The 286,419-nt window shown below is 40.1% G+C and overlaps 13 protein-coding genes across 25 annotated transcripts; 10 read left to right on the forward strand and 3 right to left on the reverse strand.

Annotated features, from left to right (window-relative positions):
* Positions 1 to 12,999: 12,999 nt before the first annotated feature.
* On the reverse strand, positions 13,000 to 44,727 carry LOC102234227 (kinesin-like protein KIF21A). 4 transcript variants are annotated; one of them, XR_002754263.1, is made up of 38 exons: positions 44,339 to 44,727; positions 32,518 to 32,740; positions 30,860 to 31,042; positions 30,326 to 30,475; positions 29,046 to 29,180; positions 28,780 to 28,944; positions 28,498 to 28,613; positions 28,223 to 28,418; positions 27,952 to 28,141; positions 27,734 to 27,797; positions 26,652 to 26,855; positions 26,428 to 26,475; positions 25,895 to 25,955; positions 25,046 to 25,157; positions 24,783 to 24,971; positions 24,492 to 24,691; positions 23,669 to 23,776; positions 23,511 to 23,579; positions 23,273 to 23,418; positions 23,060 to 23,204; positions 22,012 to 22,206; positions 21,799 to 21,900; positions 20,551 to 20,716; positions 20,267 to 20,287; positions 19,338 to 19,401; positions 18,403 to 18,457; positions 18,086 to 18,300; positions 17,746 to 17,919; positions 17,287 to 17,319; positions 16,606 to 16,742; positions 16,446 to 16,530; positions 16,263 to 16,352; positions 16,017 to 16,175; positions 15,776 to 15,893; positions 15,017 to 15,187; positions 14,740 to 14,936; positions 14,463 to 14,649; positions 13,000 to 14,178 (listed from the first exon to the last, which is right to left on the reverse strand). XR_002754263.1 is itself a non-coding variant. In XM_014474746.2 (37 exons), the coding sequence occupies exons 1-37, from the start codon at positions 44,380 to 44,382 to the stop codon at positions 14,592 to 14,594; spliced, it is 4,788 nt and encodes a 1,595-aa protein (XP_014330232.1). In that variant the 5' UTR covers positions 44,383 to 44,727; the 3' UTR covers positions 13,000 to 14,591. The 4 variants fall into 4 exon arrangements, 3 of the variants coding, with proteins under 3 accessions (XP_014330232.1, XP_023205915.1, XP_023205913.1); XM_014474746.2 differs by having other exon boundaries at positions 13,000 to 14,649; XM_023350147.1 differs by lacking the exon at positions 26,428 to 26,475 and having other exon boundaries at positions 13,000 to 14,649; positions 44,339 to 44,726.
* A 2,310-nt stretch (positions 44,728 to 47,037) lies between these two features.
* Positions 47,038 to 64,331, reverse strand: LOC102234479 (ATP-binding cassette sub-family D member 2-like). Of its 2 annotated transcripts, XR_002754259.1 has the most exons (13): positions 64,320 to 64,331; positions 63,056 to 63,115; positions 60,865 to 61,976; positions 60,111 to 60,291; positions 59,888 to 60,009; positions 55,197 to 55,359; positions 54,301 to 54,395; positions 53,171 to 53,316; positions 51,622 to 51,767; positions 51,104 to 51,188; positions 50,712 to 50,837; positions 49,416 to 49,680; positions 47,038 to 47,822 (listed from the first exon to the last, which is right to left on the reverse strand). XR_002754259.1 is itself a non-coding variant. In XM_023350104.1 (12 exons), exons 2-12 carry the CDS (start codon positions 63,063 to 63,065, stop codon positions 49,476 to 49,478), a joined length of 2,391 nt encoding a protein of 796 aa, XP_023205872.1. In that variant the 5' UTR covers positions 63,066 to 63,115; positions 64,320 to 64,331; the 3' UTR covers positions 47,038 to 49,475. The 2 variants fall into 2 exon arrangements, 1 of the variants encoding a protein (XP_023205872.1); XM_023350104.1 differs by having other exon boundaries at positions 47,038 to 49,680.
* On the forward strand, positions 61,970 to 70,583 carry c17h12orf40 (chromosome 17 C12orf40 homolog). Of its 2 annotated transcripts, none has more exons than XM_023350106.1 (15): positions 61,970 to 62,822; positions 62,986 to 63,136; positions 63,561 to 63,690; positions 63,764 to 63,815; positions 63,913 to 64,006; positions 64,118 to 64,230; positions 64,360 to 64,487; positions 64,584 to 64,750; positions 64,825 to 64,897; positions 64,973 to 65,006; positions 65,217 to 65,244; positions 65,358 to 65,452; positions 66,528 to 67,152; positions 67,729 to 67,923; positions 70,497 to 70,583. In XM_023350106.1, exons 1-14 carry the CDS (start codon positions 62,796 to 62,798, stop codon positions 67,893 to 67,895), a joined length of 1,884 nt encoding a protein of 627 aa, XP_023205874.1. In that variant the 5' UTR covers positions 61,970 to 62,795; the 3' UTR covers positions 67,896 to 67,923; positions 70,497 to 70,583. The 2 variants fall into 2 exon arrangements, with proteins under 2 accessions (XP_023205874.1, XP_023205875.1); XM_023350107.1 differs by having other exon boundaries at positions 64,118 to 64,227.
* slc2a13 (solute carrier family 2 member 13) lies at positions 68,026 to 138,250 on the reverse strand. The gene is made up of 10 exons (XM_023350105.1): positions 136,282 to 138,250; positions 124,600 to 124,759; positions 122,541 to 122,749; positions 96,992 to 97,100; positions 80,625 to 80,788; positions 80,436 to 80,556; positions 74,413 to 74,538; positions 74,164 to 74,282; positions 72,281 to 72,433; positions 68,026 to 71,159 (listed from the first exon to the last, which is right to left on the reverse strand). Exons 1-10 carry the CDS (start codon positions 136,871 to 136,873, stop codon positions 70,933 to 70,935), a joined length of 1,980 nt encoding a protein of 659 aa, XP_023205873.1. The 5' UTR covers positions 136,874 to 138,250; the 3' UTR covers positions 68,026 to 70,932.
* On the forward strand, positions 112,847 to 141,585 carry LOC111611831 (integumentary mucin B.1-like). Of its 3 annotated transcripts, none has more exons than XR_002754261.1 (5): positions 112,847 to 112,946; positions 140,111 to 140,148; positions 140,235 to 140,342; positions 140,861 to 140,900; positions 140,983 to 141,585. XR_002754261.1 is itself a non-coding variant. In XM_023350108.1 (5 exons), the coding sequence occupies exons 2-5, from the start codon at positions 123,707 to 123,709 to the stop codon at positions 140,948 to 140,950; spliced, it is 243 nt and encodes an 80-aa protein (XP_023205876.1). In that variant the 5' UTR covers positions 118,158 to 118,355; positions 123,568 to 123,706; the 3' UTR covers positions 140,951 to 141,585. The 3 variants fall into 3 exon arrangements, 1 of the variants encoding a protein (XP_023205876.1); XM_023350108.1 differs by lacking the exon at positions 112,847 to 112,946 and adding exons at positions 118,158 to 118,355; positions 123,568 to 123,713 and having other exon boundaries at positions 140,861 to 141,585; XR_002754260.1 differs by lacking the exon at positions 112,847 to 112,946 and adding an exon at positions 118,162 to 118,355.
* A 2,601-nt stretch (positions 141,586 to 144,186) lies between these two features.
* On the forward strand, positions 144,187 to 153,081 carry LOC102217599 (solute carrier organic anion transporter family member 1C1-like). Its single transcript, XM_014469569.2, has 15 exons — positions 144,187 to 144,588; positions 144,927 to 145,041; positions 146,567 to 146,708; positions 146,795 to 146,927; positions 147,840 to 147,964; positions 148,061 to 148,207; positions 148,910 to 149,008; positions 149,858 to 150,121; positions 150,241 to 150,405; positions 150,742 to 150,937; positions 151,020 to 151,185; positions 152,099 to 152,283; positions 152,496 to 152,560; positions 152,651 to 152,768; positions 152,850 to 153,081. Exons 2-15 carry the CDS (start codon positions 144,991 to 144,993, stop codon positions 153,061 to 153,063), a joined length of 2,070 nt encoding a protein of 689 aa, XP_014325055.1. The 5' UTR covers positions 144,187 to 144,588; positions 144,927 to 144,990; the 3' UTR covers positions 153,064 to 153,081.
* Positions 153,082 to 155,256: 2,175 nt separating this feature from the next.
* On the forward strand, positions 155,257 to 163,805 carry LOC102217345 (solute carrier organic anion transporter family member 1C1-like). Its single transcript, XM_014469571.2, has 15 exons — positions 155,257 to 155,448; positions 155,784 to 155,893; positions 157,066 to 157,207; positions 157,294 to 157,426; positions 158,041 to 158,165; positions 158,263 to 158,409; positions 158,666 to 158,764; positions 159,143 to 159,406; positions 159,480 to 159,644; positions 159,935 to 160,130; positions 160,232 to 160,397; positions 160,563 to 160,747; positions 161,176 to 161,240; positions 161,312 to 161,429; positions 161,530 to 163,805. The coding sequence occupies exons 2-15, from the start codon at positions 155,843 to 155,845 to the stop codon at positions 161,741 to 161,743; spliced, it is 2,070 nt and encodes a 689-aa protein (XP_014325057.2). The 5' UTR covers positions 155,257 to 155,448; positions 155,784 to 155,842; the 3' UTR covers positions 161,744 to 163,805.
* A 1,760-nt stretch (positions 163,806 to 165,565) lies between these two features.
* On the forward strand, positions 165,566 to 180,929 carry LOC102226908 (solute carrier organic anion transporter family member 1C1-like). 5 transcript variants are annotated; one of them, XM_023350363.1, is made up of 19 exons: positions 165,566 to 166,480; positions 166,671 to 166,764; positions 167,475 to 167,609; positions 169,329 to 169,470; positions 169,580 to 169,712; positions 169,826 to 169,953; positions 170,702 to 170,848; positions 170,924 to 171,022; positions 171,874 to 172,107; positions 172,194 to 172,358; positions 173,830 to 174,025; positions 174,126 to 174,291; positions 174,410 to 174,594; positions 175,449 to 175,513; positions 175,586 to 175,703; positions 175,800 to 178,819; positions 179,428 to 179,531; positions 179,850 to 180,328; positions 180,412 to 180,929. In XM_023350363.1, the coding sequence occupies exons 3-16, from the start codon at positions 167,511 to 167,513 to the stop codon at positions 176,053 to 176,055; spliced, it is 2,133 nt and encodes a 710-aa protein (XP_023206131.1). In that variant the 5' UTR covers positions 165,566 to 166,480; positions 166,671 to 166,764; positions 167,475 to 167,510; the 3' UTR covers positions 176,056 to 178,819; positions 179,428 to 179,531; positions 179,850 to 180,328; positions 180,412 to 180,929. The 5 variants fall into 5 exon arrangements, with proteins under 5 accessions (XP_023206131.1, XP_023206132.1, XP_023206128.1 ...); XM_023350364.1 differs by having other exon boundaries at positions 175,800 to 176,143; XM_023350360.1 differs by having other exon boundaries at positions 175,800 to 179,531.
* Positions 180,930 to 184,384: 3,455 nt separating this feature from the next.
* On the forward strand, positions 184,385 to 187,093 carry LOC102221021. Its single transcript, XM_023350365.1, has 4 exons — positions 184,385 to 184,524; positions 185,108 to 185,211; positions 186,322 to 186,471; positions 186,556 to 187,093. The coding sequence occupies exons 2-4, from the start codon at positions 185,132 to 185,134 to the stop codon at positions 186,716 to 186,718; spliced, it is 393 nt and encodes a 130-aa protein (XP_023206133.1). The 5' UTR covers positions 184,385 to 184,524; positions 185,108 to 185,131; the 3' UTR covers positions 186,719 to 187,093.
* Positions 187,094 to 192,397: 5,304 nt separating this feature from the next.
* Positions 192,398 to 195,103, forward strand: LOC111611844. The gene is made up of 4 exons (XM_023350429.1): positions 192,398 to 192,538; positions 193,122 to 193,225; positions 194,336 to 194,485; positions 194,570 to 195,103. The coding sequence occupies exons 2-4, from the start codon at positions 193,146 to 193,148 to the stop codon at positions 194,730 to 194,732; spliced, it is 393 nt and encodes a 130-aa protein (XP_023206197.1). The 5' UTR covers positions 192,398 to 192,538; positions 193,122 to 193,145; the 3' UTR covers positions 194,733 to 195,103.
* A 30,532-nt stretch (positions 195,104 to 225,635) lies between these two features.
* On the forward strand, positions 225,636 to 227,506 carry iapp (islet amyloid polypeptide). Its single transcript, XM_014469568.2, has 4 exons — positions 225,636 to 225,697; positions 226,388 to 226,491; positions 226,842 to 226,988; positions 227,084 to 227,506. Exons 2-4 carry the CDS (start codon positions 226,412 to 226,414, stop codon positions 227,256 to 227,258), a joined length of 402 nt encoding a protein of 133 aa, XP_014325054.1. The 5' UTR covers positions 225,636 to 225,697; positions 226,388 to 226,411; the 3' UTR covers positions 227,259 to 227,506.
* Positions 227,507 to 231,172: 3,666 nt separating this feature from the next.
* pyroxd1 (pyridine nucleotide-disulphide oxidoreductase domain 1) lies at positions 231,173 to 238,030 on the forward strand. 2 transcript variants are annotated; one of them, XM_014469580.2, is made up of 13 exons: positions 231,173 to 231,475; positions 232,254 to 232,334; positions 232,434 to 232,553; positions 232,705 to 232,833; positions 233,573 to 233,646; positions 233,750 to 233,946; positions 234,545 to 234,642; positions 234,737 to 234,839; positions 234,946 to 235,061; positions 235,810 to 235,932; positions 236,048 to 236,185; positions 236,299 to 236,388; positions 237,371 to 238,030. In XM_014469580.2, the coding sequence occupies exons 1-13, from the start codon at positions 231,398 to 231,400 to the stop codon at positions 237,527 to 237,529; spliced, it is 1,506 nt and encodes a 501-aa protein (XP_014325066.1). In that variant the 5' UTR covers positions 231,173 to 231,397; the 3' UTR covers positions 237,530 to 238,030. The 2 variants fall into 2 exon arrangements, with proteins under 2 accessions (XP_014325066.1, XP_023206424.1); XM_023350656.1 differs by having other exon boundaries at positions 234,949 to 235,061.
* Positions 238,031 to 241,247: 3,217 nt separating this feature from the next.
* Positions 241,248 to 254,531, forward strand: etnk1 (ethanolamine kinase 1). Its single transcript, XM_005801179.2, has 8 exons — positions 241,248 to 241,556; positions 244,011 to 244,270; positions 245,223 to 245,354; positions 245,800 to 245,942; positions 251,307 to 251,390; positions 251,495 to 251,655; positions 252,320 to 252,393; positions 252,582 to 254,531. The coding sequence occupies exons 1-8, from the start codon at positions 241,410 to 241,412 to the stop codon at positions 252,652 to 252,654; spliced, it is 1,074 nt and encodes a 357-aa protein (XP_005801236.1). The 5' UTR covers positions 241,248 to 241,409; the 3' UTR covers positions 252,655 to 254,531.
* Positions 254,532 to 286,419: the final 31,888 nt, after the last annotated feature.

A 286,419-nucleotide genomic window follows, 5' to 3' on the forward strand; every position in this document is an offset into this window, starting at 1 on the left:
CAACCGTTGCCTCCACCTTCATCCTGGCGCCGTCACACTCGGCTACAAACCACTTCATTGCAAGCTGAAGGTCACGGCCAGAAAGATATCAACAACGCAATGTTACGACCTCAAGGTTGCCAAACCAGAGCGACCTTTCCCCAAACATAACTTGAGATTCACCAAAAGAAGGCGTGGAAGTCCTTAGGAATTCCATCCTGCGCTATAAATAAACTTGACTTTTTGTAGAAGCAGGTCTTTCTATGGGGCGTACAAGGACCGGATTGTCCTTAAAAACACTGAGGGACACAATCAAACAGCCCCTCTAGAGCCATAAAGCACATTTGAACTGGCTAACCAAACTCACATCATCTCAAGAATCCTGCATCATTGAACATCTGGTCCACTATTCTAGCATGAAAGCAAAACCGCTCCTCCTGGATCTGGGGTTGCATAACTGATTGGAGCATCTACTCCAACATGCTAGGTTGAGCTTTGGGAACACACTCTGCAATCCCTTTTCTTAAACAATAGGCCAGCCACTCCATCTGGCAGTCCCCAGATGTTATCGCTGCTAAAAATCAGGCCACAGCTTTTGGAAGCCATAGCCAGAATCGAGTGGCCAGACTGTCCTGATTCACCCTCAACAGTCATTAAAGTTTACCAGTTGACGGCTCTGCTTGTCATAAAATTGATTATTGACCTGGCCTAAGATTGAAATCTACCAAGTACATTTATGGCTCACCTGATGCTCAATCATAGTGTTCCCATTGGAAACTAATATGCACAGAAGTCCAATTTTGAAAAAATAAAACAAAAAACAAAATTGATCCAAAACACCAAAATGTGTTAGTTTTTTACCTCAGTTTACACCCAAGCACACGCATACAGTAAATAACATTTACTTAGTGAGAATTTCACTTGTGTTAAAAGTTATTTGATTGTACTCACCACTGTTTGTCTCCGAGTTCAAATACTCCACCAAGGACAGGTGGAGGAGTGGCCAAGCACTTCCTGTTTTTATGAGGGTCATGATGTCATCGATTTCATCACTGGGCACAACCAAATGGGGGTTTAATTTGTTTGTATGGGACTATTTGTTGTTGTTAAAGTAACTTTTTGAGCTACACTGAATGGAGTGCTGTATTTCAAGAACCATTTCTCAAGTGAGTTTGTAAACTAGATTAAGTCTGCAGTGTAAAGATGTTTCATTATTTGAGAAAAAATAAATTAGAAGAACTGAAAGCCTTGCATTGATTAGATCTTTGAATTAAAAACAGTTCTCTGTTTTTGTTTTTAATTAAATCAGGCAGTATTGTTTAGCCAAGCTTAATGGAATAAATCCTTAACCACTGCACATTTTTATTACAGGTGGTGCAGGCACAGGAAAAAATCATTTAATCAGGGCAATTGAATATGAATCAAAACATTTATTGTCGACTGTGCGTCGATAGTTGCTTATCAGAAGTGTTGTTTTTAGGTAAAGGAGCACATGTTGTGTAAAAATGTGATGGCTGATATCTGACATCCAGGAGATGAGTTATTGTCACTTCCTGTTTAGTAGTGAAAGATTAGCAAGAACTTCCTGTAGGGTTTGATAGACATGATGTGTTGTTATGAAGAGTTAGATGATCCCATTTGATCATACACACAGTGAAGAAGTAGGGATCAAACAATAATTTCAGTATTTTCTGAGAGACTTCATCATCATGTCATTTATGTCACTTATATATGAATCAAAGTGTAAAAGTAAGAAATCCAGCAGAAAAAACAGGTGACTTCCTGTTGGAAGTGGGTGGGGCAGAGGTTATGTCATCAGTTAACCATGTGAATGTGATGAGGGCGGGTCTATAATGAGACATACAAAGTCTGATGCAGCTCCGACTTTGTATGTGGAAGTTATTGCACCTTGATGTTTTATGGCAAATAGTCAGACTTTGACACTAAGCCACGTCCACATGAAAAATCCTGTGATAACTGTTTGACCTTCAGTGCCTCAAGGTTATGCTGAGTGATTCTGAAGTCCGTATCTCAAAAGCTGTAGGACGAGTTCGATCAGATGAGACGTCTATAAAAAAGAGGAAATGGCGGCTTTGATCCAAAATGACCGTCTTCCTGTTGAGTTTGGACCATGGCTCCAAGAGACGTTTTTGTAGGTCCTGACCAGATACACATGTGTACCAAGTTTCAAAAGTCTGGGTTGAATCATGGCTTGGAGCTGATGTTTTAAAAACTTCTAGGGGGCGCTGTAGATAAATTAGGCCACACCCACCAAGGATTCTTATGGATTCCTGTCTGGGGCTGGATAAGGATCCATCCCAGTAAGTTTGGTGCAGCTCGGTCGAAACATGTGAAATCTAGAGCCAAATATATGGCAATGGTGTTACAGGTCACTTCGCCACGCCGCCACGCCCACCTACTCCATCGAAACCAGTCAGGGTTGGAATACACAACCACTTATACCACAGCAGGTACGGAAAACCACAAACGCAAAAATTCTAATTTGTAGAAATCTACTGTTAATCTCTTCATGTTAAATAAAAAATATTACTTAATATTTAAGTATTTAGTCATTATTTCAGCTTGAGTCATTCAGAACTGCTCTGATCGTTTCCATAGCAACAATCAGAAGCAAGACCTTGCCCCAGAAGTCCAGTGAGCTCACTGATGAGGTCATAGATGACACCATGTACATCACAATAGATCAAAGAAGTTCTAAAGATTTAATGTGTTGCGCTCCAACATTGAGCCCAAACAGTTTTCAGAGACCAGAAGCCAACAACCAAGATGAAGATCTGCAATCGCCTTAGGGCTTTTAAGGAAAAACTGCGTTTCCACCCACAGGCGATTGTGGAGAGGGAGGACCCACTAAGCCCCATAAAGATGACGAAGAACATGAGACGCCTTGAACGAGACTTCAGACCTGTGGCACACTTTTTTAACAACCTGTCTGCTTTGTCCAGCTGGCGCTCTGTGTACATGACAGCCTGTTTTTTCTGTCTGTACATGTGCACAGTGTGGTTTAGCTGGACATTTTCCTCCATCGTGCTCCTCGTGATTCTCCAACTTTCGATAAATTATTTAATTTCCAAAGGCTGGAGGATCATGAGGAGCATCATACCCGACATGTGTGAGCCAGGGGAACATCTGAAAGGCAACCCAGGTTTCTTACAGATGGTCCACTTGGCTTTCGATTCTGCTCACAAAACCCAGGAGCTTTTTGGAAACATGGCCGACACGCTTGAGAAGATCAAAAATCTGTGCATTTGGGTCCGGCCAGAGCCCACTGTAAAGATCTACGTGGGACTCTGGCTGGTTTTGATCTTCTCATGCGTGTTGCCATGCCAGCTGCTGGGTTTTATCCTAGGTGTTTCTGTAGGGATCAAGTTTTTCATCATTGACTTGATCTTTGAAAGGTTCCCGAAGCTGCGGCAGCGGTTTAACACCCCCTACGACTTCTGGGCTAGTTTACCCACCGACCTGCAGCTGAGGGAGCCCAGAAACACCTGGTGGAGCAGATGGATTGCCGCGGCAAGGGCCCGATGGAGCTCGGCCCGAAGGAGCATTTCAAATGCTCTTCTCGGTGCCAGAGAGAGGCGTTTTCTCCCTCAACGCTCTCGATTCATTGGGACCTTGCAAACGTGGCGATGTCGGCTAAGGAGAAGGTAGCGGACCAAAGTGTGTCCCAGGTCTGTCTGGACGAGGGCAGCAACTGGTTTTGGAAAGGCGTTTCAACTGCAAGGAAGAACCGGCGGATGTCTTTGGGAAAAGGTAAGAAATGAAGTCACACCTGACGTTACGGTTTCTCCAGCCCCTCCTCTTCAACATGATCAAGGATCTTTTGGAGAGGAGCTAAAAATAACAAATTCGGAAGATGAAAGAATCCCAGAACAAATCATCATTGACCATTTGAGGCTGGAGAAATCTGACTGGGACTGAACATTTAACCTGATGTGTTCAGTAAAATTAAATTATGGGATTGAAAGGTAAAAAGATTTGACAGGTTTCCTGTTTGCAGGTTTCTCTCCGGGTGCTCCGGCTTCCTGCCACAGTCTGAAATTAAGACTGTTTAGTTAATTGGCCTCTAAATTGTGCTTAGGTGTGATTTCCTTTCTTTTCTTTTCTTTGAATAAGACATTTGCCTGGGTCTGAATTCCTGCCTGGGTTCTTCTGTCTTTATGGGGTTTGCATTTTCCCCAAGTGCATTAGTGGGTTCTCTCCGGCTTCCTCCCAGAGTCCAAAAAAATGACTGTTGGTTTATTTGGCTTGTCTAGTTGACCTTTGCCCCATCTCTTCAAAAAGTAGTTTCCTGTTTGCAGGTTTCTCTCCGGGTACTCCGGCTTCCTGCCACAGTCTAAAATCACGACTTTAGTTAATTGGTCTCTATATTCTGCTAAGGTGTGATTAAAACATTTCTTTAATTTTCTAAAATGTGGATTGCCACAGCAAGATGGCTGCCCCTTGCTGTGGTAATCCATCTGCTCAGGAAGGTGTTTCTGGGCTCCCTAAGCTGCAGGTCGGTGGGTAAATTAGCCCAGAAGGTATAGGGGGTGTCAAACCGCTGCCGCAGCTTTGGGAACCCAGCCTTGGCTCTTCTGTCTTCATGGGGATTGAATGTTCTCCAAGTGGGGCCAAAACTATCCATCCATCCAGCAAGGGGACAACGTTGGTGGCGCAGGAGGCGAATCCCTGAAGGCTGGTCCGGCGGACAATGTCGGCGCAGGGGCCGGACCACCTGGAGGCGACGAGGGAGCTCTGGGACCACCTGGAGGTGACGAGGGAGCTCTGGGACCACCTGGAGGCGACGAGGGAGCTCTGGGACCACCTGGAGGCGACGAGGGAGCTCTGGGACCACCTGGAGGCGACGAGGGAGCCCTGGGACCACCTGGAGGCGTCGAGGGAGCCCTGGGACCACCTGGAGGCGACGAGGGAGCCCTGGGACCACCGGGAGGCGTCGAGGGAGCCCTGGGACCACCTGGAGTCGTCGAGGGAGCCCTGGGACCACCTGGAGGCGACGAGGGAGCCCTGGGACCACCTGGAGGCGACGAGGGAGCCCTGGGACCACCTGGAGGCGACGAGGGAGCCCTGGGACCACCTGGAGGCGACGGGGGAGCCCCGGGACCACCTGGAGGCGTCGAGGGAGCCCTGAGACCACCTGGAGTCGTCGAGGGAGCCCTGAGACCACTTGGAGGCGTCGAGGGAGCCCTGGGACCACCTGGAGGCGTCGAGGGAGCCCTGGGACCACCTGGAGTCGTCGAGGGAGAATCGGAGGGAGCACCAGGAGGCGGAAAATCGCAGGGCCTTCCATTGAGGAAGCTGAGCCTGGGGACTCTGTGTTGGGCTCTTCAATCTCTGGGGACGAGGTCGTGGCAGGGCCCCGGGGGTGGATGAGATTCGTCTGGAGTTCCTTAAGGCTCTGAATGTTGTAGGGTCGTGTTGGCTGACGCGACTCTGCAATATTGCATGGACATTGGGGGCAGGTCCCCTGGATTGGCAGATTGGGGTGGTGGTCCCCCTGTTCAAAAAGGGGGACCGGAGGGTGTGCTCCAATTACAGGAGTGTCACACTCTTAAACCTCTCTGGCAAGGTCTATTCAGGGGTCTTGGAGAGGAGGGTCCATCGGATAGTTGAACCTCGGATTCAGGAAGAGCAGTGTGGTTTTCGTCCTGGTCGTGCAACACTGGACCAGCCAAGGTGTTGAGGGGATCCTTTTTGGTGGCCTTAGGATCACGTCTCTGCTTTTTGTGGATGATGTGGTCCTGTTGGCTTCATCAGGCCGTGATCTGCAGCTCTCGCTGAAGCGGTTTGCAGCTGAGTGTGAAGCGGCTGGGATGACGATCAGTGCCTCCAAATCCGAGTCCATGGTCTTCAGCCAGAAAAGGGTAGAGTGCCTTCTCTGGGTCGGGGGTGGAGGGGTGGGAGTAGGAGGTGTCCTGCCCCAAGTGGAGGAGTTCAAGTATCTCGAGATCTTGTTCACGATTGAGGGAGAAGAAGGGAGCTGGAGATCGACAAGCGGATTGGCACAGCGTCTGCTGTCAAGCGGGCGCTGTACCGGTCTGTCGTGGTGAAGAGAGAGCTGAGCCAAAAAGCGAAGCTCTCGATTTACCGGTCGATCTACGTTCCCACCCTCATCTATGGTCATGAGCTTTGGGTCATGACCGATAGAACGAGATCACAGATACAAGCGGCCGAAATGGGTTTTCTCCGTAGGTTGTCTGGGCTCTCCCTTAGAGACAGGGTGAGAAGCTCAGTCATCCGGGAGGGAGTCAGAGTAGAGCCGCTGCTCCTTCACATCGAGAGGAGCCAGTTGAGGTGGCTCGGGCATCTGGTCAGGATGCCTCCTGGACGCCTCCCTGGTGAGGTGTTCCGGGCACGTTCCACCAGGAGGAGGCCCCGGGGAAGAACCAGGACACGCTGGAGGGACTATGTCTCTCGGCTGGCCTGGGAAAGCCTTGGGATTCCCCTGGAAGAACTGGAACAAGTGGCTGGGGAGAGGGAAGTCTGGTCCTCCCTTTTTAAGATCCTACCTCCAACCCAACCCAACCATGGGTGGGTGGGTGGATGGATGGATGGATGGATGGATGGATGGATGGATGGATGGATGGATGGATGGATGGATGGATGGATGGATGGAGTAAAAATATTGTAGCGATAGTAAAAATAGGTAGTAAATAAATAACAAAGATATTTATCATTTTTAATCTGTTCTTCAGGTTCAAAATGTTTTTTATCCGTTTATCTTCACAATTTCATGGAACTTCTGTAGAAATGTGATTATAAATGCTAACATTAGCATTAGCTGCTACATGTTTAGCATTGAGCCTATTTTAGGCTAGCATAGATTTCTGTCAGGCTAACTGCTATTAGCACAACTTGAACACACTGGTCTCTCCCAGCATCCAATCAGATCGTGGCGCCGCAGGCCCAGGTAGAGCAGCCTGCGCCCCTCCTCACTCCTCCTCTTCCTCACTCACACATTGATCAGATTTTCTCATTTAATCTGGTGATAAAATAATTTAAACCGGAAGAATCAAATTCACATTTTTTATCATTGATTATTATTAATCAATGATAATACTAGTAATATTATTATTATTACTAGTATTGTTTGTTTTGATCTGAGCTTTTCTCCACCAGGTGGCGTCAGAATAATTAATAATTTAGATTTTTTTTTGCATTTTTTTATCTGACATATTAATAAAAATCTGGATGTTTTCGGGTTTATTCCAGTCAGGTGATTTACCTGCTGGGTAAACAGAAACAAAATCCTGACCTGCCTGCTGGGACGAGTTTAATGTTCACTGCAGTCCAATCATGTTAGAATAAATGTTTTTATTAACCATAAATTTGTTGATTTCTTACTCAATTGATTGACTGATTGTAAATCAGGATTTTCTCTCTGACTGATGGATGTTTCAACATTTTGGTGTTTCAATGTTGGTGGTTCTGTTGCTCTGGGTCAGGGCCGTGCAGAGACCTATGGAGGGGCCGGGGCTCAAATTTAAAAAAGGGGCACATTGAACAAAAACTCCGTACAACAACACAGCAACAACCCATATTAATCAAGAATCTAATTGGTTCCTACTATATCATTGCCATCATGTGGGGAAATGCAAAGCTAATCTAGTCTATATTTTCCCCAACAGGTTTAAAGTTTCTGTTTCTGCTGCTGACAGTCCTGGAGATCTGAGCTGATCTGAGACTGTAGCTGTTAAACAGACCAGAGGAGAGAAGGTCAAAGGTTATGAAGCTATGAAATAAGAAACTTTGCTGCCATTTTACTAATTAAGTCCTAATAATATCTATTTAACCTCTAGAACAACCTGGCTGCAGACTGATTTATGGATCAAAAAGCTCAAAGGGGTTAACTCTATATAATAGTTTGATGTTAAACGTCTAGCTCTAGAATTATAAGACTGGGATATCAAGGCAAAGAAAACTCAATAGCTGCTGATAGGGGCCATTCAGGGGCCTCCAGACACTCAGGGGCCCCTAGAAATGGTTTAATTGTAACACAGACTGTAGATCTAAACCTGTAGCATAATTTATAGAGAATGACAATGTTATTACATTTTATTTAAAGATGCATGGTGTGTCAGGATGCAGTCTGCAGACACCGTTCAAAAATGGTCAGGTTTATGATTACCAAGTGCCAACATTTCTATCTACTAATGGAATCGACAGCCACTCTGCACATTGTTATTTACTTACCCCTCAGTGCGTGAACAAGGCAAAAACAAAAGACTTGAGACTCGACTTGGGCTCCTGGTCTAAGGCTGAGTTTTTGTCTTTTGTAATAAAGAGTGGAAGGAAGCTTGCAGTTGAGTACAAACTAAAGTTCCTGCGCATGTTTTACTGTGAAATGATGCACTCAGTTATTAGCCTGTGACATTGGTGGATAATGAGAGGTTAATGGCTCAAAACAATCGGATCGTGTCGCCTGCAGTTTTGTAGCTAGCTTAAAAACTAACAAAGGTCTAAACCCGTTTCAGTGCAATACGTCATGAAGAAGTGGAAAAACTGTAGACAGGGATAAGCAGAAAGAAATTCAACTTTAGCAGGTTTTAATTTCTTTGTATTATCTTTACTACAAAACAAAAATATTTATTGAAGTTTCTAATCAGATAAATGTTACACTATTTGTAAAGTATTGTAAAGCAACCTTTAGTATATTTTTGCATGCTGAAGTAAATTTTAAAAGATTTAAACATAGCTGTTTAATAGTCGTACTCCTGTTTATTTTTTATTTATTTTTTCTCGATTGCATTCTTTGGTTTGACCTATTTTCTGACGGTGCAAACACCTGATGAAGCTCGGGGCGTTTCACACCAGTGAGACTTTGGATAACGGGGGGCTTCAGCTGGAGTAAATTTGTAAAAAAAAAAAACAAAAAAAAAAACACAATTGTTTTTGCTTTCCTTCTAAACAAAATTATTGGAGAAAGCAAATCGGAATAGAACCGACCAGGACGAAACTCCAGAAACATTGTTGCCTGCATTGTTTTGGAGGCAGCAAAACATGGCAGGAGCCTTGATATGGATCTCCTAATGAACAAACTGAAATCTTTGAGTAGTTCATTCTGCTAAAAAAAAAAAAAACAAAACAAACAAAAATCCCTCAATTTGAGATTTAAAAAAACAAAAAACAACTCACATCTTTAGATTCCTCTACAGCTCACCCAGGCCTAATTGTTGCCTGGGTAGAGACGATGTAGCTGCACTCACTCGTTTACTCGGCTCAGCTGCAAAAACCCCTCTTGATTTAACAGGCACTGACACCTACATATTTATTACTGATGTGCAATTACACAAAGAGACCCACTGCAGACAGACAGTTCCATTCCTAGAGCGCCATCCTGTCAGCTGGAGCACAACGCTTGACCTGCTCACTGTCAGCCGTTTTTCTCTCTCTCAACATCATCTTCCCCCACCTGATCATCAGCATTCACATCCCACCTCTTTCTTCGTGCTCAAGTTTTTGAACGTAAAATTTTAAAGACTCTCGCGACGTTACCACGTTTCTTAACCACGTAAGCCCTAAAACAGTGGGGTTTTATTTCGCAGATTAATCGAAACAATGATGGGGTTTTTTTTTTACACCTTTATTGAGACATGCGAGTCAAACGTCTTCCAGTCGGTGTCTGATGAAAATGCTCTCCGCAGATGGTTTGAAATTCCCCGATTTTTCTTTTAATACCATAATAACTTAAAGTATTACAAAACAGAATGCTTTGTTTTTTTGGCAATATGGCTTTTGAGCCTGCCAATATCTGCATGCCCTATCTATTTCCCCCAAATATTGTCCTATTGGTATAAGACAATACCAGTAGCTCAGAGAACAGGAATGATTATGTAGAAAAGTGAAATCCTTCCCAACTCTCTATTTGGCTGAGTTAGCAGGGGATGCATATTTTGGCACAGCAAATTATGAGCTGCCGGTATTTGTCTTAAAAGTGTGGCGTGCATGTGTTTTTCATCCCAGAGTGAAAAATTCGGAGACTGACCTTTGTCTGCAATTGCTACAACTACTGTGATTGCAGCAAACTCACTTCTGCATCCTGTCGAAAAGCACCACCCCACGGCATGATGCTGCCACCACCACGCAATAGTGTGTTCAGGGCGACATGCAGTATTACTTTCACATCACAAGTAGCGTTTCGCCTGAAATTCGAAATGTACAATTTTGGTTACATGCGACGTATTAACTCCGATTTTTACACGAAATCCTTTTGAGGTTCATATCAAACTGTTGATAAATGAGAGAAAATGCAAGAAAAGAGGCGGCAGAAATAATTTAGCGAGGTTTTGTACCTCAACATCTCTAGCAATATCTTCAACGCACGAGTTGTACAAGACGAAGCCAAATCTCCTCCTCCGTCGTTACACACAGGGAAGAATCAATATTGATCGTATTCTATATAAATGCCTGCAGCGGTACAACTCCCGTTGTAAAGGCAGATTTAATGGTGAAACAAGAGCGTCTGGTTAGACCAATGGATCACCAATCAATGTGTCCACTGAGCATATTAGAGGGGGATATATTATCCAAAAGGACTGTACACTGCGCCACTATTAAACTGGAAAGGAAACTTCCAGCCCACGCAGGCTGTCTGAGAAGGAGTTATTGATTTCTTGGAAAAACTGATAATAAAGGTTATGTTCCAGCAATTAGGCCATTATTTAGTTCCTCCACATAGTAGGAAAAAAAGCTGCGAAGGCACAAAACCTGGTATTTTTCTAATAAAACTCTTTTAGATTTCTTTTTTTTCCCTTCTTCTTCTATTGTTAGCCAGAAGATAAAAGTAAACAAAGTGATTCACAACAGTTTTGACAAGAAAAGACCGGACAAAATGTACACCAGAACACTAAGTTTAATGAATGAGTTGAACTCAGAAAATTAATTATTGCAAAACATTAAAAAAAAGTACATTGTTTTTCCCCCCCCATTATTTTTTCTTTCTTTTTTTCTTTTTTAAACTTCTACGAGCATGATATAACTTTTTTCACAATATTCTAATTTTGTGAGACATCAAATTTTTGGTTTTCATTATCAGTGAGCCGTAATTGTAAAATTTACGAGAACTAATCTGTGTTCGATAAATTAAGAGTGTGAGTTTCAGTTTCCAAAATAAACCAAAATATCAAACTTTTTTCCACAGTATTCTAATTTCTTTGAGCTGTGCTTATATATATTACACATAAAGCAAAATCTACACAAAGGAGTCTTGATCACCTTCTGTGGGTCTCTAGTTGCTTGGCAACATCATGTTGGGGGTCCGTATGACTGTGTAGGTTTTATTCATGTAAGATCCACGTGCTGCTCCATAAAAACATGCGATTCTATCCTGGTTCATCTGATTACAGAATAGTGCAAAGGTTCCTTTGGGAAGTTTTAGCGACAAACTGACAGTGAAATTAGTTGTAAGGAAAACCAGTTTGAAACATTTGATTCAGCTCAACAATTGATTGTTGTGGTTGTTGCTTTAAAAGAAGCCCACAGTTGACTAAAAGCAATCCTGTTCAACTCCAGCTGCTGTGTTAAATCTCAGCAGCCAAACATGGCAGTGAGAGTGTGATGCTATGGGGATTATTATGCCGATTCAGAACCTGGAGAGATTTTAGGAACATAAATGGTTACACAGGATTTTTTTTTTTTGAAATTATTTTTAAGGCTTTTTATTTGTAAAAAAACAAAGCAGAAATTCGCAATATCCTTGAGTCCTTAATTGGGCAGTATAAAGTAAAAAATGTTAAGCTTCACATCATGTTATAAAGTTATTGCCTCATCAAAAACATGCCTTGAGTGTTGCCTTCATTATTCTTTGCACGTTGAAGAAATCGTTTAATCTCCCCGTGGCAACCATTCGGCTGTACAAAACGCCTGGGTGGACCTAGCCCCGCCTACGAAGGCACAGCTCCTCCTCACTACGTGGCTGGAAAACACATGATACTGCCCTTTTAGAGCTGCAATTAGTCACTTTTATGAACAATATAATTTTTTTATATACTTATTGAAATGATCACTATGTCGTCACAATATGAGAGAAATAATGTGTGAAAAAACCAACCAACCTCCTCTGCCTTCGCCATATGATCCTACCTGCAGAAATACACCACGCTCTATCTGAAATAACCAATCACAGCAAGGAGGAGGGGCTTAGAGCTGTCCTTCAAGCTCATGTGGGTGCTACTCAGTTTGCTAATGGTGGGGAAGTAACTTACCTTTACAGGAAAATTGGTTAGCAAAACAGCAATTCCTGTCACTGCTGTTCATGCTAGCTAGCACCCTAGCAGAGAGCAAGGAGGATGGCGTGTGATTGACAGCGCTCCTGTGTGAGTATCCATGCTATTTTAATTGAAATCCCACTTTTACTTAAGTCTTGAATGATAGACAAGCTGAGAACTCCAGCGGACTGCCTTTTTTTTTTATTATTGCACTGCCTCTAAAACAGAGCATCGATGTTCATTCAGTTTTATGAGCTGCTTGGTGATGTCGCACATCACGAACGCAAATCTGCTTCCAGTTCTGATGGCTTGAAAATCTCGCACCTTAAATATGAACCACTTAAATATCACGGCTGTTTTGATTTGTTATGCCCTGACAAAAGCAGGCGGCATTATTATTATTATTTTACCTGAAAGCACTTATTAGGAGTAATGCTGTAAAGCAGAACAGTCTGAGTAGCTCTGGGTCAATGCGATTCTTCCAAGCAGCTGAACATTAAATATTGATCCTTCCATCACTCATCACATTAGCTTTCGCCTTCAGGTGGAGTTTCTGACCCCTTTTGACCTGTCTCTGTTTTTTCCCCTCCCGTTGTAATATTTCTACTTCAGTTCTAACTTTAAGAGGAATTGAATAAACGCTCATTTTCCTTGTAAGTCTTACAAATTCAAGTATTTCTTTGTAGAAAGACAGTAAGTGAAGCGAAAGTCTGCCTTCTTCCTCAGTCTGTTATTAAAGGAACAACACTGCCACCGTGTGGTCATCTCACACACTGCTACACGGTTACAAAGCACCTTTTTTTTTTTTTATCACAATTTATTTACACACTGTATCTGATATGGCCATTACAGGAGAATCAGCGGACGAAACAACAAATATATTTACACAATAAGCTTAACTTTCAGCTCAACTTAGAAAATTAGAGGGAGTCTTCACATCTCGAGTTGCCTCATTGATTAGTTAGTATTTAAGTTCATCTAAAGCAAATTACTCAGTCATTGGTACAGAAAACCATGATCCTCAATAAAATCTGTGCCAGACAGCGCTGCCCCTAAAGAAGAGTGCAACGTTAGCGATGCATCAAATTTCGACGCTACGTTATTAAGAAATGTTTACTCGATCTTTTTCCAACGAAGGAAAGTCCTCAAAAATTCACATCACAAAAATAAATAAATCAACGTACAGTTCAGGATTTGTGACAGGCACTGAATAAACAACTGATCAAAGAGAAATCCATCCCATCGATTCTGTGCAAATCGTCGTCTATGACACGTAGGACGATATAGATTGGACAAATGTACAGTCACTAGTGATGCAGACATAATGGATAGTAATCTCGGATTTAAGGGGGAAAAAAATAAATAAATAGTGGCCTTTCAGAGATCTTCCAAACATCTGATTCCGTTTGCGGTAACTGATTTCGGTTTTTGAGCAGGTGGCATTTTCAGCCGACAAAAGCCAAACCGTACCATGAGGAAACGAGTTCAGACTTGCCTCAGATCACAAACGGCCTGTCATTGAAGTTCAGATGTTAAATAACGTGAAAGAACATGATTCCTAGTTGATAGATTTCTCAAGATTGAAAAAAAGACTCTGCAGCCTTAATGAGAACAACAAAGCCAAAGTTAACAAGTCAATATTGTTTGCAAAACTAATTCAAAAAGGTGTTAAAACTCTTAGGCTGTAAGGCTAATTACCATTTCAAATTAAGCTAATTATCCCAGAGGGACGCGCTTTAATTTGAGCCTTTCATGCTTTCCTGAAAGCCTGAACTGTAAATATGTCTTGAAGTAGTGCTATTCTTTCACCCTCCAATAAACAACAGAAAAGAAGAAAAAGAAATTGGAAAAACATGCATATTGATAGTCCTTAAAGCATGTTTTTGTTTTTTTTTGTTGAGATTTTCAGCGTTTAACTCCGGCGCATTTGGCAGTTACAGCTTCGTAGCAAATCTTCAGTAGTTTGGTCCTTTAACTGGGAACAAAAACATCACACACACACACACAAAATGACCTGTTCAGCATTGTCAGGAAGACATGTCACACATCATCAAGACAACACACAGAATGCGATCACAGCAAACCATTTCCTTAATGCAGCTTCTTTTCTCTCAGCAGCTTTAAAAAGACTCCCTGATCAACAAAACAAACCGTTTTGTGGCCACTGGAACTTTAGCATAGACTCCCAAGGCTTCCTTAAGTTCATGGTGAGTTGTTCTGACCTAAAATATTAGCTACCGTTTTCACCTACCAACTTACTTCATCTAAGTTGGTATTCCTGACACAGACCCCTGTGGGACACCAGCCATGGCTCAACACCTCAAACTCAAAGAATAAAGCTAATGTTGACAAGTAGACAGTCCAATGTATGTGGTAAGAGGCTGGGTGTCAGTGAATCCCATCCTCCACGGAGTTCTTTGCTTCCCAGATTTTCACGGTGCGGTCACTATAAACCAAAAACAAAATAAAATAGTAAAACAATAGGAAACGGTGAAAACACATAGCACTTGTATGAGGATTTGATCGAGTGATTTACTCTGAAGCTGTGAACAATTGGGTGCTGTTGGTTGCCAAGCCGTTGATGGGACTGTCGTGTCCCTGGACTTCACCGATAGGTGCCAGTGAGTCGGCGTGCCAAAGGCGAAGCAGCCCACCTCTGCACCCGCTGAGGAGCACCGGGGAGCCTGGTACGACGCCCAGAGCGCTAACCCAGTCTGTCTGGGCGCTGACCGACTGTTGGGTGACGACACAACCAGCTGTTAAACCCAGATTATATCGACTCCACGGATATCCAAACCGCGACATCGTCTCACCTGGACAAGCGATTTGCTGGCCATGTCCCACTTCTTTATGTAATAATCTCTGGCGCTGCTATATAAGGCGTCTCTGTGAACGGCCAGAGACTCCACGCCGTCCTGGTGGGCGGGGTCAAAAGTATAGCTGGAGCCGACGCTGCCCTGAGCACCTTCGGTCACCTCGAACATCTGGAAGAGCAGAGAGGCTTAGTGAAGACCGATCTGATAACGAGGGGTGTAACGGAGAGATTCAGAAAATGTGGGTGCACCCCCTGGAGGGGCACTCGGTACCATGATGCTGTGGTGTGAAAGGGAAAATGTTTTCCCTTTGAAAGTATTGTTTTTGTTTGTTTGTTTTTACATACAGTAAAGTTTGTTTGAGTCAAAAATAAATATAAGTTAACCAATTAATTTGTCTTACAAGCATGATATCTAGTTTTAATTATTAAGTTCTATGTACAAAATGGACTTCACGCTTCTTAAAAGATAAACTGTTTTCTCTCAAAAAACTAGATCTCTTTTTGACAAAATAAAAAAAAGGGTAGGGAATTCATTTTTCCTTTCTATTTTGCGTCACTTCAATAAAACTTGACCCGTATCTTCCCGAGGTTAGCACCAATGTTTTAAGAAAGTACTGGCTTTGTCAATCTTAGTCAGACTTTTGCTGTTTTTAGTTAGTCTCACTGGGAAGCAAGAAGCTTTAAACGTTAAAAAAAACAAACAACTAAAATGTAAATACAGGAGATATTCTACTCTAATATTAACAATAATAATTACTTTGATATGATGGTCTTTGGAGCCGGTGAGAACGACGTCCTGTCCATGGCCCAACTTTTCAACGCTTAGACACATAACGGGTCCCAAATGGCCCGTCAACTTTCCAGTAGACACAAACCTTATGAGAGCGCAGTTTAATTAGTGCTTTGAACAAACCTTTTGATGGCAACATAATGAATTTGAGCTGCTGCAAATAGTTTGCATGACTGAAACTCTTAAAGCGCGACGTTCGGCAGCGTACTTGCGAAGGTCCCACATGCGGACGGCGTTGCCAGCGGCAGCGTACAGGAACGAGCCAGAATTGTTGAGGGCGATCTGGTTTATCTGACTCTCTCCGGGTGGGATGGATAAACTCCTAGCAGACGAACACGTGTCCCCCGACCCCACCTGGCCTGATGATCTGATATTAAAAAAAAACACACAAAAAAAACGCCTCTAATAACTAGATCACTTATTATTTTTCTCTTGCATGAGCTTGTGAACTCACGTGAGCGTACGGATACACTTGGCGGAGTCTCGAATATCCCAGACCTTGATGTAAGCGGTGGAAACGGTGAAGACGAGACTGGAGGTGTACCTGTGATGAAAACAAATAATTATTCAGGAGAGAATGCAATTTTTCCAACGATTATCATCAAAATAGGTCATTTCTACACAAAAATCACAATACCTGACTGAGACGACGCTACTGGGGTGATCTGCGAGGGACATAATCTCCTGGCCCGTCACCAGGTTCCAGACCTTGCAAGTCCGATCTGAGACAAAGGTTGTCGTGCAATTTTAGGAGAAACACGTCGACTGACTCTGCTGTCGCGTTTTTCAGTCTTTACCTTTAGAGCCAGTAAAAAGTAGGTCATCCGTTGCGTCCACGCAGAGAACAGGCTTGGTGTGGCCTTCAGCTACGTGGATGCACTGAATCCTGGCGCCGCGGCTGTTCTTAGGAGCCACCACCGGATTGATCACACCTCTGAAGACAAGCAATGCAGAATAACGAAATACAGCCGTTTGTCATTTTGACTGACATTTTACTAACTAATTGCCTGAAGATGCCAAGCTATGCAGAGATAGTCATAAAGGTCCCTCTTTAATAATTAAATTAATACAACGTTTGTTTCTTTTGATTGGTTGTTCAGAAGTGAATATGGTTGAATTACATGTGTGGCTTCAGTGATCAGCTTTATTTAATCCTGCCAATTGATTACATTTTTTAAATAATCTTTTGTTGTTTAAAAAATATATATAATTCAGAGAAATATTCCCAGCCTATCTTCTCCTGACTTATTTGAAATTTTATTAGAAAATAACTAAAAATAAAATCTGATCAAATCAGCAACAAAAACAACTTTAGAACCAATTTTCTTTTATGCATTCTTTAATCGTGTGGCATCTATGACAAATATTGATGTAATTCTTTTGCTGTCACACTAAAGTCTTTACTTTCCACTTCATTGTAAACAAAAGGACCAAACAGAGAATCAAACATTTGATTAAAACCGTTTATAGTACATTACCTGTGTCCTTCAAATACAGGGGATTCATCCTGCCTGAGAAAACAGGACAATGTCAAATGTAGTTACATCATGGTTTAGCTAACCTAGCATTCTTGCAAGCTGTATTTTCTAGCTTAATAACATAAAAAGGAACAGAGCTGTAATGTGATGTAAAACATTTCCTATCATTTGTGTGTAAAGAAGGTTGTATTTTATATTATGTAAACGATTCTAACATTTAAAAGAATAATTGGAACTTAAAACTTTTGAGTGCTAGCATGCTAATTTACGCAAAAGCTTCGGTAGCTTCATATTCTACGTGTGTTCAATTAAACATAGATAAAATGTGAGCATCTTTTAGTACTGAAAATTGTTTGTATCTATATTGACAAGAAGCAGGCTGCATAAACGTGGAGCACGGCTAAAAAAAAACCAAACAAAAAAAAAACATTAGTTAGTTTGAGTAATATAGGTTTTTACATTGATTTGTATTCGCTGCCTTTAGTTTTAGTTTCCGTGGCGCCCACTGATGGTATCTGTGTGGGGGTTGCCATGGGAGACACGATGGGGCCCTTTTCTTGCACCTTCCTTCGGTTCAGAGGCGAACGCTCCAGCTGCCTCCTCTCCACCCCCGTAGGTGATCTAGATCCAGAACTAAAGACAAGACAGCTTGTCTAAGAGCGTAAAAAAACAACAACTTTTTGATGCTCTTATTTTCTTTTCCTAAACGTCCTGCGTTCCCAGACTCCGTACAAGGAACTCTCTCTGTTTCTCTTTGAGATTCCTGCCCTCCTCTGAAAAATGTTGCCTCTGAACTTACATGCCAGCTGGCCTGGCAGACAGCGCAGACGGAGAAACGGCTCGCTCGCGGTCCGGGGCATGACCAGCTGCCTGACCCCACATGTCCGCCGGCCCTTCCAGGCCCTCGGCGAGGGGCAGCAGAGGGGCCGGGAAGTCTCCGGTGGGGGACTCGCAGGACAAATCCCCACTGCTAGCATACAGCAGCTCCATCTGGGTGGTGGTCCGCCGTCGAGCCTGAGGAGCCAGGATGGGTTGAAATATAAATAATCCAATTCACCAAGAGCTGCTGGCCAATGCTGCGAAATGGCGGCTTTAAACACGTGCATGGTCGCCTACCTTGCTTCTCGGCTTTGATTCGCCACATAGCTTCATTAAATCTGATGACAGCGTGCTGAAACGTAAGACGTGGAGCAAGTTAGAGAAGTTGACATATAAAGAAATGATGCAAGGCAGTTTTTTTCCCCCCACTTTAATTCAGTATTAAAATCTAAAATTTAGGATTATATTGACTCAAATATTCCGGTTTTCACTTTTCCGTATCTTGCCAAACCTTTGCCGAACATTCAAATCCTGTTTCTTAAATAATAAAAAAAAAAGTGCAATTTTAAAACCTGAAGCTGCGTACATATTTTATTGGGATTTTATTTCACTGACCAACACAAAGTAGCCTGTTTACTGTAAACACTTAAGTACAAGATCCTATAAAAAACAGAAGTTCTGGACTTTTGTTCTGTAATTTTGATAACTTTGTGTTGAATTCCTTTCCAGATTTCCACAGACTTGTCATAGTAGTGCTTTGTGTCACACTTCAGGCCCAGCTTAAAAACCTGTGAATCAGTTAGATCTGAATTTAAAGTTGTCTAGAGACCAGACAGGTAGTGAAACGGCCTATTTGTGATTTTAATGTGCACTTATTGAGCCCAAAACCAAAATACACGAAAAAATCATAGCTGCTATGTGGCCAATCCAAGAAAAACACTGTCAACTGAACAGATGTCAAAGTGAAAACCGCTGTACTTTATTATGAATCAATGGACTTTTGTCATTTAGAAAATGGAAGACGGGTATAATCTGTTGTTTCAAACTGATTTTTTATACGACTTGTATCCGTTGAGTCTGATGTCAAGCTGCAAATTCATAAATGAAGAGGGAAAACAAAAAGGAAATGCAAGATGAAGTTTATAGAATAAAAAGAAGTACACAATTTTTAACTATTTTTAGGTATGTTTTTTTGCAAACCTCAGGGAGTTTGTTTTTTTTGTTTTATTTACCTGCCATCTGCAGCTGGACTTGGAGTGGACTCGTCGCTACTGCTGCAATCCCCGTTTTCTGCAGCTGGAGGCACAAAACACACACACACGTAAAGCATTAACGTGTGTGTGTGTTTTTATTTCATCCAAAGGCAACACCTATGTAAAAACACTGCAGCTCAACAGTGACGCCATCTTCAGCAGCTCGGGACAAAGTCACAAAGGTGAAAAGAGGTCATTGGGTGTAGGATGAAGGGAAAAAGCGTAAGTGACAAAATATTCAAACACAGAAAAGCAAAAAAAAACAACAACACACACACACAGTTGTGGACACAGGAAGTGCAGTCGGTTTAGATTTTTACTGCAGTTAAGTTTTAGTCCTGGGATGGGACTGGACCAGGAAGTGGCTGGCGAACCATGCACGTTACAGCGGAGTTACACGACGCGGGTTAGTCTAATACAGATGCACACTTCAAGATTTCTTCCAATTTTTCATCTATATACTGTAACGAAAAATAGGAAAAGGAAACTTTTAAATAAGTTCAGTATTGACTTAAACTTCGGTCAGAAATCACAGAAATAGAATGAAATATCTAAAGTTAAAGGATAATTTTTTAACTGTAGCGCTCCAGAGAGGTCCTTTTCAAATAAATGTAAACATTTTGTGACAAATGCGGCTTAAAAAATGTTTATATATATTAAAAAAATAAATAAATAGACGAAATGGAGAATTTTGTTCAAACTGAGTGAATATAGTCAAAATGCAGGTTTGATTTATGAAATATTGACTCAATTTATTCTTCTCCACTACAAGACAAGTTCATTACAAGGCTTCTTCCTTATTTTTACTCATTATTATTTTTTTGCTTTGATGGAAATCATGCAGTGTGCACGTTCAGCACCTCGCTCTCTCAAACACAGTCACATTTCTATTCGCATCTCTCACTCACCTGGCAGCAGGAACCCTAACTCTGAGATCACACCAACACAACAGAAAAAACAAAACAAAAACAAACAGAAATTAAATCGAATCTGAAGCGGACAAATCGGCTGCGCTTTAATTTGTACTCCTAATGTTTTATTTCATTTGTTTGTTTTTCTCTACTTTTTGAATTGGGAGCGTGCAAAGTAAAGCGCAGGCGCTCGGTTAAAATCAAAAGATGATTGTGGAGAGGCTGATTGTGCGTCAACGTGCTGCCGGGTCGGCGACTGGGCGCGCGCTGGCGTTTCCAACCTTGCAGGGCGCTGCCCAGCAGGGCGTCCAGCTCTGGGTTGATCTCAGCCTTCTCCTTCAGCATGTGGAAGAGCAGCTGGTTCTGGGTGGCGCTGTTGACCTCCGTCTGCTTCAGCCGCCCCTCCATCACCTTCAGCTGGGAATCCTTCTGAGCCGCCTGCAGGCCCTGAAAGAAAACCCCCCACATGACATAGAGAGCGTTTTTGAGCGTTTCTGGTTCCTGGAGCTGAGGCGTTCTCTCATCAGACCAATTCGATTTTTATCAAATCTAATCTGATGGACTTCATTCAAACAAATTGATCCAATTAGACTCGCTCGGCATTTTATCTAATCGGGAACCATGGCGACGAGGAAACAAAATCCAAACAGTGAATATTCTCAATAGAGGTCAGAATTAAATGAAAAACAGCAAATATAAAATTATATATACATATATATGAGGGCTCATATTGACGTGGCTGTCCTAGTTCAGGTTCTCTCTACCAGGGCCGGATTTATAAGGATGCAGGCCCCTGGGCTGGAATCTGTTTTGGTGCCCCATCCTTCCATTAATGTAAATTATAATACATTAATATGTCGTCCTATACATAAATTGATGAACTGTAAGTTTAATACGTCCCCTGAGCAGCAACTCCAGGTTGAGCCCTGAAAATAGTTACTATAACTTCAGAATTTTCAATTACGTGATCATGGCTTATAGTCTTAAAAGTCCCAACAAATTATTACAATTCATCTGATATGGTGCTATTTAATATAAAATATAATATATTATCCAAAAAATAATAAAAAATTGGGGCGCACCAAAAATTGCAGCCCTGGGCTGCCCCCAAGAGGTTAACCAGGGGGGCCATGGCCCCGGCGCTAAAAAATACTGGTAAATTCACACAAAGGCATACAGAGTCTTATTCAATCAAGAAATAAAACGTAAAACCCAATAAATAGATAATACACATGATCTCTTTTACTATTTATTTCTTTAACCTGTGACAACCCAGATTTTTTACTGGCACGGTCTGGCCACCACTACAGAAATTTTCTGGGGACGCCACTGGCTGTTTGGTAAATTGGAACAGGTCTGCCTCCATTCTCATGAGTATAGTAGGGAAATTTCCATTTTGAGCCAGTTTTCGTCCACACACAAAAAAAATATGGAAAGAATCCCTGCATCTATTGAATAATTCAGAAAGCTAGCCAAACTTTTTTTGACAGCCGGTGGAAACAAACAGTGACAGGAGGATAAGCAGGCACCTTGCTTATGGCCATGGACACAAAGTTGTCCAGAAGGAAGCGGGCTTCCGATAAGCTGCAGGAACTGATGACGGCGGTCACATCCACAGTGTCTCCTTCCTCCTGAAACCCGCAATAAAAACACATTCAAGAAGTGGCTTTGGTGGAAGCTCAACAATGGACCCTCAATATTCAACTGTTAAGCTAATAGTTTGCTAGCATAAGTCCCCTCACCTTGGCCTCCTCCATCTGCATGATGTTGGCCTGGCAGTCGGCGATGCTGTCGTTGATGTAGTCGATGTTGGCGGCCAGAGACTCCAGCTCCTCGTTCAGGGAAGCCAGGGAGCGGTCGGCGTCGGCGCCGTCCGCCGCCAGCTTCTCTCTCTTCCTGGACACACGCTCCCGCCGCCTGGTCAGCTCCTCTCGTTGCTGGAGAAGCAGTGAGAAGACAGGTTAAGACAACGCGCCCTGGGTTTTTATTTTATAATAAGTTATTGTGAAGTAGAAGGAAAACAGTGAATGCCTCTCAATATATATATACAAGTTTGAAAAGTGTGGGATGCTTTTTTCTTGCCCACTTTACTCTGACATCTAAGGAAGCTCTTTCCTGCCATTAAAGAAAAAAAAAAAAAGCCAAACAGGAAGTCATAATTTCAAGTTCAAAGTCATAGTTATAAGATTCAAAGTTATAACTTTGACTTTATAAGTCATTATTCAATCATAATTTCAACTTTCAGTTAATTCAGAGTCATAATTTTGACAGTTAAAATCATAATTATGAGATTCATTCAAAGTCGTAATATCAACTTTCATTTATAATTTTGACCTGTCATAACTTAATTTCAACTTTTAGTCACAATTATATGTCTGAATTTCAACTTTCAAAGCTATAATTTCTAGGTCATGGTTATGAGATTCAATGTCACAATTTTGACTTTCTAAGTCACAATTATATGAAAATGAAGCAAGATTCCTAAGAGAAACAGACTTTCTATGTCATAATTCTGACTTTTAAAAAATCATAATCTTTTATTCTCGTATTTTATGATTTCAAAACTCAAAATTAGGACTTTGTTGGGCTTTTATATTTTATTTTGTGGCAGAAATGGGCTTCCATAGATCTCCCTACATAAACCTAAACTGACTACATGCCACTTTGTTGGTGAGTAACATAGAATCCCAATGAAACACATAAACACAAGTTATTTTAACAAGTTCACTGTAATTTCATAGTCGTATTTCCCCTTCTTCTACTTCCTTGGACTCATTTCTCCACCGTTACCTTGAGAAGGCGGTTCATGTCCATCTCCATGTTGGAGATGGTCATCCTCTGCATGATGATGTCACTGACGCGTCTCTCCAGAGACTGCCATTTGGTCCTGGCCGTGCGGTTCAGGTGAACGCCTCCCCTCCGTACTGGGGAGCTCCTGAAAGAAGAGGCGACCAAGTCAGATCCCCTGAATTCTGATTGGTGGAGTGGCTCAGGTGGGCGCACCTCGCTCCGTTCAAAGGGCTCGCTCCGGACGTCTGCGGCCGTCCCGGTGTTACCCGGGGCGAGGCTTCCTGAGCGAACTCGGGCGAGCTCAGCTTCCTGTTCGCCTTCCCCGACACGGGCCTCACCTGTCGCCTCAGAGCCGTCACCTGCAAACAGGAAGGAGGGGGGGAAAAAAAGAGGAAATATTCAAACCTGGTCGTGTTTTTAAATTGGCTTTCTTAATGACGGCCTGGTTAACCTCTTCGTTCTTCCTGCGAAGGATGAGTTCCTGTTGTCGTTTCTGGGCCTCCAGCTGCCTCACTTGGAGCTGAAACAGGAGTTAAGTTTAGGTTTCGAATATTTTTATGATTTCCCATTAAACCAGTCTTCATTTCTGAGGGTTTCAGTGTTTCTTGCCTCCGCTCTGCGCTGGTCCTTCTTCAGAGAGGCGATCTCTCTGTTCCTCCGGCACTCTGCCGCTCTGCTCCTCTCCTGCTGCTCCTTCATCTGACGCATCAGCGACACCTGGTGGACAGATACGTCAGGACTAAATTCAAACAATTTTAAAAATGTAATTAGTTTGACAGAGTATGAGGGCCATACTAAGAAAAACAAATAAAATTATGAGAAGAAAGTCACAGTAATACAAGTCAAATATTACCAGAATAAAATTGCAATGATTCGAGAATAAAATCTTACGAGTATGAAGTCAAAATAATGCAAGAAAAACTTGTAGTATTAAGAGAGTAAAGTCATAATATCACAAGAATAAAGTCGCAAAAATTTGAGAATGAAGTCATGATATCAGGAAAATGAAGTCGAAATGAAAATGAAGTCAAAATAATATGAAAGTAAAGTTGTATTAACATTAGAATAAGGTCATGCTAGAATAAAGTTGAAACAATAAGAGGATAAAGTAATAATATGAGAATAGAGTAATAATAATATGAGAATAAAATCATAATATGACTATTCTTGTAATACTACCTCATTCTCATTTACATTTTTTTCATGTACGACTTTTCTTGAAATGTTATGACTTTATTCTCATATTATTGCAACTTCATTCTGGTAATATTGCCTTATTTTTGTAATATTATGACTTTGTTCTTGTATTATTTCGACTTTATTCTCATATGACCTCATTATCAAAACATGACTTCATTCTGGCAGTTTTATTTTCTCGTTTCCTTGACGTAAATTAAAAGGAAGGCAGAATGAAAAGCGGGAAGACCATTACTTTGGTCTTCTTCATCTCGGTCACGTCCTGCTGCAGCTTCTTCAGCTGCTTCTCGTACTGCGACTGGTTCTTCAGCAGGCGGGCGTGCTCCTTCTGGGCCGACTGCAGCTTCTGCAGCTCCTTGTTCATGCTGCTCAGCTTCCTCTCGTACTCCACCTTGATTTTTTTGGCCTTCTCCTCTGTGCCCGACTCCACCGAGCCTGAAAAGAGAAAAGCAGAAAGAAATAAGAAGCTAAAAAGAAATATTTTGGACCCAGTTTTCAGGACGTAAAGCTGCAGCCTCAGCGTTACCCATGTTGTGCAGGACTTTGTCCCGCTCCAGCTGCGTGTCTCGGATCTTGTTCTGCAGCATCGTCAGCTTCTGCTCGTACTGCTGCTTCAGGGTGTGGAGGCGCCGCTGGCTGTTCTCCAGCTCGTCGATCAGCTTCTGCTTGATGGCGATCTCGCACGTGATGTTGGCCAGGTCGGCCTGCACGTTCTCTGCGCGGAAAAACGCGGCCGTCGGAAAAAGTTCCATAACCGTCGCGCGGGAGTTTGTCGCTAAATGATCTCACCTTTCTCGTCCAGTTCCTCTGAGTCGGAGCCTTCGGACGTCTCCTCTCCTTCCATATCGAAGTCCTCCTCTTCTCCGTCTGCGTCTTCTCCGTCCTCGTGGCCGCTGGCCTCCTGCAAAATGGGGAAAAAAAACAAAATCGCTAACGCGCTAATACGCAACAAGTCAATTAAATCGCACAGTATATTGAAATGAAATCAATGATTTCCACTAGGACAACAATCATTAAAGAAGGCAGAAGTTTTAAAAGATGCTGCAAACATTTGACACCTTCTAGAAGTAGTTAGTTTGCACTTTTTATTTATTTACTTTTCTTGAAAAATCCAGAGTTTGGAGTCATTTTTGGTGGTACTCTTCCCTTTTACCTGTTTTCCCTGTCGTAGCAGAATGATTCATATTTCTTTACTCACAATTTGGTCTGCAGAGATTTCATAATTCATTTTAATTATTGCTGTTTTGGTTGTTTTATTTTTTTTTATATATATTAAAAAAAAATTTCCAGTCCCAGTGTTAAATGTTCTTTAGAAATTAATATTCTATTATTCTTATTATCAGTTGAAAACGGTCTCAAAATGACAACATTTTGGGATGAAAAAGGTATATTTGAATTGAATTTTTGATGCTTTTGCTTGTAGATGAACCTCCACTTCAAATTGGGTCGGTGGGAGAGTTCAATACTCGACCTCAGAGCGTGTGAAAAATGAATATGAAATGAAGAAATGAAGTGAAAAAGCCATCAAAATCTCACAACAATTTATTTAAAAACGCGCTTAGCAAATCCCGCAGTTCATCTCTCACAACAAGAAACAGAACATCTCAAAATAAGAGCTCCTATCTGAACTCCACTTACCCCCTCTGCCTCCTCGTTGCTTCTCTCCTGGTCGTTGTCGGGGAGCTCCTCCTTGACGACGCTGGAAAAAAAAAAGAAAAAAAAAAAAGTTCAAACCTCTTCATTCAGCAGCTACGGATAAACAGTTAGAGATTTTGTCAGATTAGGGAGGAAGAGGTGAGATCGGCGCTGGTGATTATGAAATGTGAATGCACCATGAATCACACCATGGCAGGCAGGAAATCAGGACCGACTGTTACTCATCCAGAACCAAAATGTAAATTAAGAGAAAGACTGGCACACTGCATGAGAATACTTTCTGGAATGATAGACTTAAATCCCAAATTTTAAGTTTAACAGAACATTTTTTAGAGTGCAGGAAAGAAAAAAAAACTTTTAGGAACTTCTTTTGGGAGCAAAAACCACCTGCGGGGACAGAAAAAGGTTCAGGGTTAGTCGATTGAAGGAGCTGTTAGAAGATTTGGGTCAATGATTAATTCAAAATGGCGTCCGTTAGTCTGGATGTTCCATCTTGCGAGCGATTCTGTGCAGACCTGTCAAGCTCAGCCTCGTGGTGCGGATTCTCCTCGTACCGCCTCAACCTTTAAAGAGAGCGTGGGGGTGAGAGGGGGGTTTACGTGGAGAAGACGGGAGCGAGAACAGGGGCAGTTCACAAGACAGCAGAGGGACAGAGAGAGTGAGACAGAGCAGCCCAACAGAAACGCAGCAGAAGACGGAGTCTCCGTCTCAAAACATTCTCAGAGAAACGGCGCCGCACCTTTTTTTCTTCTTCTTCTCCATCTTCTTGAGCTTCTCCAGGTTCTTCTTGGCCATCTCGATGACGTCGCTGGCCTCCTTCTCCGGGGCAATGAGGGCGGCGGGGAAGGAGGCGGGGCCGGCGTAGAGCGAGGAGCGGGCAGACGCCCGGGACAGGCTCTTCCTCAGGCCCTCGTTCACGGCCTCGCTCTCCAGAAGCTTCGCCCTGGGAGACGCGCAAAGTCGAGGTTTAGACGTTGTCTGAAAAATCGCGTTCTGTATGCTAGGGCTGAAGCGATTAATCGAATCAATTGCGATTAATTGATCATTGAAATAATTGTCAAATAATGTTTTTATCTATGGATTAACTGGAGTATACAAACTAAAGAAAAAAGCTGTTTGCTGAAAGAACAATACACTAAGTTGAAACAGTATAAAGAATATTTATATTTTACAATTAAGATGACAAAAAAATACTTTGTCTGTAATTATGTTCTACCCAGAACTCCTCAAGTAGCATGTTTTTTTCTGTAAATAAAATCTCCCTTTTTTTGCATCTTTTGTTATCCAGTTATTGATTAAAAAAAAAAAACATAAACAGATTAGTTGACCATTTTTTTAGCACCTTTGCTACAAACAATAAACAATTCAATCGAGGAATGTTTTTATTGCATTTTCAGTATTAAAACGTAATTTTTTCTTAAACTATAAAAGGAAATGAATTATTTGCATATTTTAATGTAATTCTAATATTGTGTGTGAAGTTATTTAATGAATAATGTGTAGAAGGTGCCAATATTAATTAGCTGATTTATTGTCTGAATAATCGGTTACTAAAATAATCATTACTTTCAGCCCTTCTTTATATACTTTAGACGTTGTCTGCATTGCCCTGCAGAAGTATCCACATTTTGTGACATTACATCCACAAACGTCAGTGAATTTTATTCGTTTTAGGGTTCACAACAAGCCCTGTTAGTTGCATCTCACGACTACGTACTGCCTTGTTTTTGTCTGACATATAAAATCTCAATGAAACACATTGAAACTTTTTATTTTAATGTGACAAAATGCTCTAAGCAAATGAATACTGTCAAAGCTTGCCTTAGTTCCTCGATTTCTTTGATGTAGTTCTGAATCATGTTCCCGATTTCTTCATTGCCCTCGCCTGTGAACAGAAAAAACACCGCTGAGTTTCCCTTTAAGGAAAACGTCCACAAAGATAAACGTGACCTTTCCAGAAACCTTCCTTCAACGGCATGACCGGCTAATATTTCACATCCAAAAGGTTCGTGGCATACAGCCTGAAACTACGAGCCCACCTGCTTTGGCCAACACCTGGCTGGCCTGGTCGCTGAGGATCTGTGTCAGCCGGGTCCTCTGGGCGTCGATGGTCTCCTGCATGGCCTTCACTCTCACTCTTAGGTTGTTGTTCTCCGTTTGCAACATGGAGTTCTCGTGGACCAGGTCGTTGATTCCCTCCATTCCGTCTTCACCCAGGACGCGTTTCCCCTGCGCAACATCGAGACGGATTGTCAGTCACGTCTTTAGCTCCTCCTGTATACCTGACCAATCCCGCTACCCCAGTCCTACCGTCTTGTACTCCATCAGTTCCATCTGCAGCCGGGCTATCTCTGTCCTCAGAGCGCTGATCTGCTGGCTGGCTCTGTCCTGGTTCACCATCACCTTGTTCTTGATGTTTCGCGCCCTGTTGGCGTATTTCAGCGTGTTCAAAGTCTCCATGAAGTCTCGGTCGGACGGGCTGATGCAGGCGATCATCACAGTTTGGCTGGAAAATTCGCAAAAAAAAAAGGAATGAATAAACATGTTTCCTGTAATGTCGTCCTGTAGTTATCGGACGCACAAACCTGTTGCCGCCCAGAGAGTCCTGTAAGAGCCGGGTGAGTTTGGAGTCTCGGTAAGGCACGTGGGTCGAACGTTTACTGCGGTCTCCCAAAGCGCTGATGACGTTTCCCAAGGCAAGCTGAGGTGAGTCAAGAATAAAAATTAAACAAAGTGTTTGCTCCTCTAACCACCAGGGGTCTCTGCCGCTCCACGGAAATATTCCCCAACTCTTTTGAAGACAGCTACCCAAAGGGATCTGCCACTGAAGTGTTTCCACATTGACAGATCAGGATCTGCCTCCTCACCAGTCCACAGTTGATGGAGATGCCCTCTTTCGCTCTGTCGCCCGTCGCTCCGGTTCTCTTCAGTCTCTCGGAACCGGCCAGGTCCACGAAGTGGAACTTGGCGGTCAGAGTCTCAAATTCGTCAATCTCGGAGTCGTTAGCCAGCCGGTTGTCAGTGACATTGTCCTGGATGAAAAGGAGCGACATGTGCGACACTCAAACATTATATCTCTCGGTTATGACCAGTAGGGACAGTTTTCAACTCTTTAACCTTGTGTGTTTCCTACATTGTTATCCGGAGAGCAGACTCGGACTTGGCAGAGGTGGATGGTGAAGATGGCATGGGAGCGCGAACTCTGGACGTTCATCTGGGTGCTGGCGGTGGTGCGAGACAGGGCGCCCAGCTTCAGACATTGCATCATCTGTTACAGGGCGAAGTGACAACAATGTGAGTGTTTGCACACTCTGAGTAAAGATTGGAATCACGCAGGAAAAACTAGGAGGGTGTCATCGGCGTATAATGAGATTTAAAAATTTACAAAACGTAAAATAAAATCTTTTGACAAGTTGAATGACTTATGTACCATCCATTCACAGCTGCTATTTGTTCTAGACAACATAAACAGATTTGAAAGATTTCTTTATTTCCCCCCATAACTCCTTCCACTTGCTTCGTAGGCAAACGTTACATTATTTTTAAGAGTTCTTATGTGCTTCAACAGGCCTACAGCAGCTGTTTGCTGCAATAAGGTTTGAGTAGTAAAACTTTTTGGAGCGCTTCACATAAGCTGTAAATAGTCCGAAATCACTAAGGTGAATAAAGAAAATACAGGAAGCTCCACACTTAGTGAACCTGACACAAGCCTTCAAACAAGATCTTCTTTCAGAACTCTAGCAGAATCTCACACTGAAACTTTGTAATGTATCTAAAAAAATCATATTAAGAAATTATTGGGTTTCTTGAAGAGAAGAACCAGTGCACTGCTATGGGGACTCTTGGCATTTCTACATTATAAAACCCTGTTTAAACAATAAGGCAGCACTAATTATTCTGCTGATACAGACAGATCTCTCACTATTTGTTTTGGGCCTCAGTGGCTTTATTTATTAGGGGCTTTCCCTCACATACAATACAATCTTAGTCTCACTTAAACAAAACACAATTCCAGGTTATATTTCTGGTAAAACTTAGCAAGCTTCTCATGTTTACATTCGTGATTCTCGTTGCCACGCCTTGCAATAACTGATTGTAGAAAGCCTGGTTGTCACTATGGTGACCTTAAAAAGCAACTCTTCACTCTTTATCTTTCTTATCACCCTGCTTGTTCTGCATGATGTGAAAATGCACATGGGTTTTTGTCTCTCTTTTCTCTCCTTTGCACTCGTTCTATATTAACTTTTAGGTAATTCATCTCTTTTTTTTTGCCCTTTAATTCTTAATTAGTCTTCCTGTTGATTTTCAAGGTTGTATCATAGAAAAAGAACATAAAGATTTAATGTAGATAGTCTATGTCAAAAATAAAATGAGCAGCAGATTTCTGGAGCGTTCTGGCTGCTTAAAGCCGACCTCAGCAGCCGAGGTCACGGTGCGGGTGGTGACCCCCACGGTGTAGATGCCCCCGTTGGCGTCCTCGTGGATTTTGATGTTGGATCTCTGCCTCCTGGCCTCCAGGTCTCGGGTCGTGTCGAACAAATCCAGCACCTCTTCGTTGTACAGCTAGAGTCCAGGAGGGAGAAAAAAAAAAAAAGAGGCAAAACACAAGAAAATGATTCGTCATCTTCTAACACTTTGCTGCTTCCTCGGCAGCTGTCAGCAGCCACTTGGTGTCAGTTAAAAATAAAGCCGGAGGTCGACCTCGGCGACAAACTAATGACAGTTTAATGACGCTGGGGGTCATCCGGGCGCTTTAACAACCCACGGCAGACCTTTGACCTCTGGCTGTCAGTGTGTTCTTTCAGCATCTGCTTAATTGAGCCAAAATGCTTCCAGCTCGGCGAGTTCAGAGCTCAGACCATGCCCCGAAAAATTGCTTTAATTTGCCAGCGCTCGAATGCGTCACTTTGAGTCCGCTTTGATCTACCTGGAAGAGAGTTGGCGTACCTCCAGGAACTGCGCGTTGATCTTGAACTCGGGGACGGGCCTGCCTTGCTCGGTGGCCGCCTGTCTGCGCTCCTCCATCCCCCTGAACAGGTGGTGGACGGCGCGCGGAATGATGCCCTGCTCGTCGTCTCCGATGTTAATGTCGAAGCCGGTTCCCATGGTGTACGTCTTACCTGAACCTGTCTGGGTACAGGAGGACAGAACTTTAATTTCACTTCTTTCGTAATGTCTGTTTTCTTTAATTTAGTCAAATTAAGTCAAAACTTCATCTTGTTGCTTCAGTTATTCAACCCTCCTTCACTCTTGGGGGTGGAAAGGAGAGAGGAAAGGGGTGAATGGAAAAACTGATGGATCGACTGATAAGGGAGACGAGGATTCGTGGTTACACTGAAACAGATCAAAAGTTGGAACCGTTGGACTGATAGACAAATGGGTTGTTGAAACAGATCAATCGGTGGATCAATGAATAGATTAAAGACAACAATGGAATGTTGGATTAGTGGATAAATCAATAGAAGTACTGATGGCTGGAGAGACGAATGTCATGAAGGACAGACAGATGAATCAATGTTTGGATGGAATGTTGTATTGGACAGACTCATCAACCAATAGTTCAAAGGACACAGCAGAATGTTTTCTTACTGAATGCTTGATCAATGGACAGACAGACTGATGGTTGGATAGACGGACGAGGGAATTAGTAGATAAATGGACGGAAAGATTTACAGATAGAGTAACAAATACGTTAATGGAGAGATGTGTATCTTTAATAAAAGAGCTTTTCTACATGGAAAACTGATGTTCATCTGTTTATTATAATAAACAATGGAGCAAAGAAGCAGGTCTTAAAATATAAACATTCTCCATGCCTCTGAAAATGAGAACTAGAATCAAATAAAATAAGAAAAATGTAGAAACGTAATTGATGGTTCATAAATTATTCTTTTTGCAATAGTCCTACAGCTCTGAGAAAGTATGCAGGCATAACTGGGCACAGTTTACAGGCAAGAAGGCAAAAAAAGGCACTCAACAGAAATTGTCCTGTTTACTCGGACAGCTTAAATTAAAGACAGATTTTCTTTTTTTTTAAAAACCACCGAAACTTCCTTCCTCTAGTGCTTCCATAGGGATTCATTCATTGACTGAAGGAAATACAGTAAACTATGAAAACTTGTGCCACTGCTGCAGCAGCGTCAGTAGCTGCAGACATGAGTTATTGATCCTCCTGGGAAATCCCAGAGCTGTCCACAGACAGGTTAGTGCAGCAAGCGTTCAATGTCTCCAGGATATGTTTTTACTTTGGAGCTTACTTCTGTTATCGAGTATGAGATAAGATTGTCCTCACTTTGCTTTGATTGAGTAATAGACTCCTTCCTCCATCTCTCCCTCTCAGCCTAATGCAAGTGAGCCAATTTGAAGCTGTGGTGTTCAGGGCAGGTTAAAACATGTCAAGCTGCTCCGGCTGAGGTGGTGAGGCATAAAATCAGCTTCATGCCCTGCACTGCCAAATATCTGTGGATTCTTGAAGTAGCTCCATTACCTTGAGCGATACAAACGTGAGAAATCCTCAAACGGTGATGCATGAGCGCGCGCGCCCTGCGTTATTTGCACTGAAACTCGCGCAGGCATGCCCGACCGAGAGATGTCAGCTGACCAACCTGTCCGTACGCAAAGATGGTGGCGTTGTAGCCCTCGAAGCAACCCTCGATGAGTTTCTCTGTGCAGTGGGTGTAGATGCTCCCCTGTTGCGTGTCCATGTCAAACACATGGTCAAAGGTGAAGGCTTTGTCCTTACCGAGGACCACTTGAGGTTCTCCGGGCATCACATACGTACAGATGTGGCAGCCCTCAATTTTCTCCTTAGCCAGCTGAGGACGGATCCTAGAAAGAAAAAAAGAGAGGAGAAGAGACATTTTAACCGTACAAGAAACCATAAAGAACTTAAAGCCATAAATAAAATACTACAAATTTCCTGAAAGCATGATTTATGTTAACTTTGAGCTAGCACTTCAAAATAAAGAAAAGTACTACAAACGACAATGTGGTGAACTATTTTTTTTTTCTGTGCCATCATTCCTGATCAAATGACTTGGAAATTGTAGTATTATTACATAAACATAATCTACCAGCTGCTCTGCTAAATCCTCCTGATTTATCCACACATTTAGCTTCAGTAGAAGGTCACTCCTAAGTTTGAACTCCCAAATAAAACAGAATACAATATAAGATCAGATTTTGTATGAATTCAGCCTGTTACTAACATGTTGGTAAAAGTTTAAAGTGTTAGCATGCTAACAATTTCAAGCCAGTGCATAACATTAGCTTTCTTTTAGCTACTTCATGAGATAAACCAAAAAAATGTTTGTCCCAATTACGAGACTAAAATAAAGCCCATTCAGGAGCCTATGAAATTTAAATTTAAAAACTAAATATCAAGAGTTTTGTATCTATCACTAGCTAGTGTCAAATAAAATGCGGCCAGGCATTTATTAAGTGTTAAAATAAAAACAAACTTCAATGTGTTAGCATGCTAACTATTATTACAAAACACAATGATAATGAGGTTTCTGCTTTTACAAAAAATTAGTGATAAACTGATTATATTTTGTGTCTTATAACTAGCTAGTGTAAAATAAAGCTCAGAAGTTTTATTTTATACTAGCTAGCATAAAAGTTTTGTTTGTTTCCTGTTAAATAAGATAAAAACAAAAACTTCAATCTGTTAGCAGGCTAACAATTAGCACAAAACACATTAATAATGAGGTTTCTAGCTTTTCAAAAAAATTTAGAGATAAACTGATAATATTTTTGTATTTATCACTAGCTATTATGAAAAATTACAGCCAGGCATCTATTTAGTAATAGGATTAAAAAACAAACTTCAATGTGTTAGCATGCTAACAATTTCCAGTTAGGAGTAAACACAACAAATGAAATTAATAATGAACCAAAGGAGCTAGAATAAATTAAAGTAACAGTGAATCATATATTTTTCTAAATTGCTAAAAAAAAAAAAAAGCAACATTTAATTAAGGACTTGTTTAAAAAACAAAAAAGAGAGTATAGAACACCACGACAGACTATTGTGGGAGTGATGACTAAAGTGTACCTATTTACAAGAGGGGAAGGCAGATGAGGGCAGCTACTGTGTAATGTGTATCTTTATACATGTGGAAAACCCTGCAGTGCCAGCATACTCCCATACACAGACCTCTCAGTGTTCAGTACTGAGGGAGTGAGCGAGAAGTGAGCTCTAAGCAAACAGTCCCGCCCTGGATTTCATTAAGAAATTGCTCCGTTTGCTTAAAAAACAAGCGTTCTTATTATATCATAGCTTGACCCAGTTTTTAAAACTAAACACATAGCTTGTCAGAAGAAAACACATTTAGATGTGTTCAGAGAATTAAAATTCAGAATAAAGTTTAATTTTTAAACAAAAACAAGTCTGAAACCCAATTCGGCTGTTGATATAATAGTAGAGAGCAAAATTTCCGGCTCTAAATCCTGTTTTTTTCTAGACTATATTGAACCCAAATAAATAAATAAATGGAAATAAACTCAAAACACAAGCAGACACCTGAGAACTTTAGTTAAATTACTGCTTTTGTGCCTTTCAGCTAGCAGACGTTAAAGCTATATATGAGATGGAAGAGAAAGAGAGGCCATTATGCATTGCTTTATACTCTATGTGCAGTACTTGTGTGTACTGTACACTTGTGTGTGTTTACATTAAAAAAAGACTGACATTCACCACACTATGAGTCTTTGGAAGTAATGAAAAGCATAAAAGTCTCTCCCTTTGTCCAAATGAGTGTGAGGGCGTGTGTGTGTGTTTCTGAAAAGGAGAATGGGAGCGTGAACACAAAAATGATCTACAGAGAGGTCACTGTGTGTATGCATGTGTGTGTTTGTGAGACTTCAGAGCATATCTCTTCAAAAAGAGCCTCCCAGGGATTACACAGCACTGACGACAACAGGAGAGGGGCCAATGACACCACTTTATATTTTTTAGTTAAAGTTCATATTTTGAGTTTTTTTGTTTTTGTTTTTAACAAATAAACAATATTTTGAGTTCAGGGTGTCCAGAGACTTTCAGCTTAGACAAATTAAGACATAGAAATAAACAAAAGAAGAGAGAAAACAATTCTGAATCCCTTTGCTGCCCTGGTTTTGATACCACCCTGAGTGGGGAGCCATAATAGTATAAACTTATCCAAAATCCACTTAATCTTCTCACAAAGTCTACATCTACATTTTTTTAAAGAAATCCACATGGATTTAAAAAAACAAAGGGTTCACAGTGTATTTAAATAAGCTCTCAATCCCAAAGTAAATTTGAAAATAGTTTTCACAATATCTCCATTTGAATAACTGCACAACTATATTTTACTTTAATTAGTAAAATAAATAAATAAATAAATAATCAGTTTAGCACTTTGCCACTCCCAAAGTGCAAACATTTTTGTGGTTTAACTGTGGTGGTCTCTGTAGAGGAAAAATGTTCAGTTGCTTTACCTCCAACACTTCAGATCACAGGCAAACGTGTTCAAAAGGGCTCATTAAGCCACATTGTCCCCAGTGAAATTGACTGTAGCATTACAGCCAGAGGGCTCAGGTGATCTGAGCAGGCGGTGATTTAGTTGAGTGATTTAAGGCATTACAGGGTTGAATGTACAATAATCCCCTTTTGGCCACCTTCCCAAAAACTCAACACAGGACTTTAATCCAGAATAATAACGGTGGTACTCATGGCTGCTGCTCTCAGTGACAGTAATAAATCAAAGAGTTATTGTTTTAGCCGAGTCTGCACTGAAACCATAGCAACACTTTTTTTTTTTACTTTCAGAATAAAGATATGTTTGCAGAAAGAAAAAGAGCGGCTACACAAAGGAAACCACAGGAACGAGGATCATTCTACCAGGAATACACGCCCGATCTGAGTGGTTGTTTTCATCACAACAAAGACAAAAACAAAAAGACACCCGACAACATCAAGAATCTCTGCGCGCCATCTAATAAAATGAGGCTAAATCGCAGGTGAACCTAGAGTGGAGGCGAGTACATGCAGCAGGAATGACTGGAAACAATCCAAATACGCCTGTCGCAATAAGAAAGAAGTCAATTGATCGCATGATACATTAAAACAGACTCAATCATTTCTATTGTTTATTTCTGTCTTTCTACCAAAGGCTGGGTGACAAAAGTCTTCAGTCTGGTGCTTTGGTCTCAACTAGCCCCTTTTTTTGAAGGTCAATTTTGATTCCAGAGTCGTTATAATTCATTCTATTTAGCTGTTTCTGTTGTTTTGTTAATTTATTTTGGATACTTAAAATGTCTTCCACATCCAGTGTTAAATGTTCATCAGAATTTAAAATTTTTTGATCTTTAAGAATGCGGCCTTGCATTATTATGGCACTGCCACTATATTACTTAAAATTGGTCTCAAAACAATATTATCGTCTATCGCAATAACCTCTGGGACAATTCATCGTCCAGCAAAACTTGTGACTGTGACAGGTCAGATCACAAAGTTGTGTCACATGCTTATTAGTCAGGCATGTGTATGTATGGGTTCTTTTGGGATTGGTTATGATTGTCAAAGTTTTGCGGAGGTCCATAAGAGGAGAAAATGTAAATGTTAAAAAGATATTTCATTATATGAGCCTGAGAGACGGTTGATGTGTAGATTATGTTGAAAGGGCGCTAGCCAAAAGAAATAATCATATTACTTGACCTCTACAAAACCCAATCCGCTCTGCTTCTGCTCCATTTTCCATACCCTTCGTCTTCTCTGCGTTTGTTTTGGAAAACAGCCGGTTCTAACTTGCGCAACTTCTTTCTCCTTTTCAGCACTCTAGTGGCAGTTTCTCTGTGGTAAAAGTTTTCAATATAAGCACAAAGTGACACCAACTTTTTATGGTCGATTTGGCTTTACATAAGAGCTCCAAATTTACAAAGCCCCTTTCAAGCTGTTTTAATAAGCTGTAAAATAAACAAGTTAATTCCAAATTATACCTGTGCATCAGTCAAGGCAGCTTTGACTGCACCTCATTTACACCACAGCTTGAGATAACAAGAAAATTACACAGCAGGAACATGAAAGAAAGGTGTGTACATAAATATACATAATATTCCGATTTAAGTTCGATTAAAGCGCACCAAACAGGGCTGGTGTGAATGCACCCTCAGAATTACCAAAAATGACTTCTACTTCTAAATGCACCTTTCTGTTAGCGATTTATTTTGTAACTTTCTTCAAATTCCTAAGTCAACATACAGTTGTTCAGTACTAGGGATAATTGTCACTTAAAGACTTGGAACAATCCTTTTGGGTGCATGTGTCTTTTTATTCTGTGTATGTAGATATCTGGTTTCAACTGTATGATATCATTATACGTCCTACATGATCAAACTTGGAAGCTTTAAGCTCATGAATCTATAAATCACTTAAGTCATTTGTTTGCTCCCTCTTGATAAGTACAGATTAGGGGAAAAATGGAAATCAGCCAACTGCCACCTGACCGCTGATGTCATCCATCTTGAATAACGCACCATCAGTTTGCTTGCTGACAGCAGTTTCTATTGACAACAATCCAAACCATCAATTCCCTAGACTTGCAGCCATTCCCCTTGGGATCGCCTATCACCAACGTTAACAAGAATGAGAACTTTGAGTCCTGATTCAGGGCCTCTGCGACCTAACCCTTAAGATTTTGTTTACGTTCCAGTTTGTGTCCAGCTGACGACACAGAAAGCCTGGCCAGAAATAGAAAGGTACATCTGAGCCCAAAAGGCAGCAGAAAACAAGACTGTTCCTTACAAGCTTACAAGCACATCATCACCTGACATCATCATAGCCCAATGTTTATAAGGCCATAAATCAGGCACAATTTGGCAAATAAATGTGTCCAAGTTCACAAACATGTTTGTAATACAACCCTATTATTGAGTAACTGGAGCTCTATCTCATTATATGTCAACTGCTCAATGTTGAACTCAGACTACAACATGTAGTCTAAGCAGTGTGGCATTTACCTAAATTGGGTTTGGCTCTTAGTTCAAGCAGAGAGCACAAACACTAGTGTTTTGTTCTAAACAACTAGGGAGCTGAAGACCTTCAGAAAGCATCTGATCAATATATAGGAATGGATATTAGTCTTTAAAGATGGACTGTAGTTTATGTACCACAGCGGCAGGTAGAGGGGTAAGAAAGCAAGGCTCATTTGGAGATGAAGACATCAAATCATCCTGTCAACGGCGATGTGAACAGTAAGGCAGTAAGGCTACATTTGCACTCCAGTACCTGAGAAACTAGACTCATTATTGGGAAAATTGGTCAAGAACAGAGCAGAGACCAATAAAACCCACCCATCGCTCATACCATAATAGCCGGAGATTGCCTGACGAATCTCTTAAGGGAAGCTCGCTTACGTAACAACCACATATAGGAAAAAGCATATGTGTCATTTAGCCAGCAGGCGCTCATGTATTTTTATTCTTATGGTTATGGACTAGGCTGGCTTGTGTAATGAATTTTTTTGTCTGATGGCTGCCTTGGAGGGAGAAGAAGGGAAACCAGAAAGACATAAATCCAGAGATGTTAAGTGCTGTAACCGACCACAATCCAGTGGGAGTGCATCTCAGTAACAGTCTCTATTGTCCTGCTGCTGGTCTTGACATCAAGGGCCAGTTCATTGGATCACTCAAGCTGAAACAAGTTCTTTACAGACGCGCTTTTCAGCTGGGTAGAGTAGGCTAGTATAGAAGCATCAGAATTATGGACAAGCAAATGAAATTAAACATAATTTAACATCTCGTCAACACTGTTTGGGAGTGTTTCACCGTCACTCAAGAAGACTATGAACTCCGGAGTTGATCTGGAAACGGCAGTCACAGAGGGAATCTGGGAATGACGCAAAATGGAGTGGAAAACCCGGGAAGAAAAAGAGGGAGATTTATTTCCGCTGAGGCCATCTTTTGGTTTCCTTTGGTGTGGTGACTGACCACTGTCCCTTCACTGAGCACACCAGCGACTTTGACAGGACCCATTCCGTTGTCAGAGCAGTGAGTGGTTCTTTGGTTAAAGGTCACCCAGCAGGAAGGAGAGAGAGGTGGAGGAGCAAGGATAGCGTGGTGGATGATCCCTGGATTGGCAGCGACAAAGGACGCATACATTGTTTGGCCTCCAGCACTCTTTGTAGCTTCATGGAAAACATTTCTCTCACAAGGGCAGCGTGACCTAATCATGACTCATGTGTGAGAAGAACTCAAATGCAGAAAATGCTTAGAAAGACAGAGATAACAGGATAGCTATAATATAGGAATGCAAGGCTCATTTAGAGATGAAGAAAGCAGTATTTAAAAAATGATGAATTTCTAAAGCCTACCACAAAGTCTTCTAATTATAAGTGGAATCCATAATAAATTAATCTTTGTTATCGAATGTCTCTGAGGGGGGAATATCACATGGCATCAGCTGGCAGCTGGCTTGCTGCTTGCTTTGCTTTTGTGTCTCAGTTCGCTTGACTTCCTTCATGAATATTTAGGATGGATTTTCCTGGACGAACAGCAGATTATGCACGTGTGCAAAGAACATACATGTGCACATGCGGCTGTTTTGCCAGAGCCAAGAGGTCTTTCTTCTTCATAAAAATGTCACGGTTGAAGACGGATTTCTTCCAGACGAGGAGTAAAAACAACCAAGTTCTGGCCAATGCTTTCCATTCGTTAAGCTCTACGTTCTTATTATTTGTGTGAATCTAGGGTATTTGTGTTGTACTTGATAAAGAGTGTATCAAAATATTCAAACTCTAGACTTGACAAGTGCACCTTCTTCATACCACAACTTTACCGATTGTGTCATATAAACAAACATTTGTTCCCCTCCTAGTTTAAAATCTCATCTTGAAAATATATATATATATATATTTTTTTTTTTGCTGGTTACAGACGTTTGCTTTGAACCTGTTATAGAAGTTGCTTTAAACCTAGCTGTTGTACAATGCTAACAGCAGCTAGCAGCTAACAACAGCTAGCACAAAAAATAGTCAAAGTATATTTGGTCAATTTGTTGCACTTTGCATGCTTGTCTCATTTACACATAATCCTGTCGACAAAATAAATAGGTCTATACTTTTTTTAAGAACTAGTTTTAAATTCAGAGCAAGTGGAAACATATTATTCTAATAAAATTCGTGTTTAGTGTTATCGTGATAAATTCTTAATAATAATGTTTGAACCCCTAAAAAAAGAACAGTTTAACGTCAATCTACTGTTGACTCCAGATATCAATTAACATCAATACATTTGACAATATGATAAAGTGCAATTATTGTGCCACTTAGAGATTACTTAAGGTTACTGATATAATCTACTTGATAACAGGTAAGTTTTGATTTCAAAAGCCTCATCTCGCCACTATCTGCCTCTTTTCAATATTTAATTAAATAAGAGAGGTGTGTCTAACAGTAAAACAAAAAATAGACACAAATACGTAAGTGGCAAAACACTTAAGGTTGCTAAGGGGGAGTTACTATCAGAGACAGTGAAGTAAGGTAGGTGTAACATAGCAACATAATTGTTCTCCGTCATCAAGGTAGGCAGAAGAAATGCTACAATTGAGATTCCCAATAGGATTTAAGCATTAATACTATTGTCAGGACACATGAGGAGGGCTCATTTTTCCACTAATAAATCAAAATTTGGGGCCTTCCCTTTGTGTACAATGTTGCCCTCTCCTTTTGTCCGTTATGACACCTGAAACAAACAAAAAAAAGGACGATAAAGCGATTCATCACCGTGGTCTTGGGATGGCGGATTACGGAACTTGTTAAAAGACGGCATTAGTCGTGCAAGTTGAGGCAGGAATACGCAAGCGGCCTGCTAGCTGAGCCCGACCGACTCCATATGGCAAAGAAGACCAGATTCACTAGCTACAAAGGTTTGGAATAATTAGAATGTGTCCATGACGATTAGCTGTGGTGAAAACACCGACGTGGAGGTGAGGTTCGGGGCTTACAGAGGAATGAGATGAGTGATTTATTAGGCGCTGAATGCAAATGACAACGTCGTCAATTTAAGGATGACATGTTCTATTCGAGGTCTTACAAATTTAAGAAACACACGTTACTGTATTTACTTTGATTTACACTTGTTTACTTTGTTATGGCACCAAATTGTGTCATAACAAAGCAGTGTTAAGCAGAAGAAACAACATAATAATAATCTAAATAACTATGAAAGCGCCATTCCAAAATGTATTAATGCATCTGCTGACAGATATTGCCAGTGTGTCTCAACAGTCTTAAACACAGATTATGGCTATACCTAACATCAACTCAGGTCAGTAGTAGCTATATGATGCTAAAGAGAGAATCCATTGAAAGTCCATACGAGTTTGTCCAGTGATGCACAATATATCAGCACCTACATTGGTATCGGCCGATATTAGTCATTTTTTATTGACCAAAAAAATAAAACTTGGCCAATATGAACAACCGATATTTATTTTTAACCGTTTCTGATTGTTTTTTTTTTTTAAAGGTGTCAAAACCGTGTTGAAATATACATAATATTGGTAAATATTGGCCATAACACAAATATAAATATCGGATATCGATATCGGCCCAAATTTTGGTATTGGTGCAGCCCTAGTTTTGTCTCATCATCTCCTCAGAAACCAATTTTAAAAAAATGTTTTAAGACATTTTAATCTCTTAACACAGGAAAGGTGTAGGCTGCACTGTGTCAAAATCAGATAAGTTCGTTTGAGGAGCAACATTTTAAAAAACATTTTAACACAATTTTTTATTAGGCCAATGTCAGAAACCCTCACCCCTAGCATATATGGGAAGTGATGTCATCATTGGGGGGCACATGCTTTGCTTGCACTATTTGAGTTGTGGGGAGTGATTGAACACACAAATTTGCCTTGGCCGATAATTTGATGTTTATGTAAAATATGAAAGTTAAATAAAAATAAATTCACATTTTGCCTCATCTTTTTTTGACTACATTAAAATGGGTTTCCATTTATTTCAATTAGGACTGCTGTCATTGTAATATCAGGTTCTGTAATATTACAACTGAGCTATAATATTCGGTGGAATAATATAGTTCTAATATACATTAATAATATATTAAACATCATACATTCACAATCTGTACATAAATCATTTATTAAGTGAGCTGAATGCCTACATCTGATAGTGCAGTGGTTCCCAGAGATTTTCTGGGCCCCCCTATAGATTACAATAAAATCCCCCCAAAAAAGAAAATAAAGATCAACTGGGCACACACAGATGATTGTGTGTGCATAAACCTATATACATATTTTGTTTTCAAACTCCACTGAAGTTTATTTCACACTTCAGGCTGCAACAAGACACACTACATACCATCTTTACAGTAAAACACGTTTGTGTAACTGTTTTTTTTTTCATTCCTCCATACAGCTTCCCACGCCCTGCCTAGGGGACGCGCCCCACACTTTGGGAACCACTGTGATTGTGGCTGAGATGCTAAAGCGTGGTGGGAATGGCATCATCTAATTTAGCTTTTAGAATTTCCTTATCTCAGTCTAAGTACTGTATGTCTTGTACTAATTAACAATATGAAGTATAGACTCTATAAACTTCGTATTGGTGTGAAGCTGCAAAACAGATGCAAACTTTAGCTTTTTTTTGTTAGCCTGTTGTGGTATTCTCACAGAGCTTACAAATCGTTCCTATCTTTTATCGTATCTATCATTTTTTATTTTTCTTTCGATTAATCAAAAATGTTGGATTAGTTTCTGCAGTCTAGTGTGTTATTATGAAGTTGCCGTGATCCATCTCCGTACCGTTATAGGGTTAGGTCAGGATACCATGAAGTGGATTACCTTATGTGTGTGTGTGTGTGTGTGTGTGTGTGTGTGTGTGTGTGTGTGTGTGTGTGTGTGTGTGTGTGTGTGTGTGTGTGTGTGTGTGTGTATGTGTGCATGCGAGTGTGTGTTTAGCTCAATGACAAAGCATTTTCAGACACTGCTGACCTCAGACAAGATCATACTGGCTTTGAGTCTTTAAATCGCCTTACAATTACTCACTGAGTCACTTTGCAACAAATGTCATTGCGATGAATTATATTTGTTTACATGAACTGATCAGAGGAGGCTAAACTTGAACAACAACAAAAAACCTGCTAGAGGCAACACACATAGCTGCAGCTACATATTCCTGTGTCAGAATGGTCTAGTTAAAGCTTATGAAATTGAGAGTCTGAGACGAGACTTCAACATTTGTGATGACAGATGATCTCCGTCCAGTGAGATTAAGATTCACACTTGAGAATTATGTGGTAGCTTTTGCTGAACTAAAACATGAATAAAAAACATTAAAGATTAAAATTCAAATGATGCAAATTACATAAACAAACATGTTCATCAGTCTATTTTGTGATGCTGCGAGAAGCTTGTTTGAGTACACAGTCACACAATAGCAAGAGTCACTGAAATAAGTTATTTTCACAAGGAAAATTGTCACAACCTTAAGCTAGTAAAAGGGTTCTTGCTTTTGAAGGTTGTCTTGCACTGATGAAATCAGGTTGCTTATTATGGATTATTTATTATCTAAGACGGAGAAAGAGAGAGAGAGAGAGGCCGGCTTGTAAACCGAGTTGGCTTAGCAAACATGGCTCTGGGTCAAAGTCTGAATGCAAAATAACGAAAAAAGGCAAGCGAAGCGGGGGACGAGAAACATGAGAGGGAGCAGCTTTTGTCCTCTCTCTTCCACTCAGATCACATGACGTTGCAGCTCGTCTTTTCCAATACAAACACACCCATGTTTGCAGACAAACTCGCATTCGGGGAGGTCATGTCATTTCTTTATGTTATTTTTTTTGTGTGTTATTTTTTATTTTTTTACAGATAAGCATAGGTAGGATTTAGTTGAGTCTGCTGTCAGTGACAAGCAAATAAGGGGCAAAGGTCAGATCAGGGGCCAGGGGGGGAAAGCGCACCGCCAGTAGATCAAAACATAACCACAAACACTGTAGGAATACACAATAGAAAAAAGCCTGGAAACAAAGAAACAGATCAAGTAGATCCGGGGACCACTGCTGAGTGCTCTGATCTATTTGAGGCGATCAAAAGCACTGGATGATCCTCCATCCTCATATTACAATCTAATCCGAGCACAAGAGACAACCTGCATGGGCCTAATCCCCCAGCACCTAAGATTTTCATTCATAAATCCACTCCACAGGCCAAAACTGAAAAGGAGTAGCTCCATATTAACATACACTAGGATCTTCGTAATGCAGATAAGCTATGATTTATGATGCTAACTGTAAAATAAAGCACTTTGAATTGAATACAAATGGATTTAGAAGTGTAAATCCAGGTTAGGGTGCAGTGTCCACATAGTGGGATGCTGAAGCAGGAATAGTGCAGGTGTGACAGATGAGCATCTCTCCAGAGGAGGGTCCTCTCCTCTGCCTCCTTACCTCAGGGCAACCCGCACCGAGCTCTCGTCCGCTCCGCTGCTCATGGCGTCACCGAAACAGTCCGCCTTAAAAATAGCTCGCTTTCCCTTTTCGTCCTTTCTTTATCCTCTTACACGACGGCCGAGCGTCCCCCTCCCCCTCCTCGCCTCCTTTCAGCGAAGCGCGTCGGTCTGCAGCCTCCACGGCGGCCGCTCTCATTCAACCTGCCATTGGGCTCATTTCTATGCAGCTCCGCAGCGAAGTGTCTGCTCGGAACACGAGGCGGCACCGGGCAGAAAGGGAGCCGGCGGTGGTCAGTCCTCCAGCGGCATCGTCTCTCTCTCTGCTCCAGCCGCGCGTGGTAAAGAGAGTGGAAGCGCGAGGAACCGCTTTGGCGTGTGATTGAAGGCTGATGACGTAACAAGGCTCCTCCTCCCGAGCTGTACCAACCCTGACAAAGCACAACAACACATAATAATAATAATAATAATAATAATAATAATAATAATAATAATAATAATAATAATAATAATAAACTACATCAACTACTACCTAATGGTTTGGGCCACACAAACAGCTAGTTAGCTTAGCTAGACCAATAAATTAAAACTATGGAGGACCTAAATTATCACAGTTTAATTTGTTTTGGGGGGGTTTTTTTGTTGTTTTTTTTACATTTTTGAATAAATAATTATAGCAGGGATATGTTAAATGAAATCTGGAAATAGTTTAAATAAATAATCATTTGAACGTCTCGGTGATTCATGACATGCATAATTTAATTTAGAAATAACTGAATTGAGCAGCAAATAAAATTGTTCTTTTACTGTGATTATCTCAGTTTCACGTAAGTGTTACTGACATGCCGAAGAGATCAACCAGTCAAATGTAGGCTCTATTGGGTGAACAGTCCAATAACTAAATACAAAAATATTTGCATATTATTTCAACATATAATCGGTTCAAGTGTGAATTATGAATTAGTTTTAGTTATTCATTTTTTAAATGATCAAAACCGTTAAATAAATACATACTATTTCATGTGGTTACAATTGTATTTACATTATGTTATTTTACCCCTTGTCTGTGTAAATGATACACTAAATATTAATAAAAACATTTATTGACTTTAACTGTTTAATAGAGCTTTTTCTTTTTTAAACTGATACAGAGTTATTTTATTTAATTTTGATACTTAAATAAGAGGGATGGAGTCATTAAAACCTGTTGTGGGACTATGCTGCCCTCTAGTGGTTGCGAACTAATACTGCGAGGATAAAACTGCGCCCATTTCGGTCAGCAGGTGGCTTGAGAGTATTAAGTCTTAGCGGCAGTGGCGCAAAAAGTGGGTATTCGACGCATAGGGGCGCTGCTCCAGAGGAGGCACCAAAACGGGGATTTTTTTTTTTTTTTTCTGTTTCGCATTTTCTGTATTTAGATTCAGATTTATTTGTATCCCAAATGGGCAATTGATGTTACAACAAGTACAAAAAACTAAAAGACAAATTGTCAAAGACTACAAAATAAAAAAAACAACAAAACATACCAAAAGGACATGAAATACAAATCAATACATAATGGATAGAGTACAGCGGTGCATTTCATTATTGACTGAGAGTTGCAACAAACACTAAACACCTACCTTATCAACAGCTGGTCGCACGAAATGATCAATAACAGAGGGACAGTACCTCCCCTCCCCAACATGTCGCTTGGGGACACGCCCTCTCGAGAACGCACTCAGGCGCATTTTTCTTCTCTTCTTTTAAATTTGAATCGTTGTATATAGTGCTCTTGACAACAGTGAGGCGGTAGGGAAAAAAAACTATCAGGGGTACAATAAAACAGAAAACGAAAGAGGAAGGAGGATAAAGATGTTGGAGGGTCGAAGAAAAGCTTTTCAAAATGTTTGAAAGACACTATATATATATCTATATGGGGCTGTGTGTGTGTTGGTTCTTTGTTGTTTTTGGGGTTTTTTTGTTGCAAATGACGCCACTTGGTAAATGATATGAAACTGGTAAAGGAAATGATAACTCTCCATGTAATTTCTCAATATTGAGAAATGACATTCAGAAACGTTTCTCAGTATCGTTTCTCTGGAGGTGTGGACTCTGTTGACGCTTTAAAAGTTACCCAGCGATCTACTTCTCTGAGGATACTGGCAGTTTGAGAATTTATTCAGTGAACAATTAAATCTTTTGGTATTCAATTCAGTTGAGTCGGGTCAAAAATACACAATGTTGTATAAACATTTAATCTCAGTATCTTGAAAAACTCAACGTGGATAAAAATTAGGAGGGCAAATAAATAGTTCATACCCGCGGCTTTTGCTGTATTTTCAATGTGCAGCAGCCATATTGAATTTGAAACTCTATGCTGATTTGGGATTTTTATTTTTTTTATTTTTTACTTGAACGTGGTCAACTTTGTATGGTGCGGAGCCGACTGGCGACATAGGGGAAAAACAACTAAATATCGAATGCTCACGACTTGTTATAATTTAGTCGCTCTCACAAAATATATAAGTCGTTCAGAGACATTAAATCGTGGGGCTCTGTAATTTTGAACCCACCAACAGAACAGCATTATCGCAATGTAGCACTGTCTACTTTTAGCCAGCAGAGGGCGGCAGAGCTAACAGTTTCAGAACATCTCGCTCGTTTTCTAACCGGAAATACGTTAAAGACTTACACAAAGAAGCCACCAACCGACAGCAGTTTAGTATCAAGCGTTAGGGTTTTAATTGAGGGAAAAAACTGGGGCAGAGAACCATCGTTACCTAAAACATGTAAAATATTATTTAAAACAAATCTGAACACAACCTAACAAATGGGCACAATCATATCAGGAAGAGGGCCCTCCATCATTTTCTATCCCGTCCTTTGAACGTGAAGATTCTTTCTCTTTTTCTCACTCAAAAACAAACTGCAACAACCAAGCACCGTTTAAAGCCGCGGAAAGCGTGCTCAAATGTTACTAGGCAGACTCTGTGTCATTCAGCGGCTTGTGTGTCCCCTTGTCGACAAAGTCTGGGCTGAAAGCAGAAAATCCAGTTCATTTACAAACAAATTTTTTTTTTAAAACACATCAATTTTACAAGGTGCTTCTTTCATACCAAATGAATTCTTTATCTCCATGCATTTCATAGCCATTATTCAAAAATACTAGTAGCTGTTTACATTTTCAGTAGCCATTTTTTTTTTTTTTTTTGCTCTTCATTAATATTTTTTTTTTTATTATTGTGAGGGGAAAAAAGCCCATCAGAAATCTGAGAAAACACCATCACCCAGCCGATCTAAAGCTTTCTTTAAAGTAGCGATTGAAGGTTTCGAGGTTGCTCCGTCCCGACACGTTACATGTTCAGTAGGAAACGTCGTCACGTTCCGGGTGAAATGCTTTGAGTCTTAAAAAGAGGCAGCACGTCCGTTTACATTCTGCCCACGATGGTGTTGATTGTCAGTTTTTATTCTCTGCCGCCATGGGCTCGGGCTGGTTGGAGATCCTGTAAAAAAACCTCACAGTGTCACTGCGGCGCTGTTTTCGCACAGAACTTACAAACGGTAGAACGTTTTAAAAAAAAGGAAACAAACAAAACAAACAAAAAAAGGACCGTGTTTATTTAAAACCAAAAAGCTGGCATCATTCCCACCGCTGTAAAAACTCTGCAATCAATTGACGATTTTTTTTTTTTTAAGATCTTTTTTTTTTTTTAGGCAGGCGAATGTCTGAAAAAGCGAGGCAGCAACAGGTGGGGGCGGGGCAATACTGTGTTGCTCAGCTGCGGTTTTGAAAACAATTGTATGATGAGTTTCATACAAATAAAGCAGTGGTTCTTTAAACGTTGTCATTACTTTAAACATCTACATAAAACAAGGTATTAACAGGTTGTGCTGAGGTAAAAAAAATTTTTTTAGGAACACTTGAATGTTTATATTCATAAGGCATAAGCTCCTGCTCTTGATTTGATTCATGCAGGACGTTAGCGAGCGTGTACACAGGTTTGAACCTGATTAGGCCAAAAAAAAAAAAAAAAAAAAAACCCTGAAGAGGAGGAAGTGGTTGAGTTTACGCCACAATTCGGTAGTTTCACAGTATCGCGACCTCCGATGCGATCAGAGTCGTCAAAACGAAACGACAGCGGAAAGGAAAAATCTAGAACGTCTAAACAATCCTCAAGTACAGCCTTTCCTCCGTGCACGCCGCAGGACGTGCCATCAACAGCTATCGGGAACAATAAAGTGCATTTAAAAACAAACAAAATAAAATGCACTATGTATAATTGAGAATTAGGTTCAACCCGCTAAACGTTCGGAAAAACTGGTTATTAACGGGAGAAGGGTACCGTCGCCGAAAGAACGCCATAGAATGTCCCGTAACAAACGGTCAGAGGAGACGCCATTTGAACTCGTGTTTTGCTTCCCTATACAAGGAAAAGTTGGGAAGGTTCGACTTGAGACCGGACTATAAGTGTAATCTAGAGGCAATCTCCCGTCTATATATCTCAGAGGACGTATGTGTTTCTGTCGACAGCAGAACCAAGGCTGCTGTCGTAGCCACCGGCTTGACCAGGAGCAAAACATTCGCGCGAGCTGAAGGACAACCGAGCATCTGCTCCCTTCGGCAGAAGCTTCGGGAGACGACGCGAAACGCCAGAAAACGGTTTGAGAAAAGGTATGAAAAATAGAAGCGGAACTCTCGTTACGGCGAAATATTTTGCTGAGCTGGAGGTTAAAAAAACACAACAGAATGACAGCCGTCTTTGTCGTCCCTTGCAACACTGCTTTCGGTAAAAAACAACAACCCACCAATAACAGATGCCTGTGTATCAGCATGAACAATTACAATAAGTAGAGGCGGCCCTCTAAATGTAAAGTGCTATTAGATCACGAACTGAACAATCATTTTAGTTAATCTGAGGGTCGTCGTTTCTGTCGCTTTTGCTTGTAACAACTGCTAAAACCCAACTTTTAAAAGTACCACTGAACATACAGTTGGTGTGTAGGAATAAAAGGGGGGGGGGTGGAGACAGCAGGGCTCAAGTCTTCAGAAGCTCCCATTTGGAGCAAAAAAAAGAAAATAAAAAAAAAAAGCTTACGGAAAGCTGCTAGATTTTGCTTTCCTTCGTCGCCTCCACCTCCACCTCCCGTCTTCGCTCTCACTCCTCGGCTGTTTTGAGGACGGAGTCGTCTCCCAGGATCTTGCAGAGCTCGTTGAGGCGGTTTTGCATCTCGGGGATGCCGGCGAGCTGGGCCTCCAGCCGCTGCTTCTCCTCGGTGAGGGAGAGGCGGGTCGCCGAGTCCAGCTCCTCGAAACGCCAGCCGCCCTCGCCGTCGAACTGCAGCAGGTGGGTGTGGTACTTCCTGAAATGGAGAGCGATGGATGGGGCTGAATTTGCTGTCGAACGAGCGTCCAGCACAAGCAGTTAGGGGAAAACTGAGAACTGGCCACTCACAATATGGCGGCTGCCAAATTGTGATTTTATTTAATGATCAAATTTAGCAATTAATCAAATTTTGGTTTTTGAAGATTTAATATTTGGACATACTGTTGTTTTTTTCTTCACCAATGTACTACTTGGGTTTCTATTTTGTTCCTATTTATTTGGATTTTGAATTCAGGTTAACTGTGCGAGGATTAATCAAATCTAATGATAAACTGTATCAATCGATTAATCAAATTTTGGGGTTTGGAGACTTGATACTTAGAAAACATGGATTTTGTTTTCTACCAACGCACTCCTTGGGCTTCCATAGTTCAGAGTGATAGCACACCCAAAGCCCACCATCTTGTTTCTATTTATATAGACAAAAATAAAGTTCTGGTAACAGCAGAATGAAGTTGTGTGACAAAAAAGTCACACACAAAAAAAAAAATTCTTAATATTACCAGAATAAAGCCATAATGTTGGGAGAATGATTTAAAAAAAAATAACAAATATGAATTATGCCAGCTTTTTTCTTATTAAAATGACTTTTCTCATCATTTTTAGATGTTCTCCTGGTAGAACTGCATATTTATTCTGCTATCACAACTAGGCCTGTCATGATAACAAATTTTACGGGATGATAAATCGCCCCAGCATGTGCTGCTATAAACGATAATATTGTTGTTTTGAGAGCGTTTTCAAGCAACATATCCATAATGGCATAATTTTGTAAAGAACACTTAACGCTGCACCTGGAAGATACTTTAAATACACAACAACCAAAAACGGCAAAGAAAAAGGAAATGAAAACCACTTGCAAAAAAACAAAAGCAAAAAAAAAACCACAAATAAAATGGATTATAGAGTCTTGGCAATTAAAAAATATTAATCGTCAGAATGGAAATTATTGAGCTCATTTTCATTTATCGTGCCATTAGATGATTTCCACAGAGCAACACGTCTCACCACAGGGACGGTCGGTGTGTGATGGAGAGCAGCGAGATGCCGGCGTCCTTGGCAGCCTGGAAAATCTTTCCCTCCACGTCGATGCTCACAGCGCTGGTGCACTCATCCAGCAGGGCGTATTTGGGCCTGGCGTGAACGTACACGGCGTGGAAATTACATCACTCATTCAAATCGGGTCTCTATTTCTGCTCAAAGTCATTCAAATGTCACCATTTGTGTCCTTTACATACGAACCACAGCATATGTAAAATCTGCCGTCGATGGGGGAAAATCACAGTGAAGGAATGACAATTTTCTCAGCTAAAGTTGTGCCAAAAACCTTCATTTAATTTCTTCTTTGATGACAAAGAGGCGGGTGAATTTAAATGTAAACTACGAGAAGTCAGTCTTACTTGTGGTAGAACATGCGAGCCATGCCCATCCTCTGCTTCTCGCCTCCAGACAGAACGTCCTTCCAGTCTAGCTCAGCATCCCAGCCTTAACAAAAGCACATAGCATTGACGGAGGATATTCTTTTCTCGAAGAATGCTCCATACGTAGCTGACTCCCCCCCTGCTCAAATTAAGTGCATAAACAAAATTAACAAAGAAAGTCGCACAAAAAAAAAAAATCTTCTAGAATATGTTCTCGCTCATTTTTCTGGCATTTAGCAAACAGAAATTATTTTTGGTAATTCTAACTAACCTAAAACAAGAAATGTTTTCGCTGGTTTAACTTCAGGCGAGGAGAAAATAAAAATTAATGTGCGTCACTTTCTATCTGGATTCGACTGCAACGAATGTTTTCCAAATTCAGGCTTTTGATCAAACGTCAGATTGCACTTTATTACAAAACTGTTCAGCTTGAACATCGAGCACTTTCAAGAACAGAAGTCGGACACTTTCCAAACCTTGAAAAGCCATTTTCTTACCTCCCTCTCTGGTGACGATGTGATTGAGGTTGACGATGTCCAAGATGGCCTCCAGGTCCTTGTCGGTCAGCCCTCTGGCAGCCATGTCCTCCACTGAGTCTGGGTAGATCACCTGGTCTCGCAGAGAGCCCATTGACATGTATGGCCTGGAGAAACGCGTACACTCGTTACACATGGGGAGTTTCTTAGTTACACCGACGACTCCAGTACAGCCTCATTGTAATAATAAGGGATAATGCGTATATACGTCACTTTGGCTGCTTTTATTCATTTGTACCCAGTGTAAGGATTTCTGTTGCGGCTACCAGGTGGTCTCTTGTAGCGACTATGAAATATTCACTGCTCTGCAGGAGGGAGTCGGTACCAGCGGTGGGTACGATTACACTGGCAGTTTCTTGCTGGTTCAAGTCGTTAATCACGCCGTTAATCACGTCGTTAAAGGACGACGAGCCTTTTCGTTTTTGTTGCGGCGTTACGATCAGGCACCTCTTAGTTCTATCTAGCTTAAAAACCAACGTAATCTGGAGTTGTCTAAACAACGTCATTCTTACGACGCAACAGTTTTAACGCATTTACACAAAATTTATAAACAATAAAAAATGAAGAAAATGATGTAAAAACTGTTTCATAAAGCAGATAACAGTTTCAAAACTATCCGTTAGACTAAAATTGGGCGATATCGCCAAAAAATATTTTTTTAAAAATCACAATATATATTTTTAAATGCCTCTAACAATATCACAGATAAAATTCCACATTTTCGGCTTTTAAAAAAATTTTTTTTATTGGATTTGGCCAAACAAATATGTAACTTCAAAGTAGAGTTTATTTATTTAACTTTCCTTACTAAACAGTCAACAGAATAAAAGTTATATTCATACATAAATATATGCAATATGTTTGGTGTGTCAAAGCAAATACAAAATTGATCAATATAAAGCTGATTTTGGTCAACCCAATAAATTTGCTACCAAGTGTAAATAAAAATACTTGCATAGAACAAACTGGCGTGGTTCAATGGAACTTTAGTTTTACAAGATGTTAATGTTTCTTTTTAAGAACTCAAATATTATGTGCAAAACTAAGAATCTTCTTTGAACAAAAAAGGAAATCTTCCTTTTAAAAAGGCTCAACGCCAAAATACATGTGACATTAAAAAAAACCCTACAAAAAGTAAAAGCTTGTGCTCACTTCCTAACAATCATGACCTTTGTTCATTTTCATTTCTTCCGTCTGTCCCAGAACTCTCCATTGAAGTAACTATTGTAATATTCATTTTTTCACCGGTGTGACAAAAATCCACCGGTATTACCCTGTTGCCGCTGTTATGCAACAAATTCACTTAAAAAAAAAAAAAATCTAAATATGCTTTCACACTCTTCCTACAAATCGCAGTGAGCATTTCACTCTCTCCAGAGCTCTGGTTTCCCTGCCGCCAACACACAGAGGTCCTGTTACAACGTGTTAGATTACTGGGAAAGTTGGGCAGTTCCAGGCTTAGAGCTCTGCCTCTGCGGTGGAACGCGGTGGTTATCGTTGGCGCGGTTACCTCTGGGGGATGTAGAACATGTGCTCGGGCGAAGGTTTGTGTAGGCGGCCGCCGTAGACGGGCCACAACCCGCTGAGGATCCTGAACAGAGAGCTTTTCCCGCATCCGTTTGGCCCCGTGATCAACAGGTGCATGCCCTCTTCCACCTAAAGGGAGGGGGGAGAGCGACAATTTATTCAACCGGCTGAAGTGCGGGGAGCCATCAGGATAATTACAGCCCATCATTAGAATACAAAGCCGAGTGGAGAGTTAGATGGCGTTATCCACCTACCGTTACCCTAAATGTCAGTGCAGCAGATACTCTAAAGACTTCTGTAAGCTACACTTAGAGGAAAGATGAAGGTGTAAGGTAAAAATTATGAAAGTGTTTGTTATCTTTTGGAAAGATTTTACGGCATAGTAACAAAATGAACGAGGTGAACTGCAACCGACGTCTTATGTTGCGTTAGGTCTTGCAACACTTGGGCGCAGCTGTTATCTACAATGTTCCTGAGCTAATTATCACACTCTGTACGCTCTGAGGGGCAAAATACAGAGGGGCAAAAAAAAAAAAAAAAAGTGTGCGATATTCTTGATAATTTTGGTCTGACTCAAACAAAAACAAGCAACACACGACCAAGGACACACACTGGACCTGATTGTCAGGAAGGGTGTGAATATTTCCAATGGTGTCGCCCCGTCTGATCATTTCGCTGTTATCTTTGAAAGTACTTTATCCATTAACTCGCTTAGCAAAACAGCTACTATGAAAAAAAAAAAAAGCTCTTTCACAGACAACACAGCGGAAACTTTCAATTACGCCTGGATTTACAGCTGTGCATTAGAAATACAGAAGACAAACGTTGCACACAGCTGATTTCAAATTGTAAAAAGCACAAATAACCACCATAAAATGAAGTCTGAAACCTTAAGGGATGATTTGTAATTGTAAGTATTTCGAAATATCTCACTACACAAGCCAGCATCCAGCGGGGAGCAACACGTCGACGCCCCAAAGCGTTGACTAATGAGGCCACAGGGAATTTCTAGGAAATACTAGTAAACACCTTACAGACCTCGGTCCTCCAGGAGCCGGTGTGTGGCTGTGGGATTCAAAAATAAGGAAAAAAAGAATGCGTCTACGTCTTTACCTTTAGATTCAGGCACGACACAACCACATCCCCGTTCGGCGTGATGATCGGGACGTTCTCGCACACGATGCCTCTGTCCACGTCAATCACTTCACCTGCGAAGCAAAACGATCAAGTTTAAAAAAACCGAATGACGTTTTACCTTCATGTCAAACCAAATCCGGAGATTTTAAAGCAGAAGTCCCAGCTCTGAGTTTTAAGGAAGCACTGATTTCTCTTTAACAAGCTGGAGAATAAAAAAGACAAAAGAATAGAGTGAAAACACATAACGTTGTTTGTTTTTTTTACTATTATTGTAAAATGTGTTTAGAATCCACGGACAGGCAGGAGTTGAAAGATCAATAGGATAAAGCATAGCAACATTGCTGCAAAATATTAATATTTGCCCAGTTTTTTTTATCAGACCGATACAATCTTAAAAATTGACTGATATTGTACAATACCGATGTTAGTACTGATATACTGTGCATTCCTAATTTACATTTTTTTTCTCTTGAGGCAATTCATTTATCTGATCTCTAATGTCATTTTGATACATATGAACTCAAAAAGGAAAGAAACATGGCATAAATATCAAATTTAAAAAACCTTCAAAACAACTTTAAGAGGTCTATTTTATGTTTGTAACCATTCCATCTTTTACTGTATTGCCACCATCTGACACTCAACTTTAATGCTTCTATTCAGTCTAGTTCAAATTGTTGATGTAGGACATTTGTGTCTACTTCTCTAGATCTGAAACGGGACTAGGATACAACGCAACACTGCAAAATCAATATTCGCGGTGGGTGTAGCTGTATTTTATCCTGACAGAGCCTCGCTTGCTCATAGAGTCATGTGACCCATTCAAAGTCCCCTCACGGGTGAAATTTGCACACGCAGCTGGACTTACCCACCTTTTATCTCCAGCGGCCCGTCTATGTGCATCTCGGGTTTGCTTTTCAGCGTCGTTCCTGTGGTGGCGGACAGAGAGGAGCGCTTGTAGATCCCCCTCTGGACGTCCTCAAACACTACAAACATGTTGTGGACCCTCGCCGTGTAACCTGCCAGCTCTGTGACCTGTGGCAACCAAAACACGGGGGGAGGATGGGAGGTGGGACAATGGTCATCGAGGAAGAAGTTAGAAAACAAGGTTGACACGAGCCGAGAGGGAAGCGGACAGTGTCATGGGGCACTATCTCTGCCAAGCAGTGTGTGTGTGTGTGTGCGTGTGTGTGTGTGTGCGTGTGTGTGTGTGTGTGTGTGACCAGTGGGTCTGAACTGGAGTAACCCCCAAGGGTGTTGGCAGACAGAAGATCTGCACAATCTAACTGCATTGTACAAGTATAGGCACAGAGTATGTAAGAAGTTGGAATTAGTAACCCATGATTTCCTGTTTACCTGAGGAATTATTATGATCAACTAAAGGGAACATTTGTCTTACACATTCTTCAAAATGAGATAAAACAAAGAAAATATGATGAAACTCTGGGAGATATATGTTGACTTTCATATAAGTAAGAACAACGGTGGGCAGCCTTCTGCTACTCTGGTAATAAAAGAGCTAATTTTCCATTTAGCGCTTTTGTTAACTTTTAAAATGTTTAGCCAACTTAGCTGTTCAGCATTCTTACTTCACATAAGTGAGAACAGCAGTGGGCAGACTTCTGCTAATCCGCTGATGCACTAATAAAAGAGCTAATTTTTCATTTAGCGCTTTTGCTAACTTTGAAAACGTTGGCAAAAGCAAAAAAGAATAGCTAAACTTAGCTGTTTAGCTATTCTTACTTCACATAAGGAAGAACAGCGGTGGGTAGACTTCTGCAAATCTGCTAAGGCTCTAGTAACAGAGCTAAATTTTCATTTAACGCTTATACTGTTTGCTAGCTGTACTGCTTAGCGCACTTATCTTCCCAAAATTCATATTTTCACACAAATTATAATGTGTTAACATAATTGGCTGTTTTGTAAGCTTTCAGTTGAATAACATTTGACGTCTGTGTTGAAGTTTTGGTTGTCAAATGTTAAGAATTATTCATGTAACTAGACGTTTATATTCATGCTCTTATTTTGAAGTGGGTGAAGACTGCTCATGCAGCAGTTTTGTTTCCTCTCCTCAAATTTTCTGTCTCCTTTTCCCCCCAGTAATTTTACTTCAAACAAGCAACATACAGGAATAAAAAATAAAATATTTAAGGGCATTATAGAACACGTATATTACAATGACAAAATCAAATAGGTGCTCGAGGGTTGCAGTCTTTCACATATTGAAATTCACGCCTTAGCATTAGCGTTCACTAAATAGCGTGTTGGTCACCAAGTGGTTATGATAAGTGCTTTAGGGTTTGCAAAAATAACTTTTTAGCTAGCCTTCCACTGAGTAAGAAACAAAAAAATACCTTCTCACCTAGACTTGGCCATATTTAAAGTCAGAACAATAATACAAAATTAAATCTAATTTCCAGATGCCTGAAATTGCCATATTGATCTTTTCAAATGGCTATATGTGATGAAAAGTACAAACTGCTGTTCTGTGTCCCTGGGATGAATATGGGCTGAAATGCTGGTCAGAGAAGAAGAGTCAATCACTCCAAATTCAAATTGTCATTGATGGCTGCTAGCAGGCAAATCGTACAGTTCAGAGTGAGAAAAAGGATCCAGATGTCTGTCCAGGCAACTGGAGGCTTTGCACCCCGCAGTAAGACAATACCGCCTGTTGACACAGCTTGACAATATTAAACATTGCAGAGAATTTCTAAGAATCCACAGACCCGACGTGGGACAGCCCAGATAAAATAACCTCGTGTTCTTTCACCCAGTCGCATCGCTCCGCTCAGCCGACCGGCTGCCGAAGTTCAAGAGCAAAAGAATGTACAGTTGACATTACCCTCAACGTGGAAATGTCATGTCAATATTAGGCTTTCGTCTATCTTACTGGATAACTCTATTTTCTTTTTAGAGAGAGAATACCGTTGGTTTTCTGTCACTTTTAGATAAACATCAAAATATCTGGAATTTTTACTTTTAAAATGTTCTTGAACTGAATCAAGCAGGTATTGAGGATTACATATCTCCCAGAAGGTGTATAAAAACTGAAATATATATATATTGCAAATCTGTGGTGTTGTATGCTAACTTGATCCACAATAATTACTGTTTAATTACAGAATATGTAGACAAGGAAGAATGTTTCCAAATTTCATATGAAGAAATTAAGACTGTTAAGAAATAGCCCATAGATGTAGCACTGAATCTGATAATCAAAAAGGAATGTTTGCCGAGAGAATAAACTAAATTAAAACTGCAGCTCATTAATAAATAATACGCATTAGTAGAACATTCCGAGAAATTCTTAAAAATTCCCTAAGCAAAACAAGGGAAATTTTGCAAAGAAAAAAAGTTCATAACTTCATGAAAAATTTCATGAAGCAAATGAACAAGTCCTATCAAAACTAAGGGTTAGCATGCTAACAGTTAGCATTAGCATATTTATTTTTGCCAAATTTCCAATACTCCTTAGGTTTCCTTAGGTTAATAATTTTTTTTTTACTTTTTATAGTTGAACACGTGTGACTGTAAGCAGTAACATTGATAAACAGAGGAAAGTTCTTCAAAATTAAGATAGAAATATTCACTTCTAGATGGCCGACTTTGTCGAGCTACAGCTGTATTTCCTTGCAGAACCAACAAAGGAAAACAAAACAAAACAGAACCTACTGTATATGTACATTAATGCGGAGAATCTCTCTTTATCAGAATTTAGCAGTAATGCTTTGAATAAAAATCCCGGAGTCTTGTTTTGCTCAATAACATTAAATCAAAAGAAATATATCCCTTTGCATTCTCGGAGAGAGTGCACTGAAGTAAATCCTGGCCGAAAAACAGAGCGAGAGGGAAAGTAAGAGGGCCGAAAGATCAACAGATGGTGGATTATTCACAGCAAGGCTAAGCCTTAAAGAAGGAGTTCTGAATACACGCGCACACACACAGTTCACGGCTGACCAGTGAGAATGCCTGTCATTTTGATGCTGGTTTCTTTAGTTCTCCATGCTGACAGACATGCAGCAGTGTAACACAGACAGATATAATCAAGCCTCTGAAGAGCGGAGAAAAAAGGGAACTTGAACGTGACGATATGCAGACTACCGTCCTGTCGGAGTAATTCATTCCCGTGACATTAGTTGCTGTTTCTGCAATGGATTTCTTTTTTATAGAAGAGGTAGAAAATAACAGCTGAAGCCATATTGTGCTTGATCTTTTGGGCCAGGATTTGATAAGGCTCAAGTGGAACTGTAGGAATCAAAATAAATAAAGAACGGCCTGGCCAGGCTAACAAAACTAAGCTAAAAGAACTGGAATACTTGGATTGTAATTTTCTGTGTAATTATGTAGGGGCTGCATCTTTTTTGCAAGGTGAATTATGATGGTTTTATTGCAATGTGGTGCTTTATAAATTAACTGGACGGATCTGAATGAGATAATACGGTATAGTGAACACATCTGGACCACAGCATGCAGGCGTTTGCTGCTCTGCATCTGTATTCCGATTCAAATTAAAGCTGATGTAACCTCCTTTAATCCCGAAAATCTTTTTTCTTTCTTTATTACTGTCCATAAAACAGCCATATTCGAGATGCTGTTTCCAAGCTTCTCACAGAACAGCTCTCCCCCACTCAGCTCCTTCAGACTAGCCAGCAGCAACTAGCAAACATCTGGTGGAGCTGCGAATCGGCTGAGCTCATTAAAGGAGCTCCTTCTCAGTGCAACGCTGGTAAAGGTGTTGTTAAAGGGTTAATAGAGGAGCCATGTTGTGATGACTTCCTGAAGGCCAAGTTTTAGAAAGAGCAGGAGTTTTTAAAGAGACAGAGACCCAATTTCAAGGTGTTAAACTACGATGCCAGTTTTTTTTTTTTTTTTTAAATCATATTTGATATGCCCTGGCACTTTTATAACAACTGAAGGTACCATAGTTACTTGATTGTGCTGTAAAATGGCACTTCATGCCTTAAAAATACATAATACTGCCCCTTTAAAACGCATATTGAGAAGATGAAATTTAAGACTTTTGCAGAAACTGTTTGCGTCATATACTTTACATTCTCCCAATTATTTTTTATCTGTTGGCGTTTTCTATTATTCATTTACCGGCACAATTTGTTTCATGATTTTTAACACTGATGTGTTATAGAAAGAGAACCGCTGTCTTGTTTCGCTATATGTTATTTATGACCCAATGAAATGCCGATGAACTGATTTACTTTTGTAAACACAGCTGTACTTATTTTAAGCCCGCGCTTTGCTGATCACTCTTAGTGGAGGATTGTGGCACGATGGGACGTATAAGAGAGGTGACACAGATAAGGAAGCTGAAAACATGCCACCAGCACTAGTTTCAATTCCTCCTCTTCACCACAGGAACAAGCTACTCATCCTCTTTGTGACATACGCATGCCGTCGTCAAAGCTGTGTAAATCTGCAGTGTGCACACTGATGCAAACACTTAGACGGCTGCACTTTTAGTTTTCTTTCTGGAGTCGTTGCGCTCCCGGTTTCTAACAACTAATATCGGCAGAATATCTTCTGATTCGCATCGTGTGATCGTCCAAACCTCTTTGTAGGAGGACATGATCCTCTCGATGGCGTCGGCTCCGGACGCCAGGAGGTTCCGGGCGGTGGTGAACGCCTCCGTCCTCTCGCTCACCATCATCTGCGCCTGTCCGTCTGCCGTTTCTGCGAGCGGACAAGAACGGGTCGGGGACGAGAGGAAGGCGGATGAGACGCAGGCTCGCACGCATTTGTTTGAGAGCGAACGAGGGCAACGCGATCCCCACCGTTGTCGGCGAAGCCCGTGGCCGTTATGATGGGCACGGCCACCATGACGAGGCCGGAGCCGCTCCACACGTACTTCATGAGGAACTGCTCGATCATGATGTACCAGAGGCGCTTGGACAGGATCAGGTTCATCTGGTCGGCCAGGGCCCGGTAGCACTTCTGCAGCTGACACATCTCCACCTGTAATAATAGAAAATGTTGATAAAAAAAAAATACACAGAAGTCGGTCACTAGAGATGCACCAATCTGATAATTGTATCTGTATTGGTCCCAATATTAAAAAATAATTCTAGATTAGATATTACATTGGCTGTTCTACTCCCGATTCCACTGGCTACACAAATTAAAGGTATATTGTTTTTACGTTTGACCAAGCTGTTGGGTTATTTAAGTGTGCAGAATTGTCAAATAGATTTGCAATTCAGTACATTTAAGTCTGTGTTCTAAAAAAATAAATAAAAGTTTTGAGTCAATTCAGCGCTATCTCTCTGTATCGAATCGGTATCGGCAATACTAAACCGTAAATATTGGTAGCAGAAGTAAAAAAGAAAAAATGCAGATCAGTGCATCCTCATGACAAAATGAGGAAAATTGACGACAAAATATAGAATTAGTTGCTTATTTAAATTGATTTTTTTTAAATGCATGCAAAAACTTGCTTTAGATAAAATACAGATGCACATCTACAGCCGAGAATAATCAGCTCAAGTATTTGCTTACATGTCAGCAAAAACTGAAAGCAGACCACTTTACCTTGTGTCCTCTGTAAAAAGCTATTTCCTCAGCGTTAGCAATAATCCTGGAGTGCACGTAGCGTAGGTAGCCCTTTCTGTGCGCCTCCTCTGCAACCAGCTTGCCAAACCTGGGGGAGCATGCACGCAGAACCTTGGCCGTGGCAAAGACCACCAGCCCGGCCAGCAGGGTCGGCCCGCTGGCGTTGGCGCCCCTCGCCCTGGCGGTCTGAATCAGCGTGTAGGAGGTCAGCATCACGTCCAGGATCGGCTTGGTTAGGTTGGAATACAGATGGGCCACCGACTGGGAGAACATCATCACGTCCTCGGTGAGCGACTGGTCCGGGTTGGCGAGCCTCCCGTCCATGTTGCTGACCCTATAGTAGGTCTGATCGGTGAAATAGGTCCGGTAAGCATGGTTGACCAGCCGGGTGCGGAAGGCCAGAGCCAGCTTGCACTCTAGGTACCGGATGGCGCTGTTGACGAACGTGGCCGGGATCGCGATGAGGAGCCATTTCATCAGCTGGATGATGAAGTGCCGGGGCTTTTTCTCCACGATCGTCTTGACTATCTTCCCGTCCAAGCTGGCCACGTAAATAGACAGAAATGTCCTGGATATCAGCGCCACCGAGTGCAAGCACAGCAAACCTAGCTCTCTGGAAACGAGCCTGGGGAAGAGGATTTTACCAAGTTCCAGGATCTGCTTGAAAAACTCCGCGTTGACTCCCGGGGATGCTTTCCTATCATCCACGACGTCTATCTGCACTTTCCCGGAACACGTCGAGCCGTTCTCCGCCTTTGACTCCCGGCGGTCGCGGTTCGGCTTTCTGCTCCCGCAGAGCTGCTTCCAGATGATGGGGTACAGCGTTTTAACACCGTAAGCTGCAGCCGCCAGCAACACGGCTCTCTTCGCCGCAGTCGTGCGGTCCCATTTCACTCTGGACGCCGCATCGAGGATGTTGGACATCTTTTCAAACGTTAGTCGCCTCTGCTGACCGTCCGTGCAACACCCATCCCCCGAAAACACCGAATCTCCGCACCGTCCGAGTAGCGGAAAAGGGGGGGACTTGTGATGGCCGAGAAGATGCGAGGACAGCCCGTAAGAAGCACCGTTACATTCTGCTGCGCTTTCACCTGCGACAAGAGGAACAATGTAGACTAAAAATCCACTTCCGGGTGGTGTTACCAAAATTGAGCTGAGTTTTAGCAACACCCAATGGACGTTTTAATTTGTGCAGCTAACTAATTTCCTGTAATAACTGCAGTGGTTCGTGATACCTTGATGACGTCGTTTGGAATAGCTTTTCTGATTGGTCGCGCCCCCTGTAGAAGACTTAAAGCGCTAATGTAATTGGTGGAGCTGCAGGCGGAAGTAAATGTACAGTTCTTGCTGCCTTTGGTGTTGAAAAATTAAATCCTTTTGTACCCGAGTTAAGACCAGAGATCAGAATGTGAAATAATATAACGTCTCAAGAAAATAATAAAATATATCAAGATTTACATACACATGCGTAACCTTAAATATTTTGTGTAAGTTTATTTTAATTTAATGTACTATATAGAAAAAATATCTACCATTTAAACCTAAATATTGGCTAAAGGTGCCAAAATGAATAAAATGTTAAAATATTAAGTCGTTATTTTTAACCAAAGGCGGTAGAAGAAGATTCCTGTGCAGCGCGTGCAATGCTGCCTCCGCTTTCTCAGATTTAGGTACCGTTAGCAAGCTTACTAGCAAAGAAAGTTTCCGTTTCAGATTAATACTGAATATTAATACTTAGTTATTATATTGAAAACTAGTTACTTACAACCAATAAACATGAATTGGGTTGGAGGCTCCAGGTAAGAGTCGAGAGAAGAAGAAAAAAAAATCCCCACGAGCTCCATAAGTAGAATAACGTTTAGCTAACGAAACAACGGTTGTTCTGCTAACATTTTAGGAACCGGTTAGTGATGAAGAACGATACAAAAAAGCAAAGGGTGAGTCTGCTACTTAAATTTTTATTTACTTTAAATTTAAATACTTTAAATACTAATTTAAATACTTATTTAAATTTCTATGGGTTTACGTAGTTGCGGCTAATCTCGACGAGCCCATGGCCCGTGTAAAGTTTTGTCGTCTTTTATTTTATTTTTGTCAAAGGAGTTTTTTGCAAAGAGAAAACTGCAGCAAAAACTTAAGACGCTGGGCGTGACTCCATCCGTCTCCTCACCTGGGGACATCTCCTCCGGGAGCACAGACCTTCTGACCTTGTTTGTTGTCAACCAGATAGCTTCCAAAAAAACAAATCAAGGTAAAGAGCCAGGTTATCACTCTCCAGTTATACTAAAAAATACAGTCAATGTTAAAAAAAAACAACAACATATTAAATATTCGGTTCTTTATCAAGAAATGCACGTATCTTGAATTATTTTTAAGATATACATGGAAAACAAAGTAATTTAATTGCAAAAGCAATTATATAATTGTTTTATTACTTAAATTATCAATAGAAATGTGCATTATAACTGAAGAAAAAGTTATGACACCCTACCCACTAGAAGCTAGTGTTTGGCTCCTTAGCTAAAACAACATCTGTCAAGTGAATTATGGGTCACTGTCGTTACAGGGCCCAGTATGCAAAAGGTCTAAAATTTTGTGCAACTGTATTTCTATATTCTTTAGAACTGGAACATTTTTTTTAATGAAGTAAATTTTCTTATTTTTCTTTTCTTAAGAACCTCCAAAAGTCGCAGTCTTTGGCAGATCTAAAGGATCCAAGCCTTGGAGAAACGAGCCCTTGGTTCTCCCAATGAGCCCGTGCTCTCCATCAAACCTCAGCCTTGCTGACAGCCCGGCTCAGTTCAGGTGAAATCCATAACAAATAGCTAAATACAGAACAAACCATTCTACTTATTGCATCTTTTTCAATGGGGTCTAGTGTTCAAGAAATCAGAAAACTAAAGAGTTCGCAGAGGATCACGTATGGACAGGTTAGTCATTCCTTTTTGTACATTTGATAAATTCTGCAATTTTGTTTCAGACAATCGTAAGTGATGAGACTCAATCAATTCACCTTCATTTTCTAAGTTATCACCAGTACCGGAGTCAGCGCTCTCGGACAACAGCGCATCTGACTACCTTCCACACACTTCTCCTTCCACATCGTTCTCTTCAGGCCGAGGTTTGACCAAATGAAACAGCCGTAAAATACGATTAAACAATATTCCCAGTGCATTTTCACACAAGAATGCACTTGCTCGGTGTAATAACTAATTAAGGCTGGTGCCTCCAGGATTATTCCCGCTGCAGACGAATGAGCAGAAACAAAGCCTGACTCGGTCGCAGCCTCTTCCCCGCTATTCTCCACCACTTTGGGACACATCAGCGCTGCAGCAAGCTGAGGCAGTTATGAATATTACACATATACACTTTTCTGTCTTATCAAGGAAACTGAAAATGATCATTTCAACAGGCTTTGTGATGTGTTGCATTACCGGTAACGCTTAGAAGAAGAAAAAACTTCCTTTATTTTAGTTTCAGCCTTTCTCCCAGCCCAGAGGTATGACCAATCCCATCTCCTGGTCTGTCAGAGCCAACCCACTCTCTTTCCAGCTGGAGACCCCCACGCCATCCCAGGTCCTATTTGGAAGTCCAAAACCAGAGTGAGGAAAGAAATGCAATTCAAAGATGTTCATTTTTGTTATGGGGTTATACTGTTTTCTTAACCCCTCCTCCCTGGACTTCATGTTTGATTACAGTAAAACCGAAGCAGGAGGTCATGGAGGACATTCCAGTCCCTTTTGTCTGGACCAACTGGAGACCAACCAGCCCACGCTGGACTTTCCAATAAGCCAATCAGAGCCTGTCCATCTGTTTGAAGAGAACGTCTTCACAATGTTTAATGATAATACGCATGGAACAGAAAGTGAATACTCTTAAAAACCTCAACATGAACATTGTAACTGCTTTCCTTTAATATTTTTTTATGTTTAATTTCAGGTGCACTCTTTGGGAATGGATGCTCCAAGGTATTTCTCAGAAAGGAATCGTCAGTGAGGCTTTCATCCCCTCAGTAAGTGTTAGTTCAAATGATAAAAACTCTGTTTTGGATCACTTTTTAATGTGTGATCTTCCTTTTTGATGACAGAACTGTACCCAGTCCTCAGGCTGTTGGAATGGAGGTAAGACCTTGAAGTTTAATCATTTGTCGCCACCTAGTGTTGGAATCTGTAGCTGCAATTCTATTGTGAAACGAACAGTAGATAAAACACCAAAAGTGATATTTTGATGCAGTTGAATGATATTTTCAAAAAACAATTCCTGTTATTTTGCTCAGATGGGAGCATATGCAAAGGTTACAGTATCAAATATTGTGTCTGTTTCTTTCTCAGCTTTCCAACGGCACTCACAGAAATTCCAGTAAGTTTGTTAAACGTCTCCAAGTAAGCAGCTCAGTCAGTGTGTGTATGCTGGGAAGTAGAACAAAAAAAAAGTCTCACTAAACTGAATAGCTGTCTGTTTAAAACCCACAGCATGTCTTGGAGAGAATGCTGGGCTTTTGAAAAGCTTTGAATATTTGCCAAGTTGCTCATGCAGAGCAGGTTACCTCAGTTCAGACTCCAATGATGTAAGTTCATTTGCATTTGTAAAACCTTGCTAGCTTCCTGAATTGCTATCAGTATAGATGCACGCCATTTGTTCCCAAAGCAACACATAAAATAAACCAAAATGTGCTTAAATTGAGTCAGGTAGGATGGGCAGGAAGACAGATGACCATTTATATATATGTATCCAAAGACATTAGGTTGGACTTAAATCTTTGTCATTATCTAGCTGTAGTTTTTTATAGTTTGTTTTCACTACTCAACTTAAAGCTACTACCAAATAAAACCCACTTTATAGTTTGCCACATTTTAAACACGACACCACAGTTGGTATTTGTATATATTTTAATAAGACCAAGTCCAGTTGATGAGACCTAAGATACCGGTAGATTACCTCTTTGAGGAAATAAAAGAAAAAAAATCATATAAAGTACTAGTTTTTGACTTGGCAATAACCAATTAAATTGTATTTCTTAAAGGAAAGGTTTGATCAACTAAATTTTTAAAAATTGCTTTAACCATTTCAGCTCTGACATGCCATATGTAACACACAAAAGTGCCATTGCAAAATTATTTTTGGGCAAGTGCTATTCAAATGACAGTAATGATGTGACTTAATCTCATGCCATGCTGTGCAGACACTGTCAGTACTGATGAAAATTCACTCCTTATTCAAAAATAAAGGTATCTGCACATCCTTAAACATTCTTAATTTCATGTATCTAAAATTAAGGCCTTAGAATGTATTACATTTATTTTACAAAAGTAAGTAGGTCTTAAATATGTTAATCGCAGATCTTAAATTTGGTCTTGGCAAGACTACTTAATCTTGGATAAGTGCAAATTTATCAGCAATTGGCTGGACAGATTTTGTACAGTATTGTGAAGAAATAGATCTTAAATTCTATTCATAAACAACTTAAAAGGGTATTAAAAAGTCTTAAATCTGAGTTGGTCAAACTTGTTTAAGGGACTCTAATGAACATCTGTCTTTTTAGTGAAAGAAAGGAAGAACAAAGTGATAGTTCAAGCTTTTATTTTGTAACGCATCGCAAACAGCCTTTCTGTTTGCGACTCTGACCTTTATTTTCTCTGTAGGATGAATCTTGCTGTGAGTCATGTGGCCATGAGTCTGTTTTTTATTTGGATGAAGCCTGCTCTGACAATCTGAAATCAGCCTCACAGAGAATTACTGTCCTTTCCCAACCGGGGCCTCTCACCCCGTTAACAAGATCCAATGTGAATGTTGGAACCAACCAGAACAAGATGCCAAATGAGGTCAGCACAGATAATAAAGCTTCTGGAAGCCAGCAGTCGAGGAGCTCCGTGACTCCGCCATCAACTCATAACTCCGAAGTGTGTAGATGTAAGAAAGCTGAGAGTCGAGACGCAGCGACTCAGACTGTGTGCTCAGGCACAGCTGGCACGTGTGATGTTTCGACTCAGTGCAGCTTCGACGCAAATGGCGAGACCAAAGCCAAAGGTTTGTGTCGACCAGCCGTTGATGCATCGGAACAGTTTCCACTGAATGAGAGGGAGACTGACATGGAGACACAGACACTCAGAGCACCATCAAAAGGCTCAGCGAGTAAAGAAGGAGTGACTCCTTGGAGCTGGAAGGGATTGAGGACGGGCTCAAGAGGCCGGATTTTCAACATTGTTCCTTCAGATAAAATCCTGCAGGGACCCATCAACCCCTTGCTTGGTGTTTGGAGGCCAAAAGGTATGACTTACAACAAGGGTGTCAAACTAATTTTCATTTTGGGCCACATCAAGACCATGAATGTCCTCAAAGGGCCGAAATCTATTGATAAGACCCTTTAACAAACGAGTATTTCTTAAAGTGAAACAATGTTGAACATCTTTCCACATTGATGTAATTTGGCTCTGTACAGACGAAAACTACTTTGGTTTGACTGATAAGATATTATTTCAGCACGACTGTTATTTGGCGTCCCTCTCGAGTCTAGAACAGCAATGTTCATCTTTTACAATCCAAAGAGCCGTTTTGGCTCTCAGACCAGCTAAATAAAACATATTTAGAGCCACAAATGATATATGACAGTTTGAAGAAAAAAACAAAAGACATTGTATAATTATAATTTTGGATAAATTGTTGCCGTTTGAGAAATGTGATACTATCCACTACGTTTGCTCACAACCATGTGCATCTCCTGGGGACTAAGCCCCCCTTTATCCTTTAAACCTAGTGACACCCCTGGTTTCAGCTGAGAATGTTTAATATGGAAGTTGTGCCAGTTAGCTATAAAATCACGCTTCTCTCGTGTTTCTCACACAGGAGAGGAAAATGGAGACGAGAGCGAGCAGAGAGGGCCAGACAGGGAGAACCTGGTGAAGGACGAGTCAGACGAAGGAAGAGAGGAGGTCAGGGGTCACACACTGTCGGAGGAGGTGGAGACGCTTCGAGAAATAGCCGACGTTTTGCTTCTGCTGAGGCAGAAGTAAACAAAGGATGGCGGACAGATAAGGAAAAGTAATATATTTATTATACTTCAGTGTTTGATGTTTTCTAGTGTTTAGTTAAAATAGTCTGTTGGTTATGTTGTTGTGTAATGAAACAAAAAGCCTTTAAGCATTACTTTAGACTCTTGAGTTTATTTCTTTCTTCATGTACATTAGATTTCATGTAGATATTCATCTTTATATAATATAAACTCTAGCAAAACATTTACATCTTGAACAATTGTCAAATATACTATACAGAGATATTTTTTTAACTTGTGTTTTAATTAAGATAGAAACATACAAGTAGTCCACATAAAATAAAAATAATAATAAAAAATGGAAACATTTTACCATAAGTACATGTCACATGGCCTGTCTGCCGCAGAGGGCCGATAACACAACTGGATGTGGGGAGCGAAACATCACAGAACCTTTGACGAGATGTACATCATATGAGAGGCACACGATCACTTTGAATATTGCGTCAACACGTCTTCCATAGTACAATATGTACAAAATTACTTTGCGTGGTTTTAAGACAGTTTCACCAAAGGAAAAATTAAAAGAATCGCATTTTCCTTACGTATGCAGTTGGATTATTTTGAAAACCGGGCGCAGGTTTGTTTTCGTCAGTGAGAAACACGCAGCACATTCCACAACGAATGAATCAGTAGTTCAGTATGTTCTTGGCCTGTTACTACAGCTCACACACACTCGACATAATCAGTGGCGATATTTTTAAAGAGCATACAAATATCTTTAAAGCTGACATTTACGTTAGCAATAATCAATGCCTTGGAAAAGTATTCATACCCTTTGATCTTTTTTTGCCTCATTTTCTCAGATTATAACAAACTCATATGTATTTTATTGGGGTATTAAGGAAGATTAATGCAAAGTAGTGCATAGTTGGGAAATAAATTAATGCAGGTATGACTTTTTAATAAAAAAAAACCCTAAAAACTTTGGTGTCCAAGATATTTGACCACATTTACTCTTATACCCCTAAATTAAATAATGTAGCCATGGACATTCATCAGTAAAGAAGCCAAGAGACCTAACGTAACTCTGGAGGAGCTGCAGAGGTAAACTACTCAGGCTGGGGAATCTAAAAGAAAGAATGAAGAAGGGAATAGGTAATCTTTGTGTCCTTCTTGCAAAATGCTGAAACGAACACTGATCCTATTAAACATCGTGGTGGCAGCATCATTCTGTTGCTTTCTCAAAGGAAAATAGATGGATGCCTATAGCTATGTACAGGGAAATACTGGGGGAAAAAAGTCTTCGGGGATACAAAAGTTCACTTTCAAAAATGAATAAAAACCTGGACATATAACCAGAGCTGCACTGAAATGTTTAGTAATGGCCTATTTAAAGTCCAGACCTAAGTTCAGGTTGGGAATAAATGCATATAAATACATAAAATCCCAATAAAAAACATGACAGAAACATATGGTTGTGATGTGAGAAAATGTGGAAGAGTTCAAAGGTCATGAGTGCTTGTGCAAGGCACTTTATAACCTTTCAGCAATAATTAGTCTGTGCAAGTTTTTTACAATAAAATGAGAGGTGGCACCTTTCTGCTCACATCAAACTCAGCATGGCGCATACTGTGAGGTTAAATGAGTCTAAACTGGCTGCAGGAAAGAGTATCTGGTTTTATACCGACAACTGAATGAATGTCCTTAAATCACATTTTTGGTCATACTTAGGCATTTGCAGATTTTTCCACATGAGGGCGCTACTCTCCTGCTTTGTAATATTGTTTTTTTCTCATAAATAGGTCAACAATGCCACTTGCTTTTATACAAGTCTCCCAGTTTTAGATGCATGCTGGTGTCGCTTTGATAATAAATGCAAAATGTATCTTAATAATCGATGTAGCTTGGGAGTTCATGGTTTATTTAAACTGAGATACATTTTTATGGATAAAGACATGAATTATCCTGGATCCATGTTTATTTGGGAGCTGTTGCAGCATATTTACTTTATTTACATGTTATTGTAACAGCTTCTTTCTTTTTTTACTTCAACGGTTTTTGCTACACAGGGACTTTGGTGAAGTCACGCAGCAACTACACATCGGTTGTTACAAAACATCGCTAAATTACATTAAAGCCAGACTGAAACCAAAGGCTCCTCTAGTTTGTACATAAGGCTATGAAGGAAGACAGAAAATACATTAGAACTTGAAGAAGCTATTTAGACATGCGGGAAATGCAACAAAAATGGGCATTAGGCACATTACACAGGCACTAATGAAAGTTTTACTTGACTCCTTCATCTGAATGTCATACATTTACAATGCGTCCAGGAAGCAGTTCCTCTGAGCAGCGGTTTATGAGGGGATTTATTGGCACATCTTCTGGCAGTAGGGCTAGACTCTTGGCATTGTGCTAAAAAGCTGCATTTTCTTATAGATGAGAAACTTAAAAACCTCAAATCAAAACGACTGTGAAAGCCACAGAATGAAAACTTCAGCATCAGAACGTATAATCTTTCCAGTGCTCCCAACTGGGGCTTTTGTTAGTCAAGCACTAACAGTACGAGTTTGCTCAGGTGTAACATTGTGCATGTTTGTTGATTGCTTTTCATGAGAAGGTCAAGACCATCCACAAACTTGGAGGATATGGGGGTGGGGGAATCTCATCTAGGGGAGCTAACATTACCACGCAACGCTACAAGCCGAAACACTAACCCGAAATGTATCTCAAACTGAAAGGCGTAACGGCACTACGGAGATACAACAAGTCACGACAACAGCTCTCAGGTCAGCTAAGGTGATGTGTATGCACAAACCTGGTATCCAAACGACACGTGTACCGCACCTCTTTTTTTTTTTTTCTTTTTTAAACAGGAACAAAGCTGTACCGGAATATTCTGCATTCGGTTTGTGGGGAAACAGTCTCGCTTCCTGATCAAGGTCTGTCTGGCTCCACGCATCACAAAATGAGTGTTAATGAATATTACAGACCAGATCGCTTCTGCGCGTTACGGAGATCGCCGAAAGACCCGGAGCGGGTTCAACGACACGCTCCTAGTCCACGTCTGACGCGTCGTTGTCCGACAGATGGTAATTGGAGCCTTTGACGCGGATGTACTCGACCTGCCGCCCCTCGTCTGAGTCAGAGGCGCCGCATGAGCAGAGCTGGTTTTCAAACAACGCCTCGATCTCCTCCAGGCGCCGCGCTTTGGTTTCTGGCAGGCAGCCATAGATGAAGAAGAAACCCAGCAGGGCCATGCTGGAGTACAGGAAAAAAGCTCCTGGGGTAAACAAAAAGCCGGTGGTAAGAAAGTCAACGCTTCAACATTTCTTCAAAGTGTTTGATCTATAAATGTACTTGTTCTCATTCACCATCTGGAAAACAGTCGTACATAGTCTGGATTTTAAGCATTTTCCAGTAGACTTTTTATGCATCTATTAATCTGGGACAAACCTCCAGAAAATTAAAAAACTGCAGAAACAACGCGTTCCTTTAAATCAAGGCTAAAACCCACCTGTTTAGAGTTGCCTTTGAATAATAATTGGAAAATCGATCAGTATATTTCATGTACACTGCTGGATGCTTCTGATGATGGCATTTGACAAATGTAATATGTAATAAAGACCAACATGGTGTAAAGCACTTTATCATTTGTGGTCATTTCTTTTGTGATCCTTTAAAAATAGCTAATTTTGTCATTTTTAATCTGAAAAAGTAGGAAATTCCAACATGGAAAGGATGTGTAGGAACCCTCGTAAAAGAATCACTAATTGTGACAGCAGATCCAAGAGGCATTTATTACAGGAAGTTAATCGCCTACACACTTCAACAGAAGATTCAAGCACAATCTGTTGAGAGAAAAAAAAGTTTTACCACGCTGAAATATTGCTGTCAGACTGCCAGCGAGGATATAATGTGAAGTAACAAGTTCCTGTCAGACTTTCATTACAGCAGGGTTAATATAACACAGAGAGCTACAAAACGCATCTGGTAATAGGTATTCATACATAAAATGCCAAAGGTTTAATGAGATATCCTAGCTGCTGTGATCTCCATTTCCTCCATGCAGATCGCCGTTTTTCTTACAGCTTTGGATAAATGTATGTTAAATACCACCTCTGGGTCAACGTCAAGCTTTTTTTGTTTTTCCACCTAGGCGAATGGGTTAACAACAGGTTAAATCGATCATTTGCCCAGGAAGTCTCAATCATCACCTTTGATTGATTGATTTTCTACCTTCATTAAAGGGCAGCCTCTTGTCTGTCTGAGGAGAAACAACAAACAACCTCGCAAGGTATCAATTCTTTCCTTTTAGAACGGTTTTGACTCAAGAGGTCTAGAAGATCTTGCTTTATGTGTTAAACTGGAAATGATGGACACCAACGACATAAAAATACTGACCATAGTAGGTGAGGTACTGAGCCAAATGGAGGAAGGTGAGAGACACCAAGATGTTGAAGGTCCAGTTGACTCCAGCAGCGCAGGCGTTCCCTGTGCTCCTTGCCCATAAGGGATAGATCTCTGAGTTAATGGTCCATGGCATTGGTCCCATACCTGGTAGAGAGAAATTAACCGTCGGCCTCATTAGGTGCGCTTAGTGTTATGGAGTCGGAACATTTTTTGAGGAAAGAGATTTCTAAATGAGCTGCTCTGATTTTTAAGTGATCTTGTTCGAAGACTACCTATCACAACTGGCAAGTTATTCACGCGAACATTCAACTTAAGTTTTCTACAGACCAACAAAATGCAACGGCAAACTTAATCTTTTGGATAATTTATCAAATGCTGCGATCAGGTTCTATGCAGATAATGGCGTATTGTTAATACACAGTAGTTTTTGTAGTGCTGTAATTTAAGTAGTTTTGAAGTTGATTTTGATTTCAGTTTAACAGCTTGATTTTACAGGGTATTTCTCCAGAGAGTAACCTTGATTCGAAAGCTGTTCATCTGCAGCAGGGACTGACTGAGTTTTCCAACGCTCAATGAACGCCTCGAACATGACCGACAGAACTGTCCTGTGGTCTGTGGGATAGTTTATCAAATGTTGTGTTCAATCTTCATGCAAAATGATCTTTTGTTCATCTCCATCAATAGTTGAAAACTTTGACTTTCCTCCAGTCTGCCTTTGATGTTGCTCAGTTCATGTGGGATGGAAACGCAGAGTTTGTAGCACAAAATTGTTGTTTAAAATAAACATAAAACCTGTTGAAGGGACTGAAATAAGTAAACGTGATGAAGCATGGTTTCTGCAACTTTTTGCTGCATTTTTGGATTATCGTGATCTACTCTTTAAGTAGGCTCGTTTTTACAGCTTTATGGATGTCTTTTTTGTTGCTCCTTTGTCACATTTGAATGTTTTTCGAATCAAACACATTTTTAATATCAAACAAATTAAACTGAGTAAATGCACAATACAGTTTTCAAATGAGAAAACTGGATTTGCCATCTTTTGACAATTATGTTTTGTAATGGCATTTTTCTAGCCTACTTCATGATGTCGGTCAGGTTCTATGTATGAGATTTTTTGATTGCACAGGTTGTACTTGAAAATTAAATTTGATTAAAATTAGTTGAATGGTCTAAGCCATTTAAGTGCGACAAGAAGGCAAAAGTAGAAGAACGCCGTAAATTAGTGAACTATTATTACTGTATGTACATTTCCTGATTTTCCAATTTGATGGGGGGTTTGTAGGTTGTTACCTTTGTGTTTATTTTATTTGTTGGAACTTTTAAGAATTTGTTTTTGGCCATATCTACCTTAAAAAGAATAGAGATTTTGATCTCACAGTTTTACGTTTTAAGAATGCATTTTAGTTTGATGCCTGTAAATTTAAACAGATGAAGAAATTGGGAAAAACAAAGATGGAAGCTGAAAAATATGAGTCTAACCTGATTTGTTTAGATGTATCATATAAAAACAGTTTGGCATCTCACTTACTCAAATGCAACACCAGTTCTAGACATATTTGGACCTAAAAGAAATGAAGAAGTACTTGTGTCTCTTTATCCTCTCTAACCTTACTGAACTGTTTTCCAATAGACTATTAACTGCTTTATAGTACAACACCAACTTTTGCATTTAAAGTACTACTTAATAGACTACAGGAAATTAATTCAGAGTGTAGAAATAACACCAAATAGTAAAAGTCCTTAGGTAAATTTCTTAATTTTTCAGATTTAAGATTTATACATGGACACATATAAAATGAAAAAACAGTGTATAATGGATTCTAGATGAATAATCTCCCTCAAATCTTTCTGAATAAACAGTTTCATCCTCTTACCTGGAGCAAAAGCAGCCAGGTAGAGCACCAGCCCCAACAAAACCAGCCAAGAAAATGAGGTGGGACAGTAGTTATAGGCCCAGTAGGTCTGATCTCTCATGAGAGTAGAGTTTGAACATCTGTAAGAGGGAGACACATTCCTTTTGGCTTCTGGTCAGCAGAATGTGGGATCTGGAGGGAATGCGTCTCGCCCTACGATCCGGTACGTCCCCGCGAGCGAGCCGGGACTCGCGCCTCGATTTCACTCACCTGCCCCACGCCGCTCGCTCGGTGGTGGCCTTATTGACCGGTACGCAGGAGGAGGCCAGGAGAGCCGAGCCGTTCTCTCGGTAACAGAAGCCACAGTGAGGGTCCAGCATGCACGGCTCGCACATTCTGCACACCAGACAGGAAACGCACACATAAGTAAAGTGATGCACCGAAGCAGGGAATGGTGCCCTGGACAAGCCCCTCCTCCTGTCGCACTCCAACCAATTAAAATGCAAGCAGAAAGCAGGCAGTGTGGTCTTTCAGTACCTAACAGCAACTAAGGGAAACTTACCCCATTATAACAAGTAGTTATAAACTTATTCAGAAGACAACTGACAGATAAGATAATGTTATTTATTTTCTAGGTCTTGGGCACCCTACCCATTTCTGATGCCGCCCTGGGCAACTGCCCATATCAAAAACCACCACTCTACTGAAGAGAAATGACTTTGTTTCTCATTTGTTCTTAAATTTATTTTAGGGAAGCAAGTTTAATGAGTTAATCTAAAATTATTGACTGACTAACGATTAATTGATAAGCAGCCATTTTCTTAAAAACCTCAGTTTTGTCTTATATGAAGATGGTTGACTGTCCATAACATAATGGAAAAAATATGTCATAATATATATTATGACACATAAATTGTGTTTAATTAATATTAAACTTTGATATTTAGATTTAACTCTGACAAAAAAAGAAGGTAAAAACAGAAAAAACATTTAAGTGTACAAATAGCTTTTCACACTAGTGAGGTAATAAAGTAGATGAACTTCAGATGATGACAGAAAAAAGCAGGCGGTGACGGTTCTGAAACTGGTGGTCGCTGAAAGCATGTGTGGGAACACAAAGTGGTAAAAGCACTCATCTCTTCAAATTACTCTTGTGTTTTGTATGTGTGTGTGTGTGTGTGTGTGTGTGTGTGGGTGTGTGGGTGTGTGTGTGTGTTGAGGGTAGTGGAATTACAGGGAGTTGGTTCTGGTCAGTGAGTCCATTAGGCGTTTTTCATCATAATGAGTGTTTTATTTTTTACCCAGGAGTTTTGCCTTCTCTCTTTGTTAGTGAGATGTTACATGCTCGTACTTTGCTTCCGCCTCCTGATTGTTTATTTTTGTTTTATTGTTGGCACCTTTGACGGTTCACCGGTGGGGGGCGGGGCTTAGCCAGCCCAGGTGTTTTAGTTGGGCTGGTGGCGCACCTGAAAAAGGATGAGTGATGGTGGCGTGTGTGAAGCTGCGGTAGCAGCGGAGTTCGACAAAGAAAAAATTGATTAAAACGGTGCGGGAAGGCTCTGGGAAAAGAGTACCTTCACCTCGGGACGGATCCACCCAGAGGGGAGCGTCGGAAGTTTTGGCCGGGAGGAAGTTTATCTTCGTTTGTTTGGATTTGTTTATTTATTTTCTTTTCGTTTTGAAAACCGGCTGGACGCTAGGAATTTAAGCACCGGGGAAGTTATACGCCTGCCAAGACCAACCACCATTGAAATCACCAGAGGTGCGGATGTTTTAAGGAAAAGAGAAAAGAAAACTATATATATATATCTACATATTTAAAGACAAAGAAAACATAAAAACTATTAAACAAAACGCCTGACGTATGAGGAATCGCGAGGGCTGGCCTTCTCCATGGATGAGTTCTGGATTGAGGAACGTAACCTACGGATTGGACGTTTAAGGTAAGCCCCACCACACTGTGTGTTCCGTCAGGTGCCCTTTTGTTTCTTTTTCTCGGTTTCTTTTGGTTGGAAAACATTACGCACTTAATGTTGCGGCCCCTCTCTCCCGTAATCTGTATAAAGGAACTAAGAACGAGCCAGGGTGAGGGTAGCGGGTCGTAACAAGTGGGGGCTCGTCCGGGATCTGAACCCGGGACCTCTCGCACCCCAAGCGAGAATCATACCCCTAGACCAATAGATAGATTGTGTGGGCCCCTTACCAAAAACTAAGCGTGGACACCAATATCTGTTAACAGTTATGGATGTTGCTACACGTTATGTAGAAGCTTTTGCTTTGCGTAACATTTGTTCAAAAACAATCTTGGATTGCCTTATTAAGTTTTTTACTCAGTTTGGGCTTCCTAGAGAGATACAGTCCGATCAGGGTTCTAATTTTATGGCGGGAGTTTTTCAAGCTGTGATGAAAGAGCTAGGGATTAAACATTTCAAGTCATCTGTGTACCATCCACAGTCACAGGGGGCATTGGAACGATACCATCAGACTCTTAAGTCCATGATCAGGACCTACTGTGTGGATCAGCTTGGTGAGTGGGACAAAAGTGTTCCGTTTCTATTGTTTGCTATTCGCGACTCTGTTTGTGAATCTACAGGCTTTAGTCCATTTGAGTTGGTCTATGGACATGAAGTGAGGGGTCCCTTGAAGTTGGTCAAAGAGAAATTTCTGGCTGAAGAACCTGACAGAAATGTTTTGGATTATGTTTGTGAGTTTAAGGAGCGCTTGAAAGCAGCTTGTACTCTGGCTAAAGGACAATTACAACAAACACAAAGAAAGATGAAGAACCATTTTGATCAGAAAGCCGTTTTTAGAACATTTGCAGTTGGGGATAAAGTGTTGGTACTTTTGCCCATTTGAGGTGACCCTCTGCAAGCAAAATTTTCTGGACCATATATAATTAAGGAAAAAGTGGGTGAAGTAAACTATGTTGTATCTACACCAGATAGGAGAAAGTCGACACGCTTGTGCCATGTGAATCTGATTAAGCCTTATTATGAACGGAATGCACCATCATCTGTAGCTGTGTGTGTTGTTCATCATGTCCAGGAGGAAGAAAGGGATTCAGTTGAACTGGATTGTTTGGGTCCTAAGGATCTTAAGTTGGCGAATAGTGCAGCGTTGGCTGATCCGGAGAAGTTCCTGAGTCATTTAACTGCTCAACAACAAAATGATGTGATGACTCTTCTGAAGAAGTTTTCTACACTATTTGGTGACTCACCAGGTTTAACCTCTTTAACGGAGCATGATATAGATGATGGTGTTTCTCCTCCAGTTAAACAACATCCATATAGAGTAAATCCTGATAAGATGGATAAAATTAGAGAGGAGGTGAAATACATGTTACAACATGACATCATTGAGCCAAGTATGAGTGAGTGGAGCTCTCCTGTAGTGGTAGTTCCAAAACCTGATGGTTCTATTCGACTTTGTGTTGACTACCGAAAAGTTAACACTTTAACTAAGTCTGATTCTTTTCCAATCCCTAGAATTGAGGATTGTATTGATCGGATTGGTATGGCCAAGTTCGTTTCAAAGTTTGACCTTTTGAAGGGATACTGGCAAGTTCCTTTGTCCGAGCGAGCCAAGGAAATCTCTGCCTTTTGTACAACTGATGGCTTATACCAGTTTAAGGTGCTGCCTTTTGGGGTTAAAAATGCTCCTGCGTCTTTCCAGAGGTTAATGACTCGAGTCACAGAAGGTTTGTTGAACTGTACAGTTTATATTGATGATGTAGTATTATATGCTGATACTTGGGAACAGCACATGGAAGAGATGAGACGCTTCTTTGAGAGATTAAAAGAGGCTGGACTTGTTATCAACTTGCCAAAAAGTGAGATAGGCAAGGCTGCCATAACCTACCTTGGGCGTGTGGTAGGACGAGGCGAAGTTCGACCTCGTGCTGCTAAAGTGCAAGCTATAGCTCAGATGCCAGCTCCAAAAAATAAGAAGGAACTTATGAGATTTCTTGGAATGGCTGGGTTCTATCGAAAATTTGTCCCAAATTTTGCTACAGTGGCTTCACCTTTAACTGATCTTTTACGGAAATCTGAAAAGTTTGTGTGGACAGATTCTTGTACAATGGCATTTGAACAACTTAAGGCCATTTTGTCCTGTGAACCTATCCTAACAGCTCCCAGTTTTTCCTTGCCATTTAAGCTAGTTATCGATGCTTGTGATGTAGGGGTAGGAGCTGTACTCTTACAAGAAGATAATTTGGGGGTAGACCGGCCTGTTGCTTACTTTTCCAAGAAATTAAATCCGCATCAGCGTAGATATTCCACTATAGAAAAGGAGGCTCTGGCTCTAGTACTTGCCATTCAGCATTTTGAGATCTACGTGTCAAGTGGGGCACACTTTGTTAAAGTGTACACTGATCATAACCCACTTATTTTTTTGGAGAAGTTTAAGATGAAAAATCAGCGAATTTTTCGGTGGGGCTTGATATTACAACCTTATAATCTTGTGATAGAGCACATTGCAGGGAAAGATAATGTAATTGCAGATGTTTTGTCAAGAATATGAGAGGTCGAAACTGTAGGACGTTTATTGGATTATAAAATAAAAACAAAAAAAAAAAAAAAAATATATATATATATAATTTTTTTTTTTGTTTAGGGGGGGAAGTGTTACATGCTCGTACTTTGCTTCCGCCTCCTGATTGTTTATTTTTGTTTTATTGTTGGCACCTTTGACGGTTCACCGGTGGGGGGCGGGGCTTAGCCAGCCCAGGTGTTTTAGTTGGGCTGGTGGCGCACCTGAAAAAGGATGAGTGATGGTGGCGTGTGTGAAGCTGCGGTAGCAGCGGAGTTCGACAAAGAAAAAATTGATTAAAACGGTGCGGGAAGGCTCTGGGAAAAGAGTACCTTCACCTCGGGACGGATCCACCCAGAGGGGAGCGTCGGAAGTTTTGGCCGGGAGGAAGTTTATCTTCGTTTGTTTGGATTTGTTTATTTATTTTCTTTTCGTTTTGAAAACCGGCTGGACGCTAGGAATTTAAGCACCGGGGAAGTTATACGCCTGCCAAGACCAACCACCATTGAAATCACCAGAGGTGCGGATGTTTTAAGGAAAAGAGAAAAGAAAACTATATATATATATCTACATATTTAAAGACAAAGAAAACATAAAAACTATTAAACAAAACGCCTGACGTATGAGGAATCGCGAGGGCTGGCCTTCTCCATGGATGAGTTCTGGATTGAGGAACGTAACCTACGGATTGGACGTTTAAGGTAAGCCCCACCACACTGTGTGTTCCGTCAGGTGCCCTTTTGTTTCTTTTTCTCGGTTTCTTTTGGTTGGAAAACATTACGCACTTAATGTTGCGGCCCCTCTCTCCCGTAATCTGTATAAAGGAACTAAGAACGAGCCAGGGTGAGGGTAGCGGGTCGTAACAGAGAGTAAATTGGAACATCGAGCCATCTGATCTCTGTCTCACACGAAGGAACACTGAAGCTTTGTGAGGGCGTGTGTGTGTGTGTGTGTGTGTGTGTGTGTGTGTGTGTGTGTGTGTGTGTGTGTGTGTGTGTGTGTGTGTGTGTGTGTGTGTGAGGAGGGGAGTGAGGCTTTGTAGCTTGTGGAGACAAGCTAAGTCAACTGTAGGCATTTGGAAAAGAAACATTAATCCCATGTGGAACGAATGTGACATCAGCAGCAATAATCAAATATTGACGATTTGCTCTCTAACTCTGGTTTGTAATAACATAAAGCTCTATCAGCAATTATAAAGTGTTACAATAATGTGTCATGTTTTTAAATATTAAGGAACTAAAAGTTGAAATACTTCACTATTAAACATTTAGAAATGATGACACCACTGTTGCCTAAATGCGGGTTAAACGGGTGAAGCTCAGCTTTCCATTTCTGCCACACACACACACACACACACGCGCACATCTTTTTGAAAGTATCCCAGACATTTCAATTTCGGTAATTGGGGTCAGACTGGTGAAGTGCCTGCATAACACATTGAGATTTGTAGCGGAAATGTGACAAAGTTTGAAAAAAAAAAAACCCCAAAACACTTGTATTCTGTGATCAGTAGAAATAATTAGCTGTATAAAACCATGAAGGGAACCTAGCAACCAGAGCATCACTTCCGATGTTAAGACAGTTACTAACCTTCTAAACACATAACTTTATTTAATAAACAACACATTTTGGCTTAATTTTAAAAAGAATGATTTATTATCAGCACGTGTTAAAATGTGACATGTGAACATGCATGCTGCTCCCAATCACTGCAGAAGTGAGTTGGAAACCCACATCTGACCTGGATTTGTGCTTTTACTCACTGGTACTTGGAGCAGGTGGAGTTAGCCATGACCGGGTCCAGGGGGTGGACAGTAACTGGAGGACTGTGCTGAGCAGACATGAGGAAACCTACGGCCAGCAGACTTAAACTCAAACATGTACCTGTTGAAAAGTGAAATGAGGATTAGTTTGTTCGCCTGCAGATCTCCCTGCAGCTCTTTGTGTCTCACCTATAATGCTGCCCAAAGTGAGCTTCCTGCGGCCCACCCTCTCCACAAGCCACACCCCTAGGAGGGTGAACAGGAAGTTGGTGAGGGTGGTGAGCCCTGCCAGCCAGATTGCCAGCCTGTCGTCACGCACGCCCGACATCTGCAGGATGGTGGCGCTGTAGTACCTGAAGAAACGGTAAAAAAGAAGACTGTAACCTCTCTCTTTTGCTGAGATTTTTATCACACACTTCACAAGCGCTGTCAAAGCCATGATTGTTTTAATTCCTTATCGATAAAAAGCTGAAAAGCGTCTGCATGTGTATGAACACCTTTGGTTGTCATTACATCGTTTAGGGCTGCAACGAACAAGTAATTCTGACGTTTATCCTGACAATTAATCAGGATAAATTTTTTTCATTTTTATGTCCCCATTTTTAAACAGATTTAAAAATGGGGACATTCTGCACACTTTTCATTGAAGCCTTTTTTCATATGATTTTAGAAATACTTTAAGTGACGCAAATAAATAATCATATATATGTTTAAAAATTTATATTTTATTGTCTAAAATGCGAGCGTGCCGTTCTTCGAGCAAAACAGCAAGTAATCGATTACTGAAATAGTGGACGATTATTTGAATAATCAATTCATCGCGATCAATCCGATTAATCGCTTCTCCCCTGACATTATTATTCTACAAAAAGCCGCATTTTGGTCGGACCTAAAAACACCTACAAGTTAGTTTTCCCCGTCAGCCGTCTTGTCACTCAACGGTTAACCCCCACGACCTCCCCTCTGCACCGGCGAGGCCAAGCAAATAAGCCGACTGCGACCTCTCCTCTCCAACCACTCGTCCAGCAATCAGCCTCCCTGCTTCAGCGCCATCCACTCGTGTACAGACAGTTTACCAGGCAGCTATAAATAGTTGTGCCCCCAGTCAATCTCCGCGGCTCTTCCTCTCTCTCATACTGTGTCATAATTATACCAGGGACTCAGTGCCCCATGTTGCCCCTGTGTAGGCAGATTGCCTCCAGTCATCATCAGCAGGCCTCTCTCAAGGCAGCTCAGGTCAACAAGACCTACGTCTGCAGATGGGTCTGTTTTATGCTTCAGTTCTGATCCCATGAGACTGAGTCAAATAGGGGGGCGGGGAAATAAAAAATCACATGTAAAGTTGGAATTGCTCACATTTAGCGTGAAGTTAAAGCCGGAAACCGGCTAATCTGGTGTTTCGTGATCTTTTTCTGGCCTTACTGTTACGTTTTGTTACGTTTAATGCCAGCAACAGCATGCAGTTTGTATGGGAGTTTGTTTCTGAGTGGAAAATAGTAAAATTCAACTTTTGGGGGCATCTCTAAATGCTTTAAAGAATAAAGACTAAAACTAAAACCAAAGGCAACTTCTAAAAGCTTTCTTTGCAGGTAGGTACATATGGGTACCAACTATATAGAAAGGCATCGCCTATCTGGGCTTATTTTTTAACTTACTCTGTGATTTAATTATGTTTATGAAATAATAACATTTAAGCATGTATACCAAACGCCAGGTGAGCTTTTGATGAAGAATACGTAATCTGAGTCGAATTGAAACGCTTCAACCTGTTAGTCGTGCAGTTGGTCGGTATTGTAATCTTCACCATGGGGTAAAAATGAGCCATTTTTTTTACTGTCTGTATGAGGAAAAGACGGGAACATAACGGACAGGGACTCCAAATGCGACAAAGACGGCACCGAGAGAGGGAGATGCTCTTTAAAGAAAAGGCCAAACTTAAAACGTCTCCTGCATCGTCTGCGTCTTTACAGGCGGCTCTGGATTCTGCTTTTCATCCCTTCCAAAGCATCCCCATCGCTCTTTTGTCCTCTCTCTTTTCACTCATCCTCTCTCTCACTTCTTTCCAAAATTAGATATTTAATTGACAGATTCGCATGATAGCATTGTGCATTTTTCTGCTGTGGGACTCAGCCAGATGAAACAAACAAACAAACAAACAAAAAAGCAAGCAGGAGTGTGGCGTGGAGAAAGTTAGAGTTATCTATAGTCATTTATGACATGAAAGAGGAGTTAGGAAGGGATTTATTTGTTTGTCCACAAACTTCTATTTTACTTGCGTGCCAGCAAACGCGTCCATCGGAGAGATGCGCGCTGTAGACATGGGAGTGGGATTTGGAGCAGCAGCAGGAGAAAAAAAGCTCTATTTCTGGACGCAGCGGTCCTTCACAACCTGCTGCGCTCCAACTCCAGCCCAGCATCACACTGATTACACCACACACACACCCCCACACACACAAAGTTAAGATTTACAAAATGCCCTCTGAAACCACTTCGACGGGAACAGCTGGGAAGAAATGCACGTCTGATCTGTGCCAGGCTGAAGGAGTTGCCTGGTTAATCCATTATTAATGTAATTGGCTGTCTACGCCTCCTTCGCTCCTGTTAGGCGGCGAGGCTGCGCTCCAGCTTCTTTCTTGTTTTTAAAAATCGCACCACGTGACACTATTTGCATTTTTCTAGGTTGGAGAATCAAGCAAGTTTCAGATACGCTTTAGTTTAAGGAAATAAGTGTAAAAATGTGAGGGGGTTGGGGTTTTTTTTCACAAACTTAAAGCTGCTGTCACACTGTCTTATCGTACCATGTGTGGTGTAATAAATAAAAAAAATCATGTTAGGCAGGTCTAAATATGAGGAATTTTTGCAGATCTTGAGTAACACAAAATCTGTCACCTTGAATAATGCGTGTATATTGAGATCAATAGTAATATAGTACCTTACTTTTGATGTGAATCCATATTCCTATTGTGTTATTGTCCCATGTTTAAGACCAACTGACATTAAATATAGGGCAGGACAAAGATTTAACGTGTTTTAAAATTTTTTTATTTTTTTTACAAACTTTCATCAATTCTGCAAGAAATTGGATTTCCTGTCATCTCCACTTGGCGAACAATACTCCAGGGACGCACCGATCCACTTTTTATCAATCCGATACGGAAAACCAACAGAGCAGAACTGACTTGAAGAGTTTCTGACATAAATGTAACAAACTATAAATTTATTTAAGAAATCTACACCAGTAGAGCACAACAATAGCTTCACAAGCTTAGTCAAACATGTACAAAACCACGTCAGCGCAATTAGGAGTGTAAACTATAAAATAAAATTTAAAAATTGACCAAAACAATAGGTTGACTACCTTGGTCAAACTGCAACAACGCTTCTTTCAAATGGTTCAGAAAGTGCAATTATACATTTTAAGTTTAATAATAAAACATGACGTCACTCAAAGCACGACACACAGAGATTGAATAGATGTAGATCGGGCACATTGTCACCGATACCCCTTCTAGAATTTTTTCCAATATCGGCACAGATACAGATATTAATATTGGATCGGTGTCTCTCTGTCACTCAATCCAAAACCCACCAAAGAAACTCTAACAGTAAAAATTCTCAGTCTCAAACTTTTTGGCCACCACGCGATGATGAATCAGCTTTATTGGTGCAAACGTCTTGAAATGTTCAATAGAATCGGAGGTTCTAGTTTATCTAATGCTGCAGTTTAAATTTAGAGGGTGAAATACATATAAGCACCTCTGGGTGTTGCATGGCAATAAAGAAAACAGCTACATTTTTTCCCTCATCTTTTCTCAATATTCTTTTGTAGTACTGAGTGACACAAACCTTCAAGGTTTCGGACATTAGTCCTGACAGCATGCGACGCCTCTCAGCCTGAAATACCTACAGGTGTGAACACGTGTCACTGGATGACAGGAGAACCAGCAGGAAGGACTGATAAAACAGCAGCTCTCTGTGTGGTTTCTTAATTCTGTTTTTACCCTTTTTTTTTTTATCTGTTCAGCTTTTAAGAAAAAGGCATTGCTACATGAAATTGCATGATGGGATGAATACAAGTTTTCAGGGGTCCAGAGGCGTTTCCAGGCCAAACGGGACATACAGTCCTTCCAGTTGTATCTGGGTAAAATAAAACCTTCAATTAATTTAGATTGAATTGAAAATGACTTCAGGTCATATGTAGTACAACCATAGACAATATGACTCAATGAAATTGATGAAAGGATTAATTGTATGACAGCAACTCAGATTTATGAAAGCGAATCACGACCAACTGTGCTCCCCAAAAAGTTGGGTACAAAAACTGCAGTTCATTTCATAAGCTGTGTTTCCATTACAAACTTCGCCAATGTTCCGCTAAAGTCGAAGAAAACACAATTTCGCAATTGCTGCGTTTCCGCTAAATAAGAAGCGCATCTGGAATCACCTGTGGATGAGTTTGTTCACGCGATAAGTCAATAAAAAACACGCCGCGCCATCATCCCGACCACTTCCTGTTGTCGTCTTCTTCGCCGTTTCCGCCAGCGGTAACATCCTGTGGTCGATCATGTGACTTGTGTGATGTGAAAAAAGTGTTTCCGTTTCAATTTTGTGAAATAACCCAAAAGAAATATTCATATTCTGAGTTCAGTACACAGAAAGTCTGTTGTTTAGTCATATTACCTTTTCTCTCAAAAGCAAATGGCGTTGCTTTATTTTGTACACCAAGAACACACACATTTGCACACAGATCCCACAAATCTCTTATACATTCAAGAATCCCCCCCCCCAAAAGCAAGAAGACAGATGAAGCGTAAAAGTTGATTTTTATTTCCTAATATTTTTTTTCTTTTAATCGAGTGGTTTGAACTGGATAAACACCTGATGAGACGACAGCAACAAAACTTAATACAGGGTTGACCTTTGGATAGCTCCTCGATGTTTTTTGGCCTATTTTACATGTGCGGTGAAAGCAAGAAGCTGAGTCATGGCTGACATTTTCTGGCACATTTCGGGGGCTCGGGGACTCTTGGGAGGACGTAACATGCAATCTAATGGGCTGTGTTGGGCGGCTACAGGTTATTCAGACAGGAAACTACAAATTATTTGACGGTTTAATCAGAACACAGTTCAACGTAACGACTTTTAGACTCCAAATAACAGATAACAGAAAATATGATTGAGTTGGTCTATTATAAAGAGGTTTTTTTTAAAGATATTGTAGTCTTAATTCTTGATCTTAAACATTTGAAATATATTCCGTATTAACATTTAGCACAAGTTGTACGACTTACTCGTATCGGAAAACTCGTGATCTTTTGTTTTTAAAGCAGCAGTGTGATGGAGGCAGTGAGTAAGAGAGAGCAGGGAAAACACAAGGAGCCATTAACAGAGAACAGGAAGTGAGAGAAAGATTGAAAGGTGAGAGGAAGAACAAACGGAGGGAGAAAAGACAAAAAGGATGAATGTTGGTGGGGAAAGCGGGAACAAACGGAGAGCCAGGAGAAAAGGTGTGGAGACGAGAGAGAGAGAGAGAGAAACGGGGAGCATGCGTGTGAGACATAAAGAGATGGAGATTCTCCAGGGAAGTGGCCTATTTTTCAAATGAATGCATATGAACACTGAGCTGCATCATGTTAATGCTGGAACAGAAATCATTCAGCCCAAAATGGCTGTTCTGATTCTGAACCGCCGCGGTCTGAAGCCACCGTTCATCAACACAAAACAAAAATCCACTTTGGTTTTCCGTCTGCTTCGTTCCTCCTGACCCTACATTAGTGCAAAAAAATAAAAAAATTTCAAAGACTTTGTTAGACCATGAATCCATTACAGGGTTGTGGAAGGTACATCCTGGCCAGGTGTGGGAGATAATCCTCATTGGCAGTCCTGGACGCTCCGTCTCCCAAGAGCCACTCCATTCAGCTCTCCAGGCAGAGTCAGGGAGAAGCTCCCAGGAGGCATCATTATTATTTGTCAAAGCCACCTCTGCTGGCTTTTCTCTGGGTGAATGTGGAAAAGCAGTAACTCGCCACACTGGTTTCTGAGCAGCTCAAGAGTTCTGGATATTCCAGGAAATGTGTGTGTGTGTGTGTGTGTGTGTGTGTGTGTGTGTGTGTGTGGGGTGGGGTGGGGTGGGGGGGGGGGGATCAAAATAAAAAAAATTCACATTTCAATGGGTCAAATCTCTGAAATCCAAAGTTTCCAATTTAATCAACACTAAAAAGTCTGAAACCAATAAAGAAATCATTTTTAACATGGGACCCTACATTACCAATGTGGGTCCTCACAAAGGTGGCAAAAATTGCTCACATGTACTAAAGCTGAACTTTGTCTCACACACTATTTTGTATTTCTACCCATAGTAGGACTTTGGATTGACTTTTGTTCAATTTTGTACCTATACTTATTCCTAACCCTATCCGCTACCGGTATATTCATAATCCTAACTAATACCTGTGGGTCTGATGCATTATGACTAAGCTTTGGTCCCCATAAGCTCAATCTGTCCTCAAAACATTAGTAAATATACCAGAAAAGTTCCTAAATGGGCACCATAAAGGAGTGCACACACAGCAGTCAGTCAGTGCTCACCTTGAGGGAAAATACTGCAGATCTGTCTTCCGAAATATCAAAACGTTGCCTCTGAAAAACCCACTGCAAGTCTTTAGTTTAACTCCAAATCTTTAAAAAAGTGTCTTTAAATGATGCCAGGGTGTTTACTTCTTCACATTTAAACTGAAAAACAACATTTTTCAGACAAAAACTCAAAAACGTGAAATCCAATCGGTACAGTCATGGCAAATTAGAGATAATTGTTAATTAAATAAAAAATAAGGCCAGAAATCGAAGGGCTTGTGAAAAAAATAGCCCCAATATAAACCAAAAAAAAAAAAGAGTTGTATTTAAAATCCACAAAACACTGAAGCTAAATCAGAATTTAAAGGTGAGTAGTTCGGTGCCGGATTTCCCTAGGGGTACGGTAAGCGTTCCCGGCGCCGTTTCTGGGGTAACGGAGCTGTTGCAGTGTGTGTAGTTGCTTCCACTGGTCAGTTTCGTTGTTGATGCAGGGCCAGGTGGCCTTCACAGATGGTCACCAGACGAATGCTATGTTGGAAATGTCACGCGAAGCCTGTTTTACATGGGTCTCTCTGTCGGGTGGCCCGCAGCGAGCTGGCTGGAACACGCTTCCGTTTGCCCGTTTTAAAGTTGTTCAGAGGCGGCTCGATCAAAACATCGCTTTGCTATTGCTTCAACTGGACTCTCAGCGTGGCCTCATTAATGAGACTCATTCAAATGTCTTCCCCATTAATCAAATGCAAAGAGAAAGACGCCAAGTCACACAACATGCACCACAGCGTGAGGTGTGATTAATTTGCAGATGAGAGGTCTGTAGAATGTGTGCACACATTCTTATGCTCAATAAAGTCTCATAAATGAACAGTGACATTTACACAAGCCACACAGGACTCTCTGGTTATGTTCCCTGATTGCACATGGCATCTCCCTTCGTCTGTAGATAAGAGGAGCACATTTATTTTTCAAAAATTCAAAACAAAGTGGTTTTAAAAGAAAACGGTTGAAACGCTCTGCTAGGAAGGTATTTACACCAATCCGGTCCGTTTGGAAGAGCGTACGGAAATCAATAGAAGGGAAAATGAATCTCGCTTACAGTTTGGGGACAGATTTGAATGGACGGTTTAAAGGGACAGATGACAACTACAAGGAAACTACATGGCGGTCGCAGGCAAATGCGATTGAACTGGCTGATTCAACCAACGACATCCACAAACAGTCAAAGAAATTACCGTCAAGCTCACTATATCTGGCAACCCGTAGACCAGAAACCACTAAACTCTCCAATACATTACATATACAATCAAACCTCAAGTCACCTGGGGGAACCTTTTTGAACACCAACAAAGCACACTGACTTCATATTCTACATTTCTGCATAAATGTGATGTAAAATGTTGTTATTGTCAGTCAGTAGGACAACATCCAGAATTTAAAAACAGCAGTACTCGGGACTGGAGCCCACTTTTTCTGTTTTATAATCATACACTGCAGTGCCCACCAGCTCACCATGACCTTTACTTGCATGATTATGAGGATAATTGAATCTAAATGATCCTGTGGCTAGTTGGAATCGATGATATCTACGTCTTCCTACTGCTGGATGACATCAACATTTATGTGCAACCGAGATACAGTGCAAATACAAAATTATAGCCTATATTTATCTCAATGCAGCTGCCCATCCCTTCATTTGTTGGGGGGACAATTAGGCAGGAAGGAACTCTGGGATACAAACACATGCAGGTAGAATGATAAGCTCCTTCTTCTTCCTGACTGATGTGTTATTTACCAATCTGTTGCTTCTCCCTCAGGCCAATAAGCCGGTTTATGAATATTGAATGCGTGCTGGCATGTCAGGCCAGGAAAGTTATTTATATGGCATCCGTGGTCCAGAGAATGAGAGTACCTGACATGCAAGTTCAGATCAACCTGCCAGCTTGTCTGTAGCCACGTCTAGGTCCTCTCAATGTACGCATATTTGGCAGTTTCCAAGACTTTTCATATTGCATCCTGTTTATTTGTCCAATACTTCGGTGCTCAACTCCTGTAGGCATAAACTGGGATTTCTGTAGAACAGGAAGTAGAAAACATGTATTGCCGTTGACGCTTTATGTTCTGTTCACCAACTATATCACCAAAATGGAGAGATGTGTCTTCTGTTCAGATGCAGGATTATTCAACTACAGATTTTTCAGTGGCAGCAAGTCAATGCTTTACCTCATAATTCAAGATGGAAATGACAAAAACAACAGTTGGCAATAGAGGCTTTTTAAAAAGAAGAAAAGAAGTGCAATCAACACAAAGTAATGTCCATCTGAGCTGACATTGGGTGGGTGGGTGGATGGATGGATGGATGGATGGATGGATGGATGGATGGATGGATGGATGGAGTTTGTGGTTGTCATCCGATTAAAGGTGCGAATACCTTTGCAGGACCCCGTAGCTTCAACAGGTGGATGTGAAAAAAATCAACCACGCCTGGCTGTAAACGCATCTGTGTCCAAGCAGAGTCATTAAAAATGGAGCCTTTACTAATGGAGACAGGAAGTCATTTTACCCACTTGTCATCCCATGTTAGCGGAAGCCGCTAAACTGGTTCCACTTATTTATTGTGTTGTTGCCCTCAGTGCTGTGTGTGCTTGTGTTAGTGGATTTTCACTGCTCCACCAAGATGAACTTCATCTAAGTTTGTTTGCATAAATGCATGTCATTAGCTGGCACGCCGCCGCTGATGGGAGAACTAATTTGCATCTGAGCATGCACGGCCAGAACCGAGTGTGTTCCGTGTGCGAGTGTGGGAATGAAGCAGCACGTCGGATCGTCCAAACAGCACCTCTGAGCGTGTGAGCTGCTTTTTAATGCTGAAATCTGAGCGCCGTGCTTTGAATTCAGTCGGAATTTCTTTGGCACCCAAGGTCTGCAGAGCCGTTTCTGCTTATTTTTTAAGACCCTGGAAATTAATATCACACAAGGATGACAGGATGAAATACAAAAAAGCAGTTTTCATGATGCTTCCATTTATTACGAATAAAAAAGTAGCCAACAACACAAAGTAGACAAAAACCTCTCAAAGGCCCACACATCTTGATCCAATTTAAACAAAAAAAGAAAAATAAATTGAGGACAGATGACAAACTCATTCTCATATCTAGAAAGTAATTTCTAAGACTTTGGGGCTCCATCAAACCATATTTCAACCCATTATCCACAAACAGGAAACACATTGAACAAAATACCGCCAAGAGTTCATTGCCAACTCATTTGCTCAAAACCCAGAACAAAATCTAAAGCCACGCAGGCCTCACATGTCACAACTAAAATCCGTTTATATGATTCAACAAGAAAGAGACTAGACAAATATGGCATCCATGGAAGATCAAAACCACTGCTGACCAAAACTCTCTAAAAAGGCTGATCACATGTTTGCAAGAAAGGGTGATCCCCAGACTTTTTAGGATAACATTTCAAGAACTAGTAGGACTAAGTTGTACATTTTTACATATGAAACTACCAGCGTTTCAGAAAACGGACATCACGCAACACGGTGACGGTGGTGTGACGGTCTGGGGTGCTTAGCTAGAGCAACATCTGGTTGACTTGTAGGTATATGTGGAAAAACATCTTCTTGATAAAGGAGACCTAAATGAGAACTTCCACGGTAAGAGGCCTCTACTTGTGCAGAGCTTTAACAAGTGCAGAGGACCTCAAAGTGCGTCACACTACATTCAGTCAATCACCTCATTTGCACGCACAATTACAAGCTGGAGGTAAACTACTGAATATCAGCCACAGTTTGCCCTGCAACTCACTGGTCACAGAGCAAGATCCTGTGACATTTTGTTTTGCCAAATGTCACCAGAAACACAAGAAATGTATAAGGGTGGAGATAATACCAGTAATGTTAAGTGGAAGTAGATGGGCCAATATGATCACTGACCACTTTCCTGTGCCTCTGTACTTTAAAACCTCTCCATCACAATTTGCCCTTCATGCCAGCTCCTTGGACTCATTTGCAGTTCTTTTCTACTTCAGGTCTAACGGAAGGACTTGAGTTGCAGGCTATTTTAGGGCATATTTGACTCAAAAGGAAAAAAAGAAAATCTGTGAACTCAGGCAATCTACTTCTGTCAAGTCCCTGATATGAGAGACCAGAGTGTAACAGCACAGCGACAGACAATATGTGCCTTTCTAGAGTCGTTTGCATTTCTTTTGACGGTCTGCCACGCTCCCTTACTGCCCGTTTCTTTTCTTTCTCTATGCCAGGCTCCTGGTTTAATCGGCTAAAGCAGCTGGGGAAGCTCGTCTACAGGCCGTGGTGATTTACTGCCACCTCAGACCTCGTTTATATCTTACTGACTAACAAGGCCGGCTCGGCAACTTTGCGTGGGCGACACAAGCCAGGTGGTAGGATCTGCCAATCTTAATAATTTCCCGCCATAAACCATTCCAACCTTTATTTTTCTCCAAACAGAACCATAATTTAGCAAATGAACTTTGTGTCGAGTTGGGGGGGGGGAAAAAAAGAGAAAAAGTAATGACCGAGACCACAAACCCATTAGGAATGTGTTTACTGAGGCAGGAAATCAAGACAATTAGGGTTATTTCTTCGCAGATTTTCTTATTATTATACACGTCTTGACGTTTATGACCCTTGTGTCTGTTTGTTTTTTGACTCAAGTCTCACTTCGCAGTAAAGCTTATGTAGCGTCTCAAACTGCAAAAGTCCAGATGGCGCTCCCGTCATTTCTGTCATATTAAAAGGAAAATTAAATTTGTCAAAGTTTTTTTATGTTCTTTAATTAAAGAAAACGAGACAAAGTTGTGCACGTAACAAAAGTATCCTGCTGGATTTCACCACTATCACCAATTTTAGAGTCATGCTTAAAAAGAAATACATTTTTCAAACTTCTACCTCTTCTCATTCAAGTCGAATCTTGAGTCCCAAACTGAGAGTTTGAGTCAAGTCTTGAGATTCACAAGTTGGGTCCAAGTGAAGTCTCAAACCCTAAATCGTAGTCAGGTCTCCCATCCCAAATTCTTAGTTCCAAGCCTCAAGATTAGTCTAACCTTAAGTCCCAGGTCATAAAACACTAATATCCAAATTCTAAGTCTCAATTTTCATGAAATCCTCAAAACTCACACCTTGAGGCTGAATTAAGTCCAGTATGAAATAGGTCTTGAGTCCAAAACCTTGAGTTTCAGATCTCAAGTCTGAGTAAATAACTTTCTGAATCAGTGGCAAAAGACGTCCGTATGTGTTACTAAATCGGATGAGTGTCCGACTGTTTTCAAAGTGTCTGCGTTCTGAACGTTCGTGTCTGCACCAGAAGAAGTCTGACACGATAAATCCAGAGGTTAACAATTGCTGAAAATCACAACTATGAGAGGAATCTGTCAATGAAGCGCATCACAATCCCACCACTGCTCTGACTTCACATCCAAACAAACTTCTCTATTGAAGTTTCAGGCATTGCAGCACAAAACGCCAGTTCTATTAGTTGTGCTTTCTTTTTATTAGCTTCCTTCATCTTGTTTTGATCTAGTGACGATACCGTTGGCCCGATTGCTGAATAACTATCAAACTGATCCATGGACGACGGCGTCCATTATTAGTGCTGCACACTGTGCTACGCTGTGTGTTGTCAACTTTCTTCTTCTGGAAATGTGGGTCTCTTTGGTCGCAAACTGAACGACCATGAAAAAAAAAGATAAGTATTTCAGCAAAAATCAAAATCAAGCGACATGACATCATGTGTGAATGTAGCCAAAGAGGCAATGTGAGGAAATCTACAACAATGGTCTCCAACTCCATTCCTCCAGGACGGGTATTTTGCATGTTTTAGACGCATCTCTGCTGTGGCATATTTTGAGTTATGCATTGGTCTGGTAATTAATCAATCATTTGATTCATGCGAATTGAACCAACAAAACCTTTAAACCATGCAACCCTTTAACACCGACACTGAACACCATATATCTAGAAGGAGCCGCAGATGCAGCAACTGCATTATGCTGCTTCTGCTTCTCGACTCAAGGGAGGAAAAATATATATATATCAAACTTTAAGTCCTACATCATCTCAAAGGCTTTAGTTTGGTTTTCTATTTATGTTTTCAAAAAGCTTTATGTAATTAACCATTGTCTGTAGGAGTAAGCAAAGAGGATATTTGCATGCGTTGGGAGCAGTGCGGCTGAACGAGGCGTCCACTAATCGGATGTTTCAATCTGTTGATCATCAGGGCCCACGTTTCACAGGGATGAAATCCAGAAACCTTAACTGGCCTTCATGTTTCATCACCAGTTTAAAAAAAAGAAGAAAAAAAGTGTCACATATAATTTAAAAAGGCGATGTGTCAAAGCTATAATCCAAATACCTGTGGGGAGTCCACAGGAGGAAGACATAGGGTGCAGTCCGCTTTCCGTTTAAGTGCAAAACTCATTAGTGTTACTGATAAAAGACATTAGCTGGAGCAGCACAGTGTGGGTGTGTGTACTTATTTTTCAGGTAATTATGCTTCCCCTGCTTTGACAGTGTAACATTTAAGTTGAATAACTAGTGTTTGTATTTGTTTGACCTATAACATCATCACCATATCATATTAAGAAGACCTGCAGCGGATCTAATTAACCAAATCACTCGGCACACAAGATTATTGTAATGACTTCTAACTTGAGGACTATTGCGTCCTTACAGGAGACAGAGCTGTTTCAGTTTGGGAAGCTAAGATTTGGAGACCAAGATCAAAGCGAGTTTACTTAAACTGACATCTGATAGCTAAAAATATGAATAAATCACAGTTGTTTATGCTAATTTTAGGTCTGAGTGATTTCTATTTATGTAATGCTGCAAACCCTTTTTGCAGCATTTTACACCTTTTTTTTTTTTTACACCATTTTACACTGTTTTCATTTTGCACATTGTTGTAAGATTTTCCATCTTCTCATACTAAAGGTGAACACACACCTACTAATATTTTTTTTATTTCTAATGGACTTGATTTAAGCAATATGCCAACGAACCCCAGCGAAAAAGATTAATAATACTACAGTAACATTTCAGAATGAAGATGTCACCAATAAATGGTGCTCTGGAAAAAAAATGTTGATCAGTCAACAAATTTTGAATAACAATTTAGTTAGTCAACAAAATTTTTGACTAAATATTTGACTAAGAGCAATTATAGTCAATTGTTAACTCAATTCAGTCAGCTTTGCTTCTGCTTCTTTATTCTTCTTGTGTGACCTCTATCCAACTCTTACACTGACTGTAAGAAGCAACACAAAGCTCAGTGTGACGTTTTCCAGAGGTAACAGTGGATCGGTGTTAAGCTTCTCAAATATCTTCAGTTGGAATTATGGAGTGGGTCCAACTTCCCTCAGACTGTGAAAGACCGTCACCTTTTTATCAATTGTGGCGGAAAAGTGCATGGCAGCCGGCAACGAACAAATATACAGAGAGATTTCAGAGAAAATGGCCGCCCAAAGGGCAAAATGACACCATCAGAGAGTCGACAACAACTCCTGCATGCTAACGGCCTGCCCAGATTCCTGCCTATACGCACGCCCACATACTGAGGGAAACACGGCCAACCGAGACACACCCAACTTGGCTGGAATCGAACCAAATAAAGAGATTTGACAACAGAGAACAGGCTTTACCTAAGTTACTTCCACCAAATAAGGTACGACCAACTAAAAGGCCATAGGGTGTCCTGACTTTTTACGTAACTAAAATTATATTTTCAATATCTTTTGTTTAGTGATGACTTAGATATTGATATGTGAACATTTCAATGGGGTGTCCTCATTTTTTCTGTTGCTGTCAAATCAACATCAACGTCTCACTTTACAAACCTTAGCTCTTCTTTTAAAGAGTACTTTTGAAGCAGGTAGTGATAACTCAGGTGATTCACTGAGGTTGTCCACAAAACCAGAATGAGAATCTGTTCCAATTTATGGAGCTGAACTGCATCTTAATGAGCAGCGCAAACATTATGTAACCTCTGCAGCATTCAGATTTACCTAAAGAAGACGGGCCCGTGTTGCTGCAGCCTCCCCAGCAGGTAAACCTTTTCAGGCTGACTAGGAGAGTGGCAGATGTGAAAGTGAGACAGACAGATAGGCGGACGGGGCCGGTGTCAGATTTAGTTTGTCGTGCCCGCTGTTCAGTGAGTTGACAGCAGGAGATCAGGATAAATACATGCCCAGAGAGACGGACGATCAATAGACAGACATTCACCGAGAGGCGTGGAGGAGTGACAGATCCCGAGCTTCACCTCGGGTAATAAAAGCTCAACTTCTGCATGCTGTTATTCTCTGAATACCTTCCTGTCCGTTCAGACGTCAAGCAGGCCTAAGGTCTGGATTCAGACTACACATCTCCAGTCACATTTCCAGCACGCGCGCGCAGACACACCCCGTTCGAGCGCACCGGTCCGCCGGTTGCCAGGCAACAGCGCGCATCCACCGATTGTTTACAAAGCCTTGTAATATAGTTCGTCTGGGAGGGGAGGGCGGGAAACAGACGGATGACACAATCGGCTCAGACGGAGCGATAAAGACGAAGAAAGGAAGCATGGGGGGGTTCCGTCCGCTCGCAGACGTTAATGCGCCGAGACTATTGCTCCCATGTGGAGGATGGGCTTTGAGGGATGAAAGAAATGTTTTGTGATTTGATAGCGTGATGCCGTGGCAAACACATTCTTCTTGATCTTGTGTGTTGAATGGGAATGCCTGACAGCTTTTTAGTGCTGTTTTGACTAATCCCAGAGCTGAAAAGACAAGAAATCCTCTTTTTCTGTTTGGAGTGGCAAAGTCATATTGGTGTGGGTTCATAATAGACTGAATACAAGGGTTTTGTTTGAGGTGGGGTGTCTATTGTCTATTGTCCATGTAGAAGTTCACATACAATCAACCTTATTGGAAATGGCATTTTCAGGTCAGGGCTTTCACACTGGAACACTAGTTGTGTCAAAGTTTCAACCATATGACCCAGACTGGCCACTCAAATGAATAAAATAAAAGTAATAGTGATCGGGAAGAAGCCTATATACTCAAAACTCCAGTACGAATGTCCACAGTGAAGCAAGTTCCACATTAATGTGGATTAACCCCTTACTGCCTGAATTTAAATCGAGTTACGTAAAGGAAAAAATGTGTTTTTTTCTGCCAATCTGATGCTAAGTTCATTAGAGACTGTTATTCTGACTACTGCACACACAATAAGTGTAAATTTTTTTTTTTTTTTTTTTTTTTTTTTTTTATTGTTATGTTGTGTTTTGATGTACAGCACTTTGTATCAGCTGTGGTTGTTTTAAAGTGCTTTATAAATAAAGTTGGTATGGTATGGTATGGTAAATGTAGGTATGATGCAAATTAGCGACATCGAGCACAATGTGAATAAAACAGGTTTGGCAGCCTCAACTTTGAATTTAAATTCCCCCGTTTTTCATGGAAGCAATATCTTCACTGTGTTCCACATACAGCTAAATACTGCTAACTCACTCTAAGCACATCTCCAAAGACTCTTATACCTTTACACAATATAAAGAAAATAGTGTTGTTTTTTTTGTAAATAATTTTTTTTTTTTAAACATCTAAGTTAACATAAACTGCATCACTCATTTGTATGCCAAATAGTGATAAACAAACACACACATGTATATTAATAAAACTGCCTGCCAGTTTTAGAACACACTTTCTTGAAGTCTAGTTACAGGAAGCAGTCTGCATCCTTCAAGAAGATCATATATATTTTTTTGCATCAAATTACTCTACTATTTAAAAAATGGCATGAAGATGGCAGAAAAGTTTCTTATGTCATCTACTCACCTTGAAGTAAACAAAAAAAAACAGAAAACAATTGTGCAAATAAATTATTAAAAGCCTAAAGTGACTGCAATTGCCCCTGCTGTGCGTTTACGGCAAACATAAAGCGTGTTCTTCGATGCGAACCGTTTCCCACGCCTCGCATTCACACTCACATGACCGTGTTGATTCCCGAAAGCTGCTGGAACATCTGAAGGCCGCATCCCACCGCCAGAGCTCGGCGAGTCGGGGGGTAGGTCAGCATCCGCCAGATCACAGGGCCATCTGGAGACACGAGCCAAAGCACAGCAGAAATTAATTACCGTCTCAGCATGACCTCCACACACCCCCAAAAGAAACGCTAAAATCTAATAAACATTCAAAACAAATTTCCCTCAGACGAGGAGAAAGCAGCAAGACGCTTCCTGCTGCATAACTGAAGTTGACAGAAGCATAAGAACTGAAACAAAGAGTCAAACTGTTGGGCTTTATCCTAAAAATACAAATTTTATTTCAGCAAGAAGTAAGTTTTTTTTATTTACTTATTTGATTACAACTTAATTGTACACATTGTGTACACTAATAGTTTGTGGGTGTGGAATTACAATTTACTTCACATGGAATGCCAAAAATATAAAAATTTTTTTAGATTAATCAAGAACATTTTTGAGAAAAAAACATGAATTTTCCAAGTTCGAAAAGTCTAAAATTTGCAAGAAAAAACAGAGAAATTTTGAGATTGCGCTTAGAAATTTCCCAAAAGATAACATGGAAAATAAATTTTGACTTTTTTTTTTTTCAAGAAAATGTCTCAAATTAATCTAAAAATTTCCGAGTTGTTTCTAGTAAAAAATTTTTACTTTTCTAACTCTCATTTCTCACTTTTTTCTTGAAAATTTCTGTCAATTTCAAAATTGTAGTTTTTTTCTCAAAAATTTTCAATTATTCAAACTCAAAAATTCCCCAAGTTTTGTCTTGAAAATTTCTGAGATTAATCTCAACGTTTGAGTGTTTCCTCTCACATTTCCAAACCCAGAAATCTCCATGGGGCTTTTTTTTCTCGAAAATTTCTCAGATTAATCTCGAAATTCTGAGTTTTTTTCTCGCAAACTTTCGACTTTACAAACCCAGAGACGTCCACATTTTTCTGGAAAATTCCCGAGAACATTTTGAAAACTTCTGAGATTTTTGGCAGAAATGTACTCCTCCTCTTTTTTTTTTTTAGATATATATCTATAACGGCCTTGATACGCCGCCGTCAATCACAAAGGTCGCTGAACGTTCCACATGGGATCTGCTGAGGCTTTTTCAGCCTTTCTGAAATGATTCCTAAGTGGGAACATTTATCTCTGGGGAATCAGCTTCCATTTCAGATGCTGGACTAACTCAGCGTGGGAAGAAAAGAAATATTAGAATTTTCTTTGGCCGAAAGGAGTCTTAAATTGGCACGACAGCGGAGCCACACTGTGATTCCCAGCGTGAGCAGACAACTGCTGCCTCCAGGAGGAAACGTCTTAATAAGAAGAGGGAGCGACTGGACAGACACTGAAACTGCACACACTTGCAGGAGGAAACACCCAGGTAGCGCTAAAGAGTAAAAACTCTCACAATGATGCATAAATACGCACATAGGACATGAGACACATGCTGGCTATTTGGGAGCAGCTGCGAGTGGGAGGTCTCTGGACAGGAAAACATGTCCTTTAACTGTTTGACAAGCGGATCAGGCTGTGTAAAGGACGCCCCTGCTGACACACACCACAGTCCTCCTTTTCTTGGCCGCCTGTCACATTTCTTTCAGGACATTAGTTTTCATTTTGTGTCGCAAGGCACCACTTTTATAACAGCAAAAGAAATTGGTAGAGATCATAAAACGTCTCCTTTTGAGCTATAAAGTTGTTGTTTTTTTTATCCATCTGCCTGGTTCTTTCACATTTTAGCTCATTTTAAAGTCCCAGAGTGACTCCATGTCCACAAGCTCGTTTATATCACTTTCTGGAGAGTGTGCATGATGCTCCTGTTATAAAAATAATAAAAAAAGACAGTTATTCTTATGGGGGGGGGAATGAGAGGGTTTATCACACATTGCAAAATTTATCATGTGTAACCGAGTTGAAAAATAAGCAAACACATACATGGAAACGTGCAGTAGTCGTGATGCATGAATGTCCAATTTTTATATGTTCTCAATTTTTTTGCCGATCGGCTTTAATATGCCAACGTGTTTACAGTTGTGCTCATATGTTTACACACCCTGGGGGAGTTTTACATTGTTTTTGGCAGAGAACGGCGGAATGTTAGAACCAGACTAAGAAACAAAAAGGCTTTTGAAATAGAATTATGAAAATAAAAGTCGTAAGATTACATGAAGAAATTAATAAAATTACAAGAATAAAATCGTAAAATTACACGAACAAGTTCATAACATTATCAGAATAAAGCTGTACTTCGAGTATAAAATAATAGTATTATGAAAATAACATCATAATATTATTCTTGCAATTTTGTTAGAAATGTTAGAAACATTGTTTCAGCTGCATATCCATCCTTTACGACCAATGATGAAAACTACAATAACGGAATATCATTATTGCATTTTAGGCAATAAAATGTTTATTATCGTATTTTTAAAAAAATTATTTATTTGTTTATTTGCATCCTTTAATGGATTAAAAAAAAAAAAAAATGGTTTAAGTGGTCAGCTGAAAAAAAAAAAAAAAATCAGACTAATCGTCAGAAAAGAATCATTGTTGGCTTTTTAATCAACCAAAGACAGACCGGCTCACTAAAAGCCCGAAAGAGACACTGACGTCCGAAGTGATGATGACAATCACCAGATGTTTCTTCAATAACGAAACTCTCCTCTAACAATGAAAAGGAAGCGCTGTTTTTAAAAGCCCAGCGATTTCCACGGCGTTAACCCGGTAGAGTTTGATCGGTCGATCCCAAAGGTCCGGAGCGGAGGGCCGTTATCCGATTACCTGGCAGGGAATCAGATTTATGGGCCGGAGTGAACTATCAGGACAGCTTGAAACCCACACGAGGAGAAACAACTCCACCAGTCGCACATTCACTGAGCAATCATAGAATATTAGGTGTCATTTCTCTTATCCCGTCTTTCCCCCTAACGAGATCTTCGAAGCAGCACGAGGGTTAAAGCGGCCTCCCAAACCCACACGCTGAAACAATCGCAGCTCCATTTCCTCAGATGAGCGCCACCCAGCACTAATTTAATCAGACGGCATACTGGAAGGGGAAAAAGTAAAATAAAAAATTTAAAAAACACCCGATGAAAAACATACCAGCAGGCAACCAGTCAGGCACAAGCACGGTGATTGGGTCCCACAGTACTGCAGTAATTGCATGTACGTCTTCCACACTGAAACCTTCCAGCACCATCTGTGTCATTTGTGGCCGATCTATGCAGCAATTATCAACTATTTTACCCCCCCCCCCACCCACCCTCCTCCGTCGAATGTGCTCGTCGTTAAGGCGAGCAGAACCTGAGCTCCCTTCTTTAATGTAGTGTAAGTCATACTTACAGGAAAGCTAAAACGTACGCAGAGCTCTGCTAAAATGCAAGGCTGTTCTGATGTAGAAAGGCTGGAACCAGCTTTATTTGGCAAGATTCAACAAATCAGTTAATTGCACGATAAATTAAAACGAGCTCAATAATTTCCACGCTTGGTTTTCTTGTACGTCTCATTCTACCAAAAACTGGATGAAAAAAAAAAAATCCCTTTTTTGAAGGACAATTTGGTTTGCAGAGGCTTCAGTGCCCGTTTTATTTGCTGTTTAGCTTGTTTTGTTTAATATGCCTTACATTTTCTGTGTTAAGCGTTTGTAAGAAATTAATGTTTACTGATTATATTACTTGAATATGGTCTCAAAACAACAATATTATCGTTTATCGCAATAACGTCTGGGACAATTTATCATCCAGCAAAATGTATTATTGTGACAGGCCTGAGCCTGTATAGTCCAAATGAAAAACGAATCTGTTTTTTTATGGAAATTAGCAACAAAAAATAAATAATAACCCGGCTGCATATCTGTGAACTATTCATTTAAGACCTTATCATAACAAATAAGAAATGACATTTACCAGAAATAAAATGAAACTTTTCTTGGAGGAGTTTCTTGAAAATGATATCCTGACTGTTAGCAAACAGGTTACAAAGGATCATTGATCTAAGGTATCAGTCAGGGGAAGGGTACTCAAATAAAAACCTCCCACTACATTGTTTACAGGTGTAATCTTACTGCCTTTTTTTCAAAATTGATGAAAAAAAAAAATCTAATTAGGTGTTTAGATTAAAAGTTGACCTTTTGGACTTAATTTAAATTCAAACAAACTAAAAACACTGTAAAATATGGCAGTGGTGGTGTCATGCTCTGGAGTTGATAACTGTTTTTTTTGATGAAGTGGGTGAAATTGAGAAATTTTGACCAACAGGTGTCTGCAAGAAAAAAAAAATTAAAGAATTTCAACCATGAGCATTTCTCTGAGTCCATCGATACGTCTATACAAATGACTTAATGAGAAGAGAATTAGAGTTCTGAAATGACTTAGCTGAGTTAAAATGAATGTTTCTAAAATACGAACTCATAATCTGGTGGATTTAGAGAATATTTAGAAGGTACAGAGAGCTGATGTTGCACAGGTAACCAGTGGCATGCTGAAAATATCTGGTTTTGTTTTCATAAAAACTATCATATTCACTTAATTGTTCAATGAAGAAATCTCCAATTATTTGGTTTTTCTTGGAAACACCCAATCCCTTTCCATTCCCAAAACTATGTCGGCAATTAATTCTTGGTGTTGTCAAATGTTTCTTCCAACTCGTGCGCCCAGTGCTGTACAGGAACGAACCTGCACGATGGAATAGAGGCAGAATGCAAAGCAGCAAGAACACTGGCGATATTCACAAACACTGAATCCAACGGCGATTTGTAAATCCTGGGTAAATCAGGGAAATTTGGGTCAATCCACGGATCAATGCGTGGTCCAAAGTATCAGCGCGGTATCAGAGGAAATTGAACAATGTCCAATCAAGAGGCCCAGAAACAGGCTTCTCCCATCTGACCCAATCACGACGTCCTGGGGAAGCGAGGGCTCGGAAAGCGACTCCACTTATGTAACAGAGCAGGCTGCAATCAGGGACCGAGTCCCTGCAATCTTCCACCTCGGCCCATCGAATCTACAATAATTATTCTTTCCACATACTCCGTGTCTCCAGCGCTCCTGCTCTTCTTCTGGGCTCCCTCATCAGAGTAAGATCACCATACCGGGCACTCCAGGCCATCAAGATCAGAACACAAGGTTAGGACTGATGGGGAATAGAAATTAGATCCACCACTGTTGTCTGTGGAGCTGCTGAAGAAGCTAAATAATCCAGAGATTTGGTTGTTTTAACCAGGAATCAGCACTAGGTTAAGCTAACGTCTTTTGTGCATTGGTTTCAATTGTAAAAATTGAGCTGGGATGAGGGTTTTTTTTTGGCCAGATTGAAATCAAGAGTATTTCACAAAACTGCAACGGAAATGTTTTTTTGCATCACACGAGTCGCATTGATCAACAACTGGATGTTGCTACTGGCAGAAATGACGAAGAAAACGACAGGAAGTGTTTGGAGGATGATGACGCGGCATAGTTTTTAATGATTTATCGCACGAACAAACTTATTCACGTGATTTCAAATGCGCTTCTTATTTAATGGAAGCTCCGCAGTTGTAAAATTGTGTTTTTTCAACATTAGAGGAATATCGACATGCTTTTGCACACATTCGTAATGGAAACGCAGCTAGTGTAATTTAAATAAACATGAAATAAAGATCCTAAAATGTATTGTTCAGCATAATTAAAGTCAAGGAAGAAATGTTAGGAAGAAGTCTGCTGCTGGGTTAGCGTTGTAGGAGCTCAGAAACCAGTTTCACATATCTATACACACACCTTTCAAACTTACCAAGACTCACATTAGTTTCAGCTGAAATTATCTCTTTAAATTCCTATTACTTTTCCAGATATTCAAATATGTAAGAAAAACAGACTGCTATCAGGTTTCCAAGTTCGCTCCACATAAATCAGTGACAATCTAGCCTTTGCTAACAGAGCTTCCAACATCTAAAACATTGTCTGGAAGGCGGATAATCTAATCCGCTAACTATCCAAGACTCCCGTCTGCAGATGCTGGGTAGCAGCTGTGTTTGTCTGAGGGCACAGAGGGGCCAGTGGTTGCCAGGAGCCCAACACCAGTGAGACAGATGGATGTAGCAATTGGCATCGCACATGCAGGAAATATATGCAGGTGTGGTCTTGGAGCCTGCACTAACACAGCGGGAAAACATGGCGTCACTCGGACACAAAACCAAAAAATGCCGTTGTAGGGTGATGGATCCAACTCTCTCAGTCACACCATTAAACTGCAGATATGTGCAGGGTGCTGTGTTTGGACTCCAATTTCCCAGATTTATAATGGTGGAAGCAAGAAGTTAGGTTAGTCATTTAGAAGTTTGGGAAGAGATTATATGCATTTCAATTATGCATTATGGATTTATTCCCCCGAAAGGTAGCATGGATGGTTTAAATAAACACACTAATTCACTTTTCTAGTACCAGTGGAACACCATAAGCTCATATTGCTCTTAAGTGGAGTGTTTGCTGCTAAAAGCAAAGCTAAAGAGTTCACGCAGAGTGTGTTTGGTGAATGTGAAGATGTGGGTGGCAATAAAATTTATGACTAATTCAACCCCAAGGTAGTATCATGATAGCACATTAAGTGGCGAAAAAATGTGTTTGCAAAGTCTAATATTATACACATGCAGAGGAAAAAGGTGTGTGAAGACCAAAATAATGTATTTTAAACTTTTTTTCTTTACTTATCCAGATTTTAACTTAAACATTTGAGAGTTTTTACCTACAAGACAACTAAAATTCACACAAGCCTCGTTAATGGAGGTGGTTCTATGTGTTATAAAGGAAGCTCGTTTCAGTCCTTGTATCTGGACGTTGCTTTTTGAGTCACGATTTACTGTACATCTCATGATCATAAGTGACGGTAGGAACATTGATGAATTGGTTCAGCTTTTCTGATAGCTCGTCTGGCAGACAGCTATCCAACATCGGCAAAATTCCTCCAGGGACACAGTTGTTCCTCTCCAGATTCACAAATCACTTGTGAACTGGGCAATCAAATCTCCATGGGTCCTTCAGCAGATCAGCAACAGAAAAATTCTAGTCCACTCTTCCTCCTCCAGGATGAACGCCACATTGCTACTTTTATGGGTGAATCCACATCAGCCCTGTTTAGTTCATCTTAATCAAACTCTACTTCATTTTCCTAAAATGTCCGATGTGTTTGGGGATGTGTGACCGCACGAACAAACTCTGATGCGGACCGAAAAAGCAGACTCTGGTCCGCCTACAAACCTAAGTCTCAGTTCTGTCTATGTAAACTCTGGTGTGGTCCAAATGAACACCAAGCAGACCGGAGACCGCTCCAAAAGCATAAAATAGACTGTAGAACAGGGCATTGTGGGAAAATATAGCCAAAATAAACGCACAAGTCTAGAACTAGGGAGAGAAATGGATTGTGTTAAGAGAAACACTACAACTCCTGAAATCTCACGCCACTCCATTTTTGCTTCCATTTTGTGAGGAAGGAAGTTGAGCTCACGACTTGTTCAGACATTTCTGTGTCGTTTCCTTCAGTGGTTCTTGGTGCAGCACCACTGCAGGCAAGCGCGCTATCAGGTTTTTCAAAGAGTTAAGATCATTTGAAAGTGCGATGAATAAGCAAACGGCACCAACTGAAAATGGAGCAAATGTTGCAACTTTGTGCCCCAATCGAATAGAGTCTACCGGACTATATAGCAATCAACTCTAACTTTTGGGAATCAATTGGATTCTCCTTTCCGACAATGTAGAGTATGGTTTTAGAAGACGGATGAGAAGTGAGCTTCTTCGGATAGTTGGAGCACACTCCTCTCCAATCCAGGGAGTGCAATACATTTTCTAAAAACTTCAATCTCACTTAAAGAACCAGAAAAATGACTTTCTTTTTGGCGTGACACTAAATGCATCAATCCACAGAGCCAAGGACACGACTGTTAGGTCCTTGTGTCATTCTGTCTTATTGTTTCTCTCCATCTATGTTGCCACCAATGTTTTATAAAAGGTAGGATAGAAAACAAAAGGATTTAAAAAAAGAAGGAAAACACCAAGCATGACTTGACTTGACAGTGTGATCTTTCAGTTTTCAGCTTGAAAAAGTCAGCATCTGCTCATGTAGGTAAGGATCGGCTCATACCAGCGGGAGCGCGGCGATATGTCAAGATCAGAGAAGGTCACGAGAAGAGCTGTCATCCGAGATTTGTCCGCGCCACCAGCTCTGGACGCAAGCCGCCGGCGGCTCATGAGAAGCGTCATCACTGGAACTCACTGTGATGCAAAAAGAAGCTATTAGTTTTGCTTCGATAAAATCGTATCCGTCTAGCATGTGTTGCTGGGGGTGGACACTGCGATCTGCAGCGGTCGCTCAGGTGTCTTCATGAGGCAACAGCCAGAAGGAAGCTACTGCTACTTTGAACTCACACTTTCTACTTCATATCTGCAGTTGTGTTAGTTTTTTCAGTTTGAATGCATACTGTAAGAACTGTTACATCATTCCCAGAGTCAATTTTGCAGAAACTGCAAAAATAAAAGATTTAGTTTGTCTCATCTTGTAGGGGAGTTTGTTTCAACCCAACCTTTTGGTTTTTTATCTCATGAAATTTATGGCAGTGTAAAAACAGGAGAAGCATAAAATGTTCTCTCATGGAGTAAAAGTTTGCTTTCATTTCCCTCCCTGCATGCAGAGCTGGTGACGGCAGCAAGGAGGGGATCATGACAGCTCCACCATCGCGCAACTCTCCTCGCTCAATTATTAATGAGCTGCTTAAAGCCTACTGGGAAACAGGCGAGAGAGGAAGGCTTGGACGAAAAAGCTCTCTTTGTTCGCTTCTTGTATGTAGGAATTATTCTCAATGTTGGCTATCAGAAGCACCGAGCTACGGGCAGAAAACAGTCGTTATTTCTGGGCTGCTTAGGCACACAGTGCCAACAGATGTGGACCTTGAAAGATAAGGGATATGAAAACCTAAAAGTAAGCCAAAGTGCTTCAGCACAAAAACAGCTGGGGTGGGCTTGGAGTTTGAACATGCGCCACAAAAACAAACATTTCAGACGTCATCTGCAGTTTTGACTCTACTTAGACTTGCGACTTGGGATTGGAGTCTTAGCAACTGTCTCCTGTCGTTATGGGCAAAAATAAGCTGATTAGTGTAGCTTATTTAAGTATATCTTATCATAGAATATACAGTTAACATTACGGACCATAACTGGTCTGTACAGGGTTTCTGTAGGTTTCACCAACTCAAATTTAAGACATTTTTAAGACTATTATTAATTACATTTAAGACCTGTATCACGACAGAAATTTACAGAAGAAATTTACAGATTTTGCAACGCTCTCTACAGCCTTAACCCCCAGGGCCAATATTTTTTTTTAACACAATGTACCTTACCTCATATACGTAGGTTAGCAACACAAATTACGTCATTACTCAGAGTGTTTGAGCCAATGGCAAAGACAAATGTCGTCAAAGCCAGGCAATTGGCAACAGATGCAAAAAATCTAGTTAGTTCGATTTACTCTGTGCTAGCCAGCTAATTTGCTATATGCTAGCTAACTATGTACAAAGCTAGCTAGCAAGGGTATATTAGTTGCTAGTCAGCAGTAACCTCAACCGACTTGAATGTGTGTGACTCAAACTTTTACTTGACAGAAAATGACTGCAAGAAATAAAAAATAAAAAAAACTATATAGGTTACACAAGATTAAATATTCCTGCCATGACAAAATTTCAGACCTGTGAATAATATATTTGAAGCCAACCTAATTAGAAAAAACGAGTTTAAAACATTTTAAGGACTTAATTTTAGATACAAAATCTAAGCGTTTTCAAGTCTCCTGCAGTATTTCTCGACAGTACGCCCATCAATGTTCATATTTACAGGTAGTAAATATGCTAAGTACTTATCATATGTGCTAAGTAATATGTTATCTTCCAAAGCGGAGCATTTGATATATTTACCAAGGACAGAACACTTGCGTATATCTAGTGAATATATTTTTCTTATTAATTCTGCTTACAAATACACAGGCTCAATAGAAACTCCACATAAGCTGCAGCTAAAGCTTTCTTTTTTCTTAAACTGAGATGCTAATAAAAAAACATTATTAGCTGTAGCTAAAATGCTCTTGGGATAAAAAAGTAAGATGTGTTTGTGCCTATCGTAATCCATGAAATGTCAGAGAATTGCCCATAGAGCTTGGGTCTTATAAATAGCACATGACTAACAGATGTCCTAAGGCTTTGCCAGTGGATGGTAACCATGAGCTCTCGCTGCACATAGAGAGTTTTACCAGGAAGATATGATCCAGCAGACATAACCAATCATCTTTCTGTCAGTGGTACAAAGAGTAATGCACATGCTGCCAAGACCCAACAGCCTGAAAAGTTCCACTTTTGGAGTCTCTGTTGTTGAATGATATAAAAAAAGGGCGTATTTTGAATTTAATTTCCCTTTTGGGATTAATATTTTTTGATGCAAATCACTTTCTGCAGCTTTTCTATTATTTCAATGTTTTGCAAATTTGGCTGCGTAGGGGGAAAAATAAACAACAATTTACTCTCAATAAGTCGATCAACTTAAAACATATTTCAAAAAAATCCAACTGCAGTATTTGCTTGAAGTTCTTTCGACCTACTTCTACACGCAGAATGGTCGTCGTTACTCAGAGTGAGCCACAGCAGATAAAGCAGACTTTCTGGAGACGACGAGTAACTTGTGAGTCACTAGCGCGGCGCGACAGCCGACGTCGTCGCCAGTGACGTTTGCTAAATCCGTCTGTTGCATGAATGCAAGCTGCGACCTACGTTTCAAACGACGAAAAGACGTGTGAAACCAGAAGTGACCCCTGCGCCGTTAATAAAGTGAATGGAGCTTAGAAATGGAAGTAACGCGATGTAAAAATGGAGTAGTGTAAAGATTGGATGAAGAAAAAAAAAAAAAGAACTGGACTTGGAACAGGAAGACGGGTTGTGGTTCCGAGTTCGGGAGGTTGAAAGGGAAACAAAATGTCACGACAAAAAGAAAAGGAAATGAAAGGACAAAAGTAAATAAAAGGAAAACCTAAAAAAAAAAAAAAAACAGCCGCCTATAAATCTTTTTAAATTCTGATTTTCAGGGAATCCAAAGATAACTGCTGTTATAAAAATCTGCAACTATCATCTATTTAGCTGATCTTCAAAGGTGATAAATCATAAACATAACAATTCATGTCTTCAAACTGCGAAGCAACTGGATCTTTGTGCAGAGTTCTCACTGTCGATCTCGTCAACGTTTCAAAGCATCGCCTTCCTTTCCTGTGTGCGTCACTCTCACCTCCCGTCTGACGGGCCCTGAGACCGGCTGAGAGGCTTTCATGCAACGATTGTATCAAGTAATTGTTTTTCACAGAGCAAAGACTCCCAATGTGCTCGAAGGGCTTAGTCAAAGCAAAGCCTCGAAAAGATTAGGTAAACAAACGGATGTATCATCGATCTGTTCGAGCGGAGCAAATAGTTCTGGACAAACTCGGAAGAAAAAAAAAAGAGAGAGAGAGAGAAAGAGACAGATGAGTTGAAAAATGGGATTTATGAAGAAAACATGAACGATTTTACATAAAACTGAAAGGTGAAAATTGTCCTTTTAAACTTGAAGTAACATTTTATCTATCCATTTCATCACCCTTTGAATAAAACAAACGCATAAACAAGGCTTAGGTTAATGTACTTTATAAGTTAATGATGAACCTTAGGGTTGTGGTTGTGTGTATTTATTTACACCAAATCATCATATAATACTCTCATGTAGCAGAAAGTGTCTTTTTATTTAGTGCCACGCTACGCTGTACATACAGCAAATATATTATTGTAAGTACTCCACACCAAAGCAGTGCATTAATGCTTAATAATGAAAACGTAAAGCAGCTTAAACAAACAATGTTTTTTTTTTCTTATCAGTACAGTAAAACAGTTGAGGCTCCTGGTTATTTACGACAATAGCAGAGATTGTTGGATGTACGGAAAGCCAAAGAGTACAAAATTGCCATGCTTCACATTGTCTTTGTGAGAGATAAACTGTTTTAAATACACTACCAGATCTACTTCAGGACTGCACTCACCACCAGGTGCTTAGTAAATTATCACCTTGGATTCCAATGGGGCCTGGCTATGCTAGCTTTGCAGAACAATTGAGAAAGGTAATGGTCATCTTTAGCTCTGTGCGTGTTATCAGATAAACATATGGTCGCAATCTTGCATACAAAAGAGAATACCCACGTATTTCAATAGCATTTGTTTGGCAACAGAATAGAAAAAAAAGTAAAAGATCATTTCAAGGGCACTCCACACCTTAAAATCAGCCTGGCTGTTTTTATTCAGCACGATGAAAGCACGACTGTTGGTGTTAATACGTTAAACATTAGATCCCTAATAGGCATTGAGAACTTGTTAAAAGTCCCCCACTGATTATTTAAATAGATTTAAATGGGGTCAGTGCAGGTGGATGGTGAAATATATTTGACTTTTTCTGATTTTAGATATGATGAGAACTGATAGGAAAAGTTAAACCCAGCGATTTACATTTGAAGCAATTATTTGATCCCATTAAGATGCGAGTCAAATGTTCCAGCAGCAGGAGCATTGTTCGTTAGGTTCGTTAATTATATCTCAAAGTTTTGTTCTCGTTTCGGCGTGAAAAAGAAAAATAGGTCAATTATCGAGTTTTTTATCCAAAGGTTTTGACAATTTAAGCAGTTTTACTTTTCACCCTCAGTGTTTTAATATGTAACAAATATGAACACTATAGAAACAAACTCTGATTAACGTATTTTTGACTTTGCTTCAGAAACCAAAGGGTTTACCTTGCTATGGCAGCTCCAGGTACTGAGATGGAGAACAATAACGAAATCAAAAGAATTTTCTCTCTGGAGCCAACATTGCCACTGTGTCCGTAATCAACGCAAGCCGTAGCCTCTGTGCTAGATAGATATATCATCAGAGCAGAGACATGAATGATCAACAGCAGGTGTTCTGGCGAAGGAATAGTGAATCGTTGCGTCATGTTGAAGCTTGGTGGCGATAGATTTAATGAGCCATTAGGATTCATGACTCCCCAGAGAGTCACCTGCCTGTGGCGTAAATGGCAGGTTGTCTTCTGGACGGAGACGAACGAGCTGAGGGGATTTCAAACACTTAGAAATGAGAGCAGAGAGGTCAGAGAGGTCAGAGGGGGCACAAATGCTGCGCTTAGCAAACGTGCTGATAATTCACGTTGTTTTCAGATTGATGTTTCTTTTTTTTTTTTTATCTTAAAGATTGTTTCATGAGGAAAAGAAAACCCTTAGCACAACCTGATCAGCCAGCTTCGTGTCAGTATCGTAACATTATGACCGCCGGTGAAGCCTTCAATAGTCCAGCTGAAGTCCCCCCCATCAATCTAGCTCAGTGGTTCTCAAATGGGGGTACGCGTAACCCTGGGGGTACGTGGAGGTACTGCAGGGGGTACGTGAAGCTTTTCAAAATATCTTTAAAAAATCAGTAGGCTCCTCATAATAAGTCTTGGGAAAAATTATTTTGTAAAAAGTTCGATAAAATATAAATGTGTGTTCATGCACTGAATTTTATATTCAGTATTTAGTTTCAATATCCTTTAAAATAAAACGGACCCCCCCACCAAGTTAGTTTGACCCACGGACCCAGGGCACTCGTCAACGACCTGTCGTTATCATGATTACACTGTAACTATGGAGACGTGGCTAAAGCGTAGCAGCAATGCTGCTGAAAGCATAGATAAAGTGAAAAAGAAGGCACTGTACCTCTTTTTTGTTCCAAAAATGTTTTGCCAGTGTCAGGGGGTACTTGACTAAAAATATATTTTTAAGGGGGTACATCACTGAAAAAAGTTTGAGAACCACTGGTCTAGCTAATAGACCGAGGCGCAGGTTTGCTTGAAATCTGTGAGTTTTTCTTGCATTCAGGTATCATGGCTGTGTATGAAAATGGCATCAGAGTATCGACTGAACGAACAAGGTCAAGATGACCTAGAACTTTCAATGTCATTAGTAAAGAGAGCTTTGTGATAGTCAAGGAAATCCAGCGAGCTCGGGAAAGTTTTGAGCTACAGAGCAGGGCATGTTCGAGTCCATCTGCACTTACTTAGATCTGTTGATGAATTTTGTACATCTGGCTTTGCTTTAAATAGCATATAATTAATCACTTTTTTTTTTTTTTAGATACAAAGGTTCCATTATATTCACACGTTTCTAGTACACCAGTAAATCTGACGTACAAGCGACATCCTCTAGCAATACTGACGTATGACCAAGCCGCTTCTGGTGATCCACTGGGGGTTAATTCTTTGCTTCAAAAATGATCTGATGGGACGACTATCACTGTGCTCAAATTGTGCTAAAAGGAGTTAGCCTTTCATCGAAGCTATTCCAACCTAAAATAGCGTTTTAATGCTAGACGTTGCAGAAGCATACAAGTCCAAAGCTTTATTCAATAATTTAGCAGCCAATGGAGTTTTTTAATTGAAAATTAAAATGTATTGCCTATTTTGGCAATAAATGCTTTTTAGTTAAAATGACATTAATTAATTCATTACAGACTCTGCAATTATCTCACACAAGCAGCTTGATATGTAGATAAAAGAACTCATTAAGAGCCCAGATCATCATTTAAAGCGCTGCACGCCTAACTAGTTTTACTTAAGGTCAATGAAAAACATAGAATGCTCTATATGAAGCTGAAAATACATGAAAAATACATAGAAAAACAGCTCTTTCACTGTCAAAACCCTGAGCCAAAAAGCTACAAAAATGTCCTTTCTCCCATTGAAATGAGTCAGAACATGTTATTTGTTGAATATAATTTACAAACCGACAAAAGAGTGTTTGCGCGTCAACTTGTGAGGACAATTTAATCCTGCTTTTACTCTTTATTCCTGGCCATTGTGCTCAGGAAAACTATTAAAGTGCACGCTAAATGCATATGCCTTCTCGGGGTGAGTCACAACCTCACTGTTGTGATCGTATAAAAACCCCGGAGAACATTGTAACAAGTCAAAAGTAGCACTAATTGCCATCAAAGTGAGCCCTGTGATTTCCAGCCAGTGAAAAGCTCCAGTCGTGCTGTCAAAAGCCCCTTTTGTTGATTCCCTATTGTGAGCCGAGTGTTATTCAAGGCTGAACGCGGAAGATTCCACTTTGAGTTTCAGAAAATTCATGAAGTTATACAATCGGTTACACAACCTTATGTTCTTACCTGATCTTACAAGGTTTTAGTAATTGGCACAGACATTCAGAGAACAATACGTTTTATCGCTCCGAATCCAATGCAAGCCTACTGCCTTCTTGTTTGATGCATCATACAAGTTTCCAGGTTTTCTAGTCTCTTCTGTCAGACACACTTCAAAACTTAACTCCATTTCATCCACCAACGCTCAACTTTATCGCATACAAATCGGTTTGATGTGAACATTGTTCATCCCCGGAACAGGTTGCTGTCCGACACAGCGGCGGCGACCGCATTAGTAACAATTGTAGTTATAGTTTTTTTTGTTTTTTTTTTATTCTCTGACCTTCCAGAAAGACAAATGTGGCTTTCTTCAAAATGTTTCAGTTGCCGAAATCTTGGGACAATCATGGTTTAGAAACTAGACATATGTTACACTGCAATCAGCAAAAATAGTTATAATATTCAATAGTTATAAAATTCACCTTAAAAGGTGACCTATGGGTTATACAAAATATGTTCGTTAAAGATTTTGCTAATTTCTGCATATTTTTACTTCCTTTTTTTAGGGTGCTGTCACTTTAAATCCAAACAAGCTACTGCTGGCCACGCCCCCAGCTCAACATTTACACTCAGACATGAAAATGGCTGCAAACAGATGTGCAACTGTACAACTGTAAATCTTTGAAAAGCAGAACTGGAGCATCCTGCACAACCAACAAAACTACAGTTAGTGGTTTCCGGATGGTAAGTCTACAGCAAAACACTTGTCCTTTTCCAGCAGCCATAGTGCGGTAAAACTCCAGTGGGGTTGCTAGGTAACGGACTGGGCCAGCGGGCCAGTTGCTAGGTGAGCGGCAGTGACTGCTGATTTGTGACGTTGCTTTCCGGAGATTTTTGAAACGACTCGTTTTCCAGACACCAAGAAACGTTAGCTCAATGCCAAAAACCGGCTGGGTGATTTTATAAGCAGTTGGGTTGTGAATGTGAATTTTTGCACAATAAGTCCCTTTTAATCTTAGAGTGTTTTTTTTTTTTTCCTCGAATCAATATATCAAAAATAATGAATAAAACATAAAGATACCCGCATTATAAACTCAATTCTCAACGTACTTTAAAAGCAGGAGCAGAAATCAAATTTCTGTAATAAAAAAAAAAGATAATAAATTGTGTAAAATGCGGTATATTTACAACGTCACCATATTTACACGGCGAGTTCTTTTGATAGGAAATTTATTTTGCAACATTAAAACGAGTAGCATCCAGTCCATCAGCAGAGCACTGCCTTATCTTTGAGCTAATTATCGTTAATCAAACTCTGTGTTTAACTTTTTAGCTTACCTGTTTCTTTCTGTTGTAAACAGATAAGCAATCCCGAAGCTCCTCGGCGGTTATTAAGTGGATTGATTTTTCAGCAAAAAGTAATGACCACCGTGACCACTCACACGGCCCGGCTCATGCTTCGGAGATCAATGAAGCCTCCGCTGCAGGTCATAATTAAACAGCAATAAAACGCTGGATAGCATGAGTGCGGAGTTCAATCCTTGAATACTTGCGTTTGGAGTCGCAGTGAACGAACTAAGGGTGGGACTGAAAGCAATTACTGGAGTGTATAGAAAGAAAAAAAACCCAAATAATTCCCTAATCTCCTCTGTTTGCTTTCATCAAAAGCAGCTTGTTCATCCTCCACTAATGTAGCTTCCATAATAAATTCCCTGGTGGGAGCTGAGGTTTTTCATCTTCCTGCACTCTGCCACGCTAACCCCGCCATAAGCTCATTACTGTTCAAAACGGATGGCAAAACGGGTCAAAGCGTGTCATTCCCACATGTCTTGTATCAACACATTTCTGCTCCCCTTGTGAACGTAAAGTGCCTCGGAAACCGACACGAATTAGTTAAGTTAGATTATATTGAGAACAAATCTGTCAAATTAAGACACCTAAAGCTCACAAGGCGGCTGGCTCAACCTTCTTTAAAGGTATTTGCTTCATCACGACTTTTTAAATAAACAGAATTTCACGAAACACTCAATAATCTTAAATTATTAATGAATAAGAGCGAAAATGAAGGCTTTTGCGAGGGACTAATGCTTAAAAGCTTTTCTGGGCGTTTTTTTTTCTTTTTCCCTCTGTGTTCTTATGAAAAGGAAGAAAAAAAACGTTGCAAACAATGCTGTAAAATCAATTATTTACGAGTGTGCCGCGGCAACATATGAACAGCCCTCTTTCGCAAGTAACAACGCTGTTCTTTTCAATTATCTGGAAACGGCTGGTCAAAGCAAGTCCAACAGGGCAGCAGCTTGGAGAGGAGATTGCTTTGGAGCACAAATAATGGGAAAGTAATTGCTTTCAAACTGATGTGAATAAATATAAATTAAAAAATAGCTCTTAATTTTTCCAACTGTGTGCACCCATAGGCTTCAGTTAGTGTTGTATCTGTACTCCATAGTTTAAGAGGTGAGATTTACTTTCCACCTTAAGCGCATTGCAGCCAGGGCTTTAATTAAAAAAAGGAAGCTTTAGATCAATTTGTGTCCAGTGTTCTGATGGCCCAGTCAAAGTTCAGGCCAGAGAATTTGTTGAAAAATGCATTTCAAAGTTGCCCTTTATCTCGTCCGACAGCTTGCCACACTTCATCAGATTTTAATAAACCAGCTGTGTCGTTTTCCTGCAGCTTGCAATTACTGGAGCACTCTTGGTGCTACTTTGTGTTTATCTGGCAATAAATTATGTTGTAGTTTGTGATAAATGAGACTGAATGCGAACCGGTTCGAGGCGTTGTGAACACTTCTGCACGCCACTGGTTGACCTGACACGGCGTTCAATCGCAAGACAAACATCGGGTGGATCGGCACGTTTTTTCTCTCGGTCTGCTGATTGCGAAGTAGCTCACAACATGGCGGGAGAAATGCTGTGTATTTTGTTTTTTGGGGGGGGGGGACTCTTTATGAAACGCTCTCGCGTCGCAGCGTTCTCCGTCGCTCAGTGTCTGCGCGTGCCCTTTTGTTTTCCTCCACGATTCGGTCGCTCGCCGCTTCGTGGAAGAAGAGCGGCTCTGAACAAGCTTTCCGAAGAAATCGATGCGTTCAATAAAGTGCATTACGGGCTTATTGTGACGAACACGCCCGTAGCGTGTCTGACAATTGACCTGAAATGTTTCCTTGGTATTGCTTCTCCGTCATAATTGCTGTCCCAACACCTTCATTTTCCACTTCACTTTCTCTTCATCTCCAGCTTCTCTGCTCCTTTCTTTACCACTTAGTGTGAGAGGCGGCTATTCACGCTCGTCGATTCCAGAGCGGACAGGCGCTGCAATAACACAGTAAAAGCAGGTGGATGTGTCAAAAACAATAATGTGAGTTAAATAATGAAATATCATTTTAAAAAAAAGAATCAAAGTGTGTCAGACATCTAAATTTGGATAGATAGATTTAAATGAAATTAAATATTCCCATTTTTGACCCCTAGACGATTCCTGCTGCTAATTATCAGCTCCTTGACTTGTCGTCATCTTCCATTATGAAATGCTGGAAATTGATCATTGTTAATCTCCAAAGTAAGATGAAAAAGACAGTGTGAAATATTGTTTCTATGGCAACCTGCACACTTTTGTTTTTCCAGCGTATGCCACACACAAACACAGTCGTATTCTGCGAGGTTACCGTCAACCTTTCACAGGATTTTGCTTTATACACCAATTTACAGGCAAACCTTTTAGTTTGGTTTAGTGACCGAACCAAAAAAAAAAAAAGCTAATGTGGAAAAGATAAGCTGATGTTGTCTCAAATATGTATACTTTTTTTTTGTTTTGTTTCATTTCCTCAAAGCAACGTTCTTACAATTGTTCCAAATTAAATGAATGCTAAATTTCAAATTTTCTGACCCTGCAATACAGCTTAAAAGAAGTCTTCATTTTGTCAAAGAAAATAGCAGCACCATGCAGTCTTTTGCTTCAATCCTTGAAAGAAAACGTCTTGGAAACTGCAAAGGATTCCAGACTAGAACGCAGATCCATCTCTTGGACACAATAAGTCCATTTTATTTATGCGTTCTCTTTGTATCGTTTATGATTGAGATGCTGCAGAGATCCGCTGAGCAAAACCTGACGGAGGACAAAGAGTAGAAAGAAGCCTGAGCTAAGAAGTGAAGGGGAAAGAAAAGGAAATTGGATTCATCCCTCAACTAATCAACCTTGACAACAGAGAACAACACGTCTCAGGAAGACATGGCATCTGTGCCGTCCCCGGGGTCGCCACGGGCCACGGCGAAGAGCCGCCTCTTATTACACACACGCTCACAAACAATCACACTCCGATGTGCAAAGGCAGAGCCGGGGCTCTGGTGGGACTCTGTGCGAGTCCAGCGGTCTCGTTTTCGTTTCGGCAGAGTGAGCTGAGCACCAGGAGAAACGCAGCAGACACACACACACACACACACACACACACACACACACACACACACACACACACACACCCACCCACACACACACACACACACACACGCACACACACACACACACACACACACACGCACAACTTATGCTCAGAGTTACTGGTTCACATTTGAGCCAAAAGCATCTACAAAAAAAAAAGAAAAAAGAAAAAGTTTCACTTTAAAGCATTCTTTGTTTTTGGCATGTCCGTAATTTGACGTTTGCTCAGCAGACACATTTTCTCAGCTGACATGTTGCCAACATTCTGGTTCTCCTGATTTTTTTGATTTTTTTGCGGGATTGATGGCGATTGCGGAAATCTGACCTGCTTTACGTTTTCTCCATGATGTTTGGGAATAACAAAAATGATCTCACCAACTCAAACTACGAACAAAAAGCAGTAAAACGTAGGTTAAATTGCACAGTGAAACACCTGACACTGCAGGAGAAGATTACTCCAAATAAAACCTGTCACGACCAAAATGCAGACATGTAGTGGGGATGAATATGGAGGTGTGCAAATTGGAATTACAAAAAACATTAATAAATAAACATTTTTTGCGTCACACAACTCACATGTCAGCTGAATGTGTCTGATGTAAATGACAAAGAAAACTACAGAAAGTGGGGGAAAGCAAACTGGCAGACGGAGAGAAGTTGAACTAGAAACAAAATATAGTTGTTTTGTTTTATTTTTGTTTAGCTTATAAATTTGTGTAATATATATACTTAGTGTCCCAATCCACACTCCATTCCAACACCTTCAAAAAGCACAACCAGACAAAAACAAAAATCAAACCAACTGTGAAAAGTACAACAGTGCATTAGGGCCAAGAAGAAAAGTTAATTTCCGCCAAAAAAAAACCTCCATAATTTTGAGATTAATTTCAGAAATTTTCTAGAAAAAACAAGGAATTTTCTGAGTTTGACCAGTTTTCCTTGCTAATGTTTGACTTTTCAAGCTCAAAAGTTCTATTCAAGAACATTACTGTGATTAATCTCAAAACTTGTGAGTTTATTCAGGCAAATACTTGACTCTTGAAATTTTTTGGGTGGAAATTCACTCTTTTTATCTACAATGTCCCTAACGTGCTGCTGTAGAAAAACACAAGAACAGAATGCACAAAGGAATGAATTCATATGGCAACGACCTATTGCAGTAGCAACTCTTGAAAAATGAATGAATATTTCAAGACATTTTCAACAATAATAAAGAACTCAAAAGTGATACCAAAAAAACACCTGGATGGATTAGTTGATAATGTGAAGCTTTCCTCACAACGGATTAGATGAGCTTTAGAAAGTTGTCTGTGCAAATCTAGTTATGTCCTGCTTTTCTTTTTTTTCTTTCTCACAATGGCTTTCTTCACATTTTAAAGAAAATGTTACCTGTTCTTTTAGCCTGGCATTTTTATAACAAGGGTTTTACAAAAGGCTGACCTTTGATCTCCCATTATTTGACTTTGCTCGAAATCAGACACAATAAGCAAACAAAGCATAAAACATTAACTGACCTTTTGAATCCACTCATGCCGCTCGGTGTGACCCAGTGCAGTTATTTTTCGTTCGGCGCCGTGATGTTCAACGTTCATAAATGTTCCTGTCGCCCCTGCTCTTCGTCTTTACCGCAGCTTTAATGGCTTTTCTGGGACAGCGACACATTTTGACTTTACACGGACGTCAGACGTTTGGGTTGTTTTACAGCGACAGCTAACAAACCTCAGGTAGGGCTCAGTTAGTTGTCATAGTTGCGTGTCGTCACATTAACCTGAATTATTCATGAAATTTGATCTTGTTTTAGTCGAGGGTAAAACCGAAAGTACAAGTTTTCACTAAGCAAAGTGGAAAACGTTAAAAGCAGTCTGTTAAAAGACTTGGCATGAAAAACGTTCATGTTTTGCACCTCAGCTGTCATAAAATCGCTTCTAGCTTGCAAAACCATGTAACCCAAGTTACAAGTAAATATTTAGTGAAAGTCAAGTTACAAATTAAACTGTTTGGCAGCGTTAAATTGACAAATAATCCAGTGGGCTAATATTAGCAATAATTGTAAAACAAACTTATTCATAACGTCTGTCAGATTTAGGTTTAAATTCATCCCTTTTTAATCCACACTTGTCCTTTGAATGGGAGCGATGTTTAGAATTTTGGATTAGCCAGAGTTCTGGCAAGAATTTGAGCAAAACATTCGTCCGTGACGGATCTTTCCATCGCCTCTGATTAGCTTCTCGCACATAGCTCACAGTGTGGCTTTTGTGTTGTTGTTTTTATTAAAGCGTATTCATGAGTGGTTCAGAATTAAAGAAACAAGCAATTAAAAGAGAAAGATTTGCTTAAAAAAACCAAAACCACTAAAGGTCAACTGGTCTCCACTTCTAAAGATTTAAAACCTGAATATGTTAGTATTTTCTCATAATCCACAGCGGCAGCCGAAGCTAAGACAGAGGGTGAACATAACAGCCAACAACCAAAATTTAAAAAAAAAAAAGTTAAAAAGCAAAAACAGTTTCAAAAAGCCCACAGAAATCCAAATCACACGTGAAAATGGCTGCAAACAGATGCGACCGTGTGGCTTTGAAAAGCGGAAGTGGAGCCTCCTGTGCAAGCAACAAAGATGTAGAAAGTGGTGTCTGGATTAGTAAATCTACAACAAAACACTTGTCCTCTTTCTCTTTTGGAGCTTGTGATGCAGACTTTTGCTTTTTAGCGATCGAGACACCAGCGCCTTGAGACTTTGCTACTTCGTGACCTCACTGGCTTTCACGTGTCGCATTGTCGCATGTGGCCCTTCGAAGACTACTTCTGGGAGAGCTCCACGATGCAAACACAGCCCATCATCTGCTGGTGGAGGCCGAGCTCTTAACAGACGGTTTTACAACCTTTTCAAACCTGATAGCCATCAACATCTGGCTGTTTTATTGGTAATTTCCTTTTATGCATCTTCACCAAGATGCTGACAAGAGCCAACGTTAATATTTTACTGCTCTTAATTGACAAAAATAAAACTAAAAAATTAACCCCCACATAATGAAAACCTATCATTTTTGCTTTCAAGGTAACTTAATATTTCTTAATATTGAGTTGCCCAAGATAGAGGAATCTAAATACAAGCTGATTCTGGAGGAAAACTTGTTAGAAGGTGCAAAAACTTCATAATGTGGCAACGGTTCACCCATTTTCTCTTCCACTCCATAATAACGCACTACTTTATGTTGGTCTGCTGGATAAAATCCTAGCTAAACCTCTTGAATATTTAGGTTTAAGTGTGAAAAAGTTTAAGTGGAAGGTACTGTCTTTTTTCCGCCATTCCCCAAAGACAGACAACCAAAAAAAAAAGCATTACCTATCGTAAATGTGTAGGTATTTGTCTGCATGTGATTTGCTTGTGCTGCTACGTCCTCGGATCAGCTCGTGTGCGGATTGTAGAGGGATTACAGGAAGATCAAGATCTGACATGAGTGAAACAAATGTAGGATCAGATAACAAAGCCGAGCGGGCCGCTGTTCTGACAGCAAAGTCGGCACGCTGCGCGCCACAAACCAAACGTCTCCAAACGTGCGGCAGATGGAAAGGTCGGCTCACACCAACCCTGAACGTGGAGCACAAAAATCTGTTTACCTTCTGTCCACCAAATCAACATCCATATTATAAATTAATTTCTTTTTGCATTGGTCTAAATCAGGTAGGGCTCAAACTTGTTGGATCTGTTGTCACTCTAACTTTAACATGGACTCTTTTTGTAACAGAAGTACAACGATGACTAGTGCTGACAAACGGTGTGTTTAATAAGAGAAAAAACAGAAACTGGAAGAATGCTACCCTTACATCTTTGAATATTATGACATTGAAACAGAAATCGCAATTCATTTTTATAAAATCAATGTCGACAAGTCAAAGCTTTGCCCTATTTTATTTATTTATTATTTATCGTTTTTGCAACGCTTCACTCATCTTTCTGAATAAGACTGGGAACTAACTTTTATTATTAACAGATTTTCCAGGCACATAATGCCATTTATAACACAATCAAGTAATTATGTTACCTTCAGTTGTTATAAAAAAGCTGCATCAAATACGACTTAAAAGAAATTTGACTTCGTAATTTAATGCCTTGAAATTGGGCCTCTGTCTCTTTAAAAAAATCTCCTGCCCATTCTGAAACTCCGCCTTCAGGAAGTCATCACAACATGGCTCCTCTATTAACCCTTTAGCAACGTTTTTACCAGCGTTGCACATAGAAGTAGGTCATATAATGAGCTCAGCAGATATTCCACCAGGTGTTTGCTAATTGCTGCAGGCTAGTCTGAAGTAGTTGAGTGGGAAAGAAAGGTATATTTCTGATGAGGGAATAACATTATAACATGATGTAAAGCTGAAAAAAGTCATTACATAATACTGCCCCTTTAAAGCCACCGGACCTCAGATTTTATCAACAAGCTTTGGTTGGATTACTTGTAAAGAAAACAATCCTTCTGTGACAATTTTTGAAAAAGCTAGAAAAATGACAAGTAAACACCAAGTAGTCCTGAAACCAGCAGTCAGAGCGCCCTATGACCTACTGCTCAAACTGTGCGACTGGTGGGTCAGCAGAATGATTCTGGGACTGCAGCAGCAGGCAAGTGAATGATTTCATCTTCCTCCAGTAGGAAGGACTTCACGGCTCCACAGGAGGAGAACATAAACAGTCAGACTGTGGACGAAATCAAAGGGATGGAAAAGAGGGCTGCTGTCTTCAAAGTTCAGGGTCCTGACTCTGTCAGATGGGAGTTGTTAATAACAAGCTGAGGAAGTCTCTGTGGACTCCTCCAGCACAGTATGCCGGCGTTAGATTCTGGGAGATATCAGCTGCCTTGAAATGACTGTACACTAGATTACTACACCCTTAGAAGGTGATAATGTAGCGGACTTGTGTCAAACTCCAGGCCGAATCGGAACCCGCCGTAGCTTTTTATGTGTCCCTCTAGACTCCGAATTACATAAATCAGCTCTTCCAGTTATTTGCACAATTCACACAAAATCCCCGCTGTGAGTTTATTGCATTTTTTTTTTTATTTTGTTACACAAAAATGACTGCCAATTCACGCCCGCAGGTGGCCGTATTTCTTATTTTTACAACACTGCCGCCTCAGTCTTACTTTGACGTTCATTTTGGGAACATTTCTTGGAAGTATTTCTAAATGAGCGCCACAAAAATCTGGGATTTTGAGTGAGAATCACAAAAACAATCACCAAATCTTGGAGGGACTGATTGATGCGAAAAGATGTTTGAATATTACAACGGCTTGCAAAGGTATTTATACCGCTTCAACTTCTCCATGTTTTGTCAGATTAAATCCACAAAGATAAATATAATTAATTGGAATTTAATGTGAAAGACCAACAAAAGGTGGTTCCACAAAGACCCAGCCTTATAATAGTTTCCTATTTAATAGCAATAAACGACCCATTTAAGTTAGGTAGGTTTAAATAGTGAGAGGAAAAGACAGCGAAGAATGTGTAACAACATCCAACAGCTTAACATGCAAAAGAAATGTTAAGTTCTGAGTAATAAAAGAAGCTCAGCATAATGAAGGACCTGTGGTGCTGTGGGCCGTTTTCTCCTCCAAGGGCTTTGGGACCCCAGTTCCAGTACTTAGCATCATGACCTCTTCAGGTATTATGTCAGAAAACTTGAGGGCTCATCAAAACATGTAGCTAAATCAGTACAGAAACGGTTAACCAGACAGTAAATCAGACACAGCATGTGTGAGGTGAGCTGCAGACAAGCGAGCTTAAGAAACGACGCTGAACCTGCAATGATCAAAAGAAATCAGAGATCCCTCTGTCTGCATCCCTGACCTGGTGAAATGAAACACCGAGCTCCGTTTGGTGACGTGACGCGACTTTCCGGATCGCATTGTCAGCCTCACCTCCTCCGCTGTCCTTCTCCTCTTCCTCGACGCTGTTCTTGATGCTGTCGTACTCCTCGTCGATGTTCTGGTTGCCCCGGATCTGGCTGAGCACCCGGCGGGCCTTCTGGGTCAGCCCGCGCTGGATCAGCCAGCGGGGGCTCTCCGGCAGGAAGAGGAACCCGACGAACTGGAGCACGGCGGGGAGCACGGACAGACCCAGCATGTACCTGGACACAGAGGGAACGCGCGGAATGAGATCTTTGAAAAGGTCTAGCTGGGTGTTTGTTAGCTGTTGGCGTCAGGTGGTTCGACTTATTAAAATTCAACAATAGCACGATTCGTGAGGGCTTATTGAATTTCTGTGCTTCAAAGCTAATTAGGATATTCAAATTTCATTTTGTTTATTCCCTGAACATAATAAGCTAAGCAAATTTGTAGTGGTGAGAGGTTTCCCATTTAAAACTCGCTAAGCCCGGTGGTTGGGCGAAAGGGCAGACATACATCCAGGGGCCCGCCATGTCTTTGAGTTAAAATTTGTTTCAGGTTGACAGGACATTTGAAAATATCACTTGATAATTATGTGTTATTGAAAGACTGGAAGATTAATACCTGAACACCAACCATAAAGTCTTAAAAAATGCAAACATTTTAAAAAGACTTAAAGAAATAAGAAATGCTTAGCCTGGTGGGGCACAAGTAAAGCCTGGTGGCCCGCCAGGCTTAAAATGCATAATAGGGGAAACCCTGTGGTGTACTGCTTCATGTATTCGTAACTGGAACATTACAGAAATTAGTTTGGTGCATAAAATCCAACTCAGTCGTTACAACTTCCGCAAGTGAAAGTCAAAATAACTCCACACCGAAGCAATGCGAGAACGGCTAGTAGGGGCTAACACACAAGACCTTTAAAAGCTCTCTGTCATAGTTCTGTAGAAAGATGAATTAAAGGCTATGCACAGCGTTGAAACAGAGTCACGTCACACGGGTGGTAAATGTTTGAACATTTATCTATTCCTTTACATTTTCTTGATACTGTTCTCTACAGGTTTTAATTTAGGAAGACGTCGAGGCATTACCCAGGAAGACACTAGCGAAAGCACTCCACGCCAAAGCAATACCCAAATGGCTGGTCACAGTAAATTCTGGTTGTTTTTATTCAGCACTGTGCCACCTTTTAACTTCAGATGACTGGTGAGCATTTTACTGTTTTTTGATCATGTTGTAGCGTTTTTTGTTTGACATTATTGCACCAAAACAGTAATAATGATCCATTCAGCTTGATTATATTCATAACCATGTGAAGGGTTTAATAAATAACATAAGGTACCTATATAGATATACATTTTAACTGATGGGAATGGATTTTTTTATTATCCTTAATGACCAAAATCAGTTTAATGAAACTCTAGAGATGCTTCTTGGGGTAGGTTGAGTTCAGGAACTGTATAGAATTCAAGCAAAAAAAAACAAAGAACATTATGTGACAGGAATTTCAAGAAGCTGAGCTGAATAAAATAAAGTGCATATTTAAGGCTATTCACTCCACTCAGCAGGAAGGCGCGTCATTCAGGAAACATTTCAACTTTCAACTCTGCAAAAGTCATCATCATGCGTGAATCACACCAATCAGACACTTTCTGGACAATTTCCTCAGATCTAAAAAAAAAAAAACCCGGCTCCTCTTATCTGTAGCACCGCTCATCCTACAAGGCTATGAAAGGCTTAAAGCTGCATTCAGTCTGACGAAGAAGAGAAGATGAAAACAGATGATAACCAGATGATGAAGACGCAACAGGACAGATGGTGGAGAGTTGCGTCTTTAATCTGTACAACGCGGCTGCTGTTAGTAAATGTTATGAACTGCTCTGTGCATATGCTGGCATTTAAGCTGAGGTATTTGATAAAAAAATGAGAACACAAAGAGAGGAATGTGCTGCTTTCACATCTAACTGCTACTTTAACGACAGATTGAAAAAGTGGCTTTTTTCATCCCGCTTTGCCTCTAAAAGAAGTAGCACGTTGCCATCTAAACGCTAAAGTTTTCATGTGTTGCAGCAACACATCATTTGAGTCTGACCTCCATCCGTCACGCCGCATGTAGCTGAAGGCGCCGTCGATGAGGCTGGCGGTAAACTGCCCTCCGGTGATGAAGAGGGTGTTAACGGTCACCAGCTGACCTCGGAGGTGCGGAGGAGAGGCTTCGGCGATGTACACGGGCACCGTCATGGAGGCGATCCCTACACAAGGAGACACAAAGCAGAGGACGCGGTTCAGTGGTTCTTGAGAAGAGGGACAAAACAGGTCCTCTGGATAAAGCACAAAATAAAGTTACGTTTCAAACAGAAGGGCTTCTTTTAAGCCTTCCCGAATAGCACGACCTGAAAAACCGACATGTTTGGTTTGCGACAATAAAAAGAATTTTTCAAACTTCCAAAGTTAAGCATAGTGATTAATCACAGTGCTAGAGTGTGATTCATCTGATTACAGCCTTTTGATCGATTGGCAGCGCTAGTTTTAAACTACCTGACCTCTTTTTCATAGGCCTTGAACCTGCACAGCCCTGCTTATTTAACACAACCTTGACTCATACAGTGATCCTAAATAGAGAACATTTGGAAAACCAAAGCATTTCTATAAAAAAAAATAAAATAAAATAATCACACGCTATGGTCACATAACGCCCTGAACAGTCCGTTTGGGGCCGACAGTGTGCCGTAAGACTAATGCTCTCTGCAGCAGGCTTCTCTATTAATAGAGAGCTGGAGCTTTCTACACCCTCCTCCCTCCGTCTCCTCCCCTCTTCTACCTCCTGTCAACACCCTGCCCTAAACTGCCGCCATGACTACGTGGGTAGCCGTTGCCATGGAGACCTCTTCCAGCAGGGGAACCAGCCACACTGTCTCCAAGCTTGCACCGCACTGTGGCAGCTCTAGGAAGGCCAATCAATAACCAAAAGAAGGGCCTATATGCATGAGATTTTTTTTTTTTTTGTTAAGTGCTGATTGCAAACTTCCACGTACAGACCATCAGGAACATTGAGATAGCAGACAAAAACAAAAAGAAAAGATCCCCAACACCAATGCCGTGTGGTCAAGTTTCAGGATGGTGTTCGGTTACATAAAAACGATAGTTTCCGAGTGAGCCTCTGATTGCACAAACATGATTTTAGCAATTGCGGCGAAGCATTAATCTTTGTTACCGTCTGATGGCGGAAATCCGAGCTGCAGATCATTATTGGAATGTAATTAAACACTTTAGCACAAAGCCTGTCTGCTCAGGACAACATGGTGGAAATCTGTTCATAAGGTTTAGGAAGACAGCTGAAGATCAGAGACTAAAGTCAACAAGAGTTAGAGCTTAGAATTTAGGAGAATAATCTTGATCTGTCATGTGCATGATAACATATACTGTAGCTACACACAAACCGTGCAGTACCTCAGCAATCAGCTATGTTTTTTATGAAGAAAAATGTGTATGAAGTGCAGTGTTTTCACAACTGATCGTCCGGTAGACTCGGTTAGATTGCTGATCAAAATTGCAACGTTGCTGTTCGCTTTCATTGGCCTTCCTACAGCACTATTCAAACTCCTCGCCTGCAACAAGAATCACTGAAAAATCCTTCCGAAGAAGACAATGAGCACAACTTCCTTCTTCCAGTGTTAACAAAAATGCAGTGGTGTCCAATTTTAGCAGATGTGGGATTTCTCTTTCGTCTTTGGCAAAAAGATCACGAGCCATTTCTCTCGCTAGAGCTGGACTCGCGGGTTTGTTTTGGTTGCATTTATCCAGAAAGCCATGGATAAATGCATCCATGGATTTCTGGATGCATTTATCCAGAAATGGATGCATTTCTGGATAAATGCATCCAGAAATGCATCCATTTGGAGCCAGGAAGTGGCTCCAAATCCACTTCCTGGTTTTGGAGCGCTCTCCAGTCTGCTTGGCACCTATATCTACATTCAAACCACAGCAGAGTTCACTTCAGTCCTAGGTCTTAAGGCAGACCAGAGTTCACTTTTGTCAGAGTTCGATTGCGCATTTGTGGCTCCCCAAACGAACCAGGCTTTCTAGGCAAAGTAGACTTCGATTAAAGTGGACTAAACAAGGCTAGTGTGAATGCGCCCTATAAAACCCAACATCTTCTGTTCACACATACATGCAGATGCATTCATGTGTCGCTAAATTTGAAACCATAGGCCTACATAAGGTTTTAGAAAATGCCTAAGCCTGTATTTTCTTCTGGGTTACACAACATAGAAAATAGATTTTCTTTTCTTTTCAAATACAACCAAATGATTTCCTTACACCTTTTGACCTCTTTGTCTACAGTTGACAGTCTGAAAAAGAGGCTTAGTGCTGTAAAAAGGAAAATACTTTTTTCACTCGTCTTTCCTTCCTCTATTAAATTTCAGTCTTGGACAAGCTTTGTAAAAGATCTCAAGCAGATCAGTACACAATCTTGTATTAAAGGACACAATTTTAAACCTATAAAAATATCAGTATTACTTCCAGCTATAATAGTTTTTCTCTCATTCCTTACTTTGTTTCCCTCGGGTACCTTGGTTATTAGCAACGAGAAGATGCCCATCGACCAAACAGCTTTATAGCTTCTGTTGATGGCGAACCTCGATATAATGAGAGTTTCTGACCTTCATTTAGCTTTTAAGACACACACAACTGCGAACACACATTGTTTTTTTCCTTATTATCCTCGGCGTGGTGATGGAATTGCCTTGGTAATAAACACATCGCATTAGTCCCGAGTTCTCTGGCATTAGTTTAATTGGCTCTGAACAGAGCCGGCAAACTTTCGCCCTATAAACTGGAAAAAGACTATTTGAATAAGTTCCTTCGTCGGCAGCCAATCACTCTTGACATTTACCCGGATCTGAGTCTCTGATGATTGTTCTGATGATTTGGCCAGTGGGAGAACACATCTTAAATATTGACGAACTCTTCAAGTCAAATCCATTGGTCATGTTGGGTGGCTTGATTGGGAAGATATACTGTACATGATTTTATCATTATTTCATTGCCAAATGAACTCATTCCAATAAATAAAGGCACAACAAGTATCAAACATTTGTTTGTTTCAAAGCTCCAGTGTGGAAACCATCTGACATCAAAGCTGCAAGCAACATAAAATCCCAAATAAAACATCCCTTGACTTTTAACCCTCTGAGTCCTAAGCTCCAAATATCCAGGCGGAGATTATTTTAGTTGTACAAAGTTCTTTAAATGTCCTGTGAGTAAATATATTTGCCCATTTATCCATAACAACGTTCTGACAGTAAAGCTGGAACGTTCAATATTAAACGTCTATTAAAAGAGCGTCTCATCAGATTAAACCGAAGAAAAACATGATCCCTGCTACGGCAGGAGTGAAATTACCATAATAACCTGATATTGGCAGGAAAGCGCAACGTCTCCCCTTTCAGAAACCATTGGCATTTTTCAGATGGCGCAAAGTGTCGCGGAATTACGGTACAGCAAATTTGGCTGAGTCGTCGCCGGCACGTTCGGCCTAGAAGGGTTAAATTATGGGCTCCCAGTGGTTTGAAGGTTCTACTTTTCTAGCTTTATGTAACAGGTAGCTGTGCTGCAGTACCAATGCTCGCTTTGACAGTAAGAAGTGGTTATTAAGTGTAAGCTCTGGCACTTTTACACACACCTGTCACCTCCTTATAGTAGGTAAACTTCTTCCAACAAATGACGGCAACTTTTGGCAATAAGGCATCTAGACATGATGACTAGGGTCATGCCAGACACTGACAGTGTCTTGTTAGATTTACATGTACAGATATTCTGAGTGCGCATTCAGATAACAAAAAAAGTGGTGATCTGATTTTGACTTGCCTTCTTGTTTTCCTGTTTTATCTGCTTTGCTTAAGCTTCGAGTCACCAGCATGTTCCCATCAGAGCCTCGTCTGCTGTCATGAACAGCATAATATCTTGTTACATTTGGTGAGAGATAAATCATCTCAACGGCACGTCCTGCTACAGGCGGTGGCGGGGAAAATATGTCTGTAAAGATAATGCTTGTTGGCAGCAGAGAGAATAAATCCTGTACAGGTTTACTTACTATAAAAAAACCAAGAATTGCAGGCTGTAGGGCTCCAGCTTTACTGTCAGATATTGTAACTGAAGCCGATGCTGTTGTTTGAATTGTATCTTTGATATTTAGGATGTGGCTCTGTTGGTGGAAAGGTGTATAGCTGCTCCAACAAATACTTTTAAAAAGAAACAAAAAGTTGCTTCTCTGCAAAGAGTTTCCAAACACTAATTGGGGAAAAAAAAGCTAGAAATTAAATCAGCACAAAGCTAAAGATCAAGAGGCAAAGCATTGTGTCAAATGACTGATTAGCATTGATTCATATATCGAATACCAAAGATATTCATTTTAATTAGGAATGACTCCTTCACATCTCACAGCAGCTTTCACCTGTAACTACTTCTAGTTGAATCTGAAACTGATTTACTCACTTTGAAAGTAGTTTGTTGCATTCTTTAATGATATACAGCCATATTCAACAAATAAAAATACTACCGGAAAGTTTATTCACTGCAATAACTCAGTTCAAGAAGTGAAAAATAATGCAGATTGACATTTAGGAGTTAAATATTACATCAGGCCAATTTTTAAAAAGTTTTTAATACAGAAATACAGAATTAATGACATGTTTAGTACCTACTTCTAGGTTGTTAATTTCAACGTCAGAGTCAAAGATGAAACTCCACTCCAATGGCCGATTATAATGTGCAAGGCTTGCAAAGCTGTTCTACAAGCTGTGAGATTTACTCTGTTGTATTTATTAATCAACGGGATTGAAACAGGACAAAGATTTGATTCAAGCCTAACCTTTGTATTTGTGAGTTTTTCTACTTTTTTTTTTTCCTCCTCTTGCTATTTTGTCTGTTTACAATGAAGAAACACTAAAAAGTTCAACTAAATTAGCTTTTTAACGAGAAGGACGTATTGCACGCTGCACACATCTGCTCACGTTTACGATTCAAATCGCATTAAAAGTAAAAAACGTGGAGCGCTGTCATCCATCAGCGCACTGCGGCTGACCGGCAGGACTGAAGAATTACAAAAAGGGGCTCAGCAGCACTCGCTTGAATATAAATTCCTTAGAAGAAAAAACAAAAACAAAATAAACTTGCTGCTTTCGGTTTGTTTTTAATGAGTTCTCTGTTCAGCACCACGGACAGCTCAAGGCAGTTACACACACACAGAGAGAGTTTAAAGCCACCGCCTGGTCAGGCTGAGCCTCAAAGCTCCACGGCACACTTAAACCAAAGTATCTGTCTCGGCCTTCTGCAGGCAGCCTCTAGGCATGAAACGCAGAGCTCAGCGCTGACTCACTCGACCCGAGTGAAGGAGATATTTCACAAGGCCCTCCATCGCTCTGATCACAAGTGAGAAACAAGGATGTTTGGATAAAAATGCAACGGAAGGACAAAAATATTTGTTCCGACGACTTGACTCTGTTTTTTGTTTTTAAATGGTAACCGTTCCGGTTTAACTCGCAGATAAACAAAGTCCTCATTAAGCGTCCGCTGCGGCTTTCGCTCGGTTAAGGCGACACTTCAAACTTCGTTCCATAAACCAAACCAACTAATTAGAAAGCCTGCCTGGTAATGAAACGTTATGGTAGTGTAATTAACGCGGCTGCTTTTATTCACACCAGTCAACTGTTTGCGGGGACAAAACACATCAGCATGTGCAAAGTGCTGCATAATAATTTAGCCAGACAGCGTTATTATACAGTCAAACAGCCCCTCTTTTTTTAGGTTCTGTGTGTTTTCTGTCTGTGGCTGGAATGGCAACCGGTAACTGAGTTTCTACTGGAATACTTTCAATTAAAGAAAAGTGAAGAATAACATAAAATAACTGCTTCTATTTAAAACCAAAAAAAACAAAACAGCGTACGGTCTTCACTATGCTATCCCCAACAGGTCAATTTGCCTTATTTGAAAGCATAAGTGCAAATGTAGTAGCCTTCTTTTGGGCAGCAACAGTGTGAAGAGAGGGGTCACTTTATGCTATTTTATGCTCTAAGCAACTGAATAAAACTCATAGTTCGGTGTCGGTAGCAAAACGCTCTTTATGCGGTTCTGTTTGGGAATCAACACTCGACAAGCTCAAGCCGTTTCTGTCCGAATCTGTTCATTCGGTTGGCATTTAATTCAGCTGATAACTTGAATTTAATCATCAAAAGGAGGTTTGATGATTGGCACAGAATTATAAAGCAGCAAGTAGTAAAAACCGCGTTTACTGAAGCCGATATCTTATGTTTGCTCACCAGTAAACATCAAGTCTCGCTGAACATGAGCGGATTTTCATTTCTAACACCTGTTTCATTTCGATTTTTTTTTTTTTTTTTACCATTTTATGACATTAAAAATAAGCATTTAGCTGTGAAAAGCATTTGAGCGGCAGTAGTCAGAGTGGGCTGACTCAACATGGCATCTGTTGGACCCACTGGGTCATAATCAGCCAGCTCACATCTTAAATCAATTTTCCCCTGGAAGCATGACACCACATTGCAAAAACACACACAGAAACCTGGTCTACCGCCAAACTATGAGTCTCCCATTACATCAGCCTCACACTGGGGTTATTTTTTTCTCCTCATCATTATATATTCTGTATCATTTGGCATTTTCAAGTGTGTCAAACCTGGCTGGCTCTGAATTATTACAAAAAAGAAATATATGACGTAATGTAACATGCCAGCTATAATGAATGAAATTGTATGTTTTTACAATCATTTAGGCATTAAGGTTATTCATAAAATACTCAATTTTTTACTTCAGTTCTACAGGGTTCCTACAAATTGTTTATGTCACAATTCTAGGATGTATTAATGGCATACAAGTATCTTTGGTTTGAAGGGGTGAAAGATAAGTTTGAAATATTTTTCAATATTCTATTTCTTTAATTATTATTTTGATACCTCCGAGGACCTGCAAACTCAAATTCCTTACTTTTTCTGTAACAAAGTTTCAGAATTTCCTTAAATCAACTCCCATATTGACTAAAAATGCAGTTAATTTAACCACTGCCCCGACCCCCTCCTACAGCTAAACAGAAATACTATTTTAGCTCTGCCTGAAACATCTTCCTGCAACTTAATTAAATAGAAACTGACAAGTCACATAATAAACCCCGGTCCGTCCTGAGCGTCCGCTTCACTACTGCCGATTCAGACAACCCCCGTGTTCTTGGGCAAAGGTCAACGCAACAATAACCAGGCAGCAGCAGTTGTAGCACAGGCTTCGGTACAAAAGAAAAGAAAAAAAAGAGGAATCGAGGCATTAAAGAGCATGGCCTTTCTTGGCTTGACAAACAGCTCCCCTGACCTTTTTCACAGAGTTCAGTTCAAAAATGCTAAGAGGATGCCTTACAGGTGACAGGCTTGTTTTGAGGATAATTGAAGCCAATGGAAAATGTTTGTCTTATCAGTGTCTCCGGTGGCTAACTGCGCTGCCAGAATGCATCTCGTTACCTATTAGGGCCCGGCTCACGTATGTTCGGCTTAACGAAGATCACTCTATTGGATGACGCTGGAAAGAGGGGGGCGAGGGGGTCCTTACGGTAACAGAGCCAAAGGCTGGAACAACTGTAACGGTTGGTTCCCTCCACAAGCCAGCAATCAGACCCGGTGTAAGAGTATCTGCTCCATTTGCACTATTCATTTCAGAAGTATTCTTTGAACTATTAGCATCATTTCCACAACATTTACTTTTCAACTGGAGCAGAATTGACTTCCCTTTTCTCTGTACGAACGACCAAGACAACAAAAACACACAAAACAGTTCGGCTTTGCGAATCGCAAGTCTTTGAAAATGCAGCTTTAACAGCTGATCAGAACATACTGACTGCAAAAAAAAAAAAAAAAAAAAAAAAAAAAAAAAAAAGCATGTAGGATTGTCTGGTAGAGCACAAAGCTGTTCAGATCTTACTTCACAGATTGACCTATTTGTATCACTTGGTAATTATACAACCAGACAAAGATCAAAAGTGGGGTTCCTCCAGGCTCCATTCTCGGACCACTTTTATTCACTAATCTAAATGTTCCGTCTCTATCAGATAATGCAGCACTACAAACAGTCATTGAGAGAATGCATCTATGAAATAAATAATTGGATGGGACAAAAATTACTCTGGTTTAAAGCAGATAAGACAGAAATCATTGTTTATAAAGCTGACTGTATGCTTTAAGGTGCGGCTCCGTAAATACGAATGTCGTCGTTCATGTTCATGACATATAGATTATATTAAAAAGAAAATCGAAAATCGCTTTTTCTGAAAAGTAGAATAGCATATAGCTTAAGGTTAAAAAAAATAAGATAATAATAGTAGTAATACAGACATGGTCTTAATAAAAGCCATGTTTCTGTTAACGAAGGTTTTCATTACTTGTCTTTAACATTAAGTATTTGACTATTTCATTGCGTTAGTTAAATAGCTGCTCTAGGAATCAGGTTGGAGGATTTTGTACGTCACTGTTTGTAGTTGAGCAATGGCGGCTTCCTCCCACCTGTTCTTCTCATGTAAACAAAACAATATTTTCAGTGGCTAATTATGTAAAGCTAACCAGCTCTAATAAACATTTACATTTAGGTGTAGTGTATTGATATTTTAGGTGGGCGGTAATATTTGGGGCGCAAAATACTTACATTTGTCTCTTCTTTCCGTAATGTAAACCCTAAAAAGATTGCCGTCTTTCTTCTTCTTGCGGTTGGCAAACAACTTTCCGGTGCGCATTACCGCCACCAACTGGTGAGGAGTGTGGGTCAAAACGATTCCCCGGTGGCTTGAACATCTTTTTAAGGTTGCGGAGGAGTCCATTTTATGAGGATGAAGAGTAAAATTTTTATTAATATATATATATATATATATATATTTTAGATAGCACGTAAATATTATTAATGAATTTAGTGTCTTGTTATCACACACCTGTTCAGTATTGGAAAATGTCTCAAAAGATCAATACGCTTTCATTTCTAATAAATATTTGACATTGAAATTGGAAGACATTTTAAATATCCAAAATATAAAAAAAAGCAAAACAACTTGAACAAAAAATAAAATGTAAAAGGTTTCTATAAAAAAAAAAGTCTAGGGGCTAGCTGAGGCCAATGTATCAGACTGAAGATTTTTTTTATCATCTTTGGTAGAAACAGACACAAGAAAAACAAACAATTATCCAAATGTAAATTATCTAGCTCATTTTTATTTATCAATTATCATTGAGTTACTGCTTGTTGAGATATTAATGTGTAGACTGACTTCAAATCTGGGTTTTTTTTAGTTGGATTACGACTATTTGTCAAGGCATAGACGTCAATAAAGCGTGTAAAAGTTACGTTTGCTATAACTGCTAGTGTTTGTTTGGGAAACAACCACTAATCAAATACTAATCAAATAAACTAGATTAACTGATCACCGGTAAGTGTAAAAACTAATATGGAAGCAGACGTTTTCACAAACCTTCAATGAAGCATAACAGCTGCATAGTCCAGGGAGAAAAAAGAGCCTCTAATTTGTGCCTAATGCTACGGCTGACTGAACACCACCAGACCAAAGCTGTAGCTCTGATACAGCTGAGCTCATGACAGTCCACTCACAAAAACGCCGTTTTTCTCTCGTACGGTTTGTTACGACGCCCACCTGGCCGGGTCAGCCAGAACTGACTGCCGCCTGCCAGGCTCAACTAATTCATTTAAGAGTTGTAAACGAAGGAAAGTTTGGAGAGGACTCTTAATGGAGTCTCTTAATTAGCTGCGGTGTAAATTGCCCTGATCTTAGTATGCAGGGAGTTATGGGTGAAGAAGAGAGAACCAATTTTGAAAATGTCGAATAATTACTTCATAAGTGCAGTCTTTCTAATTCTAATCCATTTGTTTTGGTGTGACAAAGTGGCGGCTATTTCCCGCCATTAACTGGACAATTTTCCTGCCCAGAATCAGGATCTTAATAACAAAGATAGAAATCAATGACGTTATGCCACCAAATATAGTTTAGTGTTACTGTAGGAATAATTATCATAACGGTGATGGTACTAAAGAGAAAAATGAAACAGAGGGGCTGTAAATGTTCTGTTGTGTAACATTTGAGGCATTCTTTTTTGGCATGAACCAAGTACAGATTTCCATTAGCATGCAATTACACACAAAAAGGTATTTAATTTCCTTACATGAACTGGAGGCTTCCAACTAATCGCCTGTCCCACCAGCCATGTTGCAAAACTGTTACTACAGTATGTAAATGTTCAAACTAAAACCTGGAACTTCAACTAACATATCTAATGATGCAATTTCGGATCATATCAGTCTCCGTTAGTTCTGGAAGAGTAAGGCAAAAGTGTGCAAGTTGAGCTCATGTGCAACAATGACAAGATAAACCTAAACTCAAAACTCTGAGACTCTACGTTGATTTGAAAGCCTGATGTTTTACAAAACACGTAGACGGGTTAATAATAACCGAACAATAGGGTCGCAATGAAAATCTGGAACTGCTTTCCTTCACATCTGGAAAAACGCATCACAGTGGGGAATTTTCGCTTATGTGCGATGTGAAATTCTTACCACTAGATGTCACTAAATCGATCTTATTGCACCTTTAAGTTGATGCGCATGCCTGCGTTTTTTGCTTATATGCAGTTATGTAAACTGCAAATGTGCAGTTTAAACCTGAAAGTTGATGCGGAAACCTGATGTGTTTTTTTGTTTGTTTGTTGTTGTTTTAAACAAAAAGTGAACAGCTCTATTTAGGTACAATTTGTTTCAATTCAGTCCAAAAATGCATCTACTATCTAATTAAGGTAGTACAGATCTCACATTGTCCTGTCCCATCCATCTTCCCAACAACTCTAACAAGCTTTGCTGATACCTGCTCAAGGTAAACCATCCCCGCAACATGACGCTGCCACCACCATGGCAAATAACTGACGGGAAAAGAGTTTGGCCACGGACATCAACAAAATGTGTCAACCTGCTTTAACTTCGTCCCTGTACCCTTTCTGCTGGATTTCTCTGTCTCCGTGATGCTGGTTGTTCACTGATGTTCTCCAAGCAAACCTCTGAGGCCTTCAGCTGGATTCAATGGCAGGCGAATTCTGAAAGGAACTGGCTGAGGTGGATTTAATTGTGGTCATCGCAGCAAAGAGGGTAAAACGCAGACGCATGTGTCACTTTTCAAATAGTTAAATATCCGACATTTGTAAACTTGCATGTTGCTTCCTTCTATTTCATAATTTGCCAGACTTGAAGCAACACTGTCCCAAAGTCTATTTGGTCGTCATCAGAACTGGTGTTAATTTAACTCTTTCAGTTATTTCAACAAGCGATTGAGTCATTTTAACACTTGAACTAGATTAAACTACTCATTTTTTGTTGTTGTTGAAATAACTCTGAGTTACCTTAATACTAACTCTGAAAAGGACCAAACAGATTTGACACAGTCTTGATTCAACTCTGCCATGTTTTAAGATGAAGTTCCAATAGAATACAGTGAAGTTTGTGGTTTTATTGAGGAAAGCTGTGGGGGCGGGGGGGGGGGGGGGGGGGGGGGGGGGGGAAGCACCAATACGCCTAATTTTGCAAGATATTGTAGACTAATAATCAGTAGCTATATTAAGACATGTGAGGAGTAAAAAAAAAACATTAAAGTGTAACAGCTTCATAGTCTTTAAAGTTACACTACTTGTGGTGATTTCCATCTAAACTCTCCATGTTCCTCGCATCTTACCTAAGCCCACTCCGACGATCAGCCTCCCCGCCAGGAGCGCCTCTTTCCCGGGAGCGGCGCTCAGCACGATCCCCCCCACTGTGAAGAAGAAGCTGGCCAGCAGGATGCAAACCCTGCGACCGAAGAGCCCGTTCAGGAAGCCCCCCAGCAGGGCGGACAGGGCTGCCGCGGCCACGGTGCTCGAGATGAGCAGTTCCTGCCACATGGCGCTCAGGTCCAGCTCCCTCTTGAGCAGGAGCATCGCGCCGGAGATCACCCCGGTGTCGTATCCGAACAGAAACCCCCCCAGAGCGGAGAACGCGGCCAGGACGTAGACGAAGGCTGGAGTGACATCCTGCTGGAACTGCTTGCGGGCAGCCCGCTCCAAGTCCCCGGTGTTGGTGGTGGAGGAAGAGGCGGCGGCGGCGGAAGGGGCTGATGCGCCCGCGGTGGAGGAGGAGGATGCGGCGGCGCCCTGGCTGCTGATGCTGCCGCTGGACGGAGCTTTGATGAGGCTGCGCTCGCCTCCGTCGCTGACTTTCTTCCAGCGCTCGCCCATCAGGTTGCTCATGCTCCGCAGGGTGTAGTCATGGTCCACCTGCTTTCGCGACATATGGAAGCGCAACACGCAGCGGGGGGTAGAGCTGACTTATATCTGTGATGTTTTTTTCCACACACGCGCAAAGAAAAACACACTCAACCGACAAAAACTCCCGCCTCCCTTCTCCCTAGAGTTCAACCAAAGTGGATATTTAAAAGCACTCGAAAGTGCGAAACGAGCAAAGTTCGTCCTTTGTGTGGTTTTCGACACCGCGGAACATCTCCTGGTCCTGATGGGAGAGTTGGGGCGGAGCGGTGAGGAAAGGTGAGGTAGGAGAGGAGAGGAGGAGGGTAGTGGACTAGTTCGTCACCAGCGGCGTAGGCATGACGTAAGGAAGTATTGTTTTGGAAACGTGGTGTGGAGACGGAGGGGTCACGATGAAGACTCACGCTTTCCAGCTCGATATGGCATGCTGAAAATAGCCGCTGAGTTACGAGCGATATTAAAGATGAATACATTAATAAAAGCACATGAAGTAATTATATTGAACCTTTCTGCTGTTATAAAAAAAAATTATTTTATTTATCTATTTATTTTTACCCCATTTCCCTTCGACAGTAATGGCTTTAATTCATTATGAGGACAACAAGCGAAGCTGCTGCGACTCGAGGCAAACGTTGTTTCATTCCGCTTTCTTGGTACAATTCAGGAAACTGCTGCCCTCTACCGGACTACATAAGTATCACACATCAAAGTTTCGGGAAAAGCTGAAACTTTCAGGAGAGAACAAAATAAATAAATAAGCGATAATCAAACACATTTCTATGATGTAATGCTATTAATTTAAAATGTAATAAATACTTTAAATGAATAAACAGTGCTTTGATTGTTTTCTGAATGCGTTAACAATTCAGGACACCATTAAATGTTCAATTATGCGAATCTTCGTTGTGGGTTAAAACTGATTTCTTCTATTTTCGTCTCAATAATTTTGCTCAGATAATCAAAGAATTTAACATGAGAAAAAAAATTGACATGCTTGACATGTATGTTACTAAAATTCTGTGTCTTAACCTTAAAGTGGCTATTCACACATGAAAATGTAAATCAGTACAATTCTGCAAAGATATGCTGAAGACAAATGTAAATTTCAGACGTTTGATGGCAGTTGCTGGCTCCTGTTGTGACGCAACCAACCTGGAAAACATTTTTGGTTTCATTCAGGTTATCTTTGGCTTGTGTCGCAGCTAATTTGTGTAAAATAACATGGACAAAGGTCACATTGCTGAAAGAGAGACATTAACAAATACAGTAATAATAAACTTATTTAAAATATAAACCTTTTTTTGCATTTTTTAACACTAATATTTTAGATTTTTAAACATACACATTTGATTTTTTACTTATTTTATTTTTTTGTACTTCCAGTGTTTTCTCACTAATCTTCACACCTGAATTTCTTTAAATCCTTTTTTGATGATAGTTTGTATTTGTTTTATGTTTCCAATCTGTCCTCACGTCTGTCCTTTTGGCATATGAATCAATCAGTTTTATTTATGAAGCTACCCTTCGTGCTAGAAGCAGCTCAAAGTGCTATACAGATCAATAAAAAAAAGCAAACAAACAAAAACAAACAATTACCCCCACATGAAAAAACACTCAACTGTATGGAAAATTCACAAACTGAGCACCAAGAAGACAAAGGGACACACAATTTGTCAGGACAAAAGACTTGCAGCCGAGGTGGACAGTCGCCTTTTGGCAGGACAACAACAACCCCAAACATGCAGCCAGAGTTACAATGGAATGGCGTCAATGTGTTAGAATGGTACGAGACCTGAATTTGACTGGTAGAAAGACTAAAAAGTTAAATGTTCACGGAGTTATTTTACAAAGAACAATTGGAAATCATGACAAACGCAAGGAAATATGTAGACATGAGATAGACTCCGAAACACTTGCAGCTGTAACTTCAGTGAAGAACGGTTCTAAGCAAAGTCTTGTCTCTGGGAGGCTAAGATGTTTCAGATTTTTATCCTTGAGGAACTTTGAACAGCGTCAATCATTTTTCCTTCCACTTCACAATTTTACTCTGTTGGTCTATCACATCAGTTTTCAATGACATTCGTTGTAGTTTGAGGTTTTGATGTAAAGAAATGTGGAAAAAAATTCAATAGGCTGTGAAGACCTTTGCATGGGCTTGTGCATTCATGCATCCTGTCAAACCTTCATTCTGCGTATAATATTAAGATATAGCTGAACCAACAGTATTTAACCAAATCAAAGGCATTAAATATTGGATTAATCGGAAATTAATGTTGCACACCTACTTATTTGTTTTTCCACACACTGGTTTTTAGTCACCATGAACTCTTCACAGGCTTCATGATAACCTTGATATGCCTTTTCACAATGTTTTGCTTTCACAGCCCACTGCCACTGAAAAATAGTTAACTCCGTCCTGGTTCATGCGCCACATCCCCTTTTGTCTTTTGTGTTTGTCTTTTTGTTAATCTGCAGGGTGTTGCGTGGCGGGCCGGTGTTTGCCAAAAGTTAGGATAATTTTTCCTTCATGATACAAAACTCAATACGTCACCTAGCGTGGAAGAGGTTGGGAATTTCTCTAAAGGTCGCCCTCCATCAGTATTCTCACAAAAAAACAGATAAAATGATCTTATATAATGTAGGCAATTGATCTAAGTTCATATTTTCACAGGAAAAAATGAAGAAGAAAGTTTCAAAGTTGTTGTTTTTTTTGCTGGGTTGCAAGAATTCCTTGCAGAATCTTGGCAAAATTGTTTTGTCACAAGACAGGAATTAAGATGAAGAGTTAAACTGCCTGACTTTTTGAGAAAATTACTCATTGAACCTCTAAGCGTCTACTTTTCTAAGTTCTTGTAGAGGCAAGCTGTGGTGCAGTGCTACTGCTAGTTCGTGCGTAGCCATTGACATTAAGAAATTATGTATTTTTTTTTCTGCACTTATCAATATTACAGCTAATAGTAATCCTGCCGTTTGCACAAATTTGTTGATTTTAAGTTTTTGTATTACTGAGCCACCACAAGAGGGTGCTGCAGCCCTGGCGGCCTCCTGCTTCACATGCACAAGTGTTTGCTTTGACAGAAACCCTAAAACTGCAGGGAGAAACAACTGGCTGTGGACGGAATGCTATGACAATATACACTGACCAATATCATAAGCTTTAATATACGTTGTGTAAAACTTTACTACAGTGGCATCGAAATCTTCCAAGGTGTTTCTTCCACATCTTTTTTGATGCCTCTGTTCGTCTGTTTTTTTTTTTTACAGTGGAGAAAACCTGCATCTACAATGGGACCACATACAAAGTATGATGTTTTATCTAGCTTAATCATCAACATTGGTTCCTGTATTGTCTAGATTGTCATTTGCACATATGTTTTTGTGTCTGTAGGTGGGAGAGACATGGGTAGACCCGGATGACCGCTGCATGTCCTTCGTCTGCACTGCTTATGGCATTCAGAGTGAACCAAGAGTCTGTCCTTCAGATATTTGTCCTGAGGTACTTAACGTTGCCTCTGTACAATTCAAATTCTTAATTTACTGTAATTATTCCCCTCCAAGTCAAATGACATTTTGTCTCAAAGGTTCAGTGTATTTTGTTTGAATTTTTTTCTTTTTTTGTGATTAACCAACACAAATAGCGTATAATGTGAGGTTATTGTAAAGGACGCACAGCAGTTGGAGGAATGTGGTAGGCATTTATATTCTGGCCTCCCGAGTCAACACTTTGTCATTTTTTTTAGTATGTTTTTCCCATCTAGAGACAGAAATTGCTTCATCTGTACAGGATCGCTTAAGCTCTCTCAAGTTTTGCCACTGATTCCCAGATGAACACTCATCCTAAAACTCAAATTATGCACTGATGATGCACGAGCTGTCAACCTTAGAGTGTAAAAGTAAAAAAAAAACAGAAGAAGAAAAATAACACTTTTTAAACTACTTTGTAAATAAAAACACACCTTTTTGCATAAAGGAATTTTAAAAGCTAATGATAAATTGTTGTGATTTGGTTGCCAGGGTAACACGACTTGGGACGACCAAGACTGCTGCTCCACCTGTGGGTCAAGTAAAATGAACAAGAAAAAAAATCTAAAACTGACCCATTAGATAAAGATTCATTTTGTTTTTTCACTTTAAAGCTTAAACGTTTCTAAGGCAACCAGACCTGCGAGCCCAAACTGTCCAAAATGAACGTCACCATTGATGACTGCTCCGCCGTCATGGAATTACCCGTGTATGAGGGCCGATGTCTGTCGGAACCCTGGTTGAGGAGAAACCAAACTTTGGACTGCTCGAAAACATCCGGCGCGCCAACATTTCCCTCCATTTTCTTCCCTCTCCAACAAGGTGTCGGCAGACACGTACCTGCAGGTCAAACAGGACTTCCGGTGCTGCCGGGAGGAGAGCTCAGACCTCCGAGTTCTGGATGTGAGATGCTCGGACTCGGAGCTCACTAGCAGAAAATATAACTACAAGCACGTGGACCGGCTGCGCGTGCGAAGCTTGTGGTTCCCACTGAAGAGCGACGGCAATCCACGTCGTCACACATTTCTAATATGATTCTCTTGTGCTCGAATTTAACGGAGGATTTTAGGACGTGTTTACTGAAATTAATGTATTTACCGTCAATTAAAAAAAAAAAGAAAAAAAAGAATCTATTAATCATTAAAGCGTGTGCGATTTATTTAGCATGTCTGCCTGCACTGTAAAGCAAAAGCGCTCTGTTTAATAAAAGATTTCAAGTGAACACAACTTATTGTTTGTATTCATCTTAAACAAGTGACGTGAAATATTTGGATTTAAAAAAATGTGCTTGATAAGTCGATGTGTTTGCGTTAAGGAAGAGGTGGGGCCACATAAAACATAATTTAAGAGTGAGATGGCACCCTCTGGTGGCTGTGACGAAAAGTCTTATTTCAGCAAAAGAATGCCAAACTCTAACTTCCCCGTAGGGTTGCTGTTTTCCCTGCGATGCATTCTGCAACTCACCGACAGAAATGTCCTTCTGCACTTCTACCAGAGTCGCTATGTTTCTGAACTCATGCTATTTGGAAGTTGTGTAACATATTACACAAGACAATAACGTGCCAGTGTACTAGAAGTACATTCTGTGTACACAGCTTAATTAACTGCCCTAAACACACAATGATCATTACTCATAATTATGTTTCATGGGCAAGAGATAAAGCATATTAATGTTGCCACTCGAGAGGCAGTACAAATGACTCATTTTAGCTAAAGGGAACTAATGTTGCAGCTGCAGCGTGGGGTTCGCTCTGCTGCCTGGCAGCGTCCTCCACACTTGCTGTTTTTCTTTTTCAACTTTATGAAAGTGTCTTGGAATTTGTACAAATAAATAAATAAATAATATTAATTAATAATTAATAATGAGGTTTAAATAAGACATGACATAGGTAGAAGCCAATTTTTTTCTAGCCATTTTCCCAAAAATGGGGTAGGCAAGGAAACATCTAAGCAAGGAAAATGTGAATTGATTGTCAGACTCCAAGACATTACAACAAAATTATGGCTACTCATAAATGTGCTCATAACTGACGTCAGAGCAATGGCTGAAAAGGTAAAACTACTGAAAATGTGATGAACGAAGTCGTCACATTTCCCCTTCCCCTACTAGAGTTAGGGGAAGGATGGCGACGGAAGTTTGTCTCCCAAGGACCTTGGAAATGCTTTCAGGTTGCAAGCCATCATGAATTCTTGTGAGCATACTGCAACATTTTAAATCAAATCTGCTGGACTCTTCTCGACAGTGAAACTGGGGGATGATAATGATCCAAAACAACATGGCCATTCTAATCCCCAGTCCTAAATCCTTGAGGAAAAGATGTGGTGTCATTGAAGAAGAAAAATAAATCATGAAAGAATTCATTCAGCCTATTATTCAGTCATAATAGGCTGAATGGTCAAAGAACCAAATCTGCTTTAATCTGACAAACTGTTTCACAAGAAGATGCCAAATTTTAAAGAGAGCTGTTTATATTGCATATGTATTTATTTTTGTATATTTCATATATTTTAAACATATTTAGATTTATTATGTAAAAGTCCCTTTGTTGTTCATATTCAATGTATTTGGATTAGTTTTAATAACAGTCAATCTTTTGAAGACATACAAAATACCATTTAAAGGCTCATGTTTGCAGTAGATACCATGCTGTGAAAAACTATTTAGCCACTTACAAATTTCTTCAAGTTTAGCTTTCTGGACGTACCCAAAAGTTTCAAATAATTTTCAAATCAGAAAAAGATAACTTAAAGAACAAAATTAGACATGATGATATCGTCCAGAAAACATAATGAACATTCTAACAACACAATACGGGCTAAAAGATGTCAAAATCAAACATATTATTGTCTCAATCTAAAGAAATTTAGGAATATGCCTTTTCAAGAGCGTTAGCACTTTAGCAATCCATAGTAAGACTCATTATCCCCAAATGGAGATTACATGGAACAATGATGAACCTTCCTAGGATGGTCGGCCTACCAAAATTACTTCAACACTGCACCAAGGATGGGCAAGGTAAAGTGTTAGAGGGTGTATGGTCTGCTAGAACTACAATTAAACTAATGCAGTGTTTCAGAAAAATTAAATACTGTATTGTGTGATGTTTACGGCTACTTTTCTTCTTCAGGTCTGAGCATTTGCTGTAAATGACTGAACCAGAATTCTGGCTAAAAACCTTGACTAAAAATGCCTGGCCATTAGTTCTTGACAAGTGTTCTTGAGTAATGCAGATTTGCAATTTACAAGTTTCAAACAGAGAAAAGACAAAAATAATATGCTCTGTCTATCATCCATCCATCCATCTATTATCTTACATGCTTATCCCTAGTGGGGCTAACAGGGCTGCTGGTACCTTTCTCCAGCGGTGAACGGGCAAGAGACGGGGAACACCCTGGACAAGTCGCCAGTCCATCGCAAGCTCTGCCTATTATTTGTTTTCATAATTAGTTTCTTCATCTAAACTGCGTAACAACAATGGAAGAGAATGTTGTAAACAACAACCAATTCCCAGAAGATTCGTTAATAATTTTTTTTAGGAAATCCTTACATTAAAATCTGTTTAAGAGACAGACACGCCATTTATTGTGAGCTGTGACCGAACGAGCCTCCAGTGAATACCCACTATGAAACAAAAGTTATAAGGTGATAGGATGTGCCGTACTGGGGAATTCGCGAGAAAGCCATTGTTCGCGGCCATCAATGGTACAGGAAGACTTTGATCGGGCCTCGGATGGAAACACCCGGGCTTTTGCGAGACCTGAAATTCTCCTGGAGAGGAAAGCGTTTCACTCTTTGAAACGGGCCAGACTAACAGATACAGCTCGCTCGTACCACAATAAACTTTGGCCAAGCTTCACGCTGCTCGCTGTTTGTTGTGTTTCCGAAAGAGGGTGGCTGTGAAGTTTCTTGGAGGAGGATGTGCGGGACCGTGAAGAACGCCGGAGGAACCTCTGAACCTCTTCGCCTATTGCTGCGACTTGAACAAACTGTGCGGTCGCAGTCGTGTTTGTGTCTGGGGCGCATGTCAGTTCGCCTGAGGGTTGGATGGCCTTTTATTGACGTGGTCAGCAAGATCAACATGACTGCCTGAGTTACTGGTTACAAGTGTTGTAATTTGATGATAAGACTCGGGCCTCAGGCGCAAAGTCCTGCTGGTAGTTAAGGCTATCAATCAGTCTGAATCCTCAACCCTTCATACTGGTCCATCAGTGCTTCACAGGTAAGGACTTTTACTGAATGTTTTCTTACGCTTTCACAGAATTGCTATTATATGTGTACTACTAAAAATGTCTTTTGTTAAAAACACTGTAAATTCTTGCATCTTTTGTTTTGGATAGTGTTTGAAATTTTGCAGGTTTGTATGAATGCCACCAGTCTCCTTCAAGAGAATAAATTTGTTTCAAAAGCCTGTCCTTGTATAATATTGTACTGCACTGCCATTGTATGATTAATGGACAAGATTGTGAAGTTCTAAATGTATTTAAAGTTGTTTTTAGAACAAGCTCAATAGAATTTGCTCCAAGATCTTGTATTCCAAAGTATGCTGTTTATTTGCAGGGATTTTGGTCTTGTGTTTTCTCCTTTTTTTGAATCTGGCAAAAGCTGAGCCCATAGAAGCAACATGAGCGTAGACTCCAAAAAACCACGTAAGGCATGTTGCTCCAAGCTCAAGGTTAGTGAAATTACTTTTATGACAAGATATTGGACTTGCATTCTGGAGAAAAAAAACCCAAAACAGTTCACATGCAAACAGTTTCCAAATGAATTCATTTTGATGTGATGTAAGACCTTTTCATCTGTTTGTTGACTGAGATTAAGTGGAGCAGGGGTGATTTTTAGGATTGATACTGTGCTATGTTTATGACTAACACTGACATAACACAAGTTGCTCTGTTTATCATGGTATGTACTACTTACCTACTACGTAATGAATAATAATGATCTGATATAAATAAAACAGTAGAAGCATCAATTTCTAAGGGAAAATTAAATATACACATGAAAAGTAATTGGCCAAATATATATAATATAGTATATTTACTACTTAAAATACAAATTATATGCAGAAACATATAAAAAAACAACTTGAGTTGAACCATAAAATCTAGATGTTCACCAAAATTTACATTTTTAGAATATATATATATATATATATATATATATATATATATATATATATATATATTTTCCATCCTGTCACCTTTCCAAAACTACTTTTGTTCAAGTCTGCTTTAAAAAAAAAAAAAAAAGCAGAACTCGCCACTGGCAGTACTTTAATACTCCTCCAGATGGCGCAAGACAAGCATACGATTTGATACAGCAGGTTTTCGAAAAGGCATAGGTTTTAAAAATATGTGCGTCGAAAAAATATCCTGTTGAAATTATAAGACAAATTCACAGGGATTCATTTCTGTCTCTTAGTTCTTATTCAGTTAGCTAACATTAGATTTTTTTTTTTTCAAATGAGCTGCATGTATGATTTAGATCATGTACCAGAAGCTATTTTTTTGTTTGTTTTAATTAACAAAGATCATCCATTTATGACTTTTGCAACACCTGAATGATATTCCTACTCATGTTGATTAAAGATGGAGATTTAAAGTTACCCCTTGTGATGAGAACATTTCCAAAGCCAATGCACTCCAGAACTAATCCAAATTTCTAAAAAATTTACCTTTTTTTTTTTTTTCATTGGTGCAAAGTTTAGCAGGTCCTTTGGACTTTTATCTGGACATTTACAGTTTATTTTATAACTGAGCAGCTACAATATTTGAGAGATTTTTGCACATATAACCCCCCTCTGTAGAAAGTTGCATCTGTCTAGCGCTTTATGAAAACAGCAATGTATCCATTTTTCACATTCTAAGAATAATACCGTCAACATAATGTATCTGGTTTTATGTGAGCAAATGATGTTCCAAACAATCTTGAAAAAGACCCTGGACTAATCAAATCTGAATTGAGGTGTTTCTTAAAGTTGAGTCAAAGCTGTAATTTCAATGTGTGCCAAATGTTTTGTTTTAATCTCATCCATAGCAAGGCCATGTGCGTGATAATGGTTCATTACATAAACATTGAGAAAAGAGAAACTTTTACTCTAACAGGAGTCACTGTGAGATCTTTGACGTGACGTCATTGGGTCAAATCAACAAGCGAGGCCTGTAGGAGCCTAATTCTTAATGTGTGTGCTCCTGCAGCTGTTCCTGGTCTCCCTGGCCTTTATGTACTTTGCCAAAGCTTTTGCTGGCGCTTACATGAAGAGCTCCATCACCCAGATTGAGAGACGCTTCGACATCCCCAGCTCTCTGACTGGGGTCATAGATGGCAGCTTTGAAATGGGTACGTGAAGTAAAGATGTTCTGGATTCTGAAATCCTGGAGCTACTCCTTTAATGAATGGTTTTCTGCATTCATTTTTCTCCACAGGAAACCTGCTGGTGATCGCCTTTGTGAGCTACTTTGGTGCAAAGCTCCATCGTCCCAGGCTGATTGGTATCGGCTGCTTGGTCATGGCCGCCGGATCGTTCATTGTTGCACTGCCGCACTTCCTGCAGGGCCCGTTAGTATAAAACCTATTTACTCTTCAGCCATCTTATATTTAGTTTTCCATTTGTTGGATTTTTGGCTGGTGAGGGAACTGTTCTGTATATTTAACAGCAGTAAGTAAACACATGCAAAGCACATTGAAAACAAAGGGAGTGGGTGTACATACATTCACAAAGAGGCGCACTCTGTTAGATCTTCACTAAAATGTGTGTTTTCATATTTAATGTTTGTACCCTGAAAGTGTGTGGAACTGAAGTCAAAGTCAATGGTCAAGCACAAGTTTGACCATTGAAACTGAATATAATGTTTCTCCACAAACGTTAATGTATTCTAATGGGATTTTATGTTATTTTTAGAGTTATATATAAATGTATACCACAGTTTTGTGATTTTAATTATTTTTTTTTTGATATTTTTTGGCACTAGTAGAAAAACGGTGACCGTAAATTGAAAAAAAAAAGGTAAATATAAATATAGAGTATAAAAGTAATAGTAATAAATAAATGAATGAATAAACAAGGAAACAAAATGGAAACTACGGTAATAACTTAAACAAGAAGATTGGAAACAAACTGGGAACCTAAATAATACTGATAATGCTAAATTAACATTGTTAAAAAATATAAACAAACATCAATTCATGTCACTCTGTATAATCAAATAAGCTGGGAATACTCCTATTTTTAAAAAAAATTGGTGCAATATCTTGCACTTTATTTACTTTATCAAGCCATTGTTTTATTTTTATACTTATTGCCAATTTTGGCAGGATCGGTTCTCTATACATTTGTCGCTCTGAAGTAACAGAAAGAGGCCTGGGGTGAGAGCATAGAACATTGTTTATTTCTTACGTAAGCATACGTATTAAAACATGAATTGATAGAAAAACGAGCATCTCTGACATTAATCCTAATTTTATTTCTAGATATAAATATGAGACCAGTATGTCCCACAACACTGAAGCCAACAGCACTGAAAGCATCCTGCCATGTTTGTCCAACCACAACCTGACTGAGAAGGACGAGACACCCGACGTAGCAGCCATACAAGGTATCTTGCACTTTGGATGTCCACCTTCATCCATTACGTAATTGATCCTCAATCTGCTTAGTAAATGACGTTTAAACTCAGTTTCCTTCCTGTCAGCTTGTGAAAAGGCAGTCGGCTCTTCCATGTGGATCTACGTTTTCCTGGGAAACATGCTGCGTGGAATTGGAGAGACTCCCTCCATGCCTTTGGGAATATCCTATCTAGATGACTTTTCTAGACAAGAGAACACGCCTTTCTATTTGGGTTTGTTTCATTTCTGATATTTGCAACATGCTGCCGTTTTAAACATGTTTAGTTCATGTTTTATCAAAGTTTAGTCAAGTCGTTGTCATGAGTTTAACGATATTCTTTGGGTAGAGCTAAAAACCAGTTTGTTTATCTTCACAAATAAAATCACAGTTTCCAAAATCTGTAGTCAGTGTCAAATAATTATGTCCACATTTGAGTAAACCATATAATCTTGTTTCTTTTGTTTGTCTAACTCAGATGGTTCTAGTGAAGGGGCTTTCTACGCCAGTTTACAGGGGCTCCAACACGCCTGACTCAAATGGCTTCATCACATTTTTAAAGAAATGACAGCGACTTTTGTAGCGTGTTGTCCACCAGCTGGATGTAAATTCTTTATTAGCTTACGACTAAACAGCAATTCAACAGTTGCTTCCTGTCTAACTGCAATGTGAGATTCTCAAACCGAGATGCAGAGAGTCAAGCTTAGCTCAATTAAGTTCTTATTTTTAACACTGAATTAGCTATACATCTAGCCATCCGGCCAAAAACTTTGACCAAAAAGGCGCTTTGCGAGGGACCCGCAAAAAACAAAACAGGCAAAAAGAAAGTTGACATTTAAAATCACATAAACCAAGCAGGAACCATGTCTGTAAATAAAATGAATAATAATCATACTTCTTTTTACACGTTTCTCACCCTCTTCTTCTCTTGTGGCAGCCTGTATCTACACAACAGGAATGCTAGGCCCAATGGTTGGGTTCATGCTGGGCTCCTACCTGGCCAAGACCTACGTGGACGTTGGATTTGTCGATTTAGGTATGAGATTTGTCTAAATAAAAAAGGATTCGAAACAAATACACTTGAAATATATTTGCAAGTCGGCGCAACACGCCTACTGGAATTTCAATGATTCCAAGTAGCTTGAATCAAAGAAGTTTATATTTCACAGTGTGCTGCGAGTGAAACCATAACTGATAAGAATAAGTCTGGGAAATATACTTTCTCTCTCTGAGCAGCACTTTAGCAAAAATAGTTTATGGCGTGGCTGTTGGGTAAGAGTGAAACCCTGAGTCATGGAGCAAGAGTCGCAGGATAGTGGTGACACAGCAAGAACTACTGCCTCAACTGCCATGTTTTGAACAATTGTTGCTAAAGCAGCTATTCCCCTGTTAGCTGCTAAGACGTTAACTAGCAGTTAAATGTTACTCTAGCTGTACTCCATCTAGACCAAAAGTTGGATGTTGAAGGAATGATGTCAGTAACTACCTACGTTGACTGTGTTGCAGGCGGAAGTTGCGAAACTAGTGGCATTGGCTAACTAAGTGACTAAGCTAATGGCTACAAACTACATTAGTAAAGTGTAATTCACACTATGTAGCAATATTTTCTGCTAATCATGGTTGTACAGCACTGTGTGTGACTGATAAAAGATACCATAAGTGCAAATAAAGAGTTTAACAATGTAGCAATTACCAAGTTTTATGCGTGTGGCAACCAGTCTTAAGGTTTGGGAAAATTTCAAAGTATGACCTGAGATTTCAGAGGTTATTTACACTTTTTTGCTTTGCGAAGGAGGAATTTCCAACTTTCTAGAACAAAGGAAACACAGCGTAGCAGGAACATTCTGTATAACCCAACAATCTCTCTTTTGCCTTTGACCCCCAGACAGCATCACCATCACCTACAAGGACTCTCGCTGGGTGGGAGCCTGGTGGCTGGGCTTCATAGTGAATGGCACAGTGATTCTGCTGTCGAGCATCCCCTTCTTCTTCCTGCCCAAATCTTTACCAAAACAGGGGGAGGAGGAAGACGGCGGCAAAAAAAGTACGGAGCTAGCTTCTGGGCCAGAACAGGAGGGCTTCCTGCCAGATGAGACCCAAGATGGTGAAGACAAAGAGAAGACCACCACATTTAAAGAAATGGTTAAAGGTAACTCAGCATTTGAATAGGCTGGCCAGGTAGAGGAAACATGAGATGAATCAGGGTGTACAGCTTCATACCAGATCATTGGCGACTCTCATTTGCCATAATGGTTTGTTCTTTACCAGATTTTGTTCCTTCGCTGAAAAGACTCTTCAGGAACAGCATCTACACGATGATAATCCTCACCAACCTGGTTGCGGTCAATGCCTTTGTCGGCATGATCACCTTCAAACCAAAGTTCATGGAGCAGATCTACGGCCAGGCGGCATCCAGAGCTAATTTTCTCATAGGTACATCCATGATCCTCCCATTCAAAGTTTGCTCTAACCGAAACAATGATGTTGTGAAAGGGAAGTGTGATTGTGTGTGATAAATCGGATGCAAGAATGTAGGCATTAAATGGCCCACTGTGAGATCTCCCTTTCTGCAAGCTGTATTCAGCATTTGATGGCTGGTTGTATGAGTGGCCGTCCAATATGGTCAGTGCTCTGAAAACAAATAGTCTGAAATGATTAAAGACGGGAAACGGTTTCAAATGGCTGTTTTCTTTCATATGTATTTTGCAGTGACGGTGCTTTGAGCTATGTTTTAAAACCTAACATCCCTTCCGCCCATCCCTTATTCAGGCATCATGAACCTGCCCGCAGTCGCCCTGGGTTTCATCACTGGCGGTTTTGTCCTGAAGCGTTTTAAATTGGGTGTCGTTGGAGCGGCCAGAGTGTCCATCTCTGCATCTCTTGGGGCCTTTTGTATGCTTTCCCTTCAGGGTTTCTTTCACTGCGACAACGCAGAGGTGGCTGGTTTAACGGTGGCGTACCAAGGGTGAGCGGCTCGCACATGGACACATAACCCAGCTCCGTTTCAAAGTCGAATGTTTTTGACTCAGTTACATTCTCTTTTCCAGTTACCCTCAAGTATCCTACCATCATTCGACGTTGTTGTCGCCGTGCAACATGGGCTGTTCCTGCTCCATGAAGCACTGGGATCCAGTCTGCGCCTATAACGGCGTGACGTACGCCTCTCCCTGCCTGGCTGGATGCCAGACCTCCACTGGGACAGGAAAAGCAATGGTGAGATTTTTTCCAATAGTAAACATGGAGTTCATGTCCACTGGATAAAGTGGACATTCCTGTCATTGTAATATTAGTAACAAATATACAAATAAATAAATTGCTTGATAAAGTACTTAACATGGCAAATATTGCATCCAAAAAATAAAGAATAATAACTTTTCCAACTTTTGTGATTATGCAGGGTAACTTGAAGTAATATTTATCATTTTCACCGTTATTAATTTAATGTCATCACCTTTGTTTGCTTCTCTATTTTATTTCCAATCTTGCTGAATTAATTTTTTTCTTTAGTTATCTATTCAGTATTGATGTAGTTGTTTTTTAATCATAATTTGGTTTGTAATCTTTCTTTGCATCTTCCTGTTTTCTGCTTTCCTTGGGTTTTTTTAAAAGATTGTTTTGTTTTCTTTGTATTTTCTTCTGTTTTTTTAAAAAGAAAAAACAGAAAAGAAGTATATTGAAAAAAGGAAGTGGGGAACTTGGTAAGCCCCAAGAGAAGGCTAGATTTTAATTAGGATTTTAGCTAAAAAATGCAGGCATTTTAAAATCATTTAATTAATGAAAGGAACACAAGATTTGATTGTTTTTATTAACAACTCTTTTAGTTAAAATTGAAAATTGTGTATGATGTCGTTTGCTTTTATTTCTACATCTGGTTGCTTTAATGGAGTTGGTCACTAGTATGTTTTTTTTTATTTTATTTTAAAATTGTTTTCAGTTTTATTTCAATTCATATAATAGGAGCACCTGCTGCCCATTGTGCTTCACGGTCTCAGCACTGCCCCCTATCAGTGTGGCATGGTACTTCCTGTCTCACCAAGTGCATTTATTTATATTAGACAGAATATGGAACGTTAGCATATGAAATCAAGAAAACTCTTAATTCAGATCATTGTCTTGCTTTTTAAAGGTGTTCCACAACTGTACGTGCATTGATACCTCCACGTCTCCTGCTGCAAACATGTCCGCCGTGCTGGGCCAGTGTCCCAGAAGGACTGAATGTGACGACAAATTTAAAATTTACATGGCTTTGTCAGTGCTGGGAGCCTTTATTTCTGCCTGTGGAGGCACGCCGGGATATATTGTACTGCTGAGGTAAGGTAAAAACATTGCGCATATCGGAAGCTTTGCATTTTGTCTTTCCTAATTACATTTTGGCAGATGTAAAGCATGTTTTATTTTGTCTTCTTATGGCAACATGCATAATTGTCACATTTCATTCTTTGATGTTTGTCAGAAAAACTTCCAATTTCTCATTGTCTTTAGTGGTATACTCTGGTTAACTATAGCAATCAACTTTAATTTAGGTCCATCCAGCCAGATCTAAAGTCTTTGGCACTAGGCATGCAGACGCTGATCGTAAGAACTCTAGGTGAGCAACAAAACTCAACTACTTTTTCCATTTATTATATTTTTGTCCGTTTTTCTCAACGTGCACACCTATGTAACCTTGTTCTGCCAGGTGGGATCCCTCCCCCAATATATTTTGGAGCACTGATTGATCGGACGTGTTTGAAGTGGGGCACCAAGCAATGTGGAGGACGTGGAGCATGCAGACTTTATGATTCCAACGCGTTTAGGTACAGGGAAAAAAACATACCTTAACTATCAATATGCTAAACAACATGTAACTTTGTTTTTCCAACACGCTCTACTTTCAGGTTTACTTTCCTGGGATTGATTATTGGACTCTACATCCTGGCCAATATGCTGTGGGGAGTCCTCTACGTCAAAATAGCTAAGAGACAGAAGAAGCTGGTGCTGAGGGGTCAGGCCAAAAAGAATGGAGTGGAGGCTAACAGACTTAGCAATGGACATGCTAGCATCAGCATTGTTAAATACAAAGAAGACACAAACATGGAGAGCACTATTTAACATGTTGCAAGAAGGCCAGGTTGTTGCAGAGTGAAGATGAACCCTTGTGTTCAGTCCTGAACATGCTAATGGTACAGTGTTAGCGCTGTCTGGATGGTTAGCACCTTCCATCCTTGGCTCCCCCCACCACTTTTTTATATAATTACTCTTTATAAAGACATATAAACATCAACTAAAGCAATTAAAAAGAATAAAAATATATGATGTTTTGTCTGAACGGTCAAGACAACGTGATTGAGTGATCTTCATAGAATCAGAGCGGGAATTCAATTCATCTTTTAAAGCCTTTAGTTTGGGTGCAGCATTGAAACTTGGTTTGTTTTAGGTCAGTTTTTACAGTGAACTCCTAGTATACAAGGGTGTTGGGGACCACAGTTGTCTGCGAATAGCTTAAATCTGTGAATACCTAAGACCCCATCTAACTACATCTGGCTTTCTGTGGTTTTACAAACTTAACTTGGCTAACTTAGCTAGTTCCCTTGATGTGAAACTAGCTTCACATTTTAGCAAAAAGGTGTAAGTGCAGTCAGTGTTGCAATAACTTGGTTTAAAGGACTGATTAGTATGTTCTTCAAAATGAAGAACAAATCCCAGGGGATATGTGAAATATCAAATATGGCACGACAAGCCTTAGGGTTTATTTTTGTAGTTGCAGTACTAAAGGTCTTAGCTTGTCACTGAAACACTATCTTCTGGAAATGTACATTTGTCATTTCATTATAACTGTTAAAGGCTTTAATAGGTCTGTTTCTATATATTTTATGTTTTGTCATAAATTATCAGTTGTGCTCCCATTTTACTACTTCTGATACCCATTTTAATGAGCTTTAAAAGCTCTGTAAGCATAGTATTACACTTTTTTTGTTACATAACCTTATTTTTTGTGTTCAGTTAAAATGTCATTAGCATAAGCATGAGTGTTGTTAAGTACGACTTAAGCAGTAGACTACAAGCTCGTGGGTTTACTTTCAAGTTTGAATTGATTGTATTGTGTTTTAGCTGTTAAATGTAACATCCACTAACGTAGACTGTAAAACCAAGGTTAAAAATTTGAATGTAAATACCAGGCTATGCATCGTTTTCTTTTGTAATTTTGTTGATTGTGCAGCTGAATGCAAATGCACTGTCACTGCTGTATGAAATAAATGTTCTATTAATGTTTTGAAGAGAAATGGTGAGTCCAGTTTTTCATCAGGGGGTCTAATTTTTGCTATATGGTTGGTAGAATTAGCAGGGGCTAACTGGTGCTTCCTTCCTCAAAAGATCATCAGCTGATGACAATGAGATGGAGATGTAAATATTCTTATCACTTATTGTTCTCCATGTGAAACAAGAACATTTGGTTCACCTTGTCCAACAAGTACCAATAGCTAACTGATTAACATCTCACACATATCAAAAATATACAATGAAAATAACAGTTGTGTTTTATCCTGTGAAAAACAAGGAATTAGTTTCTTCCTCCCACTATTGCCATCAGATGGAATGCACCGCATCCGATCAAAAACAACCAATCAGAGCCGAGGGGAGGGTCTTAATGCGGTCAGTCAATCTTGTGTAAGTGCTGCACAACATGCTAATGGTGGAAAAACAACTCACAGTTCCAGGAAAACTGTTTATCTGCTGTCAGCGTTGGCTACACTGACTAGCTTGGGCATTCGTGACAGGCTAGGCTAGGCTAGGCCAGTGCTAAGATCCTGCTCCAGGCTCTGATTGGTTGTTTCTAGTCAGCGCTGATTATTTGTCACAACATGGTAACAGTTTTAACAAATATGTAAATATATATATATACTGTTATTATATATATATAATAATGGTTACACACTGCAGCTGTACTTTAGTGTGGCGGTAAGGTAAATCCCTATTGTTTTTCAATTTGCCGTTATTTCAACCCTGTTTACCTCCGAGCCATTCTTCAGCTAGCAGCTCTACTGTCCGGCCTTCCTCTCCGAAACACGCAAACACACAATAAAACCGTGGCCAACTCAGCGGCGCGCTGCTGCTGCTCTCTTGTTTGTTGTGCGTTCAAAAGGATGGCTGCTTGGGAGGCCTGTGATGTTTCACGGAGAAGGATGTGCACAACTGTGACTGTCTGCTTGTGTTTGTGCTCGGAGAACCTCTGAACCCTTCGCCTGACGCTCGGACCGGGATTGGACGAGCCGCTCAGTCGCAGTTCTGTTTGAGTCTGGGGCTCGTGTCACCATTACATGAGGCCTGGGTGGCCTTTTGTTGACATAATCAACAAGACCAACATGAGTGCCTGAGTTACTGATTACATGTGATTTTATAATTTGGAGATAAGACTTGGGCTTTAAGCACTGATTCCTGCCAGTTAGGACAAGCCACCAAGCTGGGATCCTTCAAACTGGGACGCCACCACTTCAGGTAAATACTCCCAACAGTTTTGTCTCTTTTCATCTCTATCTCTTCATTAGGATGTGCAGCTCAGTATAGAACCAGTTGCAGCGATAATCAGAAACATAAAAGTCTGAAAAAGACAAATTTTTAGGAGAATGTCAGTGGCGTCGGGGGAAAGAAAAGTTAAACCTATTAAGGTGTTTTTGTCCTAAAAAAAAAAAAAAAAAAAAAAAGCAGCTTCAACATTTTTCTTTAGTGCCTACAGAGTGAGGGAATAAAATAGTTTTATGTCTATTAAACAAAAATAATCAAATTAGTAAAAGCTCGCTCGCAGCTAACATGTTGTACTTCTAACTTTGCAGGGCTATTGGGATCGTTTTGTTCCTCCTTTTCTCTGTCCAGTTGAACAAGAAGCAGCATCATGAGCGTGGAGTCCAAAAAAACACGCCAGGCCTGTTGCTCCCAGCTCAAGGTCAGCGGAGTCCTACCTTTTGCCTGTATTACCACATGTTGGACTTTAAAGTAGCAAAAAGGTCAAGCCTTTGCCAAATCCAAGGCCTATGAAAGAATACTTTACCTGCAATTTAATAATGCATCACATCTATTTGAGTGTAATCAATAAAATGCATATTGATTATTTTTGTAAGAAAATAGGGGCTGATTTTTAAGATTTATACTGTACTCTCTTGGTGATTTTCATTTGTACCAAACAAGAGTAATTAGTAGCAGTATTTATCAAAATGCTATCAGAGTTTATCAGAGTACATGACATGTACGACTTTGTGTGTACACAATATATTGCATCGTTAGTAATAGCACAAAATAATGTTGGACCTTATTTTCCAAAGGGAAAGGATTTGATTTCCTTTTGGAAAACCAATTCGCTTTGGTTGCCGGTAAAAGCTTACCCAACTTTTACCGGCATGTTAAAAGTTGGATAAGCTTCTCAAATGAGTTTTTTTCTGCAAATCTTCATAAATTATTATTGGTGTCAGAACTAAAGCAAATTGGGGCCATGGTCTGAGCTAATAAAAAAAAAAAAAGAGATAGTTTTGTAAACAAATCATAAATTGTCTCCTCCTATTACATCATCCAATTGCCTTAGGCCAAATCTGCACGTTCGGTTTGGGGTTAAGTCAACACCAAGCAGGATTTTTTTCTGTATATTACAGAGTGGTCTGATATGAACACTGCTGGTGTTACAAACTTGGTGCTTTCAAGTAAAATACACTCATCACCTTCAGTCACATAAAGAAAAAGCTTTGTACACCAAAAGCATTTTTTTTTAATTGGTACTGAAAAGAGTTGCTGGGGTTCTTTGAAGATGTGTCAGACTTATTGAGATTTGTCCTCATATATTCAATCAATCGATCAAAGTTTATTTGTACAGCACATTTCAGCCACAAGGCAGTTAAAGATGGTTTACATCATACAAGTGACGTTGTTACACATCTACATGTTGATTGATGTTTCATCTATGATGTTTCGATTGCAACTCTAACCAGGTGGGTTTTTAGTCTGGAGTTAAAGGCACTCGGTGCATTTTGGATTTTAGACCCATGAACTAATTGTGCGCATCGTCTGAGATTGTCCAGTGTGTTTAAAGGCAACTTAGCTTAACAACTTTTTAATATTATTTTGCAGCTGTTCCTTGTCTCTTTGGCATTTGTGTACTTTGCCAAAGCTTTTGGTGGCTCCTACATGAAGAGCTCCATCACCCAGATTGAGAGACGCTTCGACATCCCCAGCTCTCTGATTGGGGTCATAGATGGCAGCTTTGAAATGGGTACGTGAAGTAAAGATGTTCTGGATTCTGAAATCCTGGAGCTACTCCTTTAATGAATGGTTTTCTGCATTCATTTTTCTCCACAGGAAACCTGCTGGTGATCGCCTTTGTGAGCTACTTTGGTGCAAAGCTCCATCGTCCCAGGCTGATTGGTATCGGCTGCTTGGTCATGGCCGCCGGATCGTTCATTGTTGCACTGCCGCACTTCCTGCAGGGCCCGTTAGTATAAATCTCATTTACTCTGCTTACATCTTTTCCAAAAAGAAAAATCTATATGTTTCACAACTAGCTTGTCAAGGAACTGTATTATATTTTACCCAGTTATAAAGCACTTCTATAAGTAAAATCAGTGATATAAGTCGTTTACAGACACGTTGCACTGTGATGTCACATGGGGAAAAAAAATAAAATGCTCGCTGATGATGACTACCATTGGTTTTAGCTGACAAGTCACATCAATATGGTATGCTAAATATTAAGTACATATGAAAGAAAAGGGCTCACTGCTTTGCTGCTAATTGTCAATGCTACACAACAAGGTAACAAGGTCAGGAATACATTTTAGTTAAAAAAAAATAAACCAAGGCAGAGGAAAGTAGGTCAGTTATGCCAGCTTGACTTTGACAACCTTAACATTTAGATGTGCTGTGAAATTCATTGTGTTTCGGTTTATTTAAATAAAAGAAAAAGAAGTGACACCAACTCTCTGACAACTCATCAGTAGAGCAGGTGTTTAAATTAGCTAATCAATATATATATCACAACAAAAAAGAAAAGGAGTATTCATATGTTTTCCAATCTTGTACAGATTACATTATTCTTGTTTTTTCTAGATATAAATATGAGACCAGTATGTCACACAACACTCAGGTCAACAGCACAGAAAACATCCTGCCATGTTTGTCCAACCACAGCCTGAATGAGAAGGATGAAGTCCCAGATGTAGAAGCCATGAAAGGTAGCTGGTATTTTGTTTCGAAATTCACCTCCATGCACTTTAGCGTTGGTCCTAAATCTGCCAGAAAGAGTTTAATTGCTGGTCATCGTCTCCCCAGCTTGTGAAAAGGCAGTCGGCTCTTCCATGTGGATCTACGTTTTCCTGGGAAACGTGCTGCGTGGAATTGGAGAGACGCCGATCATGCCTTTGGGAATATCCTATCTGGATGACTTTTCCAAACACGAGAACACTCCTTTCTATTTGGGTTTGTTGTTGTTGTTATAGGGTTAGGGTTACAGCATGCTTTGGCTTAGCACGGTGCATAGGATCAGCATACGTTTTAGTTTTCCCTTACACCATACATCTTCATAGCCAACTCTCAGCTTCTTATCAGCCCACCTTTATTTTTGATCAATTTATGTAAGACTTTATATTTGGATGTCATCTGTGCGTAAGCATAGAAGTGAAATATCCTTCAAGATCCATAACACCCTCTCCCCTTTTCTCTTCTTCTGTGCTAGCCTGCATTCATACAACGGGAATATTAGGTCCTATGTTTGGGTTCATGCTGGGGTCCTTCCTTGCCAAGACCTACGTGGACATTGGATTTGTCGATTTAGGTATGGGACATCTCATTCTGAGAATAAAGGAGAAACCGGCTTGCCGTCAGCTAAAGCATTCCTTTGAGTAATTAGATAGGATCTACTTATGTAATCCAGACTATAGCTGCATGTTTACTGGTATATTATCATTAAGTACCTAAATGTTTCAGTGGAGAACAACTAATTCATATCCTGTTAATACGATGTTTTAAATGACAACCACATTGGATATCAAGACTAGAGTTTTAAAGAAACCTACAGCTTCCCAAGGAAGAATTTACATCCATGGGCACTTATTGAGATTTTGTCTGGGAATTCCGAAATTCATCAGACAAAAAGAAACAACATAAAAACAAACGTCCGAACCCAACAATGATCCTTCTTCCTTTTCCCCAGACAGCATCACCATCAACTACAAGGACTCCCGCTGGGTGGGAGCTTGGTGGCTGGGCTTCATCTTGACTGGTGCAGTGATTCTGCTGTCGAGCATCCCCTTCTTCTTCCTGCCCAAGTCTTTGCCGAAACAGGGGGAAGAGGAAGAAGGTGGCAACAAAAGCATGGAGCTAGCTTCTGGGCCAGAACAGGAGAGTTTCCTACCAGATGAAACCGAAGATGGTGAAGACAAAGAGAAGGCCGTCACGTTTAAGGAAATGGCTAAAGGTAGTTTTGGTTGTATGCCCCAAAAACACTAAGAGCTGAGAGTAATCTCCTTAAGTGCTTTGTTCTTTGCCAGATTTTGTTCCTTCACTGAAGAGACTCTTCAGGAACAGCATCTACTCCATGATGATTCTCACCCACCTGGTTGCTGTCAATGGTTTCATTGGCTTGATCACCTTCAAACCTAAATTCATGGAGCAGATCTACGGCCAGGCGGCATCCAAGGCCATTTTTCTCATAGGTACACCGCTCACCCCGCCCCCGCTCACTCTTCACTTTCCTGCATTTGGAACAATGATGTTGTGAAAGGGAAGTGTGATTGTGTGTGATAACATCAACTCAAGAATGTAAGCACTTAATGACCCACTGTGAGATCTCCCTTTGAGCAAGTGTTTAGAAAATCTGGACGCTATATTTAGCATTTGATGACTGGGTGGTTATTCAACATTGTCAACCCTTTGTTTTCCATCTAGAAAGTGTAAGGAATCATCCTTTCTGTCCTATAAACCCTCTCTACATTTCACCACTAAGGCATCATGAACCTGCCCGCAGTCGCTCTGGGCATCATCACTGGTGGTTTTGTGCTGAAACGTTTCAACCTGGGTGTAGTTGGAGCAGCCAGAGTGTCCATCACTGCATCTCTTGGAGCCTTTTCTTTGCTGACCCTGCAGGGCTTCTTCCACTGTGACAATGCAGAGGTGGCTGGTTTGACTGTTGCATATCAAGGGTGAGTTGTTTTTTTTTTTTGTTTTTTTTTTGATGAAATCTCTTGACTTCATTGGCAATGAATAATGTTCCAACAAACAGCACATGTTTGCTTTGGTCCAGTTATCAACAAGTATCCTACAATTATTCCACACTTTTGTCGCCGTGCAACATGGGCTGTTCCTGCTCCATGAAGCACTGGGATCCAGTCTGCGCCTATAACGGCATGACGTACGCCTCTCCCTGCCTGGCTGGCTGCCAGACCGCCACTGGGACAGGAAAAGCAATGGTGAGATTTTTTTCCACCAACACAAAATTCATCCACATGGACAAGACAGAGTTACAGATTTCACTCTGAAGATTGAAAGTAGTAGATCTCCAAAATCCGTATCAGCTGTATTCAGCCGAAGGCACAAGTTGTTCTACATTAGATCCTGGTGTTTTTGTTCTTCAGGTGTTTCATAACTGTACCTGTGTTGGGGACTTCATGACCCCTGCTGCGAACATGTCTGCTGTGCTGGGCCAGTGTTCGAGGAAGAGCGATTGTGATTATAAATTTAAAATCTACATGGCTTTGACGGTGGCGGGAGCTTTCATTTCTGCTTGTGGGGCCACACCGGGATATATTGTGTTACTCAGGTAAGACTCAATCAATCCCTCGAGGGCCAGAGTCCTGCAAGTTTTAGATGCGTCCCTTGACCTACACACTTGAATTAACAAGTGAAACTGCCTCACTGGCATGCAGTCAAGCTTTACAAAGCTCAGCTAGTGAGCTAATATTGGAGCCAGGTGGGCTAAAGCAGAAAGACATCTAAAAGTTGCCGGACTTAGGCAGTGGGACATAATGTTAATGCCAAATCGGTGCATTAAGCATTAAAATGATAACATTAGTGACAGCAATAAAACTTAAGTTAGGGCAATTACAAAATAAATGTAAATAGGTTTGTCTAACTTTGGCTATATTTAATTATTTTATCCTTACTTGCCCACAAGAAACAAACCTCCGCTTCTTAAATTTCATGCTTTTATTCTCTGACGTAATGTTCCGTTGTGCTTCTCTGAATTAGATCCATCCAGCCAGATCTGAAGTCTTTGGCCTTGGGTATGCAGACCCTGATTGTGAGAACTCTGGGTGAGTACTGCACCTGCAACAAGCACCAGTTCTTAGTAACGACAGTGGTGACATTTGACGTGACCTCCCAGGTGGGATCCCTCCCCCGATATATTTCGGAGCACTGATCGATCGAACTTGTTTGAAATGGGGCACGAAGCAATGTGGAGGACGCGGAGCATGTAGACTTTATGATTCCAACGCGTTTAGGTGAGAACAGATGTTGGCCTTGCCAGCCACGTCACAAATCGCGGCAAATAAAATCCGGCACATGTGTAACCAATGTTTTTATAACACGCTTTACTTTCAGAATGACTTTCGTAGGCTTGGTAACGGGACTGTACTTCCTTGCCAATGTGTTGTGGGGAATTCTCTACGTTAAAATCATCAAGAGACAGAAAAAGCTAGCTCTGAGGAACCAGGCCAAAGACAACGCACTGGAGGGTAACACACAGAACAATGGATGTGCAAACATCAGCATTTCTACGAACAAAGAAGAGGAAAACAAGGAGAGTTCGATTTAACATATTACAAGAAGGCCGCATCACTGTGCAAAGAAGATGGACCCTTGTGTGCTGTGGTCATTCCCAAACTGGATCAAATGTGGTAAGGTACAGTTTTATCACTGTTTGGCCTTCTAGCAGCTCACCTCTTTCTTCTTTCTCTCTTTTTCTAGAAATAAAAGTCCCAACTAGAGCAATTACCTCACATTAAAAAATATGTGATCTTTGTCCAAACAGTCAAAGCAGCTTGATCTGAAACTCAAGTCACTTTTCATGGAGTTCAGTTTTAAACATTAAATAGATGTACGTATATAAAATATTAAAAAGATTCTAAAAATTACAGTTTTACACACCGTTGAAGCTGAAAGCCTCTTGATTCTTTCATGAGTCATTTTAATGTGTCTGGGTTTTTTTTTGTTGTTTTTTAGCACTGGAGGCTATCAGTCCTCCTTTACCTCACTTCCTGAAACCATTTTTACGAGCTTATACCCACTGATAACCATTGTTTTATTTTAAAGTCAAATAAAATCCTGAAATGTGTCCCAACAATGCATTGTGTGTCAACGTAATTGTTATGTAATACATTGCAGTTTTTCTTTTTGTTAAATAATTTCACAAAAAATTATAAATATAAATGTCGTAAAGTGAGCCACTGTTTGAATTGTGAACCGCAAGCCATTGGACTGAGCACTAAGCTTGTTTTTGTAATTTACTTTCCTATACTTTGTTGCAACTGTAACATCCTGTCATACGGCACTGACTTAATAATCACTGTTAATAATTTGGATTTACAAAGAAAGTTAGATGCTTTTTTATTTTAATATGTCATATATATTGCTTAAGGTTCTCTTCTTCCGCTCTCTTTGAACAGATGAATATACATTAAAGACAATAAGTTTATTAGTTGGTCTTAATTTATTATAATTAAGATACTGACTTCTAAGACTTTTTTTCTACTATATAAATGAGCAATTTTAAAATATCTCCTGTCTTGTGAAAAATATAGAAGCTCACATTCACTTTCAGCCCTGAATGACAATGAATGAAACATTTTTTAAATATAGTCTTAGTCAGCTTTCAGTATGCCTGCCACATGCTGAAATAAACAGCATGTGACTGAAAGTCAGCATAAAGTTTTCCTGTTTTCAGGTCAGTTGAGATTATGAATATTATTTGTATTTGCTAAATGCCATAAAGTTGACAATGATTTTATACACGAGCTGTGACCTCAACCAAGATGTACCGTTATAACCAACTGCAGTAGCACCATCTAACCCATGGAGGGCAGCACTTGCACGGTTTTACGCTAAAATATTGCAGAATTAAACAAATTCACACAAGACTGTTGATTTGGGGTTTAGGTAGTCTTTAATCATACATTTCGAAATTTGTTGGGGTTTTTTTAAAGTATATATATATATATATTTAAAAAAAAACATTTTCTTGTTACTTATTGTTCAATTCTGAGTACAGTCTTAAGTTTTTTCCAAAAATACTTAAAAAAAGAAATAAAAGATCAACTTTACCAGTTGTCCTAAAAATATTCAATGTTTTTATGCTAGGTGGATTATTGGTGGAAAATCTAAAAATAAGTCCAGAATTATTCATACCCCAGATGTGTTTAAGCTATCAGAAAAAGGTTATCTTCGGTCTGAATCAAAATTCTTGGTTGAATGAAAATAATTTTACATCTAAATCTGTCAGGGGTATATGAACAACTCAAATGCACCTTATGAGAAATTTCTTTTAAATGGATTGAGTTTTAGTGGGCAGTTTTGCATCGGGCTTTAACAATTAGGTTGGTCTGTTTCACCACTTAGGTCAAGCAGACCTAATTTCTTTTTCTTCTAAAAAAAGAAAAAATGTCAACAGTGTTGCAACCCAACTGGCCTCTGGGTCCTGGAATTTCCTCTCACCCCTCACACAGTTGTTTTCCGGGCGTTTTGCCCTGATTTTCAAGCTTTTACCAAACGGGCAAAGACTATTTCCAGGTATCGCATCATTTTCCGAGTAAAGTTGTTAACAGTAGCTCCAGTCCTCTTTTCTGTTCTTGCTCTACTCACAATAAACAACCTTGACCGTCTCTATGTTTATTTGTTCTTTCCAAATAGCCCTCCTCTTGCTTTCATTGGACCAGAAGCAGAGTTTGAACTTGAGCATGTTCCCTCTGTGACACTCGGAAACTAAGATTTCAGGATGAGCAACGATTGGATGTTCTGTACTGAAACGCACCAAAAGTGCAGACATGTTAAGGCTTAATGCATTTATTTTTCGCCTAAATTAAAATTTTACCAGCAGGTGGTGCTCTACACACGCAGAAAAACGTTCTACTGTGGTTTTAAGTAAGTCTGTCCAAGCTGAAAACAGTACCTTGCAAAAGTATTAATCTCACTTGAAACTTCTCACAGTTTGTCACGTTATAAAACACAAATTTCTATGCATTTCATTATTATTCTTTGTGAGTGACCGACACAAAATAGCATATGATTATGGAAGGAAAACAATGCCACACATTTTTTTACTAATAAGCATCTGATAATTGCTGTTTGTCTCATTCACTCTGATACTCCTAAATAAAATCTAGTGCAGATGCTTTGTTGTTGTTGTTAGAAAGATGTGTAAAAGCAAAATCTTAAGAAGGGTTTTGCCCATTTGGCTTATAAAAATAAACATTTTTAAAGTGTCCATTGAAAAAAAAAGCAAAAAGGGGGGGGAAAAAGTAGTTTGTAGCAATAAAAGCAGGATTTAGGTCACGATGGGTTTGGGACTGAGTAGATATTGTCCTTGCAGAAGAAGTGTGGCTATTTAAAGATGAATACTTTGCATTTTAACGAGATTTGTCTGTAATCCCTCTGCTTCATTTCCATCTGCGTCAACCACCTGTGCTCGGGGTTAATTTTGTACTATCACAAAATCGGTTCGACACCTTGACTCAGCTGTAGTTGCAATACCAGGCCACTAGATGGCGCCGCGATTTTAGCACGTCTTAGCTTCCACCTCACTTGTTCCTACCTAATACCTGCTATCGCCGTCTCCCAAAGTGCTCAAGTAAATATATCTCTTATTAGAAGTTGTGTTAAACAGAGCAGGTTGAGTAACAACAAAACAACACCGTGCTGTCCGCCATTGTTTTTGTCGTTATCTGCACGTGCGCTTTAGCAGAGCACTTCTCCTCCAGGGGGGTTTCAGAAAAGTTTTACTCTGATACTTCAGAAAGTCACTGGTGTCGTGTAAGCGACCGGCTGAAAATATGTTGCAGTTCATCTGAAGAGCAGCTCGGTGTAAACGGGTACAATGTTTCATATTAGAATTAGAAGAATGAAGCTACTTCTGAGAGAAACTTTGTATGCTGTTTGGCACACAAGGACAGCAACGATGCAAAAGGTACTGTGGTCAGATAAGACCACAAACCAACAGTTTTACCCAGATACAATGGCATAATAATGTAAAATTGACATGGTACTTCTTTCTGAACACACCACCCTCTCAGTGAAACATGGTGGCGCTAGCATAATGGGGTATTCTGGTAAAACGTGACAACTGTTGAGGTGAGCCTCAGTTAGCCTGGTAGGGATTTGCTCTTAAACACCCAAAGCTGTATTTGAAGCACAAGCTGGTTCTGCTAATCATACACTAACAGGGGATGAACTCAGTCCAGTACATTGAAGTTTGTGTTTGGAACCAGACAAAATGTTTAGCAGGGGTGTCAAACCCCAGTCCTCAAGGGCCACAGGTACAAAACACTGGAATGAAATGGTTTAATTACATCCTCCTTGTGTAGATCAGTTCTCCCAGCCTTGCTAATGACCTAATTATTCTATTCAGGTGTGGTGCAACAGAGCCACATCTAAAAGTTGCAGGGCAGTGGCCCTCCAGGACTGGAGTTTGACACCTGTGGTTTAAGGGATATTAATAAGGCAAAGTTACATGAAGGCACATCTTATCTTCAGATGATAAATCTGCAACAAGCAAAAAAAAAACACAACAACATTTCTACTGTAGTTTAGAATGCATTCCGTAGTGAGTCAATACAATGTTGGATACACTTTCTGGTCAGCTTAGAGTCGGCAAGCTTACGGCCCAAAGTGGAACTACTTCCTGTACAGTTTGTGCAGGAATTTCAGGCTTATGCTCAGTAATCCTCGGCGTCTGTGAGAACAAAGCTGATTGTGTGTGTGTGACCATACAAGTCGTACGGGACTCACACAGCATTCCAGACACATTCATTTGCAGAGGTGCAACTGTTCCACCTTCGGGGTTCTCCGTCAACTTGGTGTCGGCCCCCCGAGCCTGGCATGCGTATCGGGTGTTTGTGCTTCTTTCTTTATCTGACCAGGCGTCGTAGAAAAGAAACAAAAAGTTCTTCCAATTCTTTGTGATAGCAGCAAGTACATTTTTACCTCATTAAAAATCCAGAGACTTGTCCAAAAGCGCTAATCTATGACCACCCCTCCACCTCCCTCCGCCACCCTCTCACGCCTGAGCACCAAAGCCCCACATCCTTCTCTGCCCTCTTTGCTGTCCTCCTCCTGGACTGGTTGGCATGTGTATGGAATAAAAATGTGTCGGCGCTTTTGTCTTGCTGGATCCAAGTAGCAGCGCTAGTCTGAGCCAGGAGAATAGGAGCTAGAGGGGAGAGCAGAGCTGTCTCCATTCAGTCGAAGAAGAGATACATGGGTGCTTAACGAGGAAGAGACGAGGAAGAAGAGAAAGAAGAAGAAGAAGGAAGGGGAGCCTCCAGTGCTAAAGATGCTCTAGGTATTATTTTTGTTTGTTTTCTATGTATGTGTAACATAAAGAAAACCAAGACTTGTGGTCATAGATGAATAATTTATAAAAGGCATGCTGCCCTTTGGGGGCTACTAATGGGGTCATGAAGTGACTAAAGATATAGATTTTCTGTCAGAGATCCATCGTTACAGTCCGTCTACCTGACATATGATTGCAGGCTTGTCAGCAGCTCTTTCTTCCTGAAATGGACTGAGTCGAGCATCAGCTGACTCAAACTCACCTGAGACGACCGAGAAGGGGAGTCGACGCAGGTACCGACCGCAGATGAATGTCTCATCAATTGGCTTTTTTTCTTTTTTTTTTTTTTTTGCTTTAATCGAGCTATCCGTTTTTCCAGAGCAAAACGACAAACTCAACTGCAGCAATACTTTAAAAAGCAGAACTTTCACAAGTTTGCATTTGTTGTAGATTTTCCTACAAGTCACACGGAGGCGACGTTTTCAGGACTGGTCGACCGTGGAGTGAACACCTCACGGCAGCTGCAGTTCTGGAAATGCTCTCACCCAGTTCCCTTGTATTTATGTTTGCTTCAATTGTTAGTGGTCGTAATGTTTCGCATGACCACTGCACATACACCCCACCTTGCAACTTGAGTGTCTCAGGTTGCAGAGAAACCAAGTCCCAAATACTTAAATCCAAATATAAAATACTGATTGTGAACATGTGATGGCTGCTGTTTCCTCAGTGCCTATCTCTCATAGGTCTGCACTGGTTATTCATTTGCACAACAGAGACACATAAGCATATTGTTCCAGACTTTATGAATTTATATTTGTACATAAAAAGCTTAGGATATCTGCTTAGAAGTGTTGCACGGAACAACCTGCATCTAGATTCAATCCTTTTTATATTTTCTGTTTCTTTTGAACTAATACTTGTGAGATTTTTTTTTTTTTTTTTTTGTGGAATTGAAGTTATTCAAAGAATTTCATTAGTAATTTTCTGATCCTCTCTCCAACAGAGCACAGAGGAGGAAGGCAGACACAAAAGTCAGAAGATGGAAGAGTCTTCGCAGGACGTCAGCCAGATGACCAGCCAGCAGGCTCTCTGTGACCCCACTGAACGGAAAAGCAGAAAGCGCCTCTCCACTCTCAAAGTACTCGAGCTATTTGTAACCTGCACTTCTCAGATTTTTCTCTTTTTTTTTCTCTTCTAATCTTGGTATTCTTACAGCACATTCTTTTTGATGCTCTCAAGTGTAATTGCCTTTCGATAGAAATAAAAAAAAAAAAACAAGTTAAAAGCCTAAAAAGCAGAATAATGGTGCAACTATTAGCAGCGGCCTCTTGCATCTGGAAGGCTCTGGGTTCACTGTTTGGCTCAGGATGAGTGCTACCTTTTGCTCTCTTGTTGCCTTTTTGGGGTTTTTCTGAAGACAAGCAAGTTTAGAGTCATTGGGGGAGTCTAAGTTGCACATAAATCAGAATCAGCTTTACTCACCAGGTTTGCGCACACAAAACAAGGGATTGGATTTTGGCCCCACTTTGCTCCTGATAAAGACATTTAAAATATAAATGTATGAAAAGGGCAAATGCAAAATGATTTTTAATCCCCCCCCCCCCCTTTAGATGTAAATAAGAAAAATAAGAGAGTGTCTCTGTAGCGGCTGGTTTCGTCAAAGAGCGTCGTGCTAAATGTGTCCAGGATGTGTGGGGTCTGCAGAAATGTTGGCTGCCCCTCTCCTGACCCTGGAGCTGTACAAGTCCTGGGTGGACTTGAATGTAGGAATTATTTAAAACCCGTTGTTACAAGAGAAACCTAATACGGTTGTCTCTAGCTAAAATAGAAAAGTGATTTCATCTTTTCAAGTTAACCGGAAGGGTTAGGGTTAGGGTTAGGGTTAGGGTAGGTTACCCCTCAATCAGACGAAGTCTTTTGGAAAATCCCTCTTGATACTGGCGGACGTTGCTGTCGCAGAGGTCCTTAAGTGCTCCACGCAAACAGACTTTCCCCACTGAGAAAATTCATTTTCTCAGGAAAATGAATTTTTACTGAGAAAAATTCATTTTAACTAGACAATTCAAAGAGGCTCTGACGTCGGAGGACAACGCAAGGAAATCTGTGCAGCAATACATGCCAGAACCAAACATTTTGGTTCTGTCTAATTGCAAGCTCGCCATAACTGAACTTGGACTACAAAATCACTGCAAGGAAAAACAAAAAAATATGGCGGATTTCACCAAACTGATCAGCTGGAAGTCATGACCTTGTTTAGCACTTGCAGAGACATCATAGACGAGAAAAACGTCAGAGGCAACAGAGAAAAATGAACAGATTGAAAAAATATAACTCAAAAAGAATATAAAGATATCTACGCGACACCAGGACAGAAGAGATGTAGCGATATTTGATATCGTTTTGAGTACACAAAGTACACAAAGGCTAAAAAAAGTGGACGTTGCACGATATGTCCCTGTTAATGTTGCTAAAATGAAGCAAAAAAGCAAAAATGTTTACTCCAAAGATAACATGGAAGGCTTTTCTCAGTCACAGCAGTCTAAAAAAAAAAACCCACATAATAACAAGAATTGTTCCTTTTCTAGCTACTTTGTGTTGGTTTGGTTACAAAAAAATGTGATTTAAAATGCGCTCGTTTGTGAAAACACTCGCACTCAAAGGTTAATAATACCTTAAAGTCTTCTGCAGAATGAAAGACAGTTGGAAAATGAAACAATCATCCAATTTCAGACTAGAAGAACTGGCCTGGCTCAGATTAAATCTGGTTCAATTCTCTTGACTTCCAGGTAGTGGATGGTAGAAGATAAAAGCAGGACGGTAGCTCTCACCGCGTCTCCCTCTGTTTTGTGTTCCCTAGATGTTCATCATAGCGCTCTCCTTCGCCTACTTCTCCAAGGCGCTGACAGGCACCTACATGAAGAGCTCCATCACTCAGATAGAGAGACGCTTCGACCTCTCCAGCACGCGCGTCGGCCTCATAGATGGCAGCTTTGAGATGGGTACCGCTTTACCCGCGCAGCCCAGCAAGTCCATCTGTTCGTCTTCAGAACACGTCACTGTCGACACTGCTGACATTTTCTATTCCTTCTTGTCTTTCTCTGACGTCAGGTAACTTGCTGTTTCTCGCCGTGGTCAGCCATTTTGGGGCTCAGCTCCATCGGCCCAGACTCATCGCTGCCGGGTGTTTGCTCATGGCCGTCGGCGCCCTTCTCACGGGCCTGACGCATTTCTTCATGGGATTGTAAGCGCCAACGGAAACCTTTACACTCAGAAAAAAAAAACAACAACAAAATCTGAAAGACCGATGGGAATTATTTGCGATATTTGACATCGTTTTGTGGCTTAATTTCACAGCTATAAGTATGACACAGTTATTCAGGTTCTCCAGAACAGTAATGTGAGCATTCCAGCATGTGTGGATCCTCTGAAGACTGTCGACATGCCAGAAATTCAGATTGAGCCTTCTGTGGAAGACAGCAAAGGTATCAGCCGTTTATCCTGTGATCTAATGGTCAAAACAATTTTCTGACCGACTGACACACGTAGAGTACACCTTTAACTTCATACGTGTAATGACAGCAGTGTTTTCTTATTGTGTGCAAAGGGTTACAGAATAAAGAATAAAATGCTGTAAAGTAAGAGCAAAATTGCCACCTAAGTAATATAAAAAATAAAATAAAATACCCGAGGAAAGGCAGGCTGTTAGTGACAAATACAGTGGGTGGTTTTAATGTGAATGTGAATAGATAAATTAACCATTCATTTTATTTCATTATCTTATAATATCTTCTGAAAATAACATTTGCTTTATTGCCGTAACAAGGCACAAAACCAAAACTTGCCACAAAAACATCACTTTTTGCAAAATAAGCACAGATTTCTTTTGGTTCCCAAAAACAAGTTACATTTCAGTAAACGCAAATTTCACAGAACGACACTTGTAACGAAACATTTAAGAAAAGAACAAAACAGAAAAGACTACATTGTATTTAGAAAAGTGAAGATAAAAAATTCCTGCAATTGTATCTTTATGCAATGTTTTCTCAAATCTATCTATCTGTCTGTCTGGCTAGCTAGCTTTTTTTCCATCCTTCTTTCTTTCTTTCTATTTATCTTGCTATCTTGCTGTTTTTTTAAAACTAGTTAGCAGGCTAGCTACCTCAAAACTATACATATGTTTTTGGTATCCTCACTGTATCCCTGTATGCTGTTCATGGTTGTGTTTATCAGGCTGTGAGAGAGAGTCCAGCTCCCACATGTGGATCTATGTGTTCCTTGGGAACGCTTTGCGCGGGATCGGAGAAACTCCCGTCACGCCCCTGGGCATCTCGTACGTCGACGACTTCGCTAAAGCGGAAAACTCTCCTTTCTACATCGGTAAATGATCAAATGAGTCGTGAAGCTGAACTTTGTGGTTTTAAAGGCAGACTTATTTTCTTCATATTTTGGCAGCTTGTCTCCAGACTATTACTCTCCTGGGCCCCATGTTTGGATTTCTCCTGGGTTCCTATTGTGCTAAACTTTACGTTGACATTGGATATGTTGATATTGGTAAGTATGACAGTTTGTCCAAGTACATTTTCTGAACACGTTCTGGTGATAAATATGCGAAATTGTACCAAAATTATTTAGGATGTTGCTTCTAATCTACTTGGATTAATAATATATGACATGCAGTAGCATTAGTCATGTTTTCTGACTGATTATCACAGTAAACCAAAGGTAGAACTCCTGTGCAGACCCCCCACCGCCCTCAATTTCAGATTAAAATGAGTCTTTTAGACCTTTTTGGCAGCAATCTCTCTCTTTGTGACAAAGCGGACACAAGGGACTGACCGTGTTCTGAGCTTCATTTAGACCGAGCCTGCTGTTTGTAGGGCAAAAGGTTTGACACACTTGCACCAAAACAGGTAGCAGACATGTCAGTGAAGGTTAGTGGGAACTTTTCTGAGTTCCCTTGGGGAAATTCTTGACTTGTTTCCCCAAATCAATTATTTATTCCCCACAATAAGATGAAGTTCAGTGGCAAGTTCCAGCACATATTCCCATCTCTGAAAGTCAAAGCAAAACAAAATCTGCTCCTTCATGTGGTTACCAGAGTTACTCTGCAGTCTGGAAAAGCATAAAAAATATGGGATTTATTTTCAGCATTTTTCCATTCCATATAACCAGGAAGAAATAGAAAAACAGCACGAAAAATTGTTTTGCAGACTTTTATCCGTTTTATTGTCTAAAATGTGTTATTTTCCCATTCTGTCCTTTTCCCTTTCCTTCTCATCCCCCTCTCTTTCTTGTAGACATATTTTATCCCCTTGTCTTTTCTTCCATTTTGTTTCTGTTTTTTAATCTCTTAGCTCCTGTTGTTGCCCTCAGATGCAAAACTGTTTTCTTTCTCGGTGCAGAAAGCGTCACCATAACTCCAAAAGATTCCCGCTGGGTGGGTGCCTGGTGGCTGGGCTTCCTGGTATCCTCTTCCCTGCTGCTGGTCTCCAGTATCCCTTTCTGGTTCCTGCCGCGCTCGCTTCCCAAACAAGGGCATGAAACGGATAAACCCACTCCTCCCTCCCTGATCCTCGTTGGGGCAGGGAGTGCACAGAACAGCAACCAAACCATCAAGCTGACCGAAATCGCAAAAGGTTGCAGCAGAAATGTTATTCGTCTGGAAAAGTAGATGTGGCTTTTTTAGTAACTTCTTGTTTTTTCTCTCCATGTCCTTCAAAAGGGTTCCTTCCGTCACTGAAACGTCTCTTGGGGACCCCTGCTTACTTCCTGCTTCTTTGTGCGAGCATTCTGAAGTTTAACTCATTTATAGGCCTGTTGACTTTCAAAGCCAAATACATGGAGCAGCAATTTGGACAATCAGCATCCAGAGCAAACTTCCTCATAGGTAAATCCCTCAGAATCACCTGTTAATAAACTACAGACAGTTGGTTGATATAGTGGTTGTTAAATTGGAAAAATATTTATTAAAGTAAAAAAAATGCTTTGGAATAGTTAAATCAAATAGCATTTAGGCCCTTTGAACAGTGAGTATCGGTGCTGAATACAACAGCCACCCTACCGACAAGTAGTTTTAATAAAGCATTCATCATACAAAATTTAAATTCATAAGACATAAGAGATTTATTTGTCGATCTGTTCTGAGAGGATGAAGAAATGAAAAGAAATGTTCTCTTAGAGCAAAGGCTAGCTTAGGAAAATTTAAAACAACAGACCTCCAGGTGTGCATGGTCTGTCAGTAAATTACCACACTGGTCAATGAACGCCTGTGCCAAAAAAGGTAAACAAGCCAATGATCTGGCAGCACTCAGGTAGAAACAATAATTTATGCTCCAGTTCTGACCAGCATTCTTACTCTGATCTGGTTCATTTTCCCACAACAGTAAGTCATTGCTTCACGTTAACGTGCTAACTTGAACAGATATTGAAAGGTTGTTATGCAAGCTTTTGTTCATTTGGCTCAGAAACTACAGGTAAGCTCACCTAACGAGTAGGTGTTTATGTACTTTGTGAACATGTAATCTTTGGATGAGCAATTTTTGTATAAAAAGGGAAAAAAAACATAGTAAAACTACCCTCTTTCTTCAAAGATAAATATTATGTTCACAAATGATGTCCTGGCTGCTGACTCCACTGAAGCTTTATGTTGTTTTGTGGTGTTAGTCTAAAAAAAGAATTGCGTATCGTCTGCATACCGCTGATCCAGCAAAAAAGCAACAGCCTGGACGACCAGTCAGATAGTACTGTATGTGCGAGTGTCCGTGCATCCTTAAAAAGTCCTAAATTCTTGTGTTTAAAGGCCTTAAAATGGCTTCATTTTTAAAAATGTAAGTTGGCCTTAATAATGGGTCTTAAATTTAGTCATGGTAGAACTATTTAACGTCCTTTTGTCTTGGCAGACTTTTCTGTCAGGCAGAAATTCATTCGTTGACGTCTTCTTTACGCTGTTACTTGAAGCGGTTGACGGTATAGCTGGCTAGCTGCTAATATAGCCTTTCTGGCTTGCTAACTTTTTTGCGTTTATCATGCGTAAGTCTCTTTTTGCCACTGGCTCACTTATGTTGCTAACCCTTTTGAGGCTATGTACAAAACACTTTTCAGCTTGGCACTATGGGAGTTAAGGCTGCAGAGAGCCATGTTTGAGAAGGCTGAAGCCAGATTCACCGTTTTTGTTTGCTATCCTTGACTGCAACACAGCAAGTTCCCCCAAACATCCTTTATATTTATAGTCTTATATTTCATTCATGGTGGCATTAAAAGGTCTTACAAAGTCGTACATTTGACTTGCTGAAACCTGCACACACCCTATTCTGCTCTTTTCTCCAGTAAACATTGTTTGTTGTGTTTTTTCCTCTCAGGAGTGCTGAACCTACCTGCAGTGGCCGTGGGAATCTTTTTGGGGGGGCTCCTGATGAGGAGGTACAAGCTGAGTGTGGTGTCAGGAGCCCAGCTTTCTTTTGCCACATCTTTCATGGGGTACCTTCTCTTACTACTGCAGTTTGGCACCAAGTGTGACAACAGGCCAGTGGCTGGCCTCACTGTATCATACAATGGGTCAGCATTAAGACAGACCCCCCGCCCCAAAAGATAGCCTCGTTCATACAATTTGTCCACCATACATATCTTCTCCACCTTCTTTACTTTGTGCCTTCAGGACACAGAGTGTATCATACAATGGGGAGATGCTCTTCTCAGACTGTAACAGAGACTGCTCTTGCTCGCCAGATGAGTGGGACCCCGTCTGTTCGGACAGCGGCATCACCTACGTCTCGCCATGCATGGCGGGCTGCCTCAACTCAAGCGGACGCGGCAAAAACACAGTAGGGAAGCGAATTTCGCTGAAAGTGTCACTGAAACACTTCAACCTATCAGCAAGGACTGCTGATAGGTTCTGCTTGAGTGTCAGCAGAACCAACGTTCTGATTACCTCTTTTGCAGGTTTTTCACAACTGCAGCTGTGTCTCCACCTCTTATCCGCCTGGCAGCTCCATGTCAGTGAGGCTGGGTCAGTGCCCTCACGCTAAGGACTGCAGCCGCAGCTTCACCTCCTACATGGCTGTTTCTGTTCTCAGCTCCTTCATCAACTCTCTGGGAGCCACGCCCGGCTACATGGTCATCATACGGTCTGTGCAAAATTATTCCCTTAGAAGTAAATAGAAAATGACAATGAATATTTGTCTTGCGTTGTCGTTATGCAGTAAGGTGCAAAAGACTTGAAACTGGGTCAGAAAGTCACCCTACTTAAGGAAAAGTATCCAAGTCAAGGATTTAAAACAGTGGAAGAGACCTAAAAAACTGTTAGCACGTTTAATGTGTGCAGTCTAGAATTTAGGAATCTGTCCGACTCTCAAACTGCACACAGAACAATGTGCTCCAAAGCGTAATACCGTCTTTCTACAGCTTGAATGGTAAACGACGGATCAGGGCTAATTAGAAACAGGGTGCAGCTGTGAGGAGAGAGAAGGTGGCAGGCTGAGGGAGAGAGGAGTATGAAAGTAGGAGGAGTAATAAAACCGGTAAAACATACATTTACAAGTTACGAATAACTAACCAACACAAGAAATGAACAATAAACGTGATCCGACCAAAAATAACTAAGAGCAGTCTGAAGTAAGAAAGAAACAAAGACTGATCTAAATCAAAACAAGAAAAGAGAAAACAAGGAATAACTAAGGCCTAACACAGACAGCAAGTCATCACAAATACAAACACAGAAAAACCAAAACAACCCAAGGGCTTTATGATTTTATATCACACAAAGTTGCATTTCAACAGGTATGACTTTCAAAAACTATGGTATTTGATTACTTAGTATACAGAAGTAATTACGTGACCTAAACAGAAACTGCTTTGACCTCCCTATATTCTGAAAAGAGACAAAGTTGAGTTACAGTTTCCAGTTTTATTGTTCCTAACTGTAAATATTACTTGCTTAAAAGTGTTTCCTCATTGCTTTCTTTTTGTTTTTTCAACATAGCTGCATCACACCAGACCTCAAATCCCTCGCTTTGGGTATTCAGACTTTGGTAACCAGGACTCTTGGTAAGCATCATTGTTTCCCTTGTATATATCATCTGAGATTCTTTTATGTAATATCTGCGCTACATTTTGTAGGTGGAATTCCAGCGCCTGTGTATTTTGGAGCTCTGATAGACTCTACTTGCCTGAAGTGGTCTATCAAGAAGTGCGGAGGAAGAGGGGCGTGTCGCATTTACGACTCAAATATGTACAGGTAACACGTCCGCTAGCACAAAAAAAAAAAAAGGCTCTTCCGTCATCTTTAAGCTTCTAATCTGACCTTTCGTTTGTTCATTGTCTCCAATGAAAGAATCGTTTTCCTTGGTCTGATTACTTGCCTCAGCGGCACTTCCTATTTCTTCATGATTGCCGTCATCGTCCTCCTGAAGCGACAGTTTTGGAAAGCAGACCGGGAGACAGAGCTGCAACAACCCAGAGCGGCAAAGGAAAGTGGAATTATGGTTCAGCTGGACATTCAGGAGAAGAGCAGTGCTGGGAACACAAGTCCCAAACCGTCTTCTGACAAAACAGACTCTGCTGGAGTTGAGAAAGACTTGGAAGGATGAGGGGAAATAGTCAGAACAGAGCGACTCATTGCAAATAATAGTCTATTTTTCATAAATATATATGATGGGAACCTGACAGAGACTTCAGGTGAGTTGTTTTTCTTTCTCATAGATGGTCAGAGAATGTTATCAACAAAACCTCTGGTCTAAAAAGATCATTATTTCCTAAGTCATGCAATAAAGCAGGCAGTTCAAGTTAGTCTTCTCTTGCTAGGTCTGTTTACCTCCATATTGGTTATCATGTAACAGTTCATTTTACTACTACAGACAGGTGGAGCAGCAATTTAATATACTGACCTTTTTGTACATATGACAACGCTACATCTCTGCCATGTTGAAAGCAAAACTGATTGTTTAATCAAACCTCTTGTTTAAAAATGCTATTTTTGGCAATAAATAAATCCTTCAGTAAGAGATTTTGTCCCATTTGGGTTTTTATAGATCTTCTCTACATTTGTTTTTGACTCCAAAACGTCGACTTTGTTGTCCTTAAGCCACTTTGTAACCACTTGTTTATTCATCTGGATGACCAATCTGTGCCCAAGTTTTACTTCCTGTTTGACGTCTTTAGATGTTGCTTCAACATTTCCATATAATGTGCTTATAAAGATGCCATCTGTTAAATGAAGGGCACCAGCTCCTCCTGCAGCAGTATGGTGGCTGGACATTCCCACCATGTGTATATTTGCGTATAATTGAAAGGATGAATGCGACACTTTGTATTCCCAGCGGAGCTTGGTTGACGCTGTTTCTTTGTGTTTGTTGATGCGTCATGAGCTGGGTGGACCTAGAAAGAGATGCATACACCTTACATGGGCACATGCTCTCTCTGTTGCAACACCTTCCTCTCAGAAACATCTATAGGATGTTTGGACATAATCCACTGTCAACACTGCAGATTGGATCCTCTCAATTATTATTACAGACCACACGTCATTAAATCGGTGGGTGCAGGGTGCAGGTTTACCAATCATCTCCCGTCGACATTTGATCTCAATCATGTTCGACACCGAAAGCAGGAACAAACCTTGCCGGACATTTATGTTGCAGTTTATGAGGACCGGTGTTTGGATTCAATCCAAACGTGAGCAAAGTTGCAATAAAAACTGCTTTACTTTGTTTTCTTGAAGCAGAAATTTTACTACTTCCTGGGGAAAATCTGCCTCCTTCGCGTTCCTGAGTGATCTGTGGGTCAGGATGACATTTTCCCTCCATTCCTCTGACAAGGAAAAAATGTAGACTGGCTGAGTCGTATGCAGTGGTGCACAGTTTCTTTATCTAAAAACAGACATTAAGCTGTACATTTTTGACCCAATTCACAAACATGTTGTCAAACTGGTGAAAACCAAACTGAGCAACCTCACAAGGAGGCTGAATGGTAAACAAACTTTTGAGTTTTCAGTCTTTTCCTGTTAAGAAAGTTGCTGAAATTTTAAAATGCTAACGTAAACTGTGAGTTTATAAAGTTAAGGTAAGTGAATACACTGAATCAGAAATGCTAACTGGGCTTCTCACAATGGGTAGCAGCAAAATACAGTTTTATTGCTACTCGTCTCTCTCACACACAGTGTGACATCACCTCTCCAAGCACTGAAGGGTTAAAAGGAAAACATAAATCAGACACCAACATCAGCATCATCAGCCAGTGGCGTTGTACTGCCATGTCTCCAATCCCTACTGACTGGACATCCCTAAAAGCCAATAGATAACCTGTTGTGGCCCAGTTGACAGAACCTGCCTGTGTCACCCTCTGATATAATGTCGCCCTGGGCAGTGACCCATATCATCCACATCAAAAACTGCCACAAGGGCTAATATTAAGTCAGATTTGTCATTGGTCGGTCACATTCCCAAAGGCCTTGATGGACACACAACTTTATTTGCACTGCTGGACACAGACTTTGCTGCCAAATTCCAAAAAATTTTATTTAAAGAGAATTACAACATAATAGTTCAAAAGTGATTTAATCTGGTTTTCCCAATTAACAAAATTTAACTTTGGTAAGATATGATGGAAGATTTTTGATACATTAGGAGGAAATGTGTCCAAATCAACCTGCCCTAATGTGAAAAAGCAATTGCTTTTTCCGTGTTTTTATTCCATTAAACAAATCCTACTTTGAAATGTGTTTTGTTTTGTTGTATTTACTCAGATTGGTTTTGCCTGATGTTAAAATTAGCTTGGAGAATTTAGTTTGTCCATTAAAATCAGTAATTGTTCATTTCTTCATTGGGTTTCACATACATGCAGTATTTTATTTTATTTTTCTACACCTCATCATTACGTTATGAATGAATCTGTAGTAAATGACAAATCACGCTAAACTGATAAGCGGCTATTCATTATTAAATGCAATTCTTCTTCAAATCTATTATTAATCGCCTTGGAGTCCCTCAGGGTCTCAAGTTTGGCGACCTGTTCTTCATGAGGCGTCTCACAAGGCAAACTTTGACAGAGTTCTGCTCTCTGTTGAGTTTGCGGCGGGTCAGTCCCAACACGGCGACTGATGACAATGGTGACGAAGGAGGTGATGATGATGATGACGCGCAGCAATTCCTCTGTATGCGGCTGTCCGAAAACAAATCTGAACGTATAAGAGCCCCTCCCTTTTCCACCCAACCCTGCGTGAAAATAAAAATTGCTTGGCTATACTTGGAGAGAGCTGATGTCACAAGTAGTTTGAGCAAAGAGTTTATACTTTGTGACATCCTGACAAACCATCAGACTGCTCAACAGACAGACGAGGATAAAACGCTACACCCAGTGAGTATAGGAACCTTCCAGTTCCTATAGGTCTTTATTTTTATTTTTTACTGACACTAAGTTCTTGCTTTAAGTTTGGACTTTTACAAATGTTTGTTTTAGTTTTTGATGCAAGATTTCTGCTAAATCTGTTTTTCTTTTTCAAGATTTTCCAAGGCAAGTGATTTTTACCAAGCAAGAATGGATGCAATTTTTTAACCATTAGCAAAAAGCTGGTTTATTCTATTAAAAATATAAATCAGTTTCATGTAAAGCTATAATACTTTTTTATATATATAAATCATGACAAACACACGTTTGAATGTTTCCACTAATATTTTGAGATTAAAAAAGATTTCACTCATCAAATCCATTGGGTATTTATTGATTATATATTTATGTAAACAGTATATATATTTATTGAATAAATACCCCGTATGAGAAATGACTGATCTCAGCTTCTATTATTTTTTAACTTCATATTGAAATCTGTTTTTTTTATAGTGTGTTACCTCTCTTTTTTTAATGTTTTTCTTTACCAATTTGAATATCATACTATACAAAAAACATTTCTGTAAAGATGGAGAAAACAAAGTTTAACGTTGATGAAACCCTTTGTGTTTCTCCAGGAAGTCATCAGCACCAGAAACACCATGTATCACCTGAGAGTGCCTGTGTTTCTCCTGGCGGCGCTTGTGTTGCTCCGCTGCATCGCAGCCGCTCCAAGCCTCAGGTGAGGAAATGAGCTGGAGAATCTGTAAAGTGGACAGCGGTTCCGTAATTTAGCTTTACTCATCAAATCCATTCAAACATGAACCTAAATAGCTGTCTGGATATAAATAATAAAATGCAATGCTTGCACCTAAATTATGAGCCATTTATCTGCGATATCCTGAAAGAATATCTCAGCTTCCTGGTCTGCATCAGTTGTACATAAATAATCTCAGGGGTTTTGAAGTTGATCTTGTTGTGTATGATACACTAGGTCAAATAAAATAATATTCAAGCAGATAACTGGAAGTAGCTCATGGCAACGTTTATTTTCCAACAGGGAACCTCGTCTTCTTCTTTACAGGGCCAGCTCACATCTCTTGTGCACAGCAACCGCGCCACCAATGGCGATTTGTTATATTTCCTGTATCGTCACATTTACAATCAGCCTTCACCACAGGAACATAATAGGACCGGGTGGAACGGAGCCGGGCTTGGCCAGGCTTGGACCCTGCAGTGCAAAAACGGCTTAAGAAAGCACTCCATTGTGCAAACCTAGGACGGCTGGCTAAGTGTCCACTGTCTCCCCTCTCACTCAGGACTAGCAGCTAGTATAAAGAGGGTATCATCAGCGTGAAATACTTTGACCCTTTTCCACCTGTAATCCAGGTACTTCAGCTCCGGCTCCTCCGACGACGACGACGAGCAAGAAAATGCTCTTCCAGACAAGGAGAGCAGGTCACTGCCTGAGCTAATCGCCGACCCGTTCTCCGGCCTCATGGGCGCGCGGCCTGAGAGGGGGCTCACAGCAACAAACAGGTACGCACTCGTGAACATGAGTTTTTGTCGTGTAAAAACATGTTCTTTATTGTTTTTTTAACGTGACGTTTTATCCGTTTCAGTCATCACTTACAGAAGAGAGAGGGCAACAAAGCTTCCTGTTTGAACCAAAAGTTACCAGACTTCCTGGGCCGTCAAGACAAAAAAGGAGGAACCAAGAACTCCTTCGGCAAGAGGGAGATACATCTGCCTCCCGCCCAGCTGCCATAGGGGAACTGGCCCAGAGGAGCCACGACTCCTATATAGTACAAACTGGGAGAATACCCCAGTGACCTAATGATCATGTGAAACAGTGAATGAATGAATGATGACTCTGATGATAAATCACATCATAAGATGATTTTTAAAAAATCATTTATAAGCTTCAAGACTACAGTGCCTTTGATCTAAGCCTTCTGAATCCACGTATGTTTTCTTCCAGCTTTGTGAATCTCGTAAATCACAGCACTAATGAAATGAAGAAACATGTAGCTTCTCACAAAAAATTCTTGCAGGAGATTTCTGTTTCAGCACAACATGCAAATTAAACCAATAAAAGTATTTCTTCCCCAACAGGTTGGGGTAGAAAACACAGTGAGCATTTCGTGTCCCTTGCTCGTCATTTAAGACTGCTTTTCAATGTGACCTTTTGGTCGGCACTCCACAAATGTGACCTTTATGGAGGACTGATATGAAGAAAGTCACTGTAGAAAGAAAGCCAGAAGAAACCTTCTCTACAGTTTGCCATGAGCCATTTTACACTCCATCGACTTGAGGATGTTTTTTTAATTATTTTGTAAAATGGGTTGTTGGTTTTAAAAAATGTCCACATCTCCAGTTGAGAACGTTCCTAGAAATGTTTTGAGCCACACGGAAACGCCAAAATCAGGACAAATCACTATTTTTACTCCCCCAGACCTGTAGGTGGTGCTAAACATGGAGCATAGGACATGCACTCAAAGTCTCCACAAGAGATTAGTTTTAGTTTAGAAATTAGCACAACATACACATTTGGGGTTATAGGTAAGGTTAGCGGTTTGGCTAATATGTTAGTGTTTTCACAACAGAGGCGTTTTGCTGCTCATGTGAATATGTAACTGTAAAACTTTCCTTATGGAACTTGTGCCCTACCTTTTGTGAAGGTGCACCCTGACTTTTGATCTCAATCATGTTCGACACCGAAAGCAGGAACAAACCTTTCCGGACATTTATGTTGCAGTTTATGAGGACCGGTGTTTGGATTTATTGCAAAGTTGCAATAAAAACTGCTTTACTTTGTTTTCTTGAAGCAGAAATTTTACTACTTCCTGGGGAAAATCTGCCTCCTTAGCGTTCCTGAGTGATCTGTGGGTCAGGATGACATTTTCCCTCCATTCCTCTGACAAGGAAAAAATGTAGACTGGCTGAGTCGTATGCAGTGGTCAAATATTAATTACAGTTGTGTTTTCATAAGACTGCGATTAATTATACGCCAGTGTCCAGTGAGATTAAGGTAGATCTAGGTAATCTCTGTTTTAGTCTACACACAAACTGTATGTGGAATTAATATTTATTCAAGTTTTTTTCCTGGTTTCCTTTCAACTTTTATGAGTCTTGTGCAAAGTTTTGGGAGGTGAATTGAAAAATATCACTCTGTCACTGTTTAAGGTAAAGTGTAGTTGTGAGGAAGCAGAGATGCACTCAGAAACTGGCTGGTTGTGCTGGCACGGTTTCTAATCAGGAAACAATGCTAACAACTCACACTAGCAACTTTCCTTGGTGTGGAAGTTGCTATTGAGGGGATTCAACTCAAGGTGAGCTATTTTCAGGATCAGTGTTATAACGCTGCTATACGTCTGGGGTTCTACATGAAAGTAGTGACAGCAGAATGTGCACCGATTAGATGCCCAGATGACCCCGAGCCAATAATGTAGCCAGGTGCTGGTTTGACTCTTTAATCAGCCGGTGACAACTGGTTTACAGGCAGGATGTGCGTGGATTGACATTTGTAGGCCTGTGTGTGGTTCTACAAAAAATTAATAAATACAAATTACAATCCACTATGAACGCAGACACTCATTTTCAAACATATTTTAATCATATTATTTGTCTGTTTCATTAATATTAAAGTTAAATAAAGCAAAAGAAAGCAACTAAACATAATATAGTTTACCATTTTAGCACAGAAATTAGCTTAGCCTAGCCTTCGCTTATTCTAAAAGAAAATCTAACAACAGGAAATGTTCTAAATACTAAAATGCACATATAATGCCACTCAAACATAAATACACTGCAACCTACCATTGATATGGACGCACACTCGAACGAAATAACAAAACCACATTAAAACACCACGTCCGCTGACCTGGAAGCTTCTCAATCAATGTTTTGGTATGAAAAAGAAATACTACTCACAAACGGTGGCGCCACCTGGTGACAAAGCTAGGAACTACAACATGGCCTTCAGAACAATCAGTGAAACATGAAGGAAGATTCAAGAATTTTTCAGAGAAACTCATAGAGAGACATTTGATGTTCAGCTAGTCTGACAGGTACTGGTCTTTTTACCACCTTTGCTATTTTGCACAGTTTCTTTATCTAAAAACAGACATTAAGCTGTACATTTTTGACCCAATTCACAAACATGTTGTCAAACTGGTGAAAACCAAACTGAGCAACCTCACAAGGAGGCTGAATGGTAAACAAACTTTTGAGTTTTCAGTCTTTTCCTGTTAAGAAAGTTGCTGAAATTTTAAAATGCTAACGTAAACTGTGAGTTTATAAAGTTAAGGTAAGTGAATACACTGAATCAGAAATGCTAACTGGGCTTCTCACAATGGATAGCAGCAAAACAAAGTTTTATTGCTACTCGTCTCTCTCACACACAGTGTGACATCACCTCTCCAAGCACTGAAGGGTTAAAAGGAAAACATAAATCAGACACCAACATCAGCATCATCAGCCAGTGGCGTTGTACTGCCATGTCTCCAATCCCTTCTGACTGGACATCCCTAAAAGCCAATAGATAACCTGTTGTGGCCCAGTTGACAGAACCTGCCTGTGTCACCCTCTAATATAATGTCGCCCTGGGCAGTGACCCATATCATCCACATCAAAAACTGCCACAAGGGCTAATATTAAGTCAGATTTGTCATTGGTCGGTCACATTCCCAAAGGCCTTGATGGACACACAACTTTATTTGCATTGCTGGACACAGACTTTGCTGCCAAATTCCAAAAAATGTAAGATCAAAAAAGGTATTTAAAGAGAATTACAACATAATCGTCCAAAAGTGATTTAGTCTGGTTTTCCCAATTAACAAAATTTAACTTTGGCTCTGATGGAAGATTTTTTGATACATTAGGGGAACATTTATCCAAATTTAACTTTAGTAACTATGATGGATGATTTTTGATACATCAGGGGAACATTTATCCAAATTTAACTTTAGTAACTGTGATGGAAGATTTTTGATACATTAGGAGGAAATGTGTCCAAATCAACCTGCCCTAATGTGAAAAAGCAATTACTTTTTCCATGTTTTTATTCCATTAAACAAATCCTACTTTGAAATGTGTTTTGTTTTGTTGTATTTACTCAGATTGGTTTTGCCTGATGTTAAAATTAGCTTGGAGAATTTAGTTTGTCCATTAAAAACAGTAATTGTTCATTTCTTCATTGGGTTTCACATACATGCAGTATTTTATTTTATTTTTCTACACCTCATCATTACGTTATGAATGAATCTGTAGTAAATGACAAATCACACTAAACTGATAAGCGGCTATTCATTATTAAATGCAATTCTTCTTCAAATCTATTATTAATCGCCTTGGAGTCCCTCAGGGTCTCAAGTTTGGCGACCTGTTCTTCATGAGGCGTCTCACAAGGCAAACAGCACTTTGACAGAGTTCTGCTCTCTGTTGAGTTTGCGGCGGGTCAGTCCCAACACGGCGACTGATGACAATGGTGACGAAGGAGGTGATGATGATGATGACGCGCAGCAATTCCTCTGTATGCGGCTGTCCGAAAACAAATCTGAACGTATAAGAGTCACTCCCTTTTCCCCCCAACCCTGCGTGAAAATAAAATTGCTTGGCTATATTTGGAGAGAGCTGATGTCACAAGTGGTTTGAGCAAAGAGTTTATAAACTGTGACATCCTGACAAACCATCAGACTGCTCAACAGACAGACGAGGACGAAACGCTACACCCAGTGAGTATAGGAACCTTCCAGTTCCTATAGGTCTTTATTTTTATTTTTTACTGACACTAAGTTCTTGCTTTAAGTTTGGACTTTTACAAATGTTTGTTTTAGTTTTTGATGCAAGATTTCTGCTAAATCTGTTTTTCTTTTTCAAGATTTTCCAAGGCAAGTGATTTTTACCAAGCAAGAATGGATGCAATTTTTTAACCATTAGCAAAAAGCTGGTTTATTCTATTAAAAATATAAATCAGTTTCATGTAAAGCTATAATACTTTTTTATATATATAAATCATGACAAACACACGTTTGATTGTTTCCACTAAAATTTTGAGATTAAAAAAAGAATTCACTCATCAAATCCTTTGGGTATTTATTGATTCCAAAGTAATCAATAAATACCCCTTAAGAGAAATGACTGATGTCAGCTTCTATTATTTTTAGCTTCATATTGAAATCTGTTTTTGTATTGTGTTTTAAATGTTTTGGATTTTTTTTTCTTTACCAATTTGAATATCATACTATACAAAAAACATTTCTGTAAAGATGGAGAAAACAAAGTCTAACGTTGATGAAACCCTTTGTGTTTCTCCAGGAAGTCATCAGCACCAGAAACACCATGTATCACCTGAGAGTGCCTGTGTTTCTCCTGGCGGCGCTTGTGTTGCTCCGCTGCATCGCAGCCGCTCCAAGCCTCAGGTGAGGAAATGAGCTGGAGAATCTGTAAAGTGGACAGCGGTTCCGTAATTTAGCTTTACTCATCAAATCCATTCAAACATGAACCTAAATAGCTGTCTGGATATAAATAATAAAATGCAATGCTTGCACCTAAATTATGAGCCATTTATCTGCGATATCCTGAAAGAATATCTCAGCTTCCTGGTCTGCATCAGTTGTACATAAATAATCTCAGGGGTTTTGAAGTTGATCTTGTTGTGTATGATACACTAGGTCAAATAAAATAATATTCAAGCAGATAACTGGAAGTAGCTCATGGCAACGTTTATTTTCCAACAGGGAACCTCGTCTTCTTCTTTACAGGGCCAGCTCACATCTCTTGTGCACAGCAACAGCGCCACCAATGGCGATTTGTTATATTTCCTGTATCTTCAGATTTCCTCCAACACATGAACATAATGAGTGGCGCAAAAACTGACCATGCACTGTATGCAACGCATAGAGGCGCTGCACTAGAAGGGGCGCAAAAACGATGTGGGGAATGCTTTTTCTAGTCAGCATTTTATGTACTTAACAGCTGTTTGTGTATGAAATGATCAATATATCGTCCCGGTTGAAAGGATGGTCTCTCAAACTGATGGTTCACAGTCCTTTATTCAACAGCCTTTGTATGTGAACACACTGTAAGAGCTACAAAATATACAAATAAAATACCATCAGTAACTCAAACAGTGTTGTTCTAACCTTTAACCTTAACATATGAATCTTTTACCTTGTGTGCTATAATTATGTTTTACAATACATGTATTTATTAAACTAACATTCCTGTGTCGTGATATAAAATACTGTGTATTTTGACTATTGAAATATCATATATATATAAATTATTATATTATATATAATATAATTCATATTATTCATATATTATTCATACAGGTTTATGTCATAGGAGGAGGGGGGCGGGGGGTTCCCGGTGACATGTTCGAATGCACCTCAGAAAGAATGTAGTTGCGCCCCTGCCAATAGGCCCGGGTCGAACGGAGCCAGGCTGGGCCAGGCCCGGACCCTGCAGTGCAAAAAGAGGGTATCATCAGCGTGAAATGCTGTGACCTTTTTCCATCTGTAATGCAGGTACTTCAGTTCCGGTTCCTCTTCCTCCGACGACAAGCAAGAAAATGCTCTTCCAGACAAGGAGAGCAGGTCACTGCCTGAGCTAATCGCCGACCCGTTCTCCGGCCTTATGGGCGCGCGGCCTGAGAGGGGGCTCACAGCAACGAACAGGTACGCGCTCGTGAACATGAGCTTTTGTCGTGTAAAAACATGTTTCTTTATTGTTTTTTTAATGTGACGTTTTATCTGTTTCAGTCATCACTTACAGAAGAGAGCGTGCGTCTTACCTACCTGTCTGGGAGAGAAGTTAGCATACAACTTGAACGTTCTAGCTGGCAAAAAAGAAAAAAAAACAGACGTGGGCAAGAACTCCTTCGGCAAGAGGGAGATACATCTGCCTCCCGCCCAGCTGCCATAGGGGAACTGGCCCAGAGGAGCCACGATTCCTATGTAGTACAAACTGGGAGAATACCCCAGTGACCTAATGATCATGTGTAACAGTGAATGAATGAATGAATGACGACTCTGATGGTAAATCACATCATAAGATGATTTTTTAAAAATCATTTTATAAGCTTCAAGACTACAGTGCCTTTGATCTAAGCCTTCTGAATCCACGTATGTTTTCTTCCAGCTTTGTGAATCTCGTAAATCACAGCACTAATGAAATGAAGAAACATGTAGCTTCTCACAAAAAATTCTTGCAAGAGATTTCTGTTTCAGCACAACATGCAAATTAAACCAATAAAAGTATTTCTTCCCCAACAGGTTGGGGTAGAAAACACAGTGAGCATTTCGTGTCTCTTGCTCGTCATTTAAGACTGCTTTTCAATGTGTCTGTAAGTCACAGGTAATGAATGAGCTATTTAATAGCGTTTGTTAAATGTTGCCACAGGTAACCCTAAAGAAATGCTTTGTTTGCTGTGACGCCCTATTGCTCCCCTATGGTATGTTAGCATTAAACTTAGCCTGGGAACAAACCAGCTTTGAAGACTCAGGCTATAATATTCATACACCTTCAGATTTGCTCTATTATGTCAATTTACACAACAGTCATGGGTGTCCAAATCCTGACCCACAGAGCCAGAAAATGGCAGAGAATGTCAACAGGATGACGTTTTGGTCGGCACTCCACAAATGTGACCTTTATGGAGGACTGATATGAAGAAAGTCACTGTAGAAAGAAAGCCAGAAGAAACCTTCTCTACAGTTTGCCATGAGCCATTTTACACTCCATCCACTTGAGGATGTTTTTTTAATTATTTGGTAAAATGGGTTGTTGGTTTTAAAAATGTCCACATCTCCAGTTGAGAACGTTCCTAGAAATGTTTTGAGCCACACGGAAACGCCAAAATCAGGACAAATCACTATTTTTACTCCCCCAGACCTGTAGGTGGTGCTAAACATGGAGCATAGGACATGCACTCAAAGTCTCCACAAGAGATTAGTTTTAGTTTAGAAATTAGCACAACATACACATTTGGGGTTATAGGTAAGGTTAGCGGTTTGGCTAATATGTTAGTGTTTTCACAACAGAGGCGTTTTGCTGCTCATGTGAATATGTAACTGTAAAACTTTCCTTATGGAACTTGTGCCCTACCTTTTGTGAAGGTGCACCCTGACTTTTGATCTCAATCATGTTCGACACCGAAAGCAGGAACAAACCTTGCCGGACATTTATGTTGCAGTTTATGAGGACCGGTGTTTGGATTTATTGCAAAGTTGCAATAAAAACTGCTTTACTTTGTTTTCTTGAAGCAGAAATTTTACTACTTCCTGGGGAAAATCTTCCTCCTTAGCGTTCCTGAGTGATCTGTGGGTCAGGATGACATTTTCCCTCCATTCCTCTGACAAGGAAAAAATGTAGACTGGCTGAGTCGTAGGCAGTGGTCAAATATTAATTACAGTTGTGTTTTCATAAGACTGCGATTAATTATACACCGGTGTCCAGTGAGATTAAGGTAAATCTAGGTAATCTCTGTTTTAGTCTACACACAAACTGTATGTGGAATTAATATTTATTCAAGTTTTTTTCCTGGTTTCCTTTCAACTTTTATGAGTCTTGTGCAAAGTTTTGGGAGGTGAATTGAAAAATATCACTCTATCACTGTTTAAGGTAAAGTGTAGTTGTGAGGAAGCAGAGATGCACTCAGAAACTGGCTGGTTGTGCTGGCACGGTTTCTAATCAGGAAACAATGCTAACAACTCACACTAGCAACTTTCCTTGGTGTGGAAGTTGCTATTGAGGGGATTCAACTCAAGGTGAGCTATTTTCAGGATCAGTGTTATAACGCTGCTATACGTCTGGGGTTCTACATGAAAATAGTGACAGCAGAATGTGCACCGATTAGATGCCCAGATGACCCCGAGCCAATAATGTAGCCAGGTGCTGGTTTGACTCTTTAATCAGCCGGTGACAACTGGTTTACAGGCAGGATGTGCGTGGATTGACGTTTGTAGGCCTGTGTGTGGTTCTACAAAGAAATTAATAAATACAAATTACAATCCACTATGAACGCAGACACTCATTTACAAACATATTTTAATCATATTATTTGTCTGTTTCATTAATACACTGCCTGGCCAAAATAAAAGTCGCCACCAAATAATGGTCACACTCTCTAATATTTTGTTGGACCGCCTTTAGCTTTGATTACAGCCCACATTCGCTGTGGCATTGTTTCAATAAGCTTCTGCAATGTCACAAGATTTATTTCCATCCAGTGTTGCATTAATCTTTCACCAGGATCTTGTATTGATGATGGGAGAGTCTGACCACTGCACAAAGCCTTCTCCAGCACATCCCAAAGTTTCTCAATGGGGTTAAGGTCTGGACTCTGTGGTGGCCAATCCATGTGTGAAGAAGATGTCTCATGCTCCCTGAACCACTCTTTCACAATGTGAGCCCGATGAATCCTGGCATTGTCATCTTGGAATATGCCCGTTCCATTTGGGAAGACAAAATCCATTGATGGAATAACCTGGTCATTCAGTATATTCAGGTAGTCAGCTGATCTCATTCTTTGGGCACACAATGTTGCTGAACCTAGACCTGACCAACTGCAGCAACCCCAGATCACAGCACTGCCCCCACAGGCTTGTACAGTAGGCACTAGGCATGATGGGTGCATCACTTCACCTGCCTCTCTTCTTACCCTGATGCGCCCATCACTCTGGAACAGGGTAAATCTGGACTCATCAGACCACATGACCCTCTTCCATTCCTCCAGAGTCCAATCTTTATGCTCCCTAGCAAACTGAAGCCTTTTTTTCTGGTTAGCCTTACTGATTAGAGGTTTTCTTACGGCTACACAGCTGTTCAATCCCAACCCCTTAAGTTGTGCGTGTGGAAATGCTTTTGCGTTCACAATTAAACATACTCCTGAGTTCTGCTGTTGTTTTTCTTCGATTTGATTTGACTAAACATTTAAGTAATCGCCGATCACGATCATTCGGGATTTTTTTCCGACCACATTTCTTCCTGGAAGACGATGGTTCCCCACCATCCTTCCAGTTTTCAATGATGCGTTGGACAGTTCTTAACCCAATTCTAGTAGTTTCTGCAATCTCCTTAGATGTTTTCTCTGCTTGATGCATGCCAATGATTTGACCCTTCTTAAACAAACTAACGTCTTTTCCACGACCACAGGATGTGTCTTTTGCCATGGTTGTTTAAGAAATGAGGAGTTACTCATTGCATCAGCTGGGGTTAAATAACTTGTTGCCAGCTGAAAGATAATCGCCTATGCAGTACTTATCCAATAGGAGGCTTGTACCTATTTGCTTAGTTAAATCCAGGTGGCAACTTTTTTTTTGGCCAGGCAGTGTATTAAAGTTAAATAAAGCAAAAGAAAGCAACTAAACATAATATAGTTTACCATTTTAGCACAGAAATTAGCTTAGCCTAGCCTTCGCTTATTCAAAAAGAAAATCTAACAACAGGAAATGTTCTAAGTACTAAAATGCACATATAATGCCACTCAAACATAAATACACTGCAACCTACCATTGATATGGACGCACACTCGAACGAAATAACAAAACCACATTAAAACACCACGTCCGCTGACCTGCAAGCTTCTCAATCAATGTTTTGGTATGAAAAAGAAATACTACTCACAAACGGTGGCGCCACCTGGTGACGAAGCTAGGAACTACAACATGGCCTTCAGAACAATCAGTGAAACATGAAGGAAGATTCAAGAATTTTTCAGAGAAACTCATAGAGAGACATTTGATGTTCAGCTAGTCTGACAGGTACTGGTCTTTTTACCACCTTTGCTATTTTGCACAGTTTCTGTATCTAAAAACAGACATTAAGCTGTACATTTTTGACCCAATTCACAAACATGTTGTCAAACTGGTGAAAACCAAACTGAGCAACCTCACAAGGAGGCTGAATGGATAACAAACTTTTGAGTTTTCAGTCTTTTCCTGTTAAGAAAGTTGCTGAAATTTTAAAATGCTAACATAAACTGTGAGTTTATAAAGTTAAGGTAAGTGAATACACTGAATCAGAAATGCTAACTGGGCTTCTCACAATGGATAGCAGCAAAACAAAGTTTTACTGCTACTCGTCTCTCTCACACACAGTGTGACATCACTTCTCCAAGCAATAGATATAATTAATGACCACTCATCGCTCAGAAAAGTAGGAAAAATATCTTGAATGCTGTTTATTGTATTGGTGTGAAGAGAAATTGAATTGGTTCAAAATCCACAATAGAAAACCAAAAACTAATACAACTATGACTAGCAAGCCTTTTACTTCAGGGATAAAAGGAAAACATAAATCAGACACCAACATCAGCATCATCAGCCAGTGGCGTTGTACTGCCATGTCTCCAATCCCTACTGACTGGACATCCCTAAAAGCCAATAGATAACCTGTTGTGGCCCAGTTGACAGAACCTGCCTGTGTCACCCTCTAATATAATGTCGCCCTGGGCAGTGACCCATATCATCCACATCAAAAACTGCCACAAGGGCTAATATTAAGTCAGATTTGTCATTGGTCGGTCACATTCCCAAAGGCCTTGATGGACACACGTCTTTATTTGCATTGCTGGACACAGACTTTGCTGCCAAATTCCAAAAAATGTAAGATCAAAAAAGGTATTTAAAGAGAATTACAACATAATCGTTCTAAAGTGATTTAGTCTGGTTTTCCCAATTAACAAAATTTATCGTTGGCTATGACGGAAGATTTTTTGATACATTAGGGGAACATTTATCCAAATTTAACTTTGATAAGCTGTGATGGAAGATTTTTTGATACATTAGGGGAACATTTATCCAAATTTAACTTTGGTAAGCTGTGATGGAAGATATTTTGATACATTAGGGGAACATTTATCCAAATTTAGCTGTGATGGAAGATTTTTTGATACATTAGGGGAACATTTATCCAAATTTAACTTTAGTAACTATGACGGAAGATTTTTTGATACATTAGGGGAACATTTATCCAAATTTAACTTTGAAAAGCTGTGATGGAAGATTTTTTGATACATTAGGAGGAAATGTGTCCAAATCAACCTGCCCTAATGTGAAAAAGCAATTACTTTTTCCATGTTTTTATTCCATTAAACAAATCCTACTTTGAAATGTGTTTTGTTTTGTTGTATTTACTCAGATTGGTTTTGTCTGATGTTAAAATTAGCTTGGAGAATTTAGTTTGTCCATTAAAATCAGTAATTGTTCATTTCTTCATTGGGTTTCACATACATGCAGTATTTTATTTTATTTTTCTACACCTCATCATTACGTTATGAATGAATCTGTAGTAAATGACAAATCACACTAAACTGATAAGCGGCTATTCATTATTAAATGCAATTCTTCTTCAAATCTATTATTAATCGCCTTGGAGTCCCTCAGGGTCTCAAGTTTGGCGACCTGTTCTTCATGAGGCGTCTCACAAGGCAAACAGCACTTTGACAGAGTTCTGCTCTCTGTTGAGTTTGCGGCGGGTCAGTCCCAACACGGCGACTGATGACGAAGAAGGTGATGATGACGTGCAGCAATTCCTCTGTATGCGGCTGTCCGACAACAAATGTGGCTGAACGTATAAGAGTCACTCCCTTTTCCCCCAACCCTGCGTGAAAATAAAATTGCTTGGCTATATTTGGAGAGAGCTGATGTCACAAGTGGTTTGAGCAAAGAGTTTATAAACTGTGACATCCTGACAAACCATCAGACTGCTCAACAGACAGACGAGGACGAAACGCTACACCCAGTGAGTATAGGAACCTTCCAGTTCCTATAGGTTTTTATTTTTATTTTTTACTGACACTAAGTTCTTGCTTTAAGTTTGGACTTTTACAAATGTTTGTTTTAGTTTTTGATGCAAGATTTCTGCTAAATCTGTTTTTCTTTTTCAAGATTTTCCAAGGCAAGTGATTTTTACCAAGCAAGAATGGATGCAATTTTTTAACCATTAGCAAAAAGCTGGTTTATTCTATTAAAAATATAAATCAGTTTCATGTAAAGCTATAATACTTTTTTATATATATAAATCATGACAAACACACGTTTGAATGTTTCCACTAAAATTTTGAGATTAAAAAAAGAATTCACTCATCAAATCCTTTGGGTATTTATTGATTCCAAAGTAAACAATAAATACCCCTTAAGAGAAATGACTGATGTCAGCTTCTATTATTTTTAGCTTCATATTGAAATCTGTTTTTGTATTGTGTTTTAAATGTTTTGGATTTTTTTTTCTTTACCAATTTGAATATCATACTATACAAAAAACATTTCTGTAAAGATGGAGAAAACAAAGTCTAACGTTGATGAAACCCTTTGTGTTTCTCCAGGAAGTCATCAGCACCAGAAACACCATGTATCACCTGAGAGTGCCTGTGTTTCTCCTGGCGGCGCTTGTGTTGCTCCGCTGCATCGCAGCCGCTCCAAGCCTCAGGTGAGGAAATGAGCTGGAGAATCTGTAAAGTGGACAGCGGTTCCGTAATTTAGCTTTACTCATCAAATCCATTCAAACATGAACCTAAATAGCTGTCTGGATATAAATAATAAAATGCAATGCTTGCACCTAAATTATGAGCCATTTATCTGCGATATCCTGAAAGAATATCTCAGCTTCCTGGTCTGCATCAGTTGTACATAAATAATCTCAGGGGTTTTGAAGTTGATCTTGTTGTGTATGATACACTAGGTCAAATAAAATAATATTCAAGCAGATAACTGGAAGTAGCACATGGCAACGTTTATTTTCCAACAGGGAACCTCGTCTTCTTCTTTACAGGGCCAGCTCACATCTCTTGTGCACAGCAACAGCGCCACCAATGGCGATTTGTTATATTTCCTGTATCTTCAGATTTCCTCCAACACATGAACATAATGAGTGGCGCAAAAACTGACCATGCACTGTATGCAACGCATAGAGGCGCTGCACTAGAAGGGGCGCAAAAACGATGTGGGGAATGCTTTTTCTAGTCAGCATTTTATGTACTTAACAGCTGTTTGTGTATGAAATGATCAATATATCGTCCCGGTTGAAAGGATGGTCTCTCAAACTGATGGTTCACAGTCCTTTATTCAACAGCCTTTGTATGTGAACACACTGTAAGAGCTACAAAATATACAAATAAAATACCATCAGTAACTCAAACAGTGTTGTTCTAACCTTTAACCTTAACATATGAATCTTTTACCTTGTGTGCTATAATTATGTTTTACAATACATGTATTTATTAAACTAACATTCCTGTGTCGTGATATAAAATACTGTGTATTTTGACTATTGAAATATCATATATATATAAATTATTATATTATATATAATATAATTCATATTATTCATATATTATTCATACAGGTTTATGTCATAGGAGGAGGGGGGCGGGGGGTTCCCGGTGACATGTTCGAATGCACCTCAGAAAGAATGTAGTTGCGCCCCTGCCAATAGGCCCGGGTCGAACGGAGCCAGGCTGGGCCAGGCCCGGACCCTGCAGTGCAAAAAGAGGGTATCATCAGCGTGAAATGCTGTGACCTTTTTCCATCTGTAATGCAGGTACTTCAGTTCCGGTTCCTCTTCCTCCGACGACAAGCAAGAAAATGCTCTTCCAGACAAGGAGAGCAGGTCACTGCCTGAGCTAATCGCCGACCCGTTCTCCGGCCTTATGGGCGCGCGGCCTGAGAGGGGGCTCACAGCAACGAACAGGTACGCGCTCGTGAACATGAGCTTTTGTCGTGTAAAAACATGTTTCTTTATTGTTTTTTTAATGTGACGTTTTATCTGTTTCAGTCATCACTTACAGAAGAGAGCGTGCGTCTTACCTACCTGTCTGGGAGAGAAGTTAGCATACAACTTGAACGTTCTAGCTGGCAAAAAAGAAAAAAAAACAGACGTGGGCAAGAACTCCTTCGGCAAGAGGGAGATACATCTGCCTCCCGCCCAGCTGCCATAGGGGAACTGGCCCAGAGGAGCCACGATTCCTATGTAGTACAAACTGGGAGAATACCCCAGTGACCTAATGATCATGTGTAACAGTGAATGAATGAATGACAACTCTGGTGATAAATCACATCATAAGATGATTTTTTAAAAATCATTTTATAAGCTTCAAGACTACAGTGCCTTTGATCTAAGCCTTCTGAATCCACGTATGTTTTCTTCCAGCTTTGTGAATCTCGTAAATCACAGCACTAATGAAATGAAGAAACATGTAGCTTCTCACAAAAAATTCTTGCAAGAGATTTCTGTTTCAGCACAACATGCAAATTAAACCAATAAAAGTATTTCTTCCCCAACAGGTTGGGGTAGAAAACACAGTGAGCATTTCGTGTCTCTTGCTCGTCATTTAAGACTGCTTTTCAATGTGTCTGTAAGTCACAGGTAATGAATGAGCTATTTAATAGCGTTTGTTAAATGTTGCCACAGGTAACCCTAAAGAAATGCTTTGTTTGCTGTGACGCCCTATTGCTCCCCTATGGTATGTTAGCATTAAACTTAGCCTGGGAACAAACCAGCTTTGAAGACTCAGGCTATAATATTCATACACCTTCAGATTTGCTCTATTATGTCAATTTACACAACAGTCATGGGTGTCCAAATCCTGACCCACAGAGCCAGAAAATGGCAGAGAATGTCAACAGGATGACGTTTTGGTCGGCACTCCACAAATGTGACCTTTATGGAGGACTGATATGAAGAAAGTCACTGTAGAAAGAAAGCCAGAAGAAACCTTCTCTACAGTTTGCCATGAGCCATTTTACACTCCATCCACTTGAGGATGTTTTTTTAATTATTTGGTAAAATGGGTTGTTGGTTTTAAAAATGTCCACATCTCCAGTTGAGAACGTTCCTAGAAATGTTTTGAGCCACACGGAAACGCCAAAATCAGGACAAATCACTATTTTTACTCCCCCAGACCTGTAGGTGGTGCTAAACATGGAGCATAGGACATGCACTCAAAGTCTCCACAAGAGATTAGTTTTAGTTTAGAAATTAGCACAACATACACATTTGGGGTTATAGGTAAGGTTAGCGGTTTGGCTAATATGTTAGTGTTTTCACAACAGAGGCGTTTTGCTGCTCATGTGAATATGTAACTGTAAAACTTTCCTTATGGAACTTGTGCCCTACCTTTTGTGAAGGTGCACCCTGACTTTTGATCTCAATCATGTTCGACACCGAAAGCAGGAACAAACCTTGCCGGACATTTATGTTGCAGTTTATGAGGACCGGTGTTTGGATTTATTGCAAAGTTGCAATAAAAACTGCTTTACTTTGTTTTCTTGAAGCAGAAATTTTACTACTTCCTGGGGAAAATCTTCCTCCTTAGCGTTCCTGAGTGATCTGTGGGTCAGGATGACATTTTCCCTCCATTCCTCTGACAAGGAAAAAATGTAGACTGGCTGAGTCGTAGGCAGTGGTCAAATATTAATTACAGTTGTGTTTTCATAAGACTGCGATTAATTATACACCGGTGTCCAGTGAGATTAAGGTAAATCTAGGTAATCTCTGTTTTAGTCTACACACAAACTGTATGTGGAATTAATATTTATTCAAGTTTTTTTCCTGGTTTCCTTTCAACTTTTATGAGTCTTGTGCAAAGTTTTGGGAGGTGAATTGAAAAATATCACTATCACTGTTTAAGGTAAAGTGTAGTTGTGAGGAAGCAGAGATGCACTCAGAAACTGGCTGGTTGTGCTGGCACGGTTTCTAATCAGGAAACAATGCTAACAACTCACACTAGCAACTTTCCTTGGTGTGGAAGTTGCTATTGAGGGGATTCAACTCAAGGTGAGCTATTTTCAGGATCAGTGTTATAACGCTGCTATACGTCTGGGGTTCTACATGAAAGTAGTGACAGCAGAATGTGCACCGATTAGATGCCCAGATGACCCCGAGCCAATAATGTAGCCAGGTGCTGGTTTGACTCTTTAATCAGCCGGTGACAACTGGTTTACAGGCAGGATGTGCGTGGATTGACGTTTGTAGGCCTGTGTGTGGTTCTACAAAGAAATTAATAAATACAAATTACAATCCACTATGAACGCAGACACTCATTTACAAACATATTTTAATCATATTATTTGTCTGTTTCATTAATACACTGCCTGGCCAAAATAAAAGTCGCCACCAAATAATGGTCACACTCTCTAATATTTTGTTGGACCGCCTTTAGCTTTGATTACAGCCCACATTCGCTGTGGCATTGTTTCAATAAGCTTCTGCAATGTCACAAGATTTATTTCCATCCAGTGTTGCATTAATCTTTCACCAGGATCTTGTATTGATGATGGGAGAGTCTGACCACTGCACAAAGCCTTCTCCAGCACATCCCAAAGTTTCTCAATGGGGTTAAGGTCTGGACTCTGTGGTGGCCAATCCATGTGTGAAGAAGATGTCTCATGCTCCCTGAACCACTCTTTCACAATGTGAGCCCGATGAATCCTGGCATTGTCATCTTGGAATATGCCCGTTCCATTTGGGAAGACAAAATCCATTGATGGAATAACCTGGTCATTCAGTATATTCAGGTAGTCAGCTGATCTCATTCTTTGGGCACACAATGTTGCTGAACCTAGACCTGACCAACTGCAGCAACCCCAGATCACAGCACTGCCCCCACAGGCTTGTACAGTAGGCACTAGGCATGATGGGTGCATCACTTCACCTGCCTCTCTTCTTACCCTGATGCGCCCATCACTCTGGAACAGGGTAAATCTGGACTCATCAGACCACATGACCCTCTTCCATTCCTCCAGAGTCCAATCTTTATGCTCCCTAGCAAACTGAAGCCTTTTTTTCTGGTTAGCCTTACTGATTAGAGGTTTTCTTACGGCTACACAGCTGTTCAATCCCAACCCCTTAAGTTGTGCGTGTGGAAATGCTTTTGCGTTCACAATTAAACATACTCCTGAGTTCTGCTGTTGTTTTTCTTCGATTTGATTTGACTAAACATTTAAGTAATCGCCGATCACGATCATTCGGGATTTTTTTCCGACCACATTTCTTCCTGGAAGACGATGGTTCCCCACCATCCTTCCAGTTTTCAATGATGCGTTGGACAGTTCTTAACCCAATTCTAGTAGTTTCTGCAATCTCCTTAGATGTTTTCTCTGCTTGATGCATGCCAATGATTTGACCCTTCTTAAACAAACTAACGTCTTTTCCACGACCACAGGATGTGTCTTTTGCCATGGTTGTTTAAGAAATGAGGAGTTACTCATTGCATCAGCTGGGGTTAAATAACTTGTTGCCAGCTGAAAGATAATCGCCTATGCAGTACTTATCCAATAGGAGGCTTGTACCTATTTGCTTAGTTAAATCCAGGTGGCAACTTTTTTTTTGGCCAGGCAGTGTATTAAAGTTAAATAAAGCAAAAGAAAGCAACTAAACATAATATAGTTTACCATTTTAGCACAGAAATTAGCTTAGCCTAGCCTTCGCTTATTCAAAAAGAAAATCTAACAACAGGAAATGTTCTAAGTACTAAAATGCACATATAATGCCACTCAAACATAAATACACTGCAACCTACCATTGATATGGACGCACACTCGAACGAAATAACAAAACCACATTAAAACACCACGTCCGCTGACCTGCAAGCTTCTCAATCAATGTTTTGGTATGAAAAAGAAATACTACTCACAAACGGTGGCGCCACCTGGTGACGAAGCTAGGAACTACAACATGGCCTTCAGAACAATCAGTGAAACATGAAGGAAGATTCAAGAATTTTTCAGAGAAACTCATAGAGAGACATTTGATGTTCAGCTAGTCTGACAGGTACTGGTCTTTTTACCACCTTTGCTATTTTGCACAGTTTCTGTATCTAAAAACAGACATTAAGCTGTACATTTTTGACCCAATTCACAAACATGTTGTCAAACTGGTGAAAACCAAACTGAGCAACCTCACAAGGAGGCTGAATGGATAACAAACTTTTGAGTTTTCAGTCTTTTCCTGTTAAGAAAGTTGCTGAAATTTTAAAATGCTAACATAAACTGTGAGTTTATAAAGTTAAGGTAAGTGAATACACTGAATCAGAAATGCTAACTGGGCTTCTCACAATGGATAGCAGCAAAACAAAGTTTTACTGCTACTCGTCTCTCTCACACACAGTGTGACATCACCTCTCCAAGCAATAGATATAATTAATGACCACTCATCGCTCAGAAAAGTAGGAAAAATATCTTGAATGCTGTTTATTGTATTGGTGTGAAGAGAAATTGAATTGGTTCAAAATCCACAATAGAAAACCAAAAACTAATACAACTATGACTAGCAAGCCTTTTACTTCAGGGATAAAAGGAAAACATAAATCAGACACCAACATCAGCATCATCAGCCAGTGGCGTTGTACTGCCATGTCTCCAATCCCTACTGACTGGACATCCCTAAAAGCCAATAGATAACCTGTTGTGGCCCAGTTGACAGAACCTGCCTGTGTCACCCTCTAATATAATGTCGCCCTGGGCAGTGACCCATATCATCCACATCAAAAACTGCCACAAGGGCTAATATTAAGTCAGATTTGTCATTGGTCGGTCACATTCCCAAAGGCCTTGATGGACACACGTCTTTATTTGCATTGCTGGACACAGACTTTGCTGCCAAATTCCAAAAAATGTAAGATCAAAAAAGGTATTTAAAGAGAATTACAACATAATCGTTCAAAAGTGATTTAGTCTGGTTTTCCCAATTAACAAAATTTATCGTTGGCTATGACGGAAGATTTTTTGATACATTAGGGGAACATTTATCCAAATTTAACTTTGATAAGCTGTGATGGAAGATTTTTTGATACATTAGGGGAACATTTATCCAAATTTAACTTTGGTAAGCTGTGATGGAAGATATTTTGATACATTAGGGGAACATTTATCCAAATTTAACTTTGATAAGCTGTGATGGAAGATTTTTTGATACATTAGGGGAACATTTATCCAAATTTAACTTTAGTAACTATGACGGAAGATTTTTTGATACATTAGGGGAACATTTATCCAAATTTAACTTTAGTAACTATGACGGAAGATTTTTTGATACATTAGGGGAACATTTATCCAAATTTAACTTTGAAAAGCTGTGATGGAAGATTTTTTGATACATTAGGAGGAAATGTGTCCAAATCAACCTGCCCCAATGTGAAAAAGCAATTACTTTTTCCATGTTTTTATTCCATTAAACAAATCCTACTTTGAAATGTGTTTTGTTTTGTTGTATTTACTCAGATTGGTTTTGCCTGATGTTAAAATTAGCTTGGAGAATTTAGTTTGTCCATTAAAAACAGTAATTGTTCATTTCTTCATTGGGTTTCACATACATGCAGTATTTTATTTTATTTTTCTACACCTCATCATTACGTTATGAATGAATCTGTAGTAAATGACAAATCACACTAAACTGATAAGCGGCTATTCATTATTAAATGCAATTCTTCTTCAAATCTATTATTAATCGCCTTGGAGTCCCTCAGGGTCTCAAGTTTGGCGACCTGTTCTTCATGAGGCGTCTCACAAGGCAAACAGCACTTTGACAGAGTTCTGCTCTCTGTTGAGTTTGCGGCGGGTCAGTCCCAACACGGCGACTGATGACGAAGAAGGTGATGATGACGTGCAGCAATTCCTCTGTATGCGGCTGTCCGACAACAAATGTGGCTGAACGTATAAGAGTCCCTCCCTTTTCCCCCAACCCTGCGTGAAAATAAAATTGCTTGGCTATATTTGGAGAGAGCTGATGTCACAAGTGGTTTGAGCAAAGAGTTTATAAACTGTGACATCCTGACAAACCATCAGACTGCTCAACAGACAGACGAGGACGAAACGCTACACCCAGTGAGTATAGGAACCTTCCAGTTCCTATAGGTTTTTATTTTTATTTTTTACTGACACTAAGTTCTTGCTTTAAGTTTGGACTTTTACAAATGTTTGTTTTAGTTTTTGATGCAAGATTTCTGCTAAATCTGTTTTTCTTTTTCAAGATTTTCCAAGGCAAGTGATTTTTACCAAGCAAGAATGGATGCAATTTTTTAACCATTAGCAAAAAGCTGGTTTATTCTATTAAAAATATAAATCAGTTTCATGTAAAGCTATAATACTTTTTTATATATATAAATCATGACAAACACACGTTTGAATGTTTCCACTAAAATTTTGAGATTAAAAAAAGAATTCACTCATCAAATCCTTTGGGTATTTATTGATTCCAAAGTAAACAATAAATACCCCTTAAGAGAAATGACTGATGTCAGCTTCTATTATTTTTAGCTTCATATTGAAATCTGTTTTTGTATTGTGTTTTAAATGTTTTGGATTTTTTTTTCTTTACCAATTTGAATATCATACTATACAAAAAACATTTCTGTAAAGATGGAGAAAACAAAGTCTAACGTTGATGAAACCCTTTGTGTTTCTCCAGGAAGTCATCAGCACCAGAAACACCATGTATCACCTGAGAGTGCCTGTGTTTCTCCTGGCGGCGCTTGTGTTGCTCCGCTGCATCGCAGCCGCTCCAAGCCTCAGGTGAGGAAATGAGCTGGAGAATCTGTAAAGTGGACAGCGGTTCCGTAATTTAGCTTTACTCATCAAATCCATTCAAACATGAACCTAAATAGCTGTCTGGATATAAATAATAAAATGCGATGCTTGCACCTAAATTATGAGCCATTTATCTGCGATATCCTGAAAGAATATCTCAGCTTCCTGGTCTGCATCAGTTGTACATAAATAATCTCAGGGGTTTTGAAGTTGATCTTGTTGTGTATGTGTTGGTTTGCGATCCAAAATCAGACAAAGTCCAGCCATTAAAGAGCTCTAACACTGTTTTTTATATCAGTTCCTTGCACATTACACTACCATTTTCAAACTGACAAACATTCCAAACAAGAGGGAGCCACCCCTCTGATTCAAACCACCTGGCTTTTAAAGCATGGCCAGGACTAATTAAGGGGCGGAGACAACAATTACATTTCCAGGTAAACGAAAGAACAAACATTTGTGCTAAACAATATTCCTGAACAAATATTTACAGAATTACAACTAACAATTTAACAAAAATAAGCTGCGACCAAACAAAAAATAAAACAAACATCTCTCCTCCTTCTCAAACAATGGACCTTCCCAGTAAGGTAAATTGGAAACACCAGGTCCTAGTCATCACTGCTCATGGGCGTGCCTCCATGGCAGCACATGACCTCAAAGGAAAGAGAGGATGATCAAAACAAAAATATTAATTAAAGCAACAATACAGGAAGCACAAAAAACAACAACACCTGTTGAGGGGGATAAATCCCTCACAGTATGATACACTAGGTCAAATAAAATAATATTCAAGCAGATAACTATAATTATGTTTAACAATACATGTATTTATTAAACTAACATTCCTGTGTCGTGAAATAAAATACTGCGTATTTCGACTATTGAAATATTATATATATATAAATTATTATATTATATATAATATAATTCATATTATTCATATAACTAACATATCATCCATATTATAATATGTAAAGTATTTCAACAGTTGAAATACTTGGCAAAACACAACCGTCACACCCAATAGCGAACTACACGTTCCGCAGGAAAACTAAATATATATTTATACATCAAAACACTCATCTTGTTCCCTCATCAACCAAACGCCAACTAACTGATTGTCTACCTTAATTTGAACTACTCCTTAATGATCTCCTTTTCACTCCGACCCGTGCGCTCTCTCTCTCTCTCTCTGCACGATGACAGAGCAGTTAGTTGTCAGTTACTTGTCTCCAGTTTTGCATAAGGAGAGAAGAGAATGGATATTTCAGTTGCCTGAAATTATCTGCCAAAGTCAAAGGAGGGGAACCAAATATTTTAGCCACCTTATATAATCCGCTTCCACTCTATAACATGGGAATAAATCAATTTACCAGCAACTCTCTAACTGTGCTTTGGAAACATTTGCTCTTCATTTCACAAAGGTAAGGGACCTCAGGATTTAAACTATCTTTCCATAGCTACCTTATATTAAAGTCCTGTAAAGATAAATATCAAACATAGTTTTCAAAATGTAATTTATTAACCATTATACAACATACATAAACTAGCACACCACAACAAACTCAGGAACCTAAGGCAAACACGCAAAGCACTGATAAGTTTTTTCAATTGGGCTTCCCACACACTCCTGATGGAACCACCTCAGGCACATGTCACACTGGATCTAGGAAAGAAACCAAAAAAATAAGGCTAATTTTAGAAATATATGTCTTTACATTCACAATATACAATCAATCATTTTAGATCCCCTTATTTTCCAACTGCTGGAGGATCACAAGGGAAAATAACCAAAATACAAACACAAAGGAGTTAGTAAACTAAAGGAACCTAATTAGAACAAACAAAAATAACTAGAAACAAGAAATAAACTTAATTAGAATCACCAATGAAGTACAGATGTGGAAAAGCAAGGTAGAATTAAATGAAAACAACTAAGGAACACCAAAAGAATCTGAGGAGGATGCCAGCGGAACAGCAGCCTTGGAGGACATCTGTGGCGGCGCAGAAACCTAGGAGGATGCCGGCGGCAGAGTAGAAACCTTGGCGGAGCAAGTACCTTGGTACCAACAGGACTCGCTATGAAGCCCTGGAGGCAGGCTGCAAGAACAACAGAACTCGCCAGGAAGCCCTTTAGGTCAGGCAGGAGACCGGTGAGACTGCCTATGAAGCCCTGGAAATCAGCTTGGAGACCAACGGGCCTCGCTTGGAAGCCCTGGAAGTCATCCCGGAGACCAAAGAGACTCGCTATGAAGCCCTGGAAGTCAGCCCGGAGACCAACGGGCCTCGCTAGGAAGCCCTAGAAGTCAGCCCGGAGACCGACAGGACTCACTAGGAAGCCCTGAAGGTCAGCCCGGAGACCAACGGGCCTCGCTAGGAAGCCCTGCCTCTCCTGCCAACAACTTTCAAGCGTTAATCTCTTCCGCCAACGGCCCCCAAGTGTCAAGCTCCCCTGACACCGCAGTCCTGTTGTCCTCAAGCTTTTCTGCCACATATAATCAAGCATAAACTTGGAGCCCTCATGACACTTCTTTATTTAGAGGTACCATCTTTCAAGCCAGTGCCTTAGAATGCCTCTTTGGCACATAGAAGTATATTGATGACACGTCTGAATACCGACGGCTGCCTCTGTGGCTGGTCTGAAACCGACTGGCTGCCTTCGTGGGTCTCCTCTTCAAATGGCTGCTGGTTCTGCTGTTCCACTCTGTCCCTCAGCCTTTTGTTCAGCTGTTCCACTTCAAGCTGCAGGTCGGTGTTTTCCTGCTCCAGGTCGGTATTTTCCTGCTCCAGGGCGCTTTTTTCCTCCTCCAAGGCGGTGTGTTTTTGCCTCAGGGCGATGTTTTCCTTTGTTAGGGTACTGTTTTCCTCCTCTAAGTTTGCGCTCTTCTGCTCCAGGCTGGTGCTTTTCACCTCCAGAGAAGTGATTGACAGCATCAGGACGGATTTTTCATGCTCCAGGGTCTTTCTTCTCAGATTCAGGTTGATAATCTCCTGCTGCAGCTCGTTGTTTACTTGCTCGAAAATGGTGTTTTCCCGATCCAAGTCTTGGTTTCTCTGCTCCAGGACGCGATTTATCACCTCCAAAAAAGGGATACTGTGCAGGAAAGCGATGTTTTCCTCTTCTAAGGTGTTACTTTCCTGCTCCAGGGCGGTGTTTTGTTCTTCAAGGGTGGTGATTCTCTGGTTCAAGATGGAGTTTTCCTGCTCCAAGGCAGTCTTTTCTTTCTGCAGAATATTACTTTTCTGCTCAAGGGCGGTGCTTTTAAGCTTCAGGGCAGTGTTTTTCTGCTCCAGGGTGGACATTTTCTGGTCTAAGACTGTGTTTTCCTGCTCCAGGGTGGTGTTTTTTGCCTTTAAAGTTCCGTTTACATGGAACAGTTTTTTTAATCCCTCTTCTTTCTCTTGAAGCAGCTTGTGTATTTCATGTGCAGCTGTTTCTATGTTCATGACTTGAACCTTCAGGTCCTCATTTGCATTAATCAGAGACTGTCTCTCAATGGACATCATGTTAACTTCTTTCAAGATGCCATGGAGCTTCTGTGTCTCTCTAGCTAAACTCTGTTGTATTTTTTCATTTCTAGAATCAGAAAATGACGCTATATTGCGCTGACTCATTGTAGATACTTTTTGTTGCTCCAGATCAGTGTTTTTCTGCTCCAAGTCTGTGTTCCTTTGCCCCAGGGAGGTGTTTTCCTGCTTCAGTATGGTGTTATCCTCCTTTAAACTTCTGTTTCTGTCGAGCAGTTTGTTTAATTCCTCGTCTTTCTCCAAAAGCAGTTTGTCTTTTTCAAGTGCAGCTTTTTCTAAGTAAAAATACAGACGTGGGTGAAAAGACGCGCATTATAAGCTGAACTATTTCAGATTGGATGGATACTGTGTACTTCGAAAGGCAAAAAAAAAAAAAAAAAAGTGTCCGTCGTGGCTCTGTGTGCTGCTGTATATCAGACAGAATGGATCCGGAGAGGAACTGCAGACCCATCAAAACCTTAAGAACCAGAAATTAATGTGTAGGCACCAATGTATTCACATATATGTACATCTATTATTATTGATACTTTAATTAAAGATGAGTTGTACAAGTTTATGTCATGGGGGGGGGTTGCCGGTGACATGTTTGCATACACCTCAGAAAGAATGTAGTTGCGCCCCTGCCAATAGGCCCGGGTCGAACGGAGCCAGGCTGGGCCAGGCCCGGATCCTGCAGTGCAAAAAGAGGGTATCATCAGCGTGAAATGCTTTGACCTTTTTCCATCTGTAATCCAGGTACTTCAGTTCCGGTTCCTCCTCCTCCGACGACAAGCAAGAAAATGCTCTTCCAGACAAGGAGAGCAGGTCACTGCCTGAGCTAATCGCCGACCCGTTCTCCGGCCTTATGGGCGCGCGGCCTGAGAGGGGGCTCACAGCAACGAACAGGTACGCGCTCGTGAACATGAGTTTTTGTCGTGTAAAAACATGTTCTTTTTTGTTTTTTTAACGTGACGTTTTATCTGTTTCAGTCATCACTTACAGAAGAGAAAGTGTGACTTAGGTACCTGTCATAGAGAGAGGTTAGCACACGACTTGATGATTCTAGCTGACAGAAAAGTAAAGAAAACAGACGTGGGAGAGAAATCCTTCGGCAAGAGGGAGATACATCTGCCTCCCGCCCAGCTGCCATAGGGGAACTGGCCCAGAGGAGCCACGACTCCTATGTAGTACAAACTGGGAGAATACCCCAGTGACCTAATGATCATGTGTAACAGTGAATGAATGAATGAATGACGACTCTGATGGTAAATCACATCATAAGATGATTTTTTAAAAATCATTTATAAGCTTCAAGACTACAGTGCCTTTGATCTAAGCCTTCTGAATCCACGTATGTTTTCTTCCAGCTTTGTGAATCTCGTAAATCACAGCACTAATGAAATGAAGAAACATGTAGCTTCTCACAAAAAATTCTTGCAAGAGATTTCTGTTTCAGCACAACATGCAAATTAAACCAATAAAAGTATTTCTTCCCCAACAGGTTGGGGTAGAAAACACAGTGAGCATTTCGTGTCTCTTGCTCGTCATTTAAGACTGCTTTTCAATGTGTCTGTAAGTCACAGGTAATGAATGAGCTATTTAATAGCGTTTGTTAAATGTTGCCACAGGTAACCCTAAAGAAATGCTTTGTTTGCTGTGACGCCTTATTGCTCCCCTATGGTATGTTAGCATTAAACTTAGCCTGGGAACAAACCAGCTTTGAAGACTCAGGCTATAATATTCATACACCTTCAGATTTGCTCTATTATGTCAATTTACACAACAGTCATGGGTGTCCAAATCCTGACCCACAGAGCCAGAAAATGGCAGAGGATGTCAACAGGATGACCTTTTGGTCGGCACTCCACAAATGTGACCTTGATGGAGGACTGATATGAAGAAAGTCACTGTAGAAAGAAAGCCAGAAGAAACCTTCTCTACAGTTTGCCATGAGCCATTTTACACTCCATCCACTTGAGGATGTTTTTTTAATTATTTGGTAAAATGGGTTGTTGGTTTTAAAAATGCCCACATCTCCAGTTGAGAACGTTCCTAGAAATGTTTTGAGCCACACGGAAACGCCAAAATCAGGACAAATCACTATTTTTACTCCCCCAGACCTGTAGGTGGTGCTAAACATGGAGCATAGGACATGCACTCAAAGTCTCCACAAGAGATTAGTTTTAGTTTAGAAATTAGCACAACATACACATTTGGGGTTATAGGTAAGGTTAGCGGTTTGGCTAATATGTTAGTGTTTTCACAACAGAGGCGTTTTGCTGCTCATGTGAATATGTAACTGTAAAACTTTCCTTATGGAACTTGTGCCCTACCTTTTGTGAAGGTGCACCCTGACTTTTGATCTCAATCATGTTCGACACCGAAAGCAGGAACAAACCTTTCCGGACATTTATGTTGCAGTTTATGAGGACCGGTGTTTGGATTTATTGCAAAGTTGCAATAAAAACTGCTTTACTTTGTTTTCTTGAAGCAGAAATTTTACTACTTCCTGGGGAAAATCTTCCTCCTTAGCGTTCCTGAGTGATCTGTGGGTCAGGATGACATTTTCCCTCCATTCCTCTGACAAGGAAAAAATGTAGACTGGCTGAGTCGTAGGCAGTGGTCAAATATTAATTACAGTTGTGTTTTCATAAGACTGCGATTAATTATACACCAGTGTCCAGTGAGATTAAGGTAGATCTAGGTAATCTCTGTTTTAGTCTACACACAAACTGTATGTGGAATTAATATTTATTCAAGTTTTTTTCCTGGTTTCCTTTCAACTTTTATGAGTCGTGTGCAAAGTTTTGGGAGGTGAATTGAAAAATATCACTCTATCACTGTTTAAGGTAAAGTGTAGTTGTGAGGAAGCAGAGATGCACTCAGAAACTGGCTGGTTGTGCTGGCACGGTTTCTAATCAGGAAACAATGCTAACAACTCACACTAGCAACTTTCCTTGGTGTGGAAGTTGCTATTGAGGGGATTCAACTCAAGGTGAGCTATTTTCAGGATCAGTGTTATAACGCTGCTATACGTCTGGGGTTCTACATGAAAGTAGTGACAGCAGAATGTGCACCGATTAGATGCCCAGATGACCCCGAGCCAATAATGTAGCCAGGTGCTGGTTTGACTCTTTAATCAGCCGGTGACAACTGGTTTACAGGCAGGATGTGCGTGGATTGACATTTGTAGGCCTGTGTGTGGTTCTACAAAAAATTAATAAATACAAATTACAATCCACTATGAACGCAGACACTCATTTACAAAAATATTATAATCATATTATTTGTCTGTTTCATTAATATTAAAGTTAAATAAAGCAAAAGAAAGCAACTAAATATAATATAGTTTACCATTTTAGCACAGAAATTAGCTTAGCCTAGCCTTCGCTTATTCTAAAAGAAAATCTAACAACAGGAAATGTTCTAAGTACTAAAATGCACATATAATGCCACTCAAACATAAATACACTGCAACCTACCATTGATATGGACGCACACTCGAACAAAATAACAAAACCACATTAAAACACCACGTCCGCTGACCTGCAAGGCTTCTCAATCAATGTTTTGGTATGAAAAAGAAATACTACTCACAAACGGTGGCGCCACCTGGTGACAAAGCTAGGAACTACAACATGGCCTTCAGAACAATCAGTGAAACATGAAGGAAGATTCAAGAATTTTTCAGAGAAACTCATAGAGAGACATTTGATGTTCAGCTAGTCTGACAGGTACTGGTCTTTTTACCACCTTTGCTATTTTGCACAGTTTCTTTATCTAAAAACAGACATTAAGCTGTACATTTTTGACCCAATTCACAAACATGTTGTCAAACTGGTGAAAACCAAACTGAGCAACCTCACAAGGAGGCTGAATGGATAACAAACTTTTGAGTTTTCAGTCTTTTCCTGTTAAGAAAGTTGCTGAAATTTTAAAATGCTAACGTAAACTGTGAGTTTATAAAGTTAAGGTATGTGAATACACTGAATCAGAAATGCTAACTGGGCTTCTCACAATGGATAGCAGCAAAACAAAGTTTTATTGCTACTCGTCTCTCTCACACACAGTGTGACATCACCTCTCCAAGCAATAGATATAATTAATGACCACTCATCGCTCAGAAAAGTAGGAAAAATATCTTGAATGCTGTTTATTGTATTGGTGTGAAGAGAAATTGAATTGGTTCAAAATCCACAATAGAAAACCAAAAATTAATACAACTATGACTGGCAAGCCTTTTACTTCAGGGATAAAAGGAAAACATAAATCAGACACCAACATCAGCATCATCAGCCAGTGGCGTTGTACTGCCATGTCTCCAATCCCTACTGACTGGACATCCCTAAAAGCCAATAGATAACCTGTTGTGGCCCAGTTGACAGAACCTGCCTGTGTCACCCTCTAATATAATGTCGCCCTGGGCAGTGACCCATATCATCCACATCAAAAACTGCCACAAGGGCTAATATTAAGTCAGATTTGTCATTGGTCGGTCACATTCCCAAAGGCCTTGATGGACACACGTCTTTATTTGCATTGCTGGACACAGACTTTGCTGCCAAATTCCAAAAAATGTAAGATCAAAAAAGGTATTTAAAGAGAATTACAACATAATCGTTCAAAAGTGATTTAGTCTGGTTTTCCCAATTAACAAAATTTATCGTTGGCTATGACGGAAGATTTTTTGATACATTAGGGGAACATTTATCCAAATTTAACTTTAGTAACTATGACGGAAGATTTTTTGATACATTAGGGGAACATTTATCCAAATTTAACTTTAGTAACTATGACGGAAGATTTTTTGATACATTAGGGGAACATTTATCCAAATTTAACTTTGAAAAGCTGTGATGGAAGATTTTTGATACATTAGGAGGAAATGTGTCCAAATCATCCTGCCCTACTGTGAAAAAGCAATTGCTTTTTCCATGTTTTTATTCCATTAAACAAATCCTACTTTGAAATCTGTTTTGTTTTGTTGTATTTACTCAGATTGGTTTTGCCTGATGTTAAAATTAGCTTGGAGAATTTAGTTTGTCCATTAAAAACAGTAATTGTTCATTTCTTCATTGGGTTTCACATACATGCAGTATTTTATTTTATTTTTCTACACCTCATCATTACGTTATGAATGAATCTGTAGTAAATGACAAATCACACTAAACTGATAAGCGGCTATTCATTATTAAATGCAATTCTTCTTCAAATCTATTATTAATCGCCTTGGAGTCCCTCAGGGTCTCAAGTTTGGCGACCTGTTCTTCATGAGGCGTCTCACAAGGCAAACAGCACTTTGACAGAGTTCTGCTCTCTGTTGAGTTTGCGGCGGGTCAGTCCCAACACGGCGACTGATGACGAAGAAGGTGATGATGACGTGCAGCAATTCCTCTGTATGCGGCTGTCCGAAAACAAATCTGAACGTATAAGAGTCACTCCCTTTTCCCCCCAACCCTGCGTGAAAATAAAATTGCTTGGCTATATTTGGAGAGAGCTGATGTCACAAGAGGTTTGAGCAAAGAGTTTATAAACTGTGACATCCTGACAAACCATCAGACTGCTCAACAGACAGACGAGGACGAAACGCTACACCCAGTGAGTATAGGAACCTTCCAGTTCCTATAGGTCTTTATTTTTATTTTTTACTGACACTAAGTTCTTGCTTTAAGTTTGGACTTTTACAAATGTTTGTTTTAGTTTTTGATGCAAGATTTCTGCTAAATCTGTTTTTCTTTTTCAAGATTTTCCAAGGCAAGTGATTTTTACCAAGCAAGAATGGATGCAATTTTTTAACCATTAGCAAAAAGCTGGTTTATTCTATTAAAAATATAAATCAGTTTCATGTAAAGCTATAATACTTTTTTATATATATAAATCATGACAAACACATGTTTGATTGTTTCCACTAAAATTTTGAGATTAAAAAAAGAATTCACTCATCAAATCCTTTGGGTATTTATTGATTCCAAAGTAATCAATAAATACCCCTTAAGAGAAATGACTGATGTCAGCTTCTATTATTTTTAACTTCATATTGAAATCTGCTTTTTGTATTGTGTTTTAAATGTTTTGGATTTTTTTTTCTTTACCAATTTGAATATCATACTATACAAAAAACATTTCTGTAAAGATGGAGAAAACAAAGTCTAACGTTGATGAAACCCTTTGTGTTTCTCCAGGAAGTCATCAGCACCAGAAACACCATGTATCACCTGAGAGTGCCTGTGTTTCTCCTGGCGGCGCTTGTGTTGCTCCGCTGCATCGCAGCCGCTCCAAGCCTCAGGTGAGGAAATGAGCTGGAGAATCTGTAAAGTGGACAGCGGTTCCGTAATTTAGCTTTACTCATCAAATCCATTCAAACATGAACCTAAATAGCTGTCTGGATATAAATAATAAAATGCAATGCTTGCACCTAAATTATGAGCCATTTATCTGCGATATCCTGAAAGAATATCTCAGCTTCCTGGTCTGCATCAGTTGTACATAAATAATCTCAGGGGTTTTGAAGTTGATCTTGTTGTGTATGATACACTAGGTCAAATAAAATAATATTCAAGCAGATAACTGGAAGTAGCACATGGCAACGTTTATTTTCCAACAGAGAACCTCGTCTTCTTCTTTACAGGGCCAGCTCACATCTCTTGTGGAATAAATCAGCGGTGCAAAAACTGACCATGCACTGTATGCAATGCATAGGGGCACTGGATTAGAGGGGGCACCAAAACGATGTGGGGAATGCTTTTTCTAGTCAGCATTTTATGTACTTAACAGCTGTTTGTGTATGAAATGATCAATATATCGTCCCGGTTGAAAGGATGGTCTCTCAAACTGATGGTTCACAGTCCTTTATTCAACAGCCTTTGTATGTGAACACACTGTAAGAGCTACAAAATATACAAATAAAATACCATCAGTAACTCAAACAGTGTTGTTCTAACCTTTAACCTTAACATGAATCTTTTACCTTGTGTGCTATAATTATGTTTTACAATACATGTATTTATTAAACTAACATTCCTGTGCCGTGAAATAAAATACTGCATATTTTGACTATTGAAATATCATATATATATAAATTATTATATTATATAAAATAAGGCTAATTTTAGAAAAATATGTCTTTACATTCACAATATACAATCAATCATTTTAGATTCCCTTATTTTCCAACTGCTGGAGGATCACAAGGGAAAATAACCAAAATACAAACACAAAGGAGTTAGTAAACTAAAGGAACCTAATTAGAACAAACAAAAATAACTAGAAACAAGAAATAAACATAATTAGAATCACCAATGAAGTACAGATGTGGAAAAGCAAGGCAGAATTAAATGAAAACAACTAAGGAACACCAAAAGAATCTGAGGAGGATGCCAGCGGAACAGCAGCCTTGGAGGACATCTGTGGCGGCGCAGAAACCTAGGAGGATGCCGGCGGCAGAGTAGAAACCTTGGCGGAGCAAGTACCTTGGTACCAACAGGACTCGCTATGAAGCCCTGGAGGCAGGCTGCAAGAACAACAGAACTCGCCAGGAAGCCCTTTAGGTCAGGCAGGAGACCGGTGAGACTGCCTATGAAGCCCTGGAAATCAGCTTGGAGACCAACGGGCCTCGCTTGGAAGCCCTGGAAGTCATCCCGGAGACCAACGGGCCTCGCTAGGAAGCCCTAGAAGTCAGCCCGGAGACCAAAGAGACTCGCTATGAAGCCCTGGAAGTCATCCCGGAGACCAAAGAGACTCGCTATGAAGCCCTGGAAGTCATCCCGGAGACCAATGAGACTGCCTATGAAGCCCTGGAGGCAGGCCAGGAGACTGACAGGACTTACCACGAAGCCCTGAAGGTCAGCCCGGAGACAAACGGGACTCGTTATAAAGCCCTGGAGGCCGGTTGGGAGACCAACAGGGCTTTTTAGGAAGCCCTGAAGGTCAGCCAGGAGACCAATGTCCCTCGCTAGGAAGCCCTGAAGGTCAGCCCGAAGACCAACGGGCCTCGCTAGGAAGCCCTGGAGGTCAGCTTGGAGACCAACGAAACTCACTAGGAAGCCCTGAAGGTCAGCTTGGAGACCAACAGGACTCACTAGGAAGCCCTGGAAATCAGCTTGGAGACCAACTAGACTCACTAGGAAGCCCTGGAGGCAGCCCGGAGACCAACGAGACTCGCTATGAAGCCCTGAAGGTCAGCCCGGAGACCAACGAGACTCGCTATGAAGCCCTGGAAGTCAGCCTGGAGACCAACGGGCCTCGCTAGGAAGCCCTAGAAGTCAGCCTGGAGACCGACAGGACTCATTAGGAATCCCTGAAAGTCAGCCCGGAGACCAACGGGACTCGCTATGAAGCCCTGAAGGTCATCCCGGAGACCAACGAGACTCGCTAGGAAGCCCTGGAAGTCAGCCCGGAGACCAACGGGACTCGCTAGGAAGCCCTAGAAGTCAGCCTGGAGACCGACAGGACTCACTAGGAAGCCCTGAAAGTCAGCCCGGAGACCGACAGGACTCACTAGGAAGCCCTGAAGGTCAGCCCGGAGACCAACGGGCCTCGCTAGGAAGCCCTGCCTCTCCTGCCAACAACTTTCAAGCGTTAATCTCTTCCGCCAACGGCCCCCAAGTGTCAAGCTCCCCTGACACCGCAGTCCTGTTGTCCTCAAGCTTTTCTGCCACATATAATCAAGCATAAACTTGGAGCCCTCATGACACTTCTTTATTTAGAGGTAGCTTTCAAGCTACTGGCTTTCAAGCCAGTGCCTTAGAATGCCTCTTTGGCACATAGAAGTATATTGATGACACGTCTGAATACCGACGGCTGCCTCTGTGGCTGGTCCGAAACTGACTGGCTGCCTTTGTGGGTCTCCTCTTCAAATGGCTGCTGGTTCTGCTGTTCCACTCTGTCCCTCAGCCTTTTGTTCAGCTGTTCCACTTCAAGCTGCAGGTCGGTGTTTTCCTGCTCCAGGTCGGTGTTTTCCTGCTCCAGGTCGGTATTTTCCTGCTCCAGGGCGCTTTTTTCCTGCTCCAAGGCGGTGTGTTTTTGCCTCAGGGCGATGTTTTCCTTTGTTAGGGTACTGTTTTCCTCCTCTAAGTTTGCGCTCTTCTGCTCCAGGCTGGTGCTTTTCACCTCCAGAGAAGTGATTGACAGCATCAGGATGGATTTTTCATGCTCCAGGGTCTTTCTTCTCAGATTCAGGTTGATAATCTCCTGCTGCAGCTCGTTGTTTTCTTGCTCGAAAATGGTGTTTTTCCGATCCAAGTCTTGGTTTCTCTGCTCCAGGATGCGATTTATCGCCTCCAAAAAAGGGATACTGTGCAGGAAAGCGATGTTTTCCTCTTCTAAGGTGTTACTTTCCTGCTCCAGGGCGGTGTTTTGTTCTTCAAGGGTGGTGATTCTCTGGTTCAAGACGGTGTTTTCCTGCTCCAAGGCAGTCTTTTCTTTCTGCAGAATATCACTTTTCTGCTCAAGGGCGGTGCTTTTAAGCTTCAGGGCAGTGTTTTTCTGCTCCAGGGTGGACATTTTCTGGTCTAAGACTGTGTTTTCCTGCTCCAGGGTGGTGTTTTTTGCCTTTAAAGTTCCGTTTACATGGAACAGTTTTTTTAATCCCTCTTCTTTCTCTTGAAGCAGCTTGTGTATTTCATGTGCAGCTGTTTCTATGTTCATGACTTGAACCTTCAGGTCCTCATTTGCATTAATCAGAGACTGTCTCTCAATGGACATCATGTTAACTTCTTTCAAGATGCCATGGAGCTTCTGTGTCTCTCTAGCTAAACTCTGTTGTATTTTTTCATTCCTAGAATCAGAAAGTGACGCTATATTGCGCTGACTCATTGTAGATACTTTTTGTTGCTCCAGATCGGTGTTTTTCTGCTCCAAGTCTGTGTTCCTTTGCCCCAGGGAGGTGTTTTCCTGCTTCAGTATGGTGTTTTCCTCCTTTAAACTTCTGTTTCTGTCGAGCAGTTTTTTTAATTCCTCGTCTTTCTCCAAAAGCAGTTTGTCTTTTTCAAGTGCAGCTTTTTCCATGTTTACAACTTGAATCTTGAGGTCCTCGTTTGCTCTAATCAATGACTGTCTCTCAGTTGACATCATGTTCACTTCTTTCAAGAGATCATGGAGCTTCTGTGTCTCTCTAGCTAGTTGTACATTTTCATTAACAGAATCAGAAGGCGATGCCTTATTGCTCTGACTCATTGTTGATCCTATTTTCTCTGGACAAATCCAAAAACTCTTTAATGTTTTCCTTTATTTGTTTGTTAGATTTGCCGTTTTATCTTGAAAAGCCTTCGTTTTCAATCTCTTGTTACTAGACAATCCTTCTACTTGCTCTCTCTCTCTCTTCTGCAATGGTTATGATGATTGACACAGCCTAGCTCCACAAAGTGAGCGTCACTCTTTGTGACGTCAGTGTGCATGATGTCACAAACTGATGTCACTACCTCAGCAGAACAACTAGAAAACTGCTCAAGTTTGAATAAAAACAAACTTTATGGCTGAATGCAGCTCGGCTTAGCTGATGGCTATTGGAGACAGTTCAGCTGGTAACATATCGCCAAGACTGAAATCCGCCCTTGGGAGACAGCGGCTCTTGAGGACAATGGACTGGCACAGCAGGGTGCGAGGACCAACGGTCAAAAGGAAACATTCTGCCCAAAAACAGAAAAAGAGGAAACGGGCTGACTGGTTGAAAGTGGCGTACCTAGTCCTGCCCCTAAAACTGTATCTCAGCACCCCTGAATCAGGTCGCCACCCTTCCCGTAAAATACAGAGTCGTCCCATATTTGGCCGTTAAATGTGCGTCCAGTATTGAACAGATACATAACTGTCCGGTAGAAATACCTATCATACACACATCAACACTAAGTTTAACAATAATGACCAAAATAAAGCACAGGAAATGTTAAGGTCAGCTAAATTGTCGTGGTGGGAGCTAAAGGACCCCAGAACGCTACGGACCGACGCTGAACGTCACGGTTGCCTAGAGACGGACACTACGCAGCCGCGGTGAGCTGCTATCAACCCGCGTATATTTAAAAAGTCCTCTACCAGATTCCATGTCCTTAGAAGCAAAAACGTTTTTAAAAATAGACGTGGGTGAAAAGACGCGCATTATAAGCTGAACTATTTCAGATTGGATGGATACTGTGTACATTGAAAGGCAAAAAAAAAAAAAGTGTCCGTCGTGGCTCTGTGTGCTGCTGTATATCAGACAGAATGGATCAGGAGAGGAACTGCAGACCCATCAGAACCTTAAGAACCAGAAATCAGCGTCTCTTCATCCTCAGTCATCTCCTGAGGCTGACATGGTACAGAACATTTAGTTATGATTGATTAAGTTTCTTATTGTGATTTTAGTTAACTATTGTGGTTTGATTCTTTGCTTAGGATGTTGAGTTTGGATGATATTTAATAAATAATAGCATTAGCCAAAATTAGTGGCCATTTAAAGAACAAATCATACGAATAGATTAACAGTAAATTGTAACGCTACTTAAGGCTAGGCGCCTGACTACGGCCAAATATAACAAATGGCGCTCAACTAGATTCGGCTATGGAGCCCGTGGGTGTGAATAAAATACCATTAGACAAAAGTATGTTTAAGTTATTGTATTCAACTTGTTTTTTTTTCTTTCATATATATATGGAGATATGCAATAATAATAATATTTATAATAACAGTGATTTTCTATAATATAACCAAAAACACAACAAAGGAAGAAAAAAAAAAACAACAAGCACTCAGCAACAAAACAATAAACCCTGATGTCACCCAAGAGTTTCTATTTTGGTCCATTCATGAATCCAAGGTGATCAATAGTCCATCAATCAATATCTGATTGTTTTCTTTTTTTTCCAAGATCCAGAGCAAATAGGTCCAGAATGAAAAAAATAGCTTGGTTCATTTAAATCCTACCGCGAAGCTGCGGTGATCCGGTAGCTCGCCATCCTGACGTGACACCGGGGGTGGGAAAAAACCTGACCTAAACAAGGTCATGAATAAAAATAAAACAAATTAGCTGTCATGTTTAAACATTGTTAAACTGTTATCCAAAATAAAAAAACATTCAACAATTACAAAAAAATAAACAAATAACTATATTCCATAAAGTGTTTTCTCATGATTTTTTTCAAATGAATTTCCAATTAAAGATCGCGATCAAATTCAAAGTTACATTCAGATTCAAATCAAGGGTATAGACCTTATTAAAGTTACCGGTAAAAGGTACAAATCAAATTAAAGTTACCGGTACAGATCAAATTAAAGTGCACTTTCACATTATATCTAAGTTTAATTGACACAGTCAATTAAACTTAATTGACTTCCATATCGTTTCAATAAACAATTGTTTTTTTTTCCTTTTTTTTCCCCGTTGCGCAACTCCCCAATAAAAACAAATGACCAAGCCCAGAGTTCTATAGGCCGTTAGCAAAAATCAATCAAAAAAATAACTAAAACTGTCCTAAAAGGACAAATCTACAAAAATCAAAAGGCCTATTTAATATTTTAACAATATATAATCTATTCGGCCACAAAATTAACAAAAAGAAAATGACCTTTTAAATCAATAAATAAACTTTTCAGTCATTAATGCACAGATTAAGTGGGCGTGTCGCCACCGCATTTCTATTTCCAAAGAAAACAAAGTACGTAAATTAAACGACTCACCGTCGAGCGGTCGACAGGAAACACCCAATTTAATCCTTCGGTCCTTTTTGTAAGCCTCGATCCAGCCGTATTCTTCTATAAGTTTAGAAGACGCCGAGACGAGCAGCTGGCCACAGGGACAGCAGCAACAGCGATTGAGATCCGAGTCACCTGTGACCCGTAACTTAAAGGGTGCTGTCAGATTGACCCGCCAAAATAAAATACGGGTTCCTTATTTTGTGCAGGTTACAAAATACATAAATATTTCCTACATTACATTACTTTCTGTGTGTTTTATTCAAAAATGTTGATATAGTTTATGAATAATTGCCCAGTGGTTATTTAATGTATTATTTCACTAATATTTTTATTAATGTGGTTTACCAGTTTGGATAATCTGACAATGAAGAAAAAACATGCTAAGACCAGACCAGACCTGCAGGCCAGGGACGGTTCTAGACGGAGGCTAAGAGGGGTTCTAAAGAAATTATACTAAATTAATGTCTTTTAAAAATATTCCGTGTTAGATATTTTTTCTTCACAATTTTCTTTTTAAGGTATTATTGAAAATACATTAAAATTATTTTTAATAAAAATTAATTTAATGAATTAAAAAATTATGGTACTGCTCTTTTAACTGCTGTATGGAGATAGGATCACACTTTCCATCTACTAAATCAGGGATCTGCAACTTGAATCTCTGGAGACACAAGTGGCTCTTTGGCTCACATTGTTAAATGATGAAATATTGCTCTGTTTGTGTTTCATTCTTTTTTTAAGTGTCTCCATAAAAACACTGTCTGCACGGGGCCCTTTGCAGGCTCTTAGCCCTGCTGGGGGCTAAGCACCCCGAAAAATCAGATCCTAGAATCGCCCCTGCATAAGCCACTTTACCACCTTGCCGTTTCAAACCCTTTCAAAATAAAAGCATTGGCTACAAAACAACAAATACTTCTTAGTTACACGAGGAAACAAAAAATACTAATAAGGTCATGTACAATCAATAACAGAGGAAGAGCACTGATTAGACGGGTAGCTTGGGCACTTTTGTCTTTTAAATTTGAATTGTAGTAGTGCACTCGACAACAGGGAGCTAAAGATGAGGCGGCAGAAATAAACTCCGGGGCACAAAACAGAAAACGGAAGGAGGGATAAAAATGTTGGAGAGACGAAGAAAAGCTTTTCAAAGAGGTTGAAAGACAGTAGGTATGTCAGTGTATCGACAAGAGAGTTGTAAATATTCAGGTTAGCTTAAGCTAGCCTGAAATGACAGGCGGTTGTTGTCTCCGATTTATCCCGTCTGCCTATAAATGTCTGATAGACACACCTATCACACACATCTCAACAAAAACAAAACACAGGAAATATTAAGGTCAGCTCTTTGGCTCACTTATATATTAAATTATGAAATATTGCCCTGTTTTTTGTTTCATTCTTTTTTAATCGCCTTGTAGGTGTTACCCCGCAACCTTGGAGGGCTGAGGGTAATGTATGTGATGGTCTTCCCTCAACGTGTGGTGCTGTGGTATAGAAAAGATGAGGCACACACGTTAAGCTTTCGCCAGCATAACAGGAAGATTTATTCTTCTTGTGTAATGAACATATTTTCAAATATTTGTTTTTTTAACAATTCAAATAACAGTGCATGAATTTGCTTTTCGATATTTTAATAGCCTTCACGACCTATTCTGCATAGGTAAAACACACTTTAATGTCCAAGCATCTTATCTTACAACAGTACCTTACCTGCCAGATAAATAGATACAACACTGGAAAGAAACAAAATGCATCAAACCAGTTCAATATGAAATTGGTAGTACTTTAGCCGTTTCTCAGCTAGCTTAATACATAGATAATACATTAATACATTGGTTGAACAGCAATGGACTAACATAGGCACCAATGTATTCACATATATGTACATCTATTATTATTGATACTTTAATTAAAGATGAGTTGTACAAGTTTATGTCATAGGAGGGGGGGGAGCGCTGGTGACATGTTCGAATGCACCTCAGAAAGAATGTAGTTGCGCCCCTGCCAATAGGCCCGGGTCGAACGGAGCCAGGCTGGGCCAGGCCCGGACCCTGCAGTGCAAAAAGGGCTTAAGAAAGCACTCCATTTTGCAATGGCTGACTAAGAGTCCACTGTCTCCCCTCTCACTCAGGACTAGCAGCTAGTATAAAGAGGGTATCATCAGTGTGAAATACTTTGACCTTTTTCCATCTATAATCCAGGTACTTCAGCTCCGGCTCCTCCGACGACAACGACAAGCAAGAAAATGCTCTTCCAGACAAGGAGAGCAGGTCACTGCCTGAGCTAATCGCCGACCCGTTCTCCGGCCTTATGGGCGCGCGGCCTGAGAGGGGGCTCACAGCAACGAACAGGTACGCGCTCGTGAACATGAGTTTTTGTCGTGTAAAAACATGTTCTTTATTGTTTTTTTAACGTGACGTTTTATCTGTTTCAGTCATCACTTACAGAAGAGAATGTGCAAATTCTCTACCTGTCATAGAGAGAGGTTAGCACACAAATTGAGCGTTCTAGCTGGCAAAACAGGAAAAAAAACAACAGACGTGGGCAAGAACTCCTTCGGCAAGAGGGAGATACATCTGCCTCCCGCCCAGCTGCCATAGGGGAACTGGCCCAGAGGAGCCACGACTCCTATGTAGTACAAACTGGGAGAATACCCCAGTGACCTAATGATCATGTGTAACAGTGAATGAATGAATGAATGACGACTCTGGTGATAAATCACATCATAAGATGATTTTTAAAAAATCATTTATAAGCTTCAAGACTACAGTGCCTTTGATCTAAGCCTTCTGAATCCACGTATGTTTTCTTCCAGCTTTGTGAATCTCGTAAATCACAGCACTAATGAAATGAAGAAACATGTAGCTTCTCACAAAAAATTCTTGCAAGAGATTTCTGTTTCAGCACAACATGCAAATTAAACCAATAAAAGTATTTCTTCCCCAACAGGTTGGGGTAGAAAACACAGTGAGCATTTCGTGTCTCTTGCTCGTCATTTAAGACTGCTTTTCAATGTGTCTGTAAGTCACAGGTAATGAATGAGCTATTTAATAGCGTTTGTTAAATGTTGCCACAGGTAACCCTAAAGAAATGCTTTGTTTGCTGTGACGCCCTATTGCTCCCCTATGGTATGTTAGCATTAAACTTAGCCTGGGAACAAACCAGCTTTGAAGACTCAGGCTATAATATTCATACACCTTCAGATTTGCTCTATTATGTCAATTTACACAACAGTCATGGGTGTCCAAATCCTGACCCACAGAGCCAGAAAATGGCAGAGGATGTCAACAGGATGACGTTTTGGTCGGCACTCCACAAATGTGATCTTGATGGAGGACTGATATGAAGAAAGTCACTGTAGAAAGAAAGCCAGAAGAAACCTTCTCTACAGTTTGCCATGAGCCGTTTTACACTCCATCCACTTGAGGATGTTTTTTTATTATTTGGTAAAATGGGTTGTTGGTTTTAAAAATGCCCACATCTCCAGTTGAGAACGTTCCTAGAAATGTTTTGAGCCACACGGAAACGCCAAAATCAGGACAAATCACTATTTTTACTCCCCCAGACCTGTAGGTGGTGCTAAACATGGAGCATAGGACATGCACTCAAAGTCTCCACAAGAGATTAGTTTTAGTTTAGAAATTAGCACAACATACACATTTGGGGTTATAGGTAAGGTTAGCGGTTTGGCTAATATGTTAGTGTTTTCACAACAGAGGCGTTTTGCTGCTCATGTGAATATGTAACTGTAAAACTTTCCTTATGGAACTTGTGCCCTACCTTTTGTGAAGGTGCACCCTGACTTTTGATCTCAATCATGTTCGACACCGAAAGCAGGAACAAACCTTGCCGGACATTTATGTTGCAGTTTATGAGGACCGGTGTTTGGATTTATTGCAAAGTTGCAATAAAAACTGCTTTACTTTGTTTTCTTGAAGCAGAAATTTTACTACTTCCTGGGGAAAATCTGCCTCCTTAGCGTTCCTGAGTGATCTGTGGGTCAGGATGACATTTTCCCTCCATTCCTCTGACAAGGAAAAAATGTAGACTGGCTGAGTCGTAGGCAGTGGTCAAATATTAATTACAGTTGTGTTTTCATAAGACTGCGATTAATTATACACCAGTGTCCAGTGAGATTAAGGTAAATCTAGGTAATCTCTGTTTTAGTCTACACACAAACTGTATGTGGAATTAATATTTATTCAAGTTTTTTTCCTGGTTTCCTTTCAACTTTTATGAGTCTTGTGCAAAGTTTTGGGAGGTGAATTGAAAAATATCACTCTGTCACTGTTTAAGGTAAAGTGTAGTTGTGAGGAAGCAGAGATGCACTCAGAAACTGGCTGGTTGTGCTGGCACGGTTTCTAATCAGGAAACAATGCTAACAACTCACACTAGCAACTTTCCTTGGTGTGGAAGTTGCTATTGAGGGGATTCAACTCAAGGTTAGTATTAAAAAAGAGGATCATTTAATGCTAGCTTTGGATAAAACATTTGGCTCCTTCTTCCTCTTTAATTTTTCCCGGGATCCTCGGCGAGCGGCGTTCTCCGTGGGCGACGTGCAGCGACGGCGTGCTGCTAAAACGAAACAACAACAAAGCGTGTTGACGTCACAGATCACAGAGTTTAATCTCATACAAAGCAATCGACAACAAAGCTGCAGAGGAACAGAGATATGCATTTTCTCATAAAAATAAACACACAAGGGGAAGACAAACAAACACGAAACAAAGACAAAAAGGCAAAAATAGCGGCCGTTCTCTCTCTCTGGTTTTTTTCTTAACACGGAATCTTAAAGTAAAGAGGTGTTTCCCTATTTAATATATGCAGTCAAGGCGTTCTTTGACCAATTAGAAACTCCCTCAGGGACTCAGAAAAACTTGGAAACTCCCCTCATTATGGCAAAGGTGTCTGGTTTTTGTCTAAGTAAAAGGGCGGACCACCTCGTGTTCATCTCTGTATGATACGGGGAGATCCCTGGTGCCAAAAAGTCTCTTCCCCCCCATCGGAATGTAAATTTTATTGCTGTGTCTGTCAGCGGGGGAGGAAAAGGGCCCTGCTTTGTCTGCTTACCGCATCTCAGACGAGACCTGTTCCAAATAAGAGTATTGTATATAACTGTTACACATGTCGTAGATTAACTGTATTAAGCACTAAAATTAATCCTTTTTCTTAACATTAGCTATTTTCAGGATCAGTGTTATAACGCTGCTATACGTCTGGGGTTCTACATGAAAATAGTGACAGCAGAATGTGCACCGATTAGATGCCCAGATGACCCCGAGCCAATAATGTAGCCAGGTGCTGGTTTGACTCTTTAATCAGCCGGTGACAACTGGTTTACAGGCAGGATGTGCGTGAATTGACGTTTGTAGGCCTGTGTGTGGTTCTACAAAAAATTAATAAATACAAATTACAATCCACTCTGAACGCATATACTCATTTACAAACATATTATAATCATATTATTTGTCTGTTTCATTAATATTAAAGTTAAATAAAGCAAAAGAAAGCAACTAAACATAATATAGTTTACCATTTTAGCACAGAAATTAGCTTAGCCTAGCCTTCGCTTATTCTAAAAGAAAATCTAACAACAGGAAATGTTCTAAGTACTAAAATGCACATATAATGCCACTCAAACATAAATACACTGCAACCTACCATTGATATGGACGCACACTCGAACGAAATAACAAAACCACATTAAAACACCACGTCCGCTGACCTGCAAGCTTCTCAATCAATGTTTTGGTATGAAAAAGAAATACTACTCACAAACGGTGGCGCCACCTGGTGACGAAGCTAGGAACTACAACATGGCCTCCAGACCAATCATTGAAACATGAAGGAAGATTCAAGAATTTTTCAGAGAAACTCATAGAGAGACATTTGATGTTCAGCTAGTCTGACAGGTACTGGTCTTTTTACCACCTTTGCTATTTTTGCACAGTTTCTTTATCTAAAAACAGACATTAAGCTGTACATTTTTGACCCAATTCACAAACATGTTGTCAAACTGGTGAAAACCAAACTGAGCAACCTCACAAGGAGGCTGAATGGATAACAAACTTTTGAGTTTTCAGTCTTTTCCTGTTAAGAAAGTTGCTGAAATTTTAAAATGCTAACGTAAACTGTGAGTTTATAAAGTTAAGGTAAGTGAATACACTGAATCAGAAATGCTAACTGGGCTTCTCACAATGGATAGCAGCAAAACAAAGTTTTATTGCTACTCGTCTCTCTCACACACAGTGTGACATCACCTCTCCAAGCACTAGATATAATTAATGACCACTCATAGCTCAGAAAAGTAGGAAAAATATCTTGAATGCTGTTTATTGTATTGGTGTGAAGAGAAATTGAATTGGTTCAAAATCCACATTAGAAAACCAAAAATTAATACAACTATGACTGGCAAGCCTTTTACTTCAGGGATAAAAGGAAAACATAAATCAGACACCAACATCAGCATCATCAGCCAGTGGCGTTGTACTGCCATGTCTCCAATCCCTACTGACTGGACATCCCTAAAAGCCAATAGATAACCTGTTGTGGCCCAGTTGACAGAACCTGCCTGTGTCACCCTCTGATATAATGTCGCCCTGGGCAGTGACCCATATCATCCACATCAAAAACTGCCACAAGGGCTAATATTAAGTCAGATTTGTCATTGGTCGGTCACATTCCCAAAGGCCTTGATGGACACACAACTTTATTTGCATTGCTGGACACAGACTTTGCTGCCAAATTCCAAAAAATGTAAGATCATGTTATGTTTATTTAAAGAGAATTACAACATAATTGTCAAAAAGTGGTTTGGTCTGGTTTTAAACAAAATTTTACTTTAGCTCGCTATGATGGAAGAGTTTTGATACATTTCATTTATTGGGGGAAAATGTATCCAAATCAACTTACCCTAATGTGAAAAAGCAATTGCTGTTAGACCTGATAAATAGTTATGCTGCTCACGTTGCCTTCAAGCATTGGTGATAACTAGTAATTAGTTATCTCCGAGACTTTAACTAGGCCGTCATAAAACCTTGATTTTGAGTTTCTTTTTTTGAAATGCTCTGTTATCTTTGGTCAACAGTGGTTGCGGCCGTGGAGGCCATTTTCAGCCACTCTCATTCCTATTGTCAAATCATGAACTTTAAACTTTACTGTAGCAGGTGAGGCCTGGTGGGCCTTAGATGTTGTTCTGGGTTATTTTGTTACCTTCTGAATGCGTCATGGATGCATAGAGTAATTTTGATAAATCAGCCGTGTTATTACCATTTGTGGATAACTTTGACTCCCAAACCTGGAAATAACTTCCCAACTCTTTCCAGACTAGAGAAATGTTACTGACTTCCTTTCTCATCTGTCGTTGAATATCTTTAGATTGGATAATCTGTTACTTTTTGAGAATTCCTTGGCCTACTTCATGTTGTCGGATACTGCAGGTCTAGCAGTAGAATCAATGGGTTTAGCTAGCGAAACCGAAACAAAAATCTTGAATAATCATGGATAATTTATGATGGTGGCGATGGATCCGTTTTGAATCCATTTAACAAGTCATACTTTTAAAAATTGATTTGTTTTGTTGCATTTACTCAGATTGACTTTGTCTAATGTTAAAATTAGCTTGAAGCATTTAGTTTGGCCATTAAAAACAGTAATTGTTAGTTTCTTTTACACTTCATCATTACGTTATGAATGAATCTGTAGTAAACGACAAATCACGCTAAACTGATAAGCGGCTATTCATTATTAAATGCAATTCTTCTTCAAATCTATTATTAATCGCCTTGGAGTCCCTCAGGGTCTCAAGTTTGGCGACCTGTTCTTCATGAGGCGTCTCACAAGGCAAACAGCACTTTGACAGAGTTCTGCTCTCTGTTGAGTTTGCGGCGGGTCAGTCCCAACACGGCGACTGATGACAATGGTGACGAAGGAGGTGATGGTGATGATGACGTAAAGCAGTGTCTCTCTATGTGCGTGCATGTGCAGTGGCTGCCCGAAAACAGATCTGAACGTATCAGAGTGGATCAGATGTGATATACATGAAGTCCCTCCTTTTTCCCCCCAACCCTGCGTGAAAATAAAATTGCTTGGCTATATTTGGAGAGAGCTGATGTCACAAGTGGTTTGAGCAGAGAGCTTATAAACTGTGACATCCTGACAAACCATCGGACTGCTCAACAGACAGACGAGGACGAAACGCTACACCCGGTGAGTACCTGCCAGTTCCTATAGGTCTTTCTTTTTTTACATTTTTTTTCTTTTGTTTTTACTGACTCTAAATTCTTGCTTTAAGTTTGGACTTTTACAGATGTTTTGCTTTGGTTTTTGATGCACGATTTCTGCTACATCTGTTTTTCTTTTCAAGATTTTTAAAGACAAGTGATTTTTACCCAATTTAAAACATTAGGAAAAAGCTGGATTATTCTATCAAAAATATAAATCAGTTTCATGTAGAGCTATAATTCATTTTTATAAATCATGACAAGCATTTGAATCTTTTCACTAATATTTTGAGATTAAAAAGAATTCACTCCTTTGGGTATTTATTGATTCAGTATTAATAATTAAACATTAAACACCTATGAGAAATGACTGATCTCAGCTTCTATTATTTTTAACTTCATATTGAAATCTATTGTTTTTTTATTGTGTTTTACCTGGGTTTTTTATTTTTTTTTATTTTATTTTATTTACCAATTTGCATATCATACTATACAAAAAACATTTCTGTAAAGATGAATGTTGTGATTTGATAAAACACTACAGGTAGATGCAGTGCTATATTCCCAGATTTAATTTTTCCATGCATCTTTTTAATAAGTGACAGCCCTAACCCTACCTGTAGAGAACTGGAGAAAACAAAGTCTAACGTTGATGAAACCCTTTGTGTTTCTCCAGGAAGTCATCAGCACCAGAAACACCATGTATCACCTGAGAGTGCCTGTGTTTCTCCTGGCGGCGCTTGTGTTGCTCCGCTGCATCGCAGCCGCTCCAAGCCTCAGGTGAGGAAATGAGCTGGAGAATCTGTAAAGTGGACAGCGGTTCCGTAATTTAGCTTTACTCGTCAAATCCATTCAAACACGGACCTAGACAACCACACGGAACTCCCTCGGTTGCTGTCGAGACTCTGTAACGTGCCTGACTGGAAATCGCCTCAGCTCTTGCGCGTAACTGTGAGGCTGGAAGCAAAGTCATAACGCCTCTATGAGAAAGCACTCCATTGTGCAAACCTAGGATGGCTGGCTAAGTGGCCACTTTCTCCCCTCTCACTCGGTCTCTCAGGACTAGCAGCTACTATAAAGAGGGTATCATCAGTGTGAAATACTTTGACCTTTTTCCATCTGTAATCCAGGTACTTCAGTTCCGGCTCCTCCGACGACGGCGAGCAAGAAAATGCTCTTCCAGACAAGGAGAGCAGGTCACTGCCTGAGCTAATCGCCGACCCGTTCTCCGGCCTTATGGGCGCGCGGCCTGAGAGGGGGCTCACAGCAACGAATAGGTACGCGCTCGTGAACATTATTAGTCTTTATCGTATAAAAACACACGATAAAAGCAACTACGAATGTTTTTTTTTCTTCCCCCCATCTGTTTCAGTCATCACGTACATAAGAGAAAGTGCAACACAGCTACCTGTGTGACCCAGAGGTTAGCAGACTTCCTGGTCCGGTCCAGTAACACCATCGGAACGGTCTACGTCCCGACAAACGTGGGCTCGAGCACCTACGGCAAGAGGGACCTACATCAGCCTCCCGACTACCTGCCTTTCTAGTACAAACTGGGAGAATACCCCAGTGACCTAATGATCATGTGTTACAATGAATGTGAGAATGTCGACTCCATAAGATGATTATTTTTTAAAAAAATCATTTGATAAGCATCAAGACTACAGTGCCTTTGAGTTAAGCCTTCTGAATCCATGTATGTTTTCTTCCAGCTTTGTGAATGTCGTAAATCACAGCACTAATGAAATGGAAAAAAAATTCAAATAATAAAATATTCTGTCAGACAGAAGAAATGTAAGGCCCTTTAAAATGAATCATCTGATATGTTTTGATAATAAAAATGTTGAACTCTGTGTCTGATTCTTGCAAGAGATTTCTGTTTCAGCACAACATGCAAATTAAACCAATAAAAGTATTTCTTCCCCAACAGGTTGGGGTAGAAAACACAGTGAGCATTTCGTTTCACTTGCTCGTCATTTAAGACTGCTTTTCAATGTGTCTGTAAGTCACAGGTAATGAATGAGCTATTTAATAGCGTTTGTTAAATGTTGCCACAGGTAACCCTAAAGAAATGCTTTGTTTGCTGTGACGCCCTATTGCTCCCCTATGGTATGTTAGCATTAAACTTAGCCTGGGAACAAACCAGCTTTGAAGACTCAGGCTATAATATTCATACACCTTCAGATTTGCTCTATTATGTCAATTTACACAACAGTCATGGGTGTCCAAATCCTGACCCACAGAGCCAGAAAATGGCAGAGAATGTCAACAGGATGACGTTTTGGTCGGCACTCCACAAATGTGACCTTTATGGAGGACTGATATGAAGAAAGTCACTGTAGATAGAAAGCCAGAAGAAACCTTCTCTACAGTTTGCCATGAGCCATTTTACACTCCATCCACTTGAGGATGTTTTTTTAATTATTTGGTAAAATGGGTTGTTGGTTTTAAAAAATGCCCACATCTCCAGTTGAGAACGTTCCTAGAAATGTTTTGAGCCACACGGAAACGCCAAAATCAGGACAAATCACTATTTTTACTCCCCCAGACCTGTAGGTGGTGCTAAACATGGAGCATAGGACATGCACTCAAAGTCTCCACAAGAGATTAGTTTTAGTTTAGAAATTAGCACAACATACACATTTGGGGTTATAGGTAAGGTTAGCGGTTTGGCTAATATGTTAGTGTTTTCACAACAGAGGCGTTTTGCTGCTCATGTGAATATGTAACTGTAAAAGTTAAAATGTAACTGTAGTTAAAAACGTTCCAGTGTGAACAAAGACAAATATGAAAGAAGGCTCTCTGGTCAGACGAGACCCAAATTGGGTCTTTGGTGGAAAACCAACATTGCACATCACCCAACACCATGATAGTAGCACTTTACCTGGTCTTTACAAACCCATCCACACCTCTTGAATTTTTTCACATATTTTTACTTTACTACCATGAACGTCTGTGTATTTTATCTGGATTTTCTGCAATAGACACACACAAAGCAGTAGATAACTTTAAAGGAAAGAACATGATACCTAAGTGCATAAAGTGTTCTATCTTTGTCTCTCTTTAATCATAGAAGTATTTCAAGCTCAGTCTTTTTGCTGGAAGATGCCATCAATAAGCCAACGCTTTGTGCTTTTGCACTTTTCTGTCTACTCTGTCCTTTCTTTCTGTTCCGTCTTTAATATGTAGATATCTGTGTTAGAAATGATTCCGTGGGTAAATTTCTTAATATTTGTTAAGTTAGTAAGTGTACACTGTTTGGTATAGGTCACCTATTCTGGGTTCTACTTTAGTTCATTTTACTTTCAGTGCCAGTAAATCGTCATCTAGTGTTTACCCAGTTACGCTTTAAATCTGAACATGGCTACATCTGGTGAATGTAACATTTTATTTTCAACAGTTAACATTAAAAAATGAATTTAAATTAAAAAAAAAAACGCAAGGCTTTCAATTACACAATCAAGTGTCCTGTAAATCATTTATGCCCACTTTTGCTCAGTTTATTTCCAAACTCATGTGGTATGCGGTGATTGCATCTAGTGCTTATTAGTCATTGTTTACCCACATCACCTTTAATGGCACAGCTGCAATCACAATATTGCCTCCCATGTTGTCATGTGTCGTCCTCTGACGGTGCTTACTCAGGGTAATGAAAAATCAAGAGCGAAACGGTGACGCACGGCATCAACCCCTGTTTGATTAGCAGCGACCTGATCATCTCAGACGCTGACATCAATACCCTCGCGCGTGGCTAACACCTGTGTAAAAGGCTTTTCGAAAATAGAACAAGTGGCGGCTTTTGCTGATGAGTCCAAAAAAAACCAAAAAAACAACCCAGCCATTATCTGACAAACACTCCCCGACAGAGAACGGGGACCGTGTCAAGATCTGTCGAACACTTCATGTGAGGCCTGCAAATGGGCTCTGTTGCCGGGTTGTTTATTGTGATAATGATTGCGGTTGATGAATGCTTTGATGGAATCTCAGCTTATGTATTTATAATGATGAACTGTGACTTCCCCATAGGGAAACGCCTACCTGGCTTTGCTGCACAGGGGAGAGAAGGACCCAAAATATCAGGCGAGGACTACAGCAAAAGGGTTTTAATCCGTTCTTTTGTGTTAGTATGACCCCGTCAAAGTCCATACTAACATACTAACACAGTTTTTGTGTGTTAGTACGTCTCAGTCAAGGTCCAGCCTTAAATCCAGTTGAAAATTTGTTCTAAGATTCAGTCTAATGTAGGTCGAGCTCATTTGCAAGGAAGAGCAAGTAAAAAAAAGGAAATCTCTCTTTACGTGAAAAGCTTGTAAAGACAACCCCAAAATATTTTCACCTGTAACTGCAACAAAAGGTGGCTCTTAAAAGTAAAGACTCAGAGAGGCTGAATGCAAACACGCCACAACTGGAACATTTGTGGTTGTAATAAAGGGGTTTTCACCTCAATTTCACAATTATGCACAATTTTGTGTCGGCTTGGCATACAAAAACCCAATAAAATACATTGAAGTTTGTTGCTGCTTCAAGGTAATCCATACCCATCCACACCTGGGATAATATGTGGAAAGCTTAAATTTAATCCATTTACCTGAATCAGGAAATTTCGATGATTAAAAACAGTAAGTAAAAATTTTAAAAATAACTGATAGTAATGATCCCTATGTGCTTGGCCAGGTCTAACAGCAAATCTACAACACAATGAGTGGAAAAAATAAGTGAATCCAGCCCCAAATATATTTGGGTGATATAGTTGTAAAATGAGACATTAACTGGACAATGCACGTAAAAATATTCACAAACCTCGACAGAATGCAGCCGTGCTGATGTGAAGTTCTGTGAAGTCTTCTTTGGGATTTACTAGTAATTTATCCAAGCAGCTGAAACAACTTCAATTACTTTGTCAGTTTCTCCATCTGGATGTGGCAAATGTGACTATACACAGTAACAATATTTTTTTCTATGTTTTTCATCTTTTCTTCTTTTTTAAAAATCAAACTGAACATTCACGTAGACATTTTTAAAATCTGTAAACAATTTAAAAATAACATCTGAAGAAATGGCAAATAAAAACATTGACATATATTACACACCTTCCAAAAAAGAAATGAACAAAATGATTTCACAAACGATGCGTATACAAGTAAATAAATAGAAAAAAACATAAAAAATAATACTTTACATCACTAATTCAAATAGACTTCATGACGCTGGCTAACGCTTGTGAAAACACAAATGATTTTAGCGCCATCTACTGGAGAGCAGATGCAAACTGCAATTTTCAATGGTAGCCTTTCTTCACTTGTAGACTCGCGAAGATATTACATCAAACAGTTCATATCAAAGTGTTATATACGTTTAATTTTACATGTAATTGTGGTTAATTCTGTTTTTAATGAACCCGAGATGTTGCTCGTGTAAAGAAAAACATGCCCTGCTGCTTGCCGTAGATAAATGTAAATACGGAAGTGACGTAATACTATAACAGAGTGCTAAAACAGGCTTGATAGAATTACCTCGAAATATTTGACATTTGTAAGAGTTACGTTTGAGGTGAACGTTTTCTTATAGTTTATTTGTTTTCGGATGAAGTGGGGGAAGAAACCTTAGGCAACATAAACTCATTTTGCGGTTTGAAAGGGAGGCTTCCTGTATCGCTGGTACTGTTAGCATGTTAGCTTTTTGAGCTATGGAGAGTAAAAAGGAGAAAACGTTCAAGTTTGTTGTGGTCGGAGGTGGCATTGCGGGCGTAACATGCGTGGAGCAGGTAAAAACAAAAGTTACGGGTGTAACTAAAAGCGCTCAAATATATGTTAGCATCAGGGTGTTGCTAAAGTAAAGGCCTATCTCCATGTTTTAGGCAGTCTTCGATACATTGGCTCAATTCAGGTTAAATGTGTCGAATATTTAGGCTTGTAAAATGTGGAGTGAATTCCATATAGAGTCTTTAACACCCAAGTTTGTCATCTGTAAAGCTGTGAAATAATTTATTTGTGAAAGTGTATACTTGCGGGGCCACCATTAATATAGTACAACTCTAAAACAACAACCCTAGAATAATCATCTGACCTGGATCAGGATAAGATAAGATTTATTTGTCATTGTCATCAGCAGATTACAACGACATTGAGATTTGCTCGACTCGAGTTAAGATGCAGGTTATGTGTATATAGATAATATACAAAGATAAAGAAATAAATAGTACAAAATGAGAAATAAATAGACATCAGAAGATGGTTGCAGCGCCTTGAGGTGGCGCAACAGAATTTACATTTTTAACAAAGTGGTGTCAAGAGCAGAAGTTCTTATGGTCCACAGGACCTGGACATATTCTAGTCTTTTTAGTGTTAAAAAAATAAATGCACGGTTATCAATAAAGACAACCCTAAGCATTTTTTTTTTTAAGTCCCATCTCAGTAATCATAAACAGTTTTTAAGTATCTGGGAAAAAAACAACAACATGGTTTTATGGGATTTACCCAAAACTTTTAAACAAAAATGTCAACATATTCTATATGTAACTTAAAAATCCTCTCCACTTGCAGCTGTCATCTCAGTTTCCATCAGAGGCCGTGGCTCTTGTTACAGCAGGTCCCCACATAAAGGCGGTGACCAACTATAAACAGGTAAGTAGTTGAACTCTGGAGTTTTTTTTTTTTTTTTACACTTCCAACTGAGAGGAGATTCATGTTCATGCACATCCTGATCCTGGTCCCGTTCATTAGGTGTCCAGAAGACTGGAGGAGTTCGATGTGGAGGAAAAACCTTCCAGTGTTTTAGAGGACAAGTATCCCAACCTGACCATCATTCATTCTGCTGTAAAATCCCTCCGCACACGTACACATGTAAGGAGTAAACCTCTGTAAAGCCTATTGGCGCCCCCTTGTGGCCACAAGGTTACAGCACATGGCTTAACGGCACAGTGAAATGCTTGAATCTTGTTCCAGAACTGATTAAGTCCCCCACCTCAACGGATTTATTTCTTCTGTCACTTAGTGTGTGGAAACCGCAGACGGTCGAGTGTTTGGTTACGAGAAGCTCTGTATATGCAGCGGTGCCCGTCCGAAACTCCTGACCCAGGAGAACCCGCACGTGCTCGGGATCCGGGACACAGACAGCGCACAGGTAATAATAAGCATGTTTTTGAGTTCAAGGTTTACATTTGTCATTATTAGAATGCATTTGATTTTAATTTTGGTATTTTAAGTAGTGAATTTAATATTTTCGTATTCAGGTCGAACGTCTTGGTCAGCAAGTTTGAATTTATTATTAATTTTTCAAAACCATGCCATATTAGACTAATACGCACACGCTTTTATATACCAAACCACACATTTTGAGCTTTTGTTGTAGTACCGGCTGCACATTTGACTACATATTTTGACAGAAATTATATTTTATTTGCTATGGACACCAATGAGAACTCCAACACACCTGAAAATGAGTTTACGAATAGTTTAATCAGGCTGACATTACGTTTTCAGAATGTCCCTGATCACTGAGACCATATCTAAAAGTAGGTCAAATTAATTTAATTCAATTTTCCCTGATACAAAAGGTGGTCACATGTGTAACCAGAATGATGACTGTTGTTAATTTGACTAAATTCACTATGAAATAAATGGTCATGTCTAAAAAAAAGTATCGAAGGTCTACGTCTCATAATCAGCAGCAATACTTTTTTGGTTGCATTGGATTGCATCTTTGGCTGCAATTCAGCCAACTGTTATTGAAGACATGAGTATAAATGAGTAGAATTTCCTGAAAATGATTAAGCTGGAGATCCAAGCAGTAACATTTGAAGTAGTGACATTTTGCTTTGAGGTCACACAGCATGCTAGATGCCGTTCTGTTTGGGTTGCAGGAGTTTCAAAAGCGGTTAGCCAAAGCCAAGAGAATCGTCGTCGTCGGAAACGGAGGGATCGCATTGGAGTTGGTGTAAGTGAGTCAACGGTGCAAAGTCATTTCTCCTCATTTTAACCTGCTACTACTGCCTGTATTTATTCCTGTGTATTCATGAGCAGTTTTTTTTTTTTTCCAGGTATGAGGTGAGGCGCTGTGAGGTGATCTGGGCTGTGAAAGACAAAGCCATTGGAAACACCTTCTTTGACGCGGGAGCGGCGCAGTTCCTCATCCCGTCGCTGGAGGCCGACAAAGAGCAGGCGGCGGCTCCGTGCAAAAGGCAGCGCTTCACCACGGAGGAACCGGCGCCGGATGCTGCGCACACCTTCACAGCCGGTACTTGGGATGTTTCTACGTCTCTCACGGTTCATCACGTGTTCCTTGGTCTCCTTGATTATGTTTGTTCTCTAACCAACTGGTTGCATAGGAGTTTATTCTAGGATTTTAAATAGAAGGGAACCGAAACCCAAAACTTGTGTATGCCTGATCACGAAGTTAGGGCTGGGAGATAAATCGATTCCATCCATTAATCAAATGTTCTGTTTTTGAAGATTACATTTCTGGAAAATTGTGTTTTTCTTTTTCTTTTTTCACCTCTTGGGTTTCCATAGCGATTTTAGCCAAGAACTGCCATTTTGGATGATAAGGTGTTTTTTTTTTTTTTCAGATCAATTCACAAAATATCTGAAAAATTGAAACTTGCGGTTGAAAATTGAAATAAAATACATTTTAAAGATATTTTCTGTTATTTTTTTAAGGGAATCATAAATCACATTTAGTTAAAAAAAAATCTGAGATCTTATTTTTAAGTTATGTCACCCAGCCCTGTGCAAAATATCCATATTACTGCTGTGACTGTGTTGCTCTTTCAGCAAATGGTGTTTTTTTTTTGTGTTTTTTTTGTGACTGTATATCTTTTTTTTTTCATTCCCAGATGAATATTCCCGCGGGCAGAACCCCGGTCCCGTCGAGTCCGGCAGCGCTCTCGGCCCGGACTGGCATCGAGGAATCGAGCTGCGAGGAGCGGAGCAGGTGGGACGATGTGTGTGTCTGCTCCGTAACCCTCCGTGTGTTAAACACTCGTTTGTGTCTCACATATCTCTTCACTTTTTCTGTTTCTGTTCAGGGGTCCCGCAGAGTTTCAGTGGAGTACCTGTGTGAAGTGGAACACATCTTCACCTCCGAGGAGTTCCTCGTCTCCTCAAAGCAAACTCCAAAACCTGACACTGGTGGGAACTCCTCTTACTTCTCTAACTCTTCCTTTGCTCCCTCGCTTTCCTCTTTTCTTCTCTCCCTCTCCACTCACCCCCTCCCCTCGCTTTTCTTCTCGCTCAGCAGGATCCTGGCCGGTTTACGTCCAGCTGACCAATGGCGAGACGTTTGGCTGCGACTTCGTGGTCAGCGCCACCGGGGTCGTCCCGAACACAGAGCCGTTTCTCCACGGCAACAACGTGAGAAAACACTTTGGTCGAATATCTAAAAGCTGCCTCAAAGCTGAACAAAATGGCCTAAATAAAGTCTTTTTTTTTTTTTCTTAAAAAAAAACCCCTTATATTGAATTGGGACTGTTAAATGATACATTTGATGTATATTTCCACCCTGGAACACTTCCAGGGTGGAAATAAAGTAGATCTCAGTGCACAAGTTTGAATTTATTGTGGGTTTTCTCGTAGCTATAATCACAGAAAACATTTTAATAAGTCGTTACAAAAAGGGCTGTAACACATTTTGCCCAGCAATTATTACAATAAACGATAATATTAATGTTCTGACGCAGTTGGATTATTTTGCCCTTACCATTATGTCACTTGAAAATGGTCTCAAAACAATAATATTATCTTTTATTGCAATAACTTCTGGGACAATTTATCACCCAGAAATGTTTCTTTTAAAAATCTAATTTATTTGCAAGTAATAACAAAGAAAATCAAATCTTGTCTTTGTTATGAGACAGAACTCTACTGAGTCAATCTACTTCATCATACGTTGACAGAGTTTTATATTTTGTTATATTTTGTAAAAATGGATCTTCTTTCTGTGGCTTCTTGAGACAGATTTGTTCCATAAACAGAAAGACCAAGCAAATGTTCCATTTGCTTAGTTCTCACATTTTTCTCTGTTATAATCAAATAATAATAATAATAATAATCAGATGTTATCAACAATCAGGATCTTTTTCCCCCCACGTCCCCCGTCTAGTTTTCATTGGCAGACGACGGCGGCCTTCGAGTAGACGATCACATGATGACATCAGAGACGGATGTGTACGCTGCAGGAGACGCGTGCAGTGCATGCTGGGAGCACAGCCCACTTTGGCAGCAGGTAGAGGCACTACGAAATGTATTGGTGTGAAAAGCTTTACAGCGCAAACAATAGAGGATGTTAGCGGACTACATCTGGTGGGGGGGGGAAATAAGGTGTGTGTGTGTGTGTGTAGATGCGGCTCTGGACGCAGGCCCGTCAGATGGGCTGGTACGCGGGCCGCTGCATGGCGGCCGACGTCCTCTCCGAGCCGATCGACCTTGACTTTTGCTTCGAACTCTTCTCGCACGTCACCAAATTCTTCAACTACAAGGTAAGCGACGTTTTGGCCTCCAGCTAGCCGAGCTGCGTAGACGACAGCCAGCGATTAATTGAGCAAGCCGTTTTTTGGGGGGGGGGGTTTTATCGTTTCTGCTTCTTCCTCAGGTGGTCCTGCTGGGGAAGTTTAACGCACAGGGGCTGGGCTCCGACCATGAGCTGCTGGTTCGCTGCACCAAAGGCCGGGAGTACGTCAAGGTCGGCGCTGGTGCCGGGACGATTTCTACAGTGTTTCTGTTAATGTCTCTAGTTGATTTTTTTAAATTATTTTTCATATAGGTAGGATCAACATGTCCAGGTGTTTTCTTGCTAAGTTTACAGATATCAGAGGGATTTTTATTTACATGAGGCACAGCACTGCAAAAACTCAAAACCTTACCAAGTATTTTTGCTGTAGTTTCTAGTTCAAATATCTTATTACACTGAAAATAAGATGAAGCTAACGTACAAATAACCTTTCAGCAAGAAAAAGGAGCTTATTTTAAGTCAATTATTTAATATTTTGCTCCACTGGCAGATTATTTTACTAGTAACTAGCACTTATTCATCAATATTAAGTAATTATTGACTTTATATAAGCTCGCATATCATGGCAAATGTGCATGTTTTGTGCAGACAAACTACCTAATACAGATTTTTTTCTCACTTTTTGATACATGTTTGTTTTTCATACATATTTTGCTTGCCATAGCATGTGACGAACAAAGATTTTAATGAGTTTTATGTTTTAATTTTGATGAAAGAAACCAAATTTTCACACACATGGATGATAAGGTTGTCATGGTTTTTATTTTATTTTTCAATGGGTTTTTTTTGTTAGGTTTTGTTATATTTCTTAATTCGTTTTCTAAAAAAATCAAAGAGAAAGCTTTCACGTTTCTGGTTGCAACATGACAAAATGTCGCTGTAAGCTGAAGTTCCCGCGAATACTTTTGCGTCAAACGGCACGCAATCTTAAACTTCAGAGAGAGAATAAAGAACGTGTAAATTCAATTCTACTTATCGGAACTTGGGGAGGGAAAAAAAAAAAAAAAAACGTGTCATTTTTTAAAACAGACGTAATCCAGAGCTCTCCGTTCTCCCGTCGCTGTGACCGGATGACGCATTGTTGTTGAAAACTCAAAGTCAGAATGCGCGCAGAGCTCGTTTGTGACAGAATGCCGCCATTTTCCACGTGCAGGTGGTCCTCAGCGGGGGCAGGATGGTGGGGGCCGTGCTGATCGGAGAAACCGATTTAGAGGAGACGTTCGAAAACCTGATCCTCAACCGGATGGACCTGACGGCGTACGGAGAGGAGCTGCTCAACCCGGACATCGACATCGAGGACTACTTCGACTAATCGCTCTTTTCCGAGTCTGGATAACCGTGAAGAAAGAGACTTTTATTTTATTATTAGGTAGGTAAAAATCTGATTTTGAAGAATAATTAAGACTTTTTACATGAATTATGACCTCAATCTTCTGTTGTTGTTTTTTTTTTTTTTGCCAACTCATTGATCGATTGAGTCGAGTTTGACAGATGAAGGCTAATTCACAAATAAAAAAAGAGAAATTTAAAAGCTTCTTAAAACAGCACATTGTGATATTTCATGACTGGAGGATTATACGCACAATAAAACCCATCTTGATCAATTCTATGTGCTCAAATGTTCACAATATTTTCAAATCTGTCAGGGAAAAAAACAACAATTAGTCGATAAAATCTGGCTGGAATTTAAGTTGTTGGAAACCGGAGAAGCATCTGAGAGACGGCTCGAGTCGTCGAGTTTAGATGATAAAAGATGCCTTTGTTTGCATCCGTGTAAATGTGTTTTTGTGCTATAATTATTTGAAAACAAAAATAAATTATTTTTCGAAAAAGTGAGTTTGTTTTTTCCTTCGTTGTCGCAGATACGCCCTTAACAAATACGCTGATGTTTAGCCAGATAAAGCCTACTTATGTTTAAGATTATGTTTGAATTTTCATCAAACACATTTGCTAAGGTAAATTAAGATACTGTCCTGCCAACTATCCTCAAATTTCATTGTCTAGTCGTGGTATACACACACACACACACAATAGAATGGTTTCTAACACTGGACCTCTATTTAGCCAAAAAAAATAAAGGGACCAAAAAAAAAAAAAGCTCAGATCTAATTAAAGTTGACTTTTTATGGCATTTAAGGAAATTAGTATGTTTGGGAAAAGCTATGTTATTTCTCACAATTTTAAAAACTGAGAAATTTTTCCCTGTCCCTATAATCAGGATCTAAGGATTCTTAGAGAATCCTGATTAAAATGATGCTGAATATTTACATAATATTTAGATTTGTAAGCGAAATCCCAAGACCGAATGTGGAAAATTAGAGACATTAATTGTGAAAATTGTAGCTAATTATATACATTTCTTTCATTTGATGGTGGGGATACTTTGTTTAATGTTAATAGGTTAGTAGGTCAACTAAATCCATTATAGTTTAGTTAAAAAAAAAAGGCAATAATATTGAAAAACTTAAATGAGATGGGGTTTTTTTTTTTCAAACTAAGCGCCTGATGACTCTGAGCCAAAAGTGGATTTAAAATACAAGCTCCTTATTTGAGCTCAGACTATATTTTTATTGTTTTCCTTTGTTGATTTACTTGAACTCTTGCGTAATATGACCTCGTGTTTACCAGATCGGTGACTTTGCAGCAGGAAGTCGCCGACAGTGAGCGAGGTGTCTCCGCTGGCTGACCTGGGTTGGCATAGTAACAAGGCTTTATGTCTTCTGGGAGTTATGGAAAATTACCCAGCATGCATATAAATAGAAAAAAACGAGAGAATAATCTCAGGGCATCTCTTCTAGGAAAAAAATACATTTTTGTGGGTGTGTGTGTGTGAGTGAGTGTGTGTGAAGAGAGCGACCTGTTAACTGTCAAGAGGGAGAGTCAACAGAGGCACGCGTTTGAAGATCCAATTAAAATCCCTGTTCATATGGAGACGCTGGATTAGAGTTGGTCTGGAGAGAACTCAAGAAGCAACCTATTCATTATGAAGGTTGCTAAGGAACCAGGCAATCAGGCCTGGTATGCTGTGGAAGAACAGAGAGGGTCAGTGAGTTTTATCGCTGTCATGGGAATACAGCAGGATTTTTAAGTCTCCGTGCAGTGTTTTTCTTTATTCTTTTAAATATTGTTTATTTTACATTTTTGAAAGAACTCATCAATTTTCTAAAAGAATCCACCTGGAACCTGCAAGATAGAGCCGATTCGTCCCTCCTTCCGGAAGGAGGGACGAATCGGCTCATTGCACAATCAGAAAATATTTAACATTTTGAAGAGTCTCTTTCCGAGAAACTTTCTCATTAATCAATGACCAGAAAAGGTTGAGTTAAAGAGTACGGGCGTTTTCTGGAGGCCACAGTAGCTTCAGAGCTGATGTGCAATTTATTCCAATCCTATTGGCTGATATGTGGGCGGATAACCTGCTGCTGCACCTGACTCCGGGACAGATTTCCTATGGGAGGTCCCTCATGCATAATTAAGACTTTCCACTATTCCTTTTTCAATTTTTTATTGAGCAGTTATTGTTGCAAGAGCGCTCTTTTGCTAGATAAAACAAATAAAAAACTGTGTAATTTTAATCATTTCTCAGAATTTTGACTTTAATGCAGAGGAGCTCCTGGGAGCAACCAGCTCCAATGACAGAGGTGTGAGTTGTGAAGAAGAAGAACTACATTTCTGGAGAAATTCGTTGGATTTAATTGGTCAATAAAGTCAAAATTCTTTTTTATTTATTTATTTTTTTCAGTGGCCCAAATTCTGTACCGGAAAGTCCTCTAAGATACTAACACTAATATCTAACATACTAATTTCTATCTGGTAGAAATTGTGAATACAGTGGACTTTATTTATGTATTCATAAGAAAAACGTATTTGTTATTTTCATTCTCCCTCTATATTTTGTACTTTTTTTCTGTTGGTGTAGCTCATGCAATTTCAATAAAGTGCATCGAAGTTTGCGATTGGAAAGTAGGAAAAGCAAAGTTTTCTCCATTACCTTAACTCAGTGCCTTTGTCGACAGAGACCCTGTGTTTTGAAATCCAAACGTTTTTGTTGATGTAGTACTACATCTGATTGTGACAATATCATATAACAATAAAGCAAACACACCAATTCATTTGTGATTAAAGTTGATCACATTTGAAAGCACCTCACAAGGAAAAGACTATAGATTTATATGGAAAGCTGTCAGTTTGCCTTAAATGTGAAGCAACTCATGTTGTTTGGTGGATTTTTTTTTTTCTGAATGGGGGACTGATTTACCAATGTGTGTAGTTAATACTGTTAGTAATGTTTGGCCTTCACCTCGAGAGCTTGTGGGCGTGGGGGGCCCTCATGAACAAAAAAACCCAAATAGTTTTTTTTCGTTGGAAAAGTAATAGACAGTAAGGCTGATTTTTAGGGTTTGTTTGGATGTAAGAGTTAAATGCTGTTGTTTTTGTTGTTTTTATCAAGGTGCCATCAATACAGTTCAGATTGTTTTTATGAGTTATTCATTTAAGGAATCGCATTTAAACTGTACATTTTGAGTGTCTTTATTTCCAACTAATGTCCTTTGCATATTTGCCCTTCAGTTAGTTGCTTGGTTCTGTTCTTCCTCTCTGGAAGGTCACGTAATAGCATAGTATTTTATTAATAGTATTGTTGTCAAGTGCCACCGAAATATCACGTCAAAATGCCTTACATAAATTTATTTTAAATAAGTTATTTATTACGGATGTGACGTGTACATAACGTGACTGATACGGTCGTGGACGTTTGTGCTTATTCGCCTAGTTCCGCCGTCCACCATTGAGAAACCAGTAATTAGAGAATTATGGTAAGTTTTATATTTGAAGTTTTCATTAATTTATTCCTTTGAATGTTTTAGTTATTAGAAATGTAGTAAATCATATATTTGAACAGCTACGGATAAAACATGACGTGTACTGCGTTAAGCTCCGCCAGCGGTGCACGCTGATGATATAAACAAGCGGCTTCTAAAGAGTCGGTGGCGTTACGTACTGCTAGCATCAGGGGAACTTTTTCTCTCTCACGGATGGGTGGTTCTTTCTGAGAGGCGTTGCCATACAGCGACTGCACCAGGAATATATACCCGCAGTCACTTACTCTGTTTCATACGTTGCGCACCGCGTTGCCATTTCTAAGCACCGCTTACTTCGCCGTGTGAGTTATCTTGTGAAACGCTGTCTTCGCCATGGCCGACTACATTCACGTCCCAGACGAGGCTCCCGCTGTGCCCAAAATAGATGTGACGGTCGATGAGAACGACTACCGACCCGGTGCATTGCGGCTAATGAAGGAGCTCAGACCAAGCTGGAAGCCGTCCGAAATTAAAATGAAGGTAATATTTATGTCGTTTTACTTTAGGAAACGTAAAAAAAGATTACTTAGTTTAGTGGACTGTATTTTCGCACGCTCTAAAACCGAAAATGTTTTTTTTTTTTTTTTTTTTTTTTTTTGCTACCTTCGAGTTAGCTAGCTAGGTGTCCAATTTAAATAAATGTCACAGGCTGACGTCAGACGAAACGGAAGGATTATAATATCATTGCAAGGCGCTGGAAGGACAAATATGTGCTATATTCCAACTAAAATACATTTCATAGCATCCAAAGGTGGTGGATAAACTTATCGATAGATGCAGAGATAGAAGGCGACCCTTTTATCATGAGTATTTTAACTTTTTGGTTAGCGTCTAGAACCGAGTATTTTCATTTCGCTTTTTATTGGGTGTAAAACTCAGCTTGCATCCCCGTTTTATTTGTTAAGATAACAGAACTGGTTATGTTGGGAGCAGTCTTTATCGAAACCTTGGCACAACTCTGTAAATTTGTTAGCAGTGGTGTTTCTATCCTGACTGGCGCCCAGGGCCAGGCCATGTTCCCCAACCCCCTCTCTCCCTCCCAAAAAAGAAAAAAAGGTCAAGAAAATAAGAACCACGGATATGTAGTTTATTATAAATATGGAAAAAATGGGCATTTTTAATACTGACACTTAGTTTTTTTTCCCATTTGTTTTCATATATATAGTTTTAAAGTAATAAAGTTGTATTTGCTGTTGTGACATATGTTGTAATAATTGGGAATCTAGGTATCATTTGCATATTTGAAGTAGACTTTTTTTATTATTATTTATCTACACTCCCACACAGCAGGGGTGCTTTTTTCCCACGGAAAAGGGAAATAAGCATAGAAAACTTGTCTGGTTTGAAACTTGAATAATGTTTTCTTTTTCTTTTAACCCCCGCATGTCTCCCATATCATGAAGCACCACTACTTATTAGCTCATGAAGTTAGGGAAGCCAATAATTAGAGCTAAGAGATCAGAAGGATTTCATAACGCAGCTTTGGAAACTTCTGGAAGAAATGTCGACAACCTCGTGAGCTTGACTCTCAGACGTTTGCATTTATGATTTGCATAACTCACTTGATCTCATCCTTTAAGATTACAGATGTCCTAAAGTCAAACAGTACCTGACTCACGCCATCGGCACAGATAAATGCTGCGAGTCACACGTAAATTAGTCCAAGTGGAGCAGGAAAAAATTTTCCTCTCCTGTGATGGCCCGGGGGTGTGGCTCAGCTTAGTAAACACAGCCAGGATGGAGGATCACATGCCCCGCTGCTTTTCCCTGTTTTCATCAATGAGGCAAAGTGGGGGGTTCAGCAAATACCAGTCGGTCCTTGTGCGTGGAAAAATAAAATTCCACGCAATCCTGTCATTCTCCGTCAGTCCTAGACAGAGTAAACAGTCTGACTGTTACGTAGCAAGCTGAGATCTCCCTTTATCTCCCTCCCCAGTAAATTTCCAGCTTTGTTGTGCCGGTAGGTCAGTTTAAATTGGTCAAACAAAGTCACACTTCTAGTTCAGTCTGTTTTACTCTATTAATGTTTACCACATCCTGACCTGCTCTAAGCTTAATGGTTAAATCCTTCAACCCTTCATTCATTTGCCTTTTTTTGTAGTTGACCTATTTACAACCAGGTGCTTTACATTTGAATATTTTTGATATAAAAAAAACATATCAGAGCAATTCATTCTATGGAAGTACAAACAAAATTCAATAGCTAAACAGGTTTCTACAGAAGGTTATTATAGTATGTTTGTGGCCACAGCAGATTACTGTTAGTCACTTTTTTGCTAATGTTTAACAGATTAAACATAAAAATAGAAAGTCTTCAGAATTTTTATAAATACTTGCACATTAATTTTATTTCTTGTGTATGCAGGCAACCTTTAGCTAAACTATAAACTATACTTTATGGAATAAACAGACCTGTCACAATAACACATTTTACTGAACGATAAATTGTCCCAGAAATTATTGGGATAAACGGTAATATTTTTGTTTTTGAGACCACTTTCAAGCAATATAATAGCAACGATCGCATAATGACACAAGTTTACCCTATCAAATAATAATAAGTAATTTTTTTTAAAGGACAGGTAACACTGGAACTAGAAGATATTTTAAATATCTAAAATAAATGTTAAAAAATGATCAAAAACATTAAATGAACCCACGATAAATGAAATGGAAAGTAAAGGAATCAAAGCCCTTGATATCTGATCCACCACTATAATCCTTGCTTCTCAATTGCAACCGCTGCAGCGTGCCTCCAATGTTTACCAAAGTGGGACCAAATGAAACTAGTTTCATAGTAATGCTTCTGTCCTAATGAGTTGTTTTTAAACACAGGTCTGGAGTTAAAATAATGCATGAAATATAAAAGCTGGTACTCAAAGTCATGTCCATGGCCCCACAATTTATTGTAGGCGATGTTGTTCCTCTCTGCAGTTTTTCACTGATGGAATAACCAACAAGCTGCTTGGCTGCTATGTGGGCGCAGTCATGCAGGATGTGGTCCTGGTCCGCATTTATGGCAACAAAACGGAGCTGCTGGTCGACCGGGACAACGAGATTAAAAGTTTCAGAGTGCTGCATGCGCACCGCTGTGCCCCCCGCCTTTACTGCACCTTCAACAATGGCCTCTGCTACGAATTTCTGCAAGGAACCGCCTTGGAACCGGAGCATATCCGTAGCCAAGCTGTTTTCAGGTAAGGGAAGAAGACAAACCGGGACGAAAATCCCAATCTGCAGTCAAAACAGTAAAAGTGCTAAGTTACATTTTAAATTTTTATCTTCATACTTTCTTTTTAAGTTCCAGTGATGTATGGTGTTTTGTTTTGTTTTTGTTTTTTCATCTGACAAGTCGATGATCATGAGAATCACCTTCAATGTTTTGCATTTCTATTGAACATATAATTGAGCAAATTGGAATTACAAAAATAAATTTGCTTAACAGAAACACAGCAAGTTTGAAATATCTCATGTCTTTTGATAAACTTTTTGCACTAGAATGCGGTGATCTTTTTATTTATTTATTTTTTTGGCCGTATCAAAATTAGTGTTTTTAGAAAAGTGTGATAAAAGACTTTATTTTTTTCACATCTCATAAGTAATGTGATCAATGCCAGATGTTACTGCTGGCGGAAAAGATGAAGAAGACGACAGGAAGTAGTTGGAGGATGACGGCGTGGCGTATTTTTCAATGACTTATTGCGTGAACAAAGTTCTTCATGTGTGATTTTAATTGCAATTGCAAAATTGAGTTTTTTCAACATCAGCGGAAGATAAAAAAAGTTTTGCGTACATTTGTAATGGAATCGCAGCTAGTGTCTAATGAAGGACTAATAATATAGGAACCAAAGTTGGCTGCTGCGATCACAAATGCTTGATTTGCGTGGACTAAAAAGCCTTGTACTGTAAGAGCTGGTTATTTTATAATTCCTCTTTTAGATGCCTTGTGTCATATTGCTGTTGGTAATAAAGCAAACAAAATACAATCTTGGTTCTTTGCTCTGATTTTCCCCCGTTTAAAGTGACATTTCCAACTCAAATCTATATTTACACGTCTGTAAGCTGATTAGCAGTATGGGGCATGTCTTTGGTCATATTGGTTTACAGTGACATCTTTACATATTGATATTCGATGCCCTTGCCATGCAGGCTTATTGCGAGACAGCTGGCCAAGTACCATGCCATCCACGCCCACAATGGCTGGGTTCCCCGCTCTGACCTGTGGCTGAAGATGGGCAAGTACTTTGCGCTCATTTCCAAGTGCTTCCAGGATCATGACAGGTGAGTGCTTGTCTCTTAACTCTTAAACGACTTAAAAATTCACTTCTTATTGCAAAATGTTGCATCTAATGGCTTTAATGGAAAAATATTATCTAGTCTGCATTGCGTTGGTAGTAAAATATGTTGAGAACTGGTTTTGGTAGCTGTTAAAGCCGTAGGGAAAAAATTAGCTGCTGATGTCCTGTTCCTGCTGGGTTGCGAAATTTTGCGTACCAGCCACAGCAGTCCCAGGAACCCAAATTGTAACCAGAACATGAAGTCATAATGAGATAATCACATGCTTTTCCTCACCTGACAGGTGTCATTTGTTCATTTGTCTCTGCTAGATGATATTTTTATGCAAAGGCAAAGAAACAAATTTAACTAGTTCTTGACATAAACCAGCCTATTTTCCTGCATAATACAACAGCATGGCTCAGAGTGTGGACCTTTTGGCTCCCTCCAGGTTGAACATGGAGGTCCCCGGCCCTCAGTCCCTCAGCAAAGAGCTGCTGTGGCTGCAGCAGAGCTTGTCAGTGCTGGGCTCTCCTGTAGTTCTTTGCCACAACGATCTGCTTTGCAAAAACATCATTTATAACCAGAGGGAAGGTGAGTATGAGCCACAGAGGTGCAGTCTTGGACGTTTCTGTGTGACTGGTTGCTGGTGTGAGTCTTCGTATTGGGCAGGGGTGCATTCAGGGGTTGTCATCTCCTGCACACTGCTTGGTAGTGTCTGTATTCGTCTGCAAACATTGAATTAGATCAGATTAGACATTCTAGTTCCTTGTTCTGCCAAAGTTTCTACTTCACATGAAGGTAAGATGAGATTCAGCCCAACTTAATATGTGCAACACTTTAGAATTTTCATTCATTGCAAATTAACTCAATTTTAAGAGTTTACATTTTTTTATTTAGTTTTTTTTATGTCTAAGTTCTAATTCTGTGCTGCTTTTACTGAAGTTGGAACAATAGCTAACATTAAATGAGTTTGCATACTAAGTCTCTGAGTTTATCCTCCTGAGGCTGTAATGTTACCACTTTGCTCATAATGTGTCCTACTTTTACACAAAGCAGCATCTTTCTGGTTAGCCAGTGAAACTGTTCTACTTTGTTGTTGATAACAATAAAACACAATAGGTGAACGGAAGAGCACAGTCTGGTCGGTGGGGTGAAGGAGGATGTGCGAGCTGTCGGCCCCCTCGTCTATTTGCGACGGGGGGGTGAGGAAATTCTCACAGCTCCTTGTGTCTAGCTTTTCTCCCCCAGGAGTGACGGCGGAGGCTTTGACTGCCGCTGCTGCTGGGCCGCCATGCCCTTTGGGGAGGCAGTGGAGAGAGACTAACCAGCACTGTGAGGGACCCTCATGTAGTGTGCCCACTGCTCAGGCTAATCGGGATGAGTTCATGGCAGCAGTAGGAGCCACATACATGCGTATCAGCAGTCAGTTGTTCACATGACATCTTAATATCAAAATAAACATCTAAAGTATCAGTATTTTAATCACAGGGATGACTAAATAGTTACAAAAAATATGATGGTGTGATATATTTTTTTCTTTTCCTGATAGTATGCCTACAGACAAGACCAAACCCAACCTTAAACCCAACCTTGTCACTCGTAGTTGTATGTTTTAGAAAGTACTTTGTTTAATCAAATAAAAATGATGACAAATCAGTAAGTCTGCTGTTTGGTAATATAATTACAAAATACATTTTGAGGAACATCGAATCAACAGGTGTTTTATTCCGGAAAGTTTGACAGTGTGTGACTTGTGGAAATTCTTGGTTCTGGTCTTGTCATGGGCGTAAACGACATGAATAACGTAGAATATCAACTTAATCTTTATAGGCTGAAACATGCTTATGTGAAGACAGTTTAAAAGCAGCTGTCCGTTGTTTTGTCGACATGCTCACTTATAGCACAGATAGTCAGCAAAGATAGCGATCAGTGTTTCCTGTACATGTTCCCTGCTCTCTGTCACACTTTTACACACAGGAATAACCGGTATCTGTGTACAATCCCTCAATACCATCTTAAAGGAATCCTTCCTTGTACTCATAGATCAGTGGGCGTGAAATCTATGTACGTGCTTTAATCTATGTACGTGTTTTAATCTATGTACGTGCTTTAATCTATGTACGTGTTTTAATCTATGTACGTGTTTTAATCTATGTACGTGTTTTCTCTTGCACAATCATGTCTCAGGTGTCAGTTAAAACAGGTTCAGGAGTTTCGCTGTTGGCAAATTAGTCAGAAATCTTTGCAGGAAAAATGCTTTTGACCCATGCCAGAACACTAGATATCTTAAAATGCAAACACAAAAATAAACTTAAATACACTCGACATGCAAAGCCTGCAGCCTTAATTATTCTATGTTTGTCTTCATCTTTTCAGATGATTTTAATTTAGTTTAGCTTTTTCTTACCTCTTAAATGTCTTGTAACAGAAAAACCAAAAAACTTGAATATATTTTAATGGGATTTTATGTTTTATACCGACTCAAAGTAGTATATAATTTAAAAGTGAAAGAAAAAGGATATGTAGTTGCTCCACCATTTATTTATTTTTTCACATAGAAATCTGAATAATATGGTGAACCCTTTGTATTCAGCCCCCCTAGTAAAATCCAGTGAAATTGGTTTCCTTCATAAATATCTTTAAGTCACCTGTGTATCATTTTTTTTCTCTTAAGGAATTTGTTGGAGACCATTAGTGACCAAATGGTAGCATAAAATAGCGTAGTCAAAGTCCAGAACTAAACTCAACTGAGAATCATGAGCCAAACTTTGAAATTATCGTAATCAGACACTTTTCATCCTTTTTTGGAGCTTTTTCTCAAAGAAACACTCCCAAAAAAATCTAAGCACAAAGCTGGTAAACATATTGTGTTGAAAGGTGATTCTATAAAGTATCAACTCAGGTGGGCTAAGTACAAAAACACGCCACACTTTTCCATTATAATTTGTTTTTCTCTAAAATAATTCTGAGAACCATTTGTCCTATTTCCTTTCCTTAAGTAAATGTTTGCTACTTTGTTCTGGTTCAAGGTCAAGAGACAAACGTTTTCAAGTCACTAGTTGAAACTTTTAATAGAGTAGATACGAGAACAGGTTTGCTGCCAGGCTGCTTCTTGTGCATTTTTCTCTGTTGGACAAAATTGATGCAGTAGAAAGTGCCACTTCCTGTGTGAATAAAACCAAAAAACCCAAGGTGGAAGTGCAAAGTCACTTAGCTTTTAGTGTTGCCCCAAAATAATGCTCACCTTTCATCTCAAAAAACCCAGTCACATGCTGAGTGTTTCTCTTTCTTTTCACTTCTCATGTTATTCAAAAAGTAGATTGAAACCCATAAGTAGGCCTCTCAAAGATCCTGTCACATGAAAAAGCAGCAGAGGTCTTACAACATTGGACTTTTGCTGAGCCAATAGGAGCAGAGCATTGGGAGGGGGAGTGGCAGGTGACTGAAACTGTAGAGGGAAGAGACTGTTGCTGTAAAAGTTGAGATGGGATTTTTATTTTATTTTTTTTATTTGGCAGCAGGCCCTGATGTCTGGAAACTGTGAGAGAATGGTTAAAAGACAAATGTGTGAGGAGTGTGAGCATGTGTGAAAGATGTTTGCCCAAACCTTTTCATCTGCTGCACAGGGGGGCTATAGCCACTGCCCGGAGGTGTTCAGTTGTGTCCCGCTAGGACCTACACGCCGGCTGGTAACCCACCTCAAAGTGTCTTTCTCTCTAGTCCAGCCTGAGAAAAATTATTCTTCCTATATGTCAGGTTTAAGGAATTGACGAACGTTTAAGAAGTAAAACTATTAGGTTGCTACTCGGAAACAGAATTTCGGGGGCGGGGGTTTATTTTCTGTATCAGCGGGCCTGTCAAAGTAAGGGTTTGGATTTTGAGATAAACCGCCTCATGACTGACTACTTCCTCCTTTCTTTGTCTGTTAGTGCTGATGCTTCATTTTGTCAGTGGTTTTAAAAAAAAAAAAAAAAAAAAAAAAAAAGCACCAAGGCAGCAACACATTTTTGATGGTTTATTTTACACGTTTAAAAACAAAATGTAGAACTAGGCTAACAGAACAATGAAATTTGACTTTTCAAATCCAGATTATCATCTAGGGAAAATACATTCGGGTTGATGTATTTTGCAGCTGGAACCATCACTCCATACGACACGCCTATTAAGTCATAGTTTCAGTGACCTCACCCCAAAAGTATGTTGTTTGGATGAACGAAACAGTTAAAAAGTTACAAGTTTTTTTTAGTTTTTTCTTTTAGTCCACGCCTCACAACAGATTCAAAACATGATGTATACTCATGACATGACGTCTCTGCAGATTTTGCCATTATACCAGTCAGAACACATGGATGTAGCAGCCAGGTGCTGGATCAGATCTTGTCTGCCAGCTTTCAGCTCCAACCCCCACCGGAGATGAAACCGAATTCCAGAGCAGAACGTATCGATAGAGACAATCGCCGTGGCAGACTGTGTACGTTTGCTTACGTGCTCGTCAGCTTGTGGCTTTAAATGTTCTGTTCAAACAGTTGGCAATTAATTCCCACGCACAATCCATGTACATGCATTAATGCTGTTTTAAGTACAGAACGCATCCTCCGATCCCCTGTTGGCTAAAAGCTCATACAACTTAGTTTTTATGTTTCCAATAAAGTCTGTGACGACCTCAAGACGTCCTCTGTAATACTCCATGTAACTTAAAGAGGACAAGTCAGATATTCAAATGATAGGCGATATCTTTATGCAATAAAGTGGTTTAATAATTTCCACACTAGGGGTGGAAGTCATCGATTTAATGAGTTGAAGTTGATTGATCTCATCGATCAACTAACGATTAATAACCACCATTTACTTAAAAACCTTAGTTTTCTGATGTATGAAGAGGGCTGAACGTCTTTATTAAGGTCTACACATTTCATAATGTGCTGAATTTTGGAAAAAAGCACATTGTATTTTAACCATTTTTGTGTCAGCTGTGTTAAATACTGAATGAATAAACAGATAACTGTGTTTTTCTCGCATTATTAAACTTAGACACATTTTATAAAATGTAACAAAACTAAGTGGATGTTATTGGAACAAATTTTAATCTAATAAACCATTTAATCAACAATTAATGGTCTACAATTAATCGTCCGACGGTTGATTGTTTGCATCCCTACTCCACACCGACTTAAACCTGCATATACAAAGATCTGATAAAGATATTTTATAATGTCTCTCATTTTCCAAATGAGAGACATTATAACTCTTGGTGTGTTGCTGTCTTGCTACAGACTCTCTGCCCCTCTGTGTTTTTTGTTTTTTTGTGCTTTACCCTTTCACCTTCTACTTTTGTTTCCATCTCTCTTTGTTTTTCCGTGCCTTTCCAAAAAGTTTTGTCTGGCCAGTTTCCTTCTTACGCTCTGCATGTATCCAAAACAAATACTCACTGGAAAGTCAGCTTGCCCTCCTCCCAGCAGACTTTTGCAAGTGTTGCACCGTGCCTCACACATTTTCACCTCTAATGTATCCCGGTCACCCTTTTCTGTGTGCGTCTGCATGTTTTCATTTCAAACCGAAGAAACAAGCAGCCCATAATAAGTCTTACTATAAGAAATTACAGTGCGAGTGAAAATGTGGAAGCTTTTTTTCTTTCTCTTTTTTTTTTTTTTTCATTACCTTGGTTCAAGCTTCCCCGTTCTCCATAAATAAAAAAGCCTACATTTCTTAAACTTACTGGAAGGGGCTTTTTAGTTTGAGTACACACATCTTTCTGCCTTCCTCTAGTTTCTATTGACGCCTCAAAATGCAAACTCTTACTTCTCGCCCCTGCAATTGGCTGCCTAGACGGCTTGTCCATTTAGCTGACTAAAACATAGAGCTTTGACAATTCAGAGTTATTAAAAGGGAAACAACATAATCATTGCATCTGCATGTCCGGCATCACTGTCTAAACAATGCGCCTTCTGTTTCCAGGCAGTGTAAAGTTCATTGACTACGAGTATGCAGGGTACAATTACCAAGCCTATGATATTGGGAATCATTTCAATGAGTTTGCTGGTGAGTACAAATCCACAAAATCTGCAATGTTTCATTTTTGCTGTTGAAATTATTATTTTTATTTATTTATTTTTTCAATTATTGTCCATCTTCTCATGTTTTAGGCCTGAATGAAGTGGACTATAGTCACTACCCGGAGCGGGCCTTTCAGCTACAGTGGCTGCGCTCGTACCTGGAGGCCTACAAGGAGCACAAGGGCCAGGATGGTGAGGTCACAGACACAGAGGTGGAGATCCTGTACGTTCAAGTCAACAAGTTTGCTTTGGTAAGTTAATAAATAAATAAATCGCAGTAAAGCAGAGTTTGAAAAATTACCTTACTGATTGACAAAGCAGGTAATTGCTTCTTTCATTTGTTCAACAATTCATCCAGATCCTTAAACGCAACTATAGTTTAGTTTTTGCACAACTGACAGAATATATCAAAACACGTTGCTGCCACCTCTTCAGTGTTAAATTCTCTTCCTGTTCAGTATCTAAACTCGTCAGACTGGTAATTTGTTAATACCTCGTAGTCAACGCCCTTTGTTGTTTGACTGAACTCTCATTCATGAATTGAGTGTGGTGAAGTCTTCTAGGAAATGCTTTGCGGAACAGACATGCCATCGTTCCTGCAAAAAATGCCTGTGGGGCATAACTAAGTAGTAATTGACGCCTTTAGTCAGTGTTTTTTTTTTTTTTGTTGAAGTGCACCTTTTAGATAAAACATCAACATTTCTTTATCTTACTGAAAGCTTCCTCGTTGCTAAAAATAAAAATGAAGCTGACTGCAGTAAATTCTCTCGGCTGTTTTTGTGTTATGATTGAAAGACGGCTAACTACTTGTTTTCTGAGAGGACATGTCAGCTGGCTTGCTTATTGTGTCCAATAATTCAAAAATAACCTTCAGTAATCTTGATTCTTTTCTCTTATTTCTATCTTTGTGTCCAGGCGTCTCATTTCTTCTGGGGTCTCTGGGCACTGATTCAATCCAGGTTCTCCACCATCGACTTTGACTTCCTTGGGTATGTTTCTCCCTACAACAAGCTAGTGTGCTTACACTTGTGCTTAATTATTATTATTATTATTACTATTTCTCCATATTCAGCAGAAATTTTCTGCCATGTCTGCTGAAGCAGACGCATCTGTAGCAGAGAGCATTTTGTTCCATCTCATTGCTGACCGTGCTCTTTTCTCTCTTTTCTACCTGAAGATATGCAAAGCTGCGCTTCAACCAGTACTTCAAGATGAAACCAGAGACGGCTGCTCTGACATTACCCGAATAAAACTTAACAATTTCTCTCTTCTTCTTCCTCCTGCTTTCTCCCTGCCTGCACCCTCATATGATGACTGCAGGGCGCCCTCTAGAGGACTGTGTTGAAATTCCCTTTTGGTTCCCATTGTCCTTTCTTTCCAAAGGAAAATGTACCTTATGGGTTAAAATGGAGGACCTGTTATAATGTGAAGCCCATGTGACTAAATGGTTCTTATTTAGTCATTTTTGTACTGATACTATCTGGGATGTGGGCATTAGATCAGCATACTGTACTCTGTACTTCACTGTATAAGCTGTTACAGAGACAAAACAAAGTCTCCTTCAAAACAGATATGGAGCAGGCACCTGATAGGCTGGGATTTTTTTTTTCTAATCTGGATTATAATAATACTGGCAAACATGGAGAGACTTAAGGGTAAAAAGGAGGAGATAAAAAAAAAAAAAAAAACACGACACAAAGGCGGTTTTGTGTTCCAAGAAATAGATACGGGACGACTCCTTTTTGAATCTCATGTGATACGAGTTTCGTTCCCCACCCCTTTCCTCCTGGCTTTGTTGTCACCCTTATGTTACCTTGTACTGTACATATATGGGTGCTACACCAGAGTAGCCACGCAGTCACTGCTGAGCAGCTAGACGAGGGCTGTTTTGTTTGCAAACAGCGACTTGTAGGAAGGCGTCACGTGTTTAATTCTGACGAGTTGTGAGTCACTGGATCGCCTTTTCAACTTGGTGTAAATTTCATGCTTTCTTTGGCACTTGTATGTTTTTCTTTTTTTTTTTTTCCTTTTTTTTTTCATGGTTAGCTGCTTCCAGGAATTTGAACATTCCATGTTCATAAGGTCGTGCAGGAAACATGGTTGCACCCGTACGATGGGTCAGGAGTGCCAGCGGGATTGAAGTCGCTACTGTTTTAGACAAGACCAAACCATTACACTGTCCGTATGGGGATTCTCTGTGGTATTCCATCAGTTTGCTGTTCAGTTCTGGTTGTCTTCGTGTGCTACACACTGACCACTCCTAAATCGAACGTCTCAAATGTCTGAGCCAGTGCTTGGAGACGAGGTGCAGCATGGTGAATGTTCTTGTTTAAAATAGGCATGGGCTGGAATGCCATTTCCAGAAATGACCTTTGTAACAAAAATAATCTCTAGATTTATACACCAAATGTAAAATAAACATGTAAAACATGATCCAATTGATTTTGTTTTTAGTGGAAAATTCCTACTGCTATTTAAAACCGTACGACATTGCTTAGTGGTTATGTTTTAGATTATTTTGATACCGAAATATAGAAAGAACCCGAGCCAAATCTGGTTGGAATCTTCAAGCATACATGCTCGTTACAGCTTTTAGCATTGGCAGTCTAACTAGTCAGGACAAACTTTGGTCACTGTGGCACATTTTCTGGCATCTCATCAAAAGGACCATAAATTGTATTTTGTTGTTTTCGTTTCACCTTGATGTCGGTAATTGGCCCATGCCTAGTTTAAAGCTCAAATTAGTCGGATGACGAGTTTGTTGGGGAGGGAAATGGCCTCTTGATATCAAAAACCGATTTATTCTTCACTTTCAAACAAGCCAAGACCAAAGTGCTGCCACCTTGCTTGTACATTGTGCACATTTCTGTTTTGACATGGAGTTAGTTCTATTTTTTTATGTATATATTTTGAAATGGAGCTCCTGTTCCACGGACACAGTCCAGCCTGGAATGTTGTGTGAAATGTTTCTGCACATTACCTGCTAAGGAGTTGGTTTCCCTGTGTGACATGTGAAAGCACATATTTCACACTTCTAGTAAGTGACTCTTGGAGCCTGTTGACTTGTTTTTCTTGGCGACGTAGTGAAGAATAAACTGACAGTTTGAGTTGAACCCAATCTAATGTAGAAGTTCTCACCCACGATTGATGTGAAAAACTAGAGTTCACTAGTATTTTTTAAGGGATCTGTAGGAGGAAGTTTTCTTTTTACATGTGGTTAATAGACTTTCAGATCATGTTTACTTTAAATTGATATTTTCTCACATTTTATTTTTTACATTTCATTAATTTCTAAATGATTAATTCAAATACTTTTTACACTCGTTTCTGTTTATACATCTGTTCCAATAAAAAAATGACTGCACATTTTTAGACGGCTCTAAATTATGTGTAAATCTCTCTGGCCACTGTAACATTTTACATGTACATCGAGCGTATGTATTGTAATGCTTACACTCTAATGTGAATAAAAATGTACATAGCAGAATTTTTATGTTTTTTTTTTTTTATTATTTTATTTTGAAGATTGCATTAAAGTGTGGTTGCCTGATGTAAGAGGCCATCTTGGATAAAAATGCTTTTGAAAATAAAGTATTTGCAAATAAGGGTGTTACTCTTGAAGTGTCCTCACTTTAACTGTGTTTATGATGGGAGAAATATTTGGCTTTATCTGCAGATTATTACTATATTTATTTTTGCCATTAACATTCCTTCAGAGTATGCCGTCGTTTCAGGGCTCTTCCAACATAGAGAAAGATTTATTAGAAGAGCTTCTTTGTTCCTTAATAAATTTTTTGTTTTTTTTTTTTAAAAAAAAACATTTATTCAAAGTACATTTTTCATTAATAATGTAGAACAAGTGTGATTCTCGGTTAAAAATGTAGCTTTTCACCGAAAAAGTGTAACCGGACCTTTTCAAAGTTCACTTCAGGTGTCTTCACACTATCAGCTGGTTCAGATCACAGCAGAAATCTGAGTTTGTACCACGGATGACCACAAGATGGCGACGCAACCCAAAGAAAAACATCGTCCTGCTCAAACCTAACATGAATCACACACACTAATCTTATCCAGCGTTTGATTGTCGTGAATGAATCTAGATCGACATATAAAAAATATATACAAAATAAACCCGGGTCATGTTGTTCTGCGTGATCTCTGTGAAATTTAAACAACACCCTGCTGAGACTGGCTTACATTGCGTTTTGACTCAACTGTCTTTTGCTAGAAACTCTTAGCTTTACAGCCAAATTCAGTTAAACGTAATACGTTTACATAAATGCAGTAAGGGAAATAAAACGGGAGTAATTGTGCACTGTAAAACAGCGGGACGCTAATTTATTAGCTTGTTTATGCTAACCTAATGGTTAAATTCATGCCTCGCACCCAAAACCAAACAAATAACTTCCACTATTCTCTCGAAGCGAATCAAACCCACTCCTCGTCTCCCTAATATGAGCAGCGTCTTATACAGTGGAACAATTACAACAGTGCGTTATCCAACTCACTGACTGTAATTCAATTATCCTCCTCCCCCCGGCTTCATCCACCCAGATAATACACACATTAATTAACAACAGAATCCAATATCGCCTGTTCTGCGCCTCCACTTATTTTCATTTCCAATAAAAAGGTCACAGCAGCCACTTCCCACCGAAGACAATTAGCGTAAGTGTGCAGTAATGGATTACGCTTGTAAATCACCAGCGGCCCGAAGTGTGTGACGGGGAGCGGGAGAGTGAGCCCGGCGGTAGCGGGAGGGTGCGGCCTGGGAGAGCGGAGGTGCCGACTCGGCTGCCATTAACATCCATCAGACGTGTCACTCTGGAGAACTCATAAAGCAAGAATCTCCGCAAGGTGGATGTTTTTGCATCACGTATTCCGGGGGAGCACAAGGAGATTCTTCCCTCTGTTTCGTTCCGGTTCAACGGCAGATCACAGTAGTGGACATTGCCGTGGTCCAAACGGCGTGGAGGTTTAAGCATAGAGGCGGGCAATGTTGCTAGAGTTTTGCATGCTTTCCTCATGCTTACCTAGGGTTTCTCCGGGTACTCCAGTTGCCAGAGCACTGTTCAGCCTATGGCTTGACAACAGAAACAATCAATCTGTCACTTGCAAGCAAGACTATTCTATTTTTATAGTCCAAGGTAGATTAAAAAAAACCCACCTTGATAATCCTCTCTTTTATACTAGATACAGGTATCCATTATTTAATATGTTTTTAGTTCATTTTTACTCATCTCTTCATTTTTCTTACTGTTTAATTCTTCTTTTCTTTTACGTTACTCTATTTTGCATTTTATACGTCGTAATCTTTCCCTGGGAAATAGAGGTGTGGCGGGAGTTTTATTTACCATGAGGCACAGGTGAACTTGTCTGTTCAAGAGCACAAGTGAGAAAAGACACCACGGATGAAAACTCGACAACTCATGGCAGCATTCTCCCACTGTCACAGATGAGCAGACAGTAAATCAGGAAAATGCCAGAGTGAATGGGAGGGGGCAGGGTCAGTACAGATTCAGTCATCCTCACTAAGGCGGCGACCTAATTACCCAAAGAGAGGGAAACAGTAATTAGCAGAGAGTCTCACCTCGTTAATCACAAAGGGCTCCTTCACTCTATTTATATCTGATTAATGGCTTGCTTAAGCACGCTGAGGTATTTATTTTTCTGTTAATTGTGTGCAGCTTGTCTCCTCTCAGCTCACTGCAGATTGCTAACACCCCCAACTGATGCACACACCTCCATGACACCTTTCCCGATCTTTATTTTTTATTTTTTTACATTCTCATTTTGACTTACTGGCTTCCTGATTGAAAGATGACAAGAAGTTGTTTCTCCAAATGTGAGGAAATGGAGTACTTTATCTGGAACGTCAGGTGTTTGTGTATAACGCTGCTAAATATTATTTTGACCCTCCCGAATTTTAGTTGTTGTGCTTTTCTGCTAATCTTAAATGTTATCAAATGATGATTTAATTTATTAAGCAATGAAAGCTACCCACACCAATCTGACCCTGCTTGAAAAGAAATAGCCTCCTACGTCGAATCACTAACACCCTTGGCCGAGAGCAACTGCTACTAAGCATTTACGAGAACTGGCAGTGAGTCTTAAACTTTGCTGTGTAGAAATTTTGGCCCACTCTTCCGTCTAGAATTGTGTCTTTGTTGTGGCCAAATTGGAGGGTTTTTCAAGCACCAACAACCTGTTTCAGGTCATTCCACAGCATCCTAATTGAATTCAAGTCTGAACTTGGCTGGACATTATGACCAGGCATTCTGCTTGAAAAGTTTCTGCTAAAGATAAAACAAAATTTATATTTTCAGCAGTCACTGATTTTCTGAAATGCTGCTTGTTTTACACCCGGTTTAATGGGATGGACTAGACTGGTAAACACCAGCCCTTTGTTCTAGACGGAGTCTGGACTCTTGGTTATGATTGCTTGCTGGAGGCATGGACTCTGTTGAAGTCCGAAATGTTACTGAGTGAATCATGTTTACCCGTGACATATGCAATGAGGCAATTTGATGCTATGAAACTTACCAGAAATTGCCTGAACTGCAAACAACCGTCCTCCACTACGAAGGCAGACGTGCAAAGCCGAACCAGCTGGGTGTTAATGTTGACGGAATATTTGGAAACATGGCCAACACGCATTTAACGGCTTTGTTCACTTTATCTGCTGCCATTGCTAAAACTACAGGCGGACTGAGATTCTAAAAAAAAAAAAATCTATGTCATTGTTCACAGCTTCTCCTTCTGTCTGCTGTTTGGCCTGGTTGAAATTCAACCGGAGAAAATCCACCTTAGTGGGATAAAGCCTAGATGGGACGATGAAGAGAGATTAGAATCAAGTGGAATTGTGCAGTAAGGGCAATAGCCAGGTTAGGGATGGACACCTTCCAAAAAGTTCAAAGTTTGTCTCTTTAGCTCAGGGTATATTTTCCCAGAGCTAAAATCCAGTTCTGCAACTTTTTGGTGTGTCCCTGGTCCAACACGCTGGAGTCAAATGGTTGAATTACCTCCTCAGTATGCAGTCATTGGCTCTTGAAACCTCGATTTGAGGTCCTATGATCTAGAGGATCATCAAGATTTTTTATTTTTTCCAATTGTGTTACATGCCTTATTGTTCTTTTTGGTCAGCAATGATTTTTTTCCTTGAGATTCTTCCATGAATGCCATTTTTGGTTGACCGGTCAATCTGGGTAAGGTTCACCGCTGTTCTTTGTGTCCCCCCATTAAAGGATTATGATTCTAACAGTGGTTTGCAGGACTCCTAAAACCTTAGAAATATCTTTAACTCTCTCCAGACTGACAGATTTCAGGGATGGTTCAACATAAGTTCTTCTGGCCTACTTCATGTTGTCATACGGGTACTAGAATATATAAAAGAGTGTTAATAAAAGGCCAAAACAGGGGACTTCTGTAGTACACCAACAGAATCTCACTTTCAAAACACTGACCTACCCCATAAAGGAATCAAACTGCAGCTTTAGACCAAAACCTCTAGATGAAAGCCTGGAGAACAAGCAGTCCTTACCATCTCCCTCATTGTTCGGTGAGGGCTGTCAAAGGGCCGCATGCGGAAGCGCAGTGCGAGACATCACTTTTCAGACGAGCCTCTGACGGGGAGCTCTGCGCGGGTTTCCCCCCTCTCGTTCCCTTTCTCCCCGCAGATCCAACATTCCAGCACAGCTTTGCCAGGCTCAGCCGCTCGTCGTGAGCGGCGAGGGGAGCATAATGGGAGAGGATCAAAGAGCTAAACGAGGGGCTAAAAGATACTGAAGCAGATTAGGAGTGCTTCCCACAATGCCGACAGCTGCTTTAGAACTGCGCCGGGCCTAAAGATATTGTCTCAGATTAGCGGCAGCACTACAATGCCCAGGCAGCTGCCGTCTGCTACCCGCAATACAATGGGAAAGGGAGGATCAGCGAGCGCGCTAAAAAACATGTGTTATCATCACAAAGGGATTGTCAGCTTCAAACGCCTTACATCCTCCATGCCATCCCTCAGGATCAAACAGGCTGTTGGCTGGCAGTTATCACAGAGCGCTACTCCAGTCTACTCATACCCATTCTCTACTTCTCCTCGCCCCCTCTTTCTCTTTTTTTCCTCTCTCAGCAGGCCTTAATCTCAGTCATTCTTATCCTCGAAGCCATCACAGACAAATAATCAAGACAATCCCCTTTGTCTAGTGTCTGGTTTGGGCCTTCTCGATCGCTTTCAATATTATCAACAACGCAGGATCTCATTGTGGAGCTTGTATGCATCACAAGCGAGCAGCGTTTCTGAAACAGATCCGGGGATTTCATTGTTCCTCATTGTAAACCGATGAACTCTCCAACTCGATCCGCCGCATCCTAAGCAGACTCCGGGCTGAATGCATCACGCTGGTATGAATGTGTCACATTATGAGGCAACAATTACAAGAATTAGAGAAGGATTGTTCTCCGTTAAAAGACAACGTTTATTCTCTCGCCATTTTCCTTGCTTCGTCCCACCGAGGAGTGATTTCCCAAGTCACACATGGATGTAAACAGCGCAAACTCATAAAAATGAAGAAGGAGAAGTAATAAAGTTCCGGTGGTTTTCACTCCAAGTTCTTGGGCAGATGAACAATTTGAAGTTTCCCCGTGTTTTGTGGTGCAACAAAATCAGCTTTTCTTTGTGACAGACGAACACAAAGTAGCACATGACTTTGAAAAGGAAGGTAAAGTGGTGCAACAGGTTGTTTGACACAATCCTGCTCAGCAAAGTGTTCAAGCTGTCTCATGTTTAAAGGATAATCACAGATCTGTTTGTATATGCCTTTGGATGGCCATTAAAGAATAGCCCAATGCTTTCTTTACCCGTAACCTGCAACCGATGCTGAGTTTTCTGGCATTGGGGAGTATGATTTGCTCCAGAATGCCTTGGTAGTCTTGAGACTTTGTTATGCCCCGGAAATATTCAATGTTAGATGCTGTGAAGTAGCCCAATAACAAGACAACTCCTATCTTTTTTTTTTACGCATTCTTTTCTGTAAAAGCTTCCTTTTTCCTTTGATTAACAAAGAGATTAAGCGACAGGCCAAAACGGTTTCAGCTTCTTCCCATCAGCTCATCAGATAGTGAAGAAACCTCGGGTCTTGTCAACATGCATTTTGGTGAATTCTAGTCTAATTTTTTTTGTATTTTCCTGCCAACAGTTGAATGCTATTTGGTCTTTGTCTTTTATTGGTTGAAATGTGGTGTGCCTTGACCCTGTAAATGTGAGGAGTAGCCATATTGAAACACGTAGCTGGCCTTAAGAATATGGGGTGAGTTGGAATTTCTACCGCTTTCCCAGTGCGAAGTCTGACGTCTGGGGCCGTTCCAGTTGATGTTTCTGACCAAGAAGTCGGAATTTCCGATCGATTTCTCACAGTGAGAATGTCTGACTGCTCCCAGAAAACAACAACAAATGTGTGAAGTAGACAAGAACAGCGGAGGCTTCAAAATCTTGCAAGCATCTGCATTGGTTTTTGGCAGAACAAGCATATTTGTGCACTTCTTTTATGAAAGCTGATTGGTCAATCGTAAAATTGACCAATACCGAGGACTTTCCAGCAATCGCCATTTGGGTGTGATTGGATGTGTTCATAATGCAAGCATTCATGCTCTTATTTCACTATTTCATTAACTGTGTTACATCCTAAAAACATGCAGGTAGAGATCAGATTAGATTAGACCATGTTAACTTCTATGAAGGTAATTTGTTGTTCTTTTCAAAGGATCTGACGTTAAATTAGCATCACAATATCAACATGCTTTCCACATGGGTCTACTTAGACATGGTTATTTATGCAAACTCTTTTGACGTGAAATGCCTTTTGATTTTTTGAAATAACATTCCGAGTCGGTGGAAGTCACATCCCTGTTATGTTCGTGGTTTTGTCCGAGGCGCCTCGTCTCTGGAGTTGTCCGTCTATCTGGGTGGAGAAATGCCTCGGCGAGGCTTGGAGCGTCCCGTGGACTCCCCTCGTTCTCCAGTAGATGCCAGCAGTGAACCATTGTAAGCGCAGCATCCAGCCCTCCCCCCCCCCACCTCTCCTGCTTTTAATTCGAGGGTTCTCTGCCTCTAACTGCTTTGGAGTTGGAGATGGTACAGATGGCTGGCCTAAACGCAACACTTATCCAGACATTTCACTGTTCGCAGAATGATATCAAAGTCAACTCAAAATGGAGGCTGTGCCATCAACTTGAAACAAATTCTAACACTCCCAACAAAATTGTATTGTGAGCAAAGTCACCATGGATTTTGGTCAGCGTTCAGCACAGATGTCCCCTCCCCTGAGTGTGTGTGTGTGTGTGTGTGTGTGTTGCGGTGCGCTCACGCTTGTGTCTGAACGTGTGTGTGTAGGGGTGTGTGTGTGTGTGGGTGTGTGTGCGGTTGCGTTAAATAAAAACAGGAGCTCACATCCTCTTAAAAATTCTGCAGTGGATTTCGGGGGATAAATACTCACAGTTCTAATGTTTTAATCCAGATTGGATTCAGACACATTTATTTATTTTAGAGAGCGAGAGTTTAAATCATGCTTTAAAACATTAGGAGGGCCGCAACAAAAACAAATACCCTAAATTATGGGAAAACGTGGCAGCCTAATTCGAACAGCAACAGGCGTCAATTTCTTTTCATTTCTGTGCAAGATAGTCTTCACATATATATTATATTATATTATATTATATTATATTATATTATATTATATTATATTATATTATATTATATTATATTATATTATATTATATTATATTATATTATATTATATTATATTATATTATATTATATTATGGAAAAGTATTATTGTTATATAATACATATTGTTAATACCTGGAATTTCTATTAATACTTTTGAAAAAAATAATCCATTTCCTTATTCCTTTCTAGTTAATTCCATACATTCAATACAATTTTCCTAAAATATTGACATAAATTCATTGAATAATTCATGTTTTATTTGCTTTGCTCATTGTTCCTCTCCCTCCTGACACACATCGCAGTCAAACGGGCCCAGATTGAAGTTGTCAAATTCCTCTTACGAGTGTGCTAACCTCGGTTTAATTTTAATATGTGCAAATTAAGAACTACATTTGTTTCTTAAGCAAAGCGTCCTGATGGAGATGAATGAGGAGATCTTATTCATGATGGCATTAGGGGGGGAGGGGGGGGGGATATTGGTTGTGAAAACACCAGCAGCACCCGAAGAACCAGTTTAATTACAAAACATGTTCACAGCTCGTTTAACAGGAAATACACTGAATTCGTGTGTGTGTGTGTGAGAGAGAGAGAGCTGTTCCATTACCAACAATAGGCTATCTGTGCGTATTTCTCGAGGGCGGGGCCCCTGAGACCTGGCCTCCCCGTGCGATTGGCTGGCTCGCTGTTGTGAGAAGTTTACTTTGGAAGGTGCTGCACTGTGATTTTTATTTTTTTTATTTACTAAATTTGTTTTGCTTCCAATTAAATGTGGAATGCAGGACTCTTGAAGGCCATTTGAAGTGTGTTGTGTTTGTGTGCGCACGTGCATCCGTGTGTTTGTATCCATAACCTCCTCCTTTCATTTCCACACAACACAGGGGTCCTTCGGGCGAAGACGCGGCGGCCTCCCGAAGCAGGTAAGACGGGACCCCGAACGGGCTCGGGTCAGTTCTCCGTGCCAACCTCGCCGCGTCTCAGTCTGATTGCGTCCGCGCTCGGCGTCGTGACCCCGAGGTGGGAACGGGGAGGCTGCGAACACACAAGCATCAAGTTATTTTCTTGCTATGTCAAAATCTTCTCATCCGGAGAGGATTAGCACTTCCTGGGAATGTGTGTGTGTGTGTGTGTGTTGTGTGTGAGTCATAAAAGACTTCTTGCTTCTTGTTTACTGTTTGTCAGAGGTGTCTTGTGTCTGGATGTGATTACAGCCGGCTTTCCACCACCCCTTTCAGTTCAATCACACAGGTGGGTACGGCCCGTTTCCAGACGGCCTGGTCAAATACAGACAATTTACTGGGCACCTCTGGTAAAGATGTGCAAAAAAAGGGGGAAGCCTTGAAATTATTTCAGCTTTTATTGCAGCTATATAATCTCATATTGAAAAAAATAACAAGTAAAAACTTTAATTTGACTTTTATTCACTGAGATAACTTTTTTTTTTTTTTTTACTTCAACGGGGTGGAGGTTCTGTGATGCTTTGGGCCTACATCTGTTCCATAGGCCACAAACTACACAGTTTGAAATATCATATTGGACCTTAACATGTCACACAACATAAACACGACGTGAAGACATGACAGTGACTCTTTTCACGCCGAGTGACGGAAGGTGCAGCAGAAACCTTGGACAGAGAGATCAGTCTCAAACTGAGTGGAGAGCAGGTTGTGATTGTTAATGCTCTTATTATTAAAATTAAAGTCTGAAATGAAAGTTCAGAGACCTTCTGATTTCCCCAAACGATTTTGTACAAGATGGCCAACAATGATCCAGCATAAACCTGGCGTAAGATTTATATGGCATTGTAAATCCTCTGAAATTCAAGCTATTACCAAAAGCATTGGCTTGTTTGCGTTCACACACATATGAGTTTGGGTGAAATCCAGTTCTTAATCCACTTGATGACGACGGGCCAACTTCTGCAGCTACAGTACAATAGATTCAACTCTTCTTTGAAGACTTTCCACAAGGTTTTAAGAGTGTGCTCATGGACATTTTCGACCATTCTCCCAGAGCCCCCGCAATGATTCATCCCGAATATGTTCTATCAGTTTGAGGTCATGACTGTTTGCAGGCCAGACAGATTCCTACACACCAAGCTTGTTCATTCCTGACTTTAAAGACCTTGCCTCGTGTGAAAGGGTCCATCCTTGAACTATTCACGCAAAGTTGGGAACACAAACTTGCGCAAAATGTCTTGATATGTCGAACTTTATGAGTTCCTTTCACTAGAAATTAAGGGGCTGAACCCAACTGCTGGAAAACAGTCAGGTAAGCCCGGACTTGTCCTTGGAATTGCCACACAGACAGGCTTATTTGCCTCTGCAGAGAACATATCTCCACTACCTTAAAATCACTTGATATCATGCTTTACAGTTGCAATTTACATTGCACAAAATTCTGCTGCTCAGCCATGAAAACCCATTCCATGAAGTTCTCTATTGACGTCACTCTCTTCAGAAAGCGGCGCACTCTGCCATTATGGACGTCAACGCAACCAACGCGCCGCTGTAAAGCTTGTCATAAAAACCTAAGCCTAACCTCACTTTAAAAGCGGTCACAGGGTACTCCGCAGTCAGCTGCACAAATAGACAAGGACGAAAAACAAATGTGTCATTTTAATGTGCAATTTTTAATGAGGAACAATATGGTGGTGATGGACAGCAGCTGTCAATCACAAGGACCGGCAACTCTTGGTGTATACGCGGATTTGTAGCAAACGGTTTTTACAAGGTAAGAGTCGGCAATTTGATCAAATCAGCACATCAAAAGGGAGAAGGTACGGGTCGGTTTCTAAGCTAACTATTTCTAAGCTATATATTCCCAGCTTTTGTAAATATCGTTGTCTATGGATCTCAACTAGGTGTGCTACTTCCAAAGTCAAATTAGCTTGACTTGACCAAGTAGAAGTCATGGCTAAACTGGCAAAAACAACTTGGGAAAACAATCTCAGTCGTTCAACACTCCCGTCCCTCACATCCGACATCCGTCATGGTGCCTCGCGTGATTAAGTGAACTATTGCAAAGGATCGATCCGTTGTTCTTTATCTAATATGAAGGCCACATGAGGTTTGGGTGTCTCCACTCAGCAGAATGTTGTTGACATCTTCGTAGTCTATTTGTATCCACTGACTCGGTCTGTTATTTTACAATTGCCTACTACTTCTTCTTCTAAGTTGCTATACTTCCATTTTGTTATAATGCCACAGTTGATTGTGGAATAATTGTTGTCAACAAGCAAACTTCCCAGTTGGGGTTACTGCTGTGGCGTCTTATCGCTGTATCACTTTGGAACTCACTTGAGTCCTTCTGTATTTTGTGCATTTGTGGTCTTGAAAGTCATTCCAACATCTCGATTCAACGATTAAAATGTACGACCTAATACTTTAGACACTAGGGCGAAATCTGAAAAATTTGTCATCAATGCATCTTTCAATAGAAAACGGAGGATACATTTCTTATTAAAACTTGTCTTACATTGATTTGGAAGGACCAAACCAAGACAGAAATGGCTGACAATCCAAAATCAACCATCTTTGATGACCGTCCTAAATCAACCTGTGGGCCAAGCTGAAGAGAAGAGAGCATGAGAGAGGATCCAGGACTTTGGATGAACTGGTCTAAGATCCCTCTCTCTCTGTATTCTCCAGCTTGGTGAAATGTCATCGAAGAAAGTTACTGTAGCACATAATTTACAATTAAATTATAAATTAGATTTTTGCTCTTTTTTCCCCCCCGAGAGAGCTAATATGATTGCAATTACAAATGAATTCCTTTCAAGGCTTTTTGCACATTTTTGCCTGGATCGCCAATAAATTTGTTTACATCTAATGTAGAGGGCGACAAACGAAGGAGAAGATGTCATCGACAGCTTAAGTATTCCCAGACGATTTGTACGGTACAACGTGCCCCGCCAACAAAAAAATTAAAATGAATGAATAAAAAAACCCCAAAAAATAAATAAATAAATAAAAACAAAGATGTTAGCACCCAATATGTGGAGAAAGCGGAAATAAAAGCGAATCTCAACTTAATGAACATGCATTACTGGCATGGGAGCGCTTTCATCAGCCTCCTTTTCAAACGTGTTTTCACGTCCCCTCAGATGCAACATCACAGCCCCGCTGAATCTGACAGGGAGGAGAGAAAGTCTTTATTTAGACTCAAATGGGTCTCGTCTGAAATAATGAATATGTCCTTGAGAAAAACAAAGAGCCCCGCAAAACAGGCTACTCTTCCACAGAGGAAACGAAGATGGCAGATAATTGTTTTCAAGTCTGGCACCGCTCTGTAAATGAGTTTGTTCTGTTCTCCGGGCGGCTAACTGTGCCTTTACTTCCTTTTATTTCTCTCTGCTCATTGTTTCTTCTTACACACACACACACACACACACACACACACACACACACACACACACACACACACACACACACACACACACACGCACCTTTTGATTTTCCTTCTTCTCTCACCTTTGTTTTTTTCTTGTTATCCAGTCTCTATGTTTACCCTCTCCTCTGCTTTCTCAACAGCCTCTTTTACATTCCTTCCTCTTAATTTGTCTTTTCTCCCTCTTTCCAGCATTCTTTGATGCAGTCAGCTTTTTACATCTTTGCTTTATTCGTTGTCCCCCCCTCCCTCCCTTTGTTTTGTTTGCTTGCTTGCTAAGAGCTTACAACAGAGGAATTTTCTATTTTACTGTTGTTCACAGCAAATAGCTCACCTTGACTTCGGCCGCCTCAGCCTGCTGTGTTCTCGTCAAATAGTTATTAGTGCTTGGCAACAATTGAAGGGGGTCTCCTCACAAAACGCGGCTCCATTGAGCTCCGAGCCGCTTTGGACAGTTTCTTACAGTAGCTCTGGCCATTGAGACAAAACAATAAATAAGAGCGAAGTACAAGGGGTCGCCCGTGGATTGTTAGAAGTCCTTGTAGACATAGATAAAGGAAGCCACTGATTCATAGAGCCTGGAGGAAATCCAAAAGAACTTTTTTTCCTTCAGAATATTCCTTCTCTTGTTGAACACACGTATATTTATACAGCTCTTCTCACTTCCCCACACTGTGGGACTTTCATGTCCCTCCGTTATTTCAATGAAATTATTCAGTATTTTCAGTTGGGCTTGCTGAGGTAACAAAACACAACCTTGATTATCATTACTCCAATAGGATGAGCTGAAGAAGAAGGAAAAAAAAAAAAATATATATATATATATTTCTTTTTAGATAATTATAATTATGATTCCAACAGAAATCAACTTGAATTGTTCACAAAAAAAAGTCAAAAGATTTTCTCACCAACCAGGACCTGAAGACCAGCAAGACTAGCTCATACATAACACTAACAATGGTGACAAAGACGACTTGCATTTTTCATCAACTATCTTAATAGAATGTTTCACAAACAGTACAACACGACCACACATTAGTGGGGACGCTGCTGCAGTGTTTGATTGAACATGTAGAAAAAAAACAAAAAACAGTTTGTTAGCCATGTCACTGATCACATCAGTTAGCATATGTATATCCAACAAGTTTTTGAACTTTCCTCAAGGTTGATGTAGTTGGTGATGTTTAGATTATATATTTATGATCTGTCCTGTAGAGGGCTTCTCATTTGTGTTGGTATAGTTTGCTAGGTATGTTTTTTATTTTTTGCAGAGAGAGTAAATTATGATCAATTCTCACCAGTTTACGTTCAGGTTCGATCAAAACAGATGCATTAGTGAGCATAAAACATAGAGAATAGTATGGAACTGGTTAACAAAATACATAAAATAAATAAAATACATGTAAGAAGCAGAAGTGTTATGAGCTGTACAGATTGCTTTAGGGCTCCGTCAATACTCCATGGGACTGTGAAAATGTACTCCATAATAAAAACCAACATCCCTCCATTTTCTCAAAGTGTTGGGATGCGTAACTGAATTATCTAACAACATGACTTCTGATTGGCTGAACGGATGACGCACGGAAACCACGTCAGGAAGAACGTGAAAAACAGAAACGCCGAACTAGACGCTAGGCTGCGAGTAGCACGCTACAAATGGAGGGGAAAAAAAGAGACTGAACATAAGGTCAGTGATATTTTAAGGCACGTCTATGTTTCTGGTTGTTGTACATAAAACAGCGGGACTTGAATATTTTTCATGTCCTGCGTAGCTTCGCCAGACTGAAGTAATGGGCGAGACGGCAGCTGCACGTGATAGCGCTCCAGGTAACCAGGGGAAACCATGGTAACTCGACTGGCAACGCTGGATAAAGCTGGGCTTCATGTGAGTAGTAGACTTTGCTGCTTTTGTGAAAGACAGTCCGCCGGAGAAACCAGCTAGCTCTCCGTGCTACTAGGTCCTCTGACGACGCAGGATACAGCGACATGTGCCGCCAGACTCCGCCTGTTGCTCTGCTCCACGTGGTTGGGAGGCGTCACTCAAGGTCATGGACATTTCACCGCAGCTAAAGTGAGTACGGTACTAAATCTGGCCTTCGACGTCGGGGCTAATGTGTGTCGAGTAGTCAAACAGCGCTGATTTTGATTTGGGATTGAGTTTTAGCCATTTGTTCTTCAAAAGGTTGTGCAGGTGTGAAATTCGATTCACATGTGAATTTTTGTTAGCAATGTTCTATTAAAAAAAAAAGTATGCTGTAGTTATTGAGGGAGGGAAACTGACAGGGTATAATTGCTGTTTTATGTAAATCTTAGTGTTATTGAAGTAAGCTTAAAGTTCTGAGTGAAGCAAGACTGAGGTATTTTGAAATAACCTTGTGGTTAAAAAAAAAACCTTACTGCAATCTGCTTTATTTTTCTCATTTTGAAATTGCTTTTATTACTCTATTTACGGTGTCCCAGAAGGGTCAACAAAATGGAGTTAGTCAGTTGTCTGTTTGCTGTTGGAGTGCTGTGGATTTTTTTCCCGTTGCCTTTTAGCTATTTGCTGTTTTGTTGTGGCTCTTTTCTGCCGGTTGTGGGTTTTTTGCAGGTGTTTTGTGGGTTTTGCTGGCTTGTTGTGGCTGTTTGATGTGTTTTGGCTTTTTTTGTTGCCTTGTGGCTCTTTGCTGTTGTGACTCTTTGCTGTTGTGACTCTTTGCTGTTGTGTTGTGGTTCACGGTGTTGTTGGGGCCTTTGCAGTAATTGCAGTCAAAATTGCTTCAATCGTACTTACCTCTCTATGATGGTGTACAAATAAAGTGGCACAAAATCAAATATATCATGAATTAATTTTTTATTGTTTATTTGATTGGACAGGCACAAGAAACTTGGATCAAGACAATCTGTGAATGAGAGATGAAAATATGATCTTCTGTGAGCTCTAAAGTCATCACAGAGATGCAAAGAAGTATAAATAATGGCTCATCTGTGTCCAGCATAAATTTCCATTGAGGACTGAAATACTAAAACACTACAATGTGTCCTTAACATTTTAAATTAAGGTTTCTAAAATTAAGACTGAAACGTCTTAAATCCATTTTTAAAAAGAAAGTAAATTGGCTTTAATTTAATCACAGGTTTAAAATTTTTTCTTGACAGGACTATTTAATCTTATGTATAGATTATAGATATAAACTGCATTTATTTTTTTGCTCTCATGGAACTTTTGAGGCCACTGGTAACTCACTGCTAGGACACCCTTGCTAGTTAGTTGACATTTTATGTACCTATTATGAATAACTTCAAATTTATCGCCAGTTGGCTGGATGAGGTTCGTACGTTTCTGTGGCGACATAGGTCTAAAGTTCTGTTATTTTTTTTATGCATATATTTAAAACCATTACTTAATAATGGTTTTAAATGAACTTTTTCTGGCCATGCTTAGCCTTAAAGATAGGATGAGCCGACTGAAGCAGAACTGCTCCTTCTTTGCATCGAAAGCAGTCAGTTGAGGGTGTACTTGTATAGCGCTGTATATAGCGCTTTATCAAGTCCAGAGGACCCCAAACGCTTCACACTACATTCAGTTTTTCACCCTTTCATGCACACATTCACACACTGATGGTGGCAAGCTACTGGATAGTAGCCACAGAGCTGAGGCTGCAAAACCACCGGGTCCTCTGCCCACCACCAGCAGGCAAGACGGGTGAAGTATCTTGAAAGACATGATGATTTAAGCGGACGAAGCGGGAAACAAACCAGCTATACCATTGATTGTGGGACAAACTCCTACCACTGTCTCCATAATCATCCCATAACTTGTCAAAGGGACTCTCTGGGACTCTTCTGGCCTCAAAGGTCTTCCCGGAAAAAGTTAGAAAGTGTTTCTGGGGACAAAGATATCTGAATTTCCCTCTGCTGTTAATCTCGCGCTACCTGTTCTCAGTTGCGCAGAAGACAGCATGTCTCCTCTAGTCTGAGAACATGCCCAGATTTATACCATATCTGGAGACCTGTTACTACATTTCCGTCTGAATTCAGAAAGTTAAATGCTTTGCTTCCTCTCTGCTTACTTTCCCACTTCCCTTCATAGTCTCAGTGGTTTCCTATTCCCAGGGTTCCACTCCACACGCCTCGAGTCCCTTGAGAACCATTCGTAGCTCTCGCTGGCTGGTAATAATGGCTTTCTAACGTCGTCTATTTAGACTGCAAGTTTCCATTAAATCTCACCATGGCATTGCAGTTCATATCCTTAATTATGCAGCAAATGTCCCCAAGGGAATATCATGGAGGCCACCACTCCACAATCTGTCCATATGGCACTTAATTAAAAGTTTTCTTAAGAATAAATTGTATTCAATTCAATTAAAACTGTAATGTCATACCAAAATAATGGGCATAGCCTCCTACAACGTGCAGCTCAGAACGCGTGCACAAAAAAAATCCACCTCCCCCCCTTTCCATGTTTGCAATAGGAAAAGTGCATATCTGCCTTCCAAAAAAGCCCCCTACTAGAAAATATGCAAAAGGCAAATATCACCAAAGCCTCCTACATGCCACCAAGCCCCAGGCAACAACGCGCTTGAACAGTCGAGCTATTTCTAGATTCTACTCTTGGAATTCACACCATGACAAATGAACCTTTGGAGTTTGGAATTCCTATTTATCTGCGGCGCACAGAGCCTCTTGATTTGGGTGTGAAGAATAAAGGAATTATATGGACAAAAAAACAGACAACTTAAAGGATAAATGATAAAAAAAATAAATAAAATAAATAGATTGTGTGTGTGTGTGTGTGTATGCTTTCCCTCTGGAGCCTGAGCTATTTGTTCATCTGATTTGAGGGCGTTTTGGGTGGGTGTGTCCTTATCATCTGGATGCTCTGATCTAACCAAAGCAATGCAGTTTTTTATTTATTTTTTTTAAATAAGCTGCATCTGATATTGAACATCCCTGGCATAGATTCGCGGCAAAAACCCTGCAGGATTGTCTCCAAGAAAATCTGTCTCCTTTCAGACAATAAATAACGCGTACTTGCATATAATTTTTCCTTCCCTGAAATGCCTCAATAAGTTAAAACCTGCATGAGAGCCAACAGTCGCCTCAAATAATCACAGATTTACTCCGAGCACTCTCTTGCCTAACCTTCCAATTACAACTTCGTCTTGCAGATGATGAGCATTGATTAGAGGATGGGGGGGAACAAAGTCCATTTGGTAAAGTAGGCCGCTGTTCTGCACACCCCATCTGCTGGGTGTGAGATGCTGACTTCATCTGTTGACAACGCAACGGTGACTAGGGAACCAGGGATGAGTTGATTTCCCTCTTTCGCTGGTTGAGCAGTGAAGGGCCCTACAGCGTAAACAAAGTGTTTTTCTTGTTCTAAACACAGAGTCTTGGCTCGGGTTTGACTTGGACTTGGCTGCTACGTGGGTGCGTGCGTGTGTGTTTGTGTGTGACTCTGCTGCTCACTCAACCCCACTTAAAGGACCTGTTCAGTTTCTACAACACAAATACCTCCCCAACTAGCCATTAACAGGTGACCAGCACACGTAGAGTACAGTGCCTAGAATATGTTTTCACTCTCCTTGAACAGTCCCACATTTTGTCATGTTGCAGCCACAAACTCCAGTTTTATTGGGCTTTTAAAGGCCTGTTTACACAACAAGGCCAGGACAGTAAAGCGAGAATATTGTGTTGCACTTTGACTTCTTCATGTTGACATGGGATAATAGCATTTGCAAAAGTTTGACAACGGGTTTAAGAGTGAAACCTTTTAGAATCACACTGTGACTCGTGTTCGTGTAAACGCAAACCTCAGTCAATCTTGAATCTGCGACACCCGGTTTTTCACCCGCGTACAACAATAACAACAATGGCAGACCTCCATGTTCTGTCAGAACAATGATGGGGTCAGCTAAGACTCTGATTACATCGGCAGATCATATGTGCACCTCAGAACTTGTCTTCCTTTTGTTCCAGACTTACAAGCCTGTGCTTAACCCCTGCGTTGTGCCATCATAAGGTCTCACTGCCTCCCGCCGGCCTGGCATGCCACACTACAGCGTTTTGCAGTACTAGCTGCGTTTTCATTCCTCTGTTGTGTAAACGCAACAATTTTTTTTGGGACATTGTCTTACAAATAGGGCGTGAATGATAGGTCACCATGGAGAGATAATTGGGAGGAGGCTTCAAAAATATACTTTATTCTAATAAATAGAATTTTGAGGTGTTTGTATTCTAACCCAAAGTCAAAACTTTGTAGAATGACCTTTCATTGCAGATATAGCCGATAGACCTTTTTGGGGGAAGTTTGACCAACTGCCAGGGATCCGAATAATGACATTCCCACAGCATGATACAACCACCACTCTGTTTCAGAGTAAGGGTTTCACTAGATCTTCCCAGAACTCCTTCTTCATATTTTTGCCCCCTTCATAGCCATAAGTACTGCTCCTTCTGATGTTCTTATAATGGCTTCCTTATGGGTTCTTTTGTAGATATTCAATGTTGGGCATATTTTTTTTATAACCTAACGTACTTTAAACATCATTGTTCATCATTTAAACATTTTGCTCACTAAAGCTCCATAGCAAACTACCAAGGTCTTCAAGTAACTTTAATACTAAAATTAAGTTACACATAGATGTACATTTCCTCATAAAGTGACTTTTGAAAGCAATTGGTTCTATTGGATTTAATTTCGGAGATCAAAATAAATCAAGCCCGACGTTTGTGAACGCCATAGAATTTTCTTCCACTTCACAACATTGTAGGTTTATCATATGGAATCCCTATAAAATATACTTTTGTGGTTGTAAAGTTGAAGCGCTGCGAATACTTTTGCAAAGTACTGTAAAATCTCCATGCTTACAAATAAAAAACACATCAGCGTCACCCAGCACACACACACCTACACACACACACACACACACGATGCTGCGTTTTTAGTAGTCATACCTTTGATTATTCGCACACTAAAGAAGTGGTGTGAATGGAAACGTACTTTGAAAAAAAGAAAAGTCAATGCTGAGGATCAAACAATTCCTTTCAAATCGTCGCATCTATTTTCTGCCCTCTGCCTACACAGAAATACTCTGACTCACTAAACAAAACACTGAGTTTTGAGTTAATCACACCAATCAACACCTTAGGTCCAGAAAACATGCCTTTATGGCACCGTGAGTGTTTGCGAGGATGTTTTGAAGGCAGATACGTTGTTCCAGGCAGCAATGAGCTGCGTGACCTCGACCTGCCCTATCCCCTGTGGAAATGTGATGTTTCAAAAAAAAAAGAAACCTGGAAAAATCATTGATTTGAAACAAGTAACAAATATTTTAGCCCGTTGAAGATATAATTGATCTAAGTTGCTGGCCAGCACGCTTTAAACGAAAGGGAAAAAACCAGAGGGAGAAATATCCGTGAGAGACAAAGAACAGCAGAGACTGGAGGAAGAAGGCATAAATAAATTTTGTCCTCTGCACTGTGGACATCTGATAACTCACAATGCGAGCCTGAGCGAAAACACTCGCTGTCAACAGCCAGTTTCACTGCACTAAGCCAGTCTAACAGATGTGCGCTCATCCAAAAACTAATGCAGATGCCACAGCTGCTGCTCCTGTGTGAGTGTGTGTGTGTACAAACAGGCTTATATGTGTATGGCCATGTCGGGCATAGTTCGGCTGTGCCTGCATAGCTTTAAAAAAAAAAAAAAACACGTTTAAAAAAGAGGCATAAATTTGCTCTTGTTGGATTTGATGATAATTACATTAACAGATGGACACTTTCTTGGCTATTGTCCTGGTCTGCAGGGCTGATTCATGCTCACTTATGGGCCGTGATGGGCTTCCCTGCACAGTATGTCTGCCCTTAGTGAAGATATATTTTGTTCTTTTAGGGAGTGAAGGGGTTCAGGGGGGCATCCTGTGGCCAAGTTGAGAGTCTCATTCTGGTTCAGATGCTCTAACCTCAAACGTTACAGCTCAGATAAAGCTGGGCTCCACTCCCAGCTGTTTGTTTCAGAAACAACCTAAAAGGTAAATGGACCATTAGTTTGGAAGTCACATGAGCTGTGACTTGATTTGATAGATGTCAAAGTTAATTTTGGTGTTTAGAAACGATACGTTTGGCTACACAAGATATGCGTTACTAACAAACTGCATGAATTGCAACATTTACAGCCATCTAGCGACCAAGATGGAGCAGCCAAATGTACCTAAACATACGCCTGTCGTAATAAGCAATGATTCAACTAATCATATTATAAATTTCAAAAAGCTCAATTCGATTTCATGTTTTTCTCTTTTCTCTCTCTCTACCTACACCAACCAAAAACTGGATAACAAAAGTCTTCAGTCTGGTGCTTTGGTCTTAACTAGCCCACTTTTTTGAAGGACAGGTTTGTTTACAGAGACTTCAAAATTCATTTTATTTGTTGTTTCTGCTGTTTTGTTTATCTGTTTAACGTATTTGAAACGTCTTCCAGTTCCACTGTTAAATGTTTATTAGACTTTAAAGTTTATTGCCCTTCTAAAATGTGTTCTTGCATTATTATGCCATTGATATTACATTACTTGAAAGTTATTTTAAGACAAAAATATTATCATTTATTCTAATAATTTTTGGGACAATTTATCACCTAGAAAAATGGTATTGACAGTCTTACTTACAAATGAGCTATTTACTGCATTTGCAGCATTGATTACTTGCAACACAGTGATGTGATGTAGAAGGAAGTCTTTGCTCTCTACTCACCCATTCACTCATGAATGACCCATGAAAAGTACCTCATGAATGTCTTTTCATTGTCAATAATGGCCACGAAAACACATTTCACAGAGGCAGAAATGTGTTGGTGAGTGATGTGGAGAGTCAAAAAATGTGTTTTGGTAGCCACAGTGGTGTAGAAACAAATTAAAGGAAAACACCGCCACCATAATTTTGGGACGTCAGTGGCACTCCTCCACAGTTTGTGAGTGGTGTTAAAGCGCACATTTTGTGTGTTGATCTGTGACACACATCACCCTGGTGATCATCTGGGAATGAGATGCTGAGAAATCTTTGAAATGGTGTGTGAACTTTGATTTTTACATTCAAGTTGGCTTATAGACGTCTTTTATTTGAAAGGTATTTATTTCTATGTATGGCTCGCTTAAATAACATTAGTACTATGATTAAAGTTCGATATGGAGTGAAATTAAATGTCTGAGAAGAATCATGATGCGGTGTGGCTTCAATTCCCCACCTCACCATGTGGGTCGCCAGTTTCCCCGTCTCCAAAACGAACGCAAGAGTCAGAGTTTACGTGAGGGGCAGCATTTCCCCCCGTCAAGTTTATGTTTTATACATCACAACCTGCGTGGAAAGTGATCTATAAAAATGATTCTCTTTTGGGCCCGGTTTTTATTTTTTTTGCACACGCCATGTTTATAAGTGGATTCGCAGACCTTCATCCAATTAAGTATCCTCAAAAAGACTTACATTTGTCTTAAGGGAGCTGAATGCAAAGTTTTATTTTGCATTCAGCAAGATAAAACTGAATGCAAATTCAGTTTGCATTCGGTTCATTCAAAATACGGCAATGTATTTTATTGCCGTATTTTGAATTGGAAGCCACTATAAATGGGTACTTTAGTCAAAGAAATGAAGCAATTTGTTAAGAAAAACATTCATTAATCAATATTTTTTTCAATAGTCCTAAATTTGACTCAACTAAAAGACTACTGATGAAAGTCAAAATTTTCAAATAGGTTTTTCCAATTATATTTTACAGTTTAATTTAATTTCCACCCGATGTCACTTTGGAAAATTTGTCAAATTGATGCTTCTTTCGCTTTCATATCTCCCATTGGTTAAAAACACGTTCACACTAAGAGTTTGTCCCGTTGGCAAACTTACCTGCAAAAAAAATCTGAAACACACTCAACATAATCGCCCATCTGTTGCTGTTAGATCTGCGGCTATTGATCGTAATGTTGCCTTAAAAAGTGTGCAAAAAAGAAAGCAGCCCACTATCTCAACTTCTCCTCAAATTCACGGCCAAGTCTGGTAGCTTTGAGAACGAGGTTGTTTGGCGCCGTCCCTGCCTGGTGGGCAACGCGCAGCCAAATTACCTGCAACTGAACCATTTCTCACATAGAATAGGTTCAAAACTCCACATTCTGGTTACTTCGTTTATTCACTCGTATAAAATTTTCCAGGAATCTAGCTTTTTTTTTTTTTTTTTTTTTTTTTTAGTTCGCGCGATGAAACTTTTCAAGCGTTTACGGAGCAAAGTGAAAGCAAATGTTGTTGTTTTTTTTCCCCCTCCCTTATCCGTCCAAAGGTGTCACATTATAACAAGGCAGCGCTTTTAGAAAACGTTCCCCGATCCACTCGCCAGACTGTTGCTGTTAAAACTGTGCGACTGTGGAACTACTGTTTCTCTGTGCACCGAGAAAACAGCCCCACAAACACACACGCACACACACAGGCTCAAGTGCCATCATGGGTGTGTGTGTGTGCATATGCATGATTGACAAACACACACAGACACACCACTCTTTCTTCTTGTCTCATTGGCAGGCTCATATCCCATCTGCTCTCCAGGGGGGCGGACACAGAGATACTTGTCATTGTGGAACATCTCTCCGCAGGCACACACACACACACACACACACACACACCACTGGGTACCAAACTGACTTACACACGCACACCTCACAAACCCCCATGCAGTCACTTTTATGCATCTTGAGTCCAGCCACATTCTTCTCTGCTAATTGACTGTCATAACGGCTGGCGAGATTAACTTCAGCTCAGTCCCTGCAAGATAAAGGATAAAGATGCGGGGGCCGGACTGGGCTCAGATGAGGGTATGGTGCGGGGCCCAAACTGGGCTAATACCGCCACGTTTCCTAGATGTTATTGATATTTACAGGCCATGGTGTCACTCCTTGCTCGCTCGCCACCCCTCCTCTACTTTTCACCCAAACAACCGGCTCCCCCTTATAGGGATTAGCATTAGTGGCAGGCTTATGGAGTAAGCGAGCCCCTGTCAAAGTCATGTCCCCTCTTTGCCATCTCCCAGATTAGCTCTGTGACTGGCTCTCTCTGCAAGACACGAGACTGCAGGCGTAAGGGAAATGACAGAACTTGGTGTAAACTTTTCCTAAAGCAGGGGGTAGGGAGCTGGTGACTGTTTTTCTTGAGAGCATACATTGTCTTCTTTTTAAGAAAAATACCAGGTTTTTAAAACATAAGGAAGCTAGATAATGATAAATAATTCATAAACTTTTTTCAGTTTTAATGTAGCACATACCATGGGGACTTCAATTGTAAATCAAGCTATTTTTTTAGGGGGAAAACAGGGAAAAAAACTAAAAAAAAAAAAATCTGCATTCAATGTTTGAGCTAATTAGCATTGTCAAGTTAAAATGAGGCAAAGTTCTCCAAATCTGTCAGATTGAGAGGACATAGCTTGTCAACAGCTCTCTTCCAGTGACCCAACAGATGCCTAAAGTAAATTTTCCTCCCATAACTTTTTTTTGTTGATGTGAATATATATTTGGACTCAGTGTGTAGCTAAAAAGATGTTCAATCAAAACTGAAAAGTATTTTGAACTGTTCCTAATTTTATCCAATGCAGCATAACTAGCGAGAGATTAATGTTTGCACAACCGTGTTTCACTGTGGGTGTGGGGTTCTGATCTTTTGAAATTGTGGCCTTATTCTAGACTTGCGTACTAGAATAAGGCTTCAGAAATAAGCACATCTTCTCACAAGGTTTTTCAACAAAAGATTAAACAGTTTAAACAAATTAAATGCCCCATTATATCAAAAGGTTATTGAAATAATTGATCCCCCAGTGAAAACCCCGGAATTTTAACATGTTTGCACACAAGGGTACATGCATAGACTTAAATAACATGTATGATCCACACTTTAGCATTTTATAATTCACACTTTAGCATTGTCAGACTAAACTAAAAAGGCATAATATTCTGTTACTTCGATCTCTTTGAGCTTTACGTATCAAAGTTTTGTATTACTGTGAAGTAAGAGAGAGTATATAGGTTCCAACATTTATAAATAAAAATCAAGGCAAGTTTATTTGCATAGTACATTTTTAGCTAAAAGACAGTCTAAAGTGCATTACATCATAAAAGTAACATACAGTCATCAGTTAGGAATCAAGCAATGAACATTATGTCAGAATCCAAATATAGTGTTTAAAATCTTAACAGCATGTAGGTAGGTTTAGGACTCTTATTTTGGAGTAAGAAAGGAAGTAGTTCAACCAAATTGGGTGCTTGTGTGGTAATATTTTGGGTGCTTTCTAGAAAAAAAAAATTGTTAACAGTTAGACGCACAACGCTGTTAACATTTAACGGTCTTCCAACAAGAATACCCATTGTGGCTAATTGTTATCTGCTAATAGTGCAAAATTTGGCATCTGCTTGTGAGCATACCATCAGCACTGAAGAGCTATTTCATTTTTACTATTTCACAACATACTACTTATGGCTAACTGTTGGCTATAAAAAACACGGAAGTGTGAAAATGCACATACTTGGGGGGTTCTTATCTGCTAAATGTCTACTTTAAAAGTTTGAAAGCAGTGTAGGAATACTGTTAGCTAACAATGCTAAAGTTAGCATCTGATAGTTTCCTAGCAATACTAAACTAAAGGTCTACTCATTATATGCAAGCACTGTGAAGCTAGGGCAGCTGGCTAACTCTCAGCTGCTAATGCTAAAGTTGGCATCTGACATGGAGCCTCTTGTCAGTGCTAAGCTAATGGTCTACTTAGCTTTAACAATTTTATGATTTGTAAGCACAGTGGGGATACGATGACTGGCTAACTGTTAACTATTAATCATGGTTGGCATCTGATTCAGAGCTTCCAATTGATGCTTAATTAAAGCGTTATTTTACTTTAAAAGAAACTGGATTCCATTGTCTGTGTAGTTTTTCATGTCTAGTCCATAGACATGAGAAAACTAAGTCTATGGACTAGCTAACCTTTGATTATGTCATTCTACTCTAAGTATTTATCACAAACATCTGGAGATTTCTGAAACCTTTTCTGTTGCTATTGGCTGTTAAATACAATGGGAAATGTAGCAACATTTTTAGCTCGTCTGCTGTTTATACATTTCTGCAAAGTCAATGTCAAACCCAAAGAGAAAATCCAATCCACTATTTTTTTTCTAGAGTGACACACTCTGACCAGTAACATAGTAGAAGTTAGTGTTTTTTCTTTTCCTTTCATCCCTAACTCCTCTCATTTCTGCCTAATCTACTTCTCCTTTTCTCTCACTCCATCCCAGCCTCTGCGTTTCTTCCCTCCATCCTGGCCGTGCGGATGACAGCCGTGCTCTCGCGGCATCTGTCTGCTGCTCCCCAGCTTGTCTGTGTGTGATCAACTCCTCTCCAGCTCTCCTCCACACTTTATCTCGTCGTCTTAGTGCTCCCTTTTTTTTTTCTTCACTCAGCCTCCTCGCTGCCAACTCACTGTCGCTGTTAACTCACATACCATCTTATGTATTGCCAAAGCAGATTGTGTTTGGAGGGCAAGCAATTAAGGGGGAGGCAAGCGCAAAACTGTAATGTAATTTTGGCTGCAATATTTACAGGAGGAGGTGGGAGTGGGGGGGGGGGTAAAAGAAGAAGGGTGGGAGGCACAAAAAAGCACAGAGGAGGGCTTAAGCGGGTCGGACACCGTGGAGTCAACACCGTCGAGAATAATGATTCTGAGCTGAGATTTAGTGGGACGGAATCTGGCACTTCCCTAATTACGAGAGGCCAAATGTCAAGCCTGCTTGCTGTCAGCTTGGTGGCGCTCAGTGCTGCTTTCTCTCCCTCTGTTTCTTCCCCTCTCTCTCTCACTCTCACGCTCTCCCTTTTTCTGCAAGTTTGTGCATGTTTTATGAATCTCATTAAAAGTCATTAAAAGTGTGGCGAGATTTTCACAGCCTCCGCTCCGTGGCCCTGTAGTCCTCTTTCGATCTGTCACAAATCTGAGCGAAAAGAGACAGAAGGAAAAAAAAAAAAAAGAAGAAGAAAGAAACTAGTTTGAGAGTTGGAACATTCTAAGGTAAACAAGTTGGAAGGAATTACAAGAGAGAGCACTGAGGGCAAGGTTTCTTAGTGGAATAGGGGGTAGGTTTTGCTGAGCGGTCTCTAAAGAAAGGTCTAATTTTTACAGACGTGTGGTGTTATCGGCCCTTTTCAAGGAGCAAACAATCTAACATATTGTGGGAATGTGAACAAACACCTTGCTGGAGGAGGGTTTTCTGACAGCTTGGCCTATTTGTCGATCAGCATCTTTGGCCAAACATTCAATTCAATGAAGTCTTGTCTGTATTTACAGCTCCCATTTCAGCTGATGCTCGATACAGCAAAAGGGGTCAAAGTCAAGGTCTCTCTGCATCACTGATTGGATAAAACTTTCAGCTGCTTACAAGCTGATACAAAGACCTGTTTTGCCTGGTTTTATGGCAGACCCGGTCAGGGTGAGGGGGGGAGGTTTGCCCAAGCCGCGGACCTTCGGCTCATTCTCAAAACTCCCGGCGAACATTCGTGCCTTGCGAGCAGAATGGACCACCTTCGCTTTTCAGGAGAGACATGTGAACGGAGGAGTTGGAGGTGAAAGCGGGCGACGTAAACGATGAAAGAGTGTGAAGGAGAAAGAAAGGGATACAGAGAAGCCACTAAAAGCAGTTAGTCTGACTTATAGCATTCCAGCCGCTACATCGTTGGTCATGCTCCCAATTACACCACTTCAATAGACCGGCTGAAATCACATTGCCCCCCCTGTGTGTATGCACTTCTTCTATAGTGTCTCCTTCAGAACACACTGTCACACCCACACACAGAAAAAAAAAAAAAATACCTCCCACCTCAATACAAACACACACACAAAGGCGCACATTGTTGCCTTCTGTGTGGCTAATTGAAGGTGTGCATGTGCGGGGCCTAGAAAAGGTAAAAGTAGTTGTGCAAGGGGATTTGGCTCGCTCTACCGATGTACTAAGAAGTCTACAGATGGCCCTGCAGTGCCACGGCGGTGACACTAGAATGTGTGTGTGTTTGTGAGTCAGGGAGATAGCACATTGTGGAGCCTCGGGCACCATCGGAGACCCCCCTGTGACTTGGATGTGGGAAGCGAGCGGGGAAAAAGTCTGCGTGGGTGGGTAAAGGTATGAAATGATTTAAAAGAATAAGGACCAGGAGGCGGGGAATTGGCTAAATGGAAGAATGTCAACTTCGGGGGCAGGTAGGGTTGATGATCAAGTAACGGTGTTGAGGGAATGGGAGTCAGTCTTGAGCTTTGACCGGGAATATGGGAACAATAAAACATCTATTCTATTCAAAAGTGGATTGATTTTATTATCAAGCGTGGTCTGTTTTGCAGCACCCTCCAGTTGAGGAATTTCATCTTCCTCCTCTTATGGGAAAGCTCTGGGATCCCTCTGATTGAGCTGGAGAGAGTTGATTGGGAAACTGTTCTTTACCATTCTTACTTTAGCCAGTTGCTCTTTTTCTAAAATGACCCCTCGAAGTTCATTGTGACAGGCTTGTCATTGTGACAACCTCACGAAGGAGCTTGGAGCGTAATGTTGTTTTAGTGATGTTGTGTCACTGGGTAAACACCTGGATCTGATGTGCCTTGTGATCCAAACTCTAGAAGACAATGACTAGGATGGACAAATGTCATGAAACAATCCACATGTAGGACAGTGGGAAGGCCTTCATTAGAAAGAAAAGTAAACAGTGGAGAACAACCACCATCATGTTTCAACAACATAAATCCTCCTAAACCTGCAATAACTTTTCAAATAATTGCTACCTCTTCATTAATACTAATTTAGGTTGATGTTGTGTAGTGAGTTTTTCTCATTCTTTCTAAAATCTTGCAATGGATATTTGATAATATAACTAGAAGTGATGAAAAGATTGAAATACAAATGGCTAGCCATCAAAGAGAAAAGCGAGAAAAGAAAAGCCCGTAAAACTAAAAGAACAGAGCATGATATAAAAGACACGAGATCTAACAGCCTGCACATTACTGCTCCACACCAGGCTCACAGAGGTGTGAACGTAAAATTTTTATCCCCTCCAGCAGTGAGTCGTTTGGTCTTTCTGAACTGACTAAATGTGCACATATGAGGTAAAAGTGGTGGATAATGGAAAAAATAATAAAGCCCTATTAATGCCTCATTAATAAGGTTCTAGTGGCCTGCAGAAAGTGAAAGGACACTAATTATGGGTAATTTTGGGCAGAAGCAAAAGGAAGAAAAAAAAATTCTACTATTCAGGCTAAAACTCGATTGCTCAAATTGGAGTACAGCTGGGTTTTCCTGAGTCTGTTCTTTGTGAATACCATAGGAGCCTGTTTCTTATTACAACCCACCAGTTGACTCGCATTTTAGCTCAGAGGGACGTTAAGCACAATTGAATCAAGGGAAGAAGAACCAAAATATAACGTTTCAAAGCATTTTAGAACGTTTGTTTCCAGTATAAAATTTACATCAAATTTGAATCAGGATGTCTATAGCAGGTTTCTTGTACTGCTAATATATTGAACCCGAAGACCTTATGGTCTGCTTCATGATTAAAAGATAAAAATAAAGCAAAAATAAAATTCATTCACATTGTATGACTTTGACCAATCCCCCAAAACTATTTACAATTTTCCCTTATGCATATATTATAGTTTTCTAAAACTAACATTGTAAAAATGCTCTTATTGTATAATTTGTCACATCGAAGGACCTTTTTTTGTGGGATTATTATTTTTGTTGGAATGGCCCAGATAAAGTTGGGAGCTAAATTAAGTTGAGAGTCTGTGGGAAGATTTTAATCTTATTTTATGTTTTTTCTTCAAACAAGTCTAATCTGGCAGCGTAACAATCAGAATAGTTGAGTAGGTCAAAGAGGGAGATGAGAGGAGAGGAAGAAGGATAAAGTGAATACAAGAAAACATGCTAGGAATCTGCTCCTGTACCTGCAGAAAGCGAGAAAGCAGACACCACAGCAACGAACATTTAACAACGTGCACATGTATAACTTTGGCTTTGGCGGCTAAAAGTTTTGGACTAAAATAAAGTTTTAGTCCAAAACTTTATCTCTTCTTAGTGGAAACACAACAAGTTCCATCTAGAAAGTGTCTGTTTTACAAGATAGTGACTAAAAGAAACTAAATACAAAATTGCTCCAAATTTTTAAAAAGATTTCTGCGGTAAAAAGAAAGTATATAAACAATGTTGCTTTTTTTTTGTCATGCTCTTATACATAAAGTATTCAAAAGAAACCCTTGAGAGTTGTTGCTGTAATGGGGGGAGAAAAAGTGTGTTCCCATGTTTTTTTAATTAATTAATTAATTTATTTATTTTTTTGTTGCATTTTTCGCTAAGCTGTTGTACTTATCTAAGCTCCTCTATCCAACTTCCAAAACACTCAGAAAACAAGCCCTGAACGTCTGATTAGACTGTCAGATGACGCTGGTTCTCTGTTTTCGGGTTTTCAGAGACTCCTCTGTCACACGCTCCAACCTCTGAGCGATCCAAACAGGGAAAAGTGAAACTGCAATGTGCAGGGGAACCCCTACTGGGCATGAAGACAAATGCGGTCCACACACACTCTCTCCGACACACACATGTCTGACAGAGCCCTGCAGTCCCACCTTTGACACTAAGCTTCCAGAAGCAGGGAACTCTGGCTCATCCTGACTAACTCAGACTGGCAGGTGAAGCTAAGCACCCTCTCTTTTCTCTTGCACTCCTCTCCTTTTCTGTCTCTCTTCCACTCTTTCTCTTACCTTTTTTGTGCGTTACTTGCATTCACTTTCTCCTATTTCTGTTTTCCTATATCCATCTGTTTCTTTCCTATGCCCCTCCAACCCCCATCCACTTCCTTTCATTCCCTCCCTCATCTCCTTTCCTCTCTCTTCCCCTCAGAGGCTGCGGGCTGGGGTTGAACTCATCTGTCAGGATCAGAAAGGGTCTGGAGTGACGGGAGACTCCTGTTTTAGCAAGATAAACAGCCAGCGCAGATCAAAATGCTCTCCCTTAAATGTACACACACGCTCAGACACGCACACCTACAAAGGTACACACCGAATGATCCATCTCGTACGACGGCAGATTGGGGGAGTTGTCAGCTTAGACAAGGCGCAGCATCTAAATGCAGGTGGTTATTTACAAAGTTAATCATGGAAATTTTCAGCTAAAGCTTTCCAGAAAAAAATAGGAGGATTGGGATTGTTTGTGTCCAGAAAGTTCCAGGTATATATCCATTATGTTTTAGATGAAGTCTGCTTGCTTTGACTGCAATGCCTAAAGTCTAAAACAGCTTCTTTTAAAATTTTTTATTGCTGCTTCCTGTCTTCCTATATCGCCCTTCCCCCAAGTACACACTCCGTCAATGAGGACAATACTACAAAAATGTAAAATAACATTTCATCATGGAACTTTAAAAAAAAAAAAGCTTTAATAGATCCTAATTATAAACTGGTCTTTGATTTTCATGTACATGGTCTCAGTGTTACAATATTGAAAAGGTATAAATTATTTATGCTGTTAATTTATACAAGTGATTTATTTGTGTTGATTTTGATACGCTGACGATCAAAAATGAAAACATATATATCATCAAGTAAACATGCTTATTCTGCTGAATATTGTAAAAAAGAAATTTGCTGTTCTGTTTAGATAATAGACTTTGGCCTTTATGAGATTATTACGGTATGATACCTTGAGTAAAAATATCAGAGCTACACAATATCCTTGGTATTCCTACAAATTCAAAAAATAGTTTAGCAATACCTCTCTGTTCTTATTTAAAACAAAAACATGTTGTACTTGTTGCTAGAAATATTACAGTTCTAATATTTTATATTTTGATTATTTTTTATATTTTTAATATCACTATTTTTATTCTAAATTTTTTAAATGTACACAGTGGTTAATGTAGAATAATCCCCGCACTGAATTGTTTAAGTAAACTTTTAGAGAGTGGGAGTCTAACGAGCTGATATTAGTTGTTTAATTGGCCAGGCTGGCCTGCAGTCTGCTGCTTAACAGACGTGCTGCTCTAGCCTCGTAGTATCTGTACTATGCTTTCAAATAAAAGCCACGTAACAACATTAATAGGCAGCATGCCTTTAGATTACTCATAGTGGGTTTCTTTCTTATAAGCAAGATAAATGTGTTGGGGTGACCAGTAGTGCTCCATAACAAGTAATAGAAGCAACTCCAAACAACCAGAAAAAAGTGTCCATTCTGGAGCCTTCTTGCATATTAAAAGAACGATACATTGTAAGAATCTTGTTCTTACAATGATTTTTAAGCTAGTGCTTTGTTGAAACTTTTGAATACCTTAGCCTAAGGTATTCTGTAAGTCTGATGGTAGGGGCACTAAGGCAGTCCAACAGCAGCCCACCATGTTTCTGTGTTTAAGAAGAAAAAAAACCCCTAAAAGTTTCAAAAATTTGTAGGTGGGCAAGTAGGCAACATTATTTGGAAATAGTAGAGCAGCACAATTGGTACTCACCCTCTTGTGCCTAGCTCAATGCGGCAACTATAAACCTTGCTTAATCACGTTTTTACTGTCATTGGTGTATAAAAAAACCTTATTTAAAATAAATAAGCAGAATAAATAAACAACTTGTAGCCTGGTGGGGGGCAGGTAAAGCCTGGTGGCCCGCCAGACTTGCAATACACCAGGCGGAAACTCTGCTCAGGACTATCTGCTTTGGTTATTACCTCACAACGGTCCAGAAATCTTCAGCTTTTTTTGTAGCCTCTCATTGAACTCCTTAAAATCATAGCTGGATGTTTAGCAGTTCTGAAATTGGAACCTTTGATCACCAAAGTGGAAGCTATTCACTAAGCCAAAATGATCTTCCAGTACTGTAGAAGGGGGGTACCTAATCCCTACTGACTGGACA

This window comes from Xiphophorus maculatus, chromosome 17, assembly GCF_002775205.1.
Source record: "Xiphophorus maculatus strain JP 163 A chromosome 17, X_maculatus-5.0-male, whole genome shotgun sequence".
NCBI lineage: Eukaryota > Metazoa > Chordata > Actinopteri > Cyprinodontiformes > Poeciliidae > Xiphophorus > Xiphophorus maculatus.

Coding starts and splice junctions, on each gene's coding strand:
- LOC111611831 (XM_023350108.1), top strand. Junction 140,149..140,234: donor ACAATGGGACCACATACAAA/GTATGATGTTTT, acceptor TTGTGTCTGTAG/GTGGGAGAGACATGGGTAGA. Junction 140,343..140,860: donor CTTCAGATATTTGTCCTGAG/GTACTTAACGTT, acceptor TTTGGTTGCCAG/GGTAACACGACTTGGGACGA.
- pyroxd1 (XM_014469580.2), top strand. CDS start 231,398: ATGGAGAGTAAAAAGGAGAAAACGTTCAAGTTTGTTGTGGTCGGAGGT. Junction 236,186..236,298: donor CCAAATTCTTCAACTACAAG/GTAAGCGACGTT, acceptor CTTCTTCCTCAG/GTGGTCCTGCTGGGGAAGTT. Junction 236,389..237,370: donor AAGGCCGGGAGTACGTCAAG/GTCGGCGCTGGT, acceptor TTCCACGTGCAG/GTGGTCCTCAGCGGGGGCAG.
- LOC102217345 (XM_014469571.2), top strand. CDS start 155,843: ATGAGCGTGGAGTCCAAAAAAACACGCCAGGCCTGTTGCTCCCAGCTC. Junction 158,410..158,665: donor GAACACTCCTTTCTATTTGG/GTTTGTTGTTGT, acceptor CTTCTGTGCTAG/CCTGCATTCATACAACGGGA. Junction 160,748..161,175: donor GGATATATTGTGTTACTCAG/GTAAGACTCAAT, acceptor TCTCTGAATTAG/ATCCATCCAGCCAGATCTGA.
- c17h12orf40 (XM_023350106.1), top strand. CDS start 62,796: ATGAAGAACGATACAAAAAAGCAAAGG. Junction 64,007..64,117: donor ATCGTTCTCTTCAGGCCGAG/GTTTGACCAAAT, acceptor TGGTGCCTCCAG/GATTATTCCCGCTGCAGACG. Junction 64,751..64,824: donor TAATACGCATGGAACAGAAA/GTGAATACTCTT, acceptor GTTTAATTTCAG/GTGCACTCTTTGGGAATGGA.
- LOC102226908 (XM_023350360.1), top strand. CDS start 167,511: ATGGAAGAGTCTTCGCAGGACGTCAGCCAGATGACCAGCCAGCAGGCT. Junction 169,713..169,825: donor ACGCATTTCTTCATGGGATT/GTAAGCGCCAAC, acceptor TTAATTTCACAG/CTATAAGTATGACACAGTTA. Junction 171,023..171,873: donor CATTGGATATGTTGATATTG/GTAAGTATGACA, acceptor TTCTCGGTGCAG/AAAGCGTCACCATAACTCCA.
- LOC111611844 (XM_023350429.1), top strand. CDS start 193,146: ATGTATCACCTGAGAGTGCCTGTGTTTCTCCTGGCGGCGCTTGTGTTG. Junction 193,226..194,335: donor GCAGCCGCTCCAAGCCTCAG/GTGAGGAAATGA, acceptor TCTGTAATGCAG/GTACTTCAGTTCCGGTTCCT. Junction 194,486..194,569: donor GGGCTCACAGCAACGAACAG/GTACGCGCTCGT, acceptor TATCTGTTTCAG/TCATCACTTACAGAAGAGAG.
- LOC102234479 (XM_023350104.1), bottom strand. Junction 55,360..59,887: donor TCATGTCCTCCTACAAAGAG/GTTTGGACGATC, acceptor TGGTTGCCACAG/GTCACAGAGCTGGCAGGTTA. Junction 51,768..53,170: donor ATGTTCTACATCCCCCAGAG/GTAACCGCGCCA, acceptor GCGTTTCTCCAG/GCCATACATGTCAATGGGCT.
- LOC102234227 (XM_014474746.2), bottom strand. CDS start 44,382: ATGAGCAGCGGAGCGGACGAGAGCTCGGTGCGGGTTGCCCTGAG. Junction 27,798..27,951: donor CCAGGTGTTGGCCAAAGCAG/GTGGGCTCGTAG, acceptor TTCTGTTCACAG/GCGAGGGCAATGAAGAAATC. Junction 24,972..25,045: donor AGAGGAACTGGACGAGAAAG/GTGAGATCATTT, acceptor TTTTCCGCGCAG/AGAACGTGCAGGCCGACCTG.
- etnk1 (XM_005801179.2), top strand. CDS start 241,410: ATGGCCGACTACATTCACGTCCCAGACGAGGCTCCCGCTGTGCCCAAA. Junction 244,271..245,222: donor CGTAGCCAAGCTGTTTTCAG/GTAAGGGAAGAA, acceptor CTTGCCATGCAG/GCTTATTGCGAGACAGCTGG. Junction 251,391..251,494: donor TCATTTCAATGAGTTTGCTG/GTGAGTACAAAT, acceptor CTCATGTTTTAG/GCCTGAATGAAGTGGACTAT.
- LOC102217599 (XM_014469569.2), top strand. CDS start 144,991: ATGAGCGTAGACTCCAAAAAACCACGTAAGGCATGTTGCTCCAAGCTC. Junction 152,561..152,650: donor GCTGATCGTAAGAACTCTAG/GTGAGCAACAAA, acceptor TTGTTCTGCCAG/GTGGGATCCCTCCCCCAATA. Junction 152,769..152,849: donor TATGATTCCAACGCGTTTAG/GTACAGGGAAAA, acceptor CTCTACTTTCAG/GTTTACTTTCCTGGGATTGA.
- iapp (XM_014469568.2), top strand. CDS start 226,412: ATGTATCACCTGAGAGTGCCTGTGTTTCTCCTGGCGGCGCTTGTGTTG. Junction 226,492..226,841: donor GCAGCCGCTCCAAGCCTCAG/GTGAGGAAATGA, acceptor TCTGTAATCCAG/GTACTTCAGTTCCGGCTCCT. Junction 226,989..227,083: donor GGGCTCACAGCAACGAATAG/GTACGCGCTCGT, acceptor CATCTGTTTCAG/TCATCACGTACATAAGAGAA.
- LOC102221021 (XM_023350365.1), top strand. CDS start 185,132: ATGTATCACCTGAGAGTGCCTGTGTTTCTCCTGGCGGCGCTTGTGTTG. Junction 185,212..186,321: donor GCAGCCGCTCCAAGCCTCAG/GTGAGGAAATGA, acceptor TCTGTAATGCAG/GTACTTCAGTTCCGGTTCCT. Junction 186,472..186,555: donor GGGCTCACAGCAACGAACAG/GTACGCGCTCGT, acceptor TATCTGTTTCAG/TCATCACTTACAGAAGAGAG.
- slc2a13 (XM_023350105.1), bottom strand. CDS start 136,873: ATGTCGCGAAAGCAGGTGGACCATGACTACACCCTGCGGAGCATGAGC. Junction 124,760..136,281: donor GATCGTCGGAGTGGGCTTAG/GTAAGATGCGAG, acceptor CTCCTTGTGTAG/GGATCGCCTCCATGACGGTG. Junction 97,101..122,540: donor GGAGAAGGACAGCGGAGGAG/GTGAGGCTGACA, acceptor TCGTGTCTCCAG/ATGGCCCTGTGATCTGGCGG.